At 41.8% G+C, this 252,601-nt stretch overlaps 3 protein-coding genes and 1 long non-coding RNA gene across 12 annotated transcripts; 3 read left to right on the forward strand and 1 right to left on the reverse strand.

Moving 5' to 3' along the window:
- The first annotated feature begins 17,747 nt into the window (after positions 1 to 17,747).
- SRP14 (signal recognition particle 14) lies at positions 17,748 to 20,985 on the forward strand. 2 transcript variants are annotated; one of them, XM_004274009.3, is made up of 5 exons: positions 17,748 to 17,883; positions 18,040 to 18,112; positions 18,639 to 18,751; positions 19,909 to 19,941; positions 20,438 to 20,985. In XM_004274009.3, the coding sequence occupies exons 1-5, from the start codon at positions 17,860 to 17,862 to the stop codon at positions 20,525 to 20,527; spliced, it is 333 nt and encodes a 110-aa protein (XP_004274057.1). In that variant the 5' UTR covers positions 17,748 to 17,859; the 3' UTR covers positions 20,528 to 20,985. The 2 variants fall into 2 exon arrangements, with proteins under 2 accessions (XP_004274057.1, XP_049561471.1); XM_049705514.1 differs by lacking the exon at positions 19,909 to 19,941 and having other exon boundaries at positions 18,639 to 18,784.
- A 526-nt stretch (positions 20,986 to 21,511) lies between these two features.
- On the reverse strand, positions 21,512 to 137,199 carry EIF2AK4 (eukaryotic translation initiation factor 2 alpha kinase 4). 5 transcript variants are annotated; one of them, XM_049705509.1, is made up of 39 exons: positions 136,978 to 137,197; positions 124,807 to 124,919; positions 121,814 to 121,916; positions 111,733 to 111,885; positions 109,399 to 109,479; positions 107,737 to 107,885; positions 99,398 to 99,513; positions 96,114 to 96,271; positions 94,695 to 95,230; positions 88,485 to 88,591; positions 87,719 to 87,876; positions 76,407 to 76,840; positions 75,481 to 75,550; positions 72,897 to 72,980; positions 71,009 to 71,131; positions 69,036 to 69,140; positions 67,116 to 67,173; positions 66,093 to 66,172; positions 62,965 to 63,066; positions 56,352 to 56,405; positions 53,805 to 54,041; positions 52,300 to 52,375; positions 51,546 to 51,667; positions 48,746 to 48,795; positions 47,432 to 47,600; positions 46,392 to 46,508; positions 44,759 to 44,824; positions 41,701 to 41,871; positions 41,137 to 41,271; positions 38,053 to 38,160; positions 37,334 to 37,462; positions 35,665 to 35,751; positions 29,647 to 29,759; positions 26,692 to 26,750; positions 25,679 to 25,776; positions 24,347 to 24,415; positions 23,894 to 23,938; positions 22,431 to 22,549; positions 21,512 to 21,742 (listed from the first exon to the last, which is right to left on the reverse strand). In XM_049705509.1, exons 1-39 carry the CDS (start codon positions 137,119 to 137,121, stop codon positions 21,685 to 21,687), a joined length of 4,956 nt encoding a protein of 1,651 aa, XP_049561466.1. In that variant the 5' UTR covers positions 137,122 to 137,197; the 3' UTR covers positions 21,512 to 21,684. The 5 variants fall into 5 exon arrangements, with proteins under 5 accessions (XP_049561466.1, XP_049561468.1, XP_049561467.1 ...); XM_049705511.1 differs by lacking the exon at positions 136,978 to 137,197 and adding an exon at positions 123,338 to 123,492; XM_049705510.1 differs by lacking the exon at positions 41,701 to 41,871.
- LOC125963412 (uncharacterized) lies at positions 34,916 to 92,298 on the forward strand. The gene is made up of 2 exons (XR_007475361.1): positions 34,916 to 34,945; positions 92,171 to 92,298. It is a non-coding gene; the product is annotated as an uncharacterized LOC125963412 (long non-coding RNA).
- A 12,173-nt stretch (positions 137,200 to 149,372) lies between the features above and the next one.
- GPR176 (G protein-coupled receptor 176) lies at positions 149,373 to 237,462 on the forward strand. 4 transcript variants are annotated; one of them, XM_049706923.1, is made up of 4 exons: positions 212,324 to 217,141; positions 218,742 to 218,832; positions 230,308 to 230,560; positions 234,199 to 237,462. In XM_049706923.1, the coding sequence occupies exons 3-4, from the start codon at positions 230,316 to 230,318 to the stop codon at positions 235,319 to 235,321; spliced, it is 1,368 nt and encodes a 455-aa protein (XP_049562880.1). In that variant the 5' UTR covers positions 212,324 to 217,141; positions 218,742 to 218,832; positions 230,308 to 230,315; the 3' UTR covers positions 235,322 to 237,462. The 4 variants fall into 4 exon arrangements, with proteins under 4 accessions (XP_004274058.1, XP_049562878.1, XP_049562880.1 ...); XM_004274010.3 differs by lacking the exons at positions 212,324 to 217,141; positions 218,742 to 218,832 and adding an exon at positions 149,373 to 150,447; XM_049706921.1 differs by lacking the exon at positions 218,742 to 218,832 and having other exon boundaries at positions 212,314 to 217,141.
- The last annotated feature ends 15,139 nt before the right edge of the window (positions 237,463 to 252,601 follow it).

The following is a 252,601-nucleotide window of genomic DNA, read 5'->3' on the forward strand; positions in this document are numbered from 1 at the left end:
GACCACACAGTCCTCAGCTATCCGTGTACCCTCACTGGCCAAGCTAAGTGCTCTGGGCTTCCACTCTGGACTTGGCCTTCTCCATCCCTTGCTTCTTTGGAGCCCTGACATTGCCTCCTTGCCTTCTCTTTAAAAATCTCAGCCTGGTGGGAAAACAGGCTTTTTCATACATTGCTGGTTGGAATGAATATGGCACAACCTCTACGTAAGACAGTTTGCAAGGTGTCTCTAAATTACAAATGTCCCAACCCTTGGACCCTGTGTACCTGTGCGCATCTGGAAGGACAGATCCCGCACTGACAGCAAAAGATTAGAGACTGACCACCTAGTCCCATCAACAGAGGACTGGTTTAGAACAAGGAACACTTTGCAGCTGTAAGAGAAAATGGACAGCCCCCTATGTGTGGATATGGAACAATCCCCAGCACAGTGTCAAGAAAAACCATGTTTATAGTAAACTATCTATAGAATAATAATGAGGAAAACCAAGAAAATATACTTACATAAAGAAATACTGGAAGGATATAAATTTTTTTTTTTTTTTTTACGTCGGGGATGAGAACTGTTAGGAAAAAATTAGGAGGAAGAGTTCTCACTGAGATTTTTATGTCGTTTTTTTATTTGAACCACGTGACTGTAATTACATATTTCAAATAAAATAACAAAATATATTGAAAGATCACAGTCCCATTTGGGGGGTTCTTGCCTTCTAAGGACTCTAAGATTTTTCTTTCAGGAAATTGAAAGTGCTCAGTAGTCGTGGCTGGGTACAGATAGTAACCCCCTGTGATGCTGGCTGTGGCGCCTGGGGTGCGGCCTGTCAGCTCAGCAAGGACGGGCCTTGTTTTATTCATCAGGGTGTTCCCAACACCAGCACAATGGATCACACAGAGCAGGCACTCACTAAATATTCGTTGACCGAAATACAGATGAAAGCATGCATAGAAAGATTCCTAACTCAATAATGGAGCATTTCAATCATGGTGAAGGGTCCATATACTGATACAAAATTGTCCAAATGGGTGAATCTGAGCAAGGAGGAAAAAGACAATGCTGTTTAAGTCAGAAATGAGAAGGTGGCATTCCGGACATGGGCTGTAGCTCTCCCAGCCACAGATTTACTGGAATTTTCTTGACACATGGGGTCTGGACAACCACAATGAGTAAATGCCCGCGATAGTGTAAGAACAACAATAAAGCAAAAATACACAAGTCAGTAGCCCCGTGTAGGCAGGATCACCTCCTCACGGGCCTCCTCACCTAGGCCCGTCTTCTCAGGAGCTCAGAGTTCTTTCACGGGGCTTTGCCTCCGTACACCTGAGGGCAAACGGAATCAGCGGTGACTCCCAGCCAGAGCTCTATGCTTGCAGCCACATGGCACCGCTGCAAACCAGCCAAGCACAAGTCTGGAGTTCACAGTGGACTCCTGGCACTGGCCAGGGTGGCTGGCGTCGGCCCTACCCCTCTAGGGGTGTCAGGTTATACAGGAGCGAGGACCGAAGCTTGCCCAGTGCTCACCCAGCATGCCTCGGGCACCCGATGGCTGCCACCCTGCGGTTGTCCTCGTCCTGAGGCAGGGGAGTGAGGACCGAATCTGTGGCTTTTGCTGGGTCCTCTCTCTCCCTCCTCCCCACATCTGACGCAGGGGTTTCTGCAGATGGGTAGCTCTGTTTCCTTTCAAGCCTCCTTTGCCAGATCGCCCTCCCTCTTCTTATCCTGGGTGGGGGAGTTGTCTCTGAGAGGGAGCTGGGCTTTTTCTGTAGACTGGAAGCCACCGAAGCCCTGAGCCTGAGGCCATAAGGCCTCACGGGGAAAGTGTCGAATTGAAGCAATTTGCCTGGGGCTGGACATGAGATAAGCCAGAGCCCTGGGCCCTGTCACCGCCTGTACCTGTCAGACCGGGACCTACCCATCCGTCCATCTACCAAGCCTCTGGACCCAACTGAACCTCCCTCGGTTGGGACTTGGGCGGAGCACCTCGTGTGGCAGCAGCCAGATGTCCCCCTGGGATTTGGGTGCAAGCCCAGTGGCCGGGGGCGGTGCAGTGGGCAGGCTGCCAGCCATAGGCTGATCCTCTGGACCTCGCTCACTAGTCCTGGGGAAACGTCTCAGCAGGAAAGCCCCCACATTTTTTTGCTTCATTGCCTCAGAGTGAGTAGTGTTCCGAGGTGTCCCTTGAGCACATTTGGCCCAGAGGGCAACTGGGTATCCGCCTAGGCTCTGTAGCAACCTGCCCTTTTCTAGGTGAGCCAGAGAACAGAGCCTGCCAGTGTCTAGCGTTGTGGGTTCAAGGCTGCCTTGACCAGCAGAGGCCTGGCCCTGCCAAGTCTCACTTCCCCCTCTTCCTTCCTGTCCATCCCACTCACCTCTCACACTCAACTCACCCTCTGCTTCAGGACCTCCCCTCTCTCCCCTCCCCCGGGGGGATGCCGAGCCCACCCTTAAAGACCACCAGCTTCTTCCAGAAGTCAGTGGAGTGGAGCCGGGGAAGAGCTGAGAGGCCCTGTGGAGGGCGTGTGTGGTCATCCCCAAAATGGCAGCCCCTGCCTTTGGCTTTAGGGGGAAGCCGGCAGGCCCCTCCCAGGTTTGGTCAGTCAGGCAGAGCGCTCCCTGTGGCAGGTCCAGGTCAAAGGACTCGTAAGACCCTCCTGTGTCACCCCCAGCAGCTGGACCCAGGCTGAGGAGCCCCTCCCAGGAGCCTCAGGCCTGGGGCCTCTCAGGTTCCCTCGGAGGGAGGGAGGGAGCTGCCACAGAGCCAGCTGCATCTGTGGGAAACCACACACCGCAGCCTGCAGGTGCAAGGGGCCTGGGGGAAGGGGAGAGGATTAATTAACCATTTCTTGGAAGCAGGGCTTCTCCATTCCTTCCATTCCCAAACTGTGGCTTCCCTAAGACGCCAGGTACCACACTCGGTGGTGTGGAGTGGGTCCGGGGCCAAAGAAAAATCAAAGGACGTGTGACCCAGGGATGCAAGAGACAGGTCCCCGCCCGAGAGGCCCTGAAGCCTGCAGAGAGAGGCCAGGGGACCATCGCTGACTCGGCAGGCTTCGGAGGCCACTGAGAAACCTTGGGTGTCATGTCCCTTTTCAAGGCTGGTGACCGGTTCCCTGGGGCAATTCCACGTCATGAGACACTGCCTGGGGGGAGGTGGTCAGGAGCCTCCTCCTGGATGGCACTCACCCCCGCCCGGTCTGTCCACTGAGGACCCCTCAGAGGGCTGCCTCAGGGAGCAGTAGGCCTGGCCTTGGAGGAAGGACTGATGGCCAGCAGGCCTGCTCCCACTCAGCCCGGGGCCTTGGGGTGGTAACCATTAGTGTCAAGTAAACTGTGGCTTGGACATTGCTCTGGGGTTTCCATGGGCTGGAAGCCATTCAGGCGGAAAGCTTTCACACAGTCCCCGGAAAGTGCTCCTTTCTGCTAGACCTGCCCCCAGAGGTTAGTGTTGTTCTTACAGCTGCCCACCTGCCTGCCCAGGTTGGTCTGACTTCTCATCCTGCCCGTCCACCTGCCTGCCGTGGAGCACCCACCAAGAGCAGTCTTCTGGGCAGGAGGCCTGGAAAGTGCAGGACCCTGTGGAAAAGGGCAGCCTTGCCCTTGTTTTAGCGCCCCCTTCTCTTTCTTCCCAGTATAAGTCATAAATCATCCCCCTACTCTCCTGATCTTTCCTAAATGCGAGAAAGGTTACATTTTCTAGGAGGAACTGAGTTCATTCTGCACATGTCTGAGCACCCACTGCTTGGCAGGCTGTGCTAAACCTTGGAATATAGAGACATGTCCTTGTCCTGGAGGAGCTCACAGTCTGGCGGGATAGACATTCACACTCTATTCAGAGAGATAGGACTCTTCAAGGGAAGGTACCACGTTCTTCAGGGACAGGAGGGGCCGATGATAATCATGGATGTCTGCAGAGAGCTCACAAATGTTATACAAAATGTTACACACAGTGCTGGTTGTTCGAATGAAGCAGAAAGGGGTAAGCCAAGGAGCTTAGGACCAAACTGGGGAGATAAGAATATGAGTCACAATACAGGGCAAGAGTGAACTGACTGACCCAAAGGGCTTTTGGAATTCAGAGCAGGATAACTTCCCACTGGGGTAATCAGGGAAGGCTTCCAGAAGGAAGTGGTATTTCAGCTAGGGCGAATGTCAATAGATAGACCTGAATCGGGGCGGGGGGGGGGTGGCCTTGGTGCCAAAGCAGAGACTGGGGGATGACTCCTCCTTCTGGATGAAACACCTGGGGGAAAAGTGAACAAACAAACAGGATGAAAGACTCTACCAAGATACCAAAGTGAGGGAGTTGTCTCTACTACTTTTCCTCTGCCTCCACTTCCTTGGGAGGGAGCGGGTGATTGCCTATCAATTTCTGACCTTATAAATTAGCTCCATCCTATCTTTCCATCCTCAGCTCTCTCCTTTTTGCCATACAGGGAACATCCATTACAACTGTGGTATAATACAAAAATCTATTTGGCCTTTGTCCCCCTTACCTGGTACAGAGCTTTAAAAAATGCAGCTATTTCCTAAGTAATAGGAATGTCTTTTGTTATTCACAACCAGCCCTTTCTGCCACAACTGAGTTCATGCTAATGAGGTGACCAGTGGTAGGTCCTTAGGTGGTTTGAAGGGGGGCAAGGGGGTGAGGCGGGACTGGCCCTGCTAGAAAGAAGGTGGGAAATTTCATCCCCACCCCACTTCCAACCTCTCTGGGGAGAGGTGGATGACTGGAGATGGAGTTCAATCACGTGGTCAATGGTTTAATCAACTGTGCCTATTGCGTGAAACCCCACATAAAAATTCTGGACACTGAAGCCCGGTGGAACTTCCTGCTTGGTGAACACACCAGGTGAGGTGACACACCTGATCCGTGAGGAGAGGGCACGGAAGCTCTGCACTCTGCCCCCCAGACCTTCCCTATTATGGATCTTCCCTTTGTTCTAGAATTATAGTTTATAATAAAACTCTAAGTATAGCACATTTAGTGAGTTCTATGAGTCATTCTAGCAAATTATTGAACCTGAAGCAGGGTACTGGGAACTATTGTATGAATTCGTAGCCAAGTCAGACAGAAGTATGGGTAGCCTGGGGACTCCATCTGCACCTGTCATCTGAAGTAAGGGCAGTCTTCTGGGGGAATCTGTCCTTTAACTTGTGGGATCTGAAGCTAAGCCTGAGGAGTTAGTGTCAGAACTGACCCTGAACTGAATTGCGGGACTCCCGGTTGGTGTCAGAGATGTGTCAGTACAACAAAAGAGGTTTCCTTATAACCTTCCCTATAAATCACATGCATTCCTAACCTGTCCTCCTGTCTGAAATGTCTCTCTAGCCTCCCACGCTCACTAGTCCACTAATTTCAGCTTTTCCAAATCCTTCCTGTCCTTCAAAGCCCACTGCTTTTACAACTTGGTACTACAAGGGCTGTGCTGAAGCCTTTCCTCGTATGCAGAAATCTGGGCCTCCTGCCAGGTAGCATGTTTGGGGGAAAGGGATCTGGGGGCAGGAGGGTGCCCCAGGCAAAGGAGCTGCTCATTAAATGCTCCTGGACAAGTAGAAGGAGAGGGCTGCATTGCAGCGAGGAGGGCTGCGGGCCTGGCTGAGCTCTCCTTGAAGAAGCAGCCTCTGCTGCAGGCCTCTCCACCTCTCTCCTTCCTCTGTTCCTGTGAGAAGCAATGTCTTGCGGTAGGCAGGGGCTGGGGGGTTCTGGCTCTGCAGGTCCCAGCCCCACTGGCCCTGATGGTAAACACAGAGTTTTGGCATCTTCTCTGTAGTGATGGGCAGTGTTCACCCAGGTCAACAAACACACACCTTCTTGTGCATGTACCTTTGTGTGTGTGCATACACACACACACACACACACACACACACACAGAGGCAGGAGCATGCCAAGCCCATGTCTGCATTGCTCTGGGCTGCAGTTGGGAAGTGCCCCACGTCGGCGTGTTCTGGCCGATGGTCTGGTCCTCTCCCCCTTTGCTTTTTTGCCAACACTGCTCCTGGCAGCGTGCGGCCCTGCAGACTAAAGGCCAGCAGAGACCAGCGTGTTCCCCTCTCCCACACCCTCTAGGCTCCCTTCCACCCCCCCCACTCCACCCCGTGCTGAAGCTGCCTCCAAGAGCCTAGGGTTGTGGCTCCTTCTTAAACAACTCAAGACAGCGTCTAAGCCACGTGGGTGACCTGGTGGGAGGCCAGAGAGCAGCGTCACCCCACCCCCCACACCACTGGACAATGAGCAGGTAGTAGATGGATGGGAGCTAAACTGGACTCTTCCCTCAGGTGCTGCTGAGGCCTGGGAGGCAAACATGGAGGGTTACAGAAAGCGATCCAGAAGGCATTTAGGAAGCCCAAGGGAACTGGTCTGCCACATCATTGCCCACAGGGAACTGGTCTGAGCTACCAGGCCTAGATCAGGCTTCAGAAAAAGCACAGCTCCTGTGATATCTGGACTGCCCCTTTCTCTCCCTTTTCCAGCACCCTTCCCCTCTGAAAGTCTCTCCCAGTATACCCTAGGTCCTAGGAAGGCAGAATAGTAGCCGTTTATTTTTAGCTTAACTGTGGCCTGAAAGGCTTGGTCCCCAGGTGAAGGCATTTTAAGGAGCAGCTTATATGGGGAAGAGCATTGGGAGGGTTGGGCTCTCTCTTTCCTTGCATTACTGCACCCCACTCTCTGCTCTCAGGCGTGTCCTTTCTCCCAGCTCATTGCAAAGTGGGGGTGGGCAGCTGTGACTGAGGGATGACCTCGAACTATTGAGAAGGATTATAGCTCTTCACCAAGTGTTGGGGAACCTTCTATAAAATTAGCTCCTCCTGAGGTGTTCTCAGTCCGACAGACCCAATTCTCTTTATCATGGGGATCTGGGGAAATAAAACCCTACCATCTCAGGTCCTAAACTGAATCCCATTCCATTTTATCTAGCCCTCAGTCAGATGCTCATCCTAATTTCTCTCCCAGCTACCTGAGCACCAGTTACCACAGCAACCCCAAAGCTCCCTCAGAGCACTGGACTCTCACATTTTAAACTGGAAGTCACCCTAGAGCTCATCAGTCCCAACTTCCCATGTTACAAGGAAGGAGACTGAAGTCCACCTATGGGAAGTGACTTGTCCAAGGTCACACAGCTTTTCAGTGGCAGAATTAAGATGAAAACGCTGCACTTTGACTTCCAAACCAGTGCTCTTTCTGCAAAGCCACACCACTTAGCATCCCCGCTGAGCTCAGAGTTTGGGATCTGGAGTTTAGGTCCTAATTCTAGAGACATCATGGGAAATTCTAGGATGAGGCCTGCATGAAGAGTCAGCACCTGTTTTCCTCCTGAAGCTCTTGTTTTGTGTTACATTGCCTCAGGCAAGGCGGGGATGAGGGGGGCTGCTGGGCCATGGTGTGCCTCTGCTGGGCTCCCGGCTTGTCCAAACCGACCTGGGGAGCAGGTGTGGGTCCTCTGTCCCCAGAGCTTCTTGAAGAACAGTTTGTTCTGCAGGGGCTGCAGCCGGGGTAGAAGGAGAGTGACAGACACCAGCACAGCCCTGGAACCTGCTGCAGCTGCTTCCTGTTGTCAGACGGCTCTCCGGCTGAGGGGCTGAGCTCCCTGGCACCCCGCTCGCCCCTGCCTAGCTCTCCACCAGGACCCAGCGACCTCCCGTGGATACAGAGGAAGACCAGGTTCAAGGAGTGAGAGCTCAGAGGAAGGAAGCAGCCCAGGGCCAGGCACACTTCCAGCCTCATTCTGTGTAAACGGGATCCCGTCCCCTGAATGTGTATGTTCACTCCTGCCTCGCCTCCCCTATCGGGAAGACTTTCCCACCATCCCCGTAAAGCCAACTTCTCCCTGTTCTCTGGGTCCCCTCGTCCTTGTGCATGGTGACACCCCTGCCCCACCATTGGCCGTACTGGACCGTCCAGTATGAGCGTGTGGGCCCCAACCTCACACTGCCTCGATTTGTGGTTTGACATTTCACCTGGGTTTGTTTTGTCTCCTCTTTAAGACTTAAAGACAGGAGAATTTGGGTCCCTAACCACTGCCTCCTATTTCAGACAAGATCCCTTACAGAGCTGAGCTCAGAGCTGACCCTCTGGTAGGGACACAATAAATCCTCGTTGAATGTCCCAACGTCTCTGTCCTGGTTCCTGTGTGAACTGCAGTTACCCCAGACTGGGGCGTTGGGGGAGGAGAAGGAGAAGAACAACTTGGGCTTCCCTGCCCGGAATTTTCTGCCCGGTAGTCATGATGGCTCATTATGGGAAGCTGTCCAAGGCCTTGCCCCTCTCCAAGCTTGCTTCCAGATTCCCCTCTGACTAATAATGAGAGTATTACGGGGCTGGCCTGAGTGGACTACCTCCCGTCTACACAGGATTCCCCTAGTGTGAACGCTTGCCGGTAGATGGCCAGGGAAAGGGGAGAGTGGTGGGCACCTGCAAGGAGGCCGTTATCCACCTCAGGGCACCGCTCAGAGCACTCCCAGTATGGGCTCTCCAGCCTCCATCTCCCTAGGGACTAGCTCATTGTCCCCAGGAGGTCTTAGAGGGGCTGGGGTAGGGGTGGAGGGAGCACTAACCTCGCACTCTCAGCCCAGCGCTCTTCCCCCCATTGTGAAATGGCCTTGGATGAGGGCCAAGCAGGAAGTCTCCTCCTATAGGCTTCAACTCAATTCCTGGCACCTGGGGTGTGAAGATGGGCCCCAGGCTCTTCCCTTCCCAAGGGAGGCCTGAGCTTGACACTGAGCCTGCCTGCTAGGAGACAGCCTGAGCTGCCCTTGGCTAATCGAGAGGGCCCTATGCCTCCCCGACAGGTACGTGGGACATTCAGAGGGGTGTGAAGGGCAGTGGAAAGTGCATGGGCCTGGGGCTCAGGGTTTCCAGCCTCTACTCTGCCATTATGAGCTTTGTGACCTTGGGCAAGTCACTTTCCCTCTCTGGGCCTCACTCAGTTTTCTTACTTGTGACTAACTAGAAGGTAAAGCATCAGGCGAGAAAGATCTCGCAGGCCTCTCGAAGCTTGATAGTATGACTCACTGAAGTCAGTGATTCATTGATGTTATTACCAGGACTTGGCTCTGGTCTGGCGGGGAGTCTGTTCACTATGTCTGTCTAGGTTTCCCCATATAAATCTGCAACTCCTGGTTTCTCAGAGTGGGCTTCCCTGGACAATCAAGGATGAATGATGACAGAGGCCAAGAGATGAAGAGCATCTGTTACTTTGGGGAGTTAGGACACCTGGGTAATTTGTACAGAAACTCTGGCTACATAATTTCCTGTCCTTCAATTCCAGGCAGGAAATTTAAAAATTTGGGATCCCTAATCATCATGAATAAAGGGACCCCTTCTCCCACGCACTAAACTCTTAAAAGTAGGGGGAGGAGGAAGGCAGGAAGAGGACAGCGTTCTTCACACCCCAGACCTCTAGCCTGCCTGGGACAACTTGAGTGATAACCACGCCTGCTTTTCTTGGTATCAGTTTCTCCTCGTACAACCTGGGGTGTGGTGGCCCTCGCCTTCCTGAGGTTCAGCAAGGAAGGAAACCATCGATGAGAAGGGGAGACCTTGTTAAAGCTCACACGTGTTTCATGAGTGCCGCCACCCAATTCTACACACGGCTGACTTTCCAGACAAGGGGGAACAAGGTGCCCATGGGGTGTAGTCTGTGGGGTACTGGGAATTTCTTTGAAGCTCCCCAGAGCCACAGCACCTGAAATCCCACCATTAGAGTCTTTTCTTTGTTTAATATTGCCTAAGTTACCTCCAAAAGTGGAGTGAGGGCTTCCCTGGTGGCGCAGTGGTTGAGAGTCTGCCTGCCGATGCAGGGGACACGGGTTTGTGCCTCGGTCCGGGAAGATCTCACATGCCACGGAGCGGCTGGGCCCGTGAGCCATGGCCACTGAGCCTGCGCGTCCGGAGCCTGTGCTCCGCAACGGGAGGGCCACAACAGTGAGAGGCCCGCGTACAGCAAAAAACAAAAACAAAAAACAAACAAACAAGAAAAAAAGTGGAGTGAGTGTGACGTATCTAACCATCCATCATGAACATATTAACATGATTTAGCTACCAGACGGGTGGCCTCTGCACTGGTAGCTGAGGTTAGTGAGAGACTGGAGTTTGGTGTGGGTGGAGGGGAAGGTGTTTCGGAGGTCTGAAAGCTTGTACTCAGGGCACTGCTTGAGTAGGAGGGGAACATAACAATGAAACCCGGCCTTTCTGTCGTGCTTTCTCATGTACCACTCCCCCAAAGCAGTGTGAGCAGAATAGTCCCATTGTACAGTTGAGGAAATGGAGGCTCATAGGGATTAAAGAAGAGACTTTTCTTCAGAAGCACAGCCAGAAGGTGCTGAATTGGGCCTAGAGTCCAAGAATTGAGAACCCAGGAGGCAGGATTTTGCCTGTGCTGGGGGATGGAGGTGGGGTGGGGGACAGGGGCTTGGGGGGGAGGAGGGGAAAGATGACAGGTGGAGAGCAGAGCCCCAGGTTTTTCTACTGTGCCCAGAGCTGGCCTCTTTTCTGACCTCCCTCCTTTCTCACCGTCTCCTACCCCTTTCCCACCACCTTTTAGGAAAGGTGCCTGCCTCCAGCCTGGGCTGCCCTCAGACTGCGCCATTTGCCTGTTCCTCTCTCTGTCAGGGCAGCGCAGCATGGCGGTTGGCTCTGAAGTCCATGGGCCCAGGTTCGGATCTGCACTCCACCTCTTACTGGGGGTGTGACCAAGGCACATCCTTCCACCTCTTGGTGCCTCAGCATCTTCTGCCAGAAAGTGGACGTCAAACAACATTCACCTCGCAAGACTACTAGGAGGGTTCAAGAGAGAATATAGTTAAAGCGACCAGAAGTGAGCCTGGCACTAGTCATTTCTCAATAAATATAGGCCAGGTATTCTCTGAGAAAAAAGGAGTCTCTCCTCTAACACAGAACTCGGTCCACTTCCCATGACCCCAGCACCTAGAACAGTGCCGGCATGAGTGGGTGCTCATTTAGTCTTTGCTCAGTGATGGAATGAATGATAATGTCCATTACAGAGAAACTCCTAGCCTCAGCAGAAGTGATTCTGAAAAATGATGTTAACAATCTTGGATATTCTTATGGTCTAAGGTCATGGGACAAGACCTGGGAAGGCTAGGGCTGCCTGTGGCCGCACTTGTCTGACAAGGTCAGGGCGTCCCCTGCTGGCCCCGAGGAATGCTGCAGGCAGGGCCCAGCAGGGCACTCCCACTCCTGAGGTGCCTGCCTGAAGGGGGGCCTAGTGGCACTGCCCACTTTCCCTACCTCGCCGTGAGCAAGGGGAAGTCCAGTGCTAACCACTGGCACCCATGGGCTCTGGACATTTCCCTAGGGCTCTCAGGTGGGGCTGGGGGGAGAGAAGCAGTAGCTCATACATTTGTTCGTGGAAGAGGCTTCGGCAATCTAGTCTAAGTCCTTAACATGATGATGAAAAAAAAAATTAAATATATCTATTGGGCACTTACTGTGAGTGCTTTACATGGATTATCTCATTGAAACCTGAAAACAACCCTTCGAGGTGGGTACTACACAGAGGAAACTATAGATAGGTGCCTCTATCAAGGTCCCACACAAAGTAAGGGACCAGCGGCAAACCCAGGGCCCCTGACCCCCAGTCCAGTGCTCTCCTGCTGCCTGTCCAGGACACTGAATCCAGGAGTACATCCTGGGGGCACAGGCAGGGGCAGAAGTCCCTGGAGGACTGAATCTCCCAAGAAGACACACAGTGAACATTTGTTGATTGACTGACAGAAAGAATAAAAGAACTGGTAGTTCCAAGCGTCTGGTTGTATTCAGCCCAGGGAATGTGTTGCCACAGCAATCAGGAGGTTATTCTCTCTCTCTGGGGACCCAGACTTCTAGAACACTTCTAGGATATGTGTGGCCACCTCCCTCTGGCCATCCCTCTGCCTTCTCTCAGATGTCTCCACCAGACCTAACCACCTCCCAAGACTCAGGAGGGCTCTCCAGCCTTAGGACCTCATGCCTGTCCTAAGTGGGCCTGAACCCAAACCCACCCAACACCATTTTCTGCTGTGTTTTGCTGATACCTTCCCTCCTTCCTTCATCCTTAGCTGATCTTAAAGTCAGCACACTGGGCTACATACCATGAGGCAGGTCAGAACCTGAGGTGTGGTCCCCCTCAGAAACCAGCACAGTATCTGACAAGATGGGCACTGATCCATGCTTGTTGTCATGATTTGCTTCTGTAGAATAAATCTATTATACCTTGACAAACAGGAGAGGGGAACGGCCAACTGCAGTCCAGTGACTAGGGCTCAATAATGCACACCTTAGCTCATTTCCTCCTTCCCACGACACAGTGAGGGAGATGCTTGGATTACATCTCCATTTTATGAGGAAATTGAGGCACAAAAGGATTTAAGTAGATTTGGAATAAGCAAAAAAAGATTATTGGGTGTTTCCAATGGAAAACTTGGCAGTGTTTAGAGTACATCCTCTGGGCTATCTGATTAGAGCTCATCCTCTGCGCTGTCTGATTAGAGCCTTTCATTGCCTTTCAGCTTGTTTGCAACTGTTAACTGTACAGAACTGATGGCAATGCAATGATTCCTGTCTATGGATACTCAAATTATGTTTGTTCGAGGGACAACAGTCTCCTCTTGTGGAAAAGTCAGTTTGCTTCCGTTTACAAGTTGATCTCAATATTCCTGTTCTATATATGTGTCTGTTCTTTGGAGTCTCCTTTGAATGACTTGTAGCATCTACCTGGTTCCCTCATTAATGATAAGGGAAATAGATCTTGAGTATGTGTATGAGAGTCATGATTTCACCTTTTAATGTTTTTAATTATCTTTTAACAGGGGTAACAGGTAATTTGCCTCCGGTTGCTTAGACAAGGAGAGGTAGACCTGGGGTTCGAACCCAGGCAGCTAGGATGCAGCATCTGTGTTTATAACCATCACCCTATGTTCCAGGTACTGCATAACTTGATTGCATTAGAGTGGCTGCAGCTGTAAATAAATCAGACCCTTGATCCTACTTCAAACCCTATAGCTCTAATTGAAAGCTAATAAACTAAACGGTGGACACATGTGACCACAGCATTTGGGAGCGAGAGCTCTGGGTGGTGTGAGCAGGACACTCCTCCAAGCCCTTGGGCCCCTTCGGCTGAGGAGCACTGGGTGTTATTTTCTCCCAGGCCTTCCGGTAGCGGCCCTGCACTCGGGCTCAGGTAGATGCCGGTGCTGTGGGCTGAGGGGCTCTGTGTTGCCCTTGGTTCTGCCCAGCCCTTTGCTGAAGGCCCGGATGAGGGAGGAGATTTGGGGGCCATTTTCCATTCCCCAGGTCTCCTGCGGTGAGGGAGAAGGAGCCGGGAGCCGTGTGGGCCGCGTGGTTGGGAGACAGTGACCCAGCTGCCTGCGGCACGTACTTTTCTGCTCCAGGCACCAAAAGCCACCAACCTGATCGCAAGGTAGGATTTCAAGTGCTTGACAACATTAGAATTTTTTTTTTTTTTTTTTTTCTCCGTACGCGGGCCTCTCACTGTTGTGGCCTCTCCCGTTGCGGAGCACAGGCTCCGGACGCGCAGGCTCAGCGGCCATGGCTCACGGGCCCAGCCGCTCTGCGGCATGTGGGATCTTCCCAGACCCCGGCACGAACCCGTGTCCCCTGCCTCGGCAGGCGGACTCTCAACCACTGCGCCACGAGGGAAGCCCAACATTAGAATTTAACAACATCTTGGGGACTTCCCTCGTGGCGCAGTGGTTAAGAATCCGCCTGCCGATGCAGGGGACACTGGTTTCAGCCCTGGTCTGGGAAGATGCCACATGCCGCACAGCAACTAATCCCGTGAGCCACAACTACTGAGCCTGCGCTCTAGAGCCCGCGAGCCACAACGACTGAAGCCCGCGTGCGAAGAGCCCGTGCTCCGCAACAAGAGAAGCCACTACATTGAGAAGCCCGCGCACCACAGCAAAGGGTTGCCCCCACTTACTACAGCTAAAGAAAGCCTGTGTGCAGCAACAAAGACCCAACACAGCTAAAAATAAATAAATTAATTCATTAAAAAAAAGAATTTAACCACATCTTATTGACAGACACTTTCAATATCTTTGTTCACTGAGCTACCTTTACTCCTGACTGATCATAAACAATTCCATTTTTTCTTATCAGAGAATTTATTTTCAGATGTATATTTTTATAAAGCGATTCACTTTCTTGTTGCTTTTATTCATTGTTTTTAAATCTAAAATTTTAAAATGTAGCCACATTATTTTGTTTCATAGTACTTCTTTTTATCATTCTTTTATTTATGGCAGAAATACTGGTTTTCCATTTATGATAATGATATTAAATAAACTTGTTTAAGTATAAAACGAGTCAACTTAAACGTGTTAACTGATAGTGCAGGTGGTATTTGGTTAATGGCAGAAATCAAGATGGTGGTGTCCAAATGATGGAATTTATATAGTATTATAAATGATAGCACTGTTTATTACTCTTTATTGAGCATTTATTACGTGTCAGCCTCAATGCCAGCCACGTATTGCTGTCCAATAGAATCTGTGCTGATGGAAATGCTCTATATCTGCACTATCCAATCCACACGGGGCTGCTGGGTCCTTGAAATGTGGCTAGTGAGACTAAAGAATTGAATGTTTTCTTTTATGTAATTTTAATTAATTTTATTTTAAGTATCCATGTTTACCATATTTGAGCAAGCGTAAGGGTCTTAAATATAAACTCTTTATAACATCTGTGAACTATTATTATTGCCATTTTGCTGATAAAGAGATTTAGACTTTGAGAGGTTGCCTGAGGTCACATAAGAAGCAGAGGTGGCATCTGAACCCAGACGCATTGAACTACAGAACAGGTGCTCTTAATCACTTCCCACAGAAAAAGCCCAAAGAACATTTTGTCAGTAGTTGCATTGTACTGGGCCACGTGTGATCCTAAAACTGGCAGACTTGTGTATTTCTTTTACTAGAGTGGCTTGTTCTGTCATGAGATGGCCTTGAGGTATCACACAGGGTGGCTGGCATGACTGTTGATTTTTGAGTGGAACTGAGGTGTGACTGAGCCCGTGGGAAGCAGTGAGATGTGTCCACATTGAGGGCTAATCCTGACAAGGCCCCAGATGAATCATGGCCTCCAGGCTCTGTGCTCCTTGAGCACAGGGCCATTTCCTTCACCCTGGTGTCGCCAGTACCAAGCCCATGGCTCTAAAGGACATTGGTCAATGTTCAATGAATGATAGAGGCTTAGAGCACAATGGTCATCATTTAGGCCAACCTTTGGATCACACAACTCTGTAACTGGTTTCACTTAAATTCATGACCATAAATATCAAGTGAGCCGTCACATTCCCTGGCAGTCTGACAACACATCTTAAATATGTTCAGTCTCTGATGATTTCACACTTTCTTCCAAATGTCCAGCACCCTGATTATCTTGTGGCTTTTGGTTCTCCAGGATCTGTACCTGTTTGTAATCCTCCGTTGTGTGGGTCTTGGTGAAAGGCAAGGAATATAAAAGGGTCACAGGGTCACTCCCTCACCTACCCCAGGACTTGGGCTCAAGCATATGATCTAGGATTGGCTAATCTGGGGCTTGCAACTAGGACTCTGACTTCTGAGCTAGTGCGACCAAGGCCCACGGCTCTTTAGAGGCTATTCATAGTGGTAGTCATTGCAGGGTAGTCTTCCGCTGGCAGCCCTATAGGAGGAGTTTTCACCAGACCGTTCCAGTCTGTGCTAGTTCCATGGGCATATGAAGATGACTCCTCAGTTTGTAGTTATAACTTTTACCTCTCCGCTGAGCTCCAAACTTGTATATGCACTTGCTTACTTAATGGTTCCACTTGGATATGTAATAGGCATCTCAGATATTACAAGACCAAAATAACTCTTTTCATCTTCTTATAAAACTATTTACTTCTCATGTCTTTCCTATCTTAGTAAATGGCACCACCACCCACCCAACTGCTCAAATTCAAAAACCTATGAGTCACCTCCGATTTCTCTTTTCCTCTTAATGTCCACAGCCAGTTGAGTACGAGTCCTGTTGACTCTACCTTCAAAGTATACACTAACCTGATCGCAAATGTTGGTAGCACCTGGACTTTTGCAATAACTTCTGCGGTAGCCCCCAACCCTTCACCAAGATATCTATGTCGCAATACCTGGAACCTGTGACTATGTTACCTTACATGTTTAAAGGACTTTGTGATTAAATTAAGGATCTTGAGATGGGGAGATTATTCTGGATTATCCAAGAAGGTCCAATATAACCACAAGGTTCTTATAAGAGGGAGGCAGGAGGATCAAAGTCAGTAGTAGGAGATGTGACAATGGAAGCAAGAGGTGGTAATGATGTGAGCAAGGGGTCACGAGCCAAGGAATGCAGGTGGCTTCTAGAAGGACAAGGAAACAGATTTTTCCCCTGAAGCTTGCAGATGGAATGCAGCCCTGCAAACACATTGATTTTAGACTTCTGACCTCCAGACCTGTAAAAGAATAAATTCATGTTGTTTTAAGCCACTAAGTTTGTCAGATTTGTTACAGCAGCAATAGGAAGCTAATACAACCCTCTAATTGGTCTCTCCATTTCCTGCCTTGTCTCTACAATGCCTTATCTACACCACAGCCTGAGGATCTTTAAAAAGCTAAATTGGATCGTCACCGTTCTGTTTAAAACTTCCTTACCAAGAAGCTTTTCTTTGTATTTGGAACAAAATCCAAATTTACCAGGGCCATCGGCCCTATATGACCTGGTCAGTGGATACCTCTCCAAGCTCTCCATACTCCTTCACCCCTCCTTCCACATGCCACCTCCACCCCACCCCCAAGCCTTGTGGACATGGGGCAACTTGTTTCCCCATTGGGGCCCTTGTTCTAGCCATTCCCTGTGTCTGGAACACTCTGTTCCCAGATTTTTGAATGGCTAGTCCCTTTAGCTTTCAGCTCAAAGTTCTCCTCTTGAGAGGGATTTCCCTGACCCCAACCTAAAGTAGTCCCCCTGTCACTCTCATTTGTATCATTCCTGTTTAGTTGTCCACACAGCACTCTTTATCTGAAGCTATACTTACTAGTTTACTGTTTATTTCCTCACTACTCCTTTAACCCAAGTTTCAGGAAACCAGAAACTTGTATCCTGCTGTAGCCCCCTCTCCTTTAACAGTGCCTGGCATAGGCTAAGAGACCCTCAGTGAAAACCCATTGCATGATTTCATGCTTGACTTTTCCAAGACCTAGTGTTCAAGTTGGCTACTGGCAGAGCAGGGCCTACACCCCGGGTCTCCAGACTGAACCCAGAGCTGAAACTGAGACATGGCTCCAGGCCCTCTTGCTAGAGCTGGGGCCACCCAGCCTGGTCAGAGAAGAGGGAGAGTTCGGAGGGAACTCATGGAGAGTTCCCGCCATGGGAACTTATTACAATGACAGTGGTAATGAAAATAGCAGCTAACGTTATCGAGCACCCTCTATGAGCCAGGCACTGTTTAATGTAAGTTCATTTGCTCTTCACAACCACACAGTGAAGTGGATACTATTATTACAGGTTGAGGAAATTGAAGCACGGAATAACAGTACAGCTGAATATACACAACTATAGGTTTCCATCAGATCCCTCCTGTGCTCTCTCACTCTCTCCCACTGCTTGGGTTAGAGTATTTGCTTGTCTGTGAAATCAAGCACAGCCCAAGGGCCTCGGGGTCGTTGCCTTCCCGGGACTGGAGGGGGCGCCCCAGAGCGCAGGCGCGGGGCGGGGCGGGGCGGGCGGGCAGAGGGCGGAAGCAGGGATTGGGTGGAAGAGAGCTGAAACCTAATAGCGGAAGTCCCGCCCAGCCTGGGGGAAACTTCCGGCTCCAACGGCTTGGGACTTAATGCTGACGGAGCAGAGCCAGCAGCGCCAGGATGGTGCTGCTGGAAAGTGAGCAGGTATAGCCAGAGCTGGCCGGCTGAGGGACCGATACTGTTTGGGGCTTAGCTCGGGACCTCTGTCTCCTTCTGCGGGAGGGACTGGGACTTGCCGAGGCGGGGGGCGGGGGGTGGGGGTTGGAGTTGCCTAACGGGGCCGGGCTTCTTGTGTTCCAGTTCCTGACGGAGCTGACCAGGCTCTTCCAGAAGTGCCGGTTGTCGGGCAGCGTGTTCATCACCCTGAAGAAGTGTAAGCAGCTGCGGATGCAGCAAGGCCGGAAGGGAGCTGGGAGGCCGAGCGATGCCCCGGCCCGGGTGCCCAGTGACTGGGAGCCACAGGCAGAGTCTGTCTGCCGCGCGTCCCCGCCTTCCCGTACCTTCCTCCACCTGGTACTGGCACATTCAGGGCTGAGGGGCCGGAGAGTATTGGGGATTGTGGCTGGTGCGGCCCCCTGCACTTAGCCACCTAAGTCAATTCCGGTTCCAGTGGGCCCCAAGCATGTCAGGTCTCGTATTTTTGTCAAGGATCCCAAACCGCGCCATGATTAGTGAGATTTAGTCTGCTTTGTTATTACGGTGTTCCCATCGTGGAAGTGGCAGGTAGGTTCCCAAAGTGTGGGCAAGGCGTCTGTAATAGCAGATAATGTGGTTAACAGAACTAGACCAGTGGAGGTGGATTAGGTATCCTCTTGGAATCGTTCTCCTACGTTTTAACTCTTCGTCTACCTGTTAACCACGTCTGTGGCTGTGTTCACCAGGATGTATTTTTCATGCAGATGATGGTCGAACTAAACCCATTCCAAGAAAGGGTTCTGTGGAGGGCTTTGAGCCCTCAGACAACAAGTGTCTGTTAAGAGCTACTGATGGGAAAAAGAAGATCAGCACTGTGGTGAGTTCGATTCCTAATACTCCTAATTTTGGAGTTTAAAGCCTTGAATTTAACTTGAGGGGTATATCTGAACCAGTTTTTTTTTTTTTAAAGTTATTAAATAAAGCCTAGTGTGTAGCTCCCCAGCTGTTTTGGGATCAGGGTCTTCTTTTATTACCTTAGTAATAGAAAACCCAAAAGCAAAATTAAAACGAAGAAGGTAGAAGCCAAACACTTGTTAGAAATACAATTAACATATTGGTCCTTACTCAGAGTAGCACTGTTAAGGAGCAGTTGGCATATTTGATTCCTTATTCCTTCACTGTGCTGGGCCTTCGGTGAACAGTTTCTTGGTATCAGATGCTTTTACTTTTAAGCTGATTGTTTATTTATCTTTGTGGTTCATGTACCAAACATGTATTATATTACGAGAGCATATGATTTAGTCAAGAGTCCTAGTATTATTCCCTTTCAAAGTGGAGGTTGAATATGGCAAAACAAGAGACTGCTTGGATTCCAAATGAATACTTTATTTTGCTGGGGCAGAACCAGACCTGCCCTCTAATCACATCAGCATAGGATATTCATGATAATGTATGCCATAACTAGTTGATGTCTCCCATTACCAGTTATCTTGAGAAGACTTTTACAGTAAAGCAAGCTTATGTGGCTTTTAAAAATAAAGTTGGGTGTCATGAAATACGGAAAACTAAGGAGTCTTCAGAGGTAGAATTTCTTTTGTTGTGGTAGCTTGCGTTTTGCTTAAATGGGCCTGAATTAATGGTAGGTTTAAAATAAGATGGGGAGGGAGTAATTTAAAAGTATCTTGCACAAAAGATTAAGTCCTTTGACGTCTCTCAGAACCCTGAGAGAAAGTCAGTGCCATGTGTGTTAAGAGATTTCAACACAGGCAAGAGGCATAGCTTCTTAAGGAGCCCACTTCTGCCTCTTTCCCATCTTGGTACAATTCTCAAAGTGCAGAGCTACTTTGCTTGTTCCTCAGGCAGAGGAAAGTGGAGTAGAAAAATAGCTTTTAGTGTATTATGACCCCTGCAATTGGGAAGAAATATTTTTAAAGATTAGGGTGTTGTCTTCCCGAGGCTTTTGAGTTGTTATTGGGTGAGGCAGATGATTCCTATGTGGATAACAGGGGTGACCTTTTCCCTATTCTTTTCCAGGTGAGCTCCAAAGAAGTGAATAAGTTTCAGATGGTGAGTGTCTGGTGTTCTCTGTGTCTCGTTTCTCAGGGCAAGAGTCAGCATAATAATTAACACTGGCTTAAGATTGCTATTTAGGTTCACTGCTCTCCTGTGATGTTTTACCAGTAGTTTACAAGTAAAAGCTGCCAGGCTGTGAATTCTACTTTCAACGCTGATATTGTCTTTTTTAGATAGATTTTGTTGTCTTAGGCTTTAGATATGCTCTATGTATAGTATAGCTGAATGAGAAGTTGCCTGTAGTTTTCCATGTTTGCTTAAAAAAAAAGTAAAAAACATGCAACTCACTAGTGGGTGTTGCAGAAGCTGCTATAATGTGAGGGTGTTTTCCTTACACCATTTTCCTCAGGATACAAGTATCCCCGTGGTATTATATGCTTTATCAGATAGGCTTTCTGATTTTGGCTACCCTAAATCTGTTATGGAAGCACAGCAGATGCTCCACCAATTTGCAACTCTTCCCACTAAGGTCATGCTCTGTGTCTTTTAGGCTTATTCAAACCTATTGAGAGCTAACATGGATGGGCTGAAGAAGAGGGACAAAAAGAGCAAGAGTAAGAAGAGCAAAGCAGCGCAGTGAAGGGCACCAGGTTTCCTGCTTTCACCAGTTAACCACTGAATTGCTATTTTTCCTTTGGTTTTTACTTTTGGCCACAAAGCTGGGTTTCTGATTCCTCTACAATAACTGTTTTCATGTGAGATTAGGGTCATTTTTGGATGGAAGAAGGGCTGCAGTGTTTACAGGGTAGTTACAAGAAGCCAGTTTATTTTATATCTGGCTAAGTGGTCTGTGTTGTATGGTTGTATGTTTCTGGATAATAGTTTACAGTCTCTGTAGCCGTCTGTGAAGAGCACTGTATCATTAAACCTGTATTTATCAGTACTGACCATCTTTTATTCCTTTTCCCATCCCATAAAAAGTTTCTGGCAATAGTTCCTCATTCTGGAATGACTGATTATGAATAGGCTTTAGGCCCTGTCTTATGAGTTACTGGAATTGAAACCTGACAATTTTATAAAAAGTTGTGTTATTTCATGGGTATTTTTCCCAACTTGGCTGTATAATTTTTTTTTTTTTCTTGCGGTACGCGGGCCTCTCACTGTTGTGGCCTCTCCCGTTGCGGAGCACAGGCTCCGGATGCGCAGGCTCAGCGGCCATGGCTCACGGGCCCAGCCGCTCTGCGGCATGTGGGATCTTCCCAGACCCCGGCACGAACCCGTGTCCCCTGCATCGGCAGGCGGACTCTCAACCACTGCGCCACCAGGGAAGCCCCTTGGCTGTATAATTTTATCATCATAGTTCCTTTAGCAAATTTGAATGAGTTCTCATAGCCAAATGAGAGTTTGCTTAACCAAACTAAGGATAAGCCTATTACAAAATCATCAAGAATAAAGATTCCAAGTTAATGATGATATTTGATTTCTTTATGCCCTTTATTTTGGACATTTTCATGTGCTCGGTATATAGGGCTGAGAAGAACAAGGCTGTTTTCTTGTGTTCTAGCTCCACAAAACCTTTAGTGCTAATAGATTTGCAATTAAAAAGCAATAGATATATGAAAACATTATATTCAAAAGATAAATTTATAATATATTACACATGAAAAACCTACAAAGCTCAACTCTGTAGGACAGCTTCTTAGAACGTAAAGCTAATTTAAAACAATGAATGTACAACATTTTATAGTATAAGCTCCTGTCTGTTTGAACAATGTAATGATCGTTCGTTCTTTAGGATTAAAATAAGATTCTGTAGTAGTCATCTCTGTAGCTATACAGGAACAGCACAGACACCCTGCAAAAGAAGGGAGAAGACAGGATCAGTATAATGGTAGAGAACAGAGTTGATAAATTATTTTTAGAACACGTAACTGTAGGAGTTTTGTGTAATCAACAACAATATGGAAGGCCAGTCACTAAAAACATTACATAAGTTTTAGACAAGCTATGACTGGCAAGGGTCCACAGTATAAGGGTCTACACGAGGAGCCCACCATTCACCTCACAGGCTTTGTTGTTTCCTTTTAAGTGGATGATAACATGAACAACTGGCAAGGGGATATAAAACAAAGTAGTCACACTTATTTTCGTTCATTTAGATGTTCCTAGGAGTGACCTGGGTGATTAAAAATTATAACTGGTGCAGAAAAAGCATTTGAAAAGACTCATACCCATTCATAATTGTAAAAAAATAAAACAGAAAAACACCCTTCAGAAAATGAGTAATTAAAAAAAATTATAACTGGGATAGCTGCTACTGGGACCACTGCGTTTTGTTATTGACAGGATCATGACTGTGATTCACAGTCCTGATTACCAGTTGCAGTTCCAATGTAGCAACTTATTGGCCATCTAACCTCAACATGACAGTAAGGTATTTGTCACTTTAAAAACCCTCCTTGGGAAAAAGACCCCAAAAAACAAAAAAACCCTCTTTGAGTTTAACCCATGTTGAAATCTGCAATGCCTAAGTAATAACTTACTTTTTTTCTACTTTGATGTTATAAATTTCATCACAGACTAATTTGAGGTATCTTTGTTTTGGCAGGCGTGACAGCAGCTGCTTCACAGTTGTGTTAAATGCCTGTTCATCAGCATCCCACTAGGAAAAAAATAGATAAGACTTAACAACAGATACTAGGGTTTATTAAAACTGGGTCACTGATGAAATGTCAGTGCCATTCCCCCCTTTAAGTGTACTGAAAAGATCAGTTAGAGGGAGAGAGAACTAATGGGGAGACTGCTAGGGTTCTTCCTTTGAAGCATTGAGTTTCTTTACAAGACCAGTTTACTAGATCCTGACTAACAGTGCTGCAGCCCCAGTGTGCTCATGTGACTTTATACCAGTTATTTCTGCCAACTGTTGACTTTCTGTGAAATGGAGATACCACCTCTGATATATACCCATTTGAGTGTCTCATAAAGCAGTAAGTTCCCAGTATATGCTTATTTACCAGACAACAGAATACTAGTGGGGAGGGGAAACAGGGAAGGGGGAAGTCAGCTTATAAAAGAAGCTACAAGGATATATTGTACAGCACAGGGAATATAGCCAATATTTTATATAAATGGAGAATAACCTTTAAAAAAAAAACCAAAACGTAGTATGAGATGTTAGCTCTGGGGCAAAGTTCATTTTTCATCTAACTTAATCTGTGACTAAACACTCTGGATAGACAAAAGCATTCTTTGGTATGACGTTGCAAAAATCACCTGTAGTTATTCTTACAGTTGAACATTCTAATAGCAAAGCTAAGTATTTACATTTTTTTAAAGTTCAATTAGGCTATTCGATAATAAGGGTATGTACCTGTTATAAAAAAAAAAGCATATGAAAAAGGACCTAAATTTAATTTTTATGAAAAGATCTTCCATGTAGTTCTAGTTCTGCAAATGAGCTTCCCTACTTGGAATGAAGGTTTATAGAAGTGGCATAGTATAGTGGGTAAGAACATAGATTCCACTAGTCTGCCTAACTTCATATCCTGGCTCTGCAACTTCCTAGTGAGGTGAATTTGAGTAAGATATCTAACCTGTCTGCCTCCCATTCTCCATAAAACGTACAATGATTCCATTTATCTGTAAAATGGGGATCCGTAAGAAGGTAACATATGTATCCTTTGGGGTTGTTGTGACTAAATGAGTTAATATTTGTAAAGTGCTTAGAACAAGGCCTGCCACAGCCTGACACACAGTAAAAGCACTAGGCGTTTGTTAAAATCATCTCTGAAATTTAAAAGAAAGTCACTAGAAAAGTGTGATTCCCTCAAAATTTGATTTAGTAATACATATGTCACATAAAAGGAACAATGTTACCAAATTCCTGGAACTGCCAGAAAAATACCTAATATCACTAAGAAAATAATGCCATTTTCAACTTTCTTTTGGCAAATCAACAGCTTTGGGATTTTAAAGGCCATAATGCAGAAGAGTTCATCTTGCTTACCTCTAATGACAGAAACTGTAAGATTGTTTCTTTGGGTAGATCCACCTGTTGATACACAAAAATGTATATCATGTCAGGGAACCTAGGCAGCACATACTGACTTGTGCCTGTGGTGTCACTTTGGATGGAGCAACGTGAAGGGGATGCTCCTGTGCTTATTGAACTGGACAGTGATGTGATCTCAGCACTGGTGAACTAATACTCCCAGGCCCCACACATCACACCCCAAAGGTTTGACACTGCTATCTGCAGAGGCCTGAAACATTTAGAAAAATGATGATTTTCGTGTTCAGTCCCCTTCCCCCCAGTCTTTCAGAGGAAGAAACTAGGAGAAATGGGCCTGCATCCCAATGCTGCTAACACTGAGCAAAAAAAAAAGCCCTGACCTCCGAGGAAACTACTTTGACAGTATGGACAAAAGCCATCCTCAGAAAGTTAAAGAAAGTGACTTACAGCCAAAATCTCAATTTCACTGCTTTTCTGATGCAAGTTAGCAAGGGAGGTCTGAAGTCGGGTTTGTACCTAAGAAGAAGAAAGCATGTTAGAATTCAGAACCTGTCAAACCAAGCCATCTTTCTTGCCATTTCATTTCTTATGCTAGGAAACAATCACAGGTGACAAACCCAAGCCTAGAAGGGATCCCAAATATTATATAAGGACTTGCTCTTAATCCACCTCAGTAAGGTGAGTGTCTAGCCTATTACAATCTCAGGGGAAATGAGATTTTTATAGCCTATCTTGATCATTTGTTTACTAATCCACCTAGCTGCTTATTTCTTTATAATTTTGAAATGAACCTAATAAAAGCTCAGTACTGTAAAACACTGCATGTGGAAGCGGGGAGATTTTAGTATTAAGCTAAGTTTAGAAAAAGGGGACAGTGACAGCAATGAGAACATGGAACTGAAATATGGCAGAAAGATACGAAAAACAAGTTTCTACCCAACATCCTGAGAAACAGCCAGGAAAGCTCACAAAATGAGGTAACTCGATCTTCTGTATTTCAATCTAATTACATTCCTAAATAATGACTGCTCTCAAACCTTCTTCCCAAATGAGGCCAGTGTCCCACCTGTGCTCATTAGCCTTGTCCTGCACTTCCCTTCCCACTGTCCCTCCCATTTGGAACACTCTCATCTTCCCTCTCTGACTATTTAAATCCTTCAGGGATCACCTCCACGAAGCCTGTCTTGATCATCCGTGCAGACACTGATCTTCATCTCTCCCCCATGTCTGTAGCACACTCTAACACTCATTCAGTGTACTTATTAATTCAGCATCCTATTACTGATCTCCTTCTATCTTCCAACTATATAATGCATATGCTTCGGAGGTTATAAACTCTTCAAGGACTGGGGCCCCGTCACGTCTTTTCTATTTTACCTGGCACTTAGCATAGAATCAGGCAAAGAGCAGATATCAAAAACATGTATGCAGTGAGAAACCTGCCCCAAGTCTTGCAGTAGATCTCTTCTGCTTTGTTATTTACAACAAAACCAAACAAACCCCATCTGCTGTTAGAGCCGGATCAGAAAGTTTTTGTTTGGATCCAGTAATTCTGACAACAGCTGCATCTAGGTGCCCACAGTGTACACTGACGCCTCTTTGGAGGACAAATGGGGCAGAATCCTGGCACCAGAGATGCTCTGTGTTTATGGAATTTTCAGAAGTCACCAAGTTCAGGAAGTGGAAAGAAAAACATTTCCAGGAAACTGTTTCTTTTCCTCTCCTGTTCTCTTCCTCCTTTGTAGCTCACAGAAAGCCAAGGAAACTCTGACCACATACCTGAGTTTCATACCGCCTCCTAGTGCTGGCTGACAGCTTCTCTGGGGCTACCACGCTCACAATGGGAAAAACTGTTGCTCCATGGATTTCAAACAAACCTGAAACAGACAGTTTTAGCCGTTATGGCCTCATCTGGTCCCACTTTCTATAACACACCACAGAGATGGCGGAGACGATTAGAATCCACTCGGGAGTGATTCTATGGACTGGATTGTGTCTGAGCTTTGTGTTCTATCTCTGCAACTGCTTGCACTTGACCAGAAGGAGTCCAGAACCCCACCCAACCCCCAGAAGTTCTGACACTTCTGTCAAGATCACCAGCCTTCTTTCCTCAGGTGGGAGGTGACAAAGGCATAGAGAGGCAGTATGAGCCAAACCTCATGAACCTAAGAAAAAAATCAAACAGTATTTCCCAAACTCTAATACTTCTTTAAATTCCTCAAAGCATTTGAAATCTGATGGTGGCACAAAATCTGCTAACAGAAATGAACCCAGAAGACCCAATTCTGTTAAAAGCCAAGTATGTCTTCTCGTGGACTTCACTGGGACATTTTTCAGTCAGGCTGACAGATGTGGTGAAACTAAAGGCGTAACTATCACCACTGTTCCCTCTTGGCTTTCATGAAAACAAATATATAGTGTCTTTCTCCAAGGCATTTCAAAATGCTTTTCTTCAATCTTCCATATGGGGAAAACGTATCTACATTTGACCTATATAATAAACTGAATCAAAGGAAGATTAAACCACTTGTAAAAATAAGACAGAGATATATCAGGACCAAAAGAGTCACCAAACTCCCAGTGGTTTTATCATTTTCTAGAATGTGGGTTTCAAAGGGATAAATTCCATTTGGTATAACTGTGTATATGTTACTTTAAGAGTATATTTCTGATGCAGTGAGTTAGCCACAGTCTTAAGTATTTAGAGCAAACACACACATACATACACACACACACACACACACACACACACACAAGCATTATTATGTTTAGGTTACAATTAGTAATTATACCTGAAGCATTAGAAAATGACCCCTTCAGATTTTGTACTGCAAGATTATCGGAAGCTTCTCTAAAAACAAGCAAACAAAAACAGTTAGAATAAACAGTCATTAAGACAAAACGCAGATAATTTACAGTGAGCTATACTTAGAGGGAGGCTTTTTTCTATTAAATATAAAAATATTTAATAAATATTGGTTATTAGTGGAGGAAAAACAAAAACAAAAAAATTTGCACTTAATTCTGCTTTTGGTTAAGAGCAAATAAAAATTATCAAGGCTGTCACTTCAAATTAACATTCTAGAGAAACATTCTGATTTATTCAGCTGGGTGTGAAGTACTGGCCCAACATAAGAAGCTAATTTCAATGAAATATAATGGGTGTTCTTTCTGCTCCCCTCACAATACAAGGAAACATTAGCAATGCCCCGCCTTCATTATGGCAGCAACCTTGGTGATCACCCACAGGAGAACATTTAGTAAATGAGATTCTTTCAAAAGCTGTTGAATGGATGTTCTTTCAAAGACTGAATTAATTTATAGCCTTTGAGAGACATAATAGCACTCTATCTTGGGAAAACAGGGAAATAAACATTCACATGGAGGAAAGATTTTAAACCTTTCCCTGCTAAAACTAAATCCCATCTGGCCTGTTAAGCATCTTAATGATGTTTGCCTGTACTAGTACTAATAGTCACTATTAATTAGTTGACTATTTTTTGTTTTTCCTTCTAAACCTCTGCCTTTGATTTGGATTCTTAATCCTAATACCTAGTGACTTGAAGAACATTATATTCTCTTAGAAAAAGCCTGATGGTGAATGTAGTCAAGCTAGGTGCATACGGGCAGGGTCGGGGCCGGGGCCGGAGAAGCAAGCAGGAACATTTATTTTATATAAGCCAGGATTTCTCTGTCTTGGCACTATTGACATTTTGGGCCAGGTAACTGTTTGTTGGGGTGGGGGTGGGGGGTCAGTCCTCTGCACTACAGGATGTTTAACAGCATCCCTGGTCCCTGCTAGATAGCAGCAGCACCTCCCGTTTAACAACCAAAAATGCTGTCTCCAAACATGGCCAAATGTCCTCTGAGGGGCAAAACTCCTGCTGGTTGAGAATCACGGATATAAGCCAAAAAAAGTAGAGTACTGTATTTTCTGATTATGAGCATAAATACAGGAGTTACAAATATATAGAAAAGCTTAAGGGAAATTAAGATCCCTTGTAATCCCACTAACCAGAAATAACTATAATTTAAAAATTTGGTCCATCATTGCACACATTCTTCTATGTATGGGCTATATATTTTGGTTGAAACAAAAATGGGATATCATACATCTTATTTGTGGACACCCTTCCTTGTAATAAACTCAGCTTTACCATAATATTTTTAAAGGCTGCACAGTATTTCACTGTATTTACTGTAATTGGAACAGTCTTCTATAATATTGTGATATTATAAGTGAGATTCTCAAAGTGTGGTCCAGAGACCCCTGGAAGCCCCTGAGATCCTTTCACAGGGTATCTGCAATGTCAAAACTATTTTCACAATAATCCTAAAATGTTAACTATCCTTTTTATTCTTATCCTCTCATTAATGTGTGATGGACTTTTCCAGAGACTACAGGATGTGTGGTATCACAACAGACTGAATGCAGAAACAGACAAGACAATATAGTTTCTTCTACTAAAGCATTAGAGATTACAAAAATGTACAACAATGCATTAACAATATCTGCAAAAATGTGAAACAATGCCATTCTTTCTTACTACATTTATTTTGTTTTGGAAAAGTTATTTTTTTTTATTTTTAAATAAATTTATTTATTTTGTTTTGTTTTATTTTTGGCTGTATTGGGTCTTCGCCGCCGCACGCAGGCTCCCTCCAGTTGCGGTGAGTGGGGTCCACTCCTCGTTGTGGTGTGCGGGCCCCTCACCGCAGTGGCCTCTCTCGTTGCGGAGCACAGGCTCCAGGCACGCAGACCCCAGCAGCTGCGGCACGCGGGCTCAGTAGTCGTGGCTCACGGGCTCTAGAGCACAGGCTCACTAGTCGTGGCGCACGGGCTCAGTAGTCGTGGCGCACGGGCTCAGCTGCTCCGCGGCACGCGGGATCCTTCCAGACCAGGGATCAAACCTGTGTCCCCTGCCTTGGCAGGCGGACTCCCAACCACTGCGCCACCAGGGAAGCCCGGAAAATAGTTATTTTCCATTAAAAAATGTTATGTAGGTTTGCATGTAATGAGTTTGTTATTTAAAATAAGTATTTTTTAAATGTTTACATTTTAATTTCTAACATAGAAATTATTGATAGATATAATCCACATAAACAAAGCTCTTTGGGGTCCTCAAATAATTTTTAAAGGTATAAAGGGGTTCTGAAACCAAAAAGTTTGAGAACTGCTATTATAAACAGTGCCTTGATAGACATCTTTGTACATATCCCTATGGAATAATTTTACTATAAATTCCTAAACTGGAATTGCTGGGTCAATTTTTTTTTTTTTTAAGTTTTAGTTTTTAGGCTTTTAACTTTGTTAAATTCCTATCCAGAGAGTTGAACCAATTTGCATTCCTATGATGAGTATGTGAGATCTTTTCCTAGAATATTATAATCTCCCAGAATATTAGATCTTTCAAAACCACTGACAAAACACTACTGAAATTCACTGATTAACAGACCAAATAAGGTAATGGCAGATAGATTTTGGTTCCTTAGGCTTTTCAAAATGATAAAATTTTTTCTGACATGTTATGAAGGACAAATGTTGAAAGTCAGTTATGACTAGTCTTACGTAGGGAGTCATATACTTAAACTGCTGAGTTACTCAGAAGCAATAGAATGGTTCAATATAAGTTAACCTGACTCATCCTTATTTCCCAAAAGGATCAAACTGACTTTTAAAATAAATGTATGGTAATTCTAGATAGGCAGTTGCAGCTGGTTTTCTGGGCTTTTGTTTACTAAGTTACCTGATAGTCCTTTCATCACTGACTTTAGTCCTCAGTTTCTGTACAACATGGTCCACGAGATCAGACTCCAGCACACGTTTCTCTGTTTGCCTTTCCTTCTCAAAAGACTTAACCTTAAAAAGAATGAAACAGATCCATCATTTCTGAAGCCAACAGGCTGAAGAGTACTATAGTAAGTCTACTAAGTCAACAGTTTAGGTTGATGGCTCTTAACCAGGGGTGATTTTGCTCCCCACAGGACATCTGGCAATGATTAGAGACACCTGTGGTTGTGACAGCTGAGGGGGGCGCTACTGGCATCTAGTGGGTAGACGCTAGGGATGCTGCTAGACATCCTACAACACACGAGACAGCAGCCCCACAAAGAAGTATCTAGCCCCAAATGTCAAAATGCGGCTGCTGAGAAACCCTGGTCTAGATCAGAATAGATTATAGATGACAGAATTAAAAAAAAAAAAAAGGCCAAGACAAACCAGCTCCTATTTCATTTGATTCTTTCCCATATTTTCCCTCTTAAACATCTCGGGTCAGTCACCAAGGTTTCTACAACTCCTTGCTCCCTCCTTTCCAAACCCTAGTCCAGTCATCCCACTTTTACAGTGCCTATCTTTTCCTCTTCACTCCCATGGCCAGCACCCTGCCTTGGCTTGGGATAGCCTGATAGTCTGCCCTCAGCTACTGCATCTCCAAGTATCCCTCACTCCATTCCATGCTACATATCCCTGCAGATGAATTTTTCTCATATACACCCTGATGTCCCCTTCTGTCCAAAAACATACCCTGGCTCCCCCCTAACTGCTAAAACAAGTCCAAATTCCTTGGCTGGGCATTCTATCTCTCCTTGATCTAGCTAGAACCATTCTCTCCTGCTGAAGTACCCTTCTCCACAATCCTGCTTTACCCCAAATGGACTAATCAGGGTAATACCAGAAGGGTTCCCTGCTGGCCTGCCTCTATCTTTGGGACAATTCTACTGAAAGAACTACATTACCACTGCTATTCCTTTGCTTAAAAGGCCTTTTTAGCATGTACCTATATCCTGCCCATCCATGAGGGTCCAGCATTAATCCCACCTCCATTCTGAAGACTTCCCTGCTACCTCTGTAGTAACCTCTCAGGCTGATGAAACCTCAGAGAACTTTCTTGTTGGACTCCCATGGCATTGAGCATTTTCGAGCTCACAATCGTGCATGAATGTCTTCTGTTCCCTGCTGGATTACAGGAGCCTTGACAGCAGGGCCTGTGGCTTAAATGTCCCTGCATCCATCGTGGCCCTAAATTCAATCCCTCCTATACTGTGAATGCTTAATAATGCACTTGCTAAGTGGGTGAATGAAGTGATGTCTTGCTCTTCAAATATGAAGATGATGCTATTGACCCACCATTAACAGAGGCAGAAGAGTCAACAGAGCTGGATGGGCTGGAACAATGTACTAAAATGAACAACATCACATTTAACAGCAATAAATATGAAGTCCTGTCATCAAGCCTCATTGTAGAAGGCTGGTCAGACATGGTGAGGACTGTGAAAAGGCCAGTGGGTTTTAGTTGATGATAAATTCAGGATGAGCCAAAAGAACTGCATGGTTGCTAAAGTTAGTTCACTTGTAGGCTGTATTAGGAGAAATATGTTATCTAGATTGAGAGAGGTCACAGACCCTCCTCATTTAGTCAGAACATGCTTAGAGCACTCTGTAGAATTCTAGTATCACATTTAAGGACAGACATTGACAAAGTTAAGTGTGTCTAGAGGAGGTTAACTAGGAGGGTCAAGGATTTGGAAATCACATTATGAGGAATGGCTTAAGTAACTGGAATGTTTAAACCAGAAAAGAGGACACTTAAAGTGGCATGGCAGTGGTCTCCTAAAATTTATGTGATGGTAGTAAGAGAAGGAGGAAGAATTAGACTTGTTATATTGACCATTCTGGAGGGCAGAACTAGGACCAGTGAATGTAAATTTGGGGAAGCAGATTCTGATTCAAGTTTTTAAAATTTGCTAATCATTATAGCAGTGGGTTACGATGCTGGAATTATCCAGCAGAGGCTAGACGATCATCTTTTGGTAATATTACAGGAACAATCACTGCTCTGGAAGGGGCTTGATCGGTAGGACTTAGGGTCATTTATGATTTTGTGACTAACAAGCAGACTAGTAGTGGGGACTTAACAAATCTTCCCATGAAGAAGTAACTACTATAACAACTGCCTTTCTACCTTAAACAACTAGAAAACCAGACAAAATATATAAACAATGTTTTTCAGACATTGGACAACAACCAGTGGAGGACTGTTATCCCGAGAGGAGGGAAACAAACAAAGTGAGTCTACAAGTGTCCCAGATCTCCGTGCTGAGGAAGTCTGCAGATGGCAGGGCACGGAGGAGGAAGCTGAACAGAGGCCAGGAGTCTTGCCGAGCTGGGGAGACTGCAGTTTAGGGAGGCCACGATGGCTAGAAACTGTGGGGCAGAGGACTGAAGAGGAGGGAGCTACACACAGAGAAAGAAAGATTTCTGAAGCTCTGCAGAGAAGTTCACTCACATCTTTGAAACAGAAGTGATCTGTGCATGGGTGAGAGGGAACTATCCAAGGCTGGGGAAACAACCAGCAGACATGAGTAGGCATAATAATTTCTGAGATCCACAGGGCCAGGAATAGTTCTTGTTCTTACCAGAGTAGAGAGACCTCATGACACATGGGGCCTCAGGCTGAATCCTCCAGAGGGCACTGCCTTTGGAGTGGGGCTAAATTAGACCTAGACTAAAGGCTGCCCGGGCCCTGCCCTGACAAAACGTAAAGTCAAGCCTGGTCAACAGAATCCAAGGGTCTTAACTACATCCCAGAACAGAGTCCAGCAGTAGTTACAGGAACATAAGAAAACCCAGCACCAAAAAATGTAAAATTCATAATGTCCAACAACCAACCAAAAATGACTGGGCATACAAAGTAGAAGGAAAATACAACTCATAACCAGGAGAAACATCAACAGACAGAAACAGACCAGAAATGTCAAGATGATGGAATTAAAAGTGACTATTATAAATCTTATAAAGAATATAAAGGAAACAAGAACCATGATGAGGAGAGAAATGGAAGACATTAAAAAAAAAAGACACAAATGTAACTTGTACAGATGAAAAAACTACAATATCTGAAACAAGAAATGCACTGTATGGGATTAATAGCAGATAAGATATTGCAGAAAACATGTGAATGATCCAGAATAAAGCATAGAGAGCGAGAAAAAACAAACAAAACCCACCAAAAACAGAGCCTCAGTGAGGGGCAAGAGCAAATGATTAACATACTGTAATCAGAGTCCCCGAAGGAAAAGGGACAGAACAATATTTGAAGAAATAATGTCTGAAAAGTTTCCAAATTTGATGAAAACTATAAATCTACAGTTCAAATCTACAGTTCTAATACCAAGTATTAGAACATAAAGAGTATCACACTGAGGCACATCATATTCAAACTGCAGTAAACCAGTGACAAAAGAAAATCTTAAAAGGTGCCAGAAAATAAACAGAAACATTATATACAGAGGATCAAAGCAGACTTTTAAACAGAAACTATCAGGTCAGAAAACAATAAAACCTGTGTTCAAAGTGCAAAAAGAAACAAATGTAAATTGTGAATTCTATACACAGAAAAATTACCTCTCAAAAATGAAGGTAAAATGAAGACTTTCTCAGACCAGTAACAGTTGAGAGAATTCATTACCATCACTAGTCAGAAATATTAGGAAATTCTTCAGGCATAAAGAAAATGAAATCAGAATGATAGCTGGCTGAACACAAAGGAATAAACAGTTCTAGAAATGGTAAATATAAAGGACATTCCTCCCTTCTTTTAAAACCTCTTTAAAAGATAACTGACTAATTAAAAGCAAAATACTTACAATGTACTATGAAGTTAATAACATATGTAGAAAAATATTGGCAACAATAGCACAAAGGATGATAGAGGGGAAATGGAAATATTGTTTTAAGGTTCTTACAACAATATATGAAGGCATATAATATTTTTGAAGGTAGAATGTAATATGTTAAAGACGTATACTATAAACTCTAGAGAAGTTTCTAAAAAGAATCCCACCAAAAATAAGAGTTATAGTTAGTAAACCAATAGTAGAGATAAAATGGAATAAACGCTATTCAATCTAAAAAGAAGGCATGAAAAGAAAAAAATGGAAGAAAAGAACAGTTGGAACAAACAGAAAACAAATAGTAAAATGGTAGATTTAAACCCAACCATTTCAATAACTGCACCTCATATTAATGGTGTAACCACTTCAATTAAAAGGCAGGGATTGTCAGAGTGGATACAAAGCAAACTTCAGTTAGTGACTGTCTCTAAATCCAAATTTAGCAGATTGAAAAAAAAAAAAAAGAATGGAAATCAATAAAATAGGAAACGAATGAACAAAAAATAGAGAAAAATCAATGACATCAAAAGCTAGTTTTCTGAAAAGACAAAATTGATAAATCTCTAGCCAGAGTGATCAGGCGAGAAAAACGGAAGACATAAATTACCAATATCAGGAATGAAAGAGGGGATATCACTATAGATCCTACAGATAGTGAAAGGGAATATCTGAAAACTTAGGTGAAATGGAATTCTGAGAAAGATACAAACTACCAAAACTCATTTAAGGAGAAAGAGGCAATCTGATAGCTCTTTATCTAGGCCCCTGTGGTTTTACCAAATATTTGAGGAACTCTACCGAATATCTGAGGATGAAATAATACCGATTCTACACAAAGTTATCCAGAGAACAGAAGGTCCTACTAATTTATGAAGCCAACATCACTCTGCTATAAAAACCAGACAAAGACGTTATTGGAGAAAAACAAGGGGAAAATATGTTGATTTTTTTCCCTTTAAAAATAGAAATAAAGGTTATGAGGTGATATATTTATGAACATTTTTATTTATTTATTTTTGGTTGGGTATATATTTTTTTAACATCTTTATTGGAGTACAATTGCTTTACAATGGTGTGTTAGTTTCTGCTGTACAACAAAGTGAATCAGCTATATGTATACATATATCCCCATATCCCCTCCCTTTTGCATCTCCCTCCCACCCTCCCTATCCCACCCCTCTAGGTGGTCACAAACCACTGAGCTGACCTCCCTGTGCAACGCGGCTGCTTCCCACTAGCTTTCTGTTTTACATTTGATAGTGTATATATGTCAGTGCTACTCTCTCATTTCGTCCCAGCTTACCCTTCCCCCTCCCTGTGTCCTCAAGTCCATTCTCTACGTCTGCGTCTTTATTCCTGTCCTGCCCCTAGGTTCGTCAGAGCCTTTTTTTTTTTTTTTTTTTAGATTCCATATATATGTGTTAGCACACGGTATCTGTTTTTCTCTTTCTGACTTACTTTCCTCTGTATGACAGACTCTAGGTCCATCCACCTCACTACAAATAACTCAATTTCGTTTCTTTTTATGGCTGAGTAATATTCCATTGTATATATGTGCCACATCTTTTTTATCCGTTCATCTGTCAATGGACACTTAGGTTGTTTCCATGTCCTGGCTATTGTAAATAGTGCTGCAATGAACATTGGGGTACATGACTCTTTTTGAATTATGGTTTTCTCAGGGTATATGCCCAGTAGTGGGATGAGCATTTTTAGTTAAATGCAACATAGTAGAATTGGTTAGGAAGTAGCCAGAGGATATGCCGACCAGCAGGTATCAGCTATAGTTATTATTTTCTTAGATGGTCAAAGGGAACAAGGGGAAAAAAGTAGGGAAAAAAACTAGCCATAGTGTTTTAATTTTTATATTTTTTTGAGTTCAAAGAAAAGTGTTTAGATTCAGATTCTCTCTTCCTTATTTTATACACTTTCTCCAAAAACAGGCCTAGCAATTCAAAAGGAGAATGAAATAATGTATTTCCACCCCACAACTAAGGGCAGGACCTCAGTGGGAAGGTTGGGTGCTCCACGGTTAATACTGTTTGGGAAATCTGACTGTTGAATTGTGAAAGATTTCCTCTGGTCTTTACCTTGACATGGTTTCCTTCTTTATCGGAGACAAGGGCCACATAGGTGATTTCATGATGTCTGCAGTATTCTTGTAACTCCTCTTGGGACTGAAACAAATAAGCACAGAGCAGCTGGAACAGCTTCAAGTAATTAACGAGAATGAAAACACTGTGTTCAGTGGATTCTCAAAGTGAATAACTAAACATGCTGATTTCAGGGTTTATATAAATATTTAAATATTAAGCAAGAAGAGTACAGAATTCAAAGGAGGAATAAGACTTCCTTTGCTTTCCTTGCTTTCACTATTGTTCTAAGAGGCCATGCGATTCAATGTGGTCAGGACACAGTAAGAGGTTTTCAGAAGCTTCACATCTTGATAGAAGGTGCCAAAAACTACACACACGCGCACACACACACACACACACACACACATGCAGAGTGAAAAGGCCTTTGGGGAAAGCAAAGGCAACAAAAGAAACAGTAGAAGGTGAAAAGCAGAACTGAAGCATAAAGCAAAGAAGCATCAGAGCAGAGAAGCCTGCAGGGGATGCCCCTGTGCAGGGCTGAAGTCACCGTTACTGAACTTATAATTTTACTTTAGGACAGAACACTTCTCTAACAATTTACGAAACAAGTAAACAAATGGCACAGGACACTGTTCTGTCAAATGACTACAATTTATTGCTCAGCATACTTCTGATATCAATTTCTACGTAACACACACAAAAATGGACAGCAGCAGCTCTTGGCAGGTAATGTGGAAGAAGCAGGTGGGAGGGTGGGGTTCTGTTTCCCTGGGCATCTCTTCACTCTCTGGGGCACCACGAGTGTGGCTGAACGTGTGTACAACTCGGAGGACCACCTGGAAGTGCAGCCCCTTCTGTGATCTGCTTGTACAGAAGTTAGTCGTCGAAAGGCCCCCCTTTCTAAAGGGTAGGCAGGTGCTCAGTGGTGCCATTTTCCTCACTCTGGGTGTGGAACCCAGAGCAAGTGTTAGGCCTGCTGTGGGAGGTCTGAAGATATAAAGCTACAAACACACTAAACACAGAATGCCTTTGGGAAGTGTGCTAGGCTGGATAATGGCCCCATAAAGATGTCCCCATCCTAATCCCTGGGAACCTGTGACTATGTTACCTTATATGGTAAAAGGGACTTTGCAGATTGAATAAAGTTAAAGACCTTGAGATGGGGAGATTATCCTGGGTTATCTGGATGGGCCCAGTATAATCACAAGGGTCCTGGTAAAAGGGAGACAGGAGGATCAGTTAGAGATGGAAGGACAGAAGCATAGCGTAGAGAGGAAAGAAGATGCTACCCTGCTGAGTTTGAAGATGGAGGAAGGGGCCATGAGCAGGAATGCAGGAGGCTTCTAGGAGCTGGAAAAGGCAAGGAAGTGGATTCTGCTCCTAATGTCTTCAGGAGGAACCAGCCTTATCAGACTCCTTGATTTTAACCCAGTGAAACTGATTTCAGCCTTCTGAATTCCAGAAACGTAAGATAATAAATAAGTGTTGTTTTAGACCACTAAGTTTATGGTAATTTGTTACGGCAACAATCAGAAACTCATAGAGGAAGCAACTGAATCCACAGAGATGAAGAGTTTGGCAGAAACTAAAGCCGTAGAGGATGATTTGCTATTGAAGCCACGACTCTGTGCACTCCACTCACAGGTGCTTTTTGTCTCATTACCTGTGACCAGTCATACATGATTTCTGCTGTGATTCCCGCTGACCAGAGTTTCTGGGTTAGGTTGATGGCCCTGGACATGGACATCTGGCCAACACTTACAACGAGGAGGTCACAAGAGCTTACTGTAACCTGTATCAGAAACAGAGTGATTACATTTAGAGGAGGGAGACTGTGGGCATATATGTGAGGCCAAGGAGGCAGCGCTCATGTGAAAACAGGCATCTTAAAATTGTGTACAGTGACATAAATGCAAAAGTCTTCGCTTCAAATGACATGGTTAAAAAAAAAGACACAGTCAAAAAACTTTTATATTAGTCTTTTAAGATAGAGTAGTTGAAATTATTTCTAAGTCATCAGAAAGACATTCTTTTTCTCTGGGAAAACTAATCTTGCCTGAAACAGGGAAAAAACCATTTCTAGCTTTGTAGAGTACAGCAGTATTTATGAACAAAGGGCTTTGATGTGAGTCTGCTAACAAGTGTAATATCTCACATTTACATAGCATATTACAGAGGAGGAGAGTAAGGCTAGTGGACTAAGGTCCCCCAGCTAAAAGCAGAGGCTAAGTACTCACACCAAGACTTAGGCTTGTCTCTCACGCACGGCAAAGGTAATCTCCCAAAACCTCAGTCTATAGCTACCACATCTGAGGCTCCATGTGTATGACTACAAAATGAAAGACATCTCAAAGCATACTGGGAAGCAAAGTTGGAACTTACAGGTTCTTCCATGTTGAGGACAGCAGCAGTTATCTTGTCTATGGCTATGCTGACCCCAATAGCAGTAGGAACCGGCCCCAGAGCCTGTGGTCCTCTAAACAGGGGAATCTGTGGAGAGAGACACACAGCTCTGCTTATGAAATGGAGACGAAAGTGTGATTATAGGAAAAGCAATGATTTGCACTCTAACAGCAACTTATCAAAGGGTTCAACAAAATAAAGTGTGTGTGTGTGTGTGTGTGTGTGTGTGTGTGTGTAGCAAGAGAGAAGAGCAAGCACACATGTCACTTCGTGAATGTTGATGAATGTTGCATCTAGCTCTGCACTGTTCAATCTGGCAGCCACTAACCACATGGGGCTTGAGCATTTGAAATGTCTAATCTGAATTCACATGTGCTGTATATATAAAACACACTGGTTGCAAAGACTCAGAATGGAAAAGAATGTAAATTAGCTCCTTAATAATTTTTAAATGTTTGATTATACATTGAAATAGTATTCCGGGTATACTGGGTTAAATAAATGCTAATTATAAAGATGTAGAAAAAAATGTAAAATTAACTCCTTAATAATTAAAAAATTTTGATTACATGCTTACATATTATTTTGGATATATTGGGTTAAATAAAATATATTATTACAATTAATTCCACCTTTTTCTTTTTACTTACTTTATGTTACTAGACAATTTAAAGTTGCATACATAGGTTCTAGACCAAGATGGGTAGGTACATTTCTCCCTATTCCTCCTGCTAAGCTAAAGCCCCTGGACATTACATATAAAACAAACATAAGACAATTCTGAAAGTGGAGAGAAGATGGCAGGCTGACCAGGGACCATGGGATCTGAGGAACGACATGTGGTGAGTTCCCTGGGTTTGGTTTTTGCCTCATATACTCTGGACTGGGTGCTGGAGAAACTGTCAACCCAGAAACGCCGAGGAGAACAAACAAGAGAGCCCCAAGGCAAAGCTGCTGTCTCTGGTCAAAAGACCAAGAAAGGGGCAACCCAGCAAGACAGAAAACTTTTAGACAAGATCTGCCCTGCTCCAGTCAAACATCACAGAAAAAGCACAGACACTCCCACTCACAAAGGCTGAGTGTGGGCCAACACATTCACCCTTTCCCAGATGTAAGGAGGCCCCCGCCAAGTCCCAGCAGGGCGGCGTCTGAGAAAACTAAATGGGGAGCCAGGGCTTTCGTATCCGCCTGAGAGTAATGCTTCCCCCAGCGGTGTCAGTGGAGACCAGGACCCCTAGGATCCCCGACTTCCACCCACACCCAAGAAGTAACCAGGCCCTCCTCCCCTCTGGGGCAGTGCCGGAGGAGGCTGAGTGGGAAGCTGGAACCTTCACCACTATCCAGCGGTAACAAGGCCACCTGCCAGCTCCCCCATGCCCCCACCCCTCCACTATACTCTCAGTGGAGGTGTGTGTGAAGCGGTAACAAGGCACCCGTCCCACGCTCCGGCTGTAGAGGGAGGCCGAGTGAGAAACCTGGATCTTCACCCCCAACCGACAGCAGCAAAATGCCACCCCCTCCCCTGCCCCGCCCCCCCGGTACAGTATCAGAGGAGACCTCCTAAACCAGAAGATCTAGGGAAGTTCCACAGTCTCATAACGTAAGACTCAAAATGTCCGGAATACAACTGAAAATCACGTATCATAACAGGAACCAGGATCTCAAAGTGAATCAGAAAATCAACAGGCACTAACAAGATGACATAGATGTTGGAATTATCTGGCAAGGATTTTAAAGCAACCAGCATAAAAATGCTACAACAAGCATTATAAATAGGCTCGAAACAAATAAAAACAACGGAAAGTCTCAGCAAAGAAGCAGAAGACAAAAAATTCACTGGATTGGCCCAATAGCATATATGGAGATAACAGTGGAAATAGAGAAATTGAAGATAAAAATCAATCTAAACAACAGAGAAAACAGACTGTAAAGGAGAATGTCCCAGAACCACAGGAGCATAACATTTGTGTCATCAGTGTCCTAGAAGGAGAGAAAAAAGAAGGTAAAGCTGAGAACACTGTAGAAGAAATAATGCCTGAAACACTCCTCCTCTGATACTATGCTGCATAGTGGTGAAGGTTCCAGCTTCCCACTCAGCCTCCTCTGGCACTGCCCCAGCAGGGAGGGGGACCTTGTTACTGCTTGGGTGTGGGTGGAAGTCGGGGATCCTGGCCTCCACTGATTCTGCTGGTGGGGGCGTGGGGGGCACTGCCCCCAGGCAGATATGAAAATCCTGGCTCCCCATTTAGCCTTCTCTGATACCTGCTGGGGCTTGGTGGGGGACCCACATTAGCAAAAGACAAACCTATAGATTCAAGGACCTGAGAAAATCCAAAACAAGACAAATCCAAAGAAAGTCATGCCAAGATACATCATAATTAAACTTCAAACTAAAGACAGACAAAAAAAAAATCTTAAAAGCATCGAGTGAGAATCATCTTTCCTATACGGGAAAAATAATTCAAATAACAGCAGATTTCTCATCAGAATCCCCAAATTTTGGGTAAATACAGCAGAGTTTCTTGAGTTCCTCAGAGTTTGACACTGGAAGCAAAAAGCGCAACACTGTCTGATGTGGACCTCAATGTATGCTGAGGAAATATTTAAGACAATTATAAATGGGGGATGGGGTAAGGGACACGGAGGTAAGGTTCTATATTCCATTTGTACTGTATCTTAGTTGTGGTGGTAGTTATGGGAATCTATACATGTGATAAAAATGGCACAGAATTAGACACATACAGTGTATGGATGTCCACTTCCTGGGTTTGGTATTTTATTATAGTTATGCCAGCTTTTTGGAAGCAACTGGGTAAAATATATACAAGACCTCATTGTACTATCTTTGCAACATCCTGTAAACCTACAGTTATTTAAATGAAAGTTGAAAACATTACAAATGTAGTTCACAAGACATTTCTACTCCTAGGTGAAATATGTGTAGGTGTTCAATTATACCAGTGGTTCAATTTTTCTGTAGTTTTGAAAAATTTCAAAATAACGAGTCGAGGAAGAAATGAGATCAAGTCAGAACAAATCAACAAACACAGGGCCAGCCCTCACCAGCAGGTCATATCTGCCACCAGCTGCAAGGATTTCAGATATAGCCCTTTGCCTCCGTCTGATGAACGCCACAAACTGGAAGATGATTCCGCTGTGCTGTTGCACTTTGTAAACCAAGCCCAAATTGATCAAGACCTGCCAAGGGAAATGCCATACAAACGTGTCAAGGGCTCGAGATTTAGAATGTGCAATGCTGAAGACACCGTTTTCCATCATCAGCATCAGAACAATCTACTTAGTACAAACAAAATATTCAGTGAGATCTGGCACGCGGTCTGTTTAAACTACAGCCTGCCAAGTAAGAGAAGCTCTGTTCTCTTCAAGAATAACCACTTCTCTGAGGCTGACATAATAAGGATTGCTGCACAATAGGAATTGTGATGCTTGCAAAGAAACTGATTTAAGCCAAAATTGTTACTAGATATCAAATGTTCCAAAATGTAGAAAGCAGCGTTCTTCTGGAAAAATAAAACTTACTAGCAGTTACAAAATAAAACCCATTTCCTCCTTGTGCTATTATTAATACTACAAATCTGTGCTGCCAGAATCAAACAGTTGCCAAACCTGTAACTTTATGCCAAGTTTCTTCAACAGTCCCACAACCTCTTCTAGATCTTTTAAGCCATACTGCACCAACTGGGCAACACCCGTTTTCTGTTTTATTAATGAATTTATTGTTGGTGTCAGATCTTGCAGCTCTCCCTTCTGCTCAATAAATTTGTAGAGTCGACACAGCTGGAAAGCAAAGAGGCACAGTTAGCTTCCAAAATCCACGGCAAGAAAGACTCACTTTGCAGTGTGTTTCCTACACACAGGGGAGCATGGCAGAGCTTTTGTACCTCTGAAAGGGTGGATTTTGTGGTCAAGGGTAATTTTAATCTTTCCCACAATCCCGACTAAGGATTATCCTTTTCCAAAACTCTAAAGCACCTTGCAGAAGTGCTTTAGGTACCTACTCAGAGTTAATTTTTAGTCACACACACTTACAGCAAATGCTGACCCCAGCAGAGCAGACCCTGGTACTAGCAGATCCTCCATTATATATTTTTAGGCCAGTATTGCTCCTCTTTGCCTTCCTCATGCTCGTGAATTTCCATTACTACAGGCACGTCAATGGGGGACAGGAAGGCAAAGTCTGACTCGTTCTAATACTACACTGAATTAGCCAGGAATTCCCTGTCCTCGCTTTGAATAGCTCCTATTTGTAGCCTTGAGATGCAGTTTGGATACTATCTCCTAGAGGCAGCCCCCGATTCTTCCTTCTCTCTGGCTCAGAGCTCACCCCAGATCCCAGCTCTCACCAGCTGTACTCCTCGTCTTCCCCAGGAGGAGACAGTGGCTAATAATGACCCTGGCGCACAGCAGGTGAAAGAGGAAATAACTATGATCATAAAACCAGAAAAAAAGAGTCCCAGGGGCTAAAGTGGAAACTAAGAAACGAAATTATAGCTACTTTGAGACTACAGGCAGGCAGAACCTAGTTCATCTATAAGTTGGCACGTGGAACCAAAGAGCTGAATGAAGACTTTGTTTAATAATCATAAATCACTTGTATTTTAAAAAAATTCGTAAGTGTTAAAATCTATAATTTCTTTACTATATTAAAGATAAAAATTTTTAATTTTAAAATTACATCTTTGATTTTAAATTATTTTTTCTTCTTAATAAAAAATTGTTTCTTCTCAATAAATTTTAACATTATATCACCCCATTAATAAACTACCAGAAGCACTGGAGTTAACACCTCCAGATTTTGGTTCTCACCCTGTCATCAACTAACTCCATGTGGCTTGGGATAAGTCACAGATCTCTTTGGACCTTAGGTGCCTCATCTGTAAAATGCAAAGACTGGGCCAGATATTTGAAACTCTCCTGCAATATTTCTCCTTCCTTTTCTAGTATCCTTACAGTTCCCTTTTAAAATAATGAAAGTACCAAATGCCTATATTAGATACTAATTTTTCCATTTTGAACTAATCAAACACACAACTTCAAATTAATGCTTAATATCAAATGACTAGTGGGTAAAGATTTAGCAAAAAGCAAAGAAGCTGACATTTTAGCAAACAATGCAGCTATCATGAGCAAGTGTGAAATATTTTGAAATGTGACATTAGTTCAAAGAACCTTTTGGGCTTGAACCTTTGGTTGGCCAAGGAGTCACTGAACTGGGCAGTTCCTTGGGCAGATCCTTTGTGTCATTTATACACAGGACTATTTCTGCACAGGCTATGTGCTGTGTACACATCTAGGGTATTATGAAAATACTTTTCTTCATATTAGAAAATTATGCCTTTGGGTCACTTTGTAATTGTTAAGATCTCCTCTAATATTTAACATTTAAAATGTAATCTGGTTTAATTTCTAGAGCTCCTAGTGGTATGTATCTGGTTTACTTTCCCAACCTGCAAACTATCTGAGTGATTTCTTTAAACCACGGTGCCTGTGAAAGTTGTTTTAAAGAGCTGAGGGTAGAAACATGCTGTATGGGTCCCCTCATGGCTTTTAAAGGCCAATATGAATGAAGAAGTTGAAAGCAGTCTGTGGACTCTTCAACTGACTCCTCTTCATATCCCTAGCACTGTGCCTGACACACTGTAGGTGTCCCCAAATCTGAATGACTCTGCCTGGCCTGTGTACGATCATGTATATATATATATTTTTAAGTCTTTATTGAATTTGTTACAATATTGCTTCCGTTTTATGTTTTTGGTTTTTTGGCCACAAGCCATGTGGGACCGTAGCTCCCCGACCAGGGATCGAACCAGCACCCACCCCCCTGCTCCTGCATTGGAAGGCGAAGTCCTAACCACTGGACCACCAGGGAAGTCCCCGTACGATCATATTTTAATCTATCCCATAAGTGAATTTTGCTCATCACCACAGGATTATGTAATTGAGTGTCAGACCAAGGTCTAGAAGGGTTCTGGGAAAGCAAAAAAAAAGAAAAATCTTCTCTTATATAAATATTCAGGAAAATGTAAGAAATCCCTGTTGTCTTTTGCTTTTCAGGGACTGAGTAAGTGTGGGTGACTGTGTCAAACATCTGGGCCCAACCTGATGCCTACAGAGAGAAATGACAAACCTGTTTACCCCGTGAGATTTTCCTCATTGCCAATGCAAGCAAATGAACGATTTTGGGAGTAGGAAATGCCCAGAAAAGCAAGAGCTTTAATGCAGCTCTGAGGTGTTAGAAGACCAGGGGGCAGGGGGGGAAGCATGGGAGGTGGACAGCCAAATGACTTTGCAGAGCTCTGTGCCTCAAACTAGTCCTGAAGCATCTGTTTCAGAAGAGGCCAAGCAGTATGAGGTCTCCTCAGCAGGAGGCCCCACCAAGCACAGCCTTTACAAGGGGCGTGAGAAAGAAGGATCTGGTGATCAGGGAGAAACAGGGTGATTACACCACATTAAGGGGCAGCATGGAGAGGCATTCTTTGATCATGACACTGGCTTCTCTTCCCCGAATCCCAGACGTTGCCATGGCACCTATCAACACTCAAGGGGAAAACTATCTGAGGCAGCTGGGGGCACTGCTGCCTTACTGCGGCGAGAATTTGGTGGCATTTTCTGGTACCACAAAATTACAGAGAGAGCTGTAATCACATTGTTAAAATGTACTTACACTATTCGATGACAAAGACAGATTACAAAATTTAGCTTCCACTTCTCTCCTCGTCAGCTTTTCGGTCTAATGGGGCAGAAAAAGGTAACAATGAGAGTCACCAAATTTGGCCCTGAACAAGATACAATTTTCAGGCTAATTCTGACAGGTGTACCCTTCATTTTGGACAAACGGCTCCTCATCATGAAAGATGGATTAACTCTGATTAAAAAACATTTTTCCCCTCCACAATTCACATAAACTATAACTACCATTGTTTTAAAATGTGAATACCCCTGACATAAAAGAATTAATAAGGGGAGAGCTGCACTTGCTGAATGGTGAGGTGACTCAGAGGTGGACAGGCTTAACCAGGGTGCTTATGTTGGGCTGGGAGGGAGTCAACTGATCCACGTCCCCTAATGAAAGCCATGTGTGGACAGGCTCTGAGCGCCATCCCACGCTGGCAGGCAGGCTGTAGGATATGAACAAGAGTGATGGGAAGCCCTCTGCACCATCCCCGGGGGTTTCCGCCAGCGTCTCTCTGACACTATGTTGTATCTGTCCCTGCCAAACAGCAGCAGCACTTTGGGAGGAGAAAAGAACCACAAAGAAGCAAACAGTAAAGTTAGGGCCCTTGATGTGTCCCTGGCAGACAAAAGAAAAGCGAGTTGAGCTTTTTAGTGTACAGAAAACAGTAAGCCGTTATGGACTTCCCCTGCTCGTCCTTCCTTAAGCATAGGCTGTCTGGCACTGTTAGCTATTGAATCTCCTGGATGTTCTTACTTTAGAATAAACAGGATAATAATAAATAATATTTGACATGAAAAGAAATTAGAAAAGATAAGAAGGATTCAATTCCATCCTGGCGCCGTAATATATAATACTATTTAAGCTTTTCACCGTTTCCCCTCCAGGCTTTGCACACATACTAGAGAGTAACGAACACTGTGATGTGGTTAAATGAGGAAGAGTAACAGGAGGTGATGCTGCCCTAGTCCCATAGGAAGGAGGTGATAAATGAGGCCCCAAGAGAGGTCTAAACCAGTCTCCTCCAGTTCAACCAATCCAAGTCTATAAATGACTTTACTCATAAGCTCAGACAGGTTGGAAGAAATAAGGGCAGGGCATAAGTCTTTTACTCTCAAAACTAACACTTCCCTTTCTTGGTCTCTCTAAAGGACAGTAACAGTGCTTGTGAGATTAGAGCGAGTTAATCCATGTAAAGGGCTTAGAACAATGCTTGGCACATAAATATTGAGCATGGCATATGTTCAATAATGGTTAACTCTTTTTAAAAATTATTACTGGCAAGTATCAGGACCAACTACTCAGTGATTATTTTGCCTCAAGAAGTAGGTTAGTGAAGAACTCTATTATATTTTAAATTAAATAAGATAATTCAATCTTCAGAAGTTACCCTTAAAAAAACACCCTGAAGGTCACTAGTAGCACAAGGCTTAGTACAGAATAAAAGCTCAACCAACACTTGTTAATTGTTCACTGAATCAAAGCCAATCGGTTCTTTTACCTTAGAGCAATAAGGGAAGGAGATAAAAGTTCCAATTCAGTTTCATGGTTACATCACTAAGAAAATACCCATGAACTATTATTATTATCCTTCAATATCAACTCAAAGTAATTAAATGCTTACCACAGCATCATACAGAATAACATAGACTTGATTGAGTTTATCTTCTGGGATCCCACAGTGTAAGAGTATTGCTTTCAGTAACATGGTATGGTTCAAGTAAATACTGTAGTTTCTTTCCTAGGATAGAGAAATTATTATTATCTTCATTATAAAAGCAATACACGCACATGACCAAATCTAGAATCTTATCACCAATTTACCAACCTGACACAACGGAAGGACTGAATTTTAGCATATTGCCTTCTAGTTTACTTTTTCATATACATTCTTCTTGCACTATTGTGGTCAGAGTATAATATAATTTAATACTTTATTATACGCATCAGAAATACTTTGGTCTCCAGCTATGTTTAAAAGCCTGAGCGAGCCGACACAGATTTCAAAGAGGGAGAGGACCTGGTTCAATAGTGACTGACCTATAAGCCCGGCTGGTGGAATATAAGCACACAAGTCAATCAGTGAGCATCTGCAGGGTAGCGAGCCGTGTGCTGAGCCAGATGCAGTGGGAGAAAGGGCCCCAACCGCAGCTGGATAGAGAGGTCCTTCTGGACAGGGGCACACCATGACTGACGGGTGTTCACTGTGGCGGGGTGAACAGGGCGTGTGTGTGGGATGCAGAGGAAAGGCGGAGGAGAGCCACCACTGTGCTCACAGCAGCCTCCACTGGCTGGGTAGTCCACAGAGACTATGCAAAGTGAATGGTTGTTAAGAGCCTGGGTGTAGGAGGGAGCTGAGGGTTCTCAACATGCTCAAAGCATCCTAGGAATCTTAGGCTAATTCCTCAAATTTTGGAAGAATGGATGGAGAAACAACACCCTCCCCCCAATCAAAGAGACAAAAACAAAACCCGTTCTGGTCAAGGCAGAGGTAAGAGCTTGAGACAAGTCTCAAAAGCTACATCAGACTTTCCCGGGGACTTGAGTAACAATGTGATTCACCGCCAGCACCATCTGAGGAGCAGTTCGCGGCTTTCCCAAGGCACTCGGCAGAGGACTCTATCTAGCGGGATAACCTTGGGATGTTAGGATACGGGAAGGAACCTGAAGTGCTGGAAACTCCTGGATGATTTCATAGATGGTGTAGATGATTTCAGCGGTGGGCAGAGAGCTGTTGGTGGTAGAGGTGACGATATCAAACGCACATTCCAGAAGTTCTTTGGGATGAAATCGGTCTAATTTGCGAGGTCTGAACACGCGTTCTATGCAGTACCTGGAGAGAGAAACCCGCGTTTCTAAGGTCACTGCTTACTGCAGGGGTCCCCAGCCGGGCGGAGTTGAGCGGCGGGCGAGTGAGCGAAGCTTCATCTGCCGCTCCCCGTTGCTCACAGTACCGCCTGAACCATCCCCCCCATCACCCACCCCCCACCCCCCCGTCCGTGGAAAAACTGCCTTCCATGAGACCGGTTCCTGGTGCCAAAAAGGTTGGGGACTGCTGGCTTACTGGAATTAAATATGTGTAAGAGATTGTTGAATAAGATAAAATAAACAAATGTGAAAAAATTAATCAGTAGTATGATTAAGAAAACACAAAGACAGATGTGCCCAGAATAGTCTTGCCTGTGATCTAGGTTCCAATTCCCAGTGTTGCCACTATTAAACTACAGGGCTTAATTTTTTTTTTTTTAAATGTCTGAAACAGAGATGAAATTACAAACAAAAATAAATTTATCTTAAGTGTTTGCTTTCTAAGTGATCCCCACACCTTAGGACTATGAATATTAATAGTTCACTTGGAACTGAGAATAAAAGGATGTAAAGAGCTTTGATTTTGTTTAGGAAAGGAGCTGCAAGGTCGGCTGCCTCGTTGACAGGAATATCGCTCCAATTTATGAAGCTCTTGGTGTCTGACTCCTGTGGTATCTGAATGTACACCAAACCTTTCCCCAGCAGTAAGTGCCTGGAGGTCCTTGGCGTTCAGCATTCCTGCTGGGTTTACTCCACTTCTCCAGAAGCAGCTTTTATGCAGTTACCTTTGTAGGCAGTTTTCACACAGAGACCATTGGTCACTTGTCCCTTCAATTAAATTTTAAAAGGGGCCATCTGTGATCAAGAACAGCCAGATGTTTTTCCAAGCAACTGGTTGTGAAAATAATTAGTCATGTGACTTGGGGACATTTAGAAGGCACAGAATAGACTGTGGGAGCTTCAGGTACCTACCCAACTGCTACATTCCTTCAAAGGGGAGGCTGCCAGTCCTGATCATAGAAAGGGGTACTGGGACTGGGCTTTTTGACCATTTTCCAAGCTCAGTACTTTAAACTCCAAATTCTTTACTGTGTAAGGATCACAGAAGATGAAACATTCTTCCTTGGTTTCTTTCCCACATCCACCAAATGAACCCCCATTGCTTCTTACCGTTTTAAATTCAAGATATTATTTCTTGCCACGTATCTTGCAAAAGGAACCTGAAAAATAAAGTTTCAAAGGTCAATATCAAGATGTGCCAACCACCTTTTTTTTTTTTTTTGCGGTACGTGGGCCTCTCACTGTTGTGGCCTCTCCCGTTGCGGAGCACAGGCTCTGGACGTGCAGGCTCAGCGGCCATGGATCACGGGCCAAGCCGCTCCGCGGCGTGTGGGATCTTCCCGGACCAGGGCACGAAACCCTGTCCCCTGCATCAACAGGAGGACTCTCAACCACTGTGCCACCAGGGAAGCCCCTACCTTTTGTTTCTTAAATAACAGCTTTGAGCTGTAACTCACCACAGAGTTCTCCCTTCTAAAGTTTACAATTCACTGGTGTGTAGAATATTCCCAAAGCTGTGCACTGCTTGCCATTCACACCCCTTGGGATGTTCCTGAGTTGGTCAGTCAGCAGCCGACCGCATTGCTGGATGTACCTCCAACCTTATTCACTGTGCATTTCTTAGGTTTTTGAATTTGAGAAAAAATCACTATTAAACACACTCTGCTAAATTTTTTATTATGCCAAATTAAAGTCTGTGCAAGTTATTTGATTATCTGTGAATTTTTTTAAGTGTCACTTATAATAATGCAATCAACATGGGTATTACCTCATTTTTTTAAAAATAAATTTATTTATTTTTGTCTGAGTCGAGTCTTTGTTGCTGTGCATGGGCTTTCTCTAGCTGCGGTGAGCAGGGGCTACTCTTCGTTGCAGTGCACAGGCTTCTCATTGCGGTGGCTTCTCTAGTTGTGGGCTTCAGTAGTTGTGGCACGCGGGCTTAGTTGCTCCGAGGCATGTGGGATCTTCCTGGACTAGGGCTTGAACCCGTGTCCCCTGCATTGGCAGGCAGATTCTTAACCACTGCGCCACCAGGGAAGCCCGGGTATTACCTCTTATGGTGAATTTCCTGACTTTCCTGTAGATCTTACAGAAGAAATTCTTAATAACCACTCACTGATAATCACCACAACTTATAAAACCATTATCAGATTGCCTCAAGAGATCTGACAGGATATCATTAATCAATGGGTCAAATTCTCAAAGGGCAATTACTTTTTATTTTGGGGGACTGAATATATCAGCTCACAGAAAGAGAGCTGATGTTTAAAAATCTGCATTTTAGTGTCCTAATGTCTAGAGAAGAAGAAGCCAGTTTTAAGTATAGCTATGTAAAGGTTTGCCCTTCTATCCTTTCTTCAACAGAGCCCAAATCAGAGTCTGATATGCTACCTACTTACCTCTCACTCAAAATAATCCCAAATCACCTGACTTACTATAAAAGAAAAACTAAATCTGAGGGTATGGAAGGAATTCCTTCTTAAACCATAAAACAAAACATAGATATGCAAAAAAGACAATGCCCTGATTCCAGACCTCCCTCCAGAGAAATATAGTCAAAAGTTTGAGTCTTTGACACTTCACTCTGGTGATACAAACAAACTGGTATGTGACTTTGTTCACACGCATGTGGGAACATGTATTCACCTCACACATACTGGGTACATGCAAACACACAGTGCACCTTATGCACACGCTCAGTTGTGCTTTTTTAAACTTCTTTCTTTCTCTATATAATAAAAATGGAATCATATTAGAGTTCCTTTGAAACATACTTCTTTTCAGCTAACAGTATACCATGGACGTTTCTACAGATCAAATATAGATATGGATCTATCTAAATATATATGTATTTTGATCTTTTACCTCCTTAATATTCCATAATAAATTATTCAACCATTTTCCTATTGATGAACATGCAGTTTTTAGTTTTTGACCACTACGATAAACTGTCAATGGACATCCTTTTAATGTTAGTATACTGATGTGTTATTTCTTTAAGTAAATCTCTCAAAGTGGGATTGCTAGCTTAAAGGGTATAGTATGTGCATTTATTTTATTAAATACTTTCAGATTATTTTTCTAAAGGTTTAGCAACTTAACATTCCCATCAGCAACATATGAAAGTACCCATTTTCCTAAACCCTTGTCATCTGTGGACAATTAAATATTTTTAACAGTCTGATGGGTGAAGTTCAAATACCTTTGCTTTGCATTTCCTTATTAGTGAGGCTGACCATCCTTTAGAAGTTTATCAGCCCTGTGCATTTTCTCTTCGGAGAACTGCCTGGTTATAACCTTTGCTCATCTCTCTACCTGTAAGTGCTTTCTGTACATTAGGGGTATTAACCTCTTGTCTGTTACATGCATGTACAGTACAGATGGGCTTGTTAGCAGCCAACACCATGTGAGTGATCAACTGGTAAGAGTATGGCTGTCAAAAGGGAACCCTGGGGATAAGAAAGTAAGCATGAGCAAAATTCACACATAATTAACAGAGATGCTTGCTGTTACAAGAATTTAATTGTTCTAGACATTAACATGTTAGAAAGTTACTGAAGACCTAGCCAATAAATAAAGAAAAAAACTCCATTTATGTGTCTAAGTTGGCCAGGTTAGCCTGCTGTGGTCACCTGGCGAAGCTCAACACTGACATGCAGACCTGGCACCTGCAATACAGGGCTCAGGTTTCTAGGGTCACAAGCACTAAGGTGGATGTACACAGGGTCAAATGTTTACCAAATTCCCATAATGCTCTCACCCTGATAACTCCTTTAAGATTATGTTTCCTAAAGGTGACGTTAAGAATATAAGCCTGGGGGGGGATGGTGGGGGTCATCCTTTAATACAGGTGCCACCCCTGGGACCAGGCATGGCACACGCGCTATCAACAGAGTGTTCCCAGCCTCACCCGCAGGTCGAAAGGAAGCATCACCAGCATCCCGCTGTGGTCCATGAATAAGGCAGCTTCATTGTGCTCGTATATTTGCCTATTTCGGGGAAGCAGCAGTGGGGTACACAATTGGACAGCTCCTACACCAAACGAGAAAAAATAACTAATCATCAGGTTCTCATTCTTTCCACACGCAACTTAAAATGAACACAGACCTGACAGTTGAGTAATCTGCTACTGGGACCACTGAAAGCAGTTTATCTTCAATTCTCTAAATGGAAAGCTCACCTAAGGTTAAGTTTGTTAATTCAGTCCTATTTCTGACTCCCCAAACCAACTGTATTTTAGCAGCAAGGTTGTAATATTTAAATTTGTTTCTCCTCAGCAAGCTGAATTATAAAAATAAGCTTAAATTTCACAGGTGTCAACAACTTAGAACTGAATTTTTTTTTTTTTTTTTTTTTTGCAGTGCGCGGGCCTCTCACTGCTGTGGCCTCTCCCGTTGCGGAGCACAGGCTCTGGACGCGCAGGCTCAGCGGCCATGGCTCACGGGCCCAGCCGCTCCACAGCATATGGGATTTTCCCAGACCGGGGCACGAACCCGTGTCCCCTGCATTGGCAGGCGGACTCTCAACCACTGTGCCAGCAGGGAAGCCCTAGAACTGAATTTAAAAGGTAAAATATGGTTGCACCCAAATCCATTCATAGTACTTTCTGATGAGAAAACAAAACATCTTTTGAGAAGGCACTTAAGTTTTTAAAAAGGACATACCATGTCTTTTGAAGATGCGGATAATGGTTTCACCCACGTGTTGCTGTATCTTGGCTGTACGGATGGAGAAGCTGCCCTAAGATATGACCAATTAAAATGTCATCAAAGCCTAATCAAAGGGATCCCCTACCATACTTTTCTGTGGCTTGCAGTAGGCATTACATTGCTTATTCCCAAGATCAAAAAGAGGTCTCAACAAGTCATTCCCCTTTTGAACATATTCAGGAGAGAAGAAACCACATGTCTTGCAACACGTCCTGCTTTAGGAAGGCTGCCTAGGTTTAAAGTCCAAGCTCTTACGTTGATGTATGTCTTTCAGAGAGAGCCAGTCATATAGTACTACACAATTCTCCCCGAGGACTTTCAGGGATACTGTAGCAGTCAAACACCTAACAGCGTCAAACCCCCTCCCATATTCTAAGGTAATTCATAGTGGGCCTCTTGAAAGCTTCAAGGCCTTCGTGTATTTTGTAAATAACTGTCTTTTTCATTTGTTTTGTATTATAAAAGTAGTACTATTTCACTATAGAAAATTTAGAAATAATAGATAAGCAAAAAACCCCAAAATTAAAAAGTCAGCCATAATCCTGCAAATGTCTAGTATTGCCAGCAAAGAAAAACTGGCCCCTGAAATCTGTACTGATTTTCCACAAACCTTACCACTGCTTTCTCTACTACTCTTTTAAATTCTATTTTAAGCATACAGAGACACAGAATATAACAAATATATGTTATTCACTCACCCAACTTTATCAAATTTTAACATTTTGCTATACCATTTCAGACCGTTTTTGTTTTTAAACAAGAAAATGTTGAAGGCATTTGAATGTTATGTTGAACATAGGTGTTGAATGTTAAACCTGCCTGTGCTTCAGAAACCACCTGGGAGCTCTGAGATTCTTGAAGCGCCTCCCACTTAGATTCCAAGTCACTAGATCGGATGTAAGGCCTGAGCCTCTGTATTGTCAAAGGGCCTCACAGGTGACTTTGACGTGCAGCCAGCATTGGGAGCTACTGGCTACCGGATCTGGATCTGAGCTGGCTGGGTATTTTTGGCACTGGGCGGCTGGGCCAGGGCTCAGTCTCTAAAAGCACCGCTTCTTAATCTCTTTAGTAGGCGCTGGGTCAGGAACTCCTTCAAGTTAAGTGATTAAAAAAAGTGTGGCTCTTCCTGGAATAATGCATATGCACACATTTTGCATATACAGACCTCAGGTTAAGAGCTTATGTTGGAGAAGGACCTACTGTGGAGCACAGGGAACTATATTCAATATCTTATAATAACCTATAATGGAAAAGAATCTGAAAAAAAGAATCATAAATATCCGTATGAATCACTTTGCAGTACACCTGAAACTAACACAACTTTGTACATCAACTGCAGTTCAATTAGAAAAAAAAAGAACTTATGTTGGAGGCATTAAACGACTGCATGAAAATCGAGGAGGTGACTCCACCCTTTTGTGGACCACGTGAAGCTCTTTCGAGGCGCGGCTCAGGCCCACCTTCAGTATGTCGCTGTCGTAGGTGTAATCGACGGCGGGGGAGATGCGCTGGGAGAAGGTCTGGGCCATAACCGTGCGGTAGGCCTTCCCGCCCACATTGGCCAGGGTGCGGTGCAGCACCTCGTGCAGCTCCGACTCCTCCATCTGGGGCGGAGGCAGCAGTTCGCTCCTGAGCAGCTCTGTGGCTGTGGGCCGCTCTGCCGGATCGTGGTTCAACAGCCAGGAGATGACAGATTTCTACAACGAAACACAAGCACCCCGGGGAAGGGTGCAGTGGAGGGTGCTCAGGGATTCTCCTGACAAGCAGTGGTTGGTTCAGGTCCAAAAGAGACACACTTCTTCCACTTAGTTGGTGCATGTTAACTGGTATTTCTGAAATCTCTGAATTTGTCATTCTCCCCACCCCCCCACCCCCACCTCCCGTAGTTCATTACGGTCACAGAATTGTGCAACAATGTAATATGAGTCTTTCTTAAAAGAGGTCCTTCTTATACTTCCCTGCCATAAAGGACCAAAAAACCCTCAACTCAACAACTACATAGAAGCAGAAGTTAGACCTTCTAAACACTGTATCTAAACTACTGTATCAAAAAAGATACAAGAACATAAAGCAAGTAGTTTTAGGTGCTTAATTTTAGTATAAACTATAACGTGTAGGAGCTTCTAGAACCCCTAAAGCAGTATAAAACAACTTTTCATTTTTCATTCTCCATTTATGTTATCTGTATTGATATCATTCCCTTGAATTCTCTTATGTTACTGGTTTATTATACCTTCACAGCTATTACCTGATTAAGCAGGGAACTATTTGAAGGCAATATAAACCTTGGAAAGGCTCCATAATGCTTCTGTAATTCTTTTGTTTACAATGAAGATTTATAAGGAGTTAGAAGGAATACCTGAGATCAGAAAATCTCAATTTTTAGATGAACCTCATTAAGCATTTTCTAATCACGTATCTTTAAAATACCCTCCCCCAAATCCCTACCCCTGGTTTTAGGCTAAAATAAAAACACAGGTAATTATTTTTCACATAAAGAAGGGAACTGACATGATATAACTTTATGAAAATTTATGTTAAATTAAACTGGTAAAAATAATATCCTATTCAGCAAAACAGACTGTATGTAATACTGCTTAATTTCTGTATGTGGCAACAACTGTGTTATACTCAGTCTACAAGCATCTTCTATGCTGCCTCCTTTCAGATAAAAAGCAACAATGTGACGTGGGAGGTGGCCGCGGCACTGGCTGTGATGCTAAGTTTATACAGCCCAAATGCAAATGCTCAAGGGTGCCCAGTAAGTCCCTGTGACAGGAGGGCAATCACTGTCGTGACAAATGGTGTGTATAGTTGCACTTGTGTCTGTGGTTTAAGTTCCTACACCACCACAGCTGCCAACATGAGGAAATAATGAATAAGACTGACCCTGTTACAGGGAAAGGCTGGGATATGAATATTTTCTTATGACACCCCAAAACATGGGGAACAACTCAGTTCGAATCAGTGGTAACAGCTAACAAAAGAAGTAGAAACACAACTCAATGTATTTTCTAATGGTTCTTCACTAATTCAATACTTGAGGCAGAATGGGTCCCTCGAGCCATAAACAAATGTCACATTAAATGCTACTGAGTTATAGGATGTTAGTGCTAATATAAATAAAGGGAACTTAATACCTTTATTTTACAGGGGAGGAAAAGTAAAGTCTAGAAGAGTTAAGTGACTTGTCCATCCAGATACATAACCAATAATCAAGAAACAGCAAATTAATGCAATATTCTAGCTAGGTTTCTGTTCTCAACATTAATAATTTAAATAAGGGATTTTGCCTTGATTATAATTGTTAAGAAGTCAGTTTAAGGAATAAACTTCTACATGACAAGAGTATTAACCATGGAAGGCTTCACTAAGACAAAAAGCCAGCATTAAGAAGAAAGGTACACCAGAAGCACTATAATAAATTCACTAATGATCCTTTCATATTAGCCCGATGCCAGTATTTGCTATGACATAAGTTACACACACACACACACACACACACACACACACACACACACACACACACACACACACATTTGTAGTATGGAAGAGAAATTATTTTGTTTTAAATTACCGTAACATCTGGCTGTCTAGTCTTCTTCTCCTTTACAATTTGAGCTACTTTACCATAAGACAGAACAAAACTGTAGTTTTAAGATATATTCTTCTTTTCTTAAAGTTCCAAGCTTTATCTAAAACAATGAGCTGTAAGAGCATTCTCTTTTTTAGAATAGCTAAGCCAAGCGTTCAAACAGTACTTCAAAAGCATGATGAACCACAAAAAAGAACCCTGTAGTTCGTTAATTTTCTCTGTCAGCCCTTGGCATTTTTATGGTGTATTTCAAGTCTAAATACATTTTAAGTACTCCATCTTTTGATATTTTTCCCCCACGTTGTTCCCATGACACAAGAGAATGAGTGGCAGAAGATTACTAATTGAAGAAGAAAAATAGTAATTAAAACCCAAGAGTGAGAACACAGTAAATAAAGCAGCAGAAAATTACCTGCTTTGTGTGCTCTCCATCATCGAAGTCTTCTGGAAACTTAGGCGAAGTAGGCTAAAAAATATATTATATTCAAATCAGCAAGTGCTTGGCAGACTGCCACAGTGGAATCATTTTATTCACCAGAGGTAAGAAAACCAAATACAGAAATGAAAATTTGCTAACAAGGGAAGATGGATGTGAAACTCATCGTGAAACCCAACGCACATCGTTCCAAGGACATTCGTATTATCTTAATACTTATTTCACCCAAATGACAGCCTAGGTGACAGAAAGCACCTCATTTGAGGACAAACTTTAAAATCTAATGGCTTCAGGGAAAGACAAAGTAGCTTTATTAAACAAACAGATTAAAAAAGGGTAGAAATACCAAACCATCAGTACCGAGTAAGAGAAAAACAACACAAAAACCTCTAGACCCAAATTTCTCACCTTTCTGGTAAATAAGACCTCAGTCATAAGGTTAACTTGGCAGTTGAGATATTCTTGAAATGAGGGAACAAACATGAATTTTAGACTAAGGAAAGGCACTTCACCAAGGACACAGTCCTCGAAGAGCATTCCAAGTCAAGGCAAGGACACAGTAATCACTTCACTTCCTCTGCTACATTACGAACACAGCTGCCCTCTGATACATTATGAACACAGCTGCCCGCTGCTACATTGTGAACACAGCTGCCCGCTGCTACATTATGAACACAGCTGCCCATGCTCTTCTGGCAGTTAGACCATTAAACTCTTTTCCAAGATATCTAGTGGAGTATTCTTAGTTACGCTGTATGTGATTTACCCTAACAGACATGCCTGCTTGGCTCTGCTCAGAAAGGAAGAGGAAGACTCTCTGTAACTCTTGCTCATGAATATGTGAATCTAAACCACCCTCACTCAAACCTTATTCTCCACTGTCATCTTAATGCCATTTCCAATAGGCATCCTGGCCCGCGCACACTAACATAAGTCCCTTTTAGTTTGTGCAATGACAGTTTAGTTTGGGACAACTGATCCTTTGGGCAAGAATCAATCCCAAGAACACACATGGAGATCTCACTGGGAAAAAAATTCAAGAGCCTGACATTTTCCCCAGACTCAGTTTACCTTCTGGTCATGGTGGTATTCTTTAGGCATTACGACACCAGGTCCATTCAGCTGGAACCTTTAATTTCTAGAGCTAAATATCCATTATCCTTATAACCAATTCCAACTGCTGTAACTATATTGATATTACGCAAAATTTTCGGATTCACCTTTTGCTTTAAAATCAAGAGTAGAGATAGCCTCATCCACCAGAGGGCAGACAGCAGAAGCAAGAACTACAATCCTGCAGCCTGTGGAACAAAAACCACATTCACAGAAAGATAGACAAGGTGAAAAGGCAGAGGGCTATGTACCAGATGAAGGAACAAGATAAAACCCCAGAAAAACAACTAAATGAAGTGGAGATAGGCAACCTTCCAGAAAAAGAATTCAGAATAATGATATGGAAAATGATCCAGGACCTTGGAAAAAGAATGGAGGCAAAGATCGAGAAGATGCAAGAAATGTTTAACAAAGACCTAGAAGAATTAAAGAACAAACAGAGATGAATACAATAACTGAAATGAAAACTACACTAGAAGGAATCAACAGCAGAATAACTGAGGCAGAAAAACGGATAAGTGACCTGGAAGACAGAATGGTGTAATTCACTGCTGTGGAACAGAATAAAGAAAAAAGAATGAAAAGAAATGAAGACAGCCTAAGAGACCTCTGGGACAACATTAAATGCAACAACACTCGCATTATAGGGGTCCCAGAAGAAGTAGAGAGAGAGAGAGGACCTGAGAAAATATTTGAAGAGATTATAGTCGAAAACTTTCCTAACATGGGAAAGGAAATAGCCACCCAAGTCCAGGAAGCGCAGCAAGTCCCACACAGGATGAATCCAAGGAGAAACACGCTGAGACACATAGTAATCAAATTGGCAAAATTAAAGACAAAGAAAAATTATTGAAAGCAGCAAGGGAAAAACGACAAATAACATACAAGGGAACTCCCATAAGGTTAACAGCTGATTTCTCAGCAGAAACTCAACAAGCCAGAAGAGAGTGGCATGATATACTTAAAGTCATGAAAGGGAAGAACCTACAACCAAGATTACTCTACCCGGCAAGGATCTCATTCAGATTTGATGGAGAAATCAAAAGCTTAACAGACAAGCAAAAGCTAAGAGAATTCAGCACCACCAAACCAGTCCTACAACAAATGCTAAAGGAACTTCTCTAAGTGGGAAACACAAGAGAAGAAATGGATCTAAAAAAACAAACCCAAAACAATTAAGAAAATGGTCATAAGAACATACATATCGATAATTACCTTAAATGTGAATGGATTAAATGCTCCAACCAAAAGACACAGGCTTGCTGAATGGATACAAAAACACGACCCATAGATGTGCTGTCTACAAGAGACCCATTTCAAACCTAGGGACACATACAGACTGCAAGTGAGGGGATGGAAAAAGATATTCCATGCAAATGGAAATCAAAAGAAAATTGGAGTAGCAATACTCATACCAGATAAAACAGACTTTAAAATAAAGAATGTTACAAGAGACAAGGACACTACATAATGATCAAGGGATCAATCCAAAAAGAAGATATAACAATTATAAACATATATGCACCCAACATAGGAGCACCTCAATACATAAGGCAACTGCTGACAGCTATAGAAGAAGAAATCAACAGTAACAAAATAATAGTGGAGGACTTTAACACCTCACTTACACCAATGGACAGCTCATCCAAAATGAAAATAAATAAGGAAACAGAAACTTTAAATGACACAATAGACCAGATAGATTTAATTGATATTTATAGGACATTCCATCCAAAAACAGCAGATTACACTTTCTTCTCAAGTGCGCATGGAACACTCTCCAGGATAGATCATATCTTGGGTCACAAATCAAGCCTCAGTAAATTTAAGAAAACTGAAATCATATCAAGCATCTTTTCTGACCACAGCACTATGAGATTAGAAATCAATTACATGGAAAAAAACGGAAAAAACACAAACACATGGAGGCTAAACAATACATTACTAAATAACCAAGAGATCACTGAAGAAATCAAAGAGGAAATCAAAAAATACCTACAGACAAATGACAATGAAAGCATGACGATCCAAAACCTATGGGATGCAGCAAAAGCAGTTCTAAGAGGGAAGTTTATAGCTATACAAGCCTACCTCAAGAAACAAGAAAAATCTCAAATAAACAATCTAACCTTACACCTAAAGGAACTAGACAAAGAAGAACAAACAAAACCCAAAGTTAGCAGAAGTAAAGAAATCATAAAGATCAGAGCAGAAATAAAGGAAATAGAAACAAAGAAAACAATAGCAAAGATCAATAAAACTAAAAGCTGGTTCTTTGAGAAGATAAACAGAATTGATAAACCATTAGCCAGACTCATCAAGAAAAAAAGGGAGAGGACTCAAATCAATAAAATTAGAAATGAAAAAGGAGAAGCTACAACAGACACCACAGAAATATAAAGCATCCTAAGAGACTACTACAAGCAACTCTATGCCAATAAAACGGACAACCTGGAAGAAATGGACAAATTCTTAGAAAGGTATAACCTTCCAAGACTGAACCAGGAAGAAAGAGAAAATATGAACAGACCAATCACAAGTAATGAAATTGAAACCGTGATTAAAAATCTTCTAACAAATAAACTCCAGGATCGGACAACTTCACAGGTGAATTCTATCAAACATTTAGAGAAGAGCTTACACCTATCCTTCTCAAACTCTTCCAACAACTGCAGAGGAAGGAACACTCCCAAACTCATTCTATGAGGCCACCAGCACCCTGATACCAAAACAAGACAAAGATACTACAAAAAAAGAAAATTACAGACCAATATCACTGATGAATATAGATGCAAAAATCCTCAACAAAATACTAGCAAACAGAATCCAACAACACATTAAAAAGATCATACACCATGATCAAGTGGGATTTATCCCAGGGATGCAAGGATTCTTCAATATACACAAATCAATCAATGTGATACACCATATTAACATATTGAAGAAGAAAAACCATATGATCATCTCAATAGATGCAGAAAAAGCTTTTGACAAAATTAACACCTATTTACGATAAAAACTCTCCAGAAAGTGGGCATAGAGGGAACCTACCTCAACATAATAAAGGCCATATATGACAAACCCACAGCAAACATCATTCTCAATGGTGAAAAACTGAAACCATTTCCTCTAAGATCAGGAACAAGACAAGGATGTCCACTCTCACCACTATTATTCAACATAGTTTTGGAAGTCCCAGACACAGCAATCAGAGAAAAAAATGAATAAAAGGAATACAAATTGGAAAAGAAGAAGTAAAACTGTCACTGTTTGCAGATGACATGATACTATACATAGAGAATCCTAAAGATGCCACCAGAAAACTACTAGAGCTAATCAATGAATTTGGTAAAGTTGCAGGATACAAAATTAATTCACAGAAATCTCTTGCATTCCTATACACTAATGATGAAAAATCTAAAAGAGAAATTAAGAGAAAACTCCCATTTACCACTGCAACAAAAAGAATAAAATACCTAGGAATAAACCTACCTAGGGAGACAAAAGACCTGTATGTAGAAAACTATAAGACACTGTTGAAAGAAATTAAAGATGATACAAACAGATGGAGAGATATACCGTGTTCTTGGATTGGAAGAATCAACATTGTGAAAATGACTATACTACCCAAAGCAATCTACAGATTCGATGCAATCCCTATCAAATTACCAATGGCACTTTCTACAGAACTAGAACAAAAAATCTTAAAATTTGTATGGAGACACTAAAGACCCCAAATATCAAAGCAGTCTTGAGGGAAAAAACCAGAGCTGGAGGAATCAGACTACCTGACTTCAGACTATACTACAAAGCTGCAGTAATCAAGACAATATGGTACTGGCACAAAAACAGAAACATAGAACAATGGAACAAGATAGAAAGCCAGAGATAAACCCAGGCACCTATGGTCAACTAATCTATGACAAAGGAGGCAAGGATATACAATGGAGAAAAGACAGTCTCTTCAATAAGTGGTGCTGGGAAAACTGGACAGCTACATGTAAAAGAATGAAATTAGAACACTCCCTAACACCATACACAAAAATAAACTCAAAATGGATTAGAGACCTAAATGTAAGACTGGACACTATAAAACTCTTAGAGGAAAACATAGGAAGAACACTCTTTGACATAAATCACAGCAAGATCTTTTATGATCCACCTCCTAGAGTAATGGAAATAAAAACAAAAATAAACAAATGGGACCTAATGAAACTTAAAAGCTTTTGCACAGCAAAGGAAACCATAAACAAGACGAAAATACAACCCTCAGAATGGGAGAAAATATTTGCAAATGAATCAATGGACAAAGGATTAATCCCCAAAATATATTAACAGCTCATGCAGCTCAATATTAAAGAAACAAACAATCCAATCCACAAATGGGCAAAAGACCTAAATAGACATTTCTCCAAAGAAGACATACAGATGGCCAGCACATGAAAAGCTGCTCAACATCACTAATTATTAGAAATGCAAATCAAAACTACAATGAGGTATTACCTCACACCATTTAGAATGGGCATCATCAGAAAATCTACAAACAACAAATTCTGGAGAGGGTGTGGAGAAAAGGGAACCTTCTTGCACTGTTGGTGGGAATGTAAATTGATACAGCTACTATGGAGAACAGTATGGAGGTTCCTTAAAAAACTAAAAATAGAATTACCATATGACCCAGCAAGCCCACTACTGGGCATACACCCAGAGAAAACCATAATTCAAAAAGAGACATGCACCCCAACGTTCATTGCAGCACTATTTACAATAGCCAGGTCATGGAAGCAACCTAGATGCCCATCGACAGACGAATGGATAAAGAAGTTGTGGTAAATATATACAATGGAATATTGCTCAGCCATAAAAAGGAATAAAATTGAGTCATTTGTTGAGATGTGGATGGATCTAGAGACTGTCATACAGAGTGAGGTAAGTCAGAAAGAGAAAAACAAATACCGTATATTAACGCATGTATGTGGAACCTAGAAAAATGGTACAGATGAACCAGTCTGCAGGGCAGAAGTTGAGACAGAGATGTAGAGAACAAACATATGGACACCAAGGGGGAAAAAAGAGGGGGGGTGGGGATGATGGTGTGCTAAATTGGGTGATTGGGATTGACATGTATACACTGATGTGTATAAAATTGATGACTAATAAGAACCTGCTGTATAAAAAAAATACATAAAATGAAATTAAAAAGAAAATCAAGAGTAATCTCAAAATATTTTTCAAAAGGATAACCTAGCAATATCTTCAAGTATGATTACAAAAATAAATAAAACTGGGGTAAGTTTCTTATCATGTAAGTGCATAAGCAGAGGTGGATTTCCATTTACTAGAAATATAGAAAATTATAGTAGGACCACTTCTTTCTATATTATAAATACCAGAAAAATACCCTGCATCAAATTCTGATGTCTATGCTAAGATTCAGGTTACTGGAAACTGAGGCATTAAAACATCTGATACATACATCTCTGAGTTGGTTGAGAACAAAGATCCTTTCTGAGGCTGTGACCATGGGATGATAGCACATCTCAAAGAAGATAATTCCCAGGCTGAAGAGATCCACTTTCTGAGGAGGAAAAAGAATTTTATTTAGAGCCTAGATATGAAAGCATAATCCACTAGGGAATTATAGGATGAGCACTTAGTTGGGATGTTTGCATAAGTGAAAATAGGCCACGCTAGAAAAAAATTCGCTTTGTTCTAAAAAAAAATTATAGGTGTAAAATACAGACGAGAGACATATTTATCTTTAGATGATAAAATATATTTGGCATGACTTCAATGTTTTTCTTAACAATTAATTGTAACTGGTTTAGCTATACACATAGACATAGATAACCACTGGCCACACACTGAGGATAATCACTACAGAGCAAGGACAACCGAGATCTGTTGAAAGAATTTGCTTTGCATCTTTCTAATCATTGCAAAAGGGAAACACAGACTGCACTCTGCAGCTGATAGCAAAGGTCAGCTACTGACTTCAAAGCCATACCAACGAGGTCAGAAGCACAGCACAACAGAAATATCGTGATGACTCCTAACAAAATATGGAAGTGTAAGTAAAGAAGGTAAAAGGGCAAGTCAGTGCAGAGTCTCAGGTAGGGAGCTGTCGAGGGGAAGAAGGAGGTCAGAAGGCCCTGTGGCTGCGGCAGCTGAGCACAACCCGGCTCAGCAGGAGACTGCTTGTGGTGAACTGCACACAGGCACAGGAGCCACTTTCAAGGAAAACGTCAATGAATTTGGACTCAAGGATTAGTAGGAGAGCCTCTGCAACCAGTGACCTCCAAAGTCTTAAAAACAAACATTCATTATGTCATTTCCTACACATGTTAGCTGTAGAAAAATGTACATACTGAACGGAACATACCGAAAAGCACCAAGAATACAATAGCAACTACCCATAATCCCACTGCTTAAGGATATTTACAATTGATGGCTAAGATACGCCCTTTTGGTGGTTTTTCTTAAATGTCTACACACACACACACACACACACACACACACACACACACACACACACACTATAAAACTAGAACCACACTGTCGTTTGTAACTTTTATTCCCTTACTTTAGCAAGAATATTTTTATACTATAATGTCATTTTTCTAAAACCGGCCTCTAATATTTTAATGACATATTCAATTACGTGGATGTCCCATAATTTATTTAACCAGTTTCCTATTTTTTTATTTTTTTAATTTTATTTTTTTGCGGTACGCGGGCCTCTCACTGTTGTGGCCTCTCCCATTGCGGAGCACAGGCTCCGGACGCGCAGGCTCAGCAGCCATGGCTCACAGGCCCAGCCGCTCCGCGGCATGTTGGATCTTCCCGGACCGGGGAGCGAACCCGTGTCCCCTGCATCGGCAGACGGACTCTCAACCACTGCACCACCAGGGAAGCCCAGTTCCCTATTTTTTAAATGCTTGTTATTTTTCATTGTTATAAACAATGCTGTGACAAACCCCTTTTACACCAGTCTTTTTGAATGTCCCTGGTTGTTTCCTTAGGATACGTTTCAAAAGGTGGATGTGCTGGGCCAAAGGGTAAGGTCCTTTTAAGGATTTCATTATACTCTTACAAACCAAATGCAGAAAGATGACACTAAAGGTGCCTCCCCCTCCCTCAGGGTGGGCGTGTCCATCTCCACACACCCTCACCGAGTATTTGGAGGTCTGCTTCAACTCTGTCACTACCCAGCGCTCCCTGTCTGAACCAAAACCCAGGCTTCAGTTGCCACTGCTAGCTTGAAAATATGCTTTAATGTGAATTGCGTGCCTCACGTATTTTAAAAATTTAGCTCTATGGTCTTGCCCGAAGTGATCTCATCCAGTCTCATGGCTTTAAATCCCATCTGTGTGCTAGTGGCTCTCAAGTTTATACCTCTGACTCTGATCTTTCTTCTGAACTCAAGTCTTGAGTCCCTAACAGTCGACTGGAGCTCTCTAATTGGATTTCTCAACAGGCATTTCAAATTAAACATGCCCTAGACGGAGTATTCCTGCCGTCTTCTCCTCCATCTCCCAGGTCCTTCCTCATGGTTACTCAGCTCAGTCAACTACCCTTTCCCCAGCCACTCGAGGCAGAAACCTGAGCACTGTCCTGTTTTCCTTTCTTTTCCTCACCCAACACCCACTCCATTAGGAAAACCTGTCAATTCCCCTCCAACATGTATTTCATATCTGCACACTTCTCCCTGTCTCTACTGCCACCACTCTGGTCCCAGCTCAGCCGTCCCACCTGGACTCCTGCCAAGCCTCCGGCAGCAGCTAGAGTGAACTCTCTCGCTCAAGATCCTTCAGGCGCTGCCTGTGCACATCCCTCATCATGGCTAAGCTGGCCCTGCATCATCTGACCCTGGCCTTCCCTTCAGCTTTGCTTCATGCCTCTCGCCCTCATAGCCCTCACCACGCTGCAGCCACACTGACCTTCTCTCTGACTGTCCTAAGTGAGCCACGCTACCTCTCACCCACAGTCTTCTCTCTGTGCATGCTATTTCCTCTGTTTACCCCTCTTCTCTCCCAGCCACGCTCCAGCCCCCAACTTTGCATGGCTTCTCCCTGCTTTCCTCCTTTATCCTGAAACCCATCCTCTTGGGGAGGCTTTCTCTAGTCAGTTGACCTAAAGATGATGTCTTTTACTGTTCTCTGGTCACTGGACTCCATTTCCTTTCTTCTTAGTTCCTACAGAGTTTGTGATTTAAAAATTTTTTGTTTACTGTCTGTTTCATCCACCATCATCCACCAATGGACAAGCTCCCGGAGGGCTGGAATAAGATGTCTTATTACTTGATTGCCTTGTTCCCTGTGTTCCCGGGGCCTGGCCCAGGACCAGTTAGTTCAAATCTGCTTTAGATGGATGGAGGGACTGTAAGCTCCTTGGCAACAACAGTGCCAGCTTCAGTCACTGTCCTTGGGCATCACGTGTCCTATTTGGAGCAGTCGCTCAATAGACATGTGGATATATATTGAGTGAACGAATGTTCCTGACTATTTCAGCTGGTAACTAAACCCCAAATGCTGTAATCTTGATATTCTTACTATTATCTCTCTCTTGAGATCTTTCCTTTCCCCCAAAAACCTTCCTCTTTACCTGGTTATATGCAGATTTGGTGCTGCCTTGGACCTCTGGGCTTACATATAAAGCAGTGCCAACCATCCCAGTCAAATGACCTGCATGGAAGAAGGCAGAGGGAAGGATTTCCAATAACAGGACTTAGAGATAAGGCCAATTTTTAACAAAACAAAACAAAAAAAGTTTCTTAAGAGACATGGTCTGTTAATTGTTTACACTATTCACACGAAGAAGCAGCATGCATTTCACCAAGCTATTAACCCTAAATCGTAGATGGCCACACACTTTGTTCCACACAGGATGGCTTTGCTGTGGTAAAGGGTCAGTGCCAGGCAGGAAGACCCCAGATGGTCCAGGTCATGAGGCAACCTCCTATTACTACCTGGGGTCAAAGTATAACTGCCTACCCAGAGGAGTAAATTATTCTAATTGAAGGTCTAATTTCTTAGACTTCTGAAGAACAATCTATATAGTGAAAAGGGGAAAAAATTAAAGCATTTTCATAATTTTGTTAATTTAATGAATAATTATATTTTGCTTTAGAATAAAATCTTTACAAATGAAAAAAAAGTTTCACTTTGAGAAATCTTATTCTGTACTGCATATTTAAAATTTTCCTGGACTTCCCTGGTGGTCCAGTGGTTAAGACTCTGCACTTCCACTGCAGGGGGCACGGGTTTCAACCCCGGTCGGGGAACTAAGATTCCCACACGCTGCACGGTGCGCTCCCCGCCAAAAAAACAATAATAAAATGAAATTTTCCTAAGAGGGTGGATCTTATGCTAAGTGTTCTTATCACAAAATTAATAATAATAGTAATAATAAATAAGAGGGCAGGAAGAAACTTGGAGGTGATGGATATGTTTACGGCATAGATTGTGGTGATGCTTTCTTAGGTGTGTATGTACCTCTAAACTCCTCAGGTTATATACGTTACATAGGTAAAGTTTTTGTATGTTAAAAAAAGATAAAAGAGGAAAAAAGAAATTTTGTGGATTGCTTGTTAACACACAACTTAAATATACAGTCTCCTGGATTTACCTGAAGGGTCTGATTTAATCAAGTGATCTCCTGATGTATCATCTTGTTTGCCGTCAGCCTAAAAATTCAAGTAAGCCAAATAACAAATTAAAATGTTATATTATTTCACAGGAATGGATTATCATTTCTAAATGAAGACTGACTGAAAAATATTACACAGAAACCAAAATAACTATAATAATGCTTTTCTGAGCTTTAAATTTTTTTTTAGTTTAGTTAGCCTACTAATGCAGGTCTCACTGGAAACCCCAATGAAATCAAGGAGAAGGGCAATTCACTGTAGAACTCCTTCGTGGCAGAACCCCCTGAAAACTTACCTAAACTAATTTATTTTCGTATTTCAAATGCCAAAACAGAATCTATTTACTGGGAAGAGTAAAGGTATATTAATAACAACAAACTCACTTTCTAACTTTTCTAATTTTTCCACTGGGTCAATTTTTACTCTTCTTTCCTAGAGGCTGGTCACCAAATCTGTTCCACTGTCACTGCTAATACCTCTTAGGTAGCCTCCCTTCTTCCACTACCTCTGTGACAGCATTCCCCTAAAATCACTATTTTTCTGACATCTCTCCACAGATTCCTATCACGAGCACTGCCATCAATAACAAGAGCTCTAATACTCGTAGAGCCAGGCAATGTTCCAGGGCTTTACCTATATTCTTATTTTATGCTGGTGACAACTTTGAAGCTGGTACTTGTATTAGGCACATTTTATGGAAAGAATACTAAGAGGTTAAGTAACTTGCCCAAGGGTTCTAGCCCAGGGAAGTGGGCCTCCAGAACCTGTGCTCTTATCTACCTCCCTACTATTACAGCCTACAGATATCAAGTGACATTTGTTAGTTTGGGGATCAAATCCCCATAGAGCCCTTCCTTGGTCTTAGCACTCTTCAAATTCCCCAGTGTTCTGGTCAGGACCATGTCCTTACTGTCCCCCTTCCATTTCCTCCCTCTCTGCTCCTTCTAACCTCACCTTCTACTTTAACCCCTGAGGTTTTTCTCACCATTAATCCAAATCCTAGTTTCTTTTTTTTGACCACCCTTATAATTAACTGCATTTACCACAGATTTTGGTGCCTAATCTCTGGCTTATGATGTTAAGTAAAACGCTTCCCCCAGCACTCAAGGCCTGACACCTCCAAGAATCCCCAACCTTCAAGCATCTTCTCTCACTGCTCCCCTACACCTCATAGTTTCAACCAACCAGACAACATGCTGGCCTTCAACAATCACATCTGCTTACCCCAGGGCCTTTGCTTATGCTGTTCTTTCTCTCGGGAAGCCCCTACCCTGGTGTCACCATGCCCTGCCCTCAATCTCAGCCTACTGGACTCCCACCCATCCTTTAAGGCTCATCTGAAATGCTGTTTTCTTTATACAGCCCTCCTTGATCCTCGTAACCATATGCAAAATTTCTCCTGTTTTTAAGTCTTATATGACTATTTCTCTCACTTCACATTATTTTAGCTTTGTATGTTTAACAACTACTCTACAGTGTTGTGAAGAAGAGCATTAATACCTTCTGATTTATGTTGTCTAGAACTCATTCTTCTGAAGTTTTATGGTTTTTGAGCCTTATTTCCTTAAGCTAACTAAAAGCCCATCGGGTGTAAAGCATCTAGCCCAGTGCCTGGCATGGTAGACCAAAACGTTTCATAAAGTATTTCATGCCTTTGACCTAAACATCACCCACAAACTAGTAATTTTATGTCTCTCAAGTGGAACGCACTCACTAAAACGTATTCACAATTTCAAAGCCTGCAGGATCGTTTGCAGCTGCCCCTTCAGACTTGTATACTTTCCTGGGGACTACACAGCAGAGTTCAGGGAACTCATAGTCATGAGAATGTTAGAAGACAGGATAATTAAGGCACATGGGTCCATTTTCAGGCACACTTGAATCAAAAAAATACTCACAGCAAAGGCTAGATGGTCTGTCGCTAAACCAAAATCACCTATTTTTACGTGGTCATCAGAATCCAAAAAAATGTTGACAGGCTTCAAATCTCGGTGAATCATTCCCTGATGGAAAAGAGCAAAGAAACCAACAATTTTTTCCCAAACATAACTTATATCATACCTGTTTCCTCATTTGAAAGGCCAACCTAGTGATGAAAATTGGATGAGGTCTTCTCCTGCAGACCATGCTAGTCCAGGCTGTCTGACCTCTGCAATGCCTCCCAAACGTCCTGCCAATGACCTTGCCACCCTCTCCCAATCTACCTGCTGGTGGTCCTTATCAGGTCCAATCCAAACGGTTCCCTTTGGCATCCAAGACCCCTGTCTATCAGGTTCACAATGATCTTTCTCTCTACTGCATCACAAAACCCTTGCTCTGGTCAGGGAGATACACACCGTTTTCATTCCCTCTTCTACTCATTTCTTCAGGCTACCTGCCCTGCCCAGGCTTTTCTCCACTCATTGGAATTGTACCAATATTTACAAGTACCAACTCATTCATGAAGACTTCCACAGTAATTCTAATAATTCAACTTTGCATTCCCAGCATACCAGGTAAGTGCTCAATGATTTCTTGTTACGTGAACACTACTTTCTCCCCTTCCTAATAGCATCCTCAGCATGCTTACTGCTTCCGGTACTATAATACAGGAAATAAATGTAATAAAAACACTGGATGGTGTGATCTCTCTTACTGTTACATGAAGGTAAATTTCGGCTCCCTCAAAAAAACAGGAAGTCCCTCTCAAGTATGGGGTTTGTCATACACTGTGCCTTTCTCTATTTCTAGGTTTGGCGGTGTTAGACACCCAACAAATGGTTGGCGGGTACTGAGCAGATTAGATGGCAAGGAAGACAGCGCACAGAGCACGGTTCTAGGACCCCAGGATGCTAGCACAGTAATAGAGTTCTAATGACCTTCATTAGAGCCCATTTTTATGTCCAACCTTGCAAATTCCACTTCCACCAAATCATTTATAAACTAGACATCTGTAAATTATAGTCCTGGCTTTTTACTAAATATGGTACAGTATAAATAATTTAAGGTTAAAGAAAATTGAGGCAAAGGAAAAAAACGTATTTACACTAACACATTAGACAATCCCATTTTTAAAACGTAAGCAGTGTTTCATCTTGAAGCTAGGTCCATTAGCGTTTACATCATGATGACAATTTCTAGCTTTACAGTGACATTTTATACATGCGGCAAACTATGTTAGTCTCATCTCTACCCTTGCTAGATGACTTTCTAATTTTCCCATGTTCCTAGGAAAGGTAGCACTGAGTCAGAATCACATATCCTGGCAGGTATTAATCACACTCTCACTTTATCTAAACCACTCAAGGAATCATCCTCATGTTCCATACATGTTCAATTATTTCCACCTAACCCGCAGGCTGGCAAACTTTTTCTGTAAAGGGCCAGATAGTAAATCTTTTAGGCTTTATGGGCCGCACAGTCTCTGCCACAACTACTCAACTCCACAGTGCAGCACAAAGAACAGCCACAGGCAACACATAAACTGGTATGGCCCTCTTCCAATACAATGTTATTTATGGACACATTTGAATTTCATAGAATTTTCAGGTATCATGAAATATTACCCTTCTTTCAATTTTTTACAACCATTTAAAAATGTAAGGGCCAGTCTTAGCTCACAGGCTGAACAGAAGCAGGTAGGGAGTTAGATTTGACCCATGGGCTATAGTTTGCTGACCCCTCTTCTATCCTTCAATGCTTTCTTTGAACTTTGATGCTTTATACTATTTCTTGTCTTTTGGTATGTTCTATTTCCTATAAAAATAGATTATTTCAACATACCCATAATTTTCCCTCTATTTTAGGTTTTCTCAAATCTCACAATATTTGATTTTGTTATAAATTTTATGTAAACGTAAGTTTTTCAGATATAAAATACTGCAAAGCTTACTTTTTCATGGATATAAGCCAATCCATCCAGAATCTCTCGGAAAAGCCTCCAGAGCCTGACGGTGTCTCGATATAGTCCCTGGTCAATTGTGTCACGTAAAGTGCTCTTTTCACAGTACTCCATCTATGGACAAGAACAAACCAGGCAGGATTTGATGATACAGAGTTTCAATTAAGGAGGACAATGGCAATTAATGTAATCCCCCATTTTAAAACGTGTACCATGGATTTTAAATACTTATGGAAAAGGCTTATTTTTTTAATTAAAAAAAGAAACCAACAGTATTAAAAAAAATTGGGAAGAAATATGCATAATCTTAGCACCCCAACAAAATCATTTTTATTTTTTATATTATTGTGCATTAAAAAAATAAGACTTTAAAATCCTTGTCACATATAATATGAAAACACTTAGAATTAAGTAAAAGTGTATTTTTTGTTTTACAAGGTTGTTTCCAAACCCAAATTTCCAAGAAGGGCTAATTAATAATCCAATGATGTCATTAGCCTTTCTCATTTGCATGTTAAATTAATGACAATGACCTTCAAGTCTAGAGCAAAACATTGTAAATATCACAACATTTAAGAAAGGGCTCTATCTCATCCTTCTTAAGTGTATTAATCTATCAGAAAACAATGCAATATCATTTAAACCTTAGAGCAACATGCAGCATTTGATTTATGAAACTAGCCTATGTTTCAAACCAGTGCCACAGTTGAGATTTCTCACGAAGAAGGACTTTCTGGTTTTCAAAGAGAGGAACATGTCATTTTAAATGAGAGGAATATCCTCTCATGCTCAGAATAACATCTACAAACTCTGACTCATCCTCCAGGCCTCCCACACCAAGATCCTACCACACCTCACGTACCTCTGCTAGGTATTTCTGTCTCACTGTAACTGTTTACAGCATAATGGCATGTAGTAGATACTCAACAGTTAGCGGTTTGGGGGACGAATGCTTTATCATGTGTGTAAGTGGTTTATGTTTAGGGAAAACGTAAAACCCGCTGTAACCCCAGGAAAGCAACCACCTAACTAGACTCTTTTGAAACGTTACACTTGTCTGAGGGCTCCTTCTTGGGCATAGTACTGTATCTCACATTTAAAGATCTGCCTCCTTGCAGATGTGACTGAAAACACTAATAATGACTCACGGTCCTGTTCACTTGGGCCAGAGGCAAGTTTTCCGCTTTGGTTTGTGGCTGTCCCTCTGCTGGCTGAGCTCACCACTGTCCAGAATGCGCCCCTCGGAAGTGTGAGCAGGACAAAGCCTATAAGCTTCCCTTTAGCAATGCCCCACTGGAACTGGTTCTCCTGTCCCTCAGGGGTTCCAGGACAAGCCACTTTCCTAAAACCAGGTGGGTGTTTCTTCTGTACACACGAGGATGTATGTGCCTCGTACCTTGCTTGTCCAGATTTGACTTGTTGGACAAAGTAGAGTTTCTGTCCATGCACAGTCTAGCGCTTATGGAACTCAGGTGGGTTCTAATTACTTCACACATGTTATTTTGTTTATTCTTCACAAGCCATTGAGGTAACTGCTACTGTTTCATTTATAGGTGGGGAACCTGGGACACAGAATGCTGAAGAACCGTGCCTGAGCTCACAAAGCTGTGACCGGTGGATCCAGGATGTAAACTTACACAGCCTAAGTTAAGTCCAGAGCTGGAACCACTGCCCTGTGCCATCTCCTGCTACGGTACAGGAGAGCATGGGTTCAAGGCAGGGGGAAAGGGCCTCCCTGCTATAATCCTCTCTGGCCAATTAATCTTTGGCAGTGCGATGAGCCCTCTTTGCTCGCTCTCTTGCTCTCATCTCCCAAAACCTACCCACCAGCATACTACTGGGAGTTGCCGGGTCACTGAGCTGCATGCCAGGGCCTCACCTGGATGTAGAGGTAGTGCACAGCCTCAGTGGTTGCCGGTGGCTCACTTTCATGGCAACTGTTCTTTCCATTGCAATCTTCATCCTAACCCAAGAGGAACACACGAGAGCTCAAAATGAGGCTGAAATGAAACAAGATCACCACCACCAAGTCTTTTGTTCCTGCCCCTACCACACAAATAGCTATCCTGCTGCCTTAGAGGGAAGGTGAGTGAGCAGAACAACAACTACTGTCCTTTAGATGCTTACAGCATTTAAAAGGCAATTTTGCCAATACCAGAATCTAATGCACAGTTTACGGGTCTGTTACTGTACAGAACAATGATGGGGACAATAGGAAACAGGTGGGTATTAAAGGTAATCCACAGAAAGGCTCTAAGTCAATTCCTTCTCACCACTTGCTATCTTTCTATGGATAAGAAGGGTAGAATGTACACAGGCTAATATTTTAAGACTTCAGTTTTATTGGAATGCCTACCTTTGATGGTAGACTTACTTTGGAAACAGAAGATGAGAAATCCATCTTTAGCTAAAACAATTTAAATGTGATCACATTACCAGACGGCACACTGCCCTCGGCTACAGCACTGAAGAACCACCACCCAGCTGACACTTAGGGTGACCGATCCTCTACACTACTTTTCCACATGGTTAGTCTGCCAGTCCCCTACAGCTGTTTTTCTAACTCATGTCCCTTAAAAAAAAATTCCTTCTTCTTCTAATAGACATATTTAAATACTCCCTCCTACCTCCAAGTATGGGAAAGCATTAGGTAGCATTTGACTGTTTCTGATTTGCATTTTTTGTGTGGAAACATTTTTTCAACATTTTATCTTTATTGAAGGAAAAAAACTGCTCTGGAAACAATCAAATTCTACTTTTTTTTTTTTTTGGCCACACTGCGTAGCTTGTGGGATCTTAGTTCCCCGATCAGGGATTGAACCCGGGCCGTCCATAGTGAAACCTCAAGAGTCCTAACCACTGGACAGCCAGGGAATTCCCTCAGTTCTACTCTTGAATCATTTATTTATTCTGGGGATTATCTGTACAAGATTGTTAATCTCTTAGAGGCTTCTACCCATCAATTAGAATGCCCATGGGATATCTCCCTTAATTGAGAAAAACCAGAATTGTAAATTTGGTGCCCCCATAATGATTATATGCATAACTAATGCTAAAACCAAAGCAGTTAGACTACTTGTGCTATTATTCCTTAAACTTCCTCAGGGGTTAAGGGGATTTTAATAGAAAAGGGAAGTACTTTTAAAAAATGCTGGGACTTCCCTGGCAATCCAATGGTTAAGACTCCGTGTTTCCACTGCAGGAGGCACAGATTCGATCCCTGGTTGGGGAACTAAGATCCTGCATACTGCTCGGCGCAGCCAAAAAAAAAGTGCTGGCTAAAGCATTCAAACCTCATTCAAACCCGTTTAACTGCTTATCTAAGACAGTCTATGTGTAGACTTTTTTTTTTTTTTTTTTGCGGTACGCGGGCCTCTCACTGTTGTGGCCTCTCCCGTTGCAGAGCACAGGCCCCGGATGTGCCAGGCCCAGTGGCCATGGCTCATGGGCCCAGCCGCTCCGTGGCACATGGGATCCTCCCGGACCAGGGCACGAACCCGCGTCCCCCGCATCTGCAGGCGGACTCTCAACCACTGCGCCACCAGGGAAGCCCTAGACTTCTTTTTATCTGCTATGAATGCACCCTGCTTGTAATTATATTTTTATGCCTGGTAGTAAAGTCACTGCATCCAATCCCCAGCTGCAGAAGGTTTCTCTAGCAATAACTGACAGCCCTGGAAATTACAAAGCTTCACACCGACTCCAAGCCATCAGCACTGAGGGGCTCTGCTGGCCTAGATGCAGGAATATACAGAATTGAGTGGGATCCAAGGCTTAGAGCAGCGTTTCTCAAATCTTTCAGACCATGTTGTATTTTATATTACACCTAATACATATACTCATAAGAGACAAGTTCTACGAAGAGAGTTTACCTTTACTAGTGTGACACATTTTGGTATTCTTTACTCTTCTCTACAGCATTAAAAAATAAAATGAAAAAAATAAATTAAAAAAATAAAAATAAAATAAAATGAAGCTGGTTGTAACCCTTGAAACTGATTTCATAACCCATTACAGGATCATAACCCACAGTGTTAAAACACTGTTCCAGAGGATGGTTTATGAGAGTAAGTCATCAAGATTAATTGATGTGAGAGAGACCTACATAACTCCACAATTAGGCTGTTTAGTTACTCAATTAATTTGCATTCAACCCTCATCCCCAACCACATAATGTTTCCTAAAATCCTCTAGGAAGTGGTTTTCACTAAAAGCAAAATAAAACAAAAAAAACCCAGTATGTCAATTTATTCTTCTCTTTTTATTATGTGGATAAATTAAGACCTATAAGTAACCCTATGAGTAGCTTATTTTAAAAAATCATGTTTCAAAATCGACAGTTTCTATATCTGCATATCAGATTAAGGCTTTACTATTTTACCTGAGGTTTATAACATCAAACATTTGCTTATGTACCCATCCCATGAAGAATAAAAAGGTGTAACTTCTATTTATATATTTACCTGATTCTGACTTTTACTGTTCTCATCTTCATTGTCAAAGATGATATCACTGTCAGAATCTGAAGCAGGTCTTAAAAAGAGAAAGAGAGAAAGACTAAAGAAACCAAATTCCCTGTTACAATTCAATAGCTCAGAGTTATGATAAACTGTATCCAAATGGATACAATGAAATAAAACATGAATGTAAATGACCAGGGTGGATTCTGAGATGCGTTAAACTTTATTAACATCTTTTTAATTAATTAATTTATTTATTTATAGCTGTGTTGGGTCTTCGTTTCTGTGCAAGGGCTTTCTCTAGTTGTGGCAAGCGGGGGCCACTCTGCATCACGGTGCGCGGGCCTCTCACTATTGTGGCCTCTCTTGTTGCGGAGCACAGGCTCCGGACGTGCAGGCTCAGTAATTGTGGCTCACGGGCCCAGCCGCTCCGTGGCATGTGGGATCTTCCTGGACCAGGGCTCGAACCCGTGTCCCCTGCCTTGGCAGGCAGATTCTCAACCACTGCGCCACCAGGGAAGCCCTGAGATGCGTTAAACTTTATTTTAGGATCATAATTACTGGTTTGGTAACCCTTTTTAGAACTGCAGTAGGTCCTATGTCAAGACTCCAAATTAGTTCCTTTATACTCCACAGAGTCAGAAGCCCTTATCTAAAAAGAATGCTCTTTTAAAAATCCTATTAAATGTATTAAGAGGAGGGACTGGAAGAAGTCTCTATTTTTCCTTCCTCCAGGGCTTGGATTTTGGAGATCTCTTGAAGATATTAGAGGGGAAAAACCCCTGGACTGAATTTGGTTACTCTCTAAAACTGAGTTGCATATACATGTATTTCATCATAGTCCACAGGACTGGATTTCTAACCAAGTCCCTCCCCTTCCCCGGCCAGGGCTTGGCGGGGATGAGCCAGCAGCGCCCGGGAACTCTTACAGGAAGGACTGTGAGAAGACGCCGTCGTGCTCCTCGTCGTCATCCTCGTCGCTGCTGGAGTCCGGGCCGGCGGCGGGGAAGCGGGCGCTGCCCGAGCGCTCAGCCGATGTGCTCCACTCCACCGAGCTGCTGAGGATGGGCGGCGGCGCGGCCGCCTCCACGCTGCCCGGGCCGTCCGTGTCGCTGTCGCCGATGGGCAGTCGGGGCAAGGCTCGCCCATCCAGGGCCTGGGGCCCCGCGTCTGGGGGCGGCGTCGCGGGGCCCGCCGGCCGCTCGTGCCTCTCGATCCAGGCGTTGTAGTAGCGCACGATGTTCTCGTGGTGCAGGCGCGACAGCAGCGTCACCTCGCCCTTGATCCTGCGGAAGTGCCTGCTGGCCGGGTTGATGGGGATGCGCTTCACCGCGTAGCAGCAGCCGTCCAGCTTGTTCTGCACCTGCCGCACGAAGGAGAAAGGAGAGGGGTCCGGCAGGTCAGCCACTCCAAACCCTGTACCGACTGGCATTCCTACCGTGTCAGCCCATCCCCTCCCAAGGAGAACCCCGAGTTCTGAGTCAGAACCCACAGCTACAGTCGAGGACCACGTGTCTGAAGTTCTTAAGCTGAAGAAAGTCGTGACTGCCAAAAACAGAAAACATTTCACCCCAAGCTAAATGTATAGAGCCTGCTAAGAGACTCTGGGGAAAACATAATCTCCATTTTAATCATTCATTTTATTGACAATTATATCCCTGCTTTCCCAATATTACATCTGCTATCTAAATTTCCAAGTAAACCTTGTTGCTTTTTTAACCTTGTTTTTAAAAAATTATTTTCCAAACTCAGTGTAAATTTTTAGAAGGTGATTTTAGTTTCTCTCCACTTGTTTTTTTAAACTTAAAGTCACCAAACACAAACTAAGCAACAGTTTTAACAACCTGCATGCAAACTCTAATTCTCAACTTATAAAGAACTTGGGCAAATGACTTAATTTCCTTGAAACTCGATTTTTTAATCTATAAAATGGCATTTATGCCACTTCCCTTACCTCAAAGGCGACTGTGAGGATTAAATGAAATGATGTGAGTAAAGCACCTGTATCAAGGTGTCACAGAGAAAGGTGTTCAGTAAATAAAGTAATTGGCATTAACACAATTACTGCCCATCGATTTTATTACTAAGATTGAAGATTTACAACTGATGTTATGTAAGGAAACCAGAACAATACAATTGAGAATAAAAGCAAAACACAAGAAAAATACAAGAAAATGTTTCAAAGGCCAAATCTCCGTATTTTACATAGAGGCATCCTTATCCCGGGCAGTTTTGCTATGCAATTGGGTCGACTGAAGTATTTTTTATAAAATTTTGTTTTCTGAACCTTCCAGTTCCAACCATGCAGGGCAACTGAAGTGATGGAAACTAACAACTTGCCCATCGCAGAGGGAGAAACTAGTTGGTTACAAAAGAGAGCATCATTCTCTTATTTGGCTCATAGGCTTCTATGCCAAAAACTACTTTTAGGAATGAGAAAGGAATACTATAAAAGTGAGCTTCAGATTATCTTTTTGGGGGTACAGAAATAGTGGTACAAAGTACATTTTTGAGTAAAACGGGTGTCAGTCTGAATGCTGGCTGAAATGTCTTAGTGATGTATGTGACCTCAGGCAAATGACATAACTTCTCTCAGCATCGGTTCCCTCATCTGCAAAATGGGATAATACCTATTTCATAAGAATGTCATGAGATTAAACGACAAGGTTCACGAGACACCTGGCACACAGCCGCAAATAGGAAATGTGCTCCAAAAAAATGACAGCCGTGTGTTCTTTTACTGCCACGTTAATAGAGTGGAGGACTGTGGGGAAGTTTTGGCACTGTCTTTCAACCTCATATCTCAGTACCTATCACATATGCTATTGTAACCAAGCAGGACCCTATGGGGCCTTCCCAGGACAAATCGCCCACCATGTCCTCTGCCTGTGTCTTGTTTGTAGAAAAGCTTTATTCTCCCAGGCCTCCCGAGTCACAAAAGGCTGCTCAATAATGACTGAAAGAATGTGAACATGTAGTGACAAAAAAATAGCAGTTGGGCCAGGAGAATTGGTAACAATTTAAAAAGCGAATCAGCCATATAACAGTCACAGAATCTTTAGTTCTTTCCTGAAGGACATAGATAACATGTCTGATGCATGTCCCTGAGTTGTTTTACAGATACTAAAACTAAAACCTCCACCAGATAGAAGAATCTAACTGCATGAGGAGCATGAGCATGTAGCCCCCAGACTGGCTGGAACCGGTCTGGTTCCAGTTAACATCTTAACTGATGATGTTAAGCCCCGTGACACCACCCTCTTACCTCACCGTCACCCAATCAAAGAATGGTACACGAGCTGATCATGCACCCTGCAACTCTCTCCCTCACCTTGCCTTTAAAAATGCTTCCCTGGAATCCACTGGGGAGTTTGGGTCTCTTGGTTATTAGCTGCCCGTACTCCTTGCTTGGTGCCTGCAATAAATGCTGCAAAATCCTCTATCAAATCCTAGTGTCAGTAAGTTGGCTTTACTGTGAGTGGGTGAGCTGACCCAATTTTGGTTTGGTAACACTATGTGTCACTGACTGGGGTGTGGGGCTTGCTACACTAGAACTCCTAGGAATTCATTTACTAAATTGCAAAGGTGCATTAACAGTAATGGGTCCAATTGCTAATGAAATTCCAGATCTCTGAGGAGATGGCCCTACCTTAACCTGAAAATAGAGATGGGGTGTGAGGACTGTTGGGTTCTCACAGGGAGAAACCACAGGAAAAACATGGGGGATTAAGTTACTAAGATGTTTTTGTTATATGAGCTTACTAATCAGTTTTAAGTACTTGAAAGGAAATGAAGTTTGATCATGTTTGGAATTCAAGAATCTAAAATTAAAGTTAAAGGAGTTGATCAAAATTATAAAGGGACAATATAAACTTCAATCATCCACTCCTCTTAAAGATAACTATGATTACCTGATCAGGATATCTGTCTGCCCAAGGTAGACCTATTTAATTACCTAAACATAATAGCTATACTTTCAAGAAGAAAGTTGAAAATTTCCCATGATATTACGACTTTCTTTTGGAAAACCTGCTTAAGTTTGTCTTTCTGTAGAAAAACTAATGTAATTCTTTTTTCAATGTAAAAGGCCTTCCACAGTGATACAGGTAATGCTTCCTAATAATACTCTCAGAATCCGAAACAGACTCATGCCCTATTCATGGTGCGCTACTTTCTTTTTTTGTTTTTGTTTTGTTTTGTTTTGTTTTTGCGGTACGTGGGCCTCTAACTGTTGTGGCCTCTCCCGTTGCGGAGCACAGGCTCTGGACGCACAGGCTCAGCGGCCATGGCTCACGGGCCCAGCCGCTCCATGGCATGTGGGATCCTCCCGGACCAGAGCACGAACCCGTGTCCCCTGCATTGGCAGGTGGCCTCTCAACCACTGCACCACCAGGGAAGCCCATGCGCTACTTTCTTATGGGTAAGATGACATATCTCATATGGATTTGATAACAGTAATCTGAGACTCTTAAATTCAAACAAAATACTTAAATTACACAGAAAGAGTTGAAAACTCTCTCTTAAGGGGCAGATGATAATAAAAGTTGCCCAAATAGCCTGGAATAAGTAAGGGAAGGCCTAACAGCAGCACACCTTAATAATGCATCACGGAGCAGCTCCAGGATGGCGTGGAATTACCTTCCTCCACACAAATACATCAGAAATACATCTACATGTGGAACAACTCCTACAGAACACCTACTAAACGCTGGCAGAAGAACTCAGACCTCCCAAAAGGCAAGAAACTCTCCACGTACCTGGGCAGGACAAAAGAAAAAACAGAGACAAAAGAATAGAGACGGGACCTGCACCAGTGGGAGGGAGCTGTGAAGGAGGAAAGGTTTCCACACACTAGGAAGCCCCTTCGCGGGCAGAGACTGTGGGTGGCGGAGGGGGGAGCTTCGGTGCCACGGAGGAGAGCGCAGCAACAGGGGTGCGGAGGGCAAAGCGGAAAGATTGCCGCACAGAGGATCGGAGCCGACCAGCACTCACCAGCCCGAGAGGCTTGTCTGCTCACCCGCTGGGGCGGGCGGGGGCTGGGAGCTGAGGCGTGGGTTTCGGTGGGATCCCCGGGAGAGGACTGGGGTTGGCTGTGTGAACACAGCCTGCAGGGGGTTAGTGCACCATGGCTAGGCGGGAGGGAGTCCGGGGAAAAGTCTGGAGCTGCCGAAGAGGCAAGAGACTTTTTCTTGCCTCTTTGTTTCCTGGTGCGCGAGGAGAGGGGATTAAGAGCACTGCTTAAAAGAGCTCCAGAGACGGGCACGAGCCACAGCTAACAGCGCGGACCCCAGAGACGGGCAAGAGACGCTAAGGCTGCTGCTGCAGCCACGAAGAACCCTGCGTGTGAGCACCGGTCACTATCCACACCTCCTCTCCCGGGAGCCTGTGCAGCCCGGCATGGCCAGGGTCCCGTGATCCAGGGACAACTTCCCCGGGAGAACACACGGCACACCTCAGGCTGCTGCAATGTCATACTGGCCTCTCGCCCCGCACTCCGTAACCCTCCCTCCCCTCCAGCCTGAGTGAGCCAGAGCCCCCAATCAGCTGCTTCTTTAACCCTGTCCTGTCTGAGTGAAGAACAGACGCCCTCAGGCAACCTACACGCAGAGGCGGGTCCAAATCCAAAGCTGAACCCCGGGAGATGTGTGAACAAAGAAGAGAAAGGGAAATCTCTCCCAGCAGCCTCGGGAGCAGCGGATTAAATCTCCACAATCAAACTGATTTACCCTGCATCTCTGGAATACCTGAATAGACAATGAATCATTCCAAATCGAGGAGGTGGATTTTGGGAGCAACGATATAAATATATATTTTTCCCCTTTTTCTCTTTTTGTGAGTATGTATGTGTATGTTTCTGTGTGTGATTTTGTCTGTATAGCTTTGCTTTTACCATTTGTCCTAGGGTTTGGTCTGTCTGTTTTTTGTTTTTTTTTTTTAGTATAGCTTTTAGTGCTTGTTATCATTAGTGGATTTGCTTTGTGCTTTGGTTGCTCTCTTCTTTCCTCTTTTTTTTCTTTTATTACTTAAAAAACATTTTTTAAAATAAGTTTTATTTTAATAACTTTAATATTTTATTTTATCTTCTTTCTTTCCTTTTTTTCTTCCTTTTATTCTGAGCCGTGTGGATGACAGGCTCTTGGTGCTCCAGGCAGGCGTCAGGGCTGTGCCTCTGAGGTGGGAGAGCCAACTTCAGGACATTGGTCCACAAGAGACCACTGAGCTCCAAACAGTGAAAATCTCCCAGAGATCTCCATCTCAACGCCAAGACCCACCTCCACTCAACGACCAGCAAGCTACAGTGATGGACACCGTATGCCAAACAACTAGCAAGACAGGAACACAACCCCACCCATTAGCAGAGGGGCTGCCTAAAATCATAGTAAGGCCACAGACACCCCAAAACACACCACCAGACGTGGACCTGCCCACCAGAAAGACAAGATCCAGCCTCATCCACCAGAACACAGGCACTACTCCCCTCCACCAGGAAGCCTCCACAACCACTGAACCAACCTTAGCCACTGGGGGCAGACACCAAAAACAACAGGAACTACGAACCTGCAGCCTGCGAAAAGGAGACCCCAGACACAGTAAGTTGAGCAAAATGAGAAGACAGAAAAACACACAGCAGATGAAGGAGGAAGGTAAAAACCCACGAGACCTAAAAAATGAAGAGGAAATAGACAGTCTACCTGAAAAAGAACTCAGAATAATGATAGTAAAGATGATCCATAATCTTGGAAATAGAATAGACAAAATGCAAGAAACATTTAACAAGGACCTAGAAGAACTAAAGAGCAAACAAACAGTGATGAACAACACAGTAAATGAAATCAAATATTCTCTAGAAGTGATCAATAGCAGAATAACTGAGGCAGAAGAACAGATAAGCTACCTGGAAGATAAAATAGTGGAAATAACTACTGCAGAGCAGAATAAAGAAAAAAGAATGAAAAGAATTGAGGACAGTCTCAGAGACCTCTGGGACAACATTAAACACACCAACATTCGCATTATAGGGGTCCCAGAAGAAGAAGACAAAAAGAAAGGGACTGAGAAAATATTTGAAGAGATTATAGTTTAAAAACTTCACTAATATAGGAAAGGAAATAGTTAAGTCCAGGAAATACAGAGAGTCCCATACAGGATAAATCCAAGGAGAAACACACCAAGGCACATATTAATCAAACTATCAAAAATTAAATACAAAGAAAAAATATTAAAAACAGCAAGGGAAAAACAACAAATAACATACAAGGGAATCCACATAAGGTTAACAGCTGATCTTTCAGCAGAAACTCTGCAAGCCAGAAGGGAATGGCAGGACATATTTAAAGTGATGAAGGGGAAAAACCTACAACCAAGATTACCCAGCAAGGATCTCATTCAGATTTGACAGAGAAATTAAAACCTTTACAGACAAGCAAAAGCTAAGAGAATTCAGCACCACCAAACCCGCTTTACAACAAATGCTAAAGGAACTTCTCTAGGCAGGAAACACAAGAGAAGGAAAAGACCTACAATAACAAACCCAAAACAATTAAGAAAATGGTAATAGGAAGATACATATTGATATTTACCTTAAATGTAAATGGATTAAATGCTCCAACCAAAAGACACAGGCTTGCTGAATGGATACAAAAACAACACCCATATATGTGCTGTCTATAAGAGACCCACTTCAGACCTAGGGACACATACAGACTGAAGGTGAGGGGATGGAAAAAGATATTCCATGCAAATGGAAATCAAAAGAAAGCTGGAGCAGCAATTCTCATATAAGACAAAACAGACTTTAAAACAAAGACTATTAAAAGAGACAAAGAAGGACACTACATAATGATCAAGGGATCAATCCAAGAAGAAGATATAACAATTGTAAATATTTATGCACCCAACATAGGAGCCCCTCAATACATAAGGCAAATACTAACAGCCATAAAAGGGGAAATCGACAGTAACACAATCATAGTAGGGGACTTTAACACACAACTTTCACCAATGGACAGATCATCCAAAACGAAAATAAATAAGGAAACACAAGCTTTAAATGATACATTAAACAAGGTGGAGTTAATTGATATTTATAGGACATTCCATCCAAAACCAACAGAATACACTTTCTTCTCAAGTGCTCATGGAACATTCTCCAGGATAGATCATATCTTGGGTCACAAGTCAAGTCTTGGTAAATTTAAGAAAATTGAAATCCTATCAAGTATCTTTTCTGACCACAACGCTATGAGACTAGATATCAATTACAGGAAAAAATCTGTAACAAATAGAAACACATGGAGGCTAAATAATACACTACTTAATAACCAAGAGATCACTGAAGAAATAAAAAAATACCTAGAAACAAATGACAATGAAAACACGACGACCCAAAACCTATGGGATGCAGCAAAAGCAGTTCTAAGAGGGAAGTTTACAGCAATACAATCCTACCTTAAGAAACAAGAAACACCTCAAATAAACAACCTAACCTTACACCTAAAGCAATTAGAGAAAAAAGAAGAAAAAAACCCCAAAGTTAGCAGAAGGAAAGAAATCATAAAGATCAGATCAGAAATAAATGAAAAAGAAATGAAGGAAACGATAGCAAAGATCAATAAAACTAAAAGCTGGTTCTTTGAGAAGATAAACAAAATTGATAAGCCATTAGCCAGACTCATCAAGAAAAAAAGGGAGAAGACTCAAATCAATAGAATTAGAAATGAAAAAGGAGAAGTAACAACTGATACTGCAGAAATACAAAGGATCATGAGAGATTACTACAAGCAGCTATATGCCAATAAAATGGACAACCTGGAAGAAACGGACAAATTCTTAGAAATGCACAACCTTCCGAGACTGAACCAGGAAGAAATAGAAAATATGAACAGACCAATCACAAGCACTGAAATTGAAACTGTGATTCAAAATCTTCCAACAAACAAAAGCCTAGGACCAGATGCCTTCAAAGGCAAATTCTATCAAACATTTAGAGAAGAGCTAACACCTATCCTTCTCAAACTCTTCCAAAATACAGCAGAGGGAGGAACACTCCCAAACTCATTCTACGAGGCCACCAGCACCCTGATACCAAATCCAGACAAAGATGTCACAAAGAAAGAAAACTACAGGACAATATCACTGATGAACATAGATGTAAAAATCCTCAACAAAATACTAGCAAACAGAATCCAACAGCACATTAAAAGGATCATACACCATGGTCAAGTCGGGTTTATCCCAGGAATGTAAGGATTCTTCAGTATACGCAAATCAATCAATGGGATACACTGTATTAACAAATGGAAGGAAAAAAACCATATGATCATCTCAATAGATGCAGAGAAAGCTTTCGACAAAATTCAGCACCCATTTATGATAAAAACCCTCTAGAAAGTAGGCATAGAGGGAACTTATCTCAACATAATAAAGGCCATATATGACAAACCCACAGCCAACATCATTCTCAATGGTGAAAAACTGAAACCATTTCCACTAGGATCAGGAAAAAGACAAGGTTGCCCACTGTCACCACTATTATTCAACATAGTTTTGGAAGTTTTAGCCACGGCGATCAGAGAAGAAAAAGAAATAAAAGGAATCCAAATCAGAAAGAAGAAGTAAAGCTGTCACTGTTTGCAGATGACATGATACTATACATAGAGAATCCTAAAGATGCTACCAGAAAACAACTAGAGCTAATCAATGAATTTGGTAAAGCTGCAGGATACAAACTTAATGCACAGAAACCTCTTGCATTCCTATACACTAATGATGAAAAATCTGAAAGAGAAATTAAGAAAACATTCCCATTTACCACTGCAACAAAAAGAATAAAATATCTAGGAATAAACCTACTTAAGGAGACAAAAGGCCTGTATGCAGAAAATTATAAGAGACTGATGAAAGAAATTAAAGATGATACAAATAGATGGAGAGATATGCCATGTTCTTGGATTGGAAGAATCAACATTGTGAAAATGACTATACTACCCAAAGCAATCTACAGATTCAATGAAATCCCTATCAAACTACCAATGGCATTTTCCACAAAACTAGAACAAAAAATTTCACAATTTGTATGGAAACACAAAGGACTCCAAATAGCCAAAGCAACCTTGAGAAAGAAAAACAGAGCTGGAGGAATCAGGCTCCCAGACTTCAGACTATACTACAAAGCTACAGTAATCAAGACAGTATGGTACTGGCACAAAAACAGAAATGTAGATCAATGGAACAGGATAGAAAGCCCAGAGATAAACCCACGCACATATGGTCACCTTATCTTTGATAAAGGAGGCAAGAATATACAGTGGAGAAAAGACAGACTCTTCAATAAGTGGTGCTGGGAAAACTGGACAGCTACATGTAAAAGAATGAAATTAGAATACTCCCTAACACCATACACAAAAATAAACTCAAAATGGATTAAAAACCTAAATGTAAGGCCAGACAATATCAAACTCTTAGAGGAAAACATAGGCAGAATACTCTATGACATAAATCACAGCAAGATCCTTTTTGACCCATCTCCTAGAGAAATGGAAATAAAAACAAAAATTAACAAATGGGACCTCATGAAACTTAATAGCTTTTGCACAACAAAGGAAACCATAAACAAGATGAAAAGGCAGCTCTCAGAATGGGAGAAAATATTTTTAAATGAAGCAACTGACAAAGGATTAATCTCCAAAATTTACAAGCAGCTCATGCAGCTCAATATCAAAAAAACAAACAACCCAATCCAAAAATGGGCAGAAGACCTAAATAGACATTTCTCCAAAGAAGATATACAGACTGCCAACAAACACATGAAAGAATGCTCAACATCATTAATCATTAGAAAAATGCAAATCAAAACTACAGTGAGATATCATCTCACACCAGTCAGAATGGCTATCATGAAAAAATCTACACACAGTAAATGCTGGAGAGGGTGTGGGGAAAAGGGAAGAACCCTCTTGCACTGTTGGTGGGAATGTAAACTGATACAGCCACTATGGAGAACAGTATGGAGGTTCCTTAAAAACTAAAATTAGAACTACCATACGACCCAGCAATCCCACTACTGGGCATATACCCTGAGAAAACCATAATTCATAAAGAGTCATGTACCACAATGTTCATTGCAGCTCTATTTACAATAGCCAGGACATGGAAGCAACCTAAGTGTCCATCAACAGATGAATGGATAAAAAAGATGTGGCACATTTATACAATGGAATATTACTCAGCCATAAAAAGAAATGAAATTGAGTTATTTGTAGTGAGGTGGATGGACCTATAGTCTGTCATACAGAGTGAAGTAAGTCAGAAAGAGAAAAACAAATACTGTATGCTAACAAATATATATGGAATCTAAAAAACAAAAAAAAATGGTCATGAAGAACCTAGGGGCAAGACGGGAATAAAGACGCAGACCTACTAGAGAATGGACTTGAGGATACGGGGACGGGGAAGGGTAAGATGGGACAAAGTGAGAGAGTGGCACGGACATATATACACTACCAAATGTAAAATAGATAGCTAGTGGGAAGCAGCCGCATAGCACAGGGAGATCAGCTCGGTGCTTTGTGACCACCTAGAGGGGTGGGATAGAGAGGGTGGGAGGGAGGGAGATGCAAGAGGGAAGAGATATGGGGATATATGTATATGTATAACTGATTCACTCTGTTATAAAGCAGAAACTAACACACCATTGTAAAGCAGTTATACTCCAATAAAGATGTTAAAAATTTTTTTTAAAAAATCCTTACAGAGAAACAAACAACAACAAAAAAATAACACATCACTAGTTTTCCAGCTCAGTAATAGCTCGATAATAAAAGCCATCAAGACCATCTGGGGCCATTTCTCAGTTTGAATTCCATCTCTTTTCTAACCCTGTAACCCTCTTAGCTACAGCAATTGTAAAAGCAAATGGGAGAAAAAGAGTCCAATTTTCTTTCTAAACCAAAGCACACAAAAAGGTTCTTCATGCAGAGGTCTTAATTCAACGTGAAGTGCAGTTATAATCATGTGGTTTTCACGTTAACGCACTACATCAAGCAAGGGAAGAGGAATGATGTGTTCTTAATGTGTCTAGTGTAACTTTAAATAAAGCCTTTAACTCCACGAAGGGGAAGATTATCGTTTCAAATGGTCATATTCACTTCCCTCCCTACTCTCAAAACAGAAGTCCTTAAGTATGCAGAAATGGAACAGGGAAAGAGCTTTAAAAGGAACTGGCGACAACTATGTATCGCACCTTGATGACAGCTCCAAAAGCTCCTTTGCCAAGAAGCTGTAATTCTTCAAACTCAATGAAGTAGCGGGAAAATTGTCTCTGTGTCTCACTGAAGAACGCAGCACTGGGTAGCTGGTTGCTGGGAATAACAGTCTCCACGTAATCTTGTCCTCCAGAATCTGAGATAAAACAAAAGGTAAGAGGCAACTGAGGCTTTAAAAATAGAGGAAGAGCGGCAACATCCAACGACCATGCAAGCAGGGGAGGAAAGGGCCCCAACCAGGGAGTTTTAAAAAGTACCTCTTACCTGCAGACTCTTTAATACTTTCCTCACCCTGTCCTCCTTAAAGTAGGTAGAAATATACAGTTAGCCCACGTTTACAGGTAGGGGTAACTGAGAGTAAAGAAATGACTGAACGACAGAGCCAGAAGCCAAACCCAGGTCTCTTGATCATCCTGGTCTCTGTTGAGGCTCCTGCATCTGCTACTTGAGTAACAGCAGGGAAATCTAGTTCCAAGGCAGTAATAAGGGTGACATGATGAGAAGGGTTACCCCACACTAAGAGGCTCCACCACCAGACACTCCATCAGAAGAGGCGGGAAAAACCAGGATGGCAAAACACTTCCACGTATACAGGACACACTGAATGAATGGATTTATGTATAGCTCAGCATAAAACAGATAAAATAAATGATCCATGCAGTCCTTTCCAGTCTTAAGTTTACGTATACCTTCAAAATAATTTATGTTAAATAGGCTATCAGAAAAGAACGGTAACAGACTCACCTTCGGGACTTTGTTCCAGTAAAGGTATTTTTGGCTGAGGATTTATAAAGCTGTGTTTTAACAACTGCTGAGGACTCCATCTTTCCTTGTCATCTAAGCAGACACACCTCAGTGAGAGGAAAAAAGAATCTCAGTGATGCACAAAATAAATGCTAAACTAATTAATCCAAGGCTTTTAACTATGGGTTTATTTTTAAAAGATACACATTAGAGAATTCATGTTACTATGGGCCAAAATGTGCTCATAAGTGAATTTAATAAACCTTCTTGCAGGATTTACATGCTGAGCACCAGGCTGCATATAAGTGGGGGAATTAATAAAAAAAAGTACAGTCTCTAGAGGCAAGAAGACTGATGCTCACAGAACAATATTTTTAAAAGTCTAGGATAAGACAGCACAAGTAGGTCATGAATTTTCACTCCCACTAACAGCTTAATGAATTGCCATGCTAAGCTAAGCGTTTCTGGGGAACAGTCATAAATAAAAGTTCCCAAAGGAAAAGCAAATTAGATAGCTGATGCAGGGCTGGGGCCCATTATGATAAACTTCAGATGAAGCCTGCTCATCACAGTTTGAAGTATGTTGGGAACAATTAAGAACAACCTTTTAAAAGCCCCACATTTTATCACCTAGTTTCTTTTAATTATCATTCCTTAAGCCTACTTTCTGTTTAATGTTCTAACAAACAATTTGTTTAATGAATGAAAACAAGCCATACCTTTAACCCAGTGTTTTTCAAAGTGGGGTCCCCGACCAGCAGCATCAGTATCACCTGGGAATTTGTTAGAAATACAAATTCTCCACCCCAGTCCTAGTAAATCAGCAACTCTGGGGGTTTTTGCAGTAATCTGTGCTTTAACAAGCTCTCCAGGTGGTTTCAATACACGAGAAAGTCTGAGAATCACTGTTCTAACTAATCTAATAAGCTAGTTGGCTTTCATAACAATGACCCAAGTAGCACCTGACCGTAATTATAAAAAGGTATTTAAAACAATCAACCATCACTGTGAATTATGGACTGAAATCTACACCTATACATTGGTGACAGCAAGTATCATAAAGGGTAACATTTAATTTTTTCATGTCACAACGCTAAAAAGTAAAGCACTCCTAATTTCATACTTTGAGAGCGCAAGAAAAGACTGCAATAAAAGCATTTGTATAAGATACTGTATTTTCCCCTAAATTTAAAATTAATTTTTATTTATTTATTTATTTTAACATCTTTATTGGAGTATAATTGCTTTACAATGGTGTGTTAGTTTCTGCTTTATAACAAAGTGAGAGAGGAGCTTCAAGATGGAGGAAGAGTAAGATGCGGAGATCACCTTCCTCCCCGGAGATACATCAGAAATACATCTACACGTGGAACAACTCCTATAGAACACCTACTGAACGCTGGCAGAAGACCTCAGACCTCCCAAAAGGCAAGAAACTCCCCACGTACCTGGGTAGGGCAAAAGAAAAAAGTAAAAACAGAGACAAAAGAATAGGGACGGTACCTGCACCAGTGGGAGAGAGCTGTGAAGGAGGAAAGGTTTCCACACACTAGAAGACCCTTCGCGGGCGGAGACTGCGGGTGGCGGGGGTGGGGGGGGGGAAGCTTCGGAGCCACGGAGGAGAGCGCAGCAACAGGGGTGCGGAGGGCAAAGCGGAGAGATTCCCACACAGAGGATCGGTGCCAACGAGCACTCACCACCCCGAGAGGCTTGTCTGCTCACCCGCCGGGGCGGGCGGGGCTGGGAGCTAAGGCTCGGGCTTCGGTCGGATCACTGCAAGAGGACTGGGGTTGGCGGCGTGAACACAGCCTGAATGGGGCTAGTGCGCCACGGCTAGACGGGAGGGAGTCCCGGAAAAAGTCTGGAGCTGCCGAAGAGGCAAGAGACTTTTTCTTGCCTCTTTGTTTCCTGGTGCGCGAGGAGAGGGGATTAAGAGCGCTGCTTAAAGGAGCTCCAGAGACAGCCGCGAGCCACGGCTAACAGCGCGGACCCCAGAGACGGGCATGAGACGCTAAGGCTGCTGCTGCCGCCACCAAGAAGCCTGTGTGCGAGCACAGGTCACTATCCACAGCCCCCATCCAGGGAGCCTGTGCAGCCCGCCACTGCCAGGGTCCCGGGATCCAGGGACAAATTCCCCGGGAGAATGCACGCCGGCCTCTGCCGAAGGCTCGCCCCGCACTCCGTGCCCCCCCCCCCCCCCGCCCCGGCCTGAGTGAGCCAGAGCCCCCGAAGCAGCTGCTCCTTTAACCCCGTCCTGTCTGAGCGAAGAACAGACGCCCTCAGGCGACCTACACGCAGAGGCGGGTGCAAATCCAAACCTGAACCCCAGGAGCTGTTCGAACAAAGAAGAGAAAGGGAAATCTCTCCCAGCAGCCTTGGGAGCAGCGGATTAAATCTCCACAGTCAACCTGATATACCTGCATCTGTGGAATACCTGAATAGACAACGAATCATCCCAAATTGAGGAGGTGGACTTTGGGAGCAAAGATATATTATTTTTTCCCCTTTTTCTCTTTTTGTGAGTGTGTATGTGTATGCTTCTGTGTGTGATTTTGTCTGTATAGCTTTGCTTTCACCATTTGTCCTAGGGGTCTGTCCATCTGTTTTTTCTTTACCTTTTAAATTTTTTTCTTATTTTTTATTTTAATAACTTTATTTTAATTTACTCTATTTTATTTTATCCTCTTTCTTTCTTTCTTTCTTTCTATTTTTTCTCTCTTTTATTCTGAGCTGTGTGGATGAAAGGCTCTTGGCGCTCCAGCCAGGAGTCAGTGCTGTGCCTCTGAGGTGGGAGAGCCAACTTCAGAGACCTCCCAGCTCCACGTAATATCAAACGGCAAAAATCTCCTAGAGATCTCCACCTCAACACCAAGACCCAGCTTCACTCAACGACCAGCAAGCTACAGTGCTGGACACCCTATGCCAAACAACTAGCAAGACAGGAATACAGCCCCATCCATTAGCAGAGAGGCTGCCTAAAATCATAATAAAGCCACAGACACCCCAAAACACACCAACAGACGTGGACCTGCCCACCAGAAAGACAAGATCCAGCCTCATCCACCAGAACACAGGCACTAGTCCCCTTCACCAGGAAGCCTACACAACCCACTGAACCAACCTTAGCCACTGGGGACAGACACCAAAAACAACGGGAACTATGAACCTGCAGCCTGCGAAAAGGAGACCCCAAACACAGTAAGTTGAGCAAAATGAGAAGACAGAAAAACACACAGCAGATGAAGGAGCAAGATAAAAACCCACCAGACCTAACAAATGAAGAGGAAATAGGCAGTCTACCTGAAAAAGAATTCAGAGTAATGATAGTAAAGATGATCCAAAATCTTGGAAATAGAATGGACAATATACAAGAAACGTTTAACAAGGGCCTAGAAGAACTAAAGAGCAAACAAAGTGAATCAATTATACATATACATATATCCCCATATCTCCTCCCTCTTGCACCTCCCTCCCACCCTCCGTATCCCACCCCTCTAGGTGGTCACAAAGCACCAAGCTGATCTCCCTGTGCTATGCGGCTGCTTCCCACTAGCTATCTATTTTACATCTGGTAGTGTATATATGTTCATGCCACTCTCTCACTTCGCCCCAGCTTACCCTTCCACCTCCCCATGTCCTCAAGTCTATTCTCTACATCTGCGTCTTTATTCCTGTCCTTCCCCTAGGTTCTTCATAACCATTTTTTAAAATTAATTTTTAATTACATCAGTAACACATGAATACTTTCTCCTTCCAAATATTAAAACACTACTGGTAAGGATAAAGTCTTGGACAAACGTCCAAGCAAAAGATAAAGTTTTAATTTGTGGATACTGATTTTTTAAAAATGACATCATCCTGTACATATTATTCTTCAACTTGCTTTTTTCATTTGACCACAGACAAGGCTCTGCACCCAATTCTACTGAGGGGAGGGGCTGTTTCTGCACACCAACAGGCAATTCCCCAACACCAGTTGGGTGTCGTATGTTCAACTCAATTGTGACACTATCTACCTGGAGAGAGCATCAGATCACACAGGTTAAGGGCTCAGTCTTATGAGACTGCCCTCCCCATCCCCACTTGGGACACCAATAGCAAGCCCAGGCTGTGACCGGATTCCAACGACCTTCTCCCTGGGTTCAATTAATTTGCTAGAGCAGCTCATAGAACTCAGAAACATTTTACTCACTAGGTTACCAGCTTAATGTAAAGGGCTGTAACTCAGAAACAGCCAGACGGAAGAGATGCATAGGGGTATGTGGGAAGAGCCTTGGAGCTTCCTTGCCCTCTCCGGGCTGCCACCTACCCAACACCTCTGTGTGTTCACCAGCCCGGAAGCTCTCTGAACCCTGTCCTGTTTGGCTTTTAATGGAGGCTTCACTACAAAGGCATGATTGATTAACTCACTGGCCACTGGTGATCATTCAACCTTCAGCCCCTCCCCTCTCCACAGAGGATGGGGGTGGAACTGACAGTTCCAAACCCCTTAATCACGTGGTTGGTTCTCCTGGCAACCAGCCCCATCCTTAGATACTTTCCAAATCCACCTCATTAATATAACAAGAGACAACTCTGCTGTTATCCCCATTTTTCAGAGGAGGAAACTCAGGGTAGGGAGTTTAAGTCACTCGCCAGAAGGATAAAGGTGGGATATGAACCCAGCTGTCTGGCTCTGAGTCTGGGCTCTTTTCCATCACAGAGACTGATGTGAATGAAACAAAACCTTTCTCCAAAGGATGTTCACCAATAAGTAAAAATATAACTACAAATGAAATGCTGCTATACTTGTCTGGGAATGATTTTTTTTTCCTTTGTTAACTGGGGCTGGACAGCAAAGGTAGTAAAACAATACTGTACAGCTGCTTCTAAACCAAGCACAGTCTATCAAACCACTCTATGAAGAAAGAAATATACTAATCAATCTAAAGGCAACCATATTATTAACAGAATAAGAAATAGTGCTGATCTCAAGTTCAAAACTGACAGAGTGGGCTTCCCTGGTGGCGCAGCGGTTAAGAATCTGCCTGCCAATGCAGGGGACACAGGTTCGATCCCTGGTCCAGGAAGATCCCACATGCCGCCGAGTGACTAAGCCCATGTGGCACAACTACTGAGCCTGTGCTCTAGAGCCCGTGCGCCACAACTACTGAGCCCACGTGCCACAACTACTGAAGCCCGTGTACCTAGAGCCCGTGCTCTGCAACAAGAGAAGCCACCACAGTGAGAAGTCTGCGCACCGCAATGAAGAGTAGCCCCTGCTCGCCGCAACCAGAGAAAAGCCCGTGCGCAGCAACGAAGACCCAACGCAGCCAAAAATAAATAAATAAAATAAAATAATAAAATAAATAAATTAAAAAAAAAACTGATAGCACAGAGTTTTTCTCTAAGAGGAAAACTAGGAAAGTTTTACCTACTGAGTCCTTCCTTCTACTGTTAAATGTGAAAAGATAGGTTCTACTTAAAGTTTGCAGTGTTGTATGTGAAAATACGTAATGCTATTGCTAACCTCTACTAAGTTATTCTTGACCAATGAGGAAGGGCAGAAAGCTAAAGGTGACATTTTGAAGAACGAAATCAGGGAATTCCCTGGCAGTCCATTGGTTAGGACTCCACACTTCTACTGCTGAGGGCCCGGGTTCAATCCCTGGTTGGAGAACTAAGATCCCACAAGCCAGGAGTCCCCAACCCCTGGTACCTGTCTGTGGCCTGTTAGGAACTCGGCCACACAGCAGGAGGTGAACAGAGGGCGAGTGAGCAAAGCTTCAACTTCATTTACAGCCGCTCCCTACTGCTCACATTAATGCCCCTTAAGCTGTTTTCTAAATGGGAGGCCTTGTCTTTGACCCCTTAGGAACCAGCAGCAAAGGTGGACAGAGAGGTATTCCATTTGGAATACCTGGGGCATTTCTCCTCCTAGCAATCCCTATTGACTTCCTAGGGTATAACAGGCAGTGCCCAAAAAGTAGTTTGAAAACCTATTATTAAGAGCCCAAGTGAATTTAGAAGAATGTAGGAGTTACGGGAATGATAAATATAAGTGAGAAAACAGAACATATGTGGGTGGGAAAGGATTGGGAGAACAAAGAATTAACTCTAATACTGTTCACTTTTCAGCTTATACACATGACTTAGACGTTTAGCACATTCAAGCACAACCAAAAGTATAGGAGTAAAGTGCAATTAGAGAGAAATCTCAATGATACTCACTTCTTTAGAAAATCTTGAAAGTCAGTTGGTAAGTCACTAGGGATGGTCACAGGGTACTCTTCACACTCCTGTCCTTGGCTGAGGGAGAGCAGCAGAAGGCCAAGACGCCAAACATCCCCTTTCTTCCCCGTTTTATAAGGTAGGGCACTGTCACTAAAACGAACCCGCGTTTGCTCAAACACGTCCTCCTTGCAAATGTCCGCTAGGCGCTTAGAAATGCTGTAGTCTGTAATCTTGATGGTGCCCTCTGCATCCACTAAGACATTCGATGCACTCAGAACCTTGTGCACCACGGAATTGCTGTGCAAATAATCAAGGCCTGACAAGAGCTGAGTCGCGTACCTGCGAAGCTGATGCCCGGGGACAGGGCCCGAGTGGCTTAGGTGGGACGAGAGGGAGACCCCATTAGTGTGCTCCACTAAAATGTCCACCACAATGGAATCGTCTTGCTCTTTGAGATTCATTGCAAAGTAGCGAACTATGTTTGGATGGCTCAATTTTACCAGTGAGTTGAATTCCGTTTCTGCCCCTTGAATCTGGTATGGAAAAAACCAGTAAGGTGATAACTGGGTTGGTAGGCATTAACTAGTGTTTCCCTTTAGAAGTGAAATATTTAATAGAAAATGCACTTTCAAAGGAGAGGAGAAGGAATATGCCCTGAACTGAGTCCTCTCCTAAACCACATGGTCAACCTACAAGTTCATAAAGATGGACAAGGTTCAAAAGCAACTTCTTTTGCGATATGGCCACCAGAAAAAAGAAACATTAATTAAAAAATAAGTTTTCCTGATTATAAAGATTCACTGTCAAAATTTTAATAAGTACTAATACAAAAGAAAAACCCCACAATTCATCTTTGTGGTCACTACCCAAAGACAACTGTTAAGATTGCAGTGTCTTTACTTCCAGGGTTTTTTTTTTTGTCATAAATACATACATTTCCAAACACAATGCTTTACCTACTGTTTTATAACCTTTATTATGTAACACTGCAATATGCAATATTAAATGTTCTCCTTAAGCTCAGTATTATAAAGAACTATAAAATTCTCCAGTCCCCAAAAATTCAGTTGTGAAGCAGTATTTCAAAAAACTGAGAAAATGCAAATGATTGCAAATAGCACAGTTATGAAGTACTCTTTAATCCCAGTTGGAGAGACAGCTATTAATGGAATAATACGGGTTGAGAAAGGAGGTTGAGAAGCAGCTGCAAAAGTTTTGACCGTGTTGTGAAAGTTCTGAAAGAGGCAGCAGGGGCTGAGAAAACTTATGGTCTTCCACCACCCTCTCTGGTTAAACAGATCTCATAGCATTTTGGGTCATCTTTGGTGGCCAATGAAAGGCACAGCTATTTTGTTTTGTCACCGCCTTAAGCTCGAGATTAGTCCTTTTGCTCAGTGAGCCATCTTGGATGCCTACCTGCTTTTTACACTTATCAATCTTCTCTTTTTCTTGACTGGTAAGGAATGGACCCATTTTTTTCTGCCATTGAAGAACCCACTCATACAACGAGACAAAGCCGCCAGTGGCTGTTTCCAAAGCATTGTAAACTAATTTTCCAAGCTGCTCATCACTGCCTGCACATTGAAAGAAAATATAATTAAATTTCACTGGTACATTTTCTGTGGGCATTTAAAAAAAAAAAGAGGGAACAGACAATCATTCATTCAACAATGGATACCACATACTAACTATGAAAAATGTGATTTCATGTAATACATGCTCTTTTGTAACCAATTTTTGGTATTTAACAATACACTCTGAACTCTAAAATATTAAATTTTACAAAGGGACAAGATTCAACAGTGAGATCTTAGTATCGGACTAATGTTTTCTTCTACTAGCCATTATTGACGATGTTACTTTCATAACCAGTTCACCCCTGATGACCGCGCCTGCTGGTGTGGTAGAGTAACCCTCACACAGCTGCTAAATACCAACTAATGTAATAGAAGGTGTTTGGAACTAGGAACGCTCCATCAATGCAGATGAGTGTACACAGTGAGAACAGGTTTTAGTAACTTGGAAATTTGAATACATCAATGATTTTCTAAACACAAAATGTGAATATGCTCAGTAAATACAAACTGGCCAATGGCTTCAAGGGAAGGAACCAGTCGTGACAGTTTAAATTTGAAGCGTGTGAGACAGACACATTCATTTAGTGATAGGCATATGGTTTCAACCTATACCTGAGAGAGCTCAATTTTTGTAACACCAAAAATTTTCTTACAAAAATCTAAATTTTTATTAAAGACTATAATAGAAAATCACCAAAAAATTGGAAGTGGAGAAAAATATTACCCACAATATCACCATTTCATTTTATTTCTCTTCTAGCTCCCTCTACCCGTTTTTTCCCCCTAATTTACCAAATCGTAGCATATATAACAGGGTTTCTCACCCTGGGCACTATTGACATTCGGGACCAGATAATCCTTTGTTGAAGAGGCCTGGCTTGTATACTGTAAGATATTCAGCAGTATCCCTGGCCTCTATCCACAAGATGTCAGTAGCACCCCTTACCCTAGTCTTAATCATCAAAAATATCTCTAGATGTCACCTAATGTCCCCTAGGGAAGAAAATTGCCCCAATTGAGAACCACTGATATTCTTTTCTTTTTCTCGTATTCTTTTTCTCTTACTATATAAATAATATTGATAGTTCTCCATGATGCTACATTATCTTCATAATGAAAAGTGAAGTAACCTGTATACATAAGACAAAGTGGTCTTGGCAAAAATACTTTGGAGAAATGTGGCTGAACTAACTCACCTAGAGAAGCAGTTTTACTTCATAGAAATGCTGACCATTTAAGAGATTTTATTTAAAATGATCTGTTATGCTAGTCATAATTCCTGACATTCTCAGCTAAGGGGAAAAAAAAAACCCCTAATGTTTGAAAATGTGTCAATCAAAGGAAGCAACCTGTGGAATGCTGGATCTATGCAGCACACGCTGGAGACACACGATAGTAAACGTTTATGGGACGGAATGTGATGTGATTTACATAAAGCCTAATTAAATTCGTGAACTATATGGCACAATGTCTTGCAATATTTATCTCCCCAACTGGGACTAAGTGGGTATTTCATAGTTGCTGGTTGGGTTTTTATTTTGTATTATAGTTCTATTATTGCCACCCTCCTTTTGTCACTTTTGTGTGATGGGGATAATAAAAGGGACAAAAGAACACACTGCAGTGAGGCTGAAGGAAAATGTTACCAAAAGAGCTCAGACTGATACTCTACTATGTGCTACCAATGATCATTTCTACAGAAGCCTCTATAATGCTGTAATATATAAGGAATAATATCTGGGAAGTTCTTGATTCCCTCTAGTTCCAACAGCTTTAAAGCAAATGTTAATTTATTGATCTTTTACAAAAACATTTCTTAGAAAATTAGGACATATTTTAAAAACTAGACCCGTCATGAGAAAACAAAATAAATAATTTACTTGGTGGTTTTATAAAAAAAAAAAGTTCAGGCTGCAAAAGTGTCTCCTCATGAGGGTATTAAGTAAGGTGAATCTGTCTAATGAGTACCAGTGAGACTAGGAGACAAAGGTAAGGTAATAAGCAGTTGGATTAATTTGCCTTCCTGATTTCCCCAGATTATTAAAAGTTGTGAGTTTTATGTTGCCAATTCATGAGTCGGAAATGCCTCAGAGTCAAGGACAGTCTCAGGACCAAAGCCAAGCATCTCTATCAAGGTCTTAAGCCTGCCCAAACAGTTGCTGTGTCTGAACAGGGCAGGCTCTGCGTATGTGCAGAATCCTGCATGGTCCAGGCAGCCTCAGTCAGCCAAGGTTGAGTGTCCAGATCACAGACTCTTCAGATGCTTGATTTCTTCTCCCTCCACCTGCTGCCCTCTCCCAGGCAACTCCCCTGTTTATTTATACCTCCTCAAAGAGGAAGGGAAAGGATAACGAAGGAAAGCAAACTTGATCCAGGTAATTTAGCTACCTGTTAGCTCGGGTAAGAATACTTATGGGATTGAAAATTGAACTTAATTGTCAAATTCACCATATGCAAGTGATCCCTACACCAATTAGTGGCTGTATCTGTATGACTGATAAAAGATCATGTACATTTAGGGCAAAGGAAGTAGATACTGAAAACTTGATTTTAATATAAACAATTCAAATAGCAAATTGCTGAATGAGATTCACTCCAAATAGCCACCTGCTAAATAAGATGGCTAAACTGCTAAATAAAACACATAGAAAATAAAGTGGTTTTCCTGGTCTGGTACAGTATGCCAAGCAGGAAAACGCTAAGCAGGTGGACAGCAAATTAAGAAAATGAGACTTGACCATTAAAGATCATAGGCATTAGAACTCATCTTGTTACACATATTTTATCAGCAACAGATGCACAAGATGCAAAATTCTACTGATTCATAATATTTCAACCATTTTGGTTTTGAAAAGCTTGGCTAATTCTAATGACGGCAAATTTTAAATTACCTCTCTGCTAACGATATTGCCAAGAGCCTGGGTTTTTATTTCCATTTTACAGAAGGGGAAACCTGAGTGACTTCTTCTAGTCATCAGGAACAGGAGCTAGGTTGACTATCAGCTTAAAGAGTCTTCCTTGGACCGCGCTGGTCTAGACGACGCGACATCTATTCTACCCCATTCCTTCATGATTAACTTTCGTCATTAGAATAATTTAAATGAGTTTAGCTAGTTTACTCACCAATACATTTCCCTTTGTGCACCATGAGCTGATCAGGACTACCCATAGAGAAATACAGGATTTCACAAGAGCCAGGAGAATCTTCACTACTACACACAGAATACTGACGTTCTCGCCTTAAAAATAAATTTGGACAACGATTTTTTTTCTTTAAGATTAACACAGGAAATTCTTGCCCCTCCATTTCTTCCTGCTTACTAGCCCACTCACTGTCCAACATCTGTCTCTGCTGGGAACTGAGCTGAAGGTGCTAATGGGAAAGCTGTCCAAGCCCCCACTCGCCATTGAGTCTTCCCCACATGAACTCTACAAACCCCTGCTCTACACCTGTGCTGCCCAGTATGGTAGCCACTAGCCATATGTGGCTACTTAAATTCAATTCAAACTCAATTAAATGAAAAATTCAGTTCTTCAACTGCAATAGGCACACTTAAGTACAGAGATACCTCATTTTATTGTACTTGGCTTTATTGAACTTCAAAGCATCTGTGGCTTTTTTTTTTTTTTAGATTGAAGGTTTGCGGCAACCTTGCATTAAGCAAGTCTATCAGCTCCATTTTTCCAACAGCATTTGCTTACTTCATGTCTCTGTGTCACGTTGTGGTAATTCTTGCAGTATTTCAAACTTTTTCATTTTTATTATATTTGCTTTGGTGATCTGTGATCAGTTACTACTACGACTCACTGAAGGCTCAGATGCTGTTTATTAGCATTTTTCAACAAAAAAGTATTTTTAAATTAAGGTATGTACATTGTTTTTTTAAAAAATATAATGCAATTGCACACTTAATAGACCACAGCATAGTGTAAACATGACTTTTATATGCACTGGGAAACCAAAAATTCATGTGACTAGCTTTATTGTGGTGGTCTGTTCCCACAACATCTCTGAGGTATGTTTGTACTCAGCCTCAAGTGGCTAGTGGCTAATATTGGGCAGCATTGATCGAGAACATTTCCATCATCACAAAAGTTCTACAGCAGTGATTTAGCTCTATTCCATGTTGACCCCACATCTCGTGCACACACACATCTGGAGAAACCTGCAAAATGGCGGGCTTGGAGCACTACAAATTCCTGATCACCAACTGGGCTTCCCACTATTGAATGCTCATTCATTCTCTTTCTGGTCTCTGCTCTTCCCCTTCACGACTTCTTCAAAACACTCAAAGCCCAACCCCTCTTCTTCTCTTTCCCTTTTTCTACTTTTTTTTCTGAGTGGGAAGCAATAGCTGGGAAGCTAGATTATAATGCAAATATAACGAGTAAATCAGGAGAGCTTTGCAGGGATGAGGCAAGGGAGAGAGCTCTTGATGGTCAGGATCGGACACTTGGAAGAAATGCTTTGATCTCTAGGAAGCAGCCCTCTCACTCTGAGTGTGATATTGACCTCCACTTTCACTGAGAACATGAAGAAATGAGCAGTGAAGCCCACACTTTCTGTGGGTCCACCTAGAAAGTTACTTGGCATCCGCCCCATTTTTTCTTTTTCCCAGACTGTGAGGAAGGACAGCTGCCCTGTCCTCAGTTCCATCCCTACAGTCCCCTCTGGGACCCTGCACCATCACTTAGTCCCTCTCTCCTGTATGTTCAATCTGTTCCTCTATATCGGCTCCTTCCCTCAGCCTATGTATCTTTCCCATGTCCATTCTACTCTCCCTCAATCCCATGCCCCGTCTTGTTTTTCATTTTCAAACTTCTACACTTGCTGTCTCCATGTCTGCCCCTTCTATTTACTCTTCATGGCACTGCGAAGTCAATAAAGCTGCCACCTCCCTCCTACCCACTTTCAGTCTGATTTTTCCCCTTGGTTCCTTTTTTCTTTGTGGTTGGTGGCATAGTCATCCATTCTGTCTCACTAGTCAAAAATGCGCATGTCTCCCTGAGCTCCTAGATCTCCTGCATCTAACTGATCCCCAAGTATCAGCCTCTCTTCTCCAATTCCCCTGCCCTGTTCAGGACATCACCAAATTTCTCCTGGATACAAGAAATACCCCATTATTAACTGGTCTCATCACCTTCAATCCTATACACCTTCCCCTGCCAACACCTGCCCACACTGCTGACAAGACCTGTTATGACTTGAGTCTCTCATACCACATGTGTGTCCACAAATTCCAAATACCAGGGTATGACTAAATACACTGTAGCTCTGTTTAAATTTTGACTTCTCAAGTTATTTGTGCAACCCTGGGCATACTGAAATTTATAGAGAAAACGATAAGAGTGAGGGTTTAAAATGATGTGCTAGACTTATTAACATATAATAAATGATCCAGAAGCACCTCTACATGAGCTTTGGCCCCTCCAACAGATGGTGCTAATAGTCATTTTAGTCTAACTCCTCTATGTTCTTTAGTTTACAGTGTGTAAATGCTTGATTTTAAGGCATTTTAGACTATTAATCACCCCATCATGACTGTTAAGTACAAACCCAATGAGATTGTTAAGAGTTCTAGTAAGAAAAGATGTATCATTAGGATTGAAAACAAACCCAGAGATCATTTTAAAAGTGAAAGTGTCAAGAAAAGGACAAATGTGGTACATGCCACATGGGATATACTGACAGCAGGAACAATTCTGAAGGATAAAAAGTAAATCACAGAGAGTCTGAAGAGAAGGAACAAAGAAGTCCAATGTCACTGACGTTTCCTGTTTTCACCCAAAAATGTGTACATATTGGAGGCTCATACTGTCTACTTTGGACTCATCAGAATTGGGTTCAGAACAACCTTCTGGAACCTAATCCATTAATAAGTAAAACAGCTCTTAAACTCCAGCAGAAATAGCCATCCCAATGCAAGCAAATGGTATTTAGAAGCAATTAACACTGGTGCCATTGCCAATGATTTTTTTTTTAAAGATTTATTTATTATTTATTTTTGGCTGCGTTGGGTCTTAGTTGTGGCACACGTGGTCTTTCGCTGCAGCACATGGGCTTCTCTCTAGTTGTGGCGCAAAGGATCCAGGGCATGTGGGCTCTGTAGTTTGTGGCATGCGGGCTCTCTAGTTGAGGTGTGCGGGCTCAGTAGCTGTGGTGTGTGGGCTTAGTTGCCCCGCAGCATGTGGGATCTTAGTTCCCTAACCAGGGATGGAACCCACATCCCCTGCATTGGAAGGTGGATTCTTTACCACTGGACTACCAGGGAAGTCCCGTCATTGCCAATGATTAATTCTAGATTATGGAATGTTCATGGGGGTTTGCAATATCATTAGAAATATCACCCATGTTATCAGTTTTTCCCAGTAGCTGTGGCAGTACACAGGATAAAGGGTGTTTTAAACAAAATTGCCAAATAACATTAACTGGGTTTTATAAAGAACAGATAAATTAGACACAGTTCAATTTTAGAAGACTAAATTAGGCATCTACGACCTTGATACCTCAAATAAGAAGAAAATATGATTTTTTAAAAAGCCAAGTAGCAAGAAAAGAGGAAGCAATTTGTCTACTAGGGACTTGAGAATCAGACTCCCACCCAAAAGACTGCTCTGTCAACATGGTCAATGGTGTAGATGGTTGGGATGGGACAGAAAAAGGGGATCTCAGATGAGACACAGGGGGCTAGTGTAGTCTCACCTTCCCGCCTAACTCACCAAGAGGCCACAGAAAACTCTAGCTCTTGGTCCCCCAATTTGAAACTCCAGGCAGCTCTGTGGATATAGAGTTAGTAAGAATCGCTGACATTGCTTAATTTGAAGTGAACCAGTATATGCCTCCATGGAGCCAACTGGAGAGACTGAACAGTGGAGGCTCACAAGTGTGGAGAGATGTATCAAGGATTCCCTCTTCCCCTACCCACATCCTTAATACTTCAGCGGTTCCCCAGCGCATGTCTTATACTTAGGAGACAGGCTGGGACCTGGGACCCTTTGCTGCAGTGCTTTCACCTGGACAAACACGTCTCCTAGAGCAACAGAATACAAAGAAACCATAAGGGACTAAAAATAACTGTGTGCATGCCCCCTTGGGGCAAATTATGAACAACAAGATACAAAAAGACCAAAAACCCAACTGCCACTTCTGAGGTGTTGGCAGCAAAGCTGGGTACTGAGCATGCACCCTGCACACAGCACCACCAAGGGGGTGGGGCCGACCACCCAGGTCACCCCTCCGGCCCAACCCAGGGGTCTGCCCCTACCCTCACCCCATTTAAGGCACCAGCTTGCCCCCCCCATCTCAGAGACAGAGCAAGGGCACCTGTTATTTGTTTTTGCTCCCATGTGCTATATAGCACGAGTCCCAATAAAGCCTTGCCTGAATTTCTCATCTGGCCTCGTATCAATTTCTATTGATTAAAGAGTCCAAGAACCCAGCTGGATAACACTTATACCCTTAATTATCTCTTCTCTGTAAGGAGGAATAGCCAGCAGTTACCACAGCTGGTGTCAAAATCAGGAAAACAAACTACCAGACAACCTGATGCTGTTTCCTGGTGAAAATGGGTGATGTATCCTAGATTCTGGGCTACACTTTAGTAACCTGCACAGAAGGCAAGTCTGAAACGGTGAAAATAATCCTCTACCATGAACTACTTTATAGAATTTTTTTTTCTTTTTTTGCTTCTCCTAAAAAGTTCAAAGTGCCCATTTATGAGATACAACATCCCTGGGAAGAAGGCAGGAGAGAACTATGTCTGCATTTACAAAAGACAGCTTGATACTGAATGGTTAGTTTAAACTGACACTTTAAAATGGTTAGTTTTATATTATTTGAATGTTACCTCAATTTGAAAAAATATAAAAGGTAAATCCTTCAAGGGATAAAAAAGACAACCTTAAGGACACAGAAAATAAAGCTGTTCAACAAAGACAAAAACACATCCGTGAAAAGCTGGGCCAAGGGGGCTGGCCCTTGAGTGTCAGGCCTTTAAGCTCTTTCCACTAGAACAGTGAGTGGTTTTCTGTTCTCTTTCTCTTGTTTTACGCAGTGGAAACCTTTCATTAAATAAAGCCTTACTGATTTTTGATATGCCCACATAAAAAGAAAAGCTGAGTCACCCTGGTTGAAGAGGCTGCAGACTCTACAAGTGCCAAAAAGACAGTCTGTCCCTTTCTATCATCCTTCCTGACCCCCTCCCTCCCTTCATCAGACGTTTACTGAGCACCTACTCTGTCTCTCCCAGGCACTGTTCCAGGACCTGAGGGAAACACAGATGAGGTCCTTGCTCGCATGAACTTGACATTGTCATGAAAGGATAAAGACAATAAAAAAGCAAACAAATGTATATGAAGTTCAGTTAGCAGTAACTGCTATGGAGAAACTTAGAACAGGGAAGTGGAGAACAAGTGACTAAGCAGGGGAGCGGGGTGTGGGGGGTGCTCAGGGAAGGCGTCTGAGGTCACTTGTAAGCGCAGAACCGAAAGATAAGGAGTCAGCCATGCAAAGTGCCCCAGGGAGAGCGTAGCAGGCAGAGAGACTGGAAGAGGCCCTGAGATGGGAAGGAGCTTGGTGTGCGCGAGGGCCTGGAAGATGAGCGTGGCTGCCGTGCAGAGGCTAAGGGAGGGGGAGAGTAGTACGAAGCATGATGTGCAAACTGTTCCTCTGCTGTTGCTCTCCTGTTCTCCATTCTCCACTGGCAGCCAGGAAGAACTTCACTCAGTGTGGATCAGATGGTATCTTATTCCTCTTTAGAACCCCGAATGGCTGCTCATTACACCTAAACTCCTGACCCGACCAACAGAGCCCTCCGTGACACACCCCTGCCGCCCCCTTGAACCACTGTCTCCATGCCCGCTCATTCTGGCCACGCTGCCCTGTTTGATGAGCTCTGGGCAGCACAAGACCAGGCTGGCTTCGGGTCTTCTGCACCGGCTGCTCTTTACCCGAACAGCTGGCTCTGTTCCATCATCCAGATCTGGTATCTGTGCCCCCCCAGTCGAAAGCCACCGTCCTTCTGTCATTCAGGATCCAATCCTTGGACTCCAATCTAAAGTAGCCATCCAGTCTTTCTTCAAGACAGCCTATTTAAATTCTCTGCAGAGCGCTAGTCACTATCTGACATTTTCTTGCTTGCTTGTGGACAGCCTCCTCCAACTAGAATATAAGCTCCATGAAACCAGCGTCCTTCTTGATCTTGCTTATTGAATCCCCAGGACTCAGAACAGTGTCTGACCTTTAGTAAGTGCTCATTAAGTATCTGGTTCTAGATTGTACTGTTTTTAGTCACAGCCAATTCGAATAATGCCTGCTGACAACAGTGATGACAAGGCCATCTCTACTAACTCTATCAAATGTATCTACTAACTGAAAGAATAAAATGGAACACTCTGGTTATTTCCTTTGGCTTTCCAACTCAAAGACTAGTGAATAGCAAGGAAGAAAAAGAATCATGAGTATGCCATGAGGTACCTCAGTATATCAAAGACTTTTTTTGTTTGTTTTTCTGCGGTATGTGGGCCTCTCACTGTTGTGGCCTCTCCCGTTTCGGAGCACAGGCTCTGGACGCGCAGGCACAGCGGCCATGGCTCACGGGCCCAGCTGCTCCGTGGCATGTGGGATCTTCCCGGACCGGGGCATAAACCCGTGCCCCCTGCATCGGCAGGCGGACTCTCAACCACTGCGCCACCAGGGAAGCCCTCAAAGACATTTTATTTCTTAACTGAAGAAGCATGTAAACTATATTTTAAGAAATATTCATTCTTTTCTAGTCGGTAGCCAACATAGTGCCAGAGTTCATGCAGGTTTGTACAACAACGTTGGCAAACAATACATAAAAATGATTTCTTGGGCTTCCCTGGTGGCGCAGTGGTTGAGGGTCCGCCTGCCGATGCAGGGGACACCGGTTTGTGCCCCGGTCCAGGAGGATCCTGCATGCTGCGGAGCGGCTGGGCCCGTGAGCCATGGCCACTGGGCCTGCGCATCCGGAGCGTGTGCTCCGCAGCGGGAGAGGCCACAGCAGTGAGAGGCCCGCGTACCGAAAAAACAAAAAACAAACAAACAAACAAACAAAATGATTTCTTCTTGGATGCTCATGGAATGTCACATTTTATCCAAGACATACAAATGGCCCTCTACAAGCACTACATGAAAAGTTCTACCTATGTCAAGGAGGGAGAGAAGTTCCTATCCTTCCTTGAATAAACTTGCTAATAATCTCTGATCTCAAAAGCCAAGTCTAATCTTGGACCCGATGTCTACAGTTAGCCACAAAAATGGAAATGTTTAAACTAAAAAAATTGTTTTTTATACATCCTTATTCATGGCATTGATTTATTTCCACTGTTTCTAACACAGTAGGAATCTGTCAATTATTTCCTACTGAAATACTCTGACAACTTCAAACTATGTTGCCTAATGGAAGCCCAGTTGCAAAAACAATCTAAATTGGTGCAAGGAGTTATAACCTTAAAAAGGAATTGTTACCAGAAACTGCATTCAAGAAAAGATTTAGTTCACCTTAACAGTAGGTGGTTAAATGTTAATATCAAAATAATTTCTGAGCTGATTTTTTTTTAAGTAGATAATTAGGAAAAGAACTGAAATGATTCCTTCGTATAAACAAACTGTAACCTGAAAGATTATATAAGCTTTTAATTTGGTACTTAAAATGTTTCTTTTTATAGAAGAAAATGTTGGTTTTAAGTGCTGCTTAGATTCTCACAAGAGATAGTTTAAACACATAAAGAAGCTGAATTATAATACCTATACTACTTAATCACCCACATACTCACAAATGGATTCTGTACTAAAATTCCTTTCTGGTCCACAGCGGGTCACAGCAAATAGACAGGGAAGTCTCAATTCTTTGGTGGAAAAGGATGTGGAGGAAGAGATAGTACCTTTCATATCATCTCTGGTGACAGGGGACAACCCAGGAGCCCACCTGCAGTAACAGGGAAGCCCAGTGTCCTCAGTAGCAACAGGGAGGGGAGCCCTGACAGCAAACTGGGGCTCCCATCCTCATGTAAAGGATCTCCCACACCCGTGCCTGTTTTGGAGTATCCCCCACATCTGTGGTGGGACCTAGGGAGTTACAGACTGCAAACACACACAGTGTGAAATCTGACTGGATGATGATTCTGACAGAGAAAAGTTTTTAAATCACTTACTGAATAATTAGATCATTAAAAGTCAGATCAAACTGCACTGGAGGCAAGACTGTGAAGTGTTGTAACTGTTATAAAAGGGAATGAACCCTAAAACTGGTTTCATGAAAGATACTTGGAAAGTGTTAAATGAAAATTTCATTTCATATTGCTAACTAATATATTAAGATATACAGGCGCTGCAAAAGTTATTAAAACTATCACGTGACAATTCCACCAAATTTCGCTACAAGTTGTTTTAATTCTTCTACATCTTTCATCCCTTCAGATCAGAAACCTCAGGGACTTACCTAGACCTTCCAGATGAGTTGGTCCGATGTTTACCATTTCCTATAAAGTCAGGAGAGCCTCCATGCAGAATGGCAGCTGTTCTGTGTCCTCCTGGGTCTTTCCTAGGGGTATGATCTTGGTTTGACAAACTAGCTATTTCTAAACGTTCCTTAAAAGAAGAAAAGTAAAACCTACTTTAGATATGTCATAAGTGGAAGACAATCCTGGTACATAATTATAAATATGTAGAGAATGCAAATCTTATTTAAGCTGAATGTTTTCAAGTGTAATAAAGTTGAACTCAACTTTTAAAAGTTTAATGTCCAAATATATACTGGTTCAAGAACTGAAGGCCAGGTTACCGTTTCAAGAGAATGTGAGTTTTATAAACGAAAATGCTTAGAATCGTGGAATATACATGAAAAGTTAGGGAGAAGAGCAAGAGATGAACAGAAGGAGGCATTCAAAGAGAGAGCAGATTCAATATCCTGTAATAAACCATAATGGAAAAGAAAAACAATGTTCTAGTACCGTTTGCTGAAAAGGCTATCCTTTCTTCAGAATTATCTTTGCACCTTAGTCAAAAAATCAGTTATATATACATGGGGTGGAGGGGGTCTATGTTTGCATTATGTCTTCTATTGACAGAATTAGTATTGTTCTGTTATCTATCTTGACTCCAATATTAAACTATTTTGAACACTGTAAAAAACAAACAAACAAACGAGAGAGCAGAGTGAGTGACAGGAAGGCAGATCAGATGTAAGATAGGAGAGTTGGTGGGAACAGTAATATCACCTTAAATTTGTATACAGCTTTGTACGTTCACAAAGGGCAGTACATTTATCTGTGGGAATAATTACATAAGACAGAAAGGAAGGCATTATCTGTGCCGTCTTAAGGGGTGAGGAAAATGAGCCTCGGAGAGTGTCATCTGTCAAGGTCGCAGAGCCAGGCAGTAAAAAAGCCAAAGCTTTCAGCCAGGTGCTGCTTACCTGCACCTCAGTGCCTCCACCCACTGCACCTCATTGCTTCCCTTAAGTTTAATGCCATATTTCTCTAAAAAAGAATGAGCAAAATTGTCTCTGGATTTCTCCAAACATGTGTAGCTGGTTTTTGATTGAGTTGGACTCAGAAAAAATATAGGAAAAAGGACTTTATCCTTTTCCACCCCTGCTTTTTAAACCAGCTCTGTTGAATCCTTCTTTTCCATCACTGAATGAAATCTCAGGGAGATCCATGTGGTTTCCATTCACTCTTCTGTATGAACAAATAGTTTTGTTTTCCAAGTATTAATAATTCCAGTCTGGGTTGATTATCAAAACTTCAATCTCCTCTGTCCTTCAACTCTTTTGATAAACTACTGTAGTTATGTAAGCCAAAGACATCTACAGATAACATACAACTCTAAGTTTTGCTACTTATTTGGAGAATCTAAAATATATAATGAATGATATTTGGGGGACTTTTTAGTGCTTCATTTTAAGCTTTACTACCGATACTAACAAAGGAGGGGAAAAAGAATAATGAAGGAAAAAGAAGAATGAAGGACAGGGGTCCTGACTTCTCAGATATTCAAACATTATAAAGATACAATAATTCAAATATCATCAATGGAAATAAAAAGGTTTTATGTTTAGCAAAATGTAAACTATTCGAGTATGGCAGAATTGCTAGAGTACCTGCTTAGCCATTTCTTTCCTTTTTTTCTCTTCTTTTATCTCTTCTTTCCTTCTCTGAATCTCATGAAGGATTTCACGTTGCTGAAATAAATCATACTGCCATCAAATGCTGATCTCTGAAACCCATACAACATACGAATTCTTTAATCACAAAAAATCTTTTGAATTTCAGGAATTCAAGCTCTCATCTCCTAAGAGATCTGAATATCTAGAACCTTAGTACAAACTGTAGTTACGTCAGTTTTATTAGAGTTCTTAGGCAATAGGCTTCCCACTTAAATGGGTGTGAAGACTGTGGGGAGGGACACGTACTCCCCATTTCTATGTGGACGGACTTATTTTGGAAGCACGGAGTCCTAACTACTGGACCGCCAGGGGATTCCCAATGTGGAGGGACTTTAACTGCAGCAACACCATGGGCCGCTCACTTCTCCCCACACTTGACTGAGACCCTCCCCTTTGATACCTGCCTGTCTGCAGAGAACATGCACTTGCGCCTACTGTCGGCCAGGCCGCTGGGTGGAGGTGGGCTGAGCTGGGTGCACACCCACAAGCCACAGACCTTCAGGTGCATTCCCCAATCAGTTTTCTCAGTATTAAAAGTGGCATTTTGATCTCTATCCATTTGACTCATGTAGCTATTACTCAAATGATTCTGAATTTTAGGTAGAGAAAAATAATGTTTTTTATGAGCTGCCTAAAATTCCAGGTTTTAAATATCAAAACTATTGAGAAACTCACCAAAAACTATTACAGCAATAATATAAAGCATACCCAAAACTTACAGGTAGTTATAGTAGGACACCAAAACAAGTCTGTTAAATATCTTTATCTTCTAGTAAAAATGTGTCTGCCTAAGAACAATGACAACAATAAGGAACTTTAAACCCTAAATGGTAACTAGGCTACGCAATTAAATAGGAGATAAGCAGTAACAAGATGAATGGAACCGGGATTTCCCTGGTGGTCCAGTGGTTAAGACTCCGTGCTCCCAGTGCAGGGGGCCCAGGTTTGATCCCTAGTCAGGGAACTAGATCCCGCATGCTGAAACCAAAAAAAAAACCCCAAACAAACAAAAAAAATCCCTCATGCCGCAACTAAGACCTGGCACAGCCAAATAAATAAATATTGAGAAAAAAATGAACGGAACCCACAAAGACAGTGTTAACATAAGTAAAGGATGAACAAAATGAAGCAGGAAAAAAGAACCAGGAATAAGAACCTAAGAAAAGCAGGAAAAACAAAACCCTACAAGTAATTGCAACACCTAAGGGAAGAAAACTAAAAAGCCTCACTGAGAGATAAAAATAAATGGAAAAACATTCCTGGATAGGAAGTCTGAATACTGTCATAATGTTAATTCTTCCTAAATGAATACATAAGTTTAGTGCAATTTTACTCAAAATCCCACAGGCTTTGTTTTGTTTTGATTTTGAGAAAGCAATCCTATAACTTATCTGTGAGAATAGCCAACAGAAAAAAAAAAAAGTATGAAGGATGAAGGGACAGGGGTCCTGACTTAGACAGTCAAACGTTATAAAGATACAATAACTCAAAGAGTGCTGTAGAGACTCAAGAAAAAAACATGAATTGAACAAAAGAGACAATTCACAAGTAGAACTTAGTATAAATGAGTAGATAAAATACACTTTAAAGGAATTATTACAAATCACTTAAAAATGAATGATTACTTAATAAATGTGTTAGGAAAATGACTGGGAAAAAAAAAAAAAAGAAAAACTCAGACCCTCATTTTTACAACCCACACCAAAATAAGTTCTAGATAAGTTTATTAAAAGACTAAATAGAAGGAAAAAAACCTTAAAAATCAGGAAGGAAATTTAGATACATGTATTAACTCTGATTAAAGGATTTTAAAAATAACACAGCAGTATACATCCGTATGCAAATTAAGAAAAAGTAAAAATGGTTAATGAACCAAAAAAACGTTCAGTCTCTGGCTTTGGCTACTCATTTGGGCATGAGATACTTGTCCCACAGAGGGAAGAAGATAATAGCCTCTGAACTCCTGCACAGCTTTACAAGCACAGAAAGAGCACCAGAAGTTTGGTTAAGCCAACTTCCTTTTTCTCTTATTTAAAAACCTGGACTAAGCGTTCTAGGGGTAGCATTGATATCTGCTGGGAGGGAATCACTCATAGTATTTATTTCTTGGTTACTCTTAGGGCCTTCTTTCACATGAATCCATGGTTCTTGGATCAAATGCTGAGCAAAACTTAAAGAAATACCAGTAAGTGAGTAGGTAGAGACGGAGGAAAACCTATAGGAGCTCGCAGTCCTCCAGGCCGGACACCGCGGCGACAAGGGTCTCACCTCCTCTTCCTCTTTCCGCTTGGCCTCTAACTGCCTCCGTTGCTCCTCCTGAGCCCGCCTTTCCAGCATTTCTTCATGAAAAGACTTGGGAGGGGGCTTGTTGTGCTCGCAGAGGAATGACTGCACATGGTAAGCCAGTTCAAATATCATCACCTAAACACATGGATGGAAATCAACCACAAATGGTCAAGTGACGCAAAGCAGGGCCTCAAGGTGAGACTACAGAAAAACATGCAGGCCATCCGAGACCCACTCACAATGGTGATATTCATTTTGATGTGACACGTTCTAAATTAGGTCTAGGATGCAACCACAGGAGGAAAAAGCTTTTATAGCACTCACCTCATTGTGTTACCATCAAGAAAAATCACTATCTAGATAAATGAAAAACTTCACTTTTCTTTTGCAATCCTATTCAATTTATTAGCATTTTCTGTATAATAAATCCGATAAAATGTTTTTCTGTATAAATAAATCTGGTAAAATATTTAAGACTGCATAAAAGTAAAGACTACCTTCCCAGCTAGAAAACCTGCCTACATAATGACAGTTGAGCAGAGAATAATCATTGCTAACATGAGAGCTTTCATCTATCCATACAGCATACTGAAAACATCCTACTGGGGTACAGAGGCAAATGCTTAAAGGCCTCACTCTCTCCCTCTAGTAATGGGCCAGTAGGAGGCTAATTAATACTTAGAAAGCATTTCATTTCCACTTAGGGAAGCATTCACAGTATCAGAAGGAAAAAGGCCCCCCTCTCAGACATCCTATGTGAATGTAGGAAGCCACTTTCCCCAACCCCTAAATCATAAACCATAACTTGGTTGGTAAATCAACAGAGCAAGGGTTTCTGGGACCCCACACTGACCAACTATTCCAACCCCAAAGAGGTCAAGAGTGCCAAGCTCCTTCTGCAGATGAGGACCACCACTCTGAAATTTCTTTTTCCTCAATTACAATGAAGCACATTAAAAATTATTGTTTCTAAAAGGACTTAGGGTGGTAAAAAGTAACAGAATTCATTGTACACAAGAATATATAGTTTGCCTGGTGTTCACCTTTCTCTTGGGGAGAAACCACAGCTATTGTTGGGGGAAGCTGTATTTTTTATTGTACTAGAAGCTGTGGCATTCACTAGAAACACTAGTTTAGAGTCTAAGAGGCAAACTATTCTGTGAAAAGCTCTTTTAAGGAAAGCTGGTTAAAGAAGGCAGTTTCCATCACGTCAAAGAGAAACCATTTCTACACCAGAAAGGAGCCAGGAGCCAAGCAGTGGAGGGATTTTCTTTTGCTAATCTGTTTAATTTACTAGCATTTTCTGTATAAATCTGATAAAACATACAAGACTGGATGTAAATAAGAGCTAGTCTCCAGACTGGCTCTTGTCCCCCTCTCCCCCAAATCTACACAGTCCATCGTCTTACTTCTCTCAGCCTCTGCTCACATGTCACCTGGTGGGGCCTCTCCTGACCTCCTTATTTACAACAGCCGCTCTGCCTCACCTCGCAGTACACATCTGTATCAGTCAGGGTTCTCCCGAGAGACAGAACCAAATAGAAGGGGTATGTGTCCACATATATATATATATGGTATAGTATCTGCACATAACCTATGTGCATCCTCCCACAGTATACTTTAAATCATCTCTAGATTACTTACAATACCTAATAGAATGAAAATACTATGTAAATAGTTGTAAATACTATGTAAATGCTATGTAAATAGTTGTCGGCATGCAGCAAATTCAAGTTCTGCTTTTTGGAACTTCCTGGATTGTTTTTCTGAATATTTTCCATCTATGGTTGCCTGAATACACGGATGTAGTACCCACAGATACGGAGAGCCAACTGTGTATGTCGAGAGAGAGAGAGAGAGAGAGAGAGAGAGAGAGAGAGAGAGAAGGAAGGAGGGAGAGGGAAAAATTGATTGAGATTGATTTTAAGGAATTGGTTCACATGATTATAGACGCTGGTAAGTCCAAATTCTGCAGAGTACGGCAGCAGGCTGGTGACCCAGGGCAGAGTTGATGTTGCAGTTCAAGTCCCAAGGGCATCTCCTGGCAATTCCTTCTTCCAGGGAGGCCAGTCTTCTTCTTTTAATGCCCTCAACTGACTGCGTAAGGCACCCCCACCTTATGGAGAGTAAGCTGCTTAACTCAAAGTATACTGATTTAAATGTTAATTTCATCTAAAAAATACCTTCACAGAAACATATAGAATAATGTTTGGCCAAATATCCAGGTACCATGGCCTAGCCAACAGACACATAAAATTAACCATCACAACTTCTATAAGAATGGATAAAATAGAAAACTGACAACATCAAATGCTGACACGGACGTTGGAGAAACTGGATCACTCACATATTGCTGACGGTAATGTAAAGTGGTCAGCTAACCTGGAAAATTTGGGCAGTTTCTTAAAAAAGTGAACACACGGTACCATACACCCACAACTGCACTCCTGAACATTTATTTCAGAGAAATGAACTTGTGTTCACACCAAAAGCTGTACATAAATGTTTACACAGCTTTATTTATTTATTTATTTTTTTTCTTAATTTTTTGGGTTTGTTTTTGTAGGTCCTTTTCTTCTCTTATGTTTCCTACTTAGGGAAATTCCTTTAGCATTTGTTGTAGAGCTGGTTTGGTGGTGTTGAATTCTCTTAGCGTTTGTCTGTCTGTTAAGCTTTTGATTTCTCCATCGAATCTGAATGAGATCCTTGCCGGGTAGAGTAATCTTGGTTGTAGGTTCTTCCCTTTCATCACTTTAAGTATATCATGACACTCCCTTCTGGCTTGTAATGTTTCTGCTGAGAAATCAGCTGTTAACCTTATGGGAGTTCCCTTGTATGTTATTTGTCGTTTTTCCCTTGATGCTTTCAATAATTTTTCTTTGTCTTTAATTTTTGCCAATTTGATTACTATGTGTCTCAGCGTGTTTCTCCTTGGGTTTACCCTGTATGGGACTCGCTGCACTTCCTGGACTTGGGTGGCTATTTCGTTTCCCATATTAGGGAAGTTTTTGTCTATAATCTCTTCAAATATTTTCTCTGGCCCTTTCTCTCTCCCTTCTCCTTCTGGGACCCCTATAATGGGAATGTTGTTGCATTTAATGTTGTCCCAGAGGTCTCTTAGGCTGTCTACATTTCTTTTCATTCTTTTTTCTTTATTCTGTTCCACAGCAGTGAATTCCACCATTCTGTCTTCTAGGTCACTTATCCATTCTTCTGCCTCCATTATTCTGCTATTGATTCCTTCTAGTGTAGTTTTCATTTCAGTTATTGTATTGTTCATCTCTGTTTGTTTGTTCTTTAATTCTTCTAGGTCTTTGTTAAACATTTCTTGCATCTTCTCGATCTTTGCCTCCATTCTTTTTCCAAGGTCCTGGATCATCTTCACTATCATTATTCTGAATTCTTTTTCTGGAAGTTTGCCTATCTCCACTTCATTTGGTTGTTTTTCTGGGGTTTTATCTTGTTCCTTCATCTGGTATATAGCCCTCTGCCTTTTTATCTTGTCTTGTCTTTCTGTGAATGTGGTTTTTGTTCCACAGGCTGCAGGACTGTACTTCTTCTTGCTTCTGCTGTCTGCCCTCTGCCACAGCTTTATTTTTTATTTATTTTTGGCTGTGTTGGGTCTTCGTTCCTGTGTGAGGGCTTTCTCTAGTTGCGGCAAGCGGGGGCCACTCTTCATCGCGGTGCGCGGGCCTCTCACTGTCGCGGACTCTCTTGTTACGGAGCACAGGCTCCAGACTCGCAGGCTCAGTAGTTGTGGCTCACGGGCCTAGTTGCTCTGCAGCATGTGGGATCTTCCCAGACCAGGGCTCGAACCTGTGTCCCCTGCATGGGCAGGCAGATTCTCAACCACTGCGCCACCAGGGAAGCCCAGCAGCTTTATTTTTAATAGCCCCAAACTGGAAATAATTCAGCTGTCTTTCACCTGGTGGATGGCTAAACAAACAGTGGTGCACCTACAAGATGGAATACTACTCAGCAATAAAAAGTAACAACTATTGATACATGTGACAGTCTGATGAGCCTCCACAGAATCATGCTGAAGTGGTGGGGGGAAGGGGAGTAAATCCCAAAGGTCACATACTGTGACTCTACTTATATAACATCCTTGAAATGAGACAATTACGGAAATGGAGAACAGATTAGTGGTTGTCAGGTATCACGGAGGGCATGGAGGTGTAAGGAGGTGGCAACATTAGGGATCTTGTGGTGATGAAACTATTCTGTATCTTGACTGTATCAATGTCAATGTCCTGGTTATGATATTACACTACAGTTTTGCAAAAATGGTACCATTGGGGCAAACTGAGTAAAGGGTACTTGGGCTCTCCTGGTATTATTTCTTACAATTGCATGTGAATCTATAATTATCTCAAAATAAAAAGTATAATTTGTAATAAAGCCAAAAAAGGCAGGGGGGTGGGGGGACAACAGAAGCAGAAATAAACAAGTGGGACTACATCAAATTAAAAAGTTTCTGCACAGCAAAGGAAACCATCAACAAATGAAAAGGTAACCTACAGAATGGGAGAAGATATTTGCAAATCATATAACTGATAAGGAGTCAATATTTAAATACATAAAGAATTCATACAACTCAGTAGCAAAAAAAAGAAACCAAACAATCTGGGACTTCGCTGGTGGTGCAGTGGTTAAGAGTCCGCCTGCCAGTGCAGGGGACATGAGTTCGATCCCTGGTCTGGGAAGATCCCACATTCCACATGCCACGGAGCAACTAAGCCCGTGCGCCACAACTACTGAGCCTGCACTCTAGAGCCCGCAAGCCACAACTACTAAGCCCGCATGCCACAACTACTGAGCCTGCGCTCTAGAGCCCATGAGCCACAACTACTGAAGCCCGCGTGCCTAGAGCCCACACCCCGCAACAAAAGAAGCCACCACAGTGAGAAGCCCGAGCACCGCAAAGAGTAGCCTCCACTCACCGTGACTAGAGAAAGCCCGCGTGCAGCAACAAAGGCGCAGCGCAGCCAAAAAGAAACAAAAAGAACAAAACAATAAACCCCCCCAAAACTCGCAAACAATCCAATTAAAAAATGGGCAGAGGAACACAACAGACATTTTTCCAAAAAAGACATACAAATGGCCAATAGGCATATGAAAAGATACTCAACATCACTAATCATCAGGGAAATGCAAATCAAAACCACAATGTGTCATCACCTCACACCTGTTAAAATGGCTATCATCAAAAAGACAGCAAATAACAAGTGTTGGCGAGGATGTGGAGAAAAGGGATCCCGGGTACACTCTTGGTGAGAATGTAAATTGGTGCAGCCACTATGTAGGTTCCTCAAAAACTTAAAAATAGAAATACCATATGATCCAGCAATCCCACTTCTGAGTATATATTTAAAGGAAATGAAAACAAAGGATCTTGAAGAGATATCTGTACTCCCATGTTACTGCAGCATTATTCACGATAGCCAAGCTAGGGAAACAACCTAAGTGTCAACGAATAAGTGAATAAAGAAGATGTGATACACACACACACCAGAATATTGTTGAGCCATGAAAAAGGACATCCTCCTGTTTGCAAGACACAGATGGACCTTGAGGCATTATGTTAAGTGAAACAAGTCAGACAAAGACAAATACTGCACGATATCACTTACAGGTGGAATATTAAAAAGCTGAACTCACAGAAACAAAGACTAAAAGTGCTGTTGTTTTAAGCTGCTACATTTTAGGAAAATTTGTTAGACGGTAATAGATAACTGAATTCGGACAGAACTGAATACTGAACACTTCCTTACTTGAACTTATAAACAAAGTAAAGTATTTACACATAATTATTAGTTTTTCAAAGTAGAACAGCTTTGTGGTATTTGTTGTCTGCACGGCCTAGGAGCCAGAGGTAGTAACTAGAGTGTTAGGGACCCCTAACTTTCAATTTTGGCTCAAGTTCCAAGAAAACATGTACTCTTGAGATATAATTTGGTGGTTTGATATCTTTGTTTTTCTACCTGTAAGACAGTATTGACATACATTAATTCATTTGTTAAATTTAAAAAGTATTAAACTAATATAAATAGAATAAAATATAATAACTTAAACAAAAAAGAAACAGAGACTAGAATGGTGGTTACCAGGGGCCGGGGGCGAGGGGGTGGGAGAAAAGGGGAGATATGTTGGTCAAAGAGTACAAACTTCCAGTTATAAGATAAATAAGTTCTGGGGATCTAATGTACAGCATAGTGATTATACTTAATAACACTGCATTGTAAAAATAAAATAAAATACAGCAAAAATTTTTTCAAAAAAATCACAAATCATGAATCCAAGAAACCAGAGGATTCTGTAGCTGAATTTTCAATATAACTCCATATTATTTTTCAGCTAGACATTAGACTACACTAGAAATGACTTAAACTAGAAAGAACTTTGGAATAATTCCCAAGGCCTATTTTTTTGTCCAGACTGTGCTACAATCACTTTCTTTCTTTCTTTTTTTTAACACCTTTATTGGAGTATAATTGCTTTACAATGGTGTGTTAGTTTCTGCTTTATAACAAAGTGAATCAGTTATACATATACATAAATCCCCACATCTCCTCCCTCTTGGGTCTCCCTCCCACCCTCCCTATCCCACCCCTCTAGGTGGTCACAAAGCATCGAGCTGATCTCCCTGTGCTTTGCGGCTGCTTCCCACTAGCTATCTATTTTACATTTGGTAGTGTATATATGTCCATGCCACTCTCTCACTTTGTCCCAGATTACCCTTCCCCCTCCCTGTGTCCTCAAGTCCATTCTCTACGTCTGTGTCTTTATTCCTGTCTGGCCCCTAGGCTGTTCAGAACCTGTTTTTTGTTTTTAGATTCCATATATATGTGTTAGCATACGGTGTTTGTTTTTCTCTTTCTGACTTACTTCACTCTGTATGCAGACTCTAGGTCCATCCACCTCACTACAGATAATTCAATTTCGTTTCTTTTTATGGCTGAGTAATATTCCATTGTATATATGTGCCACATCTTCTTTATCCATTCATCTGAAGATGGGCACTTAGGTTGTTTCCATCTCCGGGCTATTGTAAATAGAGCTGCAATGAACATTTTGGTACATGACTCTTTTTGAATTATGGTTCTCAGGGTATATGCGCAGTAGTGGGATTGCTGGGTCGTATGGTAGTTCTATTTTTAGTTTTTTAAGGAACCTCCATACTGTTCTCCATAGTGGCTGTATCAATTTACATTGCCAACAACAGTGCAAGAGGGTTCCCTTTTCTCCACACCCTCTCCAGCATTTTTTGATGATGGCCATTCTGACTGGTGTGAGGTGATACCTCATTGTAGTTTTGATTTGCATTTCTCTAATGATTAATGGTGTTGAGCATTCTTTCATGTGTTTGTTGGCAGTCTGTATATCTTCTTTGGAGAAATGTCTACTCAGGTCTTCTGCCCATTTTTGGGTTGGGTTGTTTGTTTTTTTGACATTGAGCTGCATGAGCTGCTTGTAAATTTTGGAGATTAGTCCTTTGTCAGTGGCTTCATTTGCAAATATTTTCTCCTATTCTGAGGGTTGTCTTTTCATCTTGTTTAATTTTTCCTTTGCTGTGCAAAAGTTTTGAAGTTTCATTAGGTCCCGTTTGTTTATTTTTGTTTTTATTTCCATTTCTCTAGGAGGTGGGTCAAAAAGGTGCTTGTTGTGATTTATGTCATAGAGTGTTCTGCCTATGTTTTCCTCTAAGAGTTTTATAGTATCTGGCCTTACATTTAGGTCTTTAATCCATTCTGAGTTTATTTTTGTATACGGAGTTAGGGAGTGTTCTAATTTCATTCTTTTACATGTAGCTGTCCAGTTTTCCCAGCACCACTTATTGAAGAGGCTGTCTTTTCTCCATTGTATATTCTTGTCTCCTTTATCAAAAATAAGGTGACCATATGTGCATGGGTTTATCTCTGGGCTTTCTATCCTGTTCCATTGATCTATATTTCTGTTTTTGTGCCAGTACCATACTGTCTTGATTACTGTAGCTTTTTAGTAGAGTCTGAAGTCTGGGAGCCTGATTCCTCCAGCTGTTTTTCTTTCTCAAGATTGCTTTGGCTATTCAGGGTCTTTTGTGTTCCCATACAAATTGTGAAATTTTTTGTTCTAGTTCTGTGAAAAATGTCATTGGTAATTTGATAGGGATTGCACTGAATCTGTAGATTGCTTTGGATAGTAGAGTCATTTTCACAATGTTGATTCTTCCAATCCAAGAACATGGTATATCTCTCCATCTATTTGTATCATCTTTAATTTCTTTCATCAGTGCCTTATAGTTTTCTGCATACAGGTCTTTTGTCTCCTTAGGTAGGTTTATTCCTAGGTATTTTATTCTTTTTGTTGCAGTGGTAAACGGGAGTGTTTCCTTAACTTCTCTTTCAGATTTTTCATCATTAGTATATAGGAATGCAAGAGATTTCTGTGCATTAATTTTGTATCCTGCTACTCTACCAAATTCATTGATTAGCTCTAGTAGTTTTCTGGTAGCATCTTCAGGATTCTCTACGTATAGTATCATGTCATCTGCAAACAGCAACAGCTTTACTTCTTTTCTGATTTGGATCCCTTTTATTTCTTTTTCTTCTCTGACTGCTGTGGCTAAAACCTCCAAAACTATGTTGAATAATAATGGTGAGAATGGACAACCTTGTCTTGTTCCTGATCTTAGAGGAAATGGTGTCAGTTTTTCATACAATCACTTTTTTTTAAATTTTAGAATTTTATTTATTTTTTTATACAGCAGGTTCTTATTAGCTATCCATTTTATACATATTAGTGTATACATGTCAATCCCAATCTCCCAATTCATCACACCACCCCCACCCCCTGCCACTTTCCCCACTTGGTGTCCATACGTTTGTTTTTTATATCTGTGTCTCCATTTCTGCCCTGCAAACCGTTTCATCTGTACCATTTTTCTAGGTTCCACATATATGCATTAATATACAATATTTGTTTTTCTCTTTCTGACTTACTTCACTCTGTATGACAGTCTCTAGATCCATCCACGTCTCTACAAATAACCCAATTTTGTTCCTTTTTATGGCTGAGTAATATTCCATTGTATATATGTACCACATCTTCTTTATCCATTTGTCTGTCGATGGGCATTTAGGTTGCTTCCATGACCTGGCTATCATACAGTCACTTTCTATACTACAACAATCACTGAAGTTCTTGGAAATGCAACTTAGGTGGCTGTGACTCAATGTGTTATAGAATGCAAGTAAAAAACTGTCCAGGCACTTTCCTAGAGGCCCAGCATAGACATGGAGGCCTAGGGTTAGCCCTTACTTAGCTCTTCTCAATTTTTATAGGATGGGATAGTTAAGCATGAGCTACCTAGGCAAAAACACTGAGTGATCTTATACAAAAGTGAGGAAATAGATTATATTTAAGAGATAATAATACTCTCTGTAATTATACACACAGTATACACAGAGTTAATACACACAGTAATACTCTGCCCTAAGAAGTCACCTAGTGTAGCCCTCCAGAGAGAGTTCTGCCACCCAAGGGGGAGCTCATGTAGACTGTGATGTCACAGAATTAAAAAAGAATCAGTACTGAACTAGGTGTAAATGCTCAGGTATAAAAGGGACATTGATGGAGGAGAGTGTATTGTTAATTGTTGAGAAGGAAAACAGTCCTTCTGATATGAAAATTGGAGAGGTGGCAAAGTTTGGTGAGATATCACTTGTCTGCAAACATTTTCCAGCATAAAGGTTGAAGTCAAGATGAGGTCATGATGTCAGGTCCAAAGAGTGCAAAAAGAATGCCCAGGTTCATATAAAGTGCTTCCAGAAGAATTCTTAAGCAACAGTACTATCTATATATACTCCACAATTTGTAATTCATAAATACCATTAATTAAAAAAATACAAACAGCAATGTTCCCCTTTGTAGATACCAATAAAACCCAAAACATCCTAGTGAAATTTAGATTTGAGGTGCAACGGGAAAGCCTTTAACCCAAAGAAAAGGCCAGAAGGCAAACACTGTTGAACATGACGAGATTTTTACCATCCGCTCATAATTCCAGTTTAACAAATCATACCTCGCCACAATGTTTTTTGGCCACTTCTTCTAGGCGGGACTTTAACAAATTAACAGTTTCATTTGACAGACCTTTGGCATTCATTAATGCTATTTCAGGGACTCTGGAAAAGAAAAAAACAAAAAGGAGTTACTCTAGAAAGTACAGATTATTTGCATTAATATTTGCTAAGTTCCAAGCTCGGGGCCTGGGGATTTCATAAGGGCCTCATTTGTGAATCTCTCTGTACCCCCAGCAACATTTCTTTTCATCTCAAAAGCATTTTAATTTTACCCCAGCAACTCTGTTGACACAGTACTCAGCATGGAGGCACCTGCAGCCTGTGGGGGCAGCAGTGGGCTGGCTAGTTGTCAGTGTGGGCAGTCGGGTGCCCTGATCCCCCAGAGGACCCGACATACATGATTGGGGCTCGATCAGGGGTCTCCCCAACTCCTCTGTGTGATTTCAGCTTTACAACCTGATTTAAATTTTTAGCATCAATTACTGTCTACTGCCTTTTAAAAAAATCACTCCAGCTCTGTGTGTGATTCTAGCCTAGTAACTTCACTATGAGCTCCCTTGTATGGTAACGCTCCATCCTGGCTTGCCCCTCAACGTCAGTTTACTCAGACAGCTCACCTGCCAGAGTCCAGACGCTCTGTGCTCATCAGTGCACTCCAGCATAAAGCAGGACAAGAATACTAGGCGAGATGGAGCCACAGTGATCTATCTAGTATTCCCACAACATGCTGTGTCCCAGGCACTCATTCTGCTGTAAATGAGCTCACTTACTCATACATAAATCTAGTCATGCACACTCTGCAAACTCTGCTCTTCCAAGGATGCCTACCACACTCTCCTCTCCATCCCTATAGAGCGCAACTAAGAGTTAACACTTTCTACCCAAGGAAAGTACAACCAGCCCTTGGGGTTCTTTTATTTCCAACCAATACACATCTAATAACAACTCTGAGATTAAGTAGGCTTCAGTTGAAGAGAAGATGATTCATCACTTCCCACCAAGCATTTCTGAGTAATGCATGGCGTTTTACCTTGGCGAAGCCTTTACTCTTCACTTACCTATGGACTCTCTCAATGCTTCAGTATGATAGATTGCTACAATCATCAATCTAGTTGGATAGATGGAAATCGGAGAGAGACTACTGAGTCTATGTGTGGTCCAGCCAATCCAGGACTCTCTCTCTCACAGTGGCATCAAGGACTATTTTGCAGAAAAGGAAAGTTTTCCTGCCCCATATCATCTCAAAAGATAGGAATGTTTCCCCAAGTCAAGACTTACATAATTTTTTTTTTAAAAAAAATCAAGCAGTCATTATATAGCAATATTAACAAAATGGTGAAAAATTCAACTGCAACACTAATTAAACTTGCTTTAAAATTTCCAGTGTTCTCTTTATGCCTTTGCTACATAATTCATAATTTTATGTAGCTGATATTATCATGTTTACTTTTTAACTTTTTGTTAAGCATTTGCATGCTGTTTCTTAAATAATATTTTTACCAAGTAGACACATCAAGATTTACCTGACGAGTTCTCTAAAGTAGTGGTTCTCAACCAGGGGTGACTGTGCACCCCCCAGAGGACATCAGTCAATGTCAAGAGGGCAAAGAAGCTCTGCGCCCCTCCCCGCATTCCTTGCCTAAGCATCTCTTCCATCTGGCTGGTCCTGAGTTGTATCCTATATAATAAACCGGTAATAGTAAGTGAAGTGCCTTCCTGAGTTCTGTGAGCTGTTCTAGCAAATTATCGACCATGGGCATTATGGGAACCTGCAAATTTATAGCCAGTTGATCAGAAGTACTGGGACTTGCAACTGGCATCTGAAGTCTTGTTGTGGGACTGAGCCCCTAACCCAGCTATCAGTTTTAGTGTCAGAATTGAATTGAATTGTCTGGACACCCTGTTGGTGTCAGAAAAGACACCACCTATACAGTGTCAGGAAAACTAAAACCTAGAGAGGCACTGTCTTATTTTTCTTTGATAAAATTCATCACCCTTCAATTAATGCATAAATTAACTTTCTGAATACCTACTATATCTACTCTAGGCATAGAGGTTGGGCAAAAAGTGGGTTACTAACTTTGAGGAACTCAACTTGACCTATCTGTATTTTCACATTCTCTATCACCTCTTAAGATAACAAGTCCCATACATTTACCACCCACTGTGTAAGGCAGGACTTCCTTTTATTTGTCACATTCCTTCACTGGCTTCCTACACAACAAGCTCAAACCACAAAACATCATCCAGGCCAATCTGCTTTTCCACATGGAATGTCTGGGGAAAGGTTACATGGAATATGCATGGTACTTTGAAAAAAGAATACTCAAGTCCTGATAGCTAATGTTTTTCTTTTACAAGTGAATCTCAGCCAGAGGGAGTATCACCTTCAGTGGGAGTTTAGAAATACATGAGGTTTTCGGCTGTCTCACTGACTGGGGAACTCTCTTGGCATTACTGGGTAGAGGCCAGTGATGTTACACGTCCTGCAGGCTGTGGGAGTGCCCAGTGAAAACTCGTTAGCAGTCCCCCCACAGAAACAGGGCAACTCTAAATCCTCCTTTACTCTAGGAAGTAAAGGTCCCACTGGCCTGGAAGGCTACTCTAAGTCCTAATGCCTATCATACTTTAAAACTAAGTCCACAAGGCTTTTATAGTCACTGCACCTTTATCTTTTTCTTCTAGATTGTTCCTCTTACTTGTTTATGAAGAGTTAAACAAACAAAAGTTAACAAATCAGAGGAAACAAACATTAGTCATGGAGCAAATATTACCATCCATAGAGACTACTAACTATAAGCTAACTTAACAGGAGACAGGTTTCATGACAATGTCTATTGCTGATGTAGTTTTGATGAAATGCAAGTGATAGGAAATAAAATTTTAAATGGAATAGGGGCAGAAGGAGAAAACACCATTAAGTTCAAACTGTTCTTATGTTTTCAAAACAGAGAACTGAAATCACATGAAAGCTATTTCTAAATGTACTCACACATCTGGATAGGTGGGTGGGCATTTCACTCTCAAATCCACTTTCACATATACTTCTTCACCAGTCAAGCCCTGAGGGTATAGAACTAAATTGATTTCAGGAGGCTCTTTGACCTAAAAGAGAAAAAGAAAATCTTTTTTTCTCTAGAGAGCCAATCATTAAAGATTAAGATAAAAATTATTAATATTTTAGCCAAAGTTCTACTTTTTAAATATTACACATAATTTTATTTTATATAAGTGTTGGTCACATTTTCCTAAAGCATGGTTTAAAAACAAAACCTGGAGGGCAGACAGCAGAAGCAAGAAGAATGACAATCCTGCAGCCTGTGGAACAAAACCCACATTCACAGAAAGACAGACAAGATGAAAAGGCAGAGGGCTATGTACCAGATGAAGGAACAAGATAAAACCCCAGAAAAACAACTAAATGAAGTGGAGATAGGCAACCTTCCAGAAAAAGAATTCAGAATAATGATAGTGAAGATGATCCAGGACCTCGGAAAAAGAATGGAGGCAAAGATGGAGAAGATGCAAGAAATGTTTAACAAAGACCTAGAAGAATTAAAGAACAAACAAACAGAGACGAACAATACAATAACTGAAATGAAAACTACACTAGAAGGAATCAATAGCAGAATAACTGAGGCAGAAAAATGGATAAGTGACCTGGAAGACAGAATGGTGGAATTCACTGCTGTGGAACAGAATAAAGAAAAAAGAATGAAAAGAAATGAAGACAGCCTAAGAGACCTCTGGGACAACATTAAACGCAACAACATTCACATTATAGGGGTGCCAGAAGGAGAAGAGAGAGAGAAAGGACCCGAGAAAATATTTGAAGAGATTATAGTCGAAAACTTCCCTAACATGGGAAAGGAAATAGCCACCCAAGTCCAGGAAGCGCAGTGAGTCCCATACAGGATAAATCCAAGGAGAAACACACTGAGACACATAGTAATCAAATTGGCAAAAATTAAAGACAAAGAAAAATTATTGAAAGCAGCAAGGGAAAAACGACAAATAACATAAAAGGGAACTCTCATAAGGTTAACAGCTGGTTTCTCAGCAGAAACTCCACAAGCCAGAAGGAAGTGACATGATATATTTAAAGTGATGAAAGGGAAGAACCTACAACCAAGATTACTCTACCCAGCAAGGATCACATTCAGATTCGATGGAGAAATCAAAAGCTTTACAGACAAGCAAAAGCTAAGACGATTCAGCACCACCAAACCAGCTCTACAACAAATGCTAAAGGAACTTCTCTAAGTGGGAGAAGAAAAAGACCTACAAAAGCAAACCAAAAACAATTAAGAAAATGGTAATAGGAACATACATATCAATAATTACCTTAAACGTAAATGGATTAAATGCTCCAACCAAAAGACACAGGCTTGCTGAATGGATACAGAAACAAGACCCATATATATGCTGTCTATAAGAGACACACTTCAGACTTAGGGACACATACAGAATGAAAGTGAGGGGATGGAAAAAGATATTCCATCCCCTGAAGTAGCTATACTCATAACACATAAAATAGACTTTAAAATAAAGAATGTCACAAGAGACAAGGAAGGACACTACATAATGATCAAGAGATCAATCCAAGAAAAACATATAACAATTATAAATATATATGCACCCAACAGAGAAGTACCTCAATACATAAGGCAACTGCTAACAGCTATAAAAGAGGAAATCGACAGTAACACAATAATAGTGGGGGACTTTAACACCTCACTTACACCAATGGACAGCTCATCCAAAATGAAAATAAATAAGGAAACACAAGCTTTAAATGACACAATATACCAGATAGATTTAATTGATATTTATAGGACATTGCATCTAAAAACAGTAGATTACACTTTCTTCTCAAGTGCGCACAGAACATTCTCCAGGACAGATCACATCTTGGGTCACGAATCAAGCCTCAGTAAATTTAAGAAAATTGAAATCATATCAAGAATCTTTTCTGACCACAACGCTATGAGACTAGAAATGAATTACAGGGAAAAAAACGTAAAAAACACAAACACATGGAGGCTAAGCAATATATTACTAAATAACCAAGAGATCACTGAAGAAATCAAAGGGGAAATCAAAAAACACCTAGAGATAAATGATAATGAAAACACAATGATCCAAAACCTATGGGATGCAGCAAAAGCAGTTCAAAGAGGGAAGTCTATAGCTATACAAGCCCACCTCAAGAAACAAGAAAAATCTCAAATAAACAATCTAACCTTACACCTAAATAAACTAGAGAAAGAAGAACAAACAAAACTCAAAGTTAGCAGAAGGAAAGAAATCATAAAGTTCAAAGCAGAAATAAATGAAATAGAAACAAAGAAAACAATAGCAAAGATCAATAAAACTAAAAGCTGGTTCTTTGAGAAGATAAACAAAATTGATAAACCATTAGCCAGACTCATCACTAAAAAGTGGGAGAGGACTCAAATCAATAAAATTAGAAATGAAAAAGGAGAAGTTACAACAGACACCGCAGAAATACAAAGCATCCTAAGAGACTACTACAAGCAACTCTATGTAATTAAATTGAAGTAATGAAATTGAAACTGTGACTAAAAATCTTCCAACAAACAAAAGTCCAGGAGCAGATGGCTTCACAGGTGAAGTCTATCGAACATTTAGAGAAGAGCTAACACCCATCCTTCTCAAACTCTTCCAACAATTGCAGAGGAAGGAACACTCCCAAGCTCATTCTATGAGGCCACCATCACTCTGATACCAAAACCAGACAAAGATACTACAAAAAAAGAAAATTACAGACCAATATCACTGATGAATATAGATGCAAAAATCCTTAACAAAATACTAGCAAACAGAATCCAGCAACACATTAAAAAGATCATACACCATGATCAAGTGGGATTTATCCCAGGGATGAAAGGATTCTTCAATATATGCAAATCAATCAATGTGATACACCATATTAACAAACTGAAGAAGAAAAACCATATGATCACTCAGTAGATGCAGAAAAAAGTTTCTGACAAAATTCAACACCCATTTATGATAAAAAGTCTCCAGAAAGTGGGCATAGAGGGAAACTATCTCAACATAATAAAGGCCATATACGAGAAACCCACAGCAAACATCATTCTCAACAGTGAAAAACTGAAAGCATTTCCTCTAAGATCAGGAACAAGAGAAGGATGTCCACTCTCACCACTATTATTCAACATAGTTTTGGAAGTCCTAGACACGGCAATCAGAGAAGAAAAATAAATAAAAGGAATACAAATTGGAAAAGAAGAAGTAAAACTGTCACTGTTTGCAGATGACATGATACTATACATAGAGAATCCTAAAGATGCTACCATAAAACTACTAGAGCTAATCAATGAATCTGGTACAGTTGCAGGATACAAAATTAATGCACAGAAATCTTGCATTCCTATATACTAATGATGAAAAATCTGAAAGAGAAATTAAGGAAACACTCCCATTTACCACTGCAACAAAAAGAATAAAATACCTAGGAATAAACTTACCTAGGGAGACAAAAGACCTGTATGTAGAAAACTATAAGACACTGATGAAAGAAATTAAAGATGATACAAATAGATGGAGAGATATACCATGTTCTTGGATTGGAAGAATCAACATTGTGAAAATGACTCTACTACCCAAAGCAATCTACAGATTCAGTGCAATCCCTATCAAATTACCAATGACGTTTTTCACAGAACTAGAACAAAAAATTTCACAATTTGCATGGAAACACAAAAGACCCTGAATAGCCAAAGCAATCTTGAGAAAGAAAAACAGCTGAAGGAATCAGGCTCCCGGACTTCAGACTCTACTAAAAAGCTACAGTAATCAAGACAGTATGGTACTGGCACAAAAACAGAAATATAGATCAATGAAACAGGATAGAAAGCCCAGAGATAAACCCATGCACATATGGTCACCTTATTTTTGATAAAGGAGACAAGAATATACAATGGAGAAAAGACAGCCTCTTCAATAAGTGGTGCTGGGAAAACTGGACAGCTACATGTAAAAGAATGAAATTAGAATAGTCCCTAACACCATACACAAAAATAAACTCAAAATGGATTAGAGACCTAAATGTAAGACCAGACACTATAAAACTCTTAGAGGAACACATAGGCAGAACACTCTATGACATAAATCACAGCAAGATCTTTTTTGATCTACCTCCTAGAGTAAAGGAAATAAAAACAAAAATAAACAAATGGGACCTAATGAATCTTAAAAGCTTTTGCACAGCAAAGGAAACCATAAACAAGACAAAAAGACAACCCTCAGAATGGGAGAAAATATTTGCAAATGAAGCAACTTACAAAGGATTAATCTCCAAAATTTACTAGCAGCTCATGAGCTCAATATCAAAAAAACAAACAACCCAATCCAAAAATGGGCAGAAGACCTAAACAGACATTTCTCCAAAGAAGATATACAGATTGCCAAGAAACACATGAAAGAATGCTCAACATCATTAATCATTAGAGAAATGCAAATCAAAACTACAATGAGATATCATCTCAGACCGGTCAGAATGGCCATCATGAAAAAATCTACAAACAATAAATGCTGGAGAGGGTGTGGGGAAAAGGGAAGAACCCTCTTGCACTGTTGGTGGGAATGTAAACTGATACAGCCACTATGGAGAACAGTATGGAGGTTCCTTAAAAAACTAAAAATAGAACTACCATATGACCCAGCAATCCCACTACTGAGCATATACTCGGAGAAACCATAATTCAAAAAGACACATGCACCACAATGTTCACTCCAGCTCTATTTACAATAGCCAGGTCAAGGAGGCAACCTAAAATGCCCATCGACAGATGAATGGATAAAGAAGATGTGGTACATATACACAATGGAATACTACTCAGCCATAAAAAGGAATGAAATTGGGTCATTTGTAGAGATGTGGATGGATCTAGAGACTGTCATACAGAGTGAAGTAAGTCAGAAAGAGAAAAACAAATATCGTATCTTAACGCATATATGTGGAACCTAACAAAATGGTACAGATGAACCAGTTTGCAGGGCAGAAATAGAGACACAGATGTAGAGAACAAACGTATGGACACCAAGGGGGGAATGTGGCGGGGAGTGGTGGTGGTGGTGGGATGAATTGGGAGATTGGGATTGACATGTATACACTGATGTGTATAAAATGGATGACTAATAAGAACCTGCTGTATAAAAAAATAAATAAAATTCCAAAAACCCCGAAAACCTCCAAGACAGAGTACATATTCCTTTTCAAAGTTTCTAAGGAGTGACCTGAAATGTCCCAAGTAGCCTCCATTCATTCAAATGTCACTGAGCGCTGATGACCTTCTGAGTGCTGCCCTAGAGACTGAGAGTTCAGAGGCAAATCTACACAGACACGAACCCAACTAGCTGGCACAGAGTAGAAGACAAATGAATGCTTTCAAAAAGTGATGAGTGCTGTAAAGAAGACAAAGCCAAGTCATGGAACATAGTGATGGAGGAGGAGAAGGTACGCAGACAGGCAGGTCAGGGGAGGCCTCTTGAGCAGGGGATACTTCGAATATTGAGATAAGTGAAAATCTTGACATGAAGAAATCTGATAGCTCTTCTAAAATTGTGTATGCTTTCAACCAACTGCTTTTCACCAAATACTCCATTCTTCTTTATTTATGTATGCTTTTTCCAAAAAGGATTTGAGACAGTTTATATTATCTACATATCATGAGAAAGGGGAGGCTGAGGGAGCATATACACATATGGTCCAGACACTTGACCAACTTTGAGAGGTAGGTGCAACCTCCTTTGTACAGACATTTTACAGACAAGGCGGCTCAGGCTCAGACTTTCAGTTTCTTGCCCACCAACACACAGCAACAAATCTGGACTTCAAATCCAATTCTGACTCCCAAATCTGTCTTTTCCATCAGCCCTCCCTTGTTAATGCCAACCCTGAGTTGCTGTGACTGAGCCTTGACTTTCCCTTGGAATGTCCAGGCAGCCAGGGCAAAAAGAGAAATGCGGCATTATCAGAAAAGAAAAAAGATAAAAATTCTTCTAAGGGTAAAAAAGTACTTAGCAACATTAAATTCTAATAGAAATTTATAACATGAACCTTACATGTGGCACCATGAATCACACAATCAGCTATGTATATAAAATACGTAAGCTTGGTTTTTATTTCTTTTTTAATAGAATCCCTGATTTTTTAGCTGGATACATTTCCCAGATGCCTTTGCAGCTCAGTGTGGCTACTGGATTAATTTCTGGCCAGTAAGATGAAAGAACTATAATATGCAATTTCCAGGAAGTGAACTTTATCAAAGGAAAGGGATGAAACTTCTTCATCCCCTTCTCATTCCAGCTGGCTGGAATGCAGATGTGATGACTGGAGGTCAGACAGCCATTTTAGACCACGAAGGGCACTTTAAGGATGGTAGAACAGCAATTCAGAAAAAGCCGTAGACTCCAGACTTTTACATGTAAAAAAATAAACTTTGTTATTTTAAGTTTTCTGTCATATGTAGCTAAACCTAATCCTAACCAGTACAGGCTCACTGGAAAAAAAAAAATAAAGACAGTCAGGGAACAGTGCTTTCAGAGGTAAGAACAGAATATTTGCCAGGCTTCTCTCAAGTGAACTGAGAGGCTTCCCAACATGTGAAGATGCTTTTATGCAAAACATGTTTAGGATACCAAGTGTTAGCTCATATTAGGGCATTCAAGGACTCCTGGAGCTGAACAGGACTTGATTAAAAAGTTCAACAATCAAGATGTTCTAAAGATTAGGATTGGGTAAGACCTCCTTCATGCCTTTAGAAGATAAATGGTCATTAGAATTCAATGTTGATAAAATCTTTGATTTAACCTGCACAAGGAAATAATGAATTCCTGGAATATTTGTAGGTAAAAAAACTCAAAGTAAGGGGTAACCAAAATTTTTTGAGAGCACCTAATGAGAGGAAAACACAATGCAGAATGTATAGCTACAAAGTATACAAAATTCTACATGAGAAAAAAGATTTGTTTTGAAGACTGAAAATGCAAGTGACATGAAGGCAGCATAATAAGTAGTCATGGAGAGAAGGGCACGCTACAATGAGAGATGAGTTAAATTTGCTTCCCAATGAGATCATGAAGTTGGAGACTCTCCTGAAGTACCATCAAATAACCAAACAAATCTTCAAGGTATAAAAAGTGAAAGAATAACACAAACTCAGTCCTAAAACATGAGAGGTAATGCTCATTTGGACTAATCCCCCCTAGAATTAAAAAAATTAAAAACACTAGCTCTTCAAGAAACAAAACCCAAGGATCTTAATAAACCCCACAGGATGAGGAACACTGACCAAGGGGACCCTTTTTTTTTTTTTGCGGTACGTGGACCTCTTACCGCCGCGGCCTCTCCCGTCGCGGAGCGCAGGCTCCGGACGCGCAGGCTCAGCGGCCATGGCTCAGGGGACCAGCCGCTCCGCGGCATGTGGGATCTTCCCGGACCGGGGCACGAACCCGTGTCCCCTGCATCGGCAGGCGGACTCTCAACCACTGCACCACCAGGGAAGCCCGGGGACCCTCTTTTCAGCCCAGTGCACAACACCTGGAAGAGCGCCCGGCCACCACTGGCAGAAACCCCAGTTTCTCTGTCTGAATGTGGTTTTCTTGGGCACTTCCTCACACTCAGGCCCCCAAAAATAAACTGATGTAAGCATGTGTCTATTTCTGTTAGAAGTACTGGAGTGAAGGATAAGACTATAAAAAACTGAGAATTTTAACAGCCATTCCACATAGGAGCAAATCTTTTGGTTCCAAGGCATGACGGTTAATGACAGCCTGCGATTAAACTTTACTGGTTTACAAGATGAGCAGCAGAGTGAGGATGAGGTTTGGGAAATTAATTAAAAATACTAACACAAAAGGGAGAGGGATGGACTGGGAGTTTGGGGTTGGTAAATGCAAACTATTACATTTAGAATGGCTAAACAACATGGTCCTACTGTATAGCACAGGGAACTATATCCAATCTCCTGGGATAAACCATAATGGAAAAGAATATTAAAAAAAGAATGTATCTATGTGTAAAACTGAGTCAATTTGCTATACAGCAGAGACTGGCACAACACTGTAAATCAACTATGCTTCAATTAAAAAAAAATACTAACGCAATTTTTCCTTTACACAGCCATGTAAATATACTTGACATTACTGAACTATACACTTTAAAATTGTTAAGCTAGTATATTTTATGCCATGTGTTTTTAACCACAGCACATAAAAGAAAAAGTTACACAATTCAAACCACTTTCAGGTGTTTGGTCTAGAATTGTTACCTAGATTCTGCTCATCACATCCCCCTTACATTTTGATGGCAAGACTTTGCTCAGCATGGCCTCTTGTTTCTTACCTGCCTCCATTCTCACATGCTGTAATGTGGGGAAGAAACTAGTCTGTGTGAAAAAACAACAAATCTAGAAATAAAGTAACGTGCAAGTTAGATAATCTGGGCAAGTCTTTGGTTTTAAGTCTGTGAAGATGCCCCTCCCCGCAAAAAAAAATGATGATAGTAAAATCTAAGAAATTAGATTTTATGTCAAATGCCTTAATCACTGACTTCCCCCCATATCTCTTTTTCTAAATAGACCCAAATACATTTGGGAATTATTTCAGTTAATAAAAAAATTTTGAGAGCTTTTTACCAGGAACTAGGCATGTACATGTGAACAAACACAGAGACTCTGTCCTTATGAAGCCAGCCTACTCTCATACAATGTAAAGGTGGCATTTCAAATTAGTGGAAAAGACTGAAAAAAATCATCTGTGTTAGTCTAACTGGCTAGTTGGGGGTGAAAGTGGGCAGCCTAGATTCATACTCAGACAGAGGTAAGAACTTTAAAAAATAAAAAGCTATTTCTATATTTATTTGATGGAAGTTTAAAAACAAAGTCATGAAAGAATTAAAAGAAAGTCTTGAAGAATTCATTCTTTTGGTAACACTGGAGCAGGGAAAAAAACAAACCACAGGGACCATGTAACAACAATAAAATGAAAAAAAAGGTCATTTTGACTATATTAAACTTTTTAAAAATTGCATAAATTACCTAAATATCAAAATGCATAATGGTTAATTAGGGGAAAATATTTGCAATATATGACCCCAAATGCTAATTTTCTTAACATATAAATTAACATCTAAATAGCTCTGACATATGAATAAGAAAGTAGACAATAGAGTGTAAAAATAAACCAAACAACATTGAACAGTTCACAGAAAAAAATCCATGGCTTAGAGACAAAGGTGGTCCTCATAATTCACAACTAAAGAAGTAAAATTGTTTCATCTATCTACTGGCAAAGATGAAAAAGTCTGACACTACAGTGTTGGTGAAGATGTAGGAAAAGAAGCACTCATACACTACCGGTGGGCCCAGAGACAAAAGCAAGGCTTTAGGAGGGAGGTTTACAACAGCTATCGAATTATAAGTGAGCAGACCTTTGGCTGACAGAAAATTAGCCAAGATAATTAAGTTAACAATAAATTTATAACTCTAGAGGAAATTATATTTTCAACTAGTGGTGTCCAAACTTTAGTATGTAAAATAATTTTTAGCATGTACTCCCAAAATGTTATTTATAAATAACGTACATATGTTACTAAACCAAAATCTACATTATAACACATCCCCCAAAAAGAAGTTTAAAAAACTTCAGATGTTTAAAAAACCTAAAGTTTACTCAGGTCAATAATTCTGAGCTGAATTTACTGGCAACAAATTTGGCCTGAATTGACATGAGGCTATTGATAGTCTTTAACCATCCCACTGAGTGTAAATATTTGAATATTCACATGGTTTGCTGTGTTTGATTCTGCGTGCTGCTCCAGACACTGAGTGAGGTATTAGGTAAGTATGGAATGTGCACATGTGGCCATGAACACAAACACTTCTGAATTCTGAAATGTATCAGGCCTCAGGGTTTTGCATAAAGGATTGTGGGCTTGCATAACCTTTCCCTAAAGAGTGGCAAGTAATAAGTATTTGTTGAATGACTACATTTTTTTAAAAAACGTTTTTAAACTTTTTTTTTATTGAAGTATAGTTGATTTACAGTGTTAATTTCTGCTGCACAGCAAAGTGACTCAGTTATACACACATATACAATCTTTTATATTCTTTTCCAATATGGTTTATCCCACGATATTGAATATAGTTCCTTGTGCTATACAGTAGGACCCTGTTGCTTATCCATTCTGCATGTAATAGTTTGCATCTACTAATCCCAAACTCCAAGTCCATCCCTCCCCCACCCACCCCCCCTTGGCAACCACAAGTCTGTTCTCTATGTTGAATGACTACATTCTGATTCATCCTTATGACCACCAATTATTTGCCTAGCAAAGTGTTAAGGCTATTTGCCCATGTACCTCAGGGTACAGCTATCTGAATCCTTCTATCTGCCTATTACAGTTTTTGATTTTGTTTGCTCTACTATCTTGTTATAAAGACCACCAGCTATAAATTCTGAGATTATCAGTATCCCTACCTACAGCAGTACCTTTTTCTTTTCTGTTTTCTTGCAGTCTTAGGACCAGATAATTAAGCTGTGTAAAGTAAATAAACTGTCTCTGAATGAAGTCTTAGGAACTTTGTACTGAGCCCCCGTGTACACTTTGCAACAGGTATTTTGGCTTCATGAGCCGAATTCCTGGTTCTCAATGTTTGGGAACAGAGAAGTTACCAGATAACCAGAAAGTTACATTGTTATTTTATTACAAGCTTCTATAAGGGGAATATTTACATTTTTACTATTTCAGCTTAAAAATAACTCTTGAAATTAAGCACTAGAAAAGTAAGCTGCCTGAGGGAAGGGGGTTGGGTTTGGTTTGTGCTTGACTGTATTCCCAATACCTAGAACAATAAATAGTTAATGAAGGAAGGAAAACATTGGGTGAGAAGGAAAATGTTTTGCCCTGACAGCTCCCGAAGATCCTATTTCTTGAGAAAATCTCGGATGTGCTGATAAGGCACATGTTGTAAAATGCCAGAATTAAAGGTAGATGAAGGGGGCTTCCCTGGTGGCGCAGTGGTTAAGAATCCACCTGCCAATGCAAGGGACACGGGTTCAAGCCCTGGTCCAGGAAGATCCCACATGCTGTGGCGCACCTAAGCCCATGCCACAACTACTGAGCCCACGCTCTAGAGCCCACGTGCCACAACTACGGAGCCCACGTGCTGCAACTACTGAAGCCGGTGCGCCTAGAGCCCATGTTCCGCAATAAGAGAAGCCACCGCAATGAGTAGCCCCCACTCGCCACAACTAGGGAAAGCCCGCGTGCAGCAGCGAAGACAGCTGCAACACAGCCAAAAATAAATAAATTTAAAGGTAGATGAAAGAAGGTACTACTTTTTAAATAATACTATAAAGAGTTTGGTAGATAATTCTTCAAGGATGATGAGGGAAAGACTGTCAGTATCAGCAGCTTATAATGTGCCTTAACTTACTTCCAGACAAAAAGAAAAATAATATTTTAAGTCAAATGCCATTTTAAAAGGGTGGACTCAGCACACTCCCTCTCCATTACAGCTAAGAAGACTGTATTCCATACTCTCTAAGCGCCTTGGAGAAAGGTACAGAGGAAAGTTGCTCCACACAGCACATTACAGGGAGGATGCCTGAGGAGTACAATGGGATTACATGGTTAATAGTTTTGAACACAAACGGGAAGGTAAGACTTCTGACTGAAGGCATCAGTAAGATCTGTGCAAGAGCCCCCAAAGCGTTCCCAAAGTTGCAGTGGGTCCCTATGAATGCGCTGTTGTATCAAACTCAAGGGCTGTCAGGGAGGAAAAAAGGCAGGACAGTAAGGAGGCAGGGAAGTTATGGAACGTCAGTGGGAATAAGAAACAGGGCCAGGTAAGACTGGAGCCGACGGGGGGGAAAGGCTGTAAGAGAATTCGTCCCAGTTGGGGGTTCTGGTGACCCGCCAAGCGGCTGCGTGCGCAAGGACAGAAAGTGAGCGTGGGTGGAATCGCGAGGGATGAAAGGACTCCAGAATCCTAAGCTGGGGTAGGCGGTTCGTTTCCGGCAGAGCCGGGCGGGCCTGGCCGGGGTAGATCGAACCAGGGGAGCTGGGCCGCAAGCACGCCAGCCCCGACCAGACAAGCCACGTTCCTACCCGTCCGCACGCGTCCGGCCGCAGGTCCTGGAAGTCGGAGCCGTAGATGGCCTCCAGGGCCTGCAGCTCGTGGTCCTGTCGCTGTGGGTAGCTCTCCGGCGGCTCGTCCCGGCCACGCCCGTGGGCCCCACGGCCCCCAGCCATGGTAGTGCGGTGGGCAAGGCAAGGCAAGGCGGCCTTGCGGAGGTGGGTGGGCCTTAGGCGGGCTTCGCTCCGGGGACGGGATCGTGGGCGGGGCTCCAAGCCGGAGGCGGGGTCAGGGATGAGGAGAGCTCCGCGCTTGGGGGAAGGATCGCAGCCGGAGCTCCACGCCGGGAGGGGGCGTGGGGGCGGGGCGTCGAGCCGGGGGCGGGGTCACGGTGGGGGTGGGGCTCGGCGCCCAGCAGGATCCCCGCCGGAACTCCGCGCCCCTGGCCGGCTCTTGAGTGAGAAGCGGTGTCATGAACGCTATTAGCGCGTGAGCAGCTTCGGCATGGGAGCGAGGCTGGGGGAAGGTTTAACCCACATTCTGCTGGAGGAACTGAGCGGGGGAACCTGAAGGGACGTGGGAGATCAAATCCATCAGAATGGAATGATAGTGCCAAGGGGTATGGTTTTCACGAAATAAGTCTCTTTCACAGAAGTGCCTGCTGGAACTCCTTCACTCTGGCATTGGTAGGAGACGAAACTCTGAAGGGCAGACTTTGATGGGTTTTCCAGCCGCTTTGACTCCCCTTAAGCCTTCCCAGAAGACGACCAGGAGTAAAAATCGAGACCACTACTCCCCTCCCCGCCAGTTTTTTACCCTCGAACTCGTCCCCTTAACCATAGATTCAACATCCCAGTGCATGTTCTCTGTTCCTACATGTTGACCCTAGGGGTCAACAGTACCACCATGCAATTTCAACTGAAAAATGTCTTTCCACTCAGGCATCTTATGAGCAACACTCCCATGAAGAGAATTATGTTGCATGCCCAGTTTACTTAATGTGAATTGAGGAGGTCTTTCTGTTATATCCTGTCTCCAATCATATTTTTTCAAGTTTATAAAATAACCTATCTACCCAGACATTGTCATTACATTTCATTTTCAGTTGGCTACTAATGCTGCATGTTGATTTAGAATAATCATATCGTATTATCTCAAGTTAAGTTTAAGTGACATTTCCTTCTGTCTGCCTTGCTTACCCCTATACTATTTGCTTAATAGTGATTATTTATACTATTTGCTAAATAATGATTATTTAAGTATCTTGCCGTCATCTATCTACTCAGTTGTGGCCAGATAACACAAAGGCACTAGTTTGACCCAAGGCCCCTTCAAACCATCTCCTCTTTCCCTCCCCTAGGGACCTGTTCTTTTTCCAGTGATGCCTGTCTAGGTAAATGGCACCCCCCCTCCCCATTGGCCCAAGCCAACTAAGAGTAATCCTGGATTCCCTCTCTCTCATCTCTCACATCCAGATAGTTACCATTTCTTCCATTCATCCACTTCACTCCATCCCACTGCCACTAACTTGGTTCAGGTCACCATCATCTCTTCCCTGGATGACTTCAACAGCTGGGAAACTAGTCACTGCTTTCATTCTTGCCCCACTTTAAGCCATTCTTCCTATTGCAGCCAGAGTAATGTTTCTAAATTTAAAATATGATCATATCACCCCAGTTCTTAAAATCCTTCCATTTCTCCATTTTTTTAAATTAAAATACTGTAGTTATGGAAAAATTTCACACATACATTAAAAGTAGGGGAAATATTACAATACCCCCCTGTACTCATCACTTAGCTTCAACAAATTTAGAATCTTATTCAATCTTATTTCATTTCTCCCCTCTCCCCACCCCTCAACACAGACACACACACGCACACACACACCTCCTTAGGAGTGAATCTTAAAGAAAATCTAAGACATCATATTCTTTTTATAAACACTTAAGTACATATCTCTAACAGATAAGGACATTTTATTAACATAATACTGTCCTTATACCTTAAAAATATAACAGTTGCTTAACATTATTTAATACCCAAATTATGTTCAAAATTCTCCATCTGTCTAAAATTAGAATCTGTAGTGTATGCTGGACCTATAAAGGATATAATGAAAACAATCAGCAAAATTTGAAGGGGGTCTTGTGGATTAGACAGCATTATTATATCAGTGTTAACTTCCTGAGTTTAATGATTGTACTGTGGTCAAATAGAAAGTGTCCTTGCTATTAGGAAATTTCCACTGAAACCGTAAGGAGTAATAGGGTATTACATATACAATTAGCTCCCAAGTGATTCAGAAAATAAAGAGAGAGATGATAAGTCAAACATAGATGTCGACCATTGGGGGGAATTTAGGTGAACGATATGTGAGAGTTCTTTGGATAATTCTTACAACTTTTATGTAAGTTTGAAGTTATTTCAAAGTCAAAATTTCACAACAAAAACCCTGGCAAACTGTTCTCCAAAGTGTTGTACTATATTATATTCCCACCAGTTTAGGAGAGTTCTAGTTACTCTGCATCTTTGTCAGTAATTGTTATTGTCAATTTTTAAAATTTTAAACATTGTAATTGGTGTGTAGTAGTATCTCACTGTGCCTTAATTTACATTTCCCTAATGATTAATAATGTTAATTAGCTTTTCATGTGCTTATTTGTCATTCATATATCTTCTGTCTTTTCATATCTTTTGCTCATTTTAAAAATTGTATTTTTTTATTATATTGAGTTTTGAGAATTCTTTATATTCTGAAGTAAGTCCTTTATCAGATATGTAATTTGCAAAAATTTTCTCCCAGTTGTGGCCTCTCCCGTTGCGGAGCGCAGGCTCAGCAGCCATGCTCACGGGCCTAGCTGCTCCACAGCATGTGGGCTCTTCCCGGACCGGGGGCACAAACCCATGTCCCCTAGCATCAGCAAGGGGACTCTCAACCACTGCGCCACCAGGGAAGCCCTCTTAACAGTGTTTTACAAAGAGCATAGTTCTTACTTTTGAGGGAGTTCAATTTATCAGTTTTTATCTGTTATGAATCGTGTTTTGTCATCCTATCCAAGAAATTTTTGCCTAACTCAAAGTCACAAAGATTTTCCTCCATGTTTTCATCTAGAAGTTTTATAGTTTTCAGTTTTACATTTAGGCCTATCATGAGTTTTAGTTAAAAAGTTAAACACATACCTACCATATGACACAGCTGTTCACTGCTAGGTATTTATTTACCCAAGAGAAATGAAAGCATATGTCCATAAACAGACTTGTAAATGAATGTTCATAAGCCCTTAATCACCAAACTGAAAACAACACAAATGCTCATCAAAAGTGATGGACAAACTTGTTTCTTGGTAAAAACAAATTGAGATGTATCAATACAATCAATGGAACACTATTCAGCAATAAAAAGAAATATGCTATCTATATAATAATAACATGGATGAATCTCAAAATAACTATGCTGAGGGAGAGAAGCCAGACAAAAGAGTACATATTGTATGATTCCATTTATATAAAACTCTGAAAATACAAACTTAGTAATAGAAGATAAGCCATTGCCTGGTATCAGGATAACAGAGATGAGCCACAGGGAGGGATTCTGGAGGGATTCCAGTGGGACAAGAAGAAACTCCTGGGAGTGATGGATATATTCATTATCTTGATTGTGGTGATAGTTTCACAGGTGTTTGCATATATCAAAACTGATCAAACTGTAGAATATATGCAATTTATTGTATGTCAATTATACTCTAATAATCTGTTAAAAGGAAAAGGTTGTTGTTGTTGTTTTGTTTTGTTTTACAGTGCTTTGTTTGCATTAGGATCCAAACAAGGTCCACACATTGCATTTGGTTGCCCTACATGAAATAACTCAGCAGTCTTGGATCATTCGAAAGTAAAGACTGGTACTTGCCTGGCTTCCGGCAGATAACCTCTAAACTCTTGGAGCATCCAGACTGGTAAGATTGTTTTTGTGTAACTGGGGTTCACAAACAATTTGTCAGGACACTCCAAGATTTCCTTATTCTCCAGGCCCTCCCTAAACCCTTATCAGTTCTCCAAGGAAGAGACTCTACTTCCTCATGACCTCCCTGCTCCCCAAAAGTACATCTCCTGGTCTTGCTGTTTACCCTCAACTTCCCAAAGAAAAACTTCCAGACTGTTGGTCGTTGTGCCCAAATTTTAAAACTATATTCCCTTTCATTCCTGAAGGATATTTTCACTGGATATAGAATTTGGGGTCAGTGGTTCTTTTTTTTCAGCCCTTGAAAATGTTATGCCACTTCTTTCTGGCCTTTGTGGTTTCAATTAGAGCTCTGCTATCATTCACATTGTTTTTCCCCTATAGGTAAAGTGGAATTTCTCTATGGCTACTTTTAAAGATTTTTTTCTTTGTCAGTGTCCAGAAGTTTGATTATGATGTGTCTTGGTATAGATTTCTTTGGGTTTATCAGTTTAGCGCTCACTCAGCTTCTTGAATCTGTAGGCTTATGATTTTTGCCAAATATGGGAAATTTTCAGCCATTACTTCTTTGAATACTTTTTTGGCCCTGCCCTCTCTCCTGTCTCCTTGTAGGAGGTAAAAGCACTTAATTGTTCTTACAGCTCTCTGTGGCCTGGCAGGAGTAGGAGAGGCAAGGTGGCTCCTGCTGCTCAAGAAATTATGAAATAAAAATTGCTTTTTTTATTTTGCATCAATTTGTGGGTATTTGTATGCATTTACATATTTATATATCCAAATGAGTCTTGTCCTTTAAATTCTGGAATAAGTTAAGCATATATTTTTATTCCAAAGCTGTGCCATTACTTACAAGTCAGACTGTGAGTCGTAGTATTTTATAGTCATATCTCATCTTTTAGCAAAGAAGATACTGTCTTGTTCACTTAATTCACCAGAATTGGTCCTAGATAACTTTTGGCTCTATCAGAAAATTCAAATTTATTCTTAAAGGACATATTTGTTACCATCAGCAAAAGAATGTTTCCTTTTATGATACAGGAAAGAATATTCCAACTTCTGAAGTTAGTTATAAAAGAGAGTCCCAAATAAGTGTTAAGATATTCTTCAACAGTTAAACACTTCCCAAGGTGACTCCTTTAAAGGTGATAATATTCATGGATATTTTAGTTTTGGCATACTTGCTATTAAAAAATTAGTCAGGTTGCTTTATAATCACTATGTGTAGATGTGTGTGTGCATGTGTCTATGTGTCTGTGTATATGAAATTACTGAGGCTTTCTGGGGGAAGGGGTATTCAATCTCTCACCTTCCAGATATTTTTGATGAATTTAATAGCAATCTATAGGTGCAAGGACTATTACAGATTAGGAAACTGCATTAGGAGTTATAGATTCATATCAGTAGAAAACCATTTCCCAGTCCACATATTGAGATAATTTGGAATATGCAAATTATTAGTAAATATAATTAGTAAATTATTATACTAATTACATTACTTACGATAATTAGTAAATTATTAGTATTAGCTTTTTTAAACAGATAATTTCTTTTTTTGTTGTTTGTTTTTTTTGTTTTGTTTTTTGTCTTTTTGCAGTACGTGGGCCTCTCACTGTTGTGGCCTCTCCTGCTGCGGAGCACAGGCTCCGGACGCGCAGGCTCAGTGGCCATGGCTCACGGGCCTAACCGCTCCGCGGCATGTGGGATCTTCCCGGACCGGGGCACGAACCCGTGTCCCCTGCATCAGCAGGTGGACTCTCAACCACTGCGCCACCAGGGAAGCCCAACAGATAATTTCTTTGATGGTAATTTAACATACCCCAAACTAAGAACCATAAAGTAAACGTATTTAGCCCAATAGTGTAAGGGTTAAATTGTAGACTTCTAAATCTTTAACCAAAAGCCATTTTGTCCTTTGTTAATTGCAAAGTAAGTGGTTCTTCCGTTTTTTGAAATACAGGACTTGTTAGGCAGTGCTTTATTTATATCTACAAAGAGAGAATTCTTTAAAATGTTGAAAGATGATGCTTTTTTTCCCTTTTGATATTTGTTGTCTTTAAGCATCAATAAACTGGAATCAATCTTATATAGTTACGTTTCATTGATTTCCTATGATGTGCCAGGTACTGTTAGAGATTTTCATTAATTTGGTATTTTATTGTCCTCTAAACAGCCTTGCAATATAGGCGTTTTTATCACTATTTGGTAGAGGAGGAAACTGAGCTTAGAGAGGTCATGTAACTGCCCAGTGTCACAAGTGGAAATAGGGGAGCAGGCATTCAAACCCAGGTCAAACTGACACCAACATCATACTGCCCACCTTCCCTGTGCCCCGGATACTAGACTCTTTATCTTGAGGGAGTTGGTAGGTTTGCCTGTGTAAAGAGACAATCTGAGTATACTAAGCTTAAGTACTCCCCCAAAAAAGTTATTTAAGTGACATAAATTTATTGGAGACCAGTATGTTTTTGGACATGAAATATTCCAGTAGTTCAATTCAAAGATGCCCAGAGACTTTATTATCAGCTACCACTTTCATTTTACAAGGACCTAGGATATCCTTATTGCCACCAATATACACAGAGATTTTTTTTTAAGCCCTAACTCAATATCTTCCATTCCCAGGAAATAAAGTCTATGCTGTCTTAAATTTTGCAGGCCCCAGTTTTCATGACTCTATCTGCCAGGATAGGCTGGGTTATACTGTGATAATGAGCAGCTCCAAAAATCTTGGTTGTTTAGTATAATAAAGATTTATTCCTTGCTTATATAAAATTTGTTGTTATGTCTGGGTGGTCTCTAGGGCATCCGCAACCCCCCCCCCCCCGCCACAATATGGTAGCTCAGAAACACAGGCTGCTTCAATATTTCAACTCTTCAACACAAGTCCCCTTCCACAATCACAATGGCAGGGCAGCAGAGAGACTTGAAAATCACAACAAGCTTTTCACTGCCACAGCTCAGAAATGACTCGTCACTTCTGATCACATATCATTAGTCATTATAGTCACATAGCCCTGCCCATTTGCAAGGACAGCCAAGAAAAACAGTCTTCTGTGTGCCCGGAAAAAGAGGAGAATGAGATACCATTGAACACTAGTAATGTTTACATAATAACCTGCATTGTCTGTGTCTTTTGTATAGGTATAGAATTAGCCATTTGGAAATAGAACTACTTATTCCAGATGGGTAGCCTGGGGCCATAAGGATCCCTCTTTCCTCAGCACACTGCTGCTTGGGCTTACCAACTCAAAACACTTCCAGCTTTTCTCTTCTCTCCATCTTTAGTGAGAGGCCATGCAGGGACATGTGAGAGTGTAGTGTTGGGGACAGGAGGCAGGAGGAAGAGACCTTCCATGATGAAAAGGAAGAAGGAAGGGGAAATAAACCCATAGGCTCCTCCTTACTTCCCCCCACCTTCCCCTTGGGCTTTGCAATTATCCCAAGTCCTATTCCATCTCTTCTGTCCCCTACTCAGCTCCCTTCCTGCTCTTCAATAAATGCCCAAGAAAGTTGGAATCCAGGAATTCTTTGGAACATAAATGGATCCTATTTCATTCTATAGGTTTGGAAAGATGTTATTAGCACCTACACGTAAATTTTGCCTATCACCACACCATGGGAGTGTAAGAGAAAAAACAGAGAAGGAAGTAGGCTTTTTTTTTTAATTTTTAAAATTTTTGTTTATTTATTTATTAGTTTTGGCTGTGTTGGGTCTTCGTTGCTGTGCGCGGGCTTTCTCTCGTTGCCACAAGCAGGGGCTACTCTTTGTTGCGGTGCACGGGCTTCTCGCTGTGGTGGCTTCTCTTGTTGCAGAGCACGGGCTCTAGAGTGCGCAGGCTTCAGTAGACGTGGTGCGTGGGCTCAGTAGTTGTGGCTCGCGGGCTCTAGAGCACAGGCTCAGTAGTTGTGGCGCAGGGCTTAGCTGCTCCGCGGCATGTGGGAACTTCCCAGACCAGGGCTTGAACCCGTGTCCCCTGCATTGGCAGGCGGATTCTTAACCACTGTACCACTAGGGAAGCCCGGAAATAGGCTTTTAAAAGTTACCACAGAGATTTATCATCATGCAGTTTTGGAGGCTAAGTCCCAAGATCGGCAGTTGGCAAGCTGGAGACCCAGGATTGTAGATGGTGTTGTTCTAGTCCCGTCTAAAGGCCTGAGAACCAAGAGAGCTGATGGTGTCCTTCCAGTCTGAAGGCCACCAGGCTTAACACTCAGAAAAGCCAATGTTTCAAGTTTGAAGGCAGGGAAAAGCTTATATACCAGCTTGAAGGTTGTCAGGCAGAGGAAATCCTCTCTTACTCAGCTTTTATGTTCTAGCCAGATCTTCAACTGATTAGATGAGGCTCACCCACAATAAGGAAGGCAATCCTTTTACTCAGTCTACAGATTCAAATGTTAATCTCATCCAGAAATATCCTCATAGACACACCCAGAATAATGTTTGGCCAAATATCTGGGCAACCGTGGCCCTATCAAGTTGACACATTAAATTAACCACCATACCTATTTTCCCATGGTTATAAGAGGTAAAATCCCTAAGCAAATCCCAGGAGGTATATGATTAAGGAACAGGTGATTGGAGAAAGCTTCGAGAATCTGTTCTATTCCACATTTCTGTATTCCTGCCTTCCCAGCACAGGGCATTAACATTAGTTAAATGAGTGGACTGCTGGCACAAGGAGAAGAGTAATTCTTTTAAACACTGTGAAGAAAGTAGACCTTTGGAGAGCTAGGTAGACCTACAAACTGAGTAGGACCTCCCTGGGAGTCCTTAATCCCCAGAGCCTTTCCTTCTTTTTGCCCCACTCTGCCTGGGAACCCTATCATCCTGTTTATTATTTCTATAGGGAAATGGATCCTGAGCACTACAGAACTAACTTTAAAACTCTGGGAACGCAAAGTGTTTTTAAGCTGGGAGAATGCCTTCTTATACTATTCATTATGGGACAAAAATGTAAGGAAAAATTACTAAGCACTATCTAAGAGCCAGAGGTTGCCCATTTTTTTATTCCATTTTCTATTATTTGCTTTTAGTGTAGCTCCAGAAAGTTTTGGATAAAAATTAGCTAGCACATAAATATGTGGGCTGGTGGTCCTAATCACCTGCCTTCAGCTATGGCTGTGTACCAGTTTGCTGCCAGGTGTTAATATTGGCTAGCTCATATCCCTGTAATACCTGTACATGGTCAGTAACTGAAGAGGACTGTAATTAATTTATGTGGTTTTTGACCTCTTCTGGTTCCATTCCAAAAAAAAAATCTAAAAATGAGAACTTTGGAAGGATTTTTTTGATAAAAGGAAAACAGATGTTATGGCAGATTTTATTTTCCTTAAATGACTGCAACAATCTCATTCCACCTGCTGTTCTTACAATATGATGGACACTGCCTCCACTGAGAGGTGTAGTCTCTGTCCTTTCCCCTTATATGTGGCAGCTTTTGACTGCTTCAACAAATAGAGTACAGTGGAAGTGATGTTCTGTGACTTCTGAGATGAGTCATAAAAGTCGGCCACCTTCCTGCCTTGTCCTCTTGGGACTCTTATCTTGAAATGCTCACTTTTGGAACATAGCTGCCACGCTGTAAGAAAGCCAAGCAGCCACAGGAAGAGGCCACATATAAGCATTCCAGCTGACAGGCCCAGCTGAGGTCCCAACAACAGCCAGCATCAGCTGCCAGACATGTTAGTTAACAAGCCTTCAGATTCCATACCCTGGCTGTGACTTTGAGCTGGCCCAGTTGATATCATGTGGAGCAGAGATAAGCAGTCCCATTGGGTCTTGCCAGAATTGCATATTTGTGAACAGAATAAGTGATTGCTGTTGTAATTTAGGCCACTAAGTTTGTGATGAGCAGACAGGTATAAATAACACTACTATAGACATTTGACATATATTTAAATCATGTCCAATCGCTTACATCAATCTTATTTTTTTATTAGAATATAGTTGCTTTACAATATTGTGTTAGTTTATACTGTACAGCCAAGTGAATCAGCTATACGTATACATATATCCCCTCAATTTTGGATTTCCTTCTCATTTTGGTTACTACAGAGCACTGAGTAGAGTTCTGTGTGCTATACAGTAGGTTCTCATTAGTTATCTACTTTATACATAGTACCAATAGTGTATTTATGTCAATTGCAATCTCCCAATTATCCCACCGCCCCCCCTTTCCCCCTTCTTACATCAATATTAAATTATCTCGTAATCAGTGAAAATTTCATATAGCCCATGGCCATAAGAAGTATACCATTCTGATCTCATCCTTGGTCCTATATTGTCACAAGGCAATCCTTCCTCAAGTCTGAGGATCACGGTGACCCCTCAGTTTATCAGGTTCTTTTTTTTTTTTTTTGGCTGCGATTGGGTCTTCATAGCTGCGTGTGGGCCCTCTCCAGTTGCAGGGAGCTGGGGCTGCTTCTCGCTGTGGTGCGTGGGCTCCAGGTGCACAGGTTCAATAGTTGTGGCTCTCAGGCTCACTAGTTGTGGCTCACGGGCTGCAGAGCGCAGGCTCAGTAGTTCAGGTGCACAGGCTTAGCTGCTCTGTGGCATGTGGTATCTTCGAGGACCAGGGTTTGAACCCGTGTGCCCTGCATTGGCAGGCAGATTCTTAACCACTGCGCCACCAGAGAAGCCCCTATCAGGTTATTTCTTGACTCAACTAACCCCAAACCCTAACACCAATTTAGGGGCTGGAGAGAATTTACTGGTATCTTCTTGGAATACAAAATGAGAGGTTTCTTGCTTTATTAAACACTCTTTACATCTGAAAAATTGAAAAATGTTTTCTACACATTTATCCCAATCCTTTTTAGTAGTTTTGAATAGGGATGGCAGGTGACGGTGGGTAAAGGGGTATTTTTACAACTGTCACTACACAACTCATTTACACATCTTCCCTAACCTTTCCTAAGGAGTGTGCTGAATTATTATAAATTATGTTTTGTAGTGACTACAGTGTAAGGGGTTTCATCTTGAAAAATATGTTTGGACTCCCAGAACAAATTTTAACTGCTGGAAATGACTTTTTTTTTTTTTTTTTTTTGCGGTACGCGGGCCTCTCACCGTTGCGGCCTCTCCCGTTGCGGAGCACAGGCTCCGGACGCGCAGGCTCAGCGGCCATGGCTCACGGGCCCAGCCGCTCCGCGGCATGTGGGATCATCCCGGACCAGGGCAAGAACTCGCGTCCCCTTAGTGTTAGGCAGACTCTCAACCACTGCGCCACCAGGGAAGCCTGACTTATTTTTGTTTTGAAAATACAGTTTATCATTAATTTTCCTTTCATTTCTCTCTTTTTTTTTTTGCGGTACGCAGGCCTCTCACTGTTGTGGCCTCTCCCGTTGCGGAGCACAGGCTCCGGACGCGCAGGCTCAGTGGCCATGCCTCACGGGCCCAGCCTCTCTGCGGCATGCGGGATCTTCCCAGACCGGGACACGAACCCATGTACCCTAAATCGGCAGGCGGACTCTCAACAACTGTGCCACCAGGGAAGCCCTCTTTTTCTTTTTGTCTCCAAAATGTTCAAAATACCTGCTTACATAGAGAATTATGTGCAGGTATTTTGAGAATCCAAAGATGTACAAGACATGGACCTTCGCCCTTTCAAGAAGAATAAGTAATAAGGGTTAATAGGGAAAGTGAAGTAGCCCTATGGTAGCACGATCAGCCTTGAGATAACCAAGAAATAACTCTGTAATTTTAATCAATTCCTAAGAGTTATTGCAGTGGGACCTAGTCCTACCAGTCCATTTGTCAAAGCCCTCTACCGTGTCCTTCACTCATTAAAAAGAAACAGTTCTCATAAGGTCAAACCAGGCAAAATTTTAGTTGTCTTTTCTTCTAATTTCTCCCGTTCTCTTTTCCCTTGATCCTCTCTCTGGATGCCATCCATACCTGTTCCTTTTCCTATTCGGCTTCTCTTTACCATTTTTTCTTGTTTACTCGCTCATCCCGGCCTCCCAACCGTTTGCATCAGCCCGCAGGAAGTTGCTCCCTCCCCAACTCTTCATTCCCAGAATCCACCCAACCGGGTTGTATTGTGTACATTTTAGAAATGAGACTCAATGAAAAGGCCCAGGAAACCGGTCACTGTATTTCTAAATCCCATCTTTCTTAATTGCTTCAGCTACACCCAAGGCCCGATGGAGGAGGCTGGGCTCCTTGCCCAGGTGCCAACGATGTGGAATTATCAGCCTCAGGCAGCCCCAGCTGACGAGATAAGGAGCAGTAATGACAGCAGTAAACGAGGCGAAGCCCCGGAGGAGCCGCGAGCTTCTGCACCGCAGCCAGACGTGGATCCTCCGCCCCTCCCACGCTCTCCGCCCTGGCTATCACGATCGTGGTGGGAGGGGAGCAAGATGGCGCCGTCCCTCCCCGCCCACGGCAGCCTGGGCGTAGGGGCGGGGCCACGCATGCCACGTGATCGCCCCGCGGGCCGCGCGCCCTCAGCCGCCTCAAGCGCGAGCAGGCTGTTTGGCGATATCGCAGATAGTGTCTGTTCCCTTCTAGGGGTGTCTTCTTGTGTCCCCGCAAAGTCTGGAGGCTCTCTCCCTGCAGCCGAGGGCCGGAGCGGGGCCAGGAAAGGAGGCACTGGGCCGTGCAGAGGCAAAGGGTCTGCGGAACGAGGTCCCTGCATCCCGCGCCGAGGCAGGAGGTCGGAACCCCCAGCGAGGGGCTGGGCCGGAGAAGCCCTCGCGGGCGTCTTGGGGGACTGTCGGGCGCTGACGGCGAGGCTATTGGGGAGGTTCGGGGAATTCCACCCTGGCCATGGGCGGCGTGGGGACCAGCAGGTCCCTTCGGGGCTCCGAGCATTTGACTTGGGCATTTTCCGGGTTTCCCATCGCCACGTAGCCTCGAAGCCAGCAGGACTGAAAAAAAGGCTGCAGTCCAATGTTCTCTTCCCTCTGAGGAGAGGGGCTGAGCCCGTCCGCCGGAGGGGACTCGAGAGGGCTGCCCCGGGGGTGGCCAGAAGCAGAGGTTGAAGAGGGCGGCGGGAGCGGAGAGCGCCCTCCTTGACCATCAAATGCCTCTCGTGTTTCTCTGTCTGCTAAGTGGGCTTGGACGCGCTGACCACGCGGGAGGAGGGACGGACGACGCTCGGCGGGCTCTGACCGTGCCGCCTTCATGTGGCTGCTGACGGGGACCCCGGAGGGAACGGGCATGGGGCGAAGCCTCGCCCTCTCCGCTCCCCGCCTCCCGGGCGCCGGGGCTGGCGATGTGGAGACGTGAGGGGACCCGCGGCTGCTCCGGGTTCTCCAGATCTCCACCAGGCACCCGCGTGTTCCTCCGCGCTCGAGGCAGGAGAGAGTGGCGCGGAGGTCCGAGGCGGGCGCACGGGCGGGCTAAGACGGAGCTGGAGCTCCAGCCTCGCCATGGGGCATAACAGCAGCTGGATTTCCCGAAACGCCAGCGAGCCGCGCAACGCGTCGGGCGCCGGGTCTGAGGGCGCCAACCGCAGCGCGCTCGGGGAGTTCGGCGAGGCGCAGCTGTACCGTCAGTTCACCACCACCGTGCAGGTCGTCATCTTCATAGGCTCGCTGCTCGGTAAGCCGCCCGCGGGGGCGCCTCCCGGGTGGGCTTCCCCGAGGGCGCAGGCTCGGAGAGCCGGGTTCGGAGGTCGCCAGAGCCGCCGTGGGTTTCGGGGTGCGTGGCAAAAGTGCAGATAGTTGAAGGAGGTTTAAGAACGTCAGGGTATCTGCAGGGAAGTTAAGCAGGGAGGGTCGACTCCAGCCCCCAAGCTGGAAGCAGAATTCCGGTAGGGCTTGGTCCCGGCTGGAGGGTGGGTTGCCTGGTCCTGGGCCCTAGGCGGCCCTTGCGGAACGCTTAGGGATGGGCACGGGGTTGTGCCTATCACATGCCTTACCTCCCGGGTGCCAGGACGGAGCTCTGGCCCGACCTCTTGTTTACAGATAGCGAGCAATGAAGCTTCTGTTTTGTTGCTGGTGACTGATGTGTTTTGCGCTCCATCTATTCCCTGTATATAATTTTTTTTTTTTTTTTTGCGAGCCTTATTTTGCGCGTTTTTTAAATGGCTGGCTTCTTTGGAACAGCAACCTGCTGGTAAACAAACCTGTGGAGTTAAACTCTATGTTGCCTTAAATATTTTTAAACCCGTAAACAAAACAAATCCCAATCTACTTCTTTCCCTATTTTTTGTTTATTCTGAAGTACAGCATAAAGACAGGATAAAAAACACAAAATGCCACACACAAGAAATTTAGGAATACTTGTTAGGGAAAGAAAAGATCAACGAACTGAAATGAGTGGTTAGTAAAAATGTCCACTAGTGTGAGAATTACTTGTACTTCTGGTAGCTACTCTTTATATGATAAATGATACAATGAATATAAATTCTTGTTGACATTTGTTGAACATGTTGCATATTACTTGTAAATATGTGGCTTCCTTTAAAATATGAATTCTCTGATGTGCCTTTTATAAGGATGTAAAAAGATTGTTCGTAATTATGTGCGATATTATGGCCAAGAGCAGTCCTAAAGTTTCATAGTAGGAATAGATTACTTTTTTGTAGACACCTGTGAATTATCATGGAAACGAAGATACCCGACATCAAAAAGACTATAAAACATCAACTATACTTCAATTTTAAGAAAGAGAAAAAGAAAGAATAAATAACACAATGTAATACAAAAAAGACTATGGAAGAATTGTGTTTAGAATTTTACTTTCGCAGCTTCTCTAATTGTCATCATCCTGTCCCACTCTAGCGTAATATTTATCTTCCATTTTTTGTCATGAGGGCATTTTCAGGAGTTGACATCAGTGGGGCTATGTGTAGACTTGTGTGTGTATGTTACAGTGTGTTTTTATGAGTGGAATGTAAATGCACATAAACAAAGCGAAAGCTTGTGTCCCAGATATTTTCAGTATTCATTTAACAAGCAAACACTGAACGCCTACTGGGTACCAGGCACAGTGCACCGTAGATTTTTTTTTTTTTCTTTTTTTGCGGTATGCGGGCCTCTCACTATTGTGGCCTCTCCCGCTGCGGAGCACAGGCTCCGGACGCACAGGCCCAGCGGCCATGGCCCACGGGCCCAGCCGCTCCACGGCATGCGGGATCCTCCCGGACCAGGGCACGAACCCATGCCCCCTGCATCTGCAGGCGGACTCTCAACCACTGTGCCACCAGGGTAGCCCTGCACGGTAGATTTTTGAGCGTTAAATTCTAGTATTGTCACATTTACTTAAAGAGTAGGTTATTGGGGAGGCAGTAGAAGTGGCTGCATTTTTATGTCTGCATTTGTTCTGCATATATATATAGAGAGAGAGAGAGAGAGAGAGTTTGGTTGTTTTGTTTTGTTTCTCCCATTGGTAACTTTAACCCTGAAGAACAATGGTGCCAGGAGAAATTTTCTCATAGTTTGACTAAAAATTTGAATACTATTGAAATAGAACAGCATGTGTATACAGGGCGGAGTAAATAGTGCACATTTAACAAATGTTCTGCTTCCCATGTACTTTCTTTTGTGGTACGCGGGCCTCCCACTGCTGTGGCCTCTCTCGTTGCGGAGCACAGGCTCCGCTCCGGACGCGCAGGCTCAGCGGCCATGGCTCACGGGCCTAGCTGCTCCGCGGCATGTGGGATCCTCCCGGACCGGGGCACGAATCCGCGTCCCGTGCATCGGCAGGCGGACTCTCAACCACTGCGATGCCAGGGTAGCCCCCCATGTACTTTCAATTCTGGTAACTTGCATTGGATACAGGAATTCCTAGGTAAATCTGCCCTTAATTCAACTCTTTTTCCACACAGCACTTTAATTGACATGCAAAAACTGCTTCTGTGGATGTCTTCAGAGAGGAGACTGATTTTTGCCCGTGATCTTTGGTTATGCTTGACTTGGCCTAGCGAGGATTCCCCCTTACCCATGACTTAGGCCCTCCTAAGAGACTTTCATTTGCTCCTTTTTATTTTCAGAAAAAGTATAAATATGGTTAAATTTCTAGAAATCAAAAGTCAGAGAACTTGTGCAAAATTGAAAGGCATGTCTGGTTTTCTTAAAAGCTTAACTACGTAACATTGCACTGTGCACTTGTTCTGGTATTCTTGATTCATTGTTCTCTGAGAATTTGACCCATACAGACATATCTATGTCATCAAATCCTGGTAATGCCAGTTGAGGCTCAGAGCTTAAGTTCCAAAGCCATGTGCAGTCAGTTGCAAGGCAAATAAACTTGGGAAGCCTAGTTTCATGAAGCCCAAAAATAGAGAAAAATTATCCCAGAAGAATCTAGAAGGCTGAAAAGTAAATGGAGGATGGAATAGTGTCTAGAATAGCATATGACACTGGTTTAATCTACTTGTTTCCTCTGTGCCCAAACATGGACAAATGAGTTTTTTCCCTTTACATAAATTCAAACATACTTCCCATATTCTCTACATAGAATTTTTCATTGGGATTTCCAGAGGCCTACTATTATGTGAAAATAGTTTCTTTGTACGGTTGACATCTTACAGCTCTTTTTGAAAAGTGTTTTAGTGCCCTGTATGAGGGAAAATCCCCAACAACTTTTAATAACTATAATATATCCAACCATAGGGGACGTTATTTGCTGTGTTGAAAATGAACTCGAGAATTATATATAATATTGTTCAAATAATGCCTTTTGAAGAGTTGTGTGAGCTAGTGTCTCAGCCTTCTTTATGCAACATCTTGGAATATCTTCAGATATACCATAGATTTTGAAAGAGAGTCAAATAATTTAGATTGCCCTTTGATAAATGTATGGCGCACACCACTTTTAGTAGTGACCAGTGTGAAATCAAGGACTCAGAAAGAATTGGAACCATCATTTCCAATAAATGTTTTGCATTTTACTCCTCAGAGTTGATCTTTCTCTTTCTTTTTCCCCACTGTCTTTGGATTCACAATCCAAGTGCCTGGAAAGCTGGACCCCTCTCTGGTGCTTTGACTTGAAAAAGGTCAGTGGTTGTGACCTAGTCTGTTACCTCTAAGCTCCTTCTGGACAAATTGCCTGTTATCTGTTGTTATCATTATTGGAGGCATTTAGGAGATTTTTATAAATGCATTTGCTCTTATTTAAAGAAAATCAGCACTGTAGACAACAGCCAAGAAGTATGTCTCCTACCCTGAAATTTATTTTAAAATAGAGAAATCGGCCTGCCTTCCTCTTGCCAAACCACTGTATGTATGGTCTCTGTGTTTAACCTGTGTCCCTTTTCCTTAGCAATAGTCTGTAGTGAACCTTTGGGAAGTTGATGACCCCAAGTAAAGGTCCAAGTTGTCTGTTGTCTGATTCCTTGAGGTGGTTATTGAAGTAATCATTTCAAAGGAAAGGGGGGGGCGGTTACTTGTTGAATTGATTTCACAGGTGATATGGAGAAACACCGTTTTTGCTCATGGTAGTCTATAATATGTCAACTAAGTTATATTGGGCACCAGCAGTGTTCATGGTACTTGTTTGACAGAAATATACTTGTGCTTTTGATACTAGTTGAAATTAACCAGATAACAGCTGGATAATTCTTGGAGTTCCTTAGTTAAATGTTTGATAGAAACAATGTTACTACCAGTTTGTGCTCATAATGCATAATTACTAGGATGTTTTTCATAATTATATAAATAATATGTTAGCTATAATTATAGCCAATAGTAATGTAATGTCAACAGTCTCTATATATATATATAAAACAATATATGATAACAAATATATTGGCCATAATTATAGCCAATGATAATGTAACTATCAACAGCCTTATTATACCTGCTTTTTCTGTTTCTGGTGTGCCTAGAAATGTAGTAGACTACATCAAGAATAAGGTGTCCTGAATTGACCTAAGGAGTTTGAAATGGTGAGGTCAATAGTTATCAGCCTGAGTAGATGAACTCCTAATATACTGACTCAAACTGCCTCATGTTGCCATTGATTTCCATATGCTGTATGCATTCTGCCACCCCACTGTTTTGTAATGTAATACGTTAAGCACAGGAAAGCAGTCTGGCCTCCATGTGAATGAAATACTTTTGGTAACCCTTTGCTTCTCCTTTCTAGGCCTTCAATGGACAGCTTCTACTTTCCAATTCTTCTGGAAATTAAATTCTATGAAAACTTAAAAAACTTTATCAAGATTAAAATTCATATATTACACATTTCAGCCAATTATAGTATACAGGTCAATGGTTTTTAATATATTCACAGAATTATGTAACCATCACCACTATGGAATCCCAGGAAATTTTTATCACCCCCTCCAAAGAAATCACATTCGCATTAGTAGTTGCTTCTCATTTTCCCTAAGTACCCTGAGCCCCAGCCAACCACTAATCTACTTTCTGTCTCAGTGGATTTGCCTCTACTGGACATTTCTTATGTATGGAGTCATAAAATCAGTGGTTCTTTGTAATTGGCTTCTTTCACTTAGCATAATGTTTTCAAGGTTCATTCATGTTGTAGCAGATACTTCATTCCTTTTCTGAGGCTGAATAATATTCCATTGTATGGATATACCACCTTTTCTTTATCCATTCACCAATTGATGGACATTTGGGTTGTTTCCAGTTTTTGGCTGTTATTAATAATGCTGCTCTGAACATTTGTGTAGTTTTTGTGTGGACATAATATTTTCAGTTCTCTTGGGTATTTAGCAAAAGTGAAACTTCTGGGTCATATGGTAACTGTAAGTTTATCCTTTTTTAGGAACTGCCAGACTGCTTTCCAAAGTGGCTGTGTCATTTTCTATTGCTACCAACACTGTATCAGGGTTCTAATTTCTCCACATCCTTGCCAACGTTTGTTATTATTTGTCTTTTTGGTTATAGCCATCTTAGTGGGTGTTAAGTGGTGTCTCATTGTGGTTTTGATTTGCATTTTCCTAGTGACTAATGATGTTGAGCATCTTTTCATGCTCTTATTGGCCATTTGCATATCTTCTTTGGAAAAATGTTTGTTTAGATCTTTTGCCCATTTTTAACTTGGGTTGTCTTCCTGTCAGTGAGTTGTAAGAGTTCCTTCTACAGCTGACCCTTCAGCAATGCGGGGGATAGGGCCATCGACCTTTGGGCAGTCAAAAATCCAAGCATAACTTTAGTCAGCCCTCTGTATTCATGGTTCCAGCATCCGTAGAATTAACCAACCATGGATCATGTAGTACTGTAGTACGTATTTAGTGTAAAAAAAATCTGCATATAAGTGGGCCCATGTAGTTCACACCTGTGTTGTTCAAGGGTCAGCTGTGTATTCTGGGTACTAGACCCTTATTGATACATGATTTGCAAGTATTTTCTCCCATTTTGTGGGTTGTCTTTTCATTTTCTCACTGGTATCCTTTGAGGCACAAAAGTTTTAAATTCTGATGAAGTCCAGTTTATCTAAAATTTTTTGCTGTTGCTTGTGCTTTTGGTTTCATTTCTAAGACACCATTGCCTAATCAAAAGTCATGAATATTTACTCTTATGCTTTCTTCTAAGTGATTTACAGTTTTAGCTCTTACATTTAGGTCTTTGGTCCATGTACATTAATTTTTGTACATACTGTGAACTAGGTGTCCCAGCACCATTTGTTGAAAAGACGCTTCTTTTCCCATCGAATTGTCTTGGCACTCTTGTTGATCCTGTGAAAACTTTTGTTACCATTGTCCCACTGAAGGATTTTCATAAACCTTTGACAAGGAATAAGTAAGAGGAAAATAAATATTTTCCCCCACTGGCAATTTACTTTATGTGCTGTAAAAACATGATCTAGAGACTTCTCTGGTGGTCCAGTGGTTAAGACTCCGTGCTTCCAATGCAGGGGGCACGGGTGGCATCCCTGTTCAGGGAACTGAGATCCCACATGCCATGCAGCGTGGCCAAAAAAAGAAAAAAAAACAAAACCAAAATCTAGAAACAGACTTTCCCAGAGGCAGGGAGATGAATGACATATCCAGTGTATTAATAGAGACATACTTAAATATAATCAGTTAATTGCTTTTTTCTGTGTTTCCTGGATTCTTCTACCTAGTCTATCAATTAGACCCCTTTTCATGTGTGCTAATGTGCCTTGTCTCTGTTAGGGCTCAGTCATTTGTAACTGCTAGGATGTTAGTAAATGATCTGGCTACATCATAACTCTGCTACACTGCTGTCATCTAAAGCAGCTAACTCCAAGAATAATTGCAACAATTTCACCTTTACAAAGGTTTCTACAGCAATGAGCTCATTGGAGCAGAAAGACTAAAGTTTGGTCCACTGTTTTTTCTTTTATCTGATCCTGTTTTGTTCTGGACCTCAGTCTGTGGTCACATGCTAAGGAAATACAGAACTCCTTTGTTTAGGATTAGAAATGTAACCCTCTCCAATCAGAGCAGTGTTTATATAATGTTATAATATTCTTTTACAGGTATACCTTGTTTTATTGTGCTTCACTTTATTATGCTTCAAAGATAATAGAGTTTTTTTAACAATCTGAAGGTTGTGGTAACCCTGTGTTGAGCAAGTCTTTTGGTTCCATTTTTCCAATTGCATTTGTTCACTTTGTGTTTGTGTGTTACATTTTGGTAATTCTTACAATATTTCAAACTTTCTCATTATTATTATAATATTTGTTATGGTGATCAGTGATCTTTGATGTTACTGTTTTAATTGTTTGCAGATGCTACGAACTGTGCCCATGTAAGTCTGCAAACTTAATCCATAATGTTGTGTGTGTCCTGACCAATATACTGCCTGGCCATTCCCGTCTCCCCCCCTCTCCTCGGGCCTCCCTATTCCCTGAGACACAGCAATACTGAAATTAGGCCAGTTAATAATCCTGCATTGGCCTCGAAGTGCTCCAGTGAAAGGAAGAGTTGCATGTGTCTCACTTTAAATCAAAAGCTAGATGATTAAGCTCAGTGAGGAAGGCATGCCGAATGTTGAAATAGGCCAAAAAAAAAAAAAAAAAAAGGCTCTTGTGCCAAACAGCCAAGTTGTAAATGCAAAGGAAAAGTTTTTGAAGGAAATTAGAAGTGCTACTCCAGTGAACACACAAATGATAAGAAAGAGAAGCAGCCTTATTGCTGATACGGAGAAAGTTTTGTTTGGATAGACGATCTTACCAGCCACAACATTCTCTTAAGCCAAAGCCTAAGCCAGAGCAAGACCCTAACTTTATTCAATTCTGTGAAGGCTGAGAGAGGTAAGGTAGCTGCAGAAGAAAAGTTTGAAGCCAGCAGAGGTTGGTTCATGAGGTTTAAGGAAAGAAGCCATCTCTATAACATAAAAGTGCAAGGCGAAGCAGCAAGTGCTGATGTAGAAGCTGCAGTAAGTTATGCAGAAAATCTAGCTAAGATAATGAATGAAAGTGGCTACACTAAACTACAGATTTTCAATGTAGAAAAAACAGCCTTTGGTTGGAAGAAGATGCCATCTAGGAGTTTCACAGCTAGAGAGAAGTCAATGCCTGGCTTCAAGCTTCAAAGAACAGGCTGACTCTCTTGTTAGGGGTTAATACAGCTGATGACTTGAAGTTGAAGCCAATACTCATTTACCATTCTGAAAATCCTAGAGCCCTTAGGAATTATGCCAAATCTATTTTACCTGTGCTCTGTAAATGGAACAACAAATCCTGAATGACAGCACATCTATTTACAACATGGTTTACTGAATATTTGTTTTTGGGGGGGAGCTATCATTTTATTTTTTAAATTTTTATTGGAGTATAATTGCTTTACAATGTTGTGTTAGTTTCTGCTGTACAATAAAGTGAAGCAGCTATAATTTACTGAATAGTTTAAGCCCACTGTTGAGATCTACTGCTCAGAAGAAAAGATTCCTTTTAAAATATTACTGCTCATTGACAGTGAGCTCTTGGGCACCTAGTCGCCCAAGAGCTCTGTTGGAGATGTACAATGAGATTCATGTTGTTTTCATGCCTGCAAACACAACATCCATTCTGCAGCCCATGGATCAAGAAGTACTTTAGACTTTCAAGTCTTATTCTTTAAGAAATACATTTTGTAGTGTTATAGCTGCCATGGATTGTGATTCCTCTGATGGCTCTGGGCAAAGTAAATTGAAACCTCCTGGAAAGGATTCACCATTCTAGATGCCATTAAGAACATTTGTGATTAATGAGAAGTCAAAATAACAACAATTAACAGAAGTTTAGAAGGAGTTGATTCCAAGTCTCATGGATGGCTTTGAGGGGTTCAAGACTTCAGTGGAGGAAGTGATCGCATTTGTGGTGGAAATAGCAAGAGAACTAGAATTAGAAGTGGAGCCTGAAGATGTGATTGAATTGCTGCAATCTCATGATAAAAGTTTAATGAATGAAGAGTTGCTTCTTATGTATGAGCAAAGGAAGTGGTTACCTGAGATGGAAGTTACTCCTGGTGAAGATTCTAGGAAGACTTTTGAAATGACAACAAAGGATTTAGAATATCACACAAATTTAGTTGATAAAGCAGTGGCAGGGTTTGGGAGGATTGATTCCAGTTTTGAAAGAAGTTCTGTGGGTAAAATCCTATCAAACGGTATTATTACGTGCTACAGAGAACTCATTCATGAAAGGAAGAGTCAATCGATGTGGCCAACTTCACTGTTGTCTTGTTTTAAGAAACTGCTGCAGCCCCCCCAGCCTTCAGCAACCACCACCCTGATCAGTCAGCAGCCATCGACGTGGAGGCAAGACCCTCACCAGCAAAAAGATTATGGCTTGCTGAAGGCTCAGGTGATGGTTAGAATTTTTTAGCAATAAAGTATTTTTTTGATATATCTGAACACCTATTAAATAGATTTTCTCTTTTAGACACTATTTTACAAACACCATTAGGTATAATTAGTAAAGTAGTATGAACAATAAAGTTTGTAGATATTTTTAAAGAGTTTGGAATAAAATGTACCCATTGAAAAATTTTGAAATATGGCAATAAAGTATTTTTTAAATTAAGGTATGTACATTGTTTTTCTAGACATGCTATTGCACACTTCATAGTCTACAGTATAGTATAAACATAACTTTTATATGTACTGGGAAACCAAAAAATCCATGTGACTCGCTTTACTGCAGTATTCCCTTGATTGCATTGGCCCAGAACTGAACCCACAGTATCTCTGGGGTATGTCTGCATATGTTGACAGTTAAGGTATAGTAGAACATTTTTTTTTTTTTTTTTTTTTGCGGTGTGCGGGCCTCTCACTGTTGCGGCTGCAGCATGTGGGATCTTCCCGGACTGGGGCACGAACCTGTGTCCCCTGCATCGGCAGGCGGACTCTCAACCACTGCGCCACCAGGGAAGCCCAGTAGAACATTTTTGATGCTGGTAGACAAAGCAACTAATTTATTGTTTGGAATTTTCATCTTTAATTAAATTTTTTTTTTTTTTGGTCCTAAAGTCTCAACTCCAAATATTCACGGTTCTACAAGAAATATCCTTTTTACTGGGTGGAATTTTTTAGGAAGGGAGGAAATTTGTTTCAAAATGGGGACAAACAGATGTGGCTTTGTTTTTCTCGGGTGTCCAAGTCTCTGAAATTATCTCTTCTGCAGAGTTTGCCAAAGAGTTTCTCTACATGTCATTTTTCTGAACACGCCATTTAGATTGGTTGTGACTGGAAGCTATTGTGAAAACCATTTTATTGTCGAGGAACTTCCAGATTGGCTGGGCGGAAAGTCTTTATCAGTCATAAAGTGTAAAAACTTAGAGGAATTTTTGGCTAGGCTGAAAGGCATGAGTGACTCTAGGTGAAATTTAGAAGTAAGGATTTACCCTAGGCAAAACTAAAAAGTAAGAAAACTATCTTCGGAGAATCAACACCCATTTTCAGAGTTTTTATGTTCTCGTATTCACTCCATCTCTTTTCAGATACCTCTTGGTTTCTTCTTGTCCTTGTGGGTGCCCAGTGACCTTGTCCTGAATTACTTACTTGTCCTCTGTTTTCCAAACTTAACAGAAATTGAATTCCATTCCTTCATGGTGGCATGCTAAATAAATAAACCACTTTCGATGTACATGCTAACAGATGTTATTGCATTAATACATTGACTATTAAGGGTACTTTAAAAAAAAGAAGTTTGCTATCTTAAGCAAAAAGGGTGACTAAGTTGAGCATTTCATATATTTGACAGGTGTTGAGGAGAAATGGGTGGAGTGGATCTTTTTGGAGCCTCTAGTGACATCATCATATAGGCAAGCCTGTTATTGCATGTAGGGCATTTAGAAAAGTTGAGGGTATAAGCATACACCTGGCATGTAAAGGAGCAGGAGGGTATCAGTTGATACTAGTGTCTTATTCTTTTTTTTATAGTTTTAATTCCCTCTTTTATAATTTAAAATGTATTATTTCAGATCGTTATCTTGGGATGCTTATTGTGTCTGCTGATTCTCTCTTATGGTGGATCATTTCCTTGAATGTTTGTAAGTTTTTGATTGTGAGTCCATCTCCTTTTTCTGAAAGGGACTGTGAGGTCTTGGCTGCAGAAGTGGCCTCCAGAACAGTCTCACGTTTGCTCCTGCCAGGTGTTACAGGGTTGTCACTAGCCCAAGATCTCAACCACAGGAACAGGCACATTTCCTTGCCATCTCTCTGAGGTAGAGGATACAGTTTTCACTCTCTCTTTCACTGAGGTGGCCACTCTTTGAGGATTCTGGATTTATGCAGGGCTTTCCATTCCAGCTACCTGCTTCAGGGGGGTCCAGGCTCATTCAGTCTGTGTGTGGGTGTTGAAACCCAAAGTTAGCTGTGAGGGCCTAGTTCCTGGTCTGAAAATCACTCCTCAGTGCAAGCTCTCGGGTCTCTCTTTTAGGCAACTGGGGATTTCCTTTTATTTCTTATAAACTCAGCTGTGAACTTAAAGATGTCTTTTGTTTTATCCAGCACTTCTAGTTGTTTGTAGCAGTGTTCTAAGTTCTGCCACGTTGCCAGAATCGGAAGTAGGCGAATAAGCAAAACATATTAAAAAGAAGGTGGGATGATTGCTAGATTTGATTCTAGGAGATATGCCACCATCAAATGGGGTGGTGGCATCAGGTCAGAATAAGAATACCTTGAAAGATTAAGGAAAATAAGTTAGAAAGTGGATGAGGGAAGTGAGCTCAAGTAAGTTTAGGAATCTAGACTAATGAACATTAAGAGTATGTCAGCCATAAAAAGGAATGAAATTGGGTCATTTGTAGAGACGTGGATGGATCTAGAGACTGTCTTACAGAGTGAAGTAAGTCAGAGAAGAACAAATATTGTATATTAACGCATATATGTGGAACCTAGAAAAATGGTACAGATGAACCAGTTTGCAGGGCAGAAATAGAGACACAGATGTAGAGAACAAACGTATGGCTACCAAGGGGGGAAAGTGGCAGGGGGAGGGTAGTGGTGGGATGAATTGGGAGATTGGGATTGACATATATACACTAATATGTATAAAATAGGTAATAAAAACCTGCTGTATAAAAAAATAAATAAAATTCAAAAAAATGCAAGTAAGATAGACTAGAGAAAAATATAACAAAATATTAATAATGTGGATGGGCTTTATGGGTAAATGAACATGTACTATATTCATATAATAAAAAATAAAATGAGATAATGTATGTAAAAAATAAGAACATTAAGAATATGTATATTTGTTTATATATTGCTGATATTTGACCATTTCAAACATTTGACCTTTTTTTTTTTTACTACAACTTCATATGGTTCAAACTGAGTTGTTTTTTTTTAAACATTTGGGTCAACATAAATTAGGGTTAATAGCATATTTTTAAAAATTTATTTATGGAAGAGCTACCTGATTACAAAATATTAGAATAGAATATTTATGATATACAAATTCAAGTTGGATATGAAGAATGGAATCCCTGTTTTGCGGGCGGGGGGTTACCTGGGGAGTGTAAAGCAGTCTAAAGTTAAGTGGGAGATTTTGAAAGAAGAGTGTTGAAACCCATGTATATTAAAATACCTGTTTCTGATAAACAGTGTGGGACTTCCGTAAATTTTTATTGAATGGATGAGTGAGTAAAATTTGTGTTTTTGTTATTTTACACTCATAAAACATTAAAATTTTTTCTCTTTCCTTGTAATCCCATAGTTCCTGGGTGTCTGAGAATGTAGCTCCTAGGTTAAATGCAGAACCCACAACTTTGAGGGTTAATAGGATAGAGGTTGGGGGCACACTTGGGATTTTTAACCAAAATAGTCTTAAACCTAGTTTTAACCATTATACTTGAACTAGTGCTATACCTGTTGTGTAACTGACTATGTCCTGGATGACTCCTTTTCCTAGACTTAGGTCAATTAGTAATTGCAGGACTTAATTAATTATGCAGTCTTTTTTGTTTTGTTTTTGCGGTACGCGGGCCTCTCACTGTGTGGCTTCTCCCATTGTGGCGCACAGGCTCTGGACGCTCAGGCTCAGCGGCCATGGCTCACGGGCCCAGCCGCTCCACGGCATGTGGCATCTTCCCGGACCGGGGCACGAACCCGTGTCCCCTACATTGGCAGGCGGACTCTCAACCACTGCGCCACCAGGGAAGCCCAATTATGCAGTTTTGATTTGTGTTAGTTTAATTCTACTAAAATTCTACCATGAGGCTAGGGCATTATAAAGGATTACTGACAAAGGGAAAATAAGCAAAATAAAGCTTCCTGTAACACACTGTAAGGCATGGACAAGACTGAATAAGCCAAGGGTGTAGCCCTGAACCCTCTTAATTAACATCCCCCTCCCTCCAATATGTACACACACACACACACACACACACACACACACACACACACACACACACACACACACACACACACACACACACACGATTTCTTTCAGGAGGCCTCTAGAACCAAAAACTCTTGAATGTTCCTGCTCAGGAATTTTGTTGTTTTCTTTTGCTTTTGCATTTACAAGCAGTTTCCAGGGAAATGCCTTCAAATGGACTCAAGCAATATTTTCATTGGTGGCCACACTTGATTCTGAGGAATCTTGGAAACTTCTTTTGGGCCTACGTTGAAAACTTGCTTCACCAAATCTGAGACACCTGAAAAACTTTCAGGTTAATTTGAACCACTAATGTCTAGGCACCTTAGCACTTAAAATAAATTTCTAGTAATGGTTTAACATCAGTTTTAGAACTCATTTTTTTAAAAAAAATTATTATTTCTGATGAAAGGTTTCTCCTGAGGGGCAAAATTACAGAGGTAGAGGCAAAGCATGAAACCTATAAGGTTTCTCTTTTGGGCTTCTCTTCTTTTTTTTTTTTTTTTGAGAGGTTTTAAAAATGCAGAAAAAATATTAACAAATGACAAGCCCACCTTCAGAAATAACAAATGGCAACATTTTGTCATATTTGTTTCCTATATTTTTTATTTTATAAAAATAAAATGTTATAGGTGCATTTGAATCTCCCCTCGTGCCTCTCCCTAGTCCAGTTGCCTCCTTCTCTTCCAGCGCTGATGGCTACACTGAATTGGGTATCTAGTGTAAACTTCCTCCCTGTCTGTGTCCTGGTGGTGCTGCCTGATGCTGGCCTGCAATCAGGTTTTTGCCAGTTGATGCTTAGTCGGCACCTGTGGCAGGGATAGATGACTCCGTGTGCATTGTTGATTTCCAAGTAATGGTCACCTTATCTAGGAAGACAATATATGTGGGCAGTTTAGGACCTTCATAGAGGGTCTTTAATAGGGAAAGACAAGGAGGGTTTTGCTAATGGGAGATGGATGCTTCCTGTGCAATGCAGGTACCCTTGACTCACCTGCCAAATGGTAACTACCAATCAGAATACTGCTTTAGCCTTACCTTTACACTGGGTTTTGTAGTTTATAACAATACCACATTATTCCGGTCAATCATAATATGAATTATGAAATAATGTAGGCACAAATTTTGCGTTTTTATTTTCTCAACGCATCCTTTCCCTCTTAACAGCACTGCCCTCCCTCAACAACTCATGTTCATACACTGGGGAGCCTCCCTTCCAGTATTTATCAGGGCTCTTAATTGCAAACAACAGAGCCTATTGTCAAAAGAAGACAGCTATAAAAGCATTCAGGAAAGGAAAACATTTTATTTACAAAGACGGATTGCAAGGGAGTTCAGGTTTTTGAAGGAGTGGCTTGACAAATGAAATATACAACAAACAGTTATTTTAAAAGAAAGCAACCACAAGATGACCACATTTACAGTTCCTATGTTCAGTGTTGGGGAAAAAAGCAGTTATCTCACGTGAGTGTTGTAACCTCAAAGATAGTGTCATGTCTTTGGATGGCAGCACTGTAAAAGTCAAAGTTGCAATACAATAAAGTTGTTTTTATCAGGAGTCAGTAAGTTACAGGAAAGGTTCATTATTTCAGTTATTTTGGGGACCAGAGCTAGATAGTGTGATCCTGTGTCTTTTTACTGTTTTTATTTTGGGGGAGGGGTGGGGCTCAGGGAGCAGGTGTATGTTTGTTTTCTCCTGACCAGGGAACCTAAAGTGCACGTTTTTGCATAATGTAGCAGGGCAAGGTGCTTTACTTCTACACCAAACTAGCCAGTTGATGAAGAAAGAAATTTCTTTCAGGGTATTAGGTTGCTTACAGAATTTATGGGATTCAGGGAACCAAGCCTGGATGCTACAGAGCTAGGGGCACAGTTAGGAAATATGCACAGCCATACCACTAGTTGTAGCAGAAATGAAGCTGTTGTCATGTACCACCAGTGATGTAGGGATTAGACTCTAGAACCCTACGACATAGCTGGCCCCGAAGAACAGAAGGTATCTGTAATCCTCCTGTACTTACGAGAAAACTTGATGACTGCACCAGCCACCACCTCACATTAATCATGCCTGCTTTTCTTGGGAACATGTGCTGGGCAGAACTTGGATATAAGCCTGTGCTCTAACTGCAAGACAGTCTGCGAAGTAGTAATTTTAGCTTTCTAGCCTTTGTAGCAGAGGGTAGCAGATGGTTGGAAGATTATGGAATGAATATTTAGTGAACCAAACTGTAGTATTTACTGCTTTCTACTTTGTGTGGTTCCTTATATGACTGCCCCTCACAATACTCTGCTTAGCCCCACACCTACCCTGGGAGGTAGTGGTGGGCACATGACCCAGGCCTTGCTGGTCCCAGGATCCTATTTACCTGTTTTCAGTGATTAGTCCAGGAATGGGTCGTGGGAATCTAAGCTTGGTCAAAGCCCTTGATATAGAGATGCTGGTAGAGAAGCCCTCTTTTTCAAAGGGGCTGCTAAGCAGGGATAAAGGAAGCCCAGAACCATCTGGTCAGTAGAGAATGAGGGCAGAGGTGAGGGTGAGAGGAGGGTGAAGGGTGGAGGGAGACAGAGAAAGTATTCTGATGATACTGTGTGAGTCCCTCGAGGTCCTGAACCTGTGTTCTCCAATTACATGAAGCAAAAAAACCCAACATCTCCCTTTTTGCTTAAACTTTCGTGAGTTGGCTTCCTGTCACGCACAGCAGAAATATCCTGACTAATTTCTATAGTATTGTTGTCACCATATCCTGCATTTGTGTAAACATGTTCAGAGGGGGAGTGACTTGCTCGTGAGCACACTCCCACAGCCAGGCAGGGCCTGATGCCATGAACGTCTGATCCCCAGGAAAGAAGAGTGGCCGAAACCCAGAGCCCTGAGTTGACCAGGAACCAGAGACGGGCTGGCAGCTGGAGAGATGCTCATGGACACTGAGGGTGACTATAAGTCTGGCAGTGCAAGAGGTCAGGAGTGGAAAGTCGTCCAGGAACGTAGAGGAGGCTGGAAGCTGCATGTGCACGTGCAGGGGCAGAAGCCCAGAGGAGACTCTACTGGACCAGGAAATCAGTGACATTGGTCCTGAATCAGCACAGAGCTTCTGATGCTTTTTCTCTCTCAGTTAAACATTGTTTAAAAAAAATGAAGTTACTTACACATAAATAGTTATTAACAGTTAATTAATATAAAAATTTAGGGACCAGAAAAAAAAATCTATCTGTGTTAGAAAAAGGGAAAACTGCCATTGTTAGATGCAGCGTCCCAGGAGATGATGAGCTCACCAGGCTCTGGGTCATAAGCTGGCTTCTGTTTCCAGAGTGTTTATAGAGCTTCTGGGGAGGTCAGCGGGCAAGGCTGTGGCTGAGTCCTGGGAAACACAACCCTTATCACAGTCAGTTGTGGGGTGTGGATGACGTCCACAGACGCCTGGCAGGTATATGGTTGGGGAAATGAGCTGCTCCCCGTTTTCTGCTTTGAATTTCACCACGGCCAGCGTCCAGCTCTCAGGATGGTTGAAGCAGATCACTTCTGTGAGGGGTGAAATGCATATCCTCAGTTGATCCAAGCCCAGGGCATGGGTGGGACAGCAGGAGATTTGTCAGCACAAAGTCCAGGCATTCAAGTGCAGGGAAGAACCTGGGCCAGACTCATGTGGGCATTGTCAAGTTAAACAAACAATTCATATAAGTTCGTTCTCGAAGTCTGTGAGTCTGTTTCTATTTTGTAAATAAGCTCATTAGTATCATTTTTTTAGACTCTGTATGTAAGCTATATCATATGATTTTTGTCTTTGTCTGCCTTACTTCACTTCGTATGATAATCTCCAGGTCCATCCATGTCATTGCAAATGGCATTATTTCATTCTTTTTTTAAATAAATTATTTATTTATTTATTTATTTATGGCTGTGTTGGGTCTTTGTTGCTGCACATGGGCTTTCTCTAGTTGTGGCGAGTGGGGGCTACTTTTCGTTGTGGAGCACGGGCCTCTCACTGCGGCGACCTCTCCCGCTGCAGAGCACAGGCTCCAGGCGTGTGGGCCCCAGCAGCTGTGGCTCCTGGGATCCAGAGCACAGTCTCAGCAGCTGCAGCACATGGGCTCAGCTACTCTGAAGCATGTAGGACCCTCCTGGTCCTACATGTGTCCCCTGCATTGGCAGATGGATTCTCAACCACTGCACCACCAGGGAAGCCCTATTTCATTCTTTTTAATGGCTGAGTAATATTCCATTGTATGTATGTACCACATCTTCTTTATCCATTCATCTGTTGATGGACATATAGGTTGCTTCCATGTCTTGGCTATTGTAAACAGTGCTGCAGTGAACATTGGGGTGCATGTATCCTTTCAAATCATGTTTTTTCCCCAGAAATATGCCCAGGAGTGGGATTGCTGGATCATATGGTAGCTCTATTTTTAGTTTTTAAAGGAACCTCCATACTGTTCTCCATAGTGGCTGTACAAATTTATATTCCCACCAACAGTGTAGAAAGGTTTCCTTTTCTCTACACCCTCTCCAGCATTTATTGTTTGTAGATATTTTGACAGGTGTGAGGTGATATCTCATTGTAGTTTTGATTTTCATTTCTCTAATAATTAGCAATGTTGAGCATCTTTTCATGGTTATAGGGTTGGGGGGAGGGATAGACTGGGAGTTTGGGATTGACATATAAACACTACTATATTTTAAATAGATAACCAACAGGGACCTACTGTATACTACAGGGAACTCTGCTCAATATTCTGTAATAACCTAAGTGGGAAAAGAATTTGAAAAAGAATAGGTACATGTATATGTATAACTGAATCACTTTGCTGTACGCCTGAAACTAACACAACATTGTTAATCAACTATGATCCAATATAAAATAAAAATTAAAAAAAAAGACAGTACAAAGGCAGAAGGCACACAGAAAGTGGCAGAAGGTGGAAAGAAGCAAAGCAGAGAGTTCCCACATAGTTTGTGAATCACCTTTCAGTTGAACATGCCAAGTTCAATACTTGTAAAGGCCATTGTCCTTGCTGTTCTCTCTGCCCTGGAATGTTCTTCCGTAGACACATCCTGTGGCTGGCTTGTGTTCATCCTTTAAATTGCAGCTCAGATGTCCCCTCTCTACTTCTATCACATCATCCTGTTTATTTCCTTTACAGCAGTTACAACCTTAGAGATTGTCTTGCTTGTTCAGTGTTCTATCTCTCTCCATTAGAATGCAGAGCCATGAGGATACAGAATTTGTTTAATGCACTGCTGTGTCTCCAGCATCAAGAAGAGTGCCTGGCATATAGTTGGTGCTCAGTAAGTGTTTATTGAATGAGATGCTTGGGGACAATTAAACAGAACAATTAATTAAATAGCTACTATCTTGATTTACATGCGTAGGAGCTTCCTGACCTTGAATTTTGCCCGCAGCCAGGACTCAGATACACACAGTCATATCCAGTGGCTGGGAGCGGTGCTCATAAAAGGCAGATATCTGGAGGGACAGCAGGTCTCTTGATAGGATATCCGCAAGGACATACGTTATAGCCTGATTTAATTTAGAGCAAGCCTGTGAAATAAGACAGGCAGCGTTTTGAACCTGGCAGCATAATGTGTAGGAGGATGTCACTATAGCTTTCAGAGGCTTTTGGATCCTAGACAAAGAGTGATTGCTGAAGCAGCCTGGGGCCATGACGCTGCCTGTGGGAGAGTGGCTAAGAGGCAGTGTTGCCATCAGGGAGCTACAGGTGGCATTTGACTGCCTATACTGAGACAGGTGGCTCCTAGGTGTGTGAGATCAGAGTGGTACGCTGGAGTTTCTATCAACTGTTAGGGAACTACCATCCATCCTTCCACCTGTCCGTGGTGGGAATGGGGATGTGAATAAGGTCTGAAAACAACAAACAGAATATTTTGACTCTAGCCAAGTGTTATGGGTTGTGCACCCCTATCCCCCCAAAAAGATATGTAGGAGTCCTGACCCACAGTACCTCAGGGTGTGACCTTATGTGGCAGTAGGGTCATTGCAGATGTAAGCACTTTCAATGGGGTCATACTGGAGTAGGGTGGGCCTTTAATCCAACATGACTGGTGTCCTTAAAAGAAGGCAAAGTGAAGACAGACACATGGGGGAACAGAGAAAGAGGTGAAGGCAGAGATTGAGTTACGCATCTGTAAGCCAGGGAACACCAGAGGTTGCTGGCAAGCCATCGGAAGCTAGGAAGAGGCAAGGAAGGATTCCCCTACCGGTTTCAGAGGGAGCATGGCCCAGCTAACACCTTGATTTCAGAGTTCTAGCTTCCATAAGTGTGAGACAATAAATTTCTGTTGTTTTAAGCCGCCCGGTCTGTGGTACTGTATTTTGGCAGCCATAGTAAACTAATACACCAAGGCAACCAGCGAGTATTAAGTTGGAAACCCTGATATTTGCACAACTAAAAGCAGCGGGTTTTATAAATGAGTCAGACCAAGTGTCTTCAGCTATCAGAATTCAATCAGTGTAGTAAAGGCTGGTCATCACCTCTTCAACTGGTGTACACACAGCTTTCAGCACCTTTTTAAAAATTAAACCTTTTATTTTGAGGTAATTGTAGATTCACATGCAGTTTAAGAAATAATACGGAGAGAAGCTAGGTACCTGTTACCCAGTTTCCCCCAGTAGTACCTGTGTGGCCCGTGTGTATGGTGGGTACAATATCATAACCAGGATGTTGATGTCAATACAGTCAAGATACAGAACATTTCCATCACAGCAAGGATTCCTCTTGTTGCCCTTTTGTAACCACATCCACTTTCCTCCCATTCCCACCCCTTCTTACTCTGCAACCACTAATTTGATCTCAATTTCTATAATTTTGTCATTTCAAGAGCATTATATAAATGCAATAATATAGTGTATAACCCTTTGGGATTGGTTTCTTCACTCCATATAATCCCCTGAAGACTGATCTAAATTGTGTGTGTCAATGGTTTGTTCCTTTTAATTTCAATTCCATTTATATGACTTCTTAAATGAAAGCATGGGCAACTCTGCAACGTTTCTGGTTATTCTTAAGTCCCCAAACACTCTCAATTTAGTACATAATGTGCGAAAGTCTGATGAAAGAGGTAAAACACAAAACTTGATTGAAAATGAAAAACTCCCCCCTTCCGCGATCCCCAGTCCAGGCCTGTTGCCTGGGAGAAACTTGAAGTTGAGTAAAGGAGTCTGGTTGGCTTCCTTCCCCATCTTGAGCTTCTGGGCCAAGGTTTCTTGACCTTACAGGACTGAAGCTGAGGTGGGGCTTGGTGGTATAAAGGTGGAGGGGGGAGATGTAGCAGGGACAGAAAAGACCAGAAAGACTAATCCTGTTGTAAGTGGCTTCATGCTGTCTGGACTGTCACGTGTCCCTTGATGATTGTGATACCCTCCCGTATTCTTATTATTTTTATTTTTTTCTGGTACGCGGGCCTCTCACTGCTGTGGCCTCTCCCATTACGGAGCACAGGCTCCGGACGCGCAGGCTCAGCGGCCATGGCTCACGGGCCCAGCCGCTCCGCGGCATGTGGGATCTTCCCGGATCGGGGCACGAACCCATGTCCCCTGCATTGGCAGGCAGACTCGCAACCACTGCGCCACCAGGGAAGCCCAACCCTCCCGTATTCTTGGTTGGTAGGTTACTGTGTCCTCAGCCCCTGTGAATGCTGCTGGACCTCCAGCTTCTTTTTGCTGAGGGCTGTTTGCCGCTGCAGGTCACCCTCTTGGACAAACCATGACCTGACCCTATGCCATTGCTCGTACACTGTGGGCCACATCTGATCCAATGGAACATACATGGATTCTTGGCCCCAACAAATTCTGGAAGTGCAGGCTGCCTGCTCTAGCCTCTTCTTTGAGCCACTCATCAGCCCATCTCTTGCGCTGTAGCTTTTTCAGACAGGAGCCAGTCACAATTCTCTGTGAACCTCAGTTGCCGGGGACACACATCAAGCTGTCTGCATGGGCTTGTTGAAGCCCCTTACTAGGGTTGAGGGGAGAGATGGTTACCCCCCTGCTTCTTGCCTGGGTGGATAGGACTCAGTGCCCGCCCACAGCTCTCCGTCTATTCTTTTTTTTTTTTGTGGTACGCGGGCCTCACTGTTGTGGCCTCTCCCGCTGCGGAGCACAGGCTCCGGACGCGCAGTCTCAGCGGCCATGGCTCACGGGCCCAGCCGCTCCGCGGCACGTGGGATCCTCCCGGACCGGGGCACGAACCCGCGTCCCCTGCATCGGCAGGCGGATTCCCAACCACTGCACCACCAGGGAAGCCCCCTCTATTCTTTTATATCCTCCAGGTGGGTGAGGATTCCAGTATTATAACCACTTGACCATAACTTTGAAAAATTTGCATCTTGATCTGACACCTTACTTTGGTATTCTCTATCTATTGTATCTTGATGCCTTGATAGAATTTTCCAATTCCAATGAGAAAATAGTATGTTAATTTAGAAATGCTGTTTTTCCTACTTAAAATTCATGAAGCAACTTTGCTCAAATTCTCCACATACCTCTTTGATATCAGCAACTGCTTTTGCGGGAAGCATTTTAGAGCCACCTCATACAGTTTTTCAGGGCCCATCATCACTTCCAAGCTGTGTAAGAGAGACACAGCCTCATTGTTTTTTTTTGTTTTTGTTTTGCACTGAAATTTCAACGTAAGCCACAAGTAACCATTCTTATTTATTTATTTATTTACGGCTGCGATGGGTCTTCAGTGCTGCGTACAGGCTTTCTCTAGTTGCGGCGAGCGGGGGCCACTCTTCATTGCAGTGCACGGGCTTCTCATTGTGGTGGCTTCTCGTTGTGGAGCACAGGCTCTAGGTGTGTGCGTTTCAGTAGTTGTGGTACTCGGGCTCAGTAGTTGTGGCCTGTGGGCTCTAGAACATAGGCTCAGTAGTTGTGGCGCACGGGCTTAGTTGCTCCGCAGCATGTGGGATCTTCCCGGACCAGGGCTCGAACCCATGTCCCTTGCATCGGCAGGTGGATTCTTAACAACTGCGCCACCAGGGAAGCCCCATTCTGATTTCTTTCGGGCATTTTTTTCTCCCTATTTGTCTGGTTGCCATTCACAAACTCCATGACATAGACATGTGGCTTTTTAATGAGAGCTTATAAAACTTTGAGTTGTGTGTTCATACTCCCAGGAATGATGAATGATACCGTTGTCTCCTTTAAAAATTATTTCATCAGATGACCTTTACAAGAAGCCTAAAGTAACATTGACTGGGGTAATTTCAGGTCATTATGAAAGTCCAAATAAAATAATGTATTACTTCTTCCAAATAAAGTAATTGAGAATGTGCCTTGTATTACGAGTGACTTCGTATTTTCTGAGCGAGAATGTTTGAGGACACCTCTGCCTCGTATTAGAGGGTTTGTGATATTTACTCCCTGGCTCTCTGAGCATCCCTGTGTGTGCTCATTTACACCTTTAATTACAGCTACCTTTTGTGGGGGCTTCCTGTGCAGTGTCTTAGGACAAAAAACACTTCCGAAACCTGATAAATGGAAAGGAAAGAACAACTGTCTGAAGTCAACCTGAGTGTGAATGTAGTTTCCAGGAACACAGAGTTCAAGAGAGACTCAAGAAGAGACAAAATAATCAAATTTCAGTTTCCAGACCCTCTCACTGATTGATGAAAATAGCACCTTTTGTATTTGTCCTGTTGTTTCCATGGCCTTCTCCCAAGGCTGCAAATCTTTAGCAGCGATGATTCTACAAATTATCAGAAGCCCTAAAATGAAGCTTTCTGCCTCTGCTACGTGAAAGGCAGAATTAAGGACTAGAGGGCTATTTCTCTGTGGGATGCTGTTATTGTTAAGATTGGATGGGACTTTCTCTGTAGAGCGCCAAATCGTTTTTCTTGTTAGTAACAAGTCAATGGGCTCTAGTTGGTGAGGCTCACACCAGGTGCTCAGGAAGGGTGGGTTCTAGCCTGGCCCTGCTGTTGAGCGATGGGTTGACTTGGTAAATCACTTTGCCTCTCTTTGTGATTGTCATAGTGAGGCAGAGATTCTTAAACCTAGTATGTATAAAAATCACTTGTTAAAAAATGCAGGTTCCTGAGTTCCACCATCAGAAATTCTGTTTCAGTGGGTTTGGCCTGGGGTCTTAGAGTCTGTATTTTTACTAAGTGCTCTATATGATTTTGATGCAGGTGCTTCACACTTTAACATTCATCTAGGGGATGCCCAGCCAACTTCTTAGTGTCTGTGGGGATGACAGTAGGGCATCATGCAGGTTAACTCCCAGGTTATAGCCTCGGGAGCCGACCAATGAGAGTAGGTGTTAGGAGGATGAAGGGGGAAGACTGGTTATTTAAAGTAAGTGCTTGGGTCATTAGAAGACTTGTTTTTCTCCTCCTAGGGGGGTAAGTAGCATTGCCTTCAGCCAACTTATTCTTGCAAAGAGAGTGGTTGGGATGGGGAGGAAGTAGGAATTTAACTTTGGAGTTATTGGTACCAGTTCTATCCATCTTTTAATAGCTAGTGTTGCTTAAGGCCTGAGGGTAATATGGAAAAAATAGATACTCTAGATATGAATAGGCAGGGCCCCTTCTCAAATTTGACATAGATAAAGAAACTTACCTGAAAATTTTATGAATGAGATAGTCTAATTTCCTAATTCTGCCCCTGCATCTCCATCTCGATCCATATCCTATAAGTAATAACTAAATGTTTTATTCAAAAAGGCAAGAGGTTGGTTGCCTTTTGAGGTATCTTTTTATAAAAGTAGTGGTGGGGTTATGTGAGTACTTCCCCTTATCTTTAGTTGCTCCTTCTCTGTCTCTTAACCTAATATGTACATATGGAGGTTCAGCTGGAATAGTTGGCAGTCGGAAATATGATAGAACTGTCTGAAGTCACCTAAACTGGAAAACACTAAATCATCCTCCTGTTTGTACTATGCAGAATTTTTAAAAAATCACAAAACTTTGAGATTGAAATAAAAAATTTAGACAATATGTACCATCTTATGGGGATGTGTCACATGCCATGCCTAGTATTTTGGGCTTCTTTTGCTTTCAGCCCTTTCATTCATGCTGGGCTCCACCTTTTTCTGGGACTTCTTATTTGATACCTCAATAATTAAGGCCTTGAAATTCCACCCACCTGTCACCAGTCTGGACTTCTCAGTCCACCAGTGTCCCTGAGATGTTTTCTTTTTTTAAATTTTTAAAAAATTTTATTTATTTATTTTTGGCTGCATTGGGTCTTCACTGCTGCGCACGGGCTTTCTCTAGTTGCGGCGAGTGGGGGCTACTCTTCGTTTCAGTGCGCGGGCTTCTCACTGCGGTGGCTTCTCTTGTTGCAGAGCACAGGCTCTAGGTGTGCGGGCTTAAGTAGTTGTGGCACACGGGCTTCAGTAGTTGTGGCTCGCAGGCTCTAGAGCGTGGGCTCAGTAGTTGTGGTGCACAGGCTTAGTTGCTCCGCGGCATGTGGGATCTTCCCGGAACCAGGGATCTAACCCGTGTCCCCTGCATTGGCAGGCAGATTCTTAACCACTGTGCCACCAGGGAAGTCCTTGTAGTTTGTTTTATCTTTATTATCATCATTGTTACATAGCTGGAAAAGATTTAAGAGGCTTCCTAATATAGTCTTCTACCACTTCAAAAAAGGAGAAGGCCTACGACAATACTGGCTGCTTCCTCCTCCTTGGCTTCTGCCATTTTCCACTAAACTCCACAGTTGTAAAATTGAAGGGACATATACCATGGTGCCACATTTAATCTGTGACCCCTGAGGAAATCCATTCAAACCCAACTCATCCATGGTCAGGTGGACCTCAGCTCCAGGTTTCTTACCATGAACAAGCCCAGAGCCATTAAGTGGGTGGTGAGTAGATGTGTGTTTCTGCTTTTTCATGAGCTAAAGCCCGGGGGGGAGTCAGAAGGGTTTCTTTTGTCTGGGTGATAGTGAACACTTATGTGTGGTACTTGCAGCTAAAATCATGAGTAAACATTTGCTAAGCAAACTGACTAGTGCCTGGCGCATAGTAAATGCTATAAACATGTTTGAAAATATAATAGAAAGCATAATTTAGAGTCAAAATCAGTGTCTGTGATTCCGTACTGCTCAGCTCAGAAGAGCTTTATGTTCGGCGTCTCCATAGGTTCTCAGTGGGCTGGGCCTGAGCCTCATCTGTCTTCCCTTCACTCCTGTTGTCAGAATTTTTCTTTGCTCAATTAACTCTCATTAACTGTAACCTTCTGCAGATGGGAAACGGCCTCACAGAGGAGCCCCTTCAGTTTTCAGTGCAGTCTCTTCTATAGAGACCCACAAGGAACCCGAATCAGGGACTGGTGTGAATTGATTCTTTTACAAAATAAGTTGACAAATACTGCTTTATTTTCTAGACTGGAGCTGCCAAAAACTGAGCTTCATTTTTTCTGGCCTTTATATTCACCGATAAGAGACGTTGTAGGTCTTAAGGGCAGTGGTATGCTGGTAAATGTTTAACAACCAGCTGTCTCTAGGAAAAAAGCCTTGATTTGTTGTATTTGCCAATTTTCATGATGTAGATATTCCCACCACAGTGAATTTCAAGCTACCAATGTAACCTCACTGAAGTGGAACTGGGAAGAAATGTGTACTTTCAGCTCTCCTGAGCTGGGAGCAGGCTCCTGCTTGCCACTGTAAATACAGGACTGAGGGGATGTGCCTTAGGCCCAGCCCATGGAAGGTCTATGGAGATATTGAGGGCAGCTCTTTTGAGTGTTATTTGTCCACCTGCTGTATGGCATGCGGTGCTCTAGTTACTGGGAACGTAAGAATGAACCAAATGAAGTCCCTGCCTTTATGGAACTTATATCCCAGTGAAATGTTTTCAGAAGTTTCCAATTTCAACTTTTTGGGACCCTAGCATTTTCATATTTGGGGACAATTTGAGTCAAGGTCCCATAACACTTATTTATTAAATGAGGAAAATAGAATGGGCTCATTTTATTTTTCCTGGGTGTGAGGCAGGGATTGGGAAGGAGGTAGAATTGCTCTCTGAATCGTCTCTTCCTTGGAGTGGGAGATCCTAAACATCGCAACGCCAGGAGCGTTAGCAGTGTACCACAAGGGGTGGGAATTAAAAGGCGGAGAAGGTAAGGGTCTTGCTTAGAGTTCCAGTTCCCTAACTAATCCAGAGGAGGTGACTTAATTACAAGCCATTACCTCCCTCATTCAAAATTAATGAGCTCGGGGAACTTTCCTGGTGGTCCAGTGGTTAGGACTCTGCGCTTCCAGTGCAGGGAGCATGGGTTTGATCCCTGGTCAGGGAACTAAGATCCCACATGCCGCATGGCGTGGCCAAAGGAAAAAAAAAAAGGTAATGAGCTGGAAGCTTATACAGTGGACAAGATTCTGGCAACCGAAATCTTGTCAAAGAATTGCAAAGCTCTACATCCTCAAGAGAGGTAAGAAAGGCATTGGAGAAGCTACTGATGGCAGAGCTCAGAGAGAAGCATGACATACATGCTCCTTTGGAAAAGGAGTTAGGATTCTTGGTGAAGAACCTCAGATCTTTCCTATTGAGAATCATTGAGCCAGGCTTACTAATAGGCGCCGAAATTTGAGGGAGTGAGATTTTTGTCTAGGAAGATAGGTCCTCGGGAAACTCAAAACTTGTGATAAGCAAAAGCAGAAAGAAAAGAGACAAACTTTTTAGGAAATTAACTGTATGATGCTGTGTAAGTCCTGCTCGGGTTGCAGGGCTCTCCAGGACTTCTGCCCATGCTGTTTTTCACCTGGTGAATGAATGATTCACTCACGCACAGTGTCTAATGATGCTGCTGTCTTAGCGTCATCATTCCAGCAAATGTAGGTTGTGGACCAGTCACCTCTCTGTGTTTGTCTGGAATATGCATTGTTCCGTTCTTGGCCAGGCCATGTCCATCTTCCTTAGAAGCAAGGACCTACATATTCTTCATGCTGGTTTGGAATTTAATTCTTGACTGTGCGATTTTTAGCCAAACAAAAGAAACTCAGGCCCTTTTCTAGTACAAGGACCCCTCCCAGCTGTTTTGGAATGACCAGCGTGTCTTCAACTATGGGTTTTGGATTACCTATATCACAGTTGCCTTCTGGTGCTTCTCTAAAATACCCATTCCTGTGATGATGTGCCCCAAATCTACTGAACCAGAGTCTCTGGAGTGGGACTTAGGAATTTTCATTTTTAATAAGTTTCTCTGGTGACTCATAGGTACACTAAAGTTTGAGAACCACTGGTTTAGACTCAGAGAGTGTTAGGAAATAACCTCAGAGTTTCCCTGGGGTCCAACCTGTATCCCATTGGAACAAAAGCTGCAGGTAAGCCTGGGAAAGGTTTGGAGCCTCATTTTTCTGTTTAAATTAGGATACACACACCATTTGGTGGGCCAGTAGGGACAAAGCCCCTTCCCAAGGATCACCATTATGTGACACGCTGCTACTAGCAGGCCTAGGTCAATTAGCCATTACAGCTGAAGGTGAACATAATTATCTTGTTTTCAGCTGCTAAAGTTTAATTCTGCTAACATTATGTTATGGACATTTGCATGATGGTTGACAAAAAGGAGATCAGTGTGAGTAAAGACATTTTGTGCCCTTGACCCATGCTCTGTCATTCTAATGTTTGTGTGCCAAGTATAGCTTCTCTCAACTCAGTAACATTTAAAAAATCATTCATCCCCATGCTTCGATGTTTCTGACCCTGTGCCCCACTGCTGAGGGAAAACAACACAGATATCTTTAATTGTGTCCAATGCCATCATTTTATAGATGTGAAAATCAAGATGTGGGGAGATGAGGTGACTTATCCAGGCGTGTCGGGCTGCAGCAAGCCCCCAGGTCTTGCCACTTCTAGGTGAGTGTTCTTTCCTTCACTGGGCTGCTTCCCAGCAGGAGGGAAGTGTTCCTGTCAAGTTCTGTGCTGTCTCACAGTTCTTGGCAGACAAGATTCCCATTTCTAAAGACACATTATTTAGCATTCCCCCCGTGAAAGCAGGGGCGTTGTGTTGAATTATGTACTCAGTCTGAGACTTGAAGAAATTGTGTCTTCCTCTCAGCGTCTTGTTCTATATCACTGAGCACTCGTTTCCTAGAAGGCAGGGACAGTGCTTGGCTGATAATGTAGGCCAGGGGACCACCCTCAGTGCCTGGGAGGGCAGGTGTGTTGTAATTACCAAGTCCTGTGATAGTTGTGCTGTAGTTAATGAATTGGAAGCCTTGTCTCTAATTTACTTTGGATGCCGACAGGTGATTCAATTAATGGGCAGGAGCAGCTGCCTTGGAGCAAGGAGGTGGGGGCAGCTTTGCTTTTTTTTTAAAACATCTTTATTGGAGTATAATTGCTTTACAGTGGTGTGTTTCTGCTTTATAACAAAGTGAATCAGTTATACATATACATATGTACCCATATCTCTTCCCTCTTGCGTCTCCCTCCCTCCCACCCTTCCTATCCCACCCCTCTAGGTGGTCACAAAGCACCGAGCTGATCTCCCTGTGCTATGCGGTTGCTTCCCACTAGCTATCTATTTTATGTTTAGTATTGTATATAAGTCCATGCCACTCTCTCACTTTGTCCCAGCTTACCCTTCTCCCTCTCCGTATCCTCAAGTCCATTCTCTAGTAGGTCTGCGTCTTTATTTTTTTTAAAAAATAATTACATGGTGAATGTTTCAAGACCTTTAGGCTTATGAAGAGGAAAATTTCCCAAGAATCACAAAAAATGTTGTCCATGGTATTTATTTATATGCCAACGTGATATTTCTCAAACTTTTAGCAACTACAGACAGAGGGTGCTTTGAGAATGAGTGCACCATAATTTGAGGTAAATTGAAAAAAAAAGTTCAAAAAAATTTAATAATAAAAACTGTTTCACAAAAACAGACACATAGATCCATAGAAGAGACTAGAGACCCCAGAAATAAACCCATGCACTTGTGATCGATGAATCTATGACAAAGGAGGCAAGAATACATATTGGAGAAAAGACAGTCTCTTCAAAGCAGTGCTGGGAGAACTGGACAGCTATATATAAATAAATGAAATTAGAACACTCCCTAACACCATATACAAAAATAAACTAAAAATGGATTAAAGCCCTAAATGCAAGACCAGAAACCATAAAATTCCTAGAGGAAAACATTGGCAGAACACTCTTGGACTTAAATCATATCAGTATTTTTTTGATCTGTCTCCTAAAGTAAATAAAAGCAAAAATAAACAAATGGGACCTAATTAAACTTAGAAGCTTTTGACATCCAAGGAAACCATCAACAAAACCAAAAGACAACCTACTAAATGGGAGAAAATATTCGCAAATTATATGACCAAAAGATAAGGGGTTAATATCCAAAATATATAAACAGCTCATACAACTCAACATAAAAAAAATACAACCCAATTAAAAAATGGGCAGAAGGGAATTCCCTGGCAGTCCAGTGGTTAGGACTCCATGCTTTCACGGCCGAGGGCTTGGGTTTGATCCCTGGTCGGGGAACTAAGATCCCACAAGCCACAGGGCACAGCCAAAAAAAAAGAAAAAGGGCAGAAGACCTGAATAGACATTTTCCCAAAGAGAACATTCAGATGACCAACAGGCACGTGAAAATATGCTCAACGTCATTAATCATCAGAGAAATGTAAATTAAAACCACAATGAGATATTGCCTCACACCTGTCAGAAAGGCTCTCATGAAAAAGAACACAAATAACAAATGTTGGCAAGGATGTGGAGAAAAGGGAACCCTCCTACACTGTTGGTGGTAATGTAAACTGGTGCAGCCACTTGAGAAACAGTATGGAGGTTCCTCACAAAACTAAAAATAGAGCTACCATATGATCCAACAATTCCACTGCTGGGTATATATCCGAAAAAAATGAAAACACTAACTTGAAAAGATACATGTACCCCAGTGTTCATAGCAGCATCATTTACCATTGCCAAGATAGGGAAGCAGCCTAAGTGTCCATCAACAGATGAATGGACAAAGAAGATGTGCCATATACATATATATATATATGGAATATTACTCCGCCATAGAAAAGAATGAAATATTGCCATTTGGAACAACGTGGATGGAGTTGGAAGTTATTATGCTAAGTGAAATAAGTCAGACAGAGAAAGATAATTACTGTATGATATCACTTATATGTGGACTCTAAAAAATAAAACAAACTAGTGAATATAACAAAAAAGAAACAGACTCACAGGTACAGAGAACAAGCTAGTGGTTACCAGTGGGGAGAGGGAAGGGGGAGGGGCAAGGCAGGGGTAGAGGATTATGAGGTACAGACTATTATGCAGAAAATAAATAAGCTATGAGGATATATTGTACAACACAGGGAATATAGCCAATATTTTATAATAACTATAAATGGAGTATAATCTTTAAAATTGTGAATTTTTGTTGTACATCTGTAACTCATATAATATTGTACATCTGTAACTCATATAATATTGTACATCAACTATACTTCAATTAACAAACTTTTAACTTAAAATAATCCCCAAAGAACAACAACAACAAAATCCCGTGCTTCTTAGCAGATAAGTAATAAATGTCTGTTAAGCTGACCGAAAAAGCTTGAAAAATTAATAGTAAATGTTTTCCTCATATCAGTGAAAGATATTATTTGCAATTTAATATCTAATATTTAGCAAGATGATTGGTTTCATATCCAGTGATTTTTGTTCTTTCTCCTTATTTTACTAAAATAGAAAATACTTCATAATTAGAGTTTGTCAGGAGTGGCAGCAAGCGTGTGATAACTCTGTTAGTTCAGAAAGTTGGATGATTCAAATTGAACCTATGTCCAGAAACGATGGTGTGATTTTTCACCTGAAGAACAGAGCCAGTGTTTCATCAGATGCTAAGTCTACAAGTCTATGAGGACATTTTCCTCAAATTTGCCCTTCAGTCTTCTCAAAGAATCTCTAAAGTTTATTCTCAGTATTCAAAATAAACATGTTTTGTTACTGAATGAGAGGATCAGGAAAATCAAATAACTAACTACACTGCTGACATTTGCCACTTGAAACCATGGAGCTGCTCCTTGCTTACGTTATCTGCATGGAACAGGAATGCTTTAGTTTCGTTCCTCAGTTCACAAGGTGGTGTGAGTGCCCTTGACAGCCAGAGTATTTCTGGGGGGAACAACTAGTCTATTTCTTTGCAGAACATGCTGCCCATTTCTTTGCCCATTTCTTTGCCCATTTCTTTGCAGAACATGCTGAGAAGACAAATGCACAGGGACTGTCATTTGATTATACTCACATTTTAAACTATTGATATTTCCTACAACCCTGGGTTAAGATGAGGAGGCATATTGGTGTGTGTCATCCTTTGTAGTGAATAAAGCTGTGGGTGTTTTGGCATAAAGGTAAAACTACTTTTATTTGTGTAGCACTTTTATTTATGTCCCTCAGTGGAAACATAGCTGTTTATTCTATCAGTACTGATCCTAAGGCACCTTTTCCAATGTTCATAACAGCTTGCAAAAATAAATGTTAATTAAATGAAACACTCTTTTATTGATGGGGTTTTTGGTAAGAGACAGAACCAAGAGTTTTTAAGTACTTCTTTCTCAAATATGTTCTACTCATGTGCTAATTGATATGCCTACTCTGTGCATCATTGATTTCACCAGTGAAACAAAATACATACTAGTGGCATGTGATTAAAATTATTCTTCCATGTTGCATGCCATTGATGTGTGATGCCCAATAGAGGCATTAATAAATTTGCCAATACTTGCATAGCCCAATTTTCCTCTGAGCATTTTATTTGTCATTAACCTGGTGGCTGGTTTATGGGTTTTTTGAAAATAGAGTAATCTTCATTTGTTTTGTATGAGGAATGCAACTTGGCGTAATGCTTCTGTAGTTTTGGGCTATTTTCTGTCCTTAGTGACAGAATGAGCCAATTTCATACTGGAAAGCATTATTTTGTACTTGTTTTGGAAAAATTTAGGATGTTTAGTAGGGAGGTTGCTGTGCAATTTTTGAAATTCAATTTGAAATGATGTGAAAGCTTTGACTACTTCAGGCCACTCTTTGATAAGGGTTTATGACAGGAACACACTTAGAAATGAAATAATTGTCCAATATAATCTAATTCTTAGATATTCCTTGGCAGTTGACTGGACCTCCTTCACTTGTGTGAAATCATCCTCATTGTATATTCATATTTCTATAGTAGAATGAGGTTCACTGTTTATATTTAAAATATTATCGTGAATTCTAGTATTTTTGTTGCTGTTTTCATTACACATTTATGACTTAATGAGCACTTTTTAAACAATTGAAGTATAGTTGATTTACAATATTGTGTTTGTTTCAGGTGTACAGCACAGTGATAATTTTTGTTCAGATTTTTTTTCCATTATAGGTTATTACAAGACCTTGAGTAGTGTTCCCTGTGTTTTTTTTTTTAACATCTTTATTGGAGTATAATTGCTTTACAATGGTATGTTAGTTTCTGCTGTATAACAAAGTGAATCAGCTATACATATACATATATCCCCGTATCTCCTCCCTCTTGCATCTGCCTCCCACCCTCCCTATCCCACCCCTCTAGGTGGTCACAAATGTTCCCTGTGTTACACAGTAAATTTTTAAAATATTTATTTTAATGAAGCATAGTTAATTAACAATGTTGTGTTAATTTCTGCTGTACAGCAAAGTGATTCAGTTATTTGTATATACAATCTTTTTTATATCCTTTTCCATTATGGTTTACCACAGGATATTGAATATAGTTCCCTGTGCTGTACAGTAGGACCTTGTTGTTTATTCATTCTATATATAATAGTTTGCATCTGCTAATCCCCAAACTCCCAATCCATCCCTCTCCCCCACTTTGGCAACCAGAAGCCTGTTCTCTATGTCTGTGAGTCTGTTTCTGTTTCGTAGGTAAGTTCATTTGTGTCACATTTTAAATTCCACATATAAGTGATATCATATGGTATTTGTCTTTCTCTTTCTGACTTACTTCACTTAGTATGATAATCTCTAGGTCCATCCATGTTGCTGTAAATGGCATTATTTCATTCTTTTTAATGCCCGAGTAGTATTTAATTGTTTATATGTACCACATCTTCTTTATCCATTCATCTGTTGATGGACATTTAGGTTGTTTGCATGTTTTGGCTATTGTGAATAGTGCTGCTGTGTACATTGGGGTGCATGTATCTTTTCTAATTAGAGTTTTTGGCTTTTCTGTATATATGTCCAGAAGTGGGCTTGCTGGACCATATGGTAACTCTATTTTTAGTTTTTTAAGGAACCTCCATAGTGTTTTCAATAGTGGTTGCACCAATTTAAATTCCCACCAACAGTGTAGGAGGGCTCCCTTTTTCCACATCTTCTAAATGAGCACTTTTGAACCATCTATTCATTTGTATGAACTGGGGATAAAACACAACACATTAGTAATAGTGAAAAATGTAAATTTTATTAACAAACAGCAACACACAAAGGTGTTAAAATACATTAGCAGGGACCATCTGCACCAAGTACTGCCTTTAATAGTGTGGAACATAGCACTATTAAGTTATTAAGTACTGGATAGGAAACAGTTAAGATGATAGTCTGTACTAGACCAGTTGCCTTTGTTAATGATATATAGTTCAATTAGAAAATTTAATTAAGTCCCTTTGAATGTTCATAACAGCTTGAATCTAACAGTGAATAGTTTTTAACATGATGATGATAATAATAAAAATAGTAATAATAACAACAAAATAGAATATAATAGGATTGTTGTAAAAAGTCCAAATTGGTTTTGCATTTCAAATTTGTAAGGTATATGGGTATAAAACTATTTCTCCCAAACTGCCACATCACCACTGGACCACTTGACTGATTGATTGCCTAAAAACCCAATACTATTAGGTCCTTTAATGACATCGTAGGTTATGTTGTGCCTTTTAAATGGAAGATTTTAAAGATTCATTCTTTAACATTGAGTACTAACCACATGCCAACCACTTTGTTAGATGCTGGAGATATGAAGATGAACAAGGTACAGTCCCTCCCCTTAAGGAATCAGCTCACAGTCTACCGGAGAAGACAGAAATATAAACAAATAGTTATAATTCATTGTGCTAAGTGCAGTGCTAGAGATACCCAGTGAGAGCACACTATGGTCCATGGAAATCATAAGCACTTCAGAGTGGCTGGAGCATAAATTATAAGGCAGAGAGTGGTGAAAGGTGAGACTGGAGGAGTGGGCAGAAACCAGATCCCACAAGGCTGAACATGGCTGGTGAGGAAGCTTGGAATTTGTCCTTTGAGCCTCAGGGATCCACAGAGCGGTTTTAAACAGGGCAGGACAAGGTCAGGTTTATATTTTAGGAAGATAATTCTGTTGGTTGTGTGAAGGATGGACTTGATGGAGACAAGCTTAGAAGCAGGGAGACCAATTAGGAGGTAAGATATAATGAATGCTTAGACCAGGGCATGGCAATTAAGTGTGACGAGCTGGTGACAAATTCAAGAAATATAGGAGTTAAGATTATCAGGGTTTGGTGACTGAGCAGATATGGGGGTGAAGGTTGGGTTAAGGCAGAGTTGAGTGTGTTGATTAGTTTTCTAGATTGACTATCTGTGGTGGTACCATCAATAAAGAGAGGGATTGAGTTCATGGGGAGGAGCAGGTGGGACAGAGTAGGGTGTGAGGAGAAAAGGGTTTAAGTTTGGTACAAGTTGAATTTGAGTGCCTGTGGAAATACCTAGTTAGATATAAGAATCAAAGCTTGAGGGTATAAATGTAGAAGTCAGCAGAGTAGATGACTAAACCATGAGAGTGTGGATGAGTTCACCTAATGAGAGGATGTTGAAAGGGCATTTTAAAAAGCAAGTTAAAGAAGAGGAGTCCTGTGAAGGAGACAGTGAAGGGATGGTCCCAGAGGTGGGGTGAGGACTGTGGTAGTGAAGTGCTCCAGAAACAAAGGGAGCAGAGAGTTTCCAGGAGAGAGTGATCGATGGCATCAAACCCAGCAGAGAAAAACTAGACAATGTCCTTTGGATTGACAAAGATGAATGCATGATGACCTTGTGACAGAATAGTTTCAGAAGAGTGCTGGGGGTAGATTACTGTGGTTCTAGAAGTAAGTGGAGAGGAAAAAGTAGAGAGAGAGTTTCTCCCTTAAGCCATCGTGGTCACTATTAGATTTCCTAGCCACAGAAGTTGAGAGATAACAAGTTTGAGCGTATTCACTGTGTGAGTGAGTGAAGCGAAGAGAGGTCAAGTTCATTGGAGTTGACAGGTACAGGAATTGTGGGTCTGGTCACCTACATGGGACTTTGAAATTATCCTAGATAAAGGTGAGGCCTGGGGAGGACAGAGGCTATGAATCAGGGGCTAAAATCTTCAGCAAATAAGGAGTAACCTGGAAGCTTGCAGGTTACAGAAACAAAGAGGAAGTAGAAGGAGACATAGCCAGATGGCATGAGCTTTACAGGAGCTCATTCATGGTTTACATGAATATGGAAGAACAGTGTTCTAGACGTAGGAATAGGGAGTGAGGAATCTGATGACCCAATGCCCAGCCCCGAGGTGGAGTGTGCAGGAGAGTGATAGTAGTACCCAGTGGGGAAGCAGGATACTTGGATTAGTTAAGGCCCAAGGCTACAGGGAATACTCTGCAAAGTAGGCAGGATATTGTCAAGTGTTGGTCTTAATCATGGAATAGAAGTTCCAGAGGGTACCCTGAGTGGTAAGATAAGAAAAGTAGTAGAGGAAAAGCAAGGGCAGGGAGAGGAAGCCCTGGGCAATGTGGGGATTAGAATGTAAAAGAGAGTATAATTTTGGGTATATGACAAGGATGTGAAGTGTGGTGGAATTCACTGGCCTCAAGATTTCAGTAGATCTTTGGGATAAAGTTGCTTTAGCTGTTCCACAGGCACCTAAAAAATCAACTGATAACCACTGGCTGGTTCCAGTCAGGGATGTGTGGCTCCTGTGACCATATTCTTCCAGCATGACAGAATGAGGTTAGGTGGGCTTTTCCATGAAGCAACACCATAATTGTTCAAGATTTTAGCATCGGACAGAGTTAAAAATTGGGTTTTAGTCCTAGCTCTGCCTTTGACTTCCTTTGTGGTCTTGGGCAAATCACCTACCCTTTTAAGACCTTACTGTCTTCATTTTAGTGAAGGGTGAAGAGTTTCTGAAATGGTAGGTTGATCCCATTTGTTCTCTGGTTTTCTTCCACTAGATGTTGTGGTTTTGGTACCATTGTGGTACCATTGCAGCACTCAATAACCTTTCACTGTAATCTCCACCGGGATGTACCACCTTTCAGGCAAAGCCACCCACATGTGCATCAAGTACGGCCTATCGCCTGTGACATTCAGGAAGGACTGTGTCCTCAGAGCCTAAACACATAGGGATTTTTGAGTGTTCTGCCCACCTGACTTCAAAGGACGGCCCTTCAGCCAGCCAGCCAGCCCTCCCTGACTGTCATTCTGGCCATTTCTTTTTGTCTCATTTTCTTCTTTTGTGTAATGATGAGCTTTATTATCCAAAGGGCTTTAAAGTAGTTTCATAACTAAAAGCAAGAAATATTTGTAGTGAAGGAAAATGCACGTGCCTCATTTTTTTGAACACTCCTATCAGGAAATATTGCATGTGTAGTAGAAAGAGCATGGAGTTCGGGACCGGGAGGCCTGGGTTTAATGTACTTGTGACCTAGTTCAGAGGTGGATGCTAATTGTATTAAGGGTAATGATATTTAGAACAGTATTTGCTCGAACTTGATGGGGGCATCTGTTGTGTTTACAGCTTACATTTGGATATGGATGGCTCTGGGTGAACGTGATTGTAGATGAGTGTGTGTTCAGGGATGTCTACTTGAACATATTTGTGTGGATAGGGAGGGGAGAAGGTAAACCTATTGTGCTCGTAGCTTTTGTTCTCCATCTTGTTATTATGTTTCCTGGCAACAGTAACTTTGATAAAAGAGATCTCTCCAAGCCTAAAGAGGCAACAAACTAAAGAATGAAAGAGGAGAGAATATAAATAGCACTGGGGATCAACATGGATTTCCGTTAGGTGTTTTCAGAGCTGCTAGACTCAGTAATTGGATTTTTTTGTGTGAGGCTTTTAATTGATTTATTAAGAAAAATAGGATAAAATAAAATTAAACAGATAAGGCAGCCAAGCTCTGGAAATGGAGAGATGACTCTATTTGTAAGTTGAATAAGTAACCATCTTTCCCCCTGATTCTAAGACCACCTCGAAGGAACAAAAGATATTGTAGACCACATGTTCTTAGAGCATCTACCTGGCCACTGTGAAAATTTCCCACCAGAATATAAGCTAAGAAAAATGCTAGTTTTCATGAGATATTGAATAGGCCATCCCCTAATAACAGCAATAGAAATTAACGTATAAAAATCATTAGTATAAGCATAAACATTCTTAACATACCTCTTGCATTAAAACATGCAAACTGGTAGGACACCAGTTTGAGAACGGCAGCCCACACTGATCTAGGATTCTAGAAGATGAGAGAGAAGGTATGGGAAATCCAGTCTTATTGGGCCTGAATTCCTTGTGTACAAGAGGATGGTAGCAATGAGATTTCCTAAGTGCAAAGGGAAAAGAGATTCCTGCAATTCCCACTTAATGGAGTGTGGCGTCTGTTATTTGTTTTATTTGTTTAATATCAATTTTAAATGCATGTTACTAGGACCTTGAAAGGGGTTACGGGTGTATGAATGCTGAAGCAATTTTTAAAATTCTACTGCCCAATACTCTTCTTCTTTTTAAAAATATTCTTTTAAAAACAGTAAACTTTGGGAGGAATATAGAATAGATTCAAATATCTGCAAAAAATACACACCAGATAAATCAGTTGAAGTTGATGATGAGCATATGTGTATGTGTGAGAAACGTCTTTGAGTTAAGCAAAATGATAATGAGACTATTTTAAATGTTTATCATACTTTGTAGTTTTCAAAACATTTTCATATATATTTTTTCATTTTTTTGACAGGTAAAGAGGATTGGCATTTTAATCCCATTTTATATGTGAAGAAATTGAGAGGATTTGACCAACCTCCTAGAATCAAGCTCATAGATTTGACCAAGCTTTTAGAGTGGCAGATTGGATGAGAATCTGGCTGTTGACTCTCAATCTAGTGGTCTTCCTAATACTTTAAACTGGCTACAAACATAGCATTGAAAAACTCAATATTTATGAATGAGTCAACTTTGCTTGTGTACGAACGTATGTGTTTATCCAGGAATGCCTTTAAAATGTCAGCTCTAAGAGTGATATGCAAATATTTGTCCATCTAGTGCAGATTCTGCAAAGACAAATATTTCTCTGAAAACAAATTTTACCAAACAAATTATGAGACCTTTGTAGTTAAATAAACAATAGACATTGACATTCGTATTGTCATAATAGTCTAAGATGTTTTCAGAAATCGTTGCTTGTACTTTTACCATGCTCAGAAAACAAGATAGCACCTCCTATATTTAGGAATTCAAAAACAAACAAAAAAAAACAACCCAGCTTGGATAGTTAGAAACAAAGCAACCTTCCCTAGAAAAGGGGAATCAACTCTGCCTGCCAGCAACACATGTGGTATTGGTTGTGGACTGGCTTCCCTTTTCTATTAGTCTATGCTGGACTCACGTTTGCTGGCCTTGTACCTAATTTTGAGGGTTTCATGAACATCATTAACCTCATATAATGTCTATGAAAGTGATGAGAAGGTGCATTCCATTACGCTAATTCTTTTTTTTTAACATCTTTATTGGAGTATAATTGATTTACAATGGTGTGTTAGTTTCTGCTGTAAAACAAAGTGAACCAGCTATACATATACGTATATCCCGATATCTCCTCCCTCTTGCATTTCCTCCCACCCTCCCTATCCCACCCCTCCAGGCGGTCACAAAGCACGGAGCTGATCCCCCTGTGCTATGCGGCTGCTTCCCACTAGCTATCTACCTTACGTTTGGTAGTGTATATATGTCCATGCCTCTCTCTCGCTTTGTCACCGTTTACCCTTCCCCCTCCCCATAGCCTCAAGGCCATTCTCTAGTAAGTCTGTGTCTTTATTCCTGTTTCACCCCTAGGTTTTTCATGACATTTTTTTTCTTAAATTCCATATATATGTGTTAGCATACGGTATTTGTCTTTTTCTTTCTGACTTACTTCACTCTGTATGACAGACTCTAGGTCTATCCACCTCATTACAAATAGCTCAATTTCGTTTCTTTTTATGGCTGAGTAATATTCCATTGTATATATGTGCCACATCTTCTTTATCCATTCATCCGATGATGGACACTTAGGTTGTTTCCATCTCTGGGCTATTGTAAATAGAGCTGCAATGAACATTTTGGTACATGACTCTTTGAATTATGGTTTTCTCAGGGTATATGCCCAGTAGTGGGATTGCTGGGTCATATGGTAGTTCTATTTGTAGTTTTTTAAGGAACCTCCATACTGTTCTCCACAGTTAGCCTGGAAAATCTTTAATCAGAACAATTAATGGGGGTAAACTGTATTAGTCTGAATTTCATCATCTGGCTTTGCACATTTCTGCAAATAAAGACATGGTGATAAAGACATGGTTAATGAATATATTGGCCAAAAGGAGGACCAAGAAGAGAATAAGATGAAAAGTACATGATCTAATGACCTGAATAGCAATTGTGGTGGTTGGCTGGCTGGTGATAGTGGGGCAGGTGCGAAGAGCCAATAGATGTTCCATTCCACTTGGTTGGTCTACTTAGAGGCAGACCTTCCATTAAATATCCATTAATGAGAAGAACTTTAGTGCATGACTAGTTAGTTTCTCATAGAGTGAGGTTGTAATGTGAAAGCCAAAAAAAAAATCACGTAGTGCACCAAGAGAGTGACATTTCATCATAATCACAGGTCCCACCCACACTCAAGGGCAGAAGATTATATAGCGTGCATACACCAGGGTAGGGCATGTTGGGGTCATTTTAGAATTCTGCCTACCACACCAACTGTCCACTTTATTACTTTTCCTAATTATGATGTTAGGACATACTGTTAAGTTGTGAGATGTCACAAATAATATGTTATTGATAAAGTACTGGAATTTACCATTTTCTCCTAAAAGGAGCAGATTTATGGTTATCCCTGAATGATGTCACTCCCTTTCACTGGCTCTCCTGAAAGAAACAGAAATGGATGGAGTTACTTAAGTCCCCTGTGGTAGGCTGAATAATGGCCTCTCAAGATATCCACATCCTAATCCTTGGAGCCTATGACTATTACCTTATATGACAAAAGGGATTTTGCAGATGTGATTAAGTTAGGATTTTAAGATGAGATTTTCTAGGATTAGCTGGGTGGGATTTAAGTGTAATCAACAATGTAGGAAGCCAGAGGGAGATTTAACTGCAGAAGGAGGTGTGACAAGCAGGAGGTTGGAGTGACCAGAGGAAGGGGTCATGAGCTGTAGAATGTAGGTAACCTCCAGAAGCTAGAGAGGCAGGGAGACAGATTCTCCCCTCGAGTTTCTAAAGGAACCATCCCTACAAACACCTTAACTTTAGCCCAGGGAAACTGATTTTGGACCTCTGACCTCCAGAACTGTAAGAAAATAAATTTGTATTGTTTTAAGCCACTAAGTTTGTGGTCATTTGTTACAGCAGTCCTACGAGGCCAATATGCCCCCTAATAACTCCACCAAATTCTAGATACGGTGTCACCCCACATGTTTGTTAATGAGACAGCTATGATGTCTACTTTTTTTTCTCACAATGCACTGAGACTATTTGGAGACACAGCTGGAAGAGATGGGGGATAGCTCTAAGAATCAAACGTGACTGGGGTGAAGGATTAATATTGTGCTATTGCAGGGAGGCAGTAGGCCTTTGAACAAGAATTGGTCATGATAATGGAAAGGAAAATGAAAGCAGGAAGGGATTAAAAAGAGAATAAAAGATTAAAAAGAGGAGATGAAGATGAGGGGAAAAGAGAAAAGAGGAAAGAAGTGACTGAGAGGTACAGTTTGGCTGCGGAGACTCGCTTTGTAAATAGCTGTGACACGTGGCCTCCATCTGGAGGACTGGTGGCTCAAGACTGGACCTCTGGGAGCCAAGAGACCTGCCCGAGGTCAGCATCATGAAGAGCCCTTCTCCAGGGCTCAGTGGGGATGTCACAGGAGCAGCTTGCCACAGCTTCCCATGGCTTCACCTGCTGGGCATCTGGAACCCCAAATCTAAGGATCCCTACTTTCCCTTTAATCAGTTTTATGGAGGAAAAAGTATTGAGAACTTTTAATTTCACCAAACCTAATTAGTTTTCAAAATACCCACAATAGAGTCCTACACAGGGACTCTGTTGTAAAATTATGGGCTGTAAAATTGCAAAACAAAAAGCTCACCAAACGGTTCTCTACATTTTTTTTTTAACTTGCAAAAACAAACAGATGTGTGAAGTGAAGGGCAGTGCTGCCACTTGAATGAAATGAAGAGGGGAGTGTATGTACAGTGTTTTTGGAACCTTAGATGTCTCAGGGAATTTCTGTAGGGCTAAGGTGCTGACTTGAGGAACACTTATTTCCTCAAGCCTATTCCTTTTCCCAGTGTAGTCAGGCCCTCTTATGAAGCTGAGCCTGCTACGTTGCTGAAGACAGGTCACTCAGGTGAAGGTCAGGTGTCCGAAGAGGGAGAGACCCTGGGCTGGCCCCTCTTGCTTCTTCCTGTGGGCGCAAACACCCTCCAGGCAGCCCCTGCATTTAACGGGCTGCACAGAAGACTGTCAAGCTGATTGGTTACTGAAATTTTGGTGTAGTCCCACATTTAATTGTAACCACTGGGTTAATGTGCTTATATTAGCACTAATTAAAGAGATATGTCCTAGATAAAGCCTCTGTCTTGAGAGCCCATAAAAGCACAGCAAGCCTTTGGAAAAGTAGTTTTTAAAATGGGCTGTAAGCATAAAGCATTACTCTGTCTTGGGGTGACCTCCTTGACTGCCCCATGTAAGGTGCCTATTTAGTCAGCTCTTATTTGGTTATAACAAAAAGACCACATACTGGGTGTCTAAAACAACAAATATTTATTTCTCACAGTTATGGAGGCTGAGAAATCCAAGATCAGGGTGCCAGCAGATTCGATTCCTTGTGAGGATCCTCTTCCTGGCTTGCAGACAGCCACTTTCTTGCTGGGTGCTCACATGGCCTTTCCTCAGGGTGTGCACATGGGAAGAGACTTCTCTCTCTTCCTCTTCTTTTTTTTTTTTTTTGTGGTACGTGGGCCTCTCACTGCTGTGGCCTCTCCCGTTGCGGAGCACAGGCTCCGGACGCACAGGCTCGGTGGCCATGACTCACGGGCCTAGCCGCTCCACGGCATGTGGGATCTTCCCGGACTGGGGCACAAACCCGTGTCCCCTGCATCGGCAGGCGGACTCTCAACCACTGCACCACCAGGGAATCCCTCTTCCTCTTCTTATAAGGGCACTAATTCCATCACGAGGGTTCCACCCTCATGATCTGATCTAAAGCTAATTACCTCCCAAAGGCCCCACCTCTTAATAGCATCACATTGGGGTTAGGGATTCAACATATGAATTTGGGGGGACACAAACATTTAGTCAGCAGCACTTAGCAATGTGCCCATCCTGGTGAAGAAGTGCCCAAGTTGTTAATTCCTATTTTGTGTCTCATTGTATGTTCTGCTAAAATCCTCTGACCCTACCTGCCCCACTGCTTTCATTTAGAAGCTCCCCTACACCCACAGTTGGCACTGGGGCCTGTTTGTTCTTAGCCTGGTGTACAGATTGGTTTTGCTGAGAAAAACCTGTATTTTCCTACAGCCTGTGTTCTGGTCACCTCATCGATCACTTTCTCCTAACCAACAGCCAGATGTGTCCAAAAAGTGATAAAGACTCCAAGAGTCTGAAGAAATCAATTGGTGGGTGGCTGTTCATTATCCTAGACTTACTTTCTGTTCATATCTTCCCTCTCCTGCTTTCTCCTTGGGCCAGCATAAACTTCAATTCATTCATTTCTGCTTCCCTTCTCACTTAGCAGTTATAGGCGATGGTAGAAGGTCCTCACAGCCCAACCCACTTCTCTAGCGATATGTCACTTATTGACTCTGAGGGGAGCATCATGACCTACGTTTGGTTGGGTCAGCCTGAGCAAATAGCTAGAATCCAGTTAACATTCAGATTGGAAGAGACTTCAAAGCTTCTATAAAATCTTGCCCCCCAGGTACCCAAATTGTCTCTTATTCCCGAACTACTTGAGCAAGGATGCCGCAGTTCTAATCACTCATTGTAAAGGGTGGTCAGGAAACGCCACGCTCCTCCCTCTGCCTTAGCCCTGCTTCCACTCCTCACTCTGAATCTTAACCCTCTGTCAGTCTGACCTCATGCTTATTCCTTTAGAATTTTATCTCTCTCCGCTGAGAACAGTTTCTGTGCTCTGTATGTGTCTGTCTCGCTGTCCTCCAATTGTTCTAAAATCCGTTATCTGCTCATTTCACTCAGCTGTGTGATATCCTTCAGTGGCCTTCCATAGCCTCAGGGTGCAGTTCAAACTCCTAAGCTGCTTTCACATCTGGTCCACCCCTGGCCGCCCCTCTGAACAGCTGTTTCCCGACAAGTCATGCATTTCCAGACTCCATGTCTGGGCACATGGTGTCAATTCTCCCCATCCTTCTCTGCCTCATTCTCATCCTCAAAATCTGGAGCCTGAACCCCAGCTTGAGTCTGCTGCCCCTGTTCCGTGGCGCTATCGCACCTTCCAGCAGAGCCCTGAGCCCCACTCAGCGTGCTGGGGGTAGGTTCGTGTGGCTTTGGCCCCACTAGGCTTCTAGCCCTTATATTATGGAACTAACTGGGGTCAGTGGGCACGAGCACCTTCAGATAAGTTCTGTACTTTCCATCTTTACCTTAGGATATCACCCGCCACCTTGCTCTCCATTCTCAGAGTGAGAACCATCTTTCTAAAATTAATCGCGTACCTGGATTCCGGGCTCTTCGTGACCCTGTTCTGTAGGTTGTTTATATTCATATTTGTTCTCTCTCTCTTCTCTGTTTCTGTCTTTCTCAGGTTTCCATTCTTTCCTTCCCTTCAGTCCTAAAACACATCCTGTCTCCTTTGCCTGATCCTGCTGTTCCTTCTGTTTCCTCAGTTTTAGAATATGGGTAATCCTACTCTTTCTACTCTCACCCTACCCCACCCCCTTCTCATGCCGCTTTACAGTCTGATTTCCAGACTAACCACCTTCCTCAAATGTTTCCGTGTTTTGTTTCTTGACACATTTATGGTATCCTTGAAAAAGTACATTTTAGAAAAAGAAAACACATTTTTCAGAATAAGAATCAGAATCAAAGTTCTGATTTTGTATTTTATATTTTTATCTCTTTCTCTTATGACATTAATACGTTTATTTATTTTCTTCATTCTAGAATATACTTAAATTAGCTTCATACATGGCACAGACAATAAATATGCCAGTGAAGTTTAAGATTTTCTGGCGGTTCTTTTTGTCCTCAGACTATGTACTGCCCAGGATATACAGAGTAGTGCGTTCAAACACTGCTTGAAATTATTCTTTTCTCTGTGTGGTTATGGTATTAATTTGAGATAAAATTATGTTCGGTCATTTATGTTTTGTTCAATTATAGCATTTGCTTTTCCCCTTTTAAGATTATCTGTTAAATACGTAAAACATTTACCGTGTTCAGAATTGAGAACCATATAGAAAGGGGTAACTAGAAAGTCCCAGCCCTGTCCTTTACAATCATCCCCTTCCATTTTATAGGTATGCATTTTCATAAGCTTTAGGTTTATCCTTCTGGTATTGCTTTTGCAAAAAGAAGCAAATATCTTATTTCCCACCCTTTCTTATACAAAAGGTAGCATACCCTATATACTGTTCTACACTTTGCATTTTCATTTAACAAAATATCTTGGAAAACGTCCTTCCATATCATATAAATCTTTCTCGTCCTTTTTTATGATTTACAGTACTCCATGGTATGGACATAGATAGTTTATTCGGTTGGTCCCTTATTGGTGGACATTTGTTTTGTTTCCAGTCTTTTACAAATAATGCTGCAATGAATAACTGTATTATATGTTGTTTTGTATTAGTGGAAGGAAATCTTCTAAATGGATTCATAGAAGTGGAATTGCTGGGTCAAAAAGTAAAGCATATATAATTTTGTTAGATGTTGCCAATGCATATGGAAATTTGTTACATATTCCTTCCATAGCGTTTAAAGCATTTTACATTCCCACCAGCAATGTACAAAATTACCTATTTCTCCAAAGCCTTGCCAACACAATGTGTTGTCAATATGATAGCTGAGAAATGGCATCCAAATGTAGTTGTTTTTTGTTTTTGTTTTTATAAATTTATTTATTTGTTTTAGGCTGCATTGGGTCTTTGTTTCTGCATGCGGGCTTTTCTCTAGTTGTGGCGAGCGGGGGATACTTTGTTGCGGAGCACGGCCTCTACGCATGTGGGCTTCAGTAGTTGTGGCACACGGGCTCAGTAATTGTGGCTCGTGGGCTCTAGAGTGCAGGCTCAGTAGTTGTGGCGCGCGGGGTTAGTTGCTCTGCGGCATGTGGGATCTTCCCGGACCAGGGCTCGAACCCGTGTCCCCTGCATTGGCAGGCAGATTCTTAACCACTGTGCCACCAGGGAAGTCCCCAAATGTAGTTTAATTTCTTATTGTGAGAGTAAGCATTTTCCCCATATTTTTAAGGGCTATTTGCCTTTCTTATTCTATGAACTGTCTGCCCCTTTTTGGGGGAAGAGGGAGAGTGCATTATTTTCTATTGGGTTTTGGTCTTTCTCCTTCTCAGTGTTTTAGAGCGCTTTATACATTAGGGAGATTAGTCTTTTGTATAAATTGCAGATATTTTCTCCCAATTTGTGATTTGTCTTTTGACTTTACTTACAGTTTTTCTTTTTGTCATAAAGATGTTTCTTTAAGAAAATTATTTTAAGTTGTCAAATTTATCAGTCTTATCTTTAATTGCTTCTGGATTTTAAGTCATAGTTAGAAAACTGTTTCCTACTTCTAGATTATGAAAGAACTCACTATCTTTTCTTCTAGTATTTGTATGCTTTTATTTTTTACATTTAAATCTGAATAATTCTGAATGATTAGAATTATTCTAGTGTATGTTATGAAGTTTGGAACTAAAATGATCTTTTCTAAATGTTATCTAGTTGATCCAGCCTTATTATTATAAAATCTCTCTTTTTTTTGCCCAGTGAGTTGTGATGCCATCTTTATCATATTCTAAATTTCCAGATGTACTTGGTGTGTTTTTTCTATTCTGTTCCATTTTTTTCATCTGTTCATGCTTAGTACCACTGCTTTAATCAAAGAAGCATCATGGGTTGTTTTAAGAGCAATAGAACTATTTCCTCCACATTGCTCTTCTTTTTCAGGGTTTTCCTAATTGTTTTAGATTGATCATTTTTTATATGAAATTTAAAATCAATGTATCAAATTCCAGAGTAAAATAAACTTGCTGGTTTTATTATTGGATTCATATTAAAGTTATACGTTAACTGGAGAAATTTGATATCTTCATAATGTTGAATAGTCTTAGGTAAGATCAAGCAGTGTCTCTTCATTTGCTAAAGTTTTGGTTTCAAATTTTGGGGGCTCTTTGGAAGTTTAAACAGAGTGGCAGCATTTTCAATGGTTAAAGATACATTTTGGCAGTTGAGACTGTTCATATTATTTCAAAAGCAGACGTAGATATCAGAAATCTTATTAAAATATGGCAAAACTTATCATTTCTCATTTGATGATCACTAAATGATTTCAGAGCCTTAATTTGCACCAAATAAATGTAAACAAATGTGAATGATTTTCCCACAAGAGCTGCTACATCTACTTGAGGATTAGATAGGTTATTTATAGAATTGTTGCAAATACGTGACTTGCGACTAATTGTAGTGGTCCATTGACTTTTGGAAAGGATTCTTAGAATCTGTATGATTTTCAACGCTGTGGTTTTTTATTTATATGAACCAGCTCACAGGCCAGCAAACTCACCAGTGAGCTTGCTTTTCCTAACAGGGAGAATCTTGTCACGTATTTCATCAGGTAGGATATCATGTTTAAAATTTCTTACCTTTTATTTCCATAGGAAAGCTTTGTACATTTTAGTGAAATGACTGGTAAAACATGACGTTTTGACCAATTCTGAGTTTTTTATTTTTAGTTTTTTGAGCTCTGGTTTTAGATTGTGCTAGTGAAAATTTATGTTCAAACAATATGGAACAAAACCCCCCAACCAAGCACAAAAAACAATATGGAAATTTGGAAGTAAGTTTAGTTTCAGATTTTGTGTGTGTGTATGTGTTTGGAGTAGGTTAGCTTCTCTATTTCTAAGAACAGGAGTGTGTTCCCAAAGAACTAGGGGCAATGCATGCTGAAGCCAGGGGACAAGGACAATGCAAACACTGAAAATCAAACCAGGAGAAGTAAATTCTCACTCCAAGGGAGGAGGCAGGGTCAGAAATGGGGACTAAACCAAGAGGGTCAGCAGTCAATCAGATAGCCTGTTTTAGTCTATTTAGGCCACTATAACAGAATACCATAGACTGCGTGACTTCTAAACAACGAGAATTTATTTCTTACAGTTCTGGAGGCTGGGAAGTCCAAGATCAAAGCACTGGCAGATTTGGCGTCTGGTGAGAACCCACTTCCTTGTTCACAGACATCCTTGCTGCATCCTCACACTGTGGAAGGGCCCAGGTAGCTCTCAGAGTCTCTTCTATAAGGGCCCTAATCCCATTCATGAGGGCTCCACCCTCATAACCTAATCACCCCAAAGGCCCCACTTCCGATTACTATCACAGTAGGGATTAGGTTTCAACATGTGAAATTTCAGTGGGGGACACAAACATTCATTCTGTAGAACTGCCACTGGAATGGAAGTTCCTAAAGGGCCCCCAAGGAAGAAAAGGGTCCTAAATAATTGCATGGAACAGAGGGAGAATAAACATGTTAAAAGGCACAGGGTTTGGGCTGATAGTTCAACATTCAATCTAAAGGTCTGAAATAGTCATCTAGTTAAGGTGTGACATGAAGTTACCACTTCCTTTGTGAAACATGACTTTAACATTTTTTATGAAAAAAATTTGAATTGAAATCCTAGAAGCTCTCCAGTTGACAGCTAACTGATGTCTCTCTGATGTGAACTGATGTCAGGTTTCCTGCTGGGTGCACTGTTTATCTCACTCATAAAGGGTGTAGAGTGTTAAATGGGGATTGTCACAATCTTTTTAAAATAAATAAATTTACTTATTTATTTATTTTTGGCTGCATTGGGTCTTCGTTGCTGGGTGCAGGCTTTCTCTAGTTGCGGTGAGTGGGGGCTACTCTTCGTCACAGTGCGCAGGCTTCTCATTACGGTGGCTTCTCTTTGTTGCAGAGCACGGGCTCTAGGCATGCAGGCTTCAGTAGTTGTGGCATGCAGGCTCAGTAGATGTGACACATGAGCTTAGTTGCTCTGCGGCATGTGGGATCTTCCCGGACCAGGGCTCTAACCCGTGTCCCCTGCATTGGCAGGCAGATTCTTAACCACTGTGCCACCAGGGAAGTCCCTGTCACAATCTTTTTAAAAAAAGATTTCTTTTTCAAAGCCTTGGTAAAGGTACAGTTTCTTAGTCATGTTGATACTAAAATAGAGTTTTATAATTAAATTATTCAAACACTTTTCATACTACAGGGAAAGTAACTTATACTATATAATCCCTGAAAATATTTACTGCCATGGCTACATTTTATCATGGTTGATAAGCTTTGCAAGCTATCACGATTGTGTGAAATTTTTTTTTTCTTAGATAAGGAGGGTGTTTGGAGGCTTGCCATCTAGAGGTTATTAACTTCATTCTGTCACAGTTTGCCAAAACACTGAAATCCTGGGACATGTCAGGGATTTATTGGGGCCATGATGAACAGAATGCTCACAATCAGGACTATCTCAGAACCTCCTTAGGAGAGTTTCTCTTCTTCAGAGTAATGAATTGGTGCTAATTCCCTTAGTTGGTCCACCTGGTTCCTGCTTTCTAAATGGAACCAGTTTCTGGATATTCCAAAGTGCCCAGCATCGTAATAATTAAGAACAGAATGTTTCATTTTCACATGGGCTTTAGCATTGGGAAATGTAAATACATACAGGAGAGTAGAGTCAGCCAGGGATCTCCTGACACAGAGGAGCATCATCCTGAAATCCCTGTCAGCAAGCCGGTGGAAGTCGGCTTCTCTCGTCCATGCTGGGGCCAGCCTGTGTTCTGAGCCCTCTGATCGCTTAGATCCCTTTCTTCTCTATTGCCCAGCTTTAGCCAACTACAGGAGGTGTAGCCAATGCCTGGAAAAAGATGGTAAATTAAGTCATTTTCTAATGAACATTCCAAAATTACAGATCCCAAAGGGGGTGAAATCTGTAGGAAAACACACCACATTGGGAACATTTGACCCTGTGTATGTTTCAAACAGGCCATCTAACTCTCCTGTGTATATACTTGTAGCATAGCTATTTAGAGTTAAGGACATAACCCCTGTCTGGGCAAGAGGAAAAAGCTAACATGCTCTCTGGTATTCCCCTATGACCTTGTTTGCATTAGCAAACACATTTCTAAAACATCCATAGGGCAAAGATGGAGGCTCAAGATAAATCAAAAAATATGTTTGATTTTCAACTGCCTGAATTGATAACTGACTGGTTGACTTTGCAAGTGAGTGACTTTGCAAGCAAGTAACAGACTAGTTTTCAGCTTGTTTTGCAAAATCTTAGGATTAGTTTTTGACGGCTACAGTCAGTGTGCTGGACTTCATTTTTGAAACATTGGCTAAGATTCTAGTCCCAGCTAGCAAGTAGGTGTCAGTGCTCTTACCATTTCCAGTTGATTGGTAGCAGCTGCCTGGAATGCAGTGTTGAGAAGGATTCTGAGGTCTTGTACTGGGCTCAGAGGTAAAGAGGGCTGTGGTAGCTTTTCAGTGTTTACTATGGTGAGAGTGGGGGAGTGGTAGTATATGTGCTTTATATGTACTCTAGGGCCATTTGGAAACTGTTCTCGAACAAGAAACCATTGCCTTCAGGATTCTTTTCCCTATTTATCATAATGTTAAAGTTGAGCAACCACATCGTTCTTTTTTCTTTTCTGGGCTGGCAGGAAATATTAGACCAGAAGAATAAGAACAGCATGAAATAAAGGAGTAAGTAGGTCCTTTCCTTGAGACTATATCAGTAGTTTATGGTTGCCCGGCAGGCTGAACCTGATTATGTGGCCTTATGATACCCTTGGACCACAATACCGAAAGGAGACTGTTCAAGGGCAGATACAGCCAAGGGAGCAATTACGATCAAAAGTCTAATTAAGGGAGAAATCTGGAAATCCTTTTTTGGTCTTGGTCTTCAGTCACTGTGACATTTTAGAAGAGAAACATATTCGAGATGGAAGAGATGACTGGAAATGGCATCAAATCCTTCCTGTGCTAAAATACATGCTCAAAAAAAAAAAAAAAAAAGTGCTACTCTGAGTCTGTGTTCTGAGCAAAACATTTCCGTGTGTGAAATTGCAGTTGCTATGACAACCAGGGGCTGCAGCCCACTGACCCGTGTTCCTAAGGAAAACAAGAGTTGATGTTTATGGATGAGAATCCAGCACTGCCTTAGAGAAAGAGGGAGCCCAGCATGTGTTTAAGTGCCAGGTCTTCATCTTGTGCCTTGGAGGAAATAAGTTCTCTGATGCTCCATGATCATCTGCCTTTTGCGTTAGGCCTGCCAATTATCTTTAACTAGGTGAAGCATCGGGAAAAAAACACCTCAACTAGAACATCAGTTTGAGTGGAAAAAAATAAAATTTTAAGTAGACAGTTCACCTGAAATAGTTGATTTACAACTTCAGAGTGAGGAACCCTGTCTTACTCTCTCTTGCTCTGGTATTCCAATTCTTGAAGAAATGGTGGAAACAAGGGTTTCTGACTCAGCAGTGCTTTCTTGTTTCTGGTCTTTTCGGGCTTATGTTTTCTTCATTGGTTTCATTCAAAGCAACATAACCTGTGTTGAACCTTGGAAGCTCTTGTAGGGGCAAATATTTACATCCAAAATTTGAATGTTGTTCAAGAGGAGCATAAACTAACTGAACAAGTCTCAAATCCCAAATGTCTGTGAACAGACTCTTCCGCATCTCAGTTTGTGACACCATTATCTAGTCAGTTGTTCAAGTAGGAAATCTAGGAGTCATTTTTCACTTTTCTCTTTCTTTCACGCTCCACAGGTAACCCATCAGCAAATACTATTGATTATACCTCCACAATACATCCCAAATCTACCCATTTCTCTGTTTCAACTCCCACCATGGTAGTTTTAGGACAGTCATCTCCTGCCTGGATGACTTCATGTTCTCCTAACTGGGCTCACTCTCGCTACTCCTGCTTTTTACCATTCATTCTCCCCACAGCTGACAGGATGAGATATATATTTGAAATGAAACATTTTATTTTGAGATAACTGTTGATTGACATGTAGTTCTAAGAAATAATACAGAGATCCCACGTACCCAGTTTTCCCAAATGGTCACATCTTTCATGATTTTAGTATAACATCACAACTAGGATATTGACATCTCTACAGCAAGATACAGGACATTTTCATCACCCCAAGGACTTTTTTTTTTTTTTTTTCTTCAGTACGCGGGCCTCTCACTGCTGTGGCCTCTCCCGTTGCGGAGCACAGGCTCCGGACGCGCAGGCTCAGCGGCCATGGCCCACGGGCCCAGCCGCTCCGCGGCATGTGGGATCTTCCCGGACCGGGGCACGAACCCGCATCCCCTGCATTGGCAGGTGGACTCCCAACCACTGCGCCACCAGGGAAGCCCCACAAGGACTTTTATAATGACAACTACTTCCCTTCCACCACAGGCCTCACCTTAGCCCCTAGCAACAACTAATCTAGTCTTCATTTCCATAATTTTTGTCTTTTCAAAGATGTTATATAGATGGAATCATACTATTGATATATAGTATGTATGTCTAGAACTTTTAGCATTATTTTGAAGAGTGGTAATAGTGGACATGCTTTAATTGCTTCTGATCTTAGGGGGAAAGCGTTCAGTCTTTCACCATTAACTGTAATGTAAGCTGTAGATTTTTGGTAAGTGTTCTTTATCAAGTTGAGAAAGTTCCTCTCTATTCCTATTTTTGTGAGACTTATTATCTTTAATGGGTGTTGAAAGTTGTTACATGCCTTTTCTTCACTGACTGATATAATCATGATCTTTCTTCTTTAGTGTGTTAATCTAGGAGATTACATTGATTTTCAAATGTTGAAGTAGTCTTGGGAATGATGCATAATTATTTTTATATATTGCTGAATTCTGTTTGCTAATATTTGTTAAGGATTTTTGTGTATATATTCGTGAGGGATGTTGCTCTGTAATTCTTTCTGTCTCTGTCTCTCTTTCCCTCCCTTCTTCCCTCTCTCCCTTCCTTCCTTTCTTTCTTTTTGTACATTCTTTGGTTTTTGATATCAGGATAACACTAGCTTCGTAAAATGAATTGGGAAGTGTTCCTTCCTCTTCTATTGAAGATTCTACAAGAGATTGTGTAGAATTGATGTTAAATTTTAAGAATTTGGTAAAATTCTCCAGTGACACTGACTGGGCCTGGAGATTTCTTTTTGGGGAAGTTTTTAAAGTACAAGCTAAATTTCCTTATTGGTTATAAGACTGTTCAGATGATCTGTTCCATATTGTATAACTGTTGTAATTTTTGTTTCTTGAGGAGTTGGCCCATTCCATCTAAGTTGTCAGTTTTATGTGTATGGAGAAATTTCCTTACTATGCTTTTGATGTCTGCACAGTCTGTATTGATATCCCCTGTTTCATTCCTGATATTGGTAATGTGTGTCTTCTCTTTTTCCTTTGTTATTCTTTTTTTTTATTATTTTTAAAATTTATTTTTAGCTGCCTTGGGTCTTTTATTTTTTAACATCTTTATTGGAGTATAATTGCTTTACAATGATGTGTTAGTTTCTGCTGTAAAACAAAGTGATTCAGCTATACATATACATACATCCCCATATCTCCTTCCTCTTGCATCTCCCTCCCACCCTCCCTATCCCACCCCTCTAGGTAGACACAAAGCACCGAGCTGATCTCCCTGTGCTATGCAGCTGCTTCCCACTAGCTGTCTATTTTACGTTTGGTAGTGTATATATGTCCATGCCACTCTCTCATTTCGTGCCAGCTTACCCTTCCCCCTCCCCATGTCCTCAAGTCCATTCTCTATGTCTGCATCTTTATTCCTGTCCTGCCCCTAGGTTCATTAGAACCAGTTTTTTGTGTTTTTTTCTTTTTAGATTCCATATATATGTGTTAGCATACGGTATTTGTTTTTCTCTTTCTGACTTACTTTACTCTGTATGACAGTCTCTAGGTCCATCCACCTAACTACAAATAACTCAATTTCACTTCTTTTTATGGCTGAGTAATATTCCATTGTATATATGTGTCACATCTTCTTTATCCATTCATCTGTCGATGGACACTTAGGTTGCTTCTATGTCCTGGCTATTGTAAATAGAGCTGCAATGAACATTGTGGTACATGACTCTTTTTGAATTACGGTTTTCTCAGGGTATATGCCCAGTAGTGGGATTGCTGGGTGGCAGGCGGATTCTTAACCACTGTGCCACCAGGGAGGTCCCTCCCTTGTTATTCTTGTTAGAGGTTTGTCAATTTTATTGATCTTTTCAAAGAACCAGCTCTTCATTTCATTGATTTTCTGTGTTGTTTTTCTGTTTTAAATGTCACTGATTGCTACTCATCTTTATTTCCTTTCTTCTTCTTGTTTTGTGTTTATTTTGCTCCTCTTTTTGTAGGTTCTTGAGTTGGGAGCTAAGATTACCAATCTGAGACTTTTCGTCTTTTCTTTCTTTTTTTTTTTTTTTAACACCTTTATTGGAGTATAATTGCTTTACAATGGTGTGTTAGTTTCTGCTTTACAACAAAATGAATCAGTTATACATATACATATGTACCCATATCTCTTCCCTCTTGCATCTCCCTCCCTCCCACCCTCCCTATCCCACCCCTCCAGGCGGTCACAAAGCACCGAGCTGATCTCCCTGTGCTATGCGGCTGCTTCCCACTAGCTATCTACCTTACGTTTGGTAGTGTATATATGTCCATGCCTCTCTCTCGCTTTGTCACAGCTTACCCTTCCCCCTCCCCATATCCTCAAGTCCATTCTCTAGTAGGTCTGTGTCTGTATTCCTGTCTTACCCCTAGGTTCTTCATGACATTTTTTTTTCTTAAATTCCATATATATGTGTTAGCATACGGTATTTGTCTCTCTCTTTCTGACTTACTTCACTCTGTATGGCAGACTCTAGGTCTATCCACCTCATTACAAATAGCTCTAATGTAAGCTCTTAGTGCTATAAATTTCTGTCTCAGCACTGCTTTAGCTGTGTCCTACAACTTTGGATATGTTGTATTTTTTTTAATATGTTGTATTTTCATTTAGTTCAACATATCCTTTGATTTACCTTGGGACTCCCTCTTTGACCCAGGGATTATTCAGAAATGTATTATTTAGTTTACAAGTGTTTGGAGATTTTTGTTTTATTTCTCTTATCAATTTCTAGTTTGATTCCATTGTGGTCAGAGAATACACTCTACAATTTAAAAATAAATTTTTAATTTAATTTTTAAATTTATTTGGTTGTGTTGGGTCTTAGTTGCAGCATGCAGGGATCTTTTTTGTGGCATGCGGTATCTTTCATGGTGGTGCGTGGGCTCTTCGTTGCAGCATGTGGGCTTCTCTCTAGCTGTAGCGCATGGGCTCCAGAGCACGTGGGCTCAATAGTTGCAGCGCGTGGGCTTAGTTGCCCTGCGGCATGTGGGATCCTGGCTCCCCAACCAGGGATCGAACCCGTGTCCACTGCATTGGAAGGTGGATTCTTAACCACTGGACCACTGGGGAAGTCCCTATAATTTCAATTTTTAAAGAATTATTGAAGGTTTTTTTTTTTATGTCTATGGTCTATCTTGATATATGTTCCATTAGCACTTGAAAAGAATGTGTATTCTGCTATTGTTGGACAGAGTGTTCTATAAATGTTGATTAGATCCTGTTGATCGATGGTAGTATTGAATTCTTCTATATCTTCACAGATTTTTCTGTCTAGTTGTTCTATCACTTGCTTGAAAGAGAGGTGTTGAAGTCTCCAACTATAACTGTGGATTTGTCCATTTCGGCTTTCAGCTCTGGAAGTTTTTGATTCACATATTTTGTTCTTTGATGCATATTCATTTAAGATCACTATGTCTTCTTGCTGGATTTACTCTTTCATCATTATATAATGTTCCTCTCTGTCTCTGGTAATTTTTGTTGTTGTAGTTCTGAAGTCTACTTTATATGATATTAATATAGCACTCCTGTTTTCTTTGATGTTTGCATGATATGTATTTTCCCTTCCTTTTACTTTCAACCCATGTATATCATTATATTTGAAATGAGTTTCTTGAAGATAGTGTGTAGTTGGGTCATATTTTTTTATTCTGTTTGCCAGTCTCTGTCTTTTAATTGGTTTATTTGGACCATTTGCATTTAACGTAATTATTGATATGTTAGGGCTTAAGTCTGACATTTTATTTTTTTGTTCTCTCAGTTTTTTGTTTCTCTCTTTTTCCTGCTTTCCTGTGGATTTCTTGGTCATTTTTTAGAATTCCATTTATATTTATCTGTAGTGTTTTTGAATGTATCTCTTTGTATAGCTTTTTTAGTGGTTGCTGTAGGCATTATATTACATACGTATAACTTATCACAGTCTGTTGGTGCCATCATTTTACCAGTTCATGGTATAGAAACTTTATCTCCTTTGCCCTTCCCCATTTATAGTATAATCCTTGTGAATATTTCCTCTATATACATTTAGAACCACATTAGTGTTATAATTTTTTATTTCAACCATCAAACACAATTTTGAAATCTTGAGAAGAAAAATGTATTGTATTTTCCTATATTTTACTCTTTCCATTTTTTTCTTTCTTCTTGAAAATCCAAGATTCCACCCTTTATCATTTTCTTTCTATTTAAGAGAAATTTCTTTAGTCATCCTTTTAGAGTAGGTCTGCCTGCCGTTTATTCTTAAAGGATATTTTCACTAGATATATGATTCTGGTTTGACAGTTCTTTTCTTTCAGCACTGGAAAGTGTTGTGCCACTTGTTTCTGGCCTCCATGATTTGTGGTGAAAAAATCCGCTATTATTCTAATTGTTTTTCACTATAGGTAATAAGGTTTCATTTTTCTCTTGTTTACTGTTTCCAAGATTTTTGTCCCTGTCTTTAGTTTTCAGAAATTTGACTATGATGTGTGTTGGTGTGGACTTCCTTGAGATTATCTTCTTTTGGGTTTACTCTGCTTGAATCTGTATATTTATGTCTTTTGCAAAATATGGGAAATTTTTAGCCATTATTTTTTCAAGTACTATTTCAGCCTCACTATCATTTGCCTCTGCTTCCAGAATTCCAATGACATGAATGTTAGATCTTTTATTATAGTTACACAGATCCCTGAGCCTTGGATCACTTTTTTCAATCTACTTTCTCTCTTATGACAGATTGGGTATTTTCTATTTTATGTTATTTTATTATTATTATTATTATTTTACATCTTTATTGGAGTATAATTTCTTTACAATGGTGTGTTAGTTTCTGCTTTATAACAAAGTGAATCAGTTATACATATACATATGTTCCCATATCTCTTCCCTCTTGTGTCTCCCTCCCTCCCACCCTCCCTATCCCACCCCTCCAGGTGGTCACAAAGCACCGAGCTGATCTCCCTGTTATTTTATTATTTTTTGATGGGACCCATTTTTAATGTTTTTATTGAATTTGTTACATGAGGACCACCCTGAGGTGGTATAAAGATCCAGTTCTGTTTCCAATAATTGGCTTCCAGCCAGAGAATGAGTTATGTTTAAAGTAGTTCCAAACCAGGTGAGGATGGAGAAATTATCTGTGTCAAGTAGGGGCAGGTCAGCATGACTGGTGACAAGTTGTGACCCCTGTTTACAACTGAAGTCAGATAGCTCATCTCAGTTTGCCCTGGATTTTCCTAGTTTCAGCAGGGGAAGTCCTGCATCCTGCAAATTCCCTCTGTCCTAAGAAAACGAGGATGGTTGGTCACCCTTGGAGAGTCTGAGAGTTATCTCAGCACGTTTTCTGGTTGGATCTGGGGAGGGAAGGGGTTGAGAGGGCATTGGAGTGGTTTGAGATCATTGCTGGGCTGTCCAAGTTTGATTCTTCAAAGCCTTGTACAGTTGAGGGCTTGCTAACGTATGTTCTCCTTAAGGCAGCAAACCAAGGAAAAAGATGGGTACTCCCTGGGCCAGGATCTATGTATCCTATTGGTTCTTGCTCCAAATTCTCACCCAATCTATTTTTTTTTCAGTCAGGGGTGGGTGAGGTGGAGGAGCTCCCATTGGGTTACTAGGACCAGTTTGAAAGAAGATTCCTTGATCTCTGTTCATCGCCCCCTGCCCCCACCCGCCTTATCTGACCCTGTGTCAGTGGTAGAACCATGAACACTGTCTAGTTGTGATTTAGATACTAGGGTAGGTGAACAGCTAAACTGACAGCTATATAATGTGGGTTGAGGTGAAATACACATTTTATAGCAGGGTTTCCCAAAGGGTAGTCTGAAATTACCTTTCCAAGATCACCTGGGGGCTTATTAAATACAGATTCCTAGGCGCAACGCCATAGACTATGAATCAGCAGGTTCGGGGAGAGGACCAGGAAAGTACCTTTTTACAAGCACCCCATGTCGTGTTCGTGAATCCTGACATTAGAGGACCACTTTTCACTTGTTCTATACTATTTAGGTGATGTCCAGAGGATATCGGGGGGAAATCTGTATCCGATTTTACTTCTAGTTGGAAGGGCCGTGAAAAAAATATTTGGAACTTTGAAGGGCTTTATCATATATTGTCATTCTGTTAATTGTGTGACGTTAAGGTTCGGGTAAGATTTAGAAGAGCAATAGTAGCCATCCCCCGGACACTTTACTGATGCTATTCTTTCCACTTTCAGCAGTGGAAGGAGAACTCGAGTGGAAAATGACAGAATAATATCTTCATAGCAGTTTAACAGCCTTTGCTCTCAGCTTTAAAGGCCTCCCCTAGGATTGAAGGGAAAATTAAATGAGGGAAGTGAGTCAAAATCACATAGAAGAGAGTACTCGCTACCCTATATTCTGAAACAGGGCTAAATTCCCAGATCTGTAAGCTATTTTGTTGTTGTTGTTGAAGTCAGCATTTTCTTTCCTGTTAACGGCACCTGCTGCCATCAGATGTCTGGTATTTTAAAAATCATATCTACTCTAGAAAGAGATTTATTGCATTTTAAATCCAGATGACATCTTAGCTGGGGATTAGGCTTTTTTCCCACCTCAGGCAGAGCTACGCTTATATAATGATCTTTTGCACAAGCAGAGAGTGCTACTGCTCTGTCAGTCGGCTGGTAAGTTCAAACTCCAGATGTGGGCTAACATGCAAAATGTGATTCTGGGAGTGCTGGTTTGATTCACTGTCACTGGGGCTGACCTGGAGCTCTGCTTCAGTTGGCAGCAGTTTTCATGGTGGTGGTGGTGGTTATGGTGGTGGGAGTGGCTGGACAGTAGGGCCTCTTAATATTCAGGATTGAATTGAATGCCTAGTTAGTCTAACAATGGCCCAAACTAAGGATAATAAAAGTAATGATTTAGAAGTATAAATTTTTTTCTTGTTTATAAATTACCTTTTAAATACATACCAGTGGGGCTATTTTGTGCTGGTTTTCGTCCCCTACTTGCAGGGCACCAGCCCTCTTCAGATTCAAATGAGACATTTCACATGTGCTTTCCAAAGTCTGGATGCCCATGTGAGAGCCACTCTTATTTCCTTTTCCATTTCAACCATCAGGCTCTGATTGCACATCTGACAGTGTCTTGAGATTATCTCCTTCTTCCCCCAAATTCCCAGAAATTTGTCTCTTTTCATCTCCTTGGGTTCAAGGCACTGGCTAAAGTTTCTCATAAGGTCTCCGAATTCTTCTTTCTTGAACAAAGGGGGTCGGGGAGGGGCTGTGGGACCAGAGTCCTCCTGGTACAGAGTGGTCCAAGGTCCTATATTATATGGTGAGTCAGGAACACCATATTTCAATCAGATGATAAGAGTGTGAACTTACACATAGCAAAGGAAGAGATAACACGGAGGAGTAAAAATGTGTTGTGGAAGTATTATGATCTGGTGGGGGATCTGACAGCTCTGATTATCTCCCTTCCAGCACAGAATGGCAGGTGAGTGTGCCTTGTCATAATTAGCCTGTGCAATTAGGATGACTTCACAGATATTTGCTTTAATTGACTTTAGTAATAAACTAAATGATAATCTCAGATAAAAATAATTCCACAATGACTGTCTAGGTATCACGATATATCATTGTTTAAAGTAGTGTGTACTTTCTAAAAAGAAAATCTGTATATGTCTCTAGGGCCAAGTATTTATTACATCCTTATTATTGTTATTAATTATTAATAAATAAAATCTATTTGTTAAGACAATAATTATATATCTGTATTTATAATTATATATATACACACATATATATAAAGCACTTTATACATGATTTAAAACAGCGTAATTTAAACCAAAGTTTACTCATCTAAAACCAACAGAGGTCGTGAACAGTCCACTTTCTCCACTGTCCTGGAGATTGATAGTCTGGACCTACATGAGTTACTGCAAATAAAAACATCCTCTCTAAGAGCTGGTTCTGCCCAAGGAGTTCAGCTGGAACCTACCGGATTCAGCAGTGTAGCCCATTTAAGTGGTTGTTTGATGTCACACGTGGACTGCCTCAGGTGTGCATTAAGTGTAAGGTCTTGACAATAAGGATTTTTTTGGTTTGTTCATTTTTTTGCTTATTTATTTAATTTTTATAGTTTTATTTATTGATTATTTATCCTGTACTTACTTGATAATATTCTGACTATTTTGGGGCTAGGATAATTGCATCCCTTCTCAAACCTAAAGCAGAAGAACAAAGGTAAAAATTTATCCCAAAGTGTAGCTAATAGGGAGGTACTTAAATGTCTCTGAGTATACAAAGTGTGAAAAATTCCTTTCTCTCTCTCTCTCTAGACTTTTTATAAAAAGAAAAGCCTTTTGAAGTAACTGCTCAAAGTAAAAGAGATGAGTGTTGAAGACAGTGGCAGAGAGAGCGTTGTTCTCTAGCAGCCTTTCCTGCTCTTTCCATAACAATGGAAACCCTGATTTTTAGATAGGCACAGGCTGCTCAGAGTAAAGACAGGCTCCATGGCAACCAGTGTGGTCCTCTAACCAGTGCAAAGCATCACATGATAGCTTCCTGAAATTTTCCTTAAAGACAGTTGACACATGCTATCATTTTCCCAGCTTCATCCCTTCTTCCACCCTGCTGCCTGAAATACTGATGTGTTTCAAGGAGTTTTAGTTGCTACCTTGGACTATGAGAAATGGGGCCCCCCCATTTGGGATGGTCGAATGGTGAACTGGAAAGATGTTGAAGATTTTGTTGGGCAGAACCTCTGTAAGCAGCCCTGGACAGTCTCTGGATTTTTATATGAGACAGAAACACTTTTTTGTCTTGCTTATGCTACTATTTCTTGTTTAGCCAAATCTAACCTTAAGTGATAACAATGATACAACCCTAAAGGAAGGGAGATTTCATAGCCTTTCCATGAAGTTTATTCAAGGGCTTAAGCATCCTTAAGGACAAAATATTACTTTTTATTTTTAAAAAAGTATCTTTGATGCAATCGATTCCTGTTTTCTCTTGTTCAAGCCTCTGAAAATGGAGAACAGTTGGTTGACTTCTTCCTCATAATAAATCTTTGTGGAACGTAAGGTTTTTGTTTTCACCTTAATTTTATAGCTTTTGGCCCATCAGTGGATCTAGAACTCTAAGTAATTATCCTTTAATTTTATGAAAAATATTCACAACCAGACTCTTTTTTTAGTAAGAGAATTAGCTATGCTAGGCTTGGGGTTGTAATTATGCCTGTGATTTGTTATTAGTGGGTTGCAACAGGTTTGCTCTTATGAAATGAATAAGCTGTTTGCTGAACTATGAAAGGAGGAGACAGAGAGAGGGTACTTCTACTATAACATCTGGGGAGAAGTAGTAGAAAATGGGCTTTCCCTGTGTATGCGTGTGAGCGGGTTAGTGAGGGAAAGAAAGAGAGAGAGAGAGAGAATATCTTCAAAGCAAAACACTTCGTATGTTTAATTGCTGCCCTGTTTTGTGGCCTCCTGAGGAGCAGGAGGCTCACCCAGTGAGGGAGCAATGTCACATTCCTCGGGTGCATGAAATTGGAGCCCATGTCTGAGATGCCAGACACATTTCTGTGCCAGCTGTCTTTATATTCTGACTGATTCAGGAGACCACATTCCCTGCAAAACAGTCACTCAATGCAACCTTTAAGGGACATGTAATTAAATACATATTAAGACTTCCGGGCTTCCCTGGTGGCGCAGTGGTTGAGAGTCCGCCTGCCGATGCAGGGGACGCGGGTTCATGCCCCGGTCCGCGAAGATCCCACATGCCACAGAGCGGCCGGGCCCGTGAGCCATGGCCACTGAGCCTGCGCGTCCGGAGCCTGTGCTCCGCAACGGGAAAGGCCAAGACGGTGAGAGGCCCGCGTACCGCAAAAAAAAAAAAAAAAGTCTTCCCTCATTTCTGTGCCCCACACCTTCAGGCACACACTGACTGAGCCTTTATTTTTTCTTTTTCAATAACAGCTTTATTGAGACATAATTCACTTACCAGACAATTCACCTTTAGAGTGTACAAGTCAATGGTTTTTAGCATATTCACAGAGTTGGGCAACCATCACCACAATCAGTTTTGGAACATTTTCTTCAGCCCGAAAAGAAACCCCATACTCATTAGCAGTCACTCCCCATTGCCCCTTAACCCCCAGCCTTAGGCAACCACTAATCTACTTTCTGTCTCTATGAACTTGCCTATTGTGGACATATCATACAGATGGATTCATATAATATGTGGTCTTTTGTGACTGGCTTTTTCACTTAGCATGTTTTTGAGTTCATGCGTGTTGTAGCATGTATCAGAACTTTATTCCTTTTTATGGCTGAATAATACTCCTTTGTATGGATATACCACATTATCTTTGTTCGTCAGTTGATGAACATTTGGGTTGTTTCCACTTTGGGGCTGTTATGAATAGTGCTGCTATGAACACTTGTGTACAAATTTTTCTGTGGACCTGTGATTTCATTTCTCTTGGGTCTATGCTTAGGAGTAGAGTTGCTGGATGTGGTAGGCAGCAGAGTGGTTCCTGCTCAGAGAGAAGAGATGGGGACTCAGAAAGGGTCCAACTTTGTCCTTGAGGGAGATGTTTAAAGTCTGTGCGTTGGAGCTGTAAAACCAGGTTGCCAAGTTTTCAGGTGAGGTGAGGGCAGTGCCAATAAAGTCAAAGCAATAAGTGACTACGCAGTATAACAGAGAAAGTAGTCTAAACAAATTCTACCATATAGGTTTGGCTTACTAGCAGCTATTCTCATTTTAATTTTTGACCAGTCCGCCAAGCAACTTATACTTTCAAGTCCCTTCTGGGTGTGTCCTAAGCTCACCCTGCCATCCCAGGGTGAGTTACTTTTCCCTGCAGACAGCTGCAACCTCACTCTATAGGACCTTCCTAGATTCCACCCCAGAACATTGGTTATGCTTGTGAACTCCTTGTTTCCTGCACGCACATCTCACCTGGAATTTGGGGATTTTTTTCTCATCTCATAGCTTCCTTCGTTAAGCCAAGGTTTTTCATAAATCCATTCCACCGGAGGTGAGGTAATTTCCGGGAATGAATCTTCGGTCCTTGTTCTTAGCATCCAGGTAGCAGTATCAGGTGTCGTCTCTTCCTACGGAGGCAGTTTGGTGCGGTGGTTTCATCCTGACTTCGGAGTCTGACTGCTTGGGACTAAATTCCAGCTCTACCACTTCTTATTTCTATAAACTCGGGCAAATGACATAACCTCTCAGTGCCTTAGGTTCTTTATCTGTAAAGTGGGATTAAATAGAACCTATCTCATGGGGTTCTTATAAAGTGCGCATGGTGCATGCAAAGCCTTAGGGAGTAAGTGCTCGCTGAATGCTGGTGAGCCGTCCTTCTTCCCAACATCAGCACCCTCTGCTTCCATTCCAGTTACTCCAGCCTGGACGAACAGGCCCACAGGCGATATGGTGGGAGGGCAGTGTTGCTATATTCTCGTATAGGCTGAAGCGCCTCTGTCCTCAGTTTCGCATCAGGCTGGAAGCAGTGGTTGGTTTGCCCGTGGGGCATGCTGATGTCTCCTCTAACTCCTTTTTTTTGAGTCTCCTGGCTCTTCACAACAAAGGCAGGCATTTTCATTTTATTGGAGCTGAGGAAAATCACACTTTTATGATTACTTGTCCTGCTCCCCGAACTGATTGCAAGAAACCATGTCTGGCACCTTTGATCCCTGTTACTGTCTCAGGCGATGCTTAGTCTGTGCGTCCCCAGACCCCCTCAAGGTCCCCGTCTGTCCGCTGCCTTTCTAGCTGGCAGAGGGCCAACTCCACCCTCAGTGAACCAGGAAGGAAGCCTGAGCAGCGTCCAAAGTCACAGTGGCCTCAGGCAAAGGTGGGAAACGCCGGCCCCATCCACCTCTCCTCTCAGTGTCTCTCCCTCAGTGTCAGCAACGCGCATGTCTGTCAGGCTAGGAGCCAGGGAGTGCCTTTGCCCCTCTCTTCCCCACATAGGTGCCTACCTGTCCTAGGAAAGGAAGTTCCCCTCAGCCTGCTATCACTGCCGGAAAGCGAGCAAAACATCATTTCCCCAGGTGGTAAGGGCCAAAACCCCAGAAATATCTGTATTTTAACAGTAGACTTTTGGAAATAGAAAAATTAACCCCTAAAGCTGACTGTCTTCAGTCAGCTGAAGACTGTCTTCAGCATCATACCAGGCTGGATAGACATAGAGAGGTGTGTGTGAGCAAACATATTTTCCCTTTCACTTCTTTAGTTTAGAAACAAATTAAGTTACACACGTGTATTATGCCATCCGCCCATTCCACTTTGCTTCAAGTAATCAATGTTGACAGCCTGGGGTGTATCCTTCTATATATTTCTCTATCTTCCTATAGGGACATGCCACAGTTTATCCTAATGATGGGCATTCAGGTTGTTTTCAATCTTGAGGTCATGGTCAGCAGTCCTTCAGCAAACATAGCTCAATGTACAGCCTTATATATTGATTCTTTTATTTGTAGGATAGTTTCACAAAAGTAGCACTGGTCAAGGAACATGCGTTTAGTAGATACTGCCAGGTTACTTTTCATTCACTATAGCGATCTACTTGCCCACCAAAAACATAAAATGTTTATATCCCCATACCCTTTAATACTTGATCTTATAAATTTTATTTTCGCTAACTAGTGGTGGGAAATGTTTTCTCCTTTTAATTTTAATTTTTTTTTTTTTTTGCCATTCTCTGAGGATACCCCGTGTCAGTGGTCAGTGGTCTTTCTTGGACGCTGACCCTGCTGGCACATTTGCAACTGCTTTCAGGACTCCACAGGCTTCAGTTTTCTCCAGGCAAGAGCTGAAGAAGCAGCTTTAATGAGCATGATGGATTTTAATCATAGAAGCTCATTGCACCGTATGAATTAAAAACCATCGAAAAGATGGATTTCATGTAAATGCCATTTGGAAAGGTTACAGGAACAAGAAGGAAACAATGTGTGTGCACAGGTGCTGTGGGTGTTCTGGCTTTGCCCCAGCTCTGCGGTGGTCACGCTGTGGGCGTGCTGCCTTGCTCTACCCTGCTCTCTGCAGAACCTGTAGAAGCCCCCTGCAGAAGGGGAGGACCTTCCAGTGGCCAGCATGTCGGGCTTAGAGAGAGGAGCACCTGGAGAGTTAAGGACTCGTAGGGCCCAGCAGCTTCTGAGCCTTTCTTGCACCTTCCTTGCTAAAACTAGGTCCACCTTCCTGTGTGGTCCCCCTTTCCTGAGGTTTTTCTAGTTTGCAAGCATCCCTGGGTCCTGTCTTTACTCCAGCTATGGAAGTTTTTTCCAGAAGTATACTCCCTCTCAATGTCCTTTGCTGAATAGTAAGTTTTTCTAGAAGTGACTTCCCACTTCTGCTTCTAGCCGGTACCCTTAATTCCTCATTCCTTGTTCTGCTCTGCCTTGCTCAGACTGGATGTTTCTTGGATCAGATTTGTACCACAATTCTGGGGACTGATTTGTTGTGGGTTGCAGCTCTCCTCTGAGGCCTAAGGTTTTTCTCTTTTTCCCTCTTCTGCCACTCTGTCCTCCTTATCTGGCTGGTGAAGTAGGCACCCCAGCGCAATTCATGCTAACACTCTTGGGGGTGCTTGCCCCCCACAGAGGCAGTGTATGTAATCTAGGAGACAGAGCATGATGTACGAAGGTCTGCCTGACCCAAGTAGACCTGTTACTGAGCTTATGGTGGACTAGAGCAGTGTTCAACCCCAAACTGGCTGAAGCGCTTTCCAGAAATGTTAACAGTAATCCATTCTGAAAAGTATATGCCCTACCAGTGATGCCTCATCCATGAAGCCTAGGGCACTGGGCACAGGGACTACCCCTTCTGGATCTTCATATAACTGCTCACCCACTGATTAGCAAAACTCCATGAGAAGTGATTGCGCCTGCTATAGGCAAAAATTTTGGAGGAAAAGGTTCTGTACACATTGCTGGTGGAAAGGAGAAATCAATGTCACAGAAATATAAACACCAGAAAATAAGCATATATGTACAGTATTTATTGCAATATTAGTTATAATGGCAAAAACTCATAAACAAAGTGAATGCCCATCTAGAGGACAAAGGGTGAATAATAAACTGTGATATATTCATATATGTCTAAATACAGCGTATAAATTTACGAATAAATAGAAAATCACACTAGTGTCCACAAAGAAGAACAGTATGTACAAATGGTATACCGTTTACATAAAATTGTGTTTATACACATATAGAGGTGTATTAAAAGATGATGACCAGAATATTAATCATGTTTCATGTTTATCTTAAGGTGGTGGGATTCCAGGTGATTTTTCTTTCTTCCTATACTTTTCTGAACCATTTGAATTTATAATAGTGAACATGTGTTAGTTTAAAAAAAAACACTCAGAAATAAACTAAAGCTGGGACTTCCCTGGTGGTCCAGTGGTAAAGAATCCACCTTGCAGTGCAGGGGATGCAGGTTCAATCCCTGGTCTGGGAACTAAGATCTCACATGCCACAGGGCAACTAAGCCCGCGTGCCACAACTACTGAGCTCATGCGCCTCAACTGGAGAGCCTGTGTGCCGCAAACTACAGAGCCCATGCACTCTGGAGCTTGCATGCCACAACTAGTGAAGAGAAAACCCACACGCCACAACTAGCAAGAAGCCCACGCGCCACAACGAAGAGCCTGCACGCTGCAACAAAAGATCCTGCATGCCTCAACAAAGATCCCGTGTGCCGCAACTAAGACCGGTTGCAGCCAAAGGTAATAAAGTAAAATAAAAAAAAAAAGAAAGAAATCTGAAAAAAAAAGAAATAAACTAAAGCTATTTTCATTGTGAAAAAGCTGAGAGGTAGAGGAAGGAGACGCAGAGGTTGTAATGAGTAGCCAGAATCTTCTGGCTTTTCCCAAGGCACGTGATTCAAGAGATTAAGACAATGTCTTTTATGGCAATGTCTTTTATGACCTTGGAAGTCTCACTGTCGTTTTGCTACATCCCATTGTTTACCTATTCAGTTGTGGGAGAAGCCTACATGGGGACAGGAATACCAGGAGGCAGGGATCACTGGCCATCTTGGAAGCTGATTACCATAGGGGGGCCTGAAGGTATTGTTTTTCCCAGAAGTCTTAACAGTTAGCAAAAATATCTTTCCTCTGCACAAGATTTACATAGTCTTATGTGGAAACAAGGAGGTATAGATGACTCTTCCAGGTTCCTTCCATTCATGTGAGTATATAAAGTCAATTAAATGTTGTAGATTACTTTCTTATTCCTATTAAAGCATTATAGAGTTTCTAATTGGAAAAATGACAATTTAAAATGTTGTAGCTGGTCACTGTTTCCTTGACCATTGTATATATGCTCACTTTTATTTCCTTGGGGTAATATTAAAATTTGTTGGCTAATATTTATTAGCCAATGTTCTGCCTTCGCCCATGGTGTTTGCATGCTTAAACCTTTATAAGAATAATGTCAGAGGCAAGACTAATGGAAACTGGAGCTTAATGAAAGTGAACAGATTTTATATTTTATCTTATTTACTTCATTCACATTGAATCAGTGACATTGACTACACTCTGAAAGCCAGTAATTTACAAACACACAAAGAGGAAAATCAGTATCTCACAAGATAAAAAATGCTTCCCCTGGGGCTTCCCTGGTGGCGCAGTGGTTGGGAGTCCACCTGCCGATGCATGGGACACGGGTTCGTGCCCCGGTCCGGGAGGATCCCATGTGCCGCGGGGCAGCTGGGCCCGTGGGCCATGGCCGCTGAGCCTGTGCGTCCGGAGCCTGTGCTCCGCAACGGGAGAGGCCACAACAGTGAGAGGCCCGCGTACCGCAAAAAAAAAAAAAAAAAAAGCTTCCCCTGGCCTTTTGTTTCATAATGGGGAATTAAGAGGTCACATCTCTTCATTGATCTTAGTGCTTTACACAAGCTAATAGTATTTCATGCTGATTTTATTTTGAACCAGCAGGAAAATTACATGGTAAATGACTCAGTGTTATTCAAATCAGCAAATATTAGAGGAAAAATACAGGAATTGGAAGCTGCTTATTCATGAAATGCTAAAGGAGAATTCTCCTTCTCTGTTTATCTGTATCACTGTGGTTACCATAATCATGAATCCTGGATTCTTGGAACGTGATACAAAGAAAAGAAACCTTTTGTCCAGTTTTCAGCAATGTGACTAATGAATATTCAGGCACAGAAGGCCTTGGTTGCCTTAAATAGTCACTGGGAAATGCACGTACAAGCTAGGTCTTGGCGTGGAGATAAATGGAATTGCAATTATTCTCCCTATTATTTTGCTCTCAATTTTTGTCATCTTCTCTTCTCTCTCCATCCTCTGCTACTACTTGAAGGAGAAAAAGGGGAAAAGAGAGAAAGAGAAATGTTAAGAATCTGCTTTCTGAAAGGTGTTATTGCTGCCCATCCACGTGCCCTTCATTACAGGTATTTCCAAGATCGTGTTACACCTGCAAGGCCCCTAAATACATCTTATTGGTTCAGCTCTTGCCTCACAAAGAGTCATATCCAAGTTCAGAGTCTAGACTGAGGCTGTCTCACTTATCAAGCTCCTTCCATGTTACCCATGTGCCAATCCCCGCTTCTTACAGAGCTCTTGGCTCCTAGTATTTTATCTGAGCATTTATTTCATTTTCTTATGTTGTTGGTGGGCCTTGATGGGCTGTGTGCTGTAACTCATCTTTTCAATGTCTCTTGTGTTCTACTCCCCACCGACCTCTGACTTTCAGATCCATCACTTCCTTCCAGAGCCTTCCCTGCCTTGACCATGTGTCTCTGGCCCTGGCCTGGGTCTGGCTTCCTCCAGCTCCATCTGCTGCTCTGGCTCTCCTGATCCCAGCTCCTCACTCTACAAACACCCCTCTGCTGCTGGCCTCCTCTTTCCTTGCAGGAATTGGAGAAAGTGGTGAAGGAGACATGGGAAAGTCTATTCTAGAGCAGATGGAACCTCCCCACTAGTGAGGGAGTGGCCCGAAATCTGCTAGGAGAAGGTTTAGAATTGCCATTTCTTGCCCCTCACCCTCCAGCCTCTCCCCTTCTCCTTCCAAACTCAGCTAAAAAAAAAAAAAGCAATGGAGCTTTCAACTCTGAATTAATGTCATTGTCAGATTGTGCCAGATCGTAAGGAATAAGGGATGCTCATTTCCAAAATCTTATTCCTCCACCTCACATCAGCCACGCTGGGTCCCCGTGGACTGAAGCAGGACTGGGCTCACTTTCCTTTCTTAGCCCTCTAATTATCTTACCCTTGTGTTCTTTGGAAATAGTTCCAACATAATTTTCCCTTTCAGACTGCATAATTGTAGTTAACTGGAACTGAGGGCGTAGGAGAATAGAATGCATGTGTATTCTGTGCACGTTCACTAGACTAATTATAGTATAGTGTGATATATCGTTGAATACATCACTCTCAAGCTGCTCTGACACTGTGTGCTGGCGATCGGGAGATAGTAAACATTCAGCTTGTTGATCAGAGGCAGTTGGCATCAATAGATGTACCTGAAAAACTGAGTACACAGAAAAAACATTCTGATAATTCTGATAGAGTCATATTGAACTTCAAGCTTTTATTCATTCATTTATCTGGGTATTTATGAAGCAACTCCTAGATACAAAACCGTGGTTCGTGCTCATGAGGGTCAACAGAATTTCCAGATAAGGTTCTTCTCAGGCTTCATAATCTCACAGTATTTTATGGGAGAAATAACCCCTCTAGGCTAATGCTATATGAATGCTGCAGAAGATACAGACCCTGCCTTCAAAGACTACATAAGCAATTTAATATAGACAAGAACCTCTTAGTAGGATGGCCTGTGGCCTAGACATTTAAGGCAGTGAACTACTTCACCTCCACTTAATCAGGAATATCTTGTTAGCATGCAGATCCAGGGGGAGCTTGTGTAATGAGAGAGAGAGTTTGATAACTCTCTCTCTTCCTCCTTTTCCCTGGAAGCTTTCTCTATACACCTACTGAGGGGGAAATGGAGCTTGTGGTTATTAAAGGTTCGAAGCTGTCACAGTTAGATGGGGCCAATGATACTGAGACTCTTGCCATATTTTTTTTTCAGGGAATAATATACCTTTCAGGGAGGTTAACCTATTTAATGTGAGAGATCAGAGAGCAAGGAATCCTGTGAAGTTATGAAAATTTTCTGGTTAGTTTATGTGGAAAAAATTTCAGTAGTCAAAGAAAGGGACAGGGGCTTCCCTGGTGGCGCAGTGGTTGAGAGTCCGCCTGCCGATGCAGGGGACACAGGTTCGCGCCCCGGTCCGGAAAGATCCCACATGCCGCGGAGCAGGTAGGCCCGTGAGCCATGTCCACTGAGCCTGCGCGTCCGGAGTCTGGGCTCCGCAACGGGAGAGGCCACAGCAGTGAGAGGCCCGCGTACCACAAAAAAAAAAAAAAAAAAGAAAGAAAGAAAAAGAAAAAGAAAGGGACAGTTATCAACTTAAGATTTTGTGAGTCTTTCTTCTTACCTTTTAGATCTGTGTGTATCTTGCTGAGTGTTGAGAGATGTGAGAGATTGAGCTAGTTTCAGGGGCGTTGCGACTTCCATGAGAGAACCCCAGTGGCTGTGGTCACTGGGATCTCTTTGTCTTGATTGAGTTATATGGTCTGCCTTACCTTTGGGGATACCATTGTTGCTAAAACATATGCACATTTGTTGCAGACTCACCTAAAATTCTTTGTGCGACCTCACAGGAGTTGAGTGGAAGAGGCTATTGTTGGAGTCTCTTTCTATATTCTTATGTTTTACAAAACTGAATCCTGTTAATATTTTATCTGAATTATTCATTGGGAACACGTATTCTAAGGGGAAACCATCCAAGGTTAGATTGGGGATATGTATTTCATAAGATGCTTTTCATTCAAAGCAATTATTTGAAATTCACCATGAATTTTAATAAACTTACTCCATAGCTTCTTCCTGCTAATCCAATTCCTGCTTAATTGGAACCTTCTGTGTCATTTCAGCACAACCTCTGGAATCAGATTAATTGTAACTAAAGTAACAGTTTTCTCACGCTAATAATGATCAGTTTAAAAAGAGTTGGGCAGATATTAGATAGTTTAATCACAAGTTACAGCAAATTGACACTTCATTAGTGAGGGAAAGGCTCAAACTTTTAGACTCAGAGGAAGAGCAAATTGTATTGAAAACCACCAGGCACAGTGCTCTGGCTACAAGCTTGTTTTCCTCCCCATTCTTGCTGCGGCCATAATTCATAATAATACCAGTGGCAAAAAGCTACTTATCACCTTGCCAGTGCTGACTCTCTGGGTAGCTGGGAAATTTACCCACATAGATTAACGGGAGAAAGATTTTTTAAAAATCAGGATAAAATAGAATCATTTTTAGAACTATTTAAGCTTTCCTTTGAAAGTGTGAACTTTGTAACTCAGTTTGAATATTTGTGTCCCCAGGTTCACAGAGCTTAACAGTGTCTTTTTTTTTTTGAACTTGTCAGGTACCATTTGCCTTCTATATACTGAGGAGTTCTTTATTCCTATCTTGTCTTACCTTTGCTTTCTCTTTCTCTCTCTCTCTCTCTCTCGCACTCTTGCTAATGAAAGGGAGTTTCCTTTGAGGGTTTTGCTTAGGCAGCAGGTTTAAGGGTTCAGAGAAAAATGTGGATTTGCCCTTTAGATTTCCAGGGTTATTTCATTCTATCATAATGCTGTAACTTTGGGTAGTAAGCTTGGGAGCAGCCAGGGGTCGTATCTTAAAGGGTATTATATGATGTTGAGAAGTTTGCATTTGTTTTTTTCCTAGTGGCAGTAGGGAACTACTGAATGCTTTGGTAATATTAAGTTACTGTTGTACCTCTGCTCTTCTTCAAAATGGGTTTAATTAGTCAATCTCGCATTTTTTGCCCCTGGCATTCTTTTTTTTAATAAATTTATTTATTTTATTTATTTATTTTTGGCTGCCCTGGGTCTTCGTTGCTGCGTGCGGGCTTTCTCTAGTTGCGGCGAGCGGGGGCTACTCTTCGTTGTGGTGCACGGACTTCTCATTGCAGTGGCTTCTCTTGTTGCAGAGCACAGGCTCTAGGCACGCAGGCTTCAGTAGATGCAGCATGTGGGCTTCAGTAGTTGTGGCATGTGGGCTCAGTAGTTGTGGCTTGCGGGCTCTAGAGCTCAGTAGCTGTGGTGCACAGGCTTAGCTGCTGCACAGCATGTAGGATCTTCCTGGACCAGGGCTCAAACCCATGTCCCCTGCATTGGCAGGCAGATTCTTAACCACTGCGCCACCAGAGAAGCCCTGGCATTCTCTTAAAACTAACTCTTTGCAAAAATCAGTGTCATAATGAAACTACCTCTGAACCATACCTAAATAAAATGGAGAAATGCCCTCAGATATTCAGGGACACCTTTACTTTCTAGAAAGGTGGTAAGAAACTGAATACAGCTGACCCTTGAACAACATGGGTTTGAACTGTGTGGGTCCACTTATATGCAGATATTTTTCAATAGTAAATATTTACTATAGTACTACACATTCCATGGTTGGTTGAATCCATGGATGTGGAGGAACTGTGGAGGGCTGACTATAAGTTATATGCAGATCAACCCATGCTTTGTTCAAGGGCCAATTGAAGTTTTTTTTTTTTTCAAATAATTTTGAATAGACTTTTTCAAAATTTAAATTCTGATTAAAATTCTTAATTGCTCAACCTGTGTGTCTAAATGCACAAGAGTGCTTAGTGGCTGCCTATTGGGAAGATGGTGGGTAATTATTAATGTTTTAAAAAGTTTTTAAAGCAAATGATAAAGTATAGTTATAATCATTGTTTTATTACTTGTACCATTATCGTTGGCCAGATAGCATTTTTAAAACTTTTCCCATAATGATACAAATAATCTCTTGATGGTTTCAAGCTGTTTAGATTATTGAATTGAAAACATTAGGAAGTCATCATCACTTTGAGATTTTTCATTTTTCTTAATGAAACGATGTCAAGATCATTGATTCCTTTTTTGATTTTTTTTGACCCTTTGGGTTTTTAATTCACTCTGGGGCTTTATTAAGATGTATCATGTTTGTGTGCTGCTGCAAGATTCCTGTAAGGTGTTTGGAATGTCTTATGATAGGCTTGATGGATTCTAGGAGCAGGACTCCATCTGGAGAAGAGATGTCCTTGGTCTGAGACCTGTCACGTGCAATTCAAATGGAGGCTGGACATTCTAGGAGGGAGCAGATCTTGCAACGGCCCCTGCCCCCCCTGCCAGGGAGACAAGGCTTTAGTGAAGTCACTGAATCCAGACAACAGTGAGAGGGAGAGAGACAAGTTGTGTGTGTGCCACAGGCCTGAGGACGGAGCTCTGAAGTTGTCACAACTACTCAAACACGATAGTCCCAGGCACCCATCATGACCCCATGGGACAGTCTGCTGTGAGTTTGCCAGCACCACCCAAGGGACCTCCACAGGGTAAACCTAGGAGTTTCTTCCTTGTCAGACCCCAGTGTTCCATGTGGAACCTGCAGGCCAGTCAGTCCTACCTTGTCTCTTCTTCCTGATTGCTTCCACGTCCTTCTAGGGACCTGTCCTCTTCTATCTTCTCTATATACAGCTCCAGGTTTCGTTTCCTCTGGCCCAGCCTCTCACTGTTTCTCTCTCTGTCAGACCTTTCCTTGGAAACTTTTGCAACTAATAATAACAGTGACATATCTACTTATGTAGCATGTATTAGGCACAAAAAGCTGTTCTAAGTGCTGTGCTTATATTACTTGTATGGGCTCATTAAATCCTCACAATGCCCCTGGGACATAGGCATTGTTATTATGTCCACTTTACAGATGGTGAAACTGAGGCACAGAGAAGTTAATTCACCCATGATCACACAGCTAGTAAGTGGTGGAGCTGGGACTTGAATCTGGGAGTAAGGCTTCAGGGTCTGTGCTCTTAGTCATTAAAATGTCCTGCGTCTCCCTAGGGTAAAAATTTCCCCACACACTAAACCTTTCTCAGAATGGTCTTTCAACTGCATTATCTTTGATTTGCACATGAAAGTGCAACAAAGTACTAATATGTGCTTGGCTAGCCACTTGAAACATTTCCACAACCAGGGTCTGTAGCCTGCCACAGAAGAACAACCCCCATGTACTATGAGCTCATAACTGAACATTAAAAACCATGTGAGGAAAACCATAAAAGGAGGACCAGGAGAACCAACAAATGGCAAAATTAACACATCTAGAACTAGAAACAATAGAATAATCTAAAAGAAAGTACAAGCATTTAAAAAACATGATTACAGGGGCTTCCCTGGTGGCACAGTGGTTAAGAATCCGCCTGCCAATGCAGGGGACACCAGTTCTAACCCTGGTCCAGGAAGATCCCACATGCCGTGGAGCAGCTAAGCCCGTGTGCCACAACTACTGAGCCTGCGCTCTAGAGCCCATGAGCCACAGCTACTGAAGCCCGGGCACCCTAGAGCCCGCGCTCCGCAGCAAGAGAAGCCACCACAGTGAGAAGCCCGCGCACCGCAACGAAGAGTAGCCCCCGCTCACCACCAACTAGAGAAAGCCGCGCGCAGCAACAAAGAGCCAACACAGCCAAAAAAAACAAACGTGATTACAGATTAAAGAAGGAAAAGAGCCATAGTAAAATAACTAGACACTAGGAATAAAGAGTAAGCAGTTTGAAGTGGACCCAAATACAAATTTCAAAAAGTTTACTACCCAAGAAGCTAAAAGAAAGAAAGAAGCAATGATGGTTTGATTACTTCCAGATGAATTGAGAATTGATAAAATGGAAGGAAGACATGAGAAATAGCATTCAGTTTGCAGAAGACAGTAAATTGATGGAAAATGGAAAATATGAATGAGAGGTTAAGAGACTAGAATGAGGTCTAACGTAAATCTAATAAGAATTCCAGAAGAAGATAATAAGGAGAAAGGATAGGGCAAGATTCAGAGGCAATGGATGAAAATTTTCTGGAAATAAGGAAAATATGAATCGTAGGATTGAGGAAGTATGCAAAATTCCAAATATTTTAGTGAGACAGCAGAACTTTTAGCATATGGGGAAACCACCTCTCTCATATGACTTTTGTGGAGGGTCATTTTGCAATATATATAAAAAAAGTGTAAGCTCTTTGACCCGGAACTTCTGCTTCTAGAAATTTATCTTCAGTAAATAATCAGTTCACTTCCTCTGAACTTAAATATATAAGGATGTTGATCTCAACATTGTATAATAGAGATGTATTGAAAACAGCTTTAAAAAAAAATCATCAATGTGCAATAGACAAAATACATTAGGGTATAACCAGAGAAGCACTATTGCTTTTATGAAGCTGTTAAAATGGTGATATAGATCTATTTTTATTTATTGTATAGAAAGGTGGTTGTTACGGAAAAAGATCTAAAAAAGCAGTGTGAGTAGTTGGTCCCACTGGCATAATCAAAAAGTCCGTATATATAAAAAGAAGTTTGGAAGGATAAATACTTAAAGTTTACAGTTAGTTATCACTGGGTGGGTAATTTTTACTTTCTTTTTTGTCCTTTTATGCATTGTCTGATATCAGATTATACTGTGTAAAGAGAAACCTTGATTTGTATTTTAGATAAGGAGTAATGATAGAGTAATAGCAGTCCCAGGGAGAGTAGGTTTGTATTACCAGCGCCATCATGCTCTACTTCTTCTTCCCCTTTTGGTTGTGTGTGCTGTGAGTGTGTACTAATTGTGTTGCTGTGCCCACAGCCCTGGCACTGAATGTTGTCATGGAATCCAGCATTAGAAAATATCATGGGAATATGTAGGGAGGAAGAATGGGTACAGAGCTTGAATCATTTCTAAAGGGGGTTGGGTGATTTAGACCATGATGTCTAAACTAAAAAGTATCTCAAGGTTGAATACTGTGTTATTTAAAATATATGCTGAGTTATCCTTGATGTACCTTGTAAAGCTAAGAAGAATCTAAAGTGCTCATGAGATTAAATGATCAAGTCTGTAATTATTTTGTTTTGTTGTGTGTATACACACACACACATGTGTACACACACACACTTTTCTTTTTAATGTGTGGCCAATCAGATCTTGAGTGTGGGTGCTCCTCTCCTGATACTTTTTTCTAATTTGGGTTCTTAGAGCCAAATGAGTCAGTTTTTAAGTGAAGACAGAGAGAGGTGGTTTAAAGAAGGGAAAGAACGTAGAGGCTTCTTTAGCTTCAGGTTCTTAGGAAAAGGGATTAGGCTTCAGATGCCTCGTAGAGTTTTATAAGTAAGTGGAGATACAATGTGATTATAGCCATCTCGGGTTTTTCAGTAATAACTCATTGAAAACAAGTTTCCTCATTCGCAAGCGTGGACATACTAATAAAATGTATGATTTAAGAAAAAAACAATAAAAAAGTGTGCCTGACATAATTGGGAGGGAGAGAGAAAGATAAGAGTGTTAGAGTATGAGGGTAATGATGGAGATTAGTTTCAAAGAAATCTGCTGTATGCATGAGAGACCTTGGCACACAGCCTGTCCTCTCCTTTGCAATGAATTTTCCTGTTTGTTATACAAAATGTTTTATTCCGTGTAACCTACCAAGCGACAAAGATTAACAGTGATAGAGAAATAGAAAATCCTGTGGGTCTTGTTTTATAAAGCAGAAGGATGGTCTTTATAGGAAGTCCCCTAGTGGACTGGAGACAGCCCCGATATTAACAACTGAAGATACTATGACACTCTCCTCACGGCAGGTTTCTTTTTTTTTAAAAAAATTATTTATTTATTTATTTATGTATGGCTGTGTTGGGTCTTCGTTGCTGTGTGCGGGCTTTCTCTAGTTGTGGTGAACGGGGGCTACTCTTTTTTGCGGTGCGCGGGCTTCTCATCGTCGTGGCTTCTCTTGTTGCGGAGCACGGGCTCTAGGTGCTCAGGCTTCAGTAGTTGTGGCACGTGGGCTCAGTAGTTGTGGCTTGTGGGCTCTAGAGTGCAGGCTCAGTAGTTGTGGTGCACGGGCTTAGCTGCTCCACGGCATGTGGGATCTTCCCGGGCCAGGGCTTGAACCCGTGTCCCTTGCATTGGCAGGCAGATTCTTAACCACTGCACCACCAGGGAAGCCCTATGGCAGATTTCTTTAAGTGGGCAATTTCATTATTAGATGGTTACCAGATTTTCAGTCCTATCTGTAAAACTTAAGTGAGGAAAGATGCTTCAGCCAGATCCTAATCTGTATTTCAGTGGGAAAGGCCAGGAAAAAAAAATCCCCATATAGATGGAGCTTCAAATATATCATTATTGCTGTCTGTAACCTTGGTGACAGGAAAGCTTGAGGGGGCCTGAGGTGGTAACATTAGTATAAACAGCTTTTCTATTGAACAAACGTGTGTATATAGTCACACTGTGAATTTCATCTCACTGAGTCAGCATATTTATGTAAGGAAAGTTTGGTAGAGAATTTCCTGGAAGCAGCTGGCCTACTTAACCTAAATGCAGTGCCCATTTTTTTTTCTGGCAGATAAGAAGTAGCTGTAGACTACTGTGTCTGAAAAGAGACTCTTGACAATAAGTTATGTCAGCATCTGAGGCAGCAAGGCAGCTCCTGGTGGTGGCTTCGGCTGCAGCCCTGAGCCCTGTGCTCCCCTCCCCTGGCACCATGCTGTCCTTCTGCATGAGGCTGAGCTGTTGCCTCAGTCATTAGAGGGCATTCTCTGTGCCTGTGCCCAGGAGAGAGCAGTGTCCTTGGGTCATGACTGACTGGCCATGTGGACCTGGATCTTTCACCAGGTAAAATCTCCCCTGGTAACGTAGGCTGCCCAGCATACCTGACGACTTGGGCCCTGTGAGACTCTGGGGATGAAAGGCTACAGTCTCTGTCTAGATGTGGCATTTCTGTAACTTCAGTCTGGGAGCCAACTCTATCTGAAGTGCTTGTTACAAATGCAGGTTCCCAGTTCTATACCTATAACTATGATTCAGGATGTCTGGTATAGTACTTCTGATGCATAGTGAGGTTTGGGAACTACTGACTCAGAATAGCCTCTCATGACATTCCTACTACGAAACGGGTTATCTTGCTGCAGGGACTTTTGATTACTGTTTGTCCTCTTTCAAATTCATTCATCTAAATAGTTACTGAATGCTTGTTCTGTGCCAGATACTGAACTAGGCAGTGGAGTTATAATAGTGAACAAGATTGACGTGTTTTTTTATCCTCATGAACTGAAGGGAAAATGAGTAAACAAATTAATAATTATGATAAGAGCTGAGAAGGCCACAAGAGGATATTATAAGAGAGTATGCTGGAGGGAGGAGCAGTGAGTATTTAAAATAAAAATATGGTTTGCGGAGGCCTCTTTGAGGAGGCAGCAATTATACGAAGACCTGGATTAAAAGGAATCAGACACACGAGGACCATGCTAGGCAGTATAAAAAATTTGTGCACAGGCGTGGAGACCGGATCAGCCTCGTTGTGTTTCAAGAACAGAAAAAAAGGGCAGCGTAGCCAGTGCCCTGCAAGCCAGGGGCAGCGTGGCGTGAGATTAGGCAGGTTGGCCGTGGATTGTGTAGGCTCTGGAGGACAATGGGTGGGCAGAACAGACCGAGGAGGGGTGGAGAATCAGATGTTCAGTGGGACAGGAGTCCGGAGTTGAGAGGAGAGGCCTAGTCTGGGCCATGAATGTGAGAGTCACCAGCATTTCAGTGGAGAACCACCTGAATGGGTGATTTAACCTAGGGAGAAGCTGGAGAGAGAGGATGGAAAAGGGCCTGGTGAAGAAGACTTGGGGCAGCCAGGGCCTGGGAGAGGTGGGAGGAACACCAGGAGGCTGTAGGCCTGTGGAAGCCACAGGAGGAAGATGCTCAGAGACGGACAGGCAAGTGTGTTATTGACACTAAAGGTCTAGAACAGTGCAGGCCTGTGCAGTGACCGCCAGCTTCATGTGGCTATGGAGCCCTTGAAATGTGACGAATGTGAACTGAAAATGTGTTGTAAGTGTAAAATAAAACATACACCATGCACACCTAAAAAGAATACACTGTTATATATTAATTATATTTCAATTTAAAAAGCGCACACCAGGGGCTTCCCTGGTGGTGCAGTGGTTGAGAATCTGCCTGCCAATGCAGGGCACATGGGTTCGATCCCTGGTCCAGGAAGATCCCACATACCGCGGAGCAACTAAGCCCGTGCGCCACAACTACTGAGCCTGCACTCTAGAGCCTGTGGTCCGCAACAAGAGAAGCCACTGCAATGAGAAGCCCGTGCACCACAACGAAGAGTAGCCCCCACTCACTGCAACTGGAGAAAGCCCGAGCGCAGCAATGAAGACCCAACGTAGCCAAAAATAAATAAATAAATAACAACAACAACAAAAAAAACGCACGCCACATTTCAAAGATGTAGCACAAAAATAAGAATGCATATATTACTTTAATACTTTTTAAAGTAATGATGACTTTGAAATGATAATGTTTGGTATAGATTGGGTTCAATAATATACGCTATTAAAATTTCACCTGCTTCTTTTTACTTTTTAAAAATATCACTACTAGGAAATTTTAAGCCACATGTGTGGCTTTCGTCCTGTTTCTGTTACAGAGTTTGGTAAGGCGAGGTCATTTGCAAACTTGGTTAGAGTAGACTGGCTGAGGTTAAGTAATCCCTAGCTGACTGTTTATACTCAGGTGAGACAGAATCATCATCATAATACGATTATGCCTAAAATTAAATAAAACTCATGGCTAAAAATTTCTTCTAGACTTTTTGATACTTATGAAAGTGATTTAATAATTTCACATAAATTGACAATATCCTATGCCTTTAAAGTTCTTTGAGATGATCTCTTAACTATGGTTTTTCAATCTTTTTTTTAACCTGTATTTTCTTTCTTTCTTTTTTGTCTTCTTTCTTTTTATTTAAACATTTTTTTTGTTTGTTTTTATTTTTGCCTATCTGGCCAGGAAACTTCATGGTGTTATGGTCGACTTGCCGCACAACCGTGTTCAAATCTGTCACCAACAGGTTCATTAAAAACCTGGCCTGCTCGGGGATTTGTGCCAGCCTGGTCTGCGTGCCCTTCGACATCATCCTCAGTACCAGTCCTCACTGTTGCTGGTGGATCTATACCATGCTCTTCTGCAAGGTCGTTAAGTTTTTGCACAAAGTCTTCTGCTCTGTGACTATCCTCAGCTTCCCTGCCATTGCCTTGGACAGGTAAGATCAGGTAGCCAGGGGTGCAACTTTTTTTTTTTTTTCCTAAGTGTATTGAAAAATTAGCATCACGAAGCAAATAGTGAATAGTCAGTGTTCCAAATACTGCTTTTTTGTCTGCTTGTTGTCAACAGAAAGAGAATCGATTGCTGAAACAGATGCCTCACAGAAGACAGCATTGGGGAGGTTACATCATGACGATGCTGGGGCAGAGCTGGATCATGATATAGTTTCAGCTTGGTTGGAATTAGTGGTATTTGCATTGCAATTTGCAGTAGATTGCTCATCAGATTGCTAACTCTGCAATTAGGGCCTTTTGATGCAGGATGAAAACATTTCTGGAAGAACAAGAGAACAATTCAGTGGCTATTTAACAAATGATTAGACAGTCCTGTTGGCCCTGGCCAGATAGCACCAGAATTCCTTTGGAGCATTTACTTCCAAGGTTTTATATTGTGATGGTGTTTGTTTTCTCTTCCCATCCTTCCCGTTGCGGAGCACAGGCTCCGGACGCGCAGGCCCAGCGGCCATGGCTCAGGGGCCCAGCCGCTCCACGGTGTGCGGGATCCTCCCGGACTGGGGCACGAACCCGTGTCCCCTGCATCGGCAGGTGGACTCTCAACCACTGCGCCACCAGGGAAGCCCCTCCTAATGCTTTTTGTGTTGATCCATTCTGTGTTCACGGCAGGTGTGTCTTTCTGGAGGCCCCTTATTACCTGCTTGGTGAGGTCTTATGTCTGCAGTCCACATGGTGGGCTTTTCTTTCCTGAAGGTTTTTTTTTTTTAATAGTTTTATTGAGATATAATTTACATATCATAAAATTCATTTAAAATGTACAAGTCAATGAATTTTAGTATATGTACAGTTGTGCAGCCATGACCACAATTGAACTTTAGAATATTTCTGTCACCCTAAAAAGAAACCTTGTGTTCATTTACAGTTATTCCCCATTCCCACCCCCAGGCCGAGGCCACCACTAATCTACTTTCTGTCTCTGTATGGGGGGACATTTCATATAAGTGGAATCATACAATATGTGTTCTTTTGTGCCTGGCTTCTTTTACTCAGCATAATGTTTTCAAGGTTCATCCATGTTATAGCAGGTATCAGTGCTTCTTTTTTTCTCTTTCCAGCTTTATTGAGTTATAGTTGACATACAGCACTGTACAAGTTTAAGGTATATGGCATAATGACTTCTCTTACACATATTGTGAAATGATTCACTGTAAATTTAGTTAACATCCATCATCTCATATAGATACCAAAAAATGTTTATTTTCCTTGTAATGAGAACTCATGATCTACTCTCTTAACTTACTTCATTCCTTTTTATTGCCGAATAATATTCCCATTGTATGCATATACCGCATTTTGTTTATCCATTTACTAGTTGATGGACATTTGGGTTGTTTCCACTTTTTGGCTATTATAAATAATGCTGCTATGAATCCTGAAGGTTTTTTAAGAATAGGATTCAACAAGAGTGGGAACACATTATTCTGGACAGGTTGCTATACTACCTGGAAGCAATGCAATAATCCCTGTGGGTTATTTTGAGCCTTTGGTTTTAGGCAAGAAAATATGCAAATAATAAGAAATCCTTATTTTCTTTCCAGCAGAAAATCTACTGTATTTTTGCCATCATTTTTTTCAGTGTGTCTTTTATTCTTATTTTTTTTAATTGAAGTATAGTTGATTTACAATGTTTCAGGTATACAGCAAAGTGATTCAGTTATATATATATGTGTGTGTGTGTGTGTGTGTGTATATTTTTTTTAGATTCTTTTCCATTATAGATTATTATAAGATATTGAATATAGTTCCCTGTGCTACACAGTAGGTCCTTGCTGTTTATCTATTTTATATATTGTATTAATCCAAAATTCCTAATTTTTTAAAAAAGATAAGCAAGTTCTTTTAGTAGAAAAGCAAGTTTGGTAAATTCCTATTTCATTATTCAGAGATGCAGATTACTGGAAAGTATAGGTCTGTTGTGCACGAAGACAAAGGGAAAACAGTTCTTTCTCTCACTTCTTGCCCAGATATTTGTTTCGTGGCACCAAGTCAGCAAGTGAATTGGGAGCCCACCTACACTTCCTGCATCATCCTCTAGAGACGCACATACTAACAGAATGATGTATATGAGCCTGTGTGCTTGTGCTGCGGTCTATTTCCCAACCTAGAATGGAATCAAAAATGACGGGAAGCCTGGGTTTGTCACCTGTCACTTAGCAAATGGGAATCAGAGACAGTGGACGTGTATTCATGCGTGGGCGTGGGGCCACCACACTGGATTTACTGAGCGGTGGTTAGAAAAGCTTCTCCGTGTTCAGAGAAAAACAACTGAGAGCGTGCATAACTTATACATTTCTTTCTCTTTTTTTTTTCCCTTCCCAGAAAGTGATCTAGAACACATTTTACTGCACTCCATCCATCTCTGGTCATCCGTGGTTGTGTTGTGTTTGCATCGTCACTCCCACAGCTTGTCCCCTGCCAGACTCCACCACAGGGCTGCTTGCTCTTGACATTTTCCCAGGTGCTCCCTTTCCCCACCTCCTTTGTGCGTCCCTCCAGTAGAGCCATCATCTGCTCGGTTATAATTGTTTGTTTACATGCCGCCTTTCCCCATTTAGTTAAGAAACATTCCCGTGCATCCTTCCATCTTTGCACTCTAGTGCCTGGCACAATACCTAGCAGATAGGCAGTGCTCAGAAATCCTTGTGACAGAAGGCACGCCTGCTCAGCTGGCCCCATGAGGGAATGCATGTTAATAGGGTTGGAAGGTCGACTCCAGCATTAGCTGACTGCACAGACGTGGGCCGAGCTAAGGTGAAGAAACTCGCCATATCTCTGAGGGCTGCTGGCTGCCCTTTCGTGACAGATGTGGTTCTAGAGTCTAACACATTACTCCGTTTCCCCCAGTCATAGGTGATATTGAAACAAGGTGCTTTTGGAATTCTGATTAGGTGGTTATAGAATAATCAAGTCAAGCTTGAAGGAAAAAAGTCTTCCCTGATTTTAACAAAAATCTAATCATGCAGGCATTTTAAGTCTATTAATTGCTCTTAGGGATACTGAGCGATTATCATGGGAACAATGGCGATGGAGCAGGCATGATTTTTTTCAGTCAAATTGATCTTGTGGAAGGATTTTGTCAGAGTCCCTCCCTCACACTGGCTTCTTCTGCCCCAGGTGGCTGTAAATGCTAGTGATATCCGTGCATATCCACTGTGGCACGAGTCTCCTTTGGATTTGTGTGCAGACACATTTCCTTTCTCTTAGTGGCTTTGAAAATTGCCCTCAAGCTCCTCTAGCCCAGGTAAAAAATTTTTTTACAAACTACCCTTTACCCTTAAATTGAAAAAGAGGTGTCTTTCCAGCAGAGGGAGATATCCTTTATATTGAGGGCACTCTTTTGGATTTAGTCCTGGTGGCAATAATTATAAAGCTAACTGTGAATTGTACAGCAGAATCCTCAAAACTTAAGGTCTAGCTTCCTAATTCCCCCAGTGGTTTCCTCTGTCTTAGGCAGAATAGAAGAAATGGACCCTTTTTTTCCTCTCTCCTACTTTTAGTAATATAGATTCCCCTAATTAAAGCGTATCTTCTGTGAAACGAATTTTGCTTGTGCGTTTGGCAGGTACTACTCAGTCCTCTATCCTCTGGAGAGAAAAATATCTGATGCAAAGTCCCGAGAACTAGTGATATACATCTGGGCCCATGCCGTGGTGGCCAGCGTCCCTGTGTTTGCGGTGACCAACGTGGCTGACATCTATGCCATGTCCACCTGCACGGAAGTCTGGAGCAACTCGTTGGGCCACCTGGTGTACGTTCTGGTCTACAACATCACCACGGTCATCGTGCCTGTGGCCGTGGTATTCCTCTTCTTGATACTGATCCGCCGGGCCCTGAGTGCCAGCCAGAAGAAGAAGGTCATCATAGCAGCGCTGCGGACCCCGCAGAACACCATCTCTATCCCCTATGCCTCCCAGCGGGAGGCCGAGCTGCACGCCACCCTGCTGTCCATGGTGATGGTCTTCATCTTATGCAGCGTGCCCTATGCCACACTGGTCGTCTACCAGACTGTGCTCAATGTTCCCAACACTTCTGTCTTCTTGTTGCTCACGGCCATTTGGCTGCCCAAAGTCTCTCTGCTGGCGAACCCTGTGCTCTTTCTTACTGTGAACAAATCTATCCGCAAGTGCTTGGTAGGGACCTTGGTACAACTGCACCACCGCTACAGTCGCCGGAATGTGGTGGGCACAGGGAGCGGGGTGGCCGATGCCAGCCTGGAGCCCAGCATGCGCTCGGGCAGCCAGCTCCTGGAGATGTTCCACATTGGGCAGCAGCAGATCTTTAAGCCCACAGATGACGAGGAAGAGAGTGAAGCCAAGTATGCCGGCTCAGCTGACCTCCAGGCCAGGGAGCTACTTCCCACCTGCCTGGAGGCAGAGCAGGGGCCGCGGTTTGCTACCCCTGCACCACCCCCGGGCACCGTGGACTCTATATCCCAGGTGGCACCAGCAGTCCCTGTGGAACCTGAGACATTCCCTGACAGGTACTCCCTGCAATTCGGCTTTGGGCCATTTGAGTTGCCTCCACAGTGGCTCTCGGAGACCCGAAATAGCAAGAAGAGGCTGCTTCCCCCCTTGGGCAACACCCCGGAAGAGCTGATCCAGACAAAGATGCCCAAGGTAGGCAGGGTGGAACGGAAGATGAGCAGAAACAATAAAGTGAGCATCTTCCCAAAGGTGGATTCCTAGCAAGTCTTGTAAATCCCTGGAAGCAACAGACCTTCCACATTCCTGCCCTCCCTTCACTGGGCCTGTGATTTGTCTGATCTCCTTGCAACCCAGTATGGGTTGATTCCTCCTCTATGGGCCAGATGCTTTTGAATGAGAGGGAAATCTATATAAAATCGGATGTCCTCTTTATTGAGGGCGTATATATATATTTATACATATATATATATTTATCTCAGTGATCCTCAGTAAAGTCCACATTTCTCTCTGTGGAGACGAAAGCTGGGTAGCGGGAAACAAGTCTTGGGTGGGTTCTCTGTGTGCATTTTCTGGGGATATCTCAGTTCCGGGCCCTGCAAAGAATACACGGAGAGAAGAATGTCTGTGAGTTCAAAGGAAGCAGGGGCACTCTAAGAGAAGCCCAAGATAATTATGGAGCCGTGCGGCCACAAGAAAACGCCTATTTGATCGATTTTAAAATGACAAATATTCAAAATGGTTTATATTGATCTGTATCTTTAGGGAAGATAGAACCTTGGCATTTGATACCTTTTTTCTGGACAGTCTGATCACATGACTCACAGTTTCTCCCGATGCCCTTCATCTCCTTTGCTGGGATGTAGGTGAGGGATGAATGAATATTGCAGCCCCATCTGACAGACATGGCAATAGATGTGCCCAGGGATTAGGAAGATATTCTGTCCTTGATTATCCTGACCATCTCCGGGCATCACTAAGGCCTCAGAAAGAGAAGTCCGCAGTGTTGATTGGAAAACACTGCAAGCTTTAATCATGTCTTTCCCCCTTAAGCTGTGTTTTTTTCAACAAATGAGAGAGAAGCTTAGAAGTGGAGAAGAAAGACTGAGAAATATCCACACTCTGTAGAGTTTTCTCTTCCCACATGGTCTCATGTGAAAGATTTTATGCAGCAATCAGCAGGGGTAAAGTGTATTGAAAAAGGTTTGTGCCAACTTCTGGAATTAAAGGTCATTTAAAAAGGCAAAGTTAGGGTAAACGGGGTCCTCTGGAAACGTCAAGCTAAAAATACTTGATTAGGAAAAGTGAGTCTGCCCAAAAGAGTGGGAAAAGTTGGTTCCCTTCCAAGGAGGACTGCAGACCCCATGCATCGCCAGTCTCATTTTCAGTCTGTTTGTACGACTGTGGTTCTCCCTTCATTTTGGGCACGAAGGAGGAACAGAACATGGAGAAGGAATTCATCACTGTACAATGCCAAGGCAATACCTAGCCCAGGTGAGCTCTCCCCTTACTCCTTCCCAGTGAAGTTGTAGCAGGAGCCAGACAGGACAGAAGAGGGAGGACAGTGTCCTCAATTGATCAGCCGCCTGGGGGCTCTCACAGCAATTCGAGTCTACGTTGGGGTGGGCTTCACCAGGTTGAATTCAAACCACAAAGGAAACTTCACTCTTAAGGAGAGCAAATCAAGTGCCAGGTCTGCTCTTCTCTGGAGGGCGTTTTGTTCTTGTTCATAGTATGGAAGGGAGCCAATCCAGTGCCTTGAGCAAGCCTCAGGGGAGGGGGCATCCTCAGCGGCAAAGAACACATCCCAACGGAAGGGGTCCTCACGGATCTTCTCCTTGAACCACACAGGCCCTTGTCCCTCGTAGGAAGGTCAGACTATGTGTAGGGAGTTTCCTTTTCCTGTCCTTTCCTGGGTGTGCTGTCTTGTGATTCCCGAATGTGAACCCAAAGACCCTTGTCCAGAGGAGGGAGTGCCTTCCTCTTTGTGTTCGTTTCTTTGAAGCATTGTGTGCTCACAGCGGAAATGGGGGCCCACCACCCCCTCTCCCGGGGCCCCTGTGTGCGCTCTGGAGCTCCTTGCCCTCATGCTTCCCGTTGTGGCCCTTCAAGCGTATCTTTCAAGCCGTCACAGTTGTTACAGCGTTCATCAAGGGGAAACATAACCTGTCAGAAACTTGTGTCCACTTTAGAAGAATCGGTCAAATGTAGCCACGTTGGTGTCATTCTGATAACATATATGTACAACTTAATAAATTCTGGTGAGCCGGAATTTGATAGATGTTACTTATGTATGTTTGAAGCAGTTGGTTGACTTCTAACAGGTCATGGCCAGGTGTATTTCTATACTCTTTGAAGAATTATGTTTTAATAAAAAATTGAAAAGCAGTTTCGGAACTCAAAAACGGTTGTCTGAGTGATTTTTTTGTTTGTTTGTTTTCTTTTTTCCCCCCTCTCAAGTGGTATACTATCTGAACCTCTCTCCTCCCGTGTGATCTCAAAAGAAAGGTGTTTATTTTCCTCCCAACATGCAGATGCAGCATTCTAATAGCATTTTCTTATGTTGTGGCAACTTGGAAAATGAATTCCCAAAGAAGAAACTGCAATGTTTGAATAAATGTCCCAAACCTGGGTTCCAAATGGAATCGGTGGATGGTCTGCTCAAACCTGTAGGTGGAGCTACACAGGGAAGAGTGTAGTGCAGCCGTCATTACCCCTTATGGTTGGGGCCATGGCCTTGAGGTCAGATGGCCCATGTTTGAGTCCTGACTCTACCACTGACCCACCTTGTGACCTTGAGCATGTGAGGTAATCTCCATGTATCTTGGTTTCCTCTCTATAAAATGGGGAGGTAATAACTGTCAGAGGCTTCTGTTGCCCTGACTCACATGTTTCACCTCTGATTTTAGCCATGTCTGCAGTGGGCCATTGTTGGCTGCATCTACTCACTTCCCTGAGAGCCATCAAGGCCTAGTTTCTCTGCTGTCTGCCCTGGGAGAGCTCCCTCGCTCTGGGGGTTAACCCTGGATCAGTGGGACATGGGAACCAGTGGATAAATGCCCCTGTCCTTCTGCTGGACAGTTGTGGGAGGCATCTTTCCACTTCTCAGGAAGTCCAGCAAATTGAGTCCCTGTTGCCCACCACGTTGTCCAAATACTGCATCCTTTTATTGACTCTTCTTCCTCCTTCCCTGTCTGGCTTTCTCTACCCTCATTCATGCCCTCAAGGATCACCTCCCCAAAACCAACTGCACAAAGCCTTTGTCTCGAGCTCTGTTTTCAGGGGAATCCAAGTGAGACAATAGTATACCTCATGGGGCAGTTGTGAGGATTAAATGGCATGGTCTGTTTAACACAAAGTGTGGCAAACAGTAAAACTATATCCATATTAGTGCTTACATGCTACATTAAAAAAAAAAGTCGTGGAGGCATTTTTGCAATGTTATTCAGAAAACAATATTAAATTGATGTTTTTACCAGTTACCCCAACAATTATTAGTATTCATAATGATGATACTTTGAGGCAGTACACAGTGCCAAAGTACTGTTTGAATCCCTGAAGAAAAAAATAACTGTGTAAGCTGGAATCGTTCTTCACCAAACAATTCTCAGGTTCAAAAAAAAAAGGGATGTTGAAAGAATGTTTGACTTTGCTGTAAATCTATAAGCCAGATCCTGAATAAGAAAGAGCGTATAGTGGGAAGCAGCCGCATAGCACAGGGAGATCAGCTCGGTGCTTTGTGACCACCTAGAGGGGTGGGATAGGGAGGGTGGGAGGGAGACGCAAGAGGAAGGGGTTATGGGGATATATGTATACGTAGAGCTGATTCACTTTGTTATACAGCAGAAACTAACACAACATTGTAAAGCAATTATACTCCAATAAAGATGTTAAAAAAAAAAGAATGAGCATAATATACTGATGCAGAGTACAGCAGAATATGTAGGTAACTAAGGGCAGATAGACAAACCCAAAGTGGACTCAGCCGTTGAAAAGGAACTATAAGGCAGTCACGTGGTGTGAGAAGCTAATATTGGAGTTCAAGCACAAGTCTGATTGGGCTGGAGAGAAAAGCTGCAGCTCCAGGCCAGCTCTGGGCGTTGCTGTGCTCTTGGCAGCCCTGACGGGGTTGGGTGGCTCACAGCGGCTGCCGCATACCAGATCTGAGATGCTCAGGGAAAAAGAGCTTATTTTAGGCTGAATTTCTGTGGAGGGGAAGGATTAGTGCTTTCATATTGTAGTCTACCAATGTAGCAATATACGATGTAAATAAGTTTATAGCAAAGTGATTAACTTCCCCAAATAGTTGTAAACATTTAGCAGGTTTATATCACAACCAATTGCTGCTATATTAGAGTTCTGTAGTCAAAAGAAAAATGAATCATGGTTAATGACCTGAGAGTATGTGAATAAAACAGGAATTGAAATCAATACTAATGCCCAGGGTAGCATCAAAAGCCTTTTTGTGTGAGTGCAAGGCTTTTAAAATAAATTGAAATGATCTAAGATTCTCCATTATATGAGGTTTTAGAAGCTAAAATATCTTGCCTGTTAGCCTCAGGTTCAACCAGTGTTTATCCCCATTTGTGCCAAGGAGATAAGTTAGTTAATAGGCAGAATAAAGGCCTGGAGACCTTCATAGACCTCAGACTGTAATCTCCAGCATTGTTTTCTGTGAACCTCTGATGGCTGTTTATGTCCTGGGGACTTAGGAGCCCTTATTTCCAAACTTAGATGAGTGAATGATAAATGAATGAGTAAATAAGAGATATGGCATCTGGAGACGTGGCTAAATCTCTATTGAGGACGAGCTGGGGTAAGATTTGCTGTCAGGAGAGTTATTGCTGGTTCTCATCAATCTCCTTGGAATGACTCATACAAGGGTTAAAGGCATCAAATGCAAGGTCTTTGATCTACTTCTCTCTTCATCACCTAAGCCTCTCTGTAATTCACTAGAGGGAGTGTAAGTTCTAAATCTGGAAGGGAAGTTCAATACGGAGAAGCACAGCTCTAGGCGTATGTGTTGGGCATGAACAATAATCCTTTTGTCAGCTGTATTGATCAGAATTTAGTGGTTAAATCGTTTCTGCCCCCTCTTAAGTTTCTTTTTATATGCGTATTCACTGCAGTCCATATACAAAAGGTAATACACACACAAAGGAGGTGCTAGAATGACATGTGGTGTACCTTTTAAGGCAACAGGTGAGAAAGTACAGCACAGATGGGATAACGCTTTTGAGATATTAACCATATTACCTGATACATCTAATTTCTCTTCCCTCCTTTTCCTTGCTTGATACATTCACATGTATTGCCTCTGGGAAGGTGCGGGGAAGGCGTTCACTGCCTCAAAGGAAAGCAAATAGACTGTGAGTCTCTTTCCAGTTTTTGTGTATCAAAGCCTAGGTTTTAGGAGAACAGAGGGGACTCTTGGCATGAGCCCACTGGATATTTGGTAATGATTTTCAAGAATTGGGGGATGCAACTGGCACCTAGTGAGTCAAGGCCAGGGATGCTGCTAAACGCCCTATAATGCACAGGACAGCCCACACAACAAAGACATATCTGGTCCAAAATACCAATAATGCCAATGTTGAGAAATCTTGGGTTAGCCACGCACTGAGAAACACTGGGTTAGCCAAAGGTTTGAGATGGTTTGAGGAAGGGGAACCATCCCCCCTCAGTGGAAAAAGCTTCCCTGGACGTGAGGATAGTAGAGAAGTCAGGGGTAAGTGATAATGTAGACATCTGTACCTTCTGGATAAGGGGCCTAATGCTGCCTCCTAGGCAAAGCCCCAAGAAAGCAAACAAACAGCAAAACAAAGAAAGATTTGGGCAATTGCAAAGGGAACCAGTGTGTGCCCTGCTCCCCAGGGCGTGGATCCCTGTGGAGAGTTTGGTAGTAGTCCAGGAGCCAGGGCCTCACTCAGATATCTACATAAGTGTCTTGAAAGAAAGAGAGAGCTTCAAGCCCAAAGGAGCAGGTGGCCGGGAAGGATGGATCACAAGACCAAATGGGGCAAGGGATGACCATGTAGGCAATGACACAGGGGACAGATGTCGTTTCACACTCCACAGAGCCCATGGTGTCACGTGAGAGGGAAGGAAACCTGGAATGTGCGATTATATCTATTATCCCAGGATCTCACGATGAAAATCAAGCTACAGTAAAACAATAAAGAAAATTATGTATTGTCCCACACTTTTTTGAGACTGAAGCAATCAATTTGTATTTCAACCTTGAAGGGAAAATGAGACTTTAAGTTTCTTTTCAACTCTGAAATTCTTTGTTTCTATAGTCCATTATTCTACATACGAATACATGCTTATAAAAATCTTTTCTAGTTTATTTTGGCTTCCCTCGGCCAAAATTCTCATTCCCTTTTGCATTTCCTTCTTTGTAATTTTCATGGAGGAAATTTAGTGTAAACAGATTTTATATACTACTACCCGAAGGTCCACACAGAATTAAACGCTGGCCTTCTGTCTCTGGGTTGTTTCTCTGAGAGAAGCATTTAATTAAATCCATTATTATTTAAAAGGCAAATGATACAAACCCAACTCTTGAAAGATAATACTAGAACTCTGGCCAGTTTTAAATATAGATGAAATAATGACTGCAGATCTAGAAAAACTAAGAAAATAGAAATCACATTGAAAAGGAAAATGTACCTAAAATTTTGTTTGAGTCTTTCAGTGGTTTACTGGAAGTTGATTTTGAGAAAGAAAAGCAAATACATTCTGTCTCTGTGAAGACAATTCTGAACATACAAGAGTGATCCACATGTACACCTCATAAGCTGGAGCAGATGCCGTTACTCACCTCCTAAACATCCACCTTCCTTCCTTCTTCCTCATAGTGTCGACCCCATCCCAGCTCCAGGGGAGATCATGATTAGAGGAGACTTTTTTGCTATATTTAAGAATAATCCATGTGTATAGATAAAGATACATATTGACTTTAAAAAATGAGACCTACAAAAGTCTATTAAGCTTCTGAATTTTGCAATGCACCACCTGACTGAACAAAAGAAAAAACAAGAAACCACGTGGATCAGTAAAGGGAATTGAGAAAATAAGGCAATTTAGGCTTTCAGGGTGAGAGTGACCAACGGCTCTTTGCTGATATGCTCAAAGGGTGTCAATTTACAGATAATTCCTTCAGTTTGGCTTTATGAACTAGGCAATTGTAGGATGTTCTGAATTTTACTTTTTCCCTATATAGTCTCAATAAACAAGAAGAAATATTTCTTTTTTTGGGGGGTGTATTTATTAAAGCACTTTTAAGAATTACTGCTCCTTTTTAAAAAATATTTTTATTTACTTATTTGGTTGCGCCTGGTCTTAGTTGTGGCAGGCTGGCTCCTTAGTTGTGGCATGTGAACTCTTAGTTGCAGCATGCACGTGGGATCTAGTTCCCTGACCAGGGATTGAACCTGGGCCCCCTGCATGGGGAGCACGGAGTCTTAACCACTGCACCACCAGGGAAGTCCCTATTGCTCCTTTTTAAGAGTAAGTTTAATTTAAATAATGCTAGTTTGCTTCAGAAATTAATTTAAAACCCTCATCATATTATAGATAAATATGTACAAAATAGAGAGTTTAATAGATTAAACTATCCTGGAATTTATTTATAATCAACGTTCCCATTTACTTAGAAAAAATCTAAAGTGAATGTAACAACTACCTTTGCATTAACTACTTCAAATCATTAGAATACTTAGAAGGTCTTAACTGATTTTAATTTATAATACTCTCTGCCTTAAAGTTTATTCTCTTGGTAGCACTTGGCTTCTCTTTGCCTGCTTTGTATTTATATACGATTTACTGGAGGATATTAAAGCACAGTCCACAGACTTCTGCAGGAAATGATATGATCTCTCTTTTGCAGATGGGGAAACTAGAGGCACAGATGGCCCTAAGAGATGAAACAAGTTAGAGACAGAGCTAAAAACAGTACAGAAGGCATTAAGGACCAATTCTTCCACTGCACCCTCCAAAGTACTGATGATCATTATCATCTCTCCTTATTATGACTTTTTTTGGTTTTTTTTTTTTGCAGTATGCGGGCCTCTCACTGTTGTGGCCTCTCCCGTTGCCGAGCACAGGCTCCGGATGCGCAGGCTCAGCGGCCATGGCTCACGGGCCCAGCCGCTCCGCGGCATGTGGGATCTTCCCAGAACAGGGCACGAACCCGTGTCCCCTGCATCGGCAGGCGGACTCTCAACCACTGCGCCACCAGGGAAGCCCTTATGACTATATTTTGAATACCCACTCGGCACACGTTATTAAACTATACTGGGGACTGTATTAAAAGACTTCATGCCCGACAGCTGTTTTTCTCAATGTTATTTCCTAAAGTTCCTTCTGCTTCATGATTCCCTGTTTCATGGCAGAGGCATTCAGTTCAGAGTAAATGTTAAACTCTTAGCAGAAGGCCAAGATTGAGATTGCTCAGCTGAGAGTACTCACAGGCGTCATCTTCTGCCTCAGGTCTTCCCTGTTAATTCTGCATCGAGTTGACCCTTAGTTTAATTTAAGAGTCATTGCCCTCACATCACTCTCATCCATTGCCCACACTCCCCCAAGGAGCGAGTACTCTTCCATGCAGATATACGAAATGTTAACAAGATTCATTCATTCATAACAGTAAGTATTATTGCATTTAATACACACTATTATAATGGAGTATAAAGTGTTCGAGATATGGTCCCTGCCCTCTGGACAGCTTAAGGGAGAAAGAAAAGAAAACCCCCCACAAGAGACAAGAGAACAATGAATGATCACGTGCTGACAAGTTTGAGGGAAAGTGAAAATTATCCTTCACTGAGAGTGTGCATCTTCCTCAATGATTTTGTTTGTTGGATGGCAAATTTTTCTTTAAATCTGAGAAGTTTCTTCCTCCTTAAAATGACCATTTACTTCATATAGTCATAGCACTTAGAATTTGGAAGATCTTAGCCTAGTTATATACCACCTCTATAATTTAATAAGAAGAAATGGAGGTCCAGGAGGTTAAGTGATTTTTTTCAAGACCTCGGACCAGAAGTCCTGATTTTTAAAAACGCCTAATCCATAAGCAAAATGTGCGGAGGGGAAACCAGTGCTTTAAAATGTCTTTTTCATGACATTGAGAAGGGGAAATATTTCTCTGACTAATGCCTTCCATTTTCTTCCTGCTCTTATCGCGAATAGATAGGTAACTACTACATATTGGCACTCAGAAATCCCCCTTACTCCTGACACTTGCTACCTAAAATCAGTGGTGGTGAGGAGTTGGTGGGGATTAATATGACCATCTAGCTCCTGCCTCTGTCAGGATCTTTGAGCAATTAGGTATGATTAGAGAAAGGCTGAAAAGCTTACTTGCTCAGCAATAGCTCACTAGAGGATTTGACTCAGCGAAAGTGACCAAGAAAAGGTAGACAAATGGATGCATGAATGCAAGTATGCCACCTGAATACAAAATTTCCATAAATCTGGACCAAGGTAATGATCTTTAGATTCATAACAAAAAAATAGTTGACAGTTTTCACAAAAATACCAAGTCATTTGTAGCAAAACATACAAGATAAATGAGCATTTAATGGATGACAGGTGTGAATTGAACCGGATAATTCACCTTTTTTCATTCTTCAGCATAGAAGGCTGCTTTTATGTGAAGTAAAAGTACTCATTTTATTTACAGTTGCAGTGAAACATTCAGTACAGAATCTCAAGAACAATTTAACTTCTCTATTTCTACAAAGTAAGCAAAAGTATTCAGGAGTTAATTTTCCAAAATTTAATAGATGGGCTGGTAAACTGAAGCCTGGAAATGTGAAGAAGCTTGTCCTTCTAGAATCAACAACAGAGGGAGATGTAAACCCAAATCTCATAAAACCTAAACCATTTTTCAATTCACTCTATTGTGTTGTGCTGTAAAAATAGGGTGCACTGATTGTGGTTTTGCTTTGTTTAATTCTTTATGGATTGCAGAGGACAAGACCGATGGCTGTTACCACTGCCCAGGTGTTTCTAAACAGGCAATTCTTACTGCCCTGCTTATTGAACACGTGTTTTTTATGCTGGTGTGAATACTGTCGCAGCTTAGGCTGGAACACATGAGCAGTGGTTTCCAAAGAGGGCCAAGTCTGCTTAAGTCAGATATTCACAGAGTCTCAGAGCTGAAAGTAAGCTTAGAAATCTTTATCCTGCCCCTTATTTTACTAGATGAAGAAACAGATTGAGAGAAGTTAAGAGACCAGGCCCAGGTCAGCTCTTTGCAGATGCTGGCTGAGAAACCAGGGATGTGTAATTTAAAATGGTTTTGTGTGTCAGTGTATGGGTTACATAACAAATTTTGAGCCAAATTAGTATATTAATTCCAATTTGTCTGTGATGATAAAATGAAGAGAAAATAAACCAATCTTGGTTAAATAAGGAATTGAATGATCAAATAAGAAAAAGATTTACACAAGAAAGCCTACAGTCATCAAAATGATGACTAGCTTCTAGTCTCATAAACATATTGTATGTTCAGATAGAAACATTATTTTGAATTTGAACTAAGAAAAAATATATGTATATGAGTGAGATGCTAAGAAAGCCAGGATGGCAGCCTGACAGCTGACTAATAAACATCCCCTTTGGTTGTTTACTTATTTCTTCTTTATCTCTTAGATGTTAACTCTGAGAAAAATAATTTTTCTACATTGTTACTTAAGACCCTGAAAGTTTGATCTGAATACATTTCAAATATGCTATGCGAATTTCTTTTAACTTCCTTTAAGTTAAAATAAATTGCAAGGTTTCCATAACAATAAAGATTTATATAATTTTTATTCTAAAAATGCATTTTAGTATATAGATCAGGAGACCCAATTTAAAACAAAAAATGAAGAAACAAACAAAATACCCTATGGGATCAGAGACCTAGCTCAACTCAAAAGTTATGGTTTGGAATCAGACAAGCGTGAAACATGACACTCAATGCATGGACAGTGTTCTGAAACAGTGAGTTTCTGCCCAGGATTAATTGCTGCCGTGAAATTACTAAACTTCTCTTTAGCCATAATCCACAAGCAGTGTCTCGTTCATTTTCCTGGCAGGGGCCAAATGCCAAGAGCAAAACCGTGTAATCTCAACTGGCATCCAGCAAAGCAGAATGCAGCTGGCCTTGGGAAACTTCTGGCTACTCTATAATTCTTTACAGGTAACAGAATTGCCGCAGGCGACAAATGTGTGGAGCCAGCAGTATAACCGGAGAGTAAAACAGTCTGTTACTGTGAGGGAATTCTCCAAGAAAAGAAGAGAAACCGATTTCTCCCTTTCTGGTGAGAATGACTCACTTAGCAGAGCTGATTTCTTGAGGGCAGAATTGAGATGCACCCCTCCACCCCCCCAAAATATTCTGTATTTCAGAAGGTATCTTTATCCTCTTTGATTTATTTTACTACCTTTTAAAAAACAAGCCTCTATTAGCTTTCTGGGCCATACATGCACAGCTGCAGGGTGTGTGTGCGTTGATTTTTAGGAATCTCCACAATATCCTGGCACAGGTTTTTTCCCCCCATGCTGTCACTCATATCACTTGGACAAGCTAAACATGGTCACATGACAATGCCTGGGCTACCTCCTTTCACTTAAAAATTCAAAGGGTATCGTGTGTTTGGGCTACCAGATACTATGACATAGCAAGCTTCCCGTCACCCCTCACCCATTTTTAAAATGGGGATATCCGGGTTTCCCTGGTGGCGCAGTGGTTGAGAGTCCGCCTGCCGATGCAGGGGACACGGGTTCGTGCCCAGGTCTGGGAAGATCCCACAGGCCGCGGAGCGGCTAGGCCCGTGAGCCATGGCCGCTGAGCCTGTGCGTCCGAAGCCTGTGCTCCGCAACGGGAGAGGCCACAACAGTGAGAGGCCCGTGTACTGCAAGAAAAAAAAATGAGGATATCCTCTGACTAACACTTGATTCTCTATAGCACTCCCTAATAGACAGGCAGAGGAAGAAAAGGGTTCAGAATCAAGGAAGTGGGAATGGAGAACATTTTTCAGTTTTCTAGCTTACTATTTACAAAGGAAGTACTGGACTTCTCTGTTCAGAGCCCCTGGGTTGCACAGCTCCAGGCGTCTCCATGGTGCCTCTCCGAGCATCGACCTCAGTGCTATTTACCCTTTCAAATGCAAACTTGAAGTCAGTGTTTTTCAAAGCATTCTCTTGGTCGTACTGCACCAAAATCACCGGGGTGTTTGTTAAAATGCAGATTCCTGGGCTGGACCCCAGGCTTACTAAATCAGGGAATAGGGACTAAAGTCAACATTTTAAATAACACCTGAGGGGCTTCTCTGGTGGTGCAGTGGTTGAGAGTCCGCCTGCCAATGCAGGGGACAGGGGTTTGAGCCTTGGTCCAGGAAGATCCCACCTGCTGTGGAGCCTGTGCTCTAGAGCCCGTGTGCCACAACTACTGGGCCCATGCGCCTGGAGCCTGTGCTTTGCCACGGGAGAAGCCCCCACAATGAGAGATCCGTGCACCGCAACGAGGAGTGGCCCCCACTCGCCACAATTAGGGAAAGCCCACGTGCAGCAACGAAGACCCAACGCAGCTAAAACTAAATAAAATAAATAAATTAAAAAATATTTAAAATAAATAACATCTGAAATGATCCTTATGAACGACAAAATCTGAGAACCCATTTTTAGCAGATTTAGTTAGTAGCTTTTAAGTACTAAAGATTGTACTAAAAAAGAACTAAACACATACTAAACTTAAAGTGCATTTTACTGTGAATAAAAGTAGGATTGTGGTTGGGAGTCCGCCTGCCGATGCAGGGGACACAGGTTCGTGCCCCGGTCCGGGAGGATCCCATGTGCTGCGGGGCGGCTGGGCCCGTGAGCCATGGCCACTGAGCCTGCGCCTCCGGAGCCTGTGCTCCGCCACGGGAGAGGCCACAGCAGTGAGAGGCCCGCGTACTGAAAAAAAAAAAAAAAAAAAAAAAGTAGGATTACCCGTTCCGGAACTTGCTTTTTGTTCTTTTAAGACTTGATTTACTTCCCTGGTCATGTCTCCTGATTACATGGCAGCACTGTGGCCAAGCAGGACCGGGTGGCACGGGAGGGAGTATAGTTAGGGTAAAAGGGGTATATGAAATAAAACATGGACTTTTAAAAGTAGCCTGCAGATTTTATAGGACTACAAATGTATGAGAACCTTAGTCACTCAAAGTTACCAATGGTTATTGGATATGAGATACTTATAATATGTACTAAGATATTTTTAAAAATCCACTCTGATTTTTTTGGGATCTAGTTTTCACTTTTCCTATTGGGATGGCTATTTAAAGATGTACCCAAGCACAGTTCAAACAAACAGGATATTTCAGCTCAGTGGTTTCTTGGATCATACCTAAAATCCAAGGAAACTGAGAGGTGCTGAAAGCAGGTTTATAGTTTTGTTTTGAAGAGAAGGCAATCAGCACCATCTAGTGGATACAAATAACCTCTTTTACTGAATTGAGTCCAGCGAGGAGGTGAACAGAAGAAACAGGCTGTGGAACTCGGTTGGAATCCCAGTACCATTTAGTTTCTGAATGAACTCGGAAAAACCACTCAACCTACCATGCTCTGCTTCTCAACTGCAAATCTGGGTAATAACAGTGCCACTTCATAGGATGTTAGGAAGTGACATGGAATGAGCCACCTAAGGCATGTCCTAAACACTCAGTAAATGTTACTTTTTAATAACTCTAAGCCACAGACTCGCGCGAGTTGGGAACTGTCCAGTAGCACACGCTTTTGACTACCCTTCAAAAGAAGTGGCTATTTAATCTAGTTTGTAGAATCTGTGATACGAGGCTTAGTGAGCTTCCTCTCCTAGTACGTTGTTGTATTTGGCTGAAGCTTATGGTGAGAAAAGGGAAATTGGGGCAACAAGGCTGGAATGATAGTTGGAGCCCAGATGGCATACAGCGTGGGCTCTCTCATTCATTCAAACCTGACTCCACTCAGAAGGAGAACGTCAAGAGCAGAGAGAGATTGAAAACAAAAACAAAAACCAACTTTGAAACCAATGCTGCCATATGTCACCAACCTGGAATGCGACCAGGGAAATTTTAGCTTAAAATATCTTGACTCTAGATGAAATCTTTATGAATTATTTTGAAAGGCGTAGTACTTTCTAGAATATTTTTTTGGGGGGGTTTTGAACACAGCAGTTCAGAAAACACAGCAGAGAAAAATATGGTGCTCTCCAACATATCTGAATGTGAATTGCTTTGAGGGTGTGATTGCAATAGCTGATGTAGAAGAATTTAAGGAACTAAAAACAAAGGCACAATTTATTGTGTCCTAACATACAACAAATACAGTTTATTAAATTTGCCCTCAAGGCAGATACAGCCTCTCAGCAGTTTGCAAAACGGAAGCAGCAGAAGGTAAATAAATGAAATGAGAATGACAGAAAATAATTCAAGATGAGGTGAGTTTCATGAAAAATGTAATCAATAGGGACTTAGTCTGGAAAGGTTACAAACAGTAAAGAGACACTAAGTTTCTATTGAACCTGAACTTTCTTTTCACTTGCTTTATATGTATCTTATGTTGTATAAGCAAGTTTCAAAAAAAATGAGAACACCAGTTAATCACGGGCACCTGTCACAGCCCTGACTTCTTAGTTATTTTTTTCCCCTCACATCCCCAAGAAATCTGAAACATGTTGTTTTCTTAATGAGCATCAGTTTTCGCCAAAAAGTAAAATGGAAAGAATGGCCTTTATTCATGGAATATTAGAATTGTGCAGTCATTTGGAGATTACCTAGTCTCTAGCTACTCAAAGAGTAGTCTGTGGACCAGAAGCTTTGACATCACCTGGGAGCCTGTTAGAGTTTTGGGTCCCACCTGACATAGAATCAGCATTTTTAACAAGATCCTCCAGTGATTTATCTGCACATTAAATTTTGAGGAGAGTTTCAGGTTTATTTAATCTTAGATATAGGTCTGGGATCAGTATTTTTTAAAATCTCCTCAGGTTATCCTAATACAGTAGAGTTTAAGAACTGCAAAACTAGTCAACGTTCATTTTTCAAATGAGGATATTATGGCCCACAAAAGTTCATGGATTTACCCAAGGTCACCCAGCTATTTCGTATTGGAATCCAAACAGTGGCATCTCTCCTCCTTATAAAAAAAATAGAGTCAAGGGAACAGGGTAGGGAGTTCAGAGATGGGAATTATTATTTAATATTGGGTGGTCAGGAAAGACCCACCTGAGGAAGCAGACCCCTGAGGGAAGAGAGGAAACAAGCCATGTGGATTGCTGAGGAACTGTGTTCCAGGCAGTGTGTGTGTGTATGTGTGTGTTTACTCACACTGGAAGAAGAACAAGGAGTAGTGTTTCCAAATTTCCAACAGATACTAATCTTTGGCATGCAGAAATAAGAAATCAGAACTGCCAGGAGTTCTCCAAATCTTAGTTTTATTTTTTGCGGTACGCGGGCCTCTCACTGTTGTGGCCTCTCCCGTTGTGGAGCACAGGCTTCGGACGCGCAGGCTCAGCGGCCATGGCTCACGGGCCCAGTCGCTCCGCGGCATGTGGGATCTTCCTGGACTGGGGCTCGAACCCGTGTCCCCTGCATCGGCAGGCGGACTCTCAACCACTGCGCCACCAGGGAAGCCCCTAAATCTTGTTATTTTTAAAATACTTCCAACCTTCTTCATATTCTTTATTCATTACCATGCTATCTGAAGCATTTGTTTAAAAAATAAGGACTATTAAATTTAGAAGTATTTATAAGAGATGTAGCCTACAGCAAATATTCAAATACTGGAGAACACAGAGAACATTACTGGGTACCATTTGAATAATGTAACATACAAATCTCCAAGCAAGGCCAACAGCCCTTCACAGAATCATGGGTTGGAAATTGCCAATTTAAGGGCTTATTCTGAATAAAAACTTGTTGCTCCTTGGAATATCACTCATAGAATTTGTGTAAAGTATACAATGAGTATCAACTTACTAATATTTATTTTACTTGCAAGAATGACTCACTGTTAGCAGCAGACTGGGCCGGGGATGCACACTTATAACATGGCACCAGCTCCAAGCAAGATTGACCTATCAGACTGTGATCGCCTCTCTCCCAGGTGCTCCTGTCCTGGTTCCTGGAATGTTGATCTCAACTTCTGACTCAGAGTGTCAACATTTCCTGCTCTTGCTCTCGACTTATCTTGACATCAGTGGATTTCTTCAGTTACATCTCTATGTTGATTGCTATGGTTTAACTTTCACAGGAGAATCAGAATACTTTCTCCAATTTTCCTGATTTCTTAACTGATTTTTTTTTTCTAAATTTGGAAAAACATGTACATTTCCTGAGAAATGCTGGGAAGAATTCCTGCGTAGAAACACTTACAAGGAGGACAGTGAGGCTGCAGCAAAGTATGCCAGGGAGAGGGTGGTAGGACTGCAGGTCTGGAAGAAAATGGAGGGTATGGTTATCGAGGACCTGTGGGCATTGTAAGGATTCTGCATGAAATGGGAAGTCATGGAGAGTCCTGAGCAGGGGAGTGGCATTGTTTGACTTAGGTTTTGAAAACATCATTCAGGTTGCTGATTGAAAGTAGTAGGGCCAAGGAAGTCAACAGTTAGGAGATTATTGCAAAAATCTGGGCAAGAGATGATGTCAGTGCAGACCTTAATGGAAGCACGGATGGTGGTGAGAAGTGGTTGGATTCTGGATATATTTTGAATGTAAAGCTGATAGGATTTATAATAAGCTGATTGTAAAGTGTGACAAGAAGAGGAATTGAGGATGACTTCAAGGTTTTGGCCTGAGACTGGCAGGCAGGATGCAGTTACCATTTACTGAGATGGATAAGAAGGAGGGGTGGAGGGGGGACTGTGGAGAAGTTTGTTTTTTTACATCTTAAGTTTAAGGTGCTTCTTACATTGAAGTGGAGATGTCTAAGTGAAGATGTCACGTAGTCAGTTAGATAAAAGAGTGTGGAGTTCTGAGCTGGAGATAGAAAGGCAGGATTTAGCAGTATATGGATGGCATTTACAGCTAGGTTTTTACACCCACCACTGACCGAGATTGTAGCTGTGGTTCTTTGAGCAACTCACTTAACCTTTGTCTATTTGCTCTGCTGAAAAACACTTAAAGAATACACATCTTACCACCTAAAACAATGAGGCTACAGGGTCCATGTACGTGAAAATGCCTTGTAAACTGTAAGGTTCTGTTCAAACTGGAAGAAGCAGACAGTTGATGGTACTGGGGATGAAGAAAATCAATTCAGGGACCCAGGGAAATAGTCTTCACGTGCTGAGAATTACAAAAACCACAAAAGAAAGAAAGCGCAAATAGCAATTATTACCTTTTTTGGACTGTAGGCCAATCTGGGCAAAGCTACTATTTTTTTATTTACATGGCACCCAACATTTACTAAGAACTTCACATAACATTATGTTTTGAGCTGCACAACAGTGTTGTGAGGAAGCAATTGTTATCACCCCATTTTACGGAGGAGGAAACTGAGTTCAGAGAGGATTAGCGGACCTGCAGG

This window comes from Orcinus orca, chromosome 2 (assembly GCF_937001465.1).
Source record: "Orcinus orca chromosome 2, mOrcOrc1.1, whole genome shotgun sequence".
Lineage (NCBI taxonomy): Eukaryota > Metazoa > Chordata > Mammalia > Artiodactyla > Delphinidae > Orcinus > Orcinus orca.

Coding starts and splice junctions, on each gene's coding strand:
- EIF2AK4 (XM_049705509.1), bottom strand. CDS start 137,121: ATGGCTGGGGGCCGTGGGGCCCACGGGCGTGGCCGGGACGAGCCGCCG. Junction 121,917..124,806: donor CCACCCACCTATCCAGATGT/GTGAGTACATTT, acceptor TTTCTTTTCCAG/AGTCCCTGAAATAGCATTAA. Junction 37,463..38,052: donor TCCTCAACATGGAAGAACCT/GTAAGTTCCAAC, acceptor TTTCTGATACAG/GTTACAGTAAGCTCTTGTGA.
- SRP14 (XM_049705514.1), top strand. CDS start 17,860: ATGGTGCTGCTGGAAAGTGAGCAG. Junction 17,884..18,039: donor TGCTGCTGGAAAGTGAGCAG/GTATAGCCAGAG, acceptor CTTGTGTTCCAG/TTCCTGACGGAGCTGACCAG. Junction 18,113..18,638: donor GTTCATCACCCTGAAGAAGT/GTAAGCAGCTGC, acceptor TTTTTCATGCAG/ATGATGGTCGAACTAAACCC.
- GPR176 (XM_004274010.3), top strand. CDS start 150,276: ATGGGGCATAACAGCAGCTGGATTTCCCGAAACGCCAGCGAGCCGCGC. Junction 150,448..230,307: donor CTTCATAGGCTCGCTGCTCG/GTAAGCCGCCCG, acceptor CTATCTGGCCAG/GAAACTTCATGGTGTTATGG. Junction 230,561..234,198: donor CCTGCCATTGCCTTGGACAG/GTAAGATCAGGT, acceptor TGCGTTTGGCAG/GTACTACTCAGTCCTCTATC.